Source organism: Pelodiscus sinensis, chromosome 2 (assembly GCF_052426305.1).
Source record: "Pelodiscus sinensis isolate ZL-2025 chromosome 2, ASM5242630v1, whole genome shotgun sequence".
NCBI lineage: Eukaryota > Metazoa > Chordata > Testudines > Trionychidae > Pelodiscus > Pelodiscus sinensis.
In genome coordinates, this window is record NC_143053.1 from 229091160 (window position 1) to 229342380 (window position 251221).

Here is a 251221-nt window from a genome sequence, read left to right on the forward strand (position 1 = left end):
CAGTGCATTTGCTGAGGCAAAGTGCATTCACTGAATGCTCCTGACCTCTCATCTCCAGAGCTGGAAGATGTCATTTCCAGCTTTAAGAGAGATACCTGTGCCAACTCTGATTGAGCTAGCACACTAAAACCAAAAGTGCAGCAGGCCCCAGAGCAGGCAGAGAGCCTGTATTAGTTTCACTGCACCTCTGTCTGGGAGCTGCCTCAGGCTATATGTGGCTATATGTGGCTTGTGAATGATATTTTTCCGTGGGTCAGTGGCCCCGATAGAAAAAAGGTTCCTCATTCCTGCATTATATAGAAATGGGGTGTCTAGAACTGAACACAGTATTCAAGGTGTGGATGTATGATGGATTTATATAATAGCATTGTGATATTTTCCATCTTATTTTTAATTCCTTTCGTAATAGTTCCAAACATGTGGTTAGCCTTTTTACCAGTACTACACATTGAGGTGAAGTTTCCTGAGAACTATTCACAGTGACATCAAGATCTCTTTCTTCAGTGGTAACAGCTAATGAACCCATTATTTTAGATGTGTACCTGGGATTGTTTTTTCAATGTGTAGTACTTTGTACTTATCCATGTCAAATTGTATGTACCCAGTCACCTCATTTTTTACAACCAGCTTTGGACTTAAGCATCTTGAATAGTGCCTGCAAACATTGCCACTTCACTATTTACTTCCTTTCTCGGATCATCGATGAGTATACTGATCAGCACAAGTCCCTTTACAGCTCCTTTCAGGGCTCTGCTGTTCTTCGAGTGTTATTCCTGCATGTGCTCCACTTTAGGTGTCGATGCAGCTGGAGATTTAAGATAGCAGTGCCTGGTTGGGCCACACATGGGCAGACCCTGTCTCATGCTGCCTCAGGCAGTAACTGATGTTGTGTGACCAATCCCCCTCCACTTTCTTCTCTAGTGCTGTTGGCTCAAGTCAGAGCATCAGCAATATCTTGCAGTTACTACTGATTTCCTCTTCTGTCCCCTTTTTACTTGAACTTTGTAGTCCTCATTTAATTACTATCTCCCTTTTCTCCTTCCTTGTCTCAATTTTTTTCCCTCCTAGGTTTCATTTACAGCAGTGCTACAGCCATCTCTCTCTCTCCATACAACTGAGAAACTATGCTTCTTCTGGGGCATGCCTGCACCCCCAGGCTTTAAATGTTGCACTATCTGCAGGCTGTCAATACCCCTTTCAGATGGCCATTCAGTGTGTCCGGTGTCTCGGTGAGGGACACTTACAACAAAAGTGCCTGCACTTCCACAACTTTAAAGCATACACAAGAAAGGCAAGAGATTTACAGCTCACAGAGAAATCTCTTTACCTGCACCTCAGATACTGAGCACAAATCCCTCCTGGCCAGAAATTGCCTGTTCACATTGATCAAAGGCTCCACTTCCAGGGCAAAGCAGCCCACCCAAACTGCCAGGAAGACAGCAAAAAGATGGGAGACTACATCTCTGACCTTGGAATCATTTAAGGAAAGACACTGTGGCCAAGCTCTGCTGGTCCCAACAGCAAAGGCTATGTTCACAGCCAATATACCAGGTCCCTCCAGTACTGATGATACCAAAAAGCACAGAGCTCCTCACACTGGAGCTCTTCCACAAGTGCTCCAGTGCCCTATCAGTGGCGGGCGGCTCCCACCACTAGCTCAGCGGGGAGTCCTTCCCGAAACACGCCGAGCCCTCAAGGCTTTTCCAGCTCCCCGCCCTGGGTCACTTCCTACCCCCTGTCCCCGGCCTGCAGCCGTCCCACTTGCAGGCGTGAGTTGGGCGGCAGTAGCGGCGTTCCCCAACCCGGCGTCTGGGGTAGCAGCGGCAGGGGCAGTGGCTGTGTCCAGGGAGGCAGTACGGTGGCTCTGGTGTTGGGGTCGAGCCCGGCCTGAGCCTGGCAGCAGTGAGGTCAGCTGGTCCAGCGCCTCTCTCTCTGGCTGCGGTGGCTGGGGCTCTGGAGGTTGTGCCCTAGCTCCTTCTCCTCCGGAGGTCAGCCCCCACTGAGCAGTTCTGCAGCCCTTTATACCTGGGCGTCACTGGGAGCATGCCCGGTGGGGCTGCGGGGTTGGGGCCCTTTCAGCCAGGTGAATTCCCTGGGCTTGAGTGTGGGGTGGTGCCACCCCATCACATATGGCTAGGAGCCTCAAAAGCTGGAAGTAACCCAGTCCTCTCTGGATTTCTGAGAGGGACTGTACAGGGCTCTTTCCCAGCCTAGCTCTCCACAGTTGTCAACACACTGCTATAGTGGGGAGGATGAGGGAGAAGAGGATATGATAGTCTTACCTCAACATTCCTCTCCTGTAATTAGTCCTGCCACATTGGTACCGCATTGGCTTCTCTGCCATATTTGCAAACCAACCCTAGATTGGCTAGCCTTGGAAGCCTTTTATGCCATTCCAGCCACGATGGCCATTCTGGCAACTGTGGGCACCATACCCATAACAATAACAGTAGGGAATACCCAGCACTCTACCCACAACTAGTACACATGCGCTGCCATCTCACACACACCCCTAGGCTACATCTAGACTGGCATGATTTTCCACAAATGCTTTTAACGGAAAAGTTTTCCGTTAAAAGCATTTGCGGAAAAGAGCATTTAGATTGGCACGGACTCTTCCTCAAAAGCACTTTTGCGCAAAAGCACCTGTGGCCAATCTAGATGCGCTTTTGCACAAAAAAGCCCCGATCGCCATTTTCGCGATCGGGGCTTTTTTGCGCAAAACAAATCTGAGCTGTCTACACTGGCCCTTTTGCACAAAAGCTTTGCACAAAAGGGCTTTTGCCCGAACGGGAGCAGCATAGCATTTCCACAAGAAGCACTGATTTCAGACAGTAGGAAGTCAGTGATCTTGCGGAAATTCAAGCGGCCAGTGTAGACAGCTGGCAAGTTTTTCCGCAAAAGCAGATGCTTTTGTGGAAAAACTTGCCAGTCTAGACACAGCCCTAGTGTCTCCAAACAGGAGCCAAAGAACAGGAGGAATTCTTGGACACACATGATGTAGCCGACATTCATTTTATCTCTGTCTGTCTGGATGATACAATTATGCCTCTGCCTCCCATTACAACAGAGGATTTCAAGTAGTTTCAGGATCTCTAGAAAGAGAGTAGTAGCTTCCTTTGACATTTCTCTGGAAAAGGTCCATGAATTGTGCATCAAGTTAGTGGACACATTACATATGTCTACTTCATCCAAAATCTCCTGCCCCATGAATGATGCGATTATGGGTCCTGTTGGACTGTTCTGGCAACCCCCCCCCCCAAATAATTTCATCTATCTGTGAAAGATCTGACAAGAAATATTACATGCCAGCCAATGGCTCAGAATTTCTCTTCTCACACCCAACACCAAATTTCCTGATTATAGATGCAGTAAGTGATGGAGCAAGCAACAACCTGGAAAACGCCTTCTCTGTCTACACTTGACTTAATAGACTTTTCCTCACACAGAAAGGGAAGGGGCAGGGCAGAGAGGCTTGAGAGGCTTGAGGACCCCAGAAAGAAAACTTAGTCAGGGAAGGGTTGGTGAGTGGGTGTGCTCTGGGTCAGTGCAGACTGGGCAGGGCTATTCCCTTTCTAGGGCTCAGCTCTGATCTCTCTCAACCCAGGCAGTGCTAGAGTTCCAGTCCTGCCCAGGAGAGCCCCCTTCACCTTCTGCTTGCTTCCGGCACTTCAAGAGTGAAAATAGGGGACATTTTTACTCCTACTGCACCAAGGAACAAAGACGCCCAAGGGCTCACCTTCAAGCTTCACTGCTACACCGTTCTGGGTCGGAGAGATTGGCTTCCCACTGGGCCCATGGAGGGGAGGGGCAGAATGGGCCATGGAGGGGGAAAATGAGCCCCAAACTGCAGAGGAGGAGGGAGAGGGGCAGTGCTATCCAGGGGAATGAATTAGATATGGTATAGAGACTCTTTGAGCTTCATTGATTGCTGATTTCTCCCCTGCAATGAACAAAGATCAGATGTCTGCTGACATGAGTCACATGAGTCAGCAGTCTTCTCACATGAGTCAGCAGCCTTTGAGACCTGTGGTGTAAGCAACCCAGCTGTTGCTCAAGTGGGTTTGTTCTTTCCTCTTCAAATATCAAAGGTTGTTCCCATTTAACTCAATAGCAAAATTCCTTTTGATTTAAATGGGACCAGGATTTGGCCCCAACAAGATATCATAGAATGCAATTATGATCAATTGCTTATCTGTCCAGAGATAGCTCTCATGCATGTTGTTCTACCAGGCATATTTTTAGATTGCCTCTTGTGTATGTCCTGCTGAGGAAAATAATAAAACCACTGATGTATGTGATACGCACGGTTCTAGCTTCTTGCTCTTTTTGGCGAGTTTTTTGACAGAAGTATAGGCAAAAATGCTAAAAGCCAACAGTAAGAAATTATGTGAATTTTACAAAGAGAACATGGATACTAATTTTTTGAAGATGAAATGAAACCTTCCATTAATTTTATTGAAAATAATGAAGTTTATGGTTTCAAGATCACCGGTTGGTTTGTATAGGCTTGTACATAATAGTTTGTAGGTAATCTTTCCAAATGTAGAAACCGATACCTGTTGCAAATACTTCCGGTGATTTTTTTTCTGTATTGAAGTGAGTTAAAAATTATTTCCAAAATACAAAGAATTAGAAACATTTGACAAGTTTTACAATATTGACAATTGAAAGTGTCTTTTTACAAAATTTGACTTACAATGCCTTAATGATGATTTTGTAAAGAAAAAGTGTGAAAAAATAGCTTTTTTCCTAAATAGAATGTTTTTTCAGAGAAAGTTATTTTTCCATTCATGCGTCATATATACTTTTTATTTTTACACATTTTTCATGTTAGTGTAATGCAAATACAGCCTTTCAACTGGACCAGAAGTTCTCAGCTGTGGTCTGAGAACTCCATTCAAGTGGACTGAGGAAAGGTTATTATGTTTTTATTATAAAGCGCTCTTATCCAAAGCACTTTACAATAGTTAGCTAACGGTATGAACAACATTTGGAATAATCATTAAGTGGTCCACCGAGGCCCTCAGCAATTTTCAAGTGGTCTGTGGGAAAAAAAGTAAGATTACAAAACCAATCAGGGTACCTCATTTTATTTTCATTTACTTCCTGTTACTTATAATATAGGAGGATGAAGGGGGGGGGGGGGAGAATGAAAAACAGGGGAAGAGGGAGGCTCAAAAATGAAGCTATGAGCAGGGCCCCATTGACTATAAATGAAGCACTGTCTGGGAGATATAGAACCCCTACTAATGGAGTATGCAGAGGGTCTTTCTACACCCTCTTACCACTAACTTCTCATACAGAAAAATACAGGAGATTGGAGACCTATTCTAGATTTAAAGCAACTCAACAAATACGTAAATATACAAAGATTCAAAATGATCATGCTAATCGCAGCATTAAAGCTGGGGGATTGGTTCTCAGTCTCCAAGAGATGTATTTTCACATATCCATCCACCCATTGTGTTGGACATTTCTGCAGTTTACAATAGCACAGGATCATTTTCAGTACAAAGTCCTACCCAGGAGCAGCCCTAGACGAGCTGCCGGCAACTGGTGCCCTAGGTGAAACACACGATCGGCGCACGATCAGCGCCCCCACCTCCAAAGCCCTCAACGGCCGTTTATCTTGGTGCCCTAGGCGACCGCCTAGTTTGCCTGTATTGATGGGCTGCCACTGGTCCTACCCTTTGGCCTTTCCACTGCACCGAGAGTAACTTCCAAAGTACTTGCCGTAGTAACAGTCCACCTACGCAGTGACGGCATGATAATATTCTCATACTTGGATGACTGCCTGCTGAAAGTACCAACACAGCTGACAGCCATGCAGTCCACCCTCTTTACTTCCTTAGGACTTCAAATAAATTTTCAAAAGCCCACCCTAACACCTGCCCAGCACCTCAAATTCACTGTGGCAGATCTCCATTCCCTTGAAGCAACAGCTTCACTTCCAATAAAATACTTTCAGACTCTAGCTGCCTTAGTCTCGTCACCACAAAACAGCCCACAAGTTTTGGCCAGGAAGAGCCTACAGCTTCTAGGCCACTTGGTTGCTGTGACCTTTGTCATCCATCATGCAAGGTTACACCTGCGCTATCTTCAAGTGTAGCTATAGACACAGTACGTTCCTCACGAGCACAGCACGCACAGACTCCTCGCCATGCCCAGCACAGTCAAAGCTTCCCTGTTATGGTGGACCAACCCAGACAACATCTGCACTGGAGTGCCTTTCCTACAGAATCCACCTCCCCTTACAATTACTATAGAGATGTTTCTCCTAGTCGGGAGAAGAGGAAGGGGAGGGTGCACCTACAGAAGCATTCTGTACAGGCTCACTGGCCTAAAGCAGAGTACAAACTTCATATCCATCTGCTGGAACTTTGCACAGTTTGCAATGCCTGTTCAGACTTCCTGCCATTGGTCTGAAACAAAACATACAGATCCTCATGGTCAATCCAGTATGTTCTACATATACAGAAAAGGAGGAGCGTGATCATAATCCCTATGCATGGAACCCATGTGCCTTTTCTCAAACACAACATCCATGTGATAGCATCATGCTTAACTAGCTGCCAAAACAACACAGCAGATGTTCTAAGTAGGTGATTTTATCAAGACCACAAATGGGAGCTGAACACATGGGCCATCCAAGATATTTTTGAATTGTGGGGGCTCCAAATGAGAGATCTCCTTGTAATCTCACACATCCCTCCAATTCTTCTCCAAGTGCACGACTCAACTGGCATGCTCCCCTCCTCTGTGCCTTTCCTCCCTCCCATTCTCCTCATATCCCAAGTACTCTACAGCAGTGGTGCTCAACCTGTTTTCATTCGTGCCCCCAGAGCCAGGAAAATTTTTGTTGTGGCCTGTTTAATTTAAAGTGCCGGTCTGCTCCCCAGACACTCCCCCCGCCCCTGCCGCATGTACGTCGGACACTGAGTTGGGAAAAAGAAAATACCGGCCGTCATGGATCAAAGCACTGTGACCCCCCCCCCCCCCAGGAAGGCAGACGGGTTACGTACCATTACTCTACATACCAAAGCTTTTGTGTAAAAGGGCCAGTGTAGACAGCTCAGACTTGTTTTGTTCCAAAAAGCCCCGATCGTGAAAATGGCGATCGGGGATTTTTTGTGCAAAAGTGTATCTAGATTGGCACGGACGCTTTTCCTCAAAAAGTGCTTTTGCGGAAAAGCATCCGTGCCAGTCTAGACGCTCTTTTCCGCAAATGCTTTTAAAGGAAAACTTTTCCGTTAAAAGCATTTGCAGAAAATCATGCCAGTCTAGACTTAGCCAAGTTATGTTTCCATTCCTCTTTGTCTTTTTAAATGATTCTTATTTCTTATGCTGCTTCTGTCTTTTTCTGCTAGAATACCTTGCTTTCTGATATAAGAAGTAATAATGGGCATAGTCTTGTTTAAATGGGGCTATCCATACCATGAAGTTTTGGCCAGAAAGTAATTAGTGTAATTTAAAAAATAAATAGTAGTGTTTTAGCTTCCATCTCTTTTGAGGGAGGCATCTACTGCAGAATTCTTGAACAGAATAGTTGTTGTATTAATAAAATATACCATGTTGTTATATCAACATGTTTGCTGCAGATTGAACACTGATGTTTTACAGTTTCAGAAAATGAATGCTCTTGAAAAGTAGATGATAAGTATTTATAAAGAAATTACACTTGAAATCCCAGCACATCAGTGATATATGGAAGCTATATAAGATGCTGCAGAAGCATACAAACTTTTGACTTTCTTATTGAATTTCCAGCCTATTAATATCACTGCCACCCTGAGAAATGAAGTAAACCACTCACAGCAGTTTTAAAATGTTTCTCCAGTGCTAATGACATTATCCGGAATGTAAGAGCTGACACTCCTTTCATCAACAGAGAAAAACAATTTCACCCCCAGACACAACATAGGATGTCCATACAGTACAGTATTTGTCTATTTTTCCTTTGTAGAATGAGAGGTATTTAGTATGATGAGTCCCCTTAGTATAATTTGTCTAACATTATTATTAAGTGCATATCACATTTCTAAGAGGTCAGATATTTGGCCCAGTCATAGGCACATTTGATTAGAACAACTTGTGTTATAAAAGGTTACAAATAATAGATACAGTGACAATTTTCCCCCATGGGATAGGGTTCTTTGTGGCAGCAATTAACTCCCTGTAAGGTTATATAATTAAAATACCTAGCCTATTTAAAGTCCTCCAAACTAAGCTATACATGTCAAGTAAATGAAAAAAAATACTTTTGTGCTGAATTAGCCTTGATTTTTAAATTCTGTTTGCAGATACTAAACAGTAGGGTCTGCAGTCATTAGTGCAGTAGTGGAAACTGCACACATACTGCTCCATGCACCTACAATTAAGTATGTTGGGTACTCAGGTACATCAATAATCCATGCTTTGCCCCTTGCTAGTAATCTTCTTTCTCCACTAAAAGAGATGGAAAGGAGACTGCTCATAATCAAATGTCCTGAACTCACCACAGGCAAAACAATTTAATTAAATATTTTCACACTCTTACTACTGAACCCAGTATGAGATTGATTAATTGTAAAAAGAACGGAAATGATGAGAAGATGGTGAGTTACCTGAAAAATGCAAATGTCTTTTCCTGCTCTTTCCAGCATTCCTGAAATTGTCCCAAGAAAAGGAAGGCATTTTGCATTTAAAAGGGGTTGTAGCAGAGAATCCAGAATATGCTACTGGAAGAAGAAGAAAACCCCCCAATAATGTTACTTTGGAAAACATCTTGGCTATTCAAGAAAGGAGTCAGACTGTCATAGTGATTGTTAAATTATCTGAAGTAGTGAAAAATACTATTGAAAGGGACACTAGGAATGATGGATTATACCTATTTGCTACATGCTGGCAAAGTAGATGAATAATATTGTATTTTCTAGGGTTCCTTCTTTTTATTTCTAATGATTTGTTGGCAGATCGCCTGTAAAAATAAGGGAAAATTGTGTAACAGAACAAAGCAATCACTTAATACAAAAATGAAAGAGTTAATATGTTTAATATGTTAGAAAATCATGTTTTTATTTTAAATAATATCAATCACATTTGAAGTGAGGTATTGTATCCTTTGTCTGAGGTCAGAGCAGGTATGTGCTGTTTCCATAATTTATACAGCACATACTTTTCTTTGCTGTTGCTTAAGGTAGAGAACAGCAGTGAATGTAGAACTTCAGGACTGCATCCACAGGGTATGTATTCTTCTTGGAACTTGTATATTTGTAACCCTTCTGTCAGGTAGAATCACCAGCAGCCAGGACCAGTTCAATATCTAGAGCAGGGGTACTGAATTTTGGAAGCCCCAGGAGCCACAATAATACTCACAGCACATGCCAAGAGCCACAACTTAAGTGTGGTTGCATATACATGCAAATATATACACACATATATGCAAATATCTTCTTTCACACTGACAGACATGAATACAAAGCACTTCCCACAATGCCCTGGTACACCTGGCACTTCCTCCCTTGGGGCTAGAAAAGCCATTCCAACCAGCCTGTCCGCTTGCGTCTTTCAGTGTGTCTTTCAGTGAGAGAGGCCTCGCCATTGTGGAGTGTGTTCCCAATGGAGGCCATGTTCAAAGGATCCCACCCACAGGTCACTTGTTGAGCCCGTGTAAATGCAAACTGAACTGCGGTCTGCAAACAAATAGGCTGCAGGCCGCATGTGGCCTACAGGCCACCTGTTGCGTAGACCTGATCTACGGGTTTCTCTGCTTCCGTCCAACACAGAATTGGCTCAAGCCCCCACCCAGTAATCTGGGAAATTCACACACTGTGTCAATAGGATTGAATTCTGGCTGAGGTTCCATTTTGCCCAACGCAAGAGCTTGAATGCACAGTGTGTGTCTGAGACCCCAAGACAAAGGAGATTGCGCCTTCTCCTTCTCCTCCTCATCCTCTTCCTCAAGTCCCATGCTCCATTAGGTGCACCAAGGCAGATATCACCATCACAATGGTCTGAATTGGATCCATGCTCATGCTGCTATGGTGTCTGTGCAGGCAACCAGGACCAAAAAGGGTGCGCAAAAACTCTCTCAGTCAAGGGGGAAGGAGTAGATAAGCGCATTATGGGACGCTGATGACATGAACCCATGACTACCTGCTGCATAGTTTTGGTCCCAGCATGCACCAGGAGCATAACCCAGAATGCAAAGTGGCGCAGGCACTGTGGAATAACTAACCACAGTGCATCACTCTCAAAGTTGATGACAGTCTCCCTAACGAGGATGCACTACTTCAAACTATGTTGATTTCTTCCCTGCAGTAGGAACATGGACCTTCAACTTTGCAAAACCGGGTGACCAGAAATTGACCATAATAGATTCAAACTCATCTTGTAGTGTAATCATGACCTTATAAAATTCAAAGCAAAAACAAAAGTAACAGAACTACTACTAAGAGAAGCACTCTTTGTGCATGACTGTGCCTCCTAGCACACACAGAGGGAGAGCTCCGGTGCACTGTAGATCGCTTTGCTGAAGCATAAACATTATTTGGCTTTACAATAAGTGTGGAGAAAAAAAAATGTGGTGTTACATCAATCATCTTTACCACTCCGGGTCATATCCCCTAGTACATCCACTAGTGGAATCCAACTAAAGCAAACTGAGAATTTTACCTATGTTGGCAGCAATATCGCCAATGATTGATCTCTTGACAAAGAGATCATAAATAGGATAGAGAAAGCTTTTCAGTCATTAGAAAAGCTCCATAACAAAGTTCTGAAATCCCACAATATAACTCTCTTCATTACAAAAATAAAACCTAACAGTGCTTTAGCTGTGAAACTGGGACAGGTACTGTCATATCGCAGTCCTCCCACCCCCTGCCCTGAGGCCCTCTGGGTTGTGATAGGACAGTACCTGAAAGAAAGGTGTTACTTTTACCCCTGATTCTAGACATAGTCTTCTCATTTTCTTCCCCATGATCTGTTATGGCTGCTTATGTCTCTGCATATAATATAGAGGCTTGTTGCATCTTCAACTATATCTGTCAAATCCTTAATCCCTAGCCATCTACAGAGATTGTAAATGTTATGTATTGTTAAAGAGGAAGGATTATTTTGCATTGGAATCGCAGTAGCATTATGATCTATATTTAGTTTCTTCACCTCCATTTCAGGCTAATAGAGGTTTTCCTTAATGAGTGTACAAACTCCTCCCTGCCTTCTTACTTCTTCTTGACTGTGGATGCCAATATCCAGGGATTCTGACATCCAGTTTTCCTATTAACCATCCATATGATATCTGGTTTAGTAGCCTTATCATGGGTATTTTTCTTTAGTTTCTGTCCAGGTGCTAATAGACTATATGCATTCCAATTGTAAGTAGTTAGCACCATTCTATTTATTATTCAGTATTTACTGCCCTTAAAAAGCATGAAGTCATTCTACCAATAAGCTGCTAACATGGAGGTACTTTTCTACTGCTTCAACTATAATTTTTGTTTTCTGTTTTTTTTTCTCTATGATGTATAGTTTAGTACTTCAGTTATACAGGCTATAAACTTCTTTCTGCCGACACATAATATGCCTTCTCCCTATTTTTCCTGCATCACTCATTATATCATTAGAAAAAACAATGAGGAGTCCAGTGGCACCTTAACAAATTTATTTAGGCTTCAGCTTTCATGTGCTGGAGCCTATCCTTAGAGTTACTCTGTTGTGGGTTTGTCTTTCTTCTTACTGAGCATCCTTTCCTCTTCCCTTCTGGCACTTAAATGACTCAGGTACCTTCTCTATATAGTGTGCTATTAAAAACATTTGTTTTTATATCTATTTTGATTGCATTGTTGCTATACAACCTCTATAGGCTGGGATATACTAATTCTATCCCCCCTGAAGATTTGACCCAAGAGTATTCCCCTCTTCATTTACTTCCTCTAATTTTCTCTTTATATATAGTTGACATATCCAAACCTTAGGCATCTGTAACTCCTGACCTGGGATGAAATATGTGGCTTCATCCAAAAAAATATCCTCTTGTTGTGGAATCCAGAAGGGCTTCTCCTTTAAATGCAGCTAGCACAAATATTGAAGGCTTTTAATTCCCTTTCTCTCTTGCTAATTAGCTGTTTAGCTACAGTACCTTAACATCCCTGGTGTCTTGCTTTACTTTATCTTTGTTATTTTGATCAGTACCCCCTATACAACTTCTCCTGTCCCCATCAAATACTTAGGTCTTGTCTCCCATTAACAGAGGATCAACGCTCTAGCGATTGATCTTTCAATGTTCAATTTAACGGGTCTAGTAAATGCTGAGGCAACTTTGTCAACCATGGTATTGTCATGAGGAATCAGGGAAGTCGATGGGAGCTTTTCTCTCATTGACTTCCTGCTGTGGGGCTGGCCCAGATAATCAATGCAAGGTATGTTGACTCCAGATACACAGTTCACATAGCTTGAGTTGTGTTTCTTGCATGGATTTTCTTCACTAGTGTAGACCTGGCCGTAGGCAGTTGGCTTACTTTCAGTTTGCCTAATTTAATCTTTGAAAGCTCCTGCATTTGTTCCTTCCTTTACCATTTCTTTAACAGATCTCCACCTTGTGGCTGTCTAGCTTTTTTTGTTTTTCTGGCACTTTTTAAAAATCCTTTTCCGTCACTTTCAGAGAATTTATAACCCCTATCTTCACATCTGGGACTAGTGATATCATTATTATAGCAGTTCGGTTTTTCTCTTCATTCCTTCTGCCTGTTGTTTCTTGTTCTAGTTTTGACATGCCCATCCTTATCTGTTTCCTCACCTCCTACCAGTTTTCCCATCTGCTGTTTCCTTCATCACCTTCTAGACTGACTTCAGCATTCTCCCCATGGGTATGTCTACACTACAGCACTAATTCGAACTAACTTAGTTCGAATTAGTTAATTCGAACTAAGCTAATTCGAATTAGTGCATCTAGACTTAAAAACTAGTTCAAATTAGTGTTTTGCTAATTCGAACTAGCATGTCCACACTGAGTGGACCCTGAAATGAGGTTAAGGATGGCTGGAAGCAGTGCCGGCAGGGCATCAGATTAGGACTTAGAGTGTGGAGCTGCTGCCTCAGGCTAGCTGAGGGCTGTGCTTAAAGGGACCCGACCCCCACCCCGGACAGACAGTTCTCAGGGGTTCCCCACTTGCAAAGCAGTCCTGGCTTGAAGTGCCCTGAGTGCCCACACTCGGCACATCACAGCACTCGGCCATCAGACCGGCTGCACTTGCCGCAGGCTGCCATCCGGAGGGGGGGTCAATCAAGGGGCTTCAGGAGAGTTTCCACCCCAAGGAGCCCGCAGAGCCAGCCCAGTCCTCCCCATCGGGGGCTCGTACCCCATTCCTCCCTCACCTCCTTCCACTTACCCCTCCCTAGCCCCCCTTCCTGCTGTACAAAATAAAGGACACGTGTGTTCAAAAATAGAAACTCTCTTTATTGAACAAAACTCGGGGAGACTGGGAAAAGGAGGTGGGAGAGGGGAAGAGAGAGGGTGGCAGAGGGGAGGGCAACTAAAATGATCAGGGGTTTGGAACAGATCCCATATGAAGAGAGGCTAAAGAGACTGGGACTTTTCAGCTTAGAAAAGAGGAGACTGAGGGGGGATATGATAGAGGTCTATTAAAGCACAAGTGGTGTGGAGAGGGTGCATAAAGAAAAGTTCTTCATTAGTTCCCATAATATAAGGACTAGAGGACACCAAATGAAATGAATGGGTAGCAGGCTTCAAACTAACAACAGAAAGTTGTTCTTCACAAAGCAAATAGTCAACCTGTGGAACTCTTTGCTGCAGGAGGCTGTGAAGGCTAGAACTAGAACAGAGTTTAAAGAGAAGTGAGATAAAGTCATGGATGTTGGGTCCATGGAGTGCTATTAGCCAGGGGGTAGGAATGGTGTCTTTGGCCTCTGTTTGTGGAAGGCTGAAGATAGATGGCACGAGACAAATGGCTTGGTCATTGTCTTCGGTCCATCCCCTCCAGGGTATCTAGTGTTGGCCGCTGTCGGCAGATAGGCTACTGGGCTAGATGGACCTTTGGTCTGACCCAGTATGGCCATTCTAAGCTCAGGGCTCAGGGTCGGGAGTCTCAGTGGACCACATTGATTTTCATGCCAACCTGCTCCTGGGTGGCCAGGCTGGCAGCTATCCTGCCCTAGACGGCCACTTTCCTGTGCCTAGTGCGGAGGTCGTGGAAGAGGTCCACGATGTCCGCACTAGACCAGGCGGGCGCCTGCCTCTTGCGGACCTGGGCATGCTCCCAGGAGCCGCCAGCCTGGTCCCGGGAAGAGGAGGAGGGCTGGGTGGCAGCGGGTGGCCGGCTCGAGCCATGCCAGTTGCAGGGTCTGCTGGCTGGGTGCTGGCAGGCTTGCACCTGGCACGGGCACCGTAGCCAGCCCGTGTCCCTTTAAGGGCTCCGGGGCCGGGAGGGGGGCAGAAGAGTTTCCCTGGTGGTGCCCAGAGTGGCCACCAGGGCAAGCTGGGGAGGGCTAGCCTCCCACTGGTTCGAATTAAGTGGCTACACAGCCCTTAATTCGAACTAGTTAATTCGAACTAGGCGTTAGTCCTCGTAGAATGAGGTTTACCTTGTTCGAATTAAGCGCACCGCTAGTTCGAATTAAGTTCGAACTAGCGGTTTTCATGTGTAGCACCTATCAAAGTTAATTCGAACTAACGTCTGTTAGTTCGAATTAACTTTGTAGTGTAGACATACCCCATCTCTCTCCAGCCTGCATTCAAGTATTCTCAAGGCCACCTGCCTTTCTGCTACAATCTTTCTGGTTTTATAATCCCATCAGCACAATACTTCCTGCTCATATTTACAGAGAAATCACATGATGCCTCTCAGGTCCAGCTCCTTCAGTAATCAGGGTTGACTGGCTCCTTTGGACAAGGCATCCTATTAAAGTGCCTCTCTCTAGCCTTTTTTCCACTTTCTGATTAATTATTCAGCGTTCTGCTATATAACAGTCATACAGTAAGCATCCCAGTAACCAGGTCAACCGTGGCAGAATTGGACATGCTACCTGGGAAAGTGACTAACTATTCTCTTCCTTCTCTTTGGGTATGCCTACATAGTAAAGAAAAACCTGCAACTGGCTGGTACCAGCCAACTCAAGCTTGTAGGGCTTGGCTTGTGGGACTGTTTCACTTGTGGGGCTGTGTAGATTTCCAGGCTTAGATTGGAGCCCCAGTTCTGGGACACTCCCACCCTTTAGAGTCTTCCTGGACCCAGAAGTCCACATGGAAATGAAACAGTGTCTCAGCCCAAGCCTCGTGAGCCCAAGTCGGATGACACAGTCCAGCTGCAAGTGTCTATTTACTATGTAGATATACCCTCTGTAATCCGAGGAATGAAATGGCTTTGATGCAACTTTTTCAGTCAGTTCTTTGTGTTTTTACAGTCGAAACTCTTATTGCATTTACATGGGACTTTTCACAAAGGACAGCACCTTTTTATTTGATTAAAGAGCTCGTGTAATTGAATCTGGACAGCAGAGAAAAACAGGAAGAGCCATTGGGACTATGCTATATCTGTATATGTGCAATACTGAACTTCCTGAAATATAACTGTTTTTCCACAGTAATATGTGTGAATGTACTTGGGTTCACAATTTGATCTCATCCTATATTACATAATTTTGCTTTCTCCCTCCTGTTTTCATCTGGTGGATGGACACAAAGCAATATTTTTAGACAGTTTCACTTTGTTTATGTTTTATCTATTACACTATATAGCTCAAAGCATATAGCAGCTGTGTCAGTTGCATATGCTAAACTTTCAGGCTGGGTTGTACTGTTTTTCTTGAACATGGTAATGAACTTTGCATGCACATAGTTTGATACGAACTAGGAAATGTTCTTTGTTTGTAACCCAGGGACATTGAACACCATTTTTAAATACCATTACAAATATGCAGAATTAATCTGAATTAGTATTTGATTAGAAGACCTCCTGGGGACACCTAGCTGCCTCAGGAAATAGTGTCGGTGATTCAATAGAGTGCACTTCATCCTCTGAGTCACATCAAGCTAATCCCCCAGCAAGGCACCATGGGACTCTGTGCTGCTGCAGGTATTGTATTTCAGATATGACTGAATTGAGGCTTAACTGTATATGGTCATTAAAAAATTCTTACTGCTTTTTGTAAGAGCAGGGGTTTGAAAACATGAATGTCCTGTCCAAGTGCCCACTTGTGTCATCACATTCCACCTACTTAAATTCCCCTACAGTTTCAACTGCATGCAATATTATTCTTTGCTTCTAACTCTAAATTCATGCGAAGATAACTGTGCATTGTTAAACGGGGGGAGGGAGGAGGAGAGAGGGGAATTTAATGCCTTATTAGCATAATAGTTAATCTGGCCATGCCCCCAGGTAATCTCTTGGGTCACCCTGACTCCCGTAGGCTATCCACCATATGGGGTCTGTCTCATCCATAATACAATTGGGACTGCCACCATGGGGCCCCCCAAAGCACAGGGCTCTCAGGGTATGTCTACACTACAGCACTAATTCGAACTTAGTTCGAATTAGTTAATTCTAACTAAGCTAATTCGAACTAACGCATCCAGACTAAAAAACTAGTTCAAATTAGCGTTTTGCTAATTTGAAATAGCATGTCCACATGCTGAACCGTGAACCGGGGTTAAGGATGGCCGGAAGCAGTGCCGGCAGGGCATCAGATGAGGACTTAGAGCGTGGAACTGCTGTCTCAGGCTAGCCGAGGGCTGTGCTTAAAGGGACCCAACCCCAACCCCGGACAGACAGTTCTCAGGGGTGCCCCGCTTGCAAAGCAGTCCTGTCTTGGAGTGCCCTGAGTGCCCACACTGGGCACATCACAGCACTCGGCCATCAGACCGGCTGCACTTGCCGCAGGCTGCCATCTGGGGAGAGGGGGCAATTGGGGGGCTGCAGGAGAGCTTCCACCTCCAGAAGCCCGCAGAGCCAGCCCAGTCCTCCCCATTGGGGGCTCCCTCACCTCCTTCCACTTACCCTTCCCTAGCCCCCCCATTGCTCCCTCACCTCCTTCCACTTACCCTTCCCTAGCACCCCTTCCTGATGTACAAAATAAAGAAAACGTGTGTTCAAAAATAGAATCTCTCTTTATTGAACAAAACTGGGGGAGACTGGGAAAAGGAGGTGGGAGAGGGGAAGAGAGAGGGTGGGAGAGGGGAGGGCAACTACAATGATCAGAGGTTTGGAAGAGGTCCCATATGAAGAGAGGGTAAAGAGAATGGGACTTTTCAGTTTAGAAAAGAGGAGACTGAGGGGGGATAGGAAAGAGGTCTATAAAAGCAAGAGTGGGGTGGAGAGGGTGCATAAAGAAAAGTTCTTCATTAGTTCCCATAATAGAAGGAGTAGAGGACACCAAAGGAAAGGAATGGGTAGCAGCTTCAAACTAGTAACAGAATGTTGTTCTTCACAAAGCAAAGAGTCAACCTGTGGAACTCCTTGCTGCAGGAGGCTGTGAAGGCTAGAACTAGAACAGAGTTTAAAGAGAAGTGAGATAAAGTCATGGAGGTTGGGTCCATGGAGTGCTATTAGCCAGGGGGTAGGAGTGGTCTCCCTCCCCAAAGTTTGTGGAAGGCTGGAGAGGGATGGCACGAGACAAATAGCTTGGTCACTGTCTTCGGTCCATCCCCTCCAGGGTATCTAGTGTTGGCCGCTGTCGGCAGACAGGCTACTGGGCTAGATGGACCTTTGGTCTGACCCAGGACGGCCATTGTAAGCTCAGGGCTCAGGGTCGGGGGTCTCAGCGGACCCCCTTGATTCTCTTGCACACCTGCTCCTGGGTGGCCAGGCTGGCAGCTATCCTGCCCAAGCCGGCCACTTTCCTGTGCCTAGTGCGGAGATCGTGGACGAGGTCCATGATGTCCGCACTAGCCCAGGCGGGTGCCCGCCTCTTGCGGTCCCGGGCAAGCTCCCGGGAGCCGCCAGCCTGGTCCCGGGAAGAGGGGGAAGGCTGGGGGGCATCGGGTGGCTGGCTCGAGCCGTGCCAGGTGCAGGGTCTGCTGGCTGGGTGCTGGCAGGCTTGCACCTGGCACGGGCACCGTAGCCAGCCCGTCCACCTTTAAGGGGTCCGGGGCCGGGAGGGGAGCAGTAGAGTTTCCCTGGTGTTGGCCAGAGTGGCCACCAGGAAAACCTGGGGAGGGCTAGCCTCCCACTAGTTCGAATTAAGGGGCTACACACCCCTTAATTTGAACTAGCTAGTTCGAACTAGGCTTAATTCTCGTGGAATGAGGATTACCTAGTTCGAACTAAGCGTTCCGTTAGTTCGAATTAAATTCGAACTAACAGAGCGCTAGTGTAGCACCTATGAAAGTTAGTTTGAACTAACGTCCGTTAGTTCGAACTAACTTTGTAGTGTAGACATACCCAAAGAGGTGGGGCTGGAATAGTGCCAGGAAGACTGATCCTGTCTGCGGGGACCTGGACCATCCTTTTGGACTTCTGCTGAGATCCCTTGGCCTCCCAGCTCTCAGAGTCTGTCCCTGAGGGTATGTCTACACTACCCTCCTAGTTCGAACTAGGAGGGTAATGTAGGCATACCGCACTTGCAAATGAAGCCCGGGATTTGAATTTCCCGGGCTTCATTTGCATAAGTGGGGAGCCGCCATTTTTAAAACCCCACTGGTTCGAACCCCGTGCAGCGCGGCTACACGGGGCTCGAACTAGGTAGTTCGGACTAGGCTTCCACGAGGTGTACCAGTAGTTCGGAATAGGAAGCCTAGTCCGAACTACCTAGTTCGAGCCCCGTGTAACCGCGCTGCACGGGGTTCGAACCAGCAGGGTTTTAAAAATGGCGGCTCCCCGCTTATGCAAATGAAGACCGGGAAATTCAAATCCCGGGCTTCATTTGCAAGTGTGGTATGCCTACATTACCCCGCTAGTTCGAACTAGCGGGGTAGTGTAGACATACCCTCATTGAGTAATGGGAGTCCTGTTGAAACTCACCAAATCCCCTTAGACTGACCCCAGCTGGAGGATGAGTCTGTCTCTCTCCTTCTCCCCCTACTCCATTCAGGATCAATCTCCTTCCCAGGCACCAAAAATACTCCACCCATTGTAGGGAGCCCTGCTATTTTGTGGGGTCAGAGAGGCAACCCAATGGGAATGGAAAACGCAGCCACTCAAACCAGACAGAGAAACCTGACGAGCAGCTGCTAAAGAACAGCTGTCAGAGGGAGAAGGAGAGAATAATGGCAGGAGCTCCTCCTGCAATGGGGTATCTGGCACCAGAGGTCACTAGAGAGGAAGACAAGGCCATCCCTGGGTGCCAATTGTCATTAATCCTCCCTGATTCCTGGCAGCATTTAAGTCTCTGACAAGCCCTTGCTCTCTTGAGACATGAGGGTATCACAACCATGGTGATGTGCCAGCTCCACTCCATCTGATCCTGCCACCAGGTGTCTGAGGCTCTACACGGGTTGCACCATTTACGGGTGTCTCTGATGGGACGCAAAACCCGCATACTGGGCCAGTAGGGCTCAGAAAGTAGGCCTGGGTGCTGGGATCCTACCTTTGTAGAACCTGCTTCAGCTGTAGGAAGTTTCAAAAGGAGCCTGTTATGGGGTGTATGTACCCACACGCTAGCTCAGAAACCAAAGGATTAATTCAAGCTCTGCCAGACACTGCTTATCAGCAGGCATCAGTGGTTGGTGCAGCTAGGGCTGGGGGAGACAGGCCCCCAACCTTACCTACAGCCCCGTCTCACCCCCTCTGCTGAGGCCCCACCCCCCACCATGGGGAGGGGAGGAGATGGGGCAGTGTGCTGAGTGCAGCTTTCCCCTCCACCATAGGGAGGGAAAGGGAGCGGTGTAGGCAGGCATGTGTTCCCCAGTCTCTCTGGCCCCAAACACCGGGGAGGGAGGAGGCCATGTGGCTTCAGCCTCCACAGCCCCAGAATGCCAGGGAAGGAGGAGGCCACATGGCCAGAGCCTCCCTAGCCCCAGAGCATGGAGAGGGCAGAGGGCCCAAACTTTCAATCTTCCTGCCCCAGAACATGGGGAGGGTGGGTTCCGGGGGCAGTAACACTCTGCCCCCAAAACAACTACAGCAGGTGTTCTGGGGATTGAGTGTAGGCGGGGCCACACCTGGCATTATGGGAAGGCTGTGCCTTCTCCTCCACCTAGGCTACTGGATGTCCATGTCAGCCACCTAACAGTAGCTGGGAGAGTCAAAGGGCAGGGAACAGAGGGTGGAGGCGTCTAAAGAGGAGTGAGCTGGCAGGAGAAAGGAACTAATATGGCCCGTGGTGGTAGCACTGGCTTTAGATCTGGGGGGCAGCAGAGTATGGCCACTGGCAGGCCACGCACCTCCAAAATCAGTGCCAGCACTAGCAATAGCACAGAAGGAAGGTTAGAATAATATGGTATTGCCTCCTTTCCTGCTGCACTGCTGCTGGCAGTGGGACTGCCTTCTGAGCTGGGTGGCTGGAGAGCAGTGTCCACTGCTAGCAGCAGTACAAGGAAAAAAGGTGGGTGGCATGGTGTGGTATTGTCACTCTTAATTCTGTGCCACTGCTGAGCTGGGTGTCCTATTAGTGGCCACGACTCTCTGGCTGCCCTACTCAGAAGTCAGTGCTGCTACCAAAAGCAGTGCAGAAGGAGGTGCAGTATGGTATGGTGCAACACCTCCTTCTGCACCACACCTGCTTTCCAAATGGGGTGTCCAGAAAGCAGGTGCCACTGGCCAGGTACCTACCACACTAGGCAGTGCCACCGCCAGTAGATGTGCAAAAGGAAGAGTAGTGTTGTATGGTACTGCCACTCTTCCTTCCATGCCATTGCTGGCAGTGGCTCTGCCTTTCAAAGTGGGTAAACAGAAAGCCACTGCTGTCACTGGTAGCAGCATAGAAGGAAGGGTGGCATGGTACGGTATTGCCTCCCTTCCTTGTGTGCTGCTGCTAGCAGCAGCACTGCCTTCTATGGGGAGTGCTCAGGAAGTGGTGGCAACTAGTCAGGACCTGGTCTGGATGGCAACCCCGCCATTAACAGCAGCACAAAAAGAAGGTGGCGTGGTCTGCTACTGCCCCCCTTCCTCCTGTGCCTCTGCTTGGGGCAGCCCTGCTTTCCATGCTGAGGGGCTGGAGAGGTGGTTACTGATAAGACACAGCAGTGCAGAAGGAAGGATGGAGTGGTATAATATTGCCTCCCTTCCATCTGCACTGCAGCTACTGGTGGCACTGCCTTTGGATATGGGCAGCAGCAGAGCAGTGGCCACTGGCAGGTCACCCAGCTGAGAATTCAGGGCCACCACTGGCAGCAGTGCAGCACAGAAGGAAGCTTGGAACGATAGGGAATTGCCTCCCTTCTTTCTGCACTGCCGCTGGTGGGTGTCCAGAGAGCTGGTGTCACTGACCAGATGCCTACTCAGAAGACAGTGCCACTGCCAGCAGCAGTGCAAAAGGAAGGGAGTCACTGAGCCCCAAGGATATCAGGCCCAGGTTGGTTGAGGGTGAGGCTGGAACACTTGACCTTTGGTTCTGAAGGAGGGTACCTTATCCACTGCACCACTGGAGGAGCCCTCTAACCTTCCAGGCCTCCCTTATCCATGGGGGGGTAGGCCTGTGGTATCCACGGTGCCACTGGAGGCGCCCCCCCCACCTCTCTACATTCTGGTACCCCATTATCCGTCCTTTGTCCCCAGGGTGCCATTGCTGGCAGCGGCTCTATCTTTCAAGCTGGGCAGCCAGAAAGTCAGTGCCATCACCGGCAGTGGTGGAGATGGAAGGGGGGCATGGCATGGTGTGGCTTCCCTTCTTTCTGTGCCACCGCTGATAGCAGTGCTGAATTCAAAACTGGGAGGCTGCAGAGCGGCAGTCTCTGGCCAGGCATCTAGTTCTGAAGGCAGCACTGCCACCACCAGCAGCACATAACAAAGAGTGGCAGGTATTGCTGTGCCACTGCTGGTGCCAGCTCCATCTTTTAACCTGGGCAGCTGGAAAGGTAGTGCCACTGCCCACAGTGGTGGAGAAGGAAGGGTGGAATGGTACGGTATTGCCTCCCTTCCTTGTGTGCCACTGATAGCAGCGGCACTGCCTTCTAAGCGGGGTGGACAGGAAGTGGTGGCAATTGGTCAGGTGCCCAACCTACATGGCAAGCTAATTGCCAGCAGCAGCGCAGAAGGAAGGGTCTCATGTTATGGTACTGCCATCCTTCCTTCTGTGCTGCTGCTGGTGGCTCTAACTTCTAAGCTGGGCAGCAGGAGAGTGCAGGCCCAAGTGCACAAGACAGGCTGCCACCACCAGCAGTGCAGAAGGAAGGATGGCAGTACCCTAACAAGATCCCTTTCCTTCTGCGCCGCTGCTGGCATTTGGCTTCCCATCTAGGTTGGGTGACCATGTTTCCCTATGTTGAATACAGGACACCTAGTAAAACGACTCATGTTCAAGTGAGTCCAAAGGCAAGCAATCAGAACTATGCAGTAGAAATGTTCAAATTAACATCAAGTTGACAGAGTCCCTGTTAAAAAGCAATACTGCGTAGATAGAGCCTTTTTATTTACCTTAAGGTTTTCATGGGGAAAGGTGACACACACATACCTTACTCACACAGGAATGGGGGTGATGGACCAACTGGACCTCACCTTCTCTGCCTAGCACTCTCCTCCCTCAGTGTCTGGCTGGGTCCCTGGGATGGACCCGCCTCTTTTAGTACCTGTGCTGTGTCTTCTCGAGGCAACATGTGGCAGGCACACAGGGTCACAGTCCCCTCACAGGCTTCTGTTGGGGTTCACACCAGAGTATGGCCAGCAGTAGCCTTTCAGCCCTGTGTGGAAGGGAAGGGATGGGAGCTGCTACCAGCTGCAGGGAGGTAGAGGTGGGGGGGTAGGCCTGTGTATTGGAGAGGTCATCTCTTCCCTCCACCCCCGCATCCCATACCCCTGTGGCTGGATGCAGCTTGTTTCCTCCTGCCTGCACAGTGTTGAAAGGCAGCTGACACCCCGAAACTGCTGCTAATGCTGCTAGCCAGGGGTGGATATAGGTCAGGGTGAGCGGGGTGGCCGCCTTGGGCCCCGCACTTCAAGAAGCCCCGCGTATGCGCCGTGGAAAAGGGGGGCCCTGCGAAATTGTGCTGCCCTGGGCCCTGCAAAATGGTCATCTGCCCCTGGTGCTAGCCCTAAGGATGTAATGTGCTCAAGGGCTTCAGCCAACCTGGCCAGGAGGTGGCTCAGAAGGAGAGGGTGTCTAGGGGACTGAGCAGCCCCACACATACTGAGGGCAGGACCTAGGACAAGAGCAGTGTGTGAAGAGGGTGTTATGCACTTTCCCGGGGGGGGGGGGGGAGAGGGGGCGGCTGCTACAGATTCTGTAGGGATAGGATGCAAACAGGCTGGAAACAGTTGTGATTCATAGTAGGGGAAGGAGTAGGACACCAGCAGTGCCTCTCCCCACCACACCTCACCCCTCTTGCTCCACCCCTTCCCGTCTGCCTTTTCCTAGCACTCCCCAGAGTGTCAAGAAACGGTGCCGTGTGGGCTGGAGCTGCCCAGCCTGTGCCTTCCCTGCGGCTGATGAATGAGTGAAGCAAGCACGAAGGGAGGGAGGGGGGCCATGGTGTGAACTGCTGGTGCCTGCCCTCCTGACTTTGGAGGTGCGTAGGTGTGTGTGCACCAGTGTGCATCCCACACACATTACATTGTCTCTGGCTGGAAATAGCTTCCTCCCCTCACTCCCCCTCCCCCCCACAGTTTTGCTGGGTAGTGGAGAAGCTTGGTCATGCCAGCGCTGTGAGGGGCTTTGCACATGAAGGGCTTGGCTCCTCCTGGCCCAAGGGCATTGAGCTTTCCCTAGCTGCCAGCCCAGACAGAGGCACTGGAGGAAGGAAGGAAATGCCAGGGGCTGGTCCTCCTCATAGTGCAGGAAATGGAACACAGCTTCTTAGAGCAGCTGGTGCAGGAACCCACAAGGGGAGAGGCAATTCTCGATTTAGTCCTGAGTGGAGCGCGGGATCCAGTCCAGGAGATAACCGTTACAGGACTGCTTGGGAATAGTGACCATAGTATAATAACATTTACCATTCCTGTGGTGGGAAGAACACCTCAGCAGTCCAGCACCCTGGCATTTAATTTAAAAAAGGGGAATTACACAAAAATGAGGAGGTTAGTTAAACAGAAATTAAAAGGCACAATGACTAGGGCCAAATCCCTGCAAGCTGCATGGAAACTTTTTAAAGACACCATAATAGAGGCCCAATTTAAATGTATACCCCAAATTAAAAAACATAGCAAGAGACCTAAAAAAGAGTCACCATGGCTTAACCACCATGTAAAAGAAGCAGTAAGGGACAAAAAGGTATCTTTTAAGAAGTGGAATCCTAGTGAGCTAACTAGAAAGGAACATAAACACTGTCAAATCAAATGTAAAAATATAGTAAGAAAAGCAAAAAAAGATTTTGAGGAACAGCTAGCCAAAAACTCAAAAAGAAATAACAAAATGTTTTTTAAGTACATTAGAAGCAGGAAGCCTGCTAAAAAACCTGTAGGTCCCCTAGATGATCGAGATATAAAAGGAGCAATCAAGGACGATAAAGCCATTGAGGAGAAACTAAATGATTTCTTTGCTTCAGTCTTCATGGCTGAGAACATTGGGGAGATTCCCAAATCTGCACCGTCCTTTGTGGGTGATGAATCTGAGGAACTGTCCCTGATTGAAGTGTCATTAGAGGAGGTTTTGGAACAAATAGAAAAACTTAATGTTAACAAATCTCTGGGACCGGATGGCATTCATCCAAGGGTTCTAAAAGAACTCAGATGGGAAATTGCTGAACTATTATCTGTGGTTTGTAACCTATCCTTTAAATCGGTTTCCGTACCTAATGACTGGAAGGTAGCCAACTTGACACCAATACTTAAAAAAGGCTCTAGAGGTGATCCTGGCAATTACAGACTGGTAAGCCTAACTTCAGTACCGGGCAAATTAGTCAAAACAATAGTAAAGAATAAAATTGTGAGGCATGTAGAAGAAAATAATTTGTTGGACAAAAGTCAACATGGTTTGTGTAAAGGGAAATCATGTCTTACTAATCTATTAGAGTTATTGAAGGGTTTAACAAACATGCGGACAAGGGGGATCCAGTAGATATAGTATACTTAGATTTTCAGAAAGCCTTTGACAAGGTCCCTCACCAAAGGCTCTTGTGTAAATTACATTGCCATGGGATAAGAGGGAAGGTCCTTTCTTGGATTGAGAACTGGTTAAAAGACAGGAAACAACGGGTAGGAATAAATGGTAAATTTTCAGAATGGAGAGGGGTAACTAGTGGTGTCCCCCAAGGGTCAGTCCTGGGACCAATCCTGTTCAACTTATTCATAAATGATCTGGAGAAAGGGGTAAGCAGCGAGGTGGTAAAATTTGCAGATGATACCAAACTGTTTAGGATGGTCAAGACAGAAGCAGACTGTGAGGGACTCCAACAAGATCTCACCAAGCTGAGTGATTGGGCAACAAAATGGCAAATGAAATTTAATGTGGATAAGTATAAAATAATGCACATCGGGAAAAATAACCCCAACTATAGGTACAGTATGATGGGGGCTAATTTGGCTATGACAAATCAGGAAAGAGATCTTGGAGTTATCGCGGATAGTTCTCTGAAAACTTCCACACAGTGTGCAGCAGCAGTCAAAAAGGCAAATAGGATGCTAGGAATTATTAAGAAAGGGCTAGAAAATAAGACCCAGAATATCTTACTGCCCCTGTATAAAACTATGGTATGCCCATATCTTGAATACTGTGTACAGATGTGGTCTCCTCACCTCAAAGAAGATATTTTGGCCTTGGAAAGGGTTCAGAAAAGGGCATCTAAAATGATTAGGGGTTTGGAACGGATCCCATATGAGGAGAGGTTAAAGCGACTGGGACTCTTCAGTTTAGAAAAGAGGAGACTGAGCGGGGATATGATAGAGGTCTATAAAATCATGAGTGGTGTGGAGAGGGCTGATAAAGAAAAGTTATTTATTAGTTCCCATAATAGAAGAACTAGAGGACACCAAATGAAATTAATGGGTAGCAGGTTTAAAACTAATAAAAGAAAGTTCTTTACACAGCGTGAAGTCAACCTGTGGAATTCCTTGCCACAGGAGGCTGTGAAGGCTAGGACTATAACAGAGTTTAAAGAGAAGCTAGATAATTTCATGGAGGTTAGGTCCATAAAAGGCTATTAGCCAGGAGATAGAATTGGTGTCACTGGCTTCTGTTTGTCAGAGGCTGGAGAGGGATGGCAGGAGACAAATCACTTGATCATTGTCTTCTGTCCATCCCCTCTGGGGCATCTGGTGCTGGCCACTGTTGGCAGACAGGATACTGGGCTACATGGACCTTTGGTCTGACCCAGTACGGCCCTTCTTATGTTCACCCCAAAGGGGCGCGGGATACAGAAGAGCAGCAGGGCTGGGGAGTGAATGGGCAGAGCAGGGCGAGGACAGTGAGAGGAGAAGCATGTAAAGGACTGATGGGTGGGCAGCAGAGGTGACATGTAACTGGCCACCACCAGCCCACTCTCACCAGCCTCTGCAGCAAGCAGCCATTAGTAGCTGGAAACTGGACAGTGGGTAAAGGGGCCTGCTGGCCAAGAGCTGGCACACAGCAGGGATTGCACTGGCGGACCAGCAGGGGGAGTGGCTTGCCCTGCATGCTGCAGCGGTGCCCAACCATCAGCCTTGAACTCCCAGCTCCATCACCAGCCACTGGACACCTTCCTTCCTCCACAACCTACCATGGTGGGCAGGCAGCTGGCAAGCAAGGATCTGGCCAGAAGCAGGACCCATCAGTACTGATGAGAGGGGAGAGACAGAACATACAGGATAATTGGCCTATTTTTTTAGAAGTAGGGACACCTGCAGGAAGGCTTAAATAAGGGACTGTCACTTTAAAAACAGGTCATCTGGTCACCCAGCCTAAGGAATAGTGTCCCTAGCTTCTGTTAGTCAGAAACTGGGAATGGGTCACGGGAATGGATCACTTGATGATTCCGTATACTCTTCACTCCCTCTGGTGCATTGGCCACTGTCGGCAGACAGGATTCTGGGCTAGATGGACCTTTGGTCTGACCCAGTATGGCTGTTCTTTTGAGTGCTCAACATCTTGCATGATAAAACCTTACTTCCTCATTCAACATGAGATATGCCGCAGGGACCTGCAATAAGAATCTTAAGGACACAGAATACCCATTGTTGCTACATTCCCTCGGGCTTGCCATTTTTAAACATCTTGGGGTCTTTCCATGAGCACGCAGTGACCCAGTATTCAACCCTGGATGAAGAGAAAGAGCATGAAATGCTCCTAAGTTCTCCAAAAAAGAAAGCATTATTTAAATGCAGTCATTTTATTATAATTATAATGCATTTCCTGCCAATAGCCTAAAATGCACCTTTATTCTGCCTGAAAAAAAAATCAGGGTCTTAACTCTAAAATAAGACTCTGGGAATGATATAATGTAAACATGTGCTGACACTAATTACAGTAATATTTATCTATAAAACATATGGCAACACTTTAAAAAGTGTGGATAATGATCAGAATGAATTCATTGGGATTTAAATTTCTGTCGTGTACTTGCATAGATGTTGCCTTGGATGCTGCTACATGTGAAGGACTCATTTTTGTTTTTGTTTTAAAAAGGGAGATTTTTACCAAACAGATGGAAAACATTATTAACTACTGTTTTCCTTTCTCGTCAAAAATGTTTTGTCTGATCAACATAATTACACATCCACATTGTAGTAAATCACACTGTATAAACATTTGGAATAGAGAGGACTATTAGGGTGAAATGCGAAGTATTCCAGACATTAAAACAAAGTAAATATGAACTGCACTCTGCTGAATAAGAAAATTCTAAAAATGAGGGGCAGACAAAAACATAATTGTACAGAGTTGGCATCACTTTGTTTTGTCTAAATCCTCTTATTCTACTGTGTGCTTTCAGTTGCCTTTCCCCAACTCTGCGTGTGAATGTTCTATTAATGAGGCATTCGCTCCCACACTGTAGCTGATTTCAAAGTTTTGATATATTGCTCCTTTAATTTAATACTCTATTACAGCAGTAACACAGCAAGATACAAGACCAATATAATATGGGGCCTTCTGCTTTTCTCTGTAACTCACTAAGTGCTGTTTCATAACCAGTGCATTGTATTTTATTTGAAATAGGGCATAGACTGAAACCAAGCAGATGAAAAGATGGTAGTCAGTAAATGTGTCTGATAGCTGAGTTAGAGATGCTTATTCTGTGTCTATTATACAGTAAGGACTCAATCATATCCTACTAGAAAATTTACCTGGCATTGCTCAGGTCCTTACATATGTTTTGTTTTTCTTCATTTAAATCATTGCTCTGGGATGGGGATGTGGGGTTCAGAATTCAGGCTGCCCCAGGGACTGAGGACAAGCCCAGTCCTCTCTCACTGCAGCAGTTTGGGGCCAGGTGAGAAGCACCTATCCATGGATACTGCAGCTGTACTGGGCACAGTTGGAGGAAGGGTCTATGTCCCCTGACTGGAGGGCTGTTAGACACATAAACAGACACACAAATGCTCTGAAATATACGGTAGACAGCTGTCCCTTTTTCTACCTTTGCCCCTGCTAGCCCAATTGGGTTATAGCTGTTCCAGACCCATCTCTGGCCCCTTGCTACCCCCTGTGGTCATTCTGCAGTACAACTGTCCCGCCTGCTAGGCCCTTCCCTTCCCATTTTATGGGAAACAATCGAACTCCAAGCACATACCACTGTCCTGGCACAATCAAATCCTTGTCTAGCTATAAATTATGATCAGAGGAAGCTACATACAAATATTACAGTTTAGGAGGAGTTCTTGAACAAAGGGACTCAGAGATGGATGGACAGTCAGACTGACATTTTTTAATATATAGTAAGATAGGAGACAGGACACTGAAATGGATAGGGTACTGCACCTGAATATGGGTTACAGGACTGAGTCCTAAGTTCTGTTTCAGTGAAAACAATGAAGTTATGATTAAGACAGCATCTGCACCGATTTGTTTCTTAATTAGAAACAGAGTCATTGCTTTTTCAAATGCCAGTCAAAATTTGCTTTTAGGAATACTGTGTAGCTTTATTTATACATTTAAATTTCTATCATGATTCAAATAAGAGGTTGCTTTTAAGATATAAACTACAAAGTGCACTCAAGCCTGTTTGTGCAAATGCTGGCTATTGAGTGCACAAATGTGTATTCATGCAAATTTTGGAAAGGTGCAATAGAAGTACTAAACATTATTATTTTTCTTGTACAGGCAGTCCCCGGGTTACGTACAAGATAGGGACTGTAGGTTTGTTCTTAAGTTGAATTTGTATGTAAGTCGGAACTGGTACATATTGTAGGGGAAACTCTAGCCAAACATTAGTCCAGAGCTCAGTTTTATTCTTCCACACCTCACTTCCCTCAGTCCTTTATTCTCAAGCTGAGGTGTCTGCTGAGAAAAGCCGCTGCGCGTCTCCCTGGTCTGCTGGGGGGAAGCAGCTAGTGCGGGGTTGCCTCACCCCGTTTGTAAGTAGGGATTCGATGTAAGTCGGATCCATGTAACCCGGGGACTGCCTGTATTGTTAGAAGTGTTATCCCATATATGAAAGGTTAAACTAAAGTCCCCTCTGCCTACTTTTTGTGGCTGTTCTGGTAGAAGTTAAGTGGTTCTTAAAAAAAAGGTGGAGTGGCATGGAGGAACTACCTTAAGCCAGATGTCATGGCAATATTCCTCCCCCTCAATTAAACAAGTTTTTAATGTCCAACATTCTGCATGAAGTCGTGCTGAGTGCATAATGGCTTCCCTGTTTGTCTAGACAGTCAATGTATATACAGCATCCTGTAATTTAATGCTCTCTGAAGTACTCTGGGATACTTCACATATGGAAGGTGCTATATGAAACTAAATTCAGTGCTAAAAATGATACTTCCCAAAAGGTTCGGTGAGCCTATTCTTAACATTTCTGGCAGCTATGGAAGAGAAAAAAGCTGACATTCTTTTATGAAAGCCACCAGAAAGATGAATTTATCTGTACAATTTCTATGGGCAAGGTTCATAGCTGGCCACTATTTGGAAGATCATTTGTTTATATATGCAGATATTCCTTGCTAGGAGAACATTAGATGTTAATTAGATTAATATAGGCCAAATTTTCAGAACAGTAGATTCCTGTTTAAAGGCCCAAGTTACACCCACATTTTTGCACCTCCAAATTCAGTTGCAGATGTAGCTACTTAGATTTACTCCTATACCTACCTTGTTAGTGGATAACTACAAGTGCAAATTACTCCAGCCACAGTAACTAAAACTTTGGCTAACTGAATACATACTCCATACATTTTAAAATCCAGGCTTCAAAACTGCATTACTTAGTTCCAGTGCAGTAATTTTAGTGGAATTCAAGTGACAAAACACTGAAACAAAGTGGTAAATCAGGCTCCTTATCAGAACTGTTGAAACACTAGACAACAATTTCATGAACAATTTTGATGTTGTTTCCATTTGTTGTTTCATTGTTATTATTATTTTGAAAATTTATTTTTTCCTTTTCTACCCACTTCCTCTTTTTTTAAATGTCCCTTTTGCCACTGCAGGAAATAAAATGAATGATGTCCCGGGAATTGCCCTCTTAAGACATAGCTTCCTTTTCCACTCTAACTTTTCAAGACTTGAAAAAACAACAAATAGTCTGGTAGCACTTTATAGACTAACAAAACATGTAGATGGTATCATGAGCTTTCATGGGCACAGCCCACTTCTTCAGATGACCTGCTTTTATGATAGTTTCTAATGTTGAGAGCTCCTCCTTGATTTTTTTCTGTTTGTTGTATAGAATGCTGATAGGGTGGTTCCTTAGGGGTTTTTTTTGTGAGAGTGTGGCATAATTTCTGTCTGTAATCCGTGGGATATGTAGTTTACAGTGGGTTTTTCACCCTTAAATCCTTAGGTATGATGTCTATCTGTTAGCATTTGGAAAGGAAAATTATATCAGTTTGGATCTGTGCTAGTTTCTTTGTGAAGTTTATGGATATCTACTCCATATGGCTGAATGCAGTGCCTTACATGTTCAGAAGCTGTGTGCATGAAAGCTCATGATACCATCTACATGTTTAGTTAGTCTATAAAGTGCTACCAGACTATTTGATGTTTTTTCAGTTTACCTGTACAGACTAACTTGGCTACTCCCTGAAGCTTTTCAAGACTTTTCCATTTTAACTTTGCCACTCTGGGTATATCTAGACCCCAGAGCTTTTCTGGGATACCAGAGGTATCCCAGAAAAGCTCTGCCATGTCCAAGGAACACATCCTCTTTACTAAAAAAAAATTTCAGAAAAACGGATGCGTTTTGTTGGCATCCCAGTAAACCTCATTTTATGAGGAGGAAGGAATATTCTGGAAAGGGTTTTTTTTCTGACATTTGGCCCCGTGTAGACAGGCCAAATATCAGAAAAGCCTCTTTCGGAAGAAAAGTGGAAAAAGATATGCAAATTGCAATTTGCGTATCTTTTTCTGATTTTTCTTTGCAGTGTAGACATAGCCTCTAAGTTTGTAAATGTTGGGGAAGTTTTGAAAAGCAAAAGAACAGAATAAAAGAAATTGGTGAGGTGAATAAAATCTCACCAAACAAGAAAAAGGTAACCTTTTTCCTGCATCGTTCATTCTGTTGTCTTAAGTGACAAAAAAATCAAACATTGGGAAGAGAATTTTTTTTAAAAGGTGATTTTCAAAAACTGAAATTATTGTTTACATGGCTCCTTTTTGCACAAAACCCCCCTCTTGTGCAAGAGCCATTCTTTCACATTTTTTTCCGGAAGAATGGCTCTTGCGCAAGAGGGAGGGGGTTTGCGCAAAAGCCTCTTGCGCAAAAAAGGCGCCTCACTAATTATGCAAATGAGGTACAGCAATATTCCATGCTTAGCCTCATTTGCATATGTTTTTCTGCAAGAGAGGGGCAGTGTAGACATAGCCTTAAAGTGTTACTGCACTATGAACAACAGCTATCATTACTAGTACTGTATAGTGAAATAAAGTGGAATATCAGTAACTGTTGCACTTTCTTTCAGCTGCTTTTCCAGCTATAATCCTTATGTACAACTCCTTATTGTATAAATTACATTGGCTTCCCTTCCCTTAGACTCAGTGGACCTACTTCTGATTTGTCTCACCCCAGTTTTATGTTGGTTAACTTAGCACCATTAACGTATCAGAAGTGGCTCTTGATTTACAACAGTGTGAGTTCATAATAAGGCCCAGGGAGCCAAATTCAGAGATGTGAGTCTGAGTCTAAGGCAGCCTAAACAAGTAATTTACATGCTGAGTGGGAGGAAGAAGGTGTAAGTTACAGCAATTTAGACTCACATCTTGGAATCGAATCCAGTAATTTGTGCTGCAATGCATAGCTTCTGAACTACCCAGCATGCCCGAGGTTGAAAGGACTGCAGTGGCAATGCATCCAACTCCTGATGTGTACATGGGAGTGGAAAGGCCTCACATTCCATATCAGCTACCTTTGTCTCCATGCTGAATTCAGCTTCAAGTGTACATGCAATAGAAGAAGGAACCTCCATTTTCTCTCAGTTGGAGGGAAACTTTTCAGGAGAGGGGGCTCACAGCAGTGCTGGGAAGGAAGTGAACGGGGATACTTTTTCACACAGCAACTGTGTATGTATATGTAATATTTCTATTAACTTAATTCTGGGGCACATATATCTCCCAAAGGATAGTTTAAATCAGGGTTGATTCAATACATAGGAAACAAGTTACAAATGTATCTGTTCTATTTTTCAGCAGACTGAAGTCTGAGTCCACAGGCACTAAATAGTTATATTCTTTCACCAGCACATATATACACCCCTTGCTGTGCCAAAATGTAGTGTGCCAAGCAGTAGGGCTGCAGACATACAAATATATGGCAGAGAAAAAATGTTTTTAAGCAGAACATTGTTTACATAGAGGCAGGTTGACCTAAAACTTGGCTAAGAAACTGGGAAATTGATAACATAGAGTACAGGTGGCTGTATTGTGACACTGCCAATGAGCTATTCACCCACTGAGAAGCAAGTATTAATAAAGACTTTGTAGAATTAAAGTGAAAAAGTCAGCTTTATTTTATTGGTTTTTAAGGAAGTGTGCAATGAGGTAATTATGAGAAACTCTAGCAAACAGAGAGGGTCCATCTGTCCTTCCATCCAATGGTACTCAGATAGAAGGATTATAGAATTAAGATACAGATCTGAGTCCTTTCAGCTTGGGAGCTGTGCAATATTGTCTTTCATTCAGTGATTCAATCATACAGTCTGATCAAAGGTAAGTTCCACAGAATACTTATTTTGCATGCTTGACCTGTTGAAACTTTGCACACCTTTTGCTTTGACAAGAAAGTACTAAGTCCAAACGTTGTAGACACAATAAATCTTCACTGCACTAGCAAAAGATTAGAACTTTGATTATTTGCATTCCATTAATCCATTCCTTAATTTTTCAACAATACAACTAAACTATACTACTGCTACAATTTTCCTAGACATCTTTTGCTGCAACAAGAAAATTGTGAATTACTAGGACAATCTGTTACTTTAGGTTTTTGTAAGGTTGAACTGTTGCTAAACTGAAACAATATTATTATATTGGGTGAAATATATTATATTGGGTGAAATTCTGACCCTACTGAAATCAGTGGAAGTTTTTGCCTTTGACTGCAAAATGGACAGGATTTTACCCATGGTATTCGAAGGAATGGATAATCATCAGAACGTATTTACTAATACCTGTTTTAAAAATAATTCTGAACATTTCTTAGACATTTTCAAATAAGACTCTTTGAATAGCACTTTTAAACAAATACATCTCTTGTTCTTTTTTGGATTGTGTCAGTTTCCATATAATCTCTGCTGGAAAACTAAATAAGACTAAGGTTCCACATGTTTAAAATTAAATTTGTATATTATATCACCTCATGAATATGTGAACTCCATCATACCAGCTCCAGTGATATCATAATGAGCACTGTGATGTATGTGGTATCTAGAAAGGGAATATCAGTTCATAAAAGATACTGGTTAACTGCTTTGTACACCCAGATCAGGTGATTAGAATGTATTCTGATGGTATAATGCTCACAACTTATATCTGTTTCCATAGCTTTGGTTGGTGGAGTTTCTGAACTGGAATTAGATCTTTCCAGCTTGCACAGATTAATTAATTTATCTTATTAAATAAAATTATTTTTCTAAATTTCCTCTACACAAATAAGTACATACTCATACATAAATCATGACAAAAGGTAGAATGTGGACAAAAATTTTGCTCCTGTTGAACTCACAGGGAGATTTTCTATTTTTAGATTCAATAGAAAGAGGATCAAGATTGTGTTAAGTGGGCAGAGAGTGAAAATAAGGGTTCTGTACTGAGAATTTTAACTGCTAGAATTCCCTGCTTTCTGGTTTGTAGATCTAGATATTTTTTTAAAAATGAATAAGTTCAGGCATTTGTAGTTCTATAAGAAAACAACCAAGTAATCCAGACCACTATGGGGGAAAATTGAGTTTTTTGTTCTAATATGGAGTTAGCTAGCTAGTATTCAACAGCAAATATACACTAGTCTTACAGACACAAACATAGTACTCTTGTATGTTATTTCTGTATTGAAGAATTGTAAACTCAGAAACCAATATGGCAACTAAAAAACTGGATTAGGGCCTTGTCCAGCTGACAATGAGGTCAATTAGAGATTTGATCCATTGACCACAATGGGAGCCAGATCAAGCTCAAAATCTGGAAATAGTATAACTCATGATGATCATTATTAAGACAGTGGTGCTTTTCCCTCTTTATCAGCTTTCCCTAAATGAATAACAGCAAAGCTGAAAATTAAGTTACAAAAATAAGGAAATAGATGAGAAATTCAGGAAAGAAATGTGTACAAATACAACAGGAATGAGTATTTATCCACTGGCAAATCTCAGTTAGGCTATACTGTATAGCTCCAAAAGTTGATAAGGAAATGTTATGCACGAGGAAGGCATCAGACTGTTAAAAATTTAGAGACAGCAGGAAATGATTCATATCACAGTATTGTGGAATCTAGAAACACTTATTTTGGTGAATATACTGTGTCTCATCAACTCAGATTATAATGAAGAGGTGATTTAAACCTAAACTATTTTGTTAAAACAATTGCTAATAGCTAAAGATATTTAAGAGTCCCCTAGAAATTAGGGATCAAACAAAGGCAAGAAGATCTGCAAAAGTGCTTCCAAAGTTCAATATGCTCTAAGCACTCTATGTGAAAAGCTCAAATGACAAATGGAAACCAGAGTCTTTTGAAGTCCATAACAAATACTTCATATTGACACATAATTGAAATACTCATCGGAAAAACTACCCAGACATAATGGATGGCATGTGATATGAACAGAAGTTAAAAACAGGATACAAGACTCTGGGGTCTATAGTGAAGACTATCCACAGGGTAAATGACGAATCTAAAACACTCTAACTGCATTCAAGTTCCAGATGCTTCATAAATAGACAATTGAGCAGCTGAATCCAGAGAATCAAGGGGGAGTACTAACAAGATGCAGGAAATCCAGTGGAAAAGTAATCTTTGCAAATCAACAAGACACAAAGAAAGTATGTGTAACTATATATAAAACAGAAAAGGAATAGGTAAAACAGAGAATAACCCTCTCATTGCCAGGAAAACTCAGTTACCTAATTCAAAGTCCTGATACAGAAGAAATGTTTTGGTTTATTTGTAAGCATTTTGGCTTATGTGAAGTTATTAGAAGATGAAATTGCATTTTTTGTTCTTGAAATTAGTACCATGCATTGTGCCACCACTCAAAATTATGATCTTGTTGTCTCTCATAGTCTAAACAAGTTCAAGTCCGGTCAGTATTTGAAGGAGCAGATCATCAAGAAAAACTCAAAGCCACATAGGCAATTTTACTCCTTATCTAAGAAGTGGAGCTTCTCTCTCAGGATCAGCTTTTTAGGACAGATCTGTAATCATACAGCACCTAACTTAGTAGAGTCCAAACCTGATGCAGACCTATTGCTTTCTATTCTAAATCAATAGAAATATTAAAAAAAAAATAACAACAGTAAACCAATACCACAGCATGATGTGAAGAGGATTGTTTAATTAGTAGATGAAGGGCATTATGTAAATGTGAAACACTCTAATAATATTTACAATTATTCCCACAACTACTAATAGACCTGAGAGTGAGAGACAAACACACCCATTGATTGGGAATTGCAGCTGCTCAGCACGCTCCAGCATAAGCCCCCATACTAGTAAGATATTATAAATGAAATAGTAACGTGTTGAGACAAAAGTGTTGAGACAGTAAACATGGATACTCTCTAAGGAAATGTTTTCTAGACTCTGTGATGCTGCAGCTTTTATAATGGAATATGTAAGAAAGGGTATATAATGTGTGCAGTTAGGTTGCCATGGCTACTTAGTGGATAAAGGGCATAAGATAGAGTTGAATAATGGCATCTGACTTGGGCCAGGCTTGGCATCTAGTTCTGGCCTTTTACATAACACACAGAAACTTCAGTTCAAATTCCCACTTCTTGGGTGTGTCTAGATTGGCAAGATGTAGACAACTTACCAGCTGTCTACACTGGCCGCTTGAATTTGTGCAAGAACACTGACTTTGTAATGTACAAAATCAGTGCTTCTTGAGCAAATACTTTCATGCTCTCGCTCAGGGATAAGCCCTCTTGCGCAAGAATACTTGTGCAAGAGGGCCAGTGTAAACAGGCACCTTAATTTTTTACGCAAGAAAGCCCGATGGCTAAAATGGCCATCGGAGCTTTCTTGCACAAAAGTGCGTCTAGATTGGCACGGATGCTTTTGCGCAAAAGCATTCTTGTCAATCTAGATGCTCTTTTGCGGAAATACTTTTAACAGAAAAACTTTTCTGTTAAAAGTATTTCCACAAAATCATGCCGGTCTAGACATAGCCCTTGTGTCTAAGCCTGGGAATATATAAATGCAGCATGATCTGACTGAAGAAGAGAGAAGATCTCTCACATTTTTCAGGCATCCTTGCTTTTGGTACACCTTCCATACAGTCACAACTGCACCTAAGTTTTATGGGCACTGTATTCACACACTCAACCTGTCAGACATAGCATTGCCAGATAGATGGTACATTCCCTCTTGTACCGTGGGGCCTTGTCACTTCCTCACTTTATCACATTTGTGCTCCGGTACCAGAAAAGGACCTCTTCACCTGGTCGGTTCTGTTCCTAGCTTATCAGATAACTGGCTCACACATTGCAGAAGCCTATGAACCATGTTACAGATATCTCTGAAGGCAAAGGCTCTTGTAGGATGCTACAATAGCTTTATTAAATCTTTAGACTGACTGCTTATGGTAAACGAGGGCATTTTTTCACAAGTATAAAGCAAAACAGTCACAATGCTACTTTCTTCCTCTTAGCAATATTTATTCCAACAGCATTCTATTTAAAAAATAAAAATGGTCTACTTTTCATCTTATCTGCAATAATTGCTAAGAAAATATATTGTTTAGTTTGCTTGGAGGCATGTACACATGTTTAAGAAAAAAGACATTGCAGACACATACCAGCTAGGGACATGATAGTAAGGATGTTAAAATGTGATTGTTTGGCTAATTGTATAGTTGATACAATTTGTATTGACTATACGATTAGTTGATAAGAGCCTCAGCAGAGCCACAGTGGGGGTAGCTCCAGAGAAGCTGACTTGAGCCTGAGTAGTCCCGGCTAGCCACTTACATCCATATGTGATAGTGTATTCATTTATAAACAGTTAACCGCTGAGCCTGGGCTCCTCGATTAACCTTCATGGTTACATGCAAGGTCCCCCCTCATTGCTGCTTCTGCAAAAGCCAGTGCTCCTGGGCCGTGCGCAATCATAAGACCATAAGAACCGCCATACTGGGTCAGACTGAAGGGCCATCTAGCCCAGTGGCCAATACCAGATGCCCCAGAGGGTGGGAACCCAACAGGTAATCATCACGTGATCCCTCTCCCATCATCCATTTTCAGACAAACAGAGGCTAGGGACACCATTCCTACCCATCCTGGTTAATAGCTATTGATGGACCTAACCTCCATGAATCTATCTAGCTCTTTTTTGAACCATGTTAAGCTCCTAGTCTTCACAACATCCTCTGGCAAGGAGTTCCTCAGGTTGACTGTGTGTGCTGAGTGAAGAAAAACTTCCTTTTGTTTGTTTTAAACCTGCTACCTATTAATTTCATTCGGTGACTCCTAGTTCTTATATTGTGGTAATAAATAAATAACTTTTTCTTATTCACTTTTTCCATATCAGTCATGATTTTATAGACCTCCGTCATATCTCCCCTTAGTCTCCTCTTTTCTAAGTTGAAAAGTCCAAGTCTTTTTAATCTCTCTTCATATGAGACCTGTTCCAAACCCCCAATCATTTTTGTTGCCCTTTTCTGAACCTTTTCCAATGCCACTATATCTTTCTGTCTGTCTCAACCCCACTGCTGCCATAAAAGCCAGCTCCCCCACAAGCACCAGCTGTAGCCTATCCTCCCTCCACAGACTGTGCCCAGCCAGCACCCACTGGCTTTTTCCCCTTCCATCGCTGCCTGTATCCAATCAGCTCTGTGGCAGTCCCCTACTCTGCTTGTGCTCCAGAACTCCATCATTATCACAACGATACATGTAAACCATCTCTTAAAAGTATGTTAATTATGAGCAGTTTATTTTAATTGGTCAATGTTATGTGCTTGGCTTCTTAGTCCTCCATGCTGGTCACAGACTTGCTGAGCATGTGTAGGCTTGTGAATCTCTGTGGAACTGAGAAGAATAGCAGGAGAAGCAGTCCCCAGTCTGGGTGCTGACATTACCATGCATTTCCCTCATAAAAATAGGCTGGAGCATTCAAAGGAGAGTCCAGTCACAGTAGCCTCATTTTCATTATACTCAGGACTCCAGAGGAGGCCTGGGTCACAGCTGTGACTCCATTCCTTCATTTCATCCTAGGAGGTGCACCTCCCAGCTTGGGGATCTCTGCTCCAGAGGGTTAGCGTGCAACCTGGAGCGAATGCATAAATACGACTTAATCAATTGCTGGAATATCCTGTGAAGTAAGTATTATTATCCCAATTTTGCAGATATAGAAATTAAAAAAAGAGAGGTTAAGTGATTTGGCAAAATTGTCAAAGGAGTATGTCACGCCCAGGACTAGAATGAAACAGGTCTTTGTTGTCAATCCCATAATTAGTCCATTAGATCACACTGAATCTCATGTTACACCCATCCATGTGGCTAGAAGTCACATTCTGGCTCAGCATAGGAGCTGGTCCAGGATGCACAGCTGGCTCAGAGTTCTTCACAGAATGGTTTCTGCATTAAATCAGTAGTGACCTGGTTGGAACTTACCCGTTCAGCCATCAGTCAAGAAGTCTAGTTACCTTGTTTTTCATTTATTTGCTCTGGGTAAAGGGATGGAGAGGTTGTTACTGGCTTTCAGGAAAATAAGCAACAAACCTTCAGTCCTGGTGATCAATTTACTTTCTCAAAGATATCTTTGTAAGCAGAAGGGCTAAGAAGATTTATTTAAATAGACTCAGATATTAGACTTCAGGGATAATCTGATACTCAGTTTAAATTGCACTGATTTACACTAGTCTGACACTTCTAGGTCCTGAAAGTCGTAGGATCCAGAAACCATCTCTGCCCAATCTCTACACTGACAGTATTTTGCTGCCCAGCATTGTGAGCTACCCACATGCTTTCCTTGTGCACACTACTCTCCCAAATGCAGTGCAGAAGAGCTGTCCCTTCTTGGTCTTTCTTGTTGTCTCTCCCATGGCCTATTTTGTCTAGTTTATGTAACTTGTAGAAATGAGACTAAGTCTACATCTTGGGCAATGAGTCCTCCTCTGCAATGATTCCATGTGCTTGGTGCAGCTGAGGAGGGGGAAGCAAAGTTGGCTGTAAGCTGCTTTCCATTTCCCCCAATACTGAAGCTGGCGAAAAGCTGGAGCAGGCTTACAGTGGTCCTGTGGAATTCCTATTGTGTACCACATTCCCTCCTGGACTCCTCCCATACCCTGCACACTCCTACATTGGAAGACCAGGAGGGGCTGAAGCAGAACCAGCTATGTGCCATCTGAGGATTTTCCCCATGGATAGTTATCCATAGCTGTCCATTTAGGCAGATTTAAGATCCCTTCTTGCTCCTGGCATTAGTAGGACTGAGGATTTGGCCCTTGAACATGAACAAAGCAGGGAATGGTAATCTAAACAGATCCAAATTTAGCCAATGTCTCCTATACCTATAATGGGCAGAATCAACACACAGGCAATAAACATTCCCCTATTTTGCAGGTTGGGCCTATATTTCCAAATATGTGCACTAGCACAGTGTTTCTCAACCTTTTTTTGTTATAAAGTACCCCTTTAAAAAAATGAGTACACCCTTTAAAAAAAATTACCGTATTTTCCGGCGTATAAGGCGACTGGGCATATAAGACGCCCCCCTAATTTTCTAGTTAAAAGATAGGTTTTCGTCTTATACTCGCCGTATAAGACTACCCCCCCTTAAGAGGCCAACCGGCAGCGCCCCAGCGCCCCTCCACCTCCCCGGCTTTGCTCCCGGTGTCCCTGGTCTGCTGGAGACGGTTCCCAGCAGACCAGGGGCACCGGGAGCAAAGCCGAAGCGGCGGGGGGTGCCACGCTTCTGAGGCTTTGCTCTGGCAAAGCCTCAGAGGCGTGGGACCCCGCCACGGCTGAGGCTTTGCTCCCGGTGTCCCTGGTCTGCTGGAGACGGTCCCCAGCAGACCAGAGGCACCGGGAGCAAAGCCACTGAGGACGCCGGCAGCGGGACAGCCGCGGCGCGTCTGGGCTGCCCCGCTGCCAGCTTCCCCCGAGGCTTTGCAAAGCCGCGGAGGGGCTCAGGCAGCGGGGCAGCCCAGGCGCGCCTGGGCTGCCCCGCTGCCGGAGCCCCTCCGCATCTTTGCTCCGCGTCTTCCTGGTCTGCAGACCAGGGAGATGCGGAGCAGCTTTTCTCGCCCTGGAGTACACGGGCGGCGGGACTGCGAGGTCCCGCAGTCTGTGTCCTCTGGGGCGAGAAAAGCCCCGTTCCTACCTGCAAGTCGGGGACTGCCTGTATACCCGGCGTATAAGACGACCCCCGATTTTTGGGGGATGTTTTTTAGCATAAAAAGTCGTCTTATACGCTGGAAAATACGGTATAAGTACCCCCAGTGTCTAGTTTTCAGACACACCATTTTTTTTCTACCATTGCAACACATTACTTTAAACAACATAATTGTAGCTAGGCAGGCAATAAAGTTTTGGATGTAAAAAATACAATAATAATAAAGTGCTGTAACACTTAAAACAAAAATTCAGTTTTCTCCAAATTTCAGTTATATTGATGTACCCCCAAGACTTTGCTCAAGTACCCCTAAGGCTACTCGTACCACTGGTTGAGAAACACTGCACTAGCACAAAGCCCCCATTTCAGTGGCCTCGACCACTGGAGGGAAAAAAACACCCTTTGACTCACACACACAAAGCAACTCAGGGCCAGGAAGGGGATATGGCAGGGATTCATATTGCATAGGAGTACCACTCCTGAATACTGGTGAAAGCCAATAGGTCAGAGCCTGGCTAGCCACATGGGTCAGGTCCCTCATCACCCTGAGACCTCTCACCCTCAGGGAGTAGGGAAAATGTGTGTGTGTGTGGGGAAGGACTGCCATTCTGCACAGAACTCCAAAATTCTAAGGATTTATATACATAATAATAATAGAACACCCTCAACACATCTCAGCATATTATTAATAGGGACACGGCCATAGTCATCTATCTGCACAGATTTAAATAAGGGATGTGCCTGTAATAGCTAATAATAAAATAATGATTGTTTTTGTGCACATACACAGAGGTGAAAGTAAGCTGGTAGTGGCTGGTAAGCTATACCAGCAAGCTCTTTATAGATGGCATGGCATACCAGAAAGATACCAGACTACCTACAGTCCCTCCATGGAACTGCATCTCAGGAGAACAGGGCTGGGGGTGCAGGGAGCTGGGAGTGTGTCACAGACTGGTCCAGGTCTGGGCACTGCTGAGGGTGTCTGCCCAGGGCAAATTGCTCAAAACCAGGGCTCCTTACAGACCCTGACTGGAGACCTTTCCCAAATAGGCCACACACCAGTCACACCGAGCACTTCTGCTGCCAATCCGGCCAGCAAGAAGCCACACGAGCAAAATCCCTCAGACACTCCAGCTCTCCCTGTGCCACAATCAGCCCTGGGCCTTACATACAGGTGAGGGGTTATAGAACCCAATCTCACCTACCCCGAATGGGTCCTCCCAGTCCCAAAGAACCATCCACAGATCCCCAGTCAGTTTACATTTTGGATCTTACCCACAAGATCATGCTGGGCCAATCCTTTAGAATCCAAAATCTTAAGGTTTATTAACAAAAGAAAGAAAAACTATGAGAGTAAGGTTGCTAAGGAGAATACATTACATGCATCAGTCACCAAGTTCTTGATGCAGGCTCTCAGCAGAGATGTTATAAACTGCTATCTTAAAAGTCTCTGGTGTACATCCTATGTCAGGATGGATCCACAATCATTCCTGGCTCTCTGTCCCTCGCAAGGCTGCATCTACAATCAATACCAGAATTGTAGACCAGATAGAGTCTGCCTCATGGCACTTTATATCCATTCCTGGTACCTTCCAAGCTGGAGCGGGTCACATGGACAAGTGACCTATTCCTGTGTCCCAAGCCAGCAGCCATTAGAAACGGCTCGATGTCAGGATGGTGGTCGGTTTCTAGCGGAGTGCCCCAAAGTTCGGTTCTAGGACTGGTTTTGTTCAATATCTTTATTAATGACCTGGATGAGGGGATGGATTGCACCCTCAGCAAGTTTGCAGATGACACTAAGCTACGGGGAGAGGTAGATACACTTGAGGGCAGAGATAGGGTCCAGAGTGACTTAGATAAATTGGAGGATTGGGCCACAAAAAATCTGATGAGGTTCAATAAGGACAAGTGCAGATTCCTGCACTTGGTACGGAAGAATCCCAAGCATCGTTCCAGGGTGGGGACCAACCAGCTAAGTAATAGTTCTGGAGAAAAGGACCTGGGGGTTACAGTGGATGAGAAGCTGGATAGGAGTCAACAGTGTGCCCTTGTAGCCAAGAAGGCTAATGGCATATTAGGGTGCATTAGGAGAAGTATTGCCAGCAGATCCAGAGAAGTGATTATTCCCCTTTATTCACTTTTGGTGAGGCCACATCTGGACTATTGTGTCCAGTTCTGGGCCCCCCACTATAAAAAGGATGTGGACGCATTGGAGAGGGTCCAGCGGAGGGCAACCAAAATGATTAGGGGGCTGGAGCACATGACCTATGGGGAGAGGCTGAGGGAGTTGGGTCTGTTTAGTCTGCAGAAGCGAAGAGTGAGGGGGGATTTGATAGCAGCCTTCAACTTCCTGAAGGGAGGCTCCAAAGAGTTTGGAGAGAGGCTGTTCTCAGTAGTGACAGATGGCAGAACAAGGAGCAATGGTCTCAAGTTGTGGTGAGAGAGGTCCAGGTTGGATATTAGGAAAAACTACTTAACTAGGAGAGTGGTGAAGCACTGGAATGGGTTACCTAGGGAAGTAGTGGAGTCTCCATTCCTAGCGGTGTTTAAGTCTCTGCTTGACAAAGCCCTGGCTGGGTTGATTTAGTTGGGATTGGTCCTGCCTAGAGCAGGGGGCTGGACTTGATGACCTTCTGAGGTCTCTTCCAGCTCTATGGTTCTATGACTGCTTTGCAGGTTTCCAGATGCATTCCTCAGCTGTGTATTGGCCACCTTGAGAGCCATTGTCCTTGGGGCCATGCTAATTAGCACAGTCATGGACTGAACAATCCTTCTTTACAACAGGCAGCCCAGGCCCATCCCACCATCTCAGGCAGAGAACATTCACAGTATAAGCACAGAGCCCATATTCATAACCCCACATACAAACATCACACAAGTACATGAATAGCACATATAGAATCAGTGGAATATAAGCTTTCATTTGATACCTCACATGGCCCCCTTTGTACAGACTTTGGGGCAAACGGCCCCCTTCCTCCCATGGGCACAGAATTGATCTGGCTGCTCCCCTTAAAATCCAATAATGTGACAGAGTGGTATGGCAGCCAGATGAGCTGCCAGGTTTCTGCTCCTTTCCCCATGCACTGTTGTCCTTTCAGTGGGGAAAAGAGCAGAACTCCTAGCTCCATCCCCAGGCTTCCACAGAGCTACATTGTGCATCTATATCCTCTGTAATGATCCTTACAGGAGGGAAGCGCTGGGAGCAGTACAGCAGCTGGAGGAACTGCCTGCATTTCGCTCTTTACCCCACATGTTGCTGTGCCTCCCAGCAGGTAAAGGAGCAGACTCTCCAGCCCTTAGGCCCCTGAGGGAATCACAGAACTTGAGGGCTGAAAAGGACCTTAAGAGTCATGTAGCCCAGCCCTCTGTGCTGAAGTGAGACCAAAGATACCTAGATCATCTCTGACAGATGTTTGTCTAACTTGTTCTTTAAAAACCTCTAATTACAGCTATTCCACAACTTCCCTTGGAGACCTATTGCAGTGCTTACTTATCTGTATAGTTAGAAAGTTTTCCCTAATGTCTAACCTAAATCTCCTTTCCTTTAGATTAGACCCATTGTTTCTTGTCCTGTTCCCCCTCCCCTCTATGGCAACACTTAATGTAACTAAAGACTGTGCTGAGGTCCCGCCTCAATTTTCTTTTCTCAACACTAAATGTGCCCAATTTTTTAAATGTTCCTTATATGTTGTGTCTTTTAAATCTTTTTATGATTTTTGCTGCTATTCCCTGGAATGTCTCCAAATTGTCGATAGCTTTCTTAAAGTGCAACACCCAGAACTGACAACAGTACTTCAGCCGAGGTCTCCCTGTGTCAAGTAAAATGGGATAGTTTCCTCCTATATCTTAGTACAACACTCCTTAATACATCCCAGAATTAGATTAGTCTTTTTCGCAACTGCATCATATTTTTGTCTCATTCAACTTGTGATCCATTATAACTAGAGCCTGAGTGTACACAAAATTTGTATTTGCATCTGATGCACAATCTGGAAAATTGACAGTGGCAGCCTTGATCCTCTCTGTAGTGTAGATATACCCACAGACAACGGGAACAATTCACTAAGCAGGCAGGCTGCTACATTCTGCTCAGACTGAGAGGACAGAGCCTGCCCTTTGCCTACTGCCTCAAAAACACCCTGAAGCTCTGTCCTTCCATCTGAGCATGCTACAACAGCGAGCAAGAGGGATAGTATCTCTCTCTCATACACACACATGCACAACTGCCCATCTCCTCTTTCCCCTCATAATTTAAGTCTCTATCAGATGCTTTAGGCACCTGAATCGACCTGCCTGCACTACTGGATAAGGGCAAGTGACTGTTCGTGCTGTTTCTCTTTATTTTACCATCTGAAGTACTTTTTTTTCTGTGGAGAAGCAAAGATATTTGCAGGGGACATGAATTCTGCACATGCGTGCCAAGCCACAAAATTTTCACAGGAGTAAATTTTTTAATATCCTTCTGGAACTGTGAACACGATAAATGAATACAGCATTTCAGCAATGATTGCATCAATATTACAGTTCACAGCAATACAATGACCAATTGCTCCAATCAAGTACTGGAATATTTCAATTTTGAGGGGTAGCGTGGCTGCTCCAGCAATTTGGAAGAGGTTTTGTTCTCCATTTCAACATGATTATCTTGCCAGTCTCCATTTGATAGTAGCCATCCCTCTCTCCTTGCAATTGTATTTGACTTTTTCTCTTCTCCAGTTATGATATCCTGTTCTACAGGTACCACATCTGCTTACATAAAGAAAGGCCTAAAAACATCCTTTTAGGATGACTTGGCATCCACCCTTATTCCCAAATGTATCTAAGTAATCTAGGCAAGGGGAGAGATAATTTAGAGTTTATTTTAAATCAAGAAAATAATTTATTTCCAGATTTGCTGCTGAAACCCTGAAGGTAGGCAGGTACAGAAGGCAATTCCTCCTCACTTTTAAAGGAATAATTGTGCAGAGCGGATCATAAAACTTCATCCAGTACAGAATTGCACTGAGAGAAATTTAATTTGCTGTGGTGACTGGATAATTGGTGAATAGTAGGCAAAGAAAGATGGAAGAGCTGGGAAAATGGATCAACAGGGTGGGCAGATTGTTCCCTTACAAGTCTCTCCACCGCCCCCCATTCCTCCCTCCCAAATCACTGAGGGGTAAGAAGCCAGCTCTCCTAACAGAGCTGTAGGCGCTCTGGTGGCGGTGGCTGTTTTCCAAGCCCATGGCATCCTGGGGCTGAGCTGGGTGTCGAGCCTGAGCTGACTCCCGGCGCGCTGGAGCGGCGCTAGCACGAGTCTGTCGGGCGGCTCCACTGGGCCACAGCACAGCCAGCCCCCGCGAGCAGCACCCAGGCCGAGGACAGAGGAGCTGCAGCCGGTAGCCCCAGTCTGGGCGCAGGTGACGCAGCGCACGGGGGCCGGCTGCGCGGTGACGCCGCCACTCCGAACGCACCTGCAAGCTGCTAGAGACTTCGCCGTCCGCCTTCGGCGCATGCGCCATAGGGAAGACTTTGGACTCGGAAACTCGGACGTATCTAAACCGGGGCTGGTCAAAGCGCATGCGTGAAGGGGCTGACATAGAAAGCGGAGAGGCTGCGTGCGCATGCGCACTCGCCATCGCCAACAGCAGCTGCGAGAGTCGGGGTCGGCCGGGCTGGCTGGGCGCTCGGGATGGACGAGGACGTGCTGACCACGCTGAAGATCCTCATCATCGGCGAGAGCGGCGTCGGCAAGTCCAGGTGAGCTGAGGCCGCTCCCGGGCCGGCGTGTCGTAGCTGGGCCTGCTGGCCCGCCTCGGCCTGGGGCCGGCTCCGCTCCCAGCCAGCCGGGTGCGGCTCCAGGCCCGAGCCCCTCCCCCCGGGCCTGGGGCCAGCCAGCGCCCCCTCCCCCGCCGGGCCGGGCTCCTCTCCCCGGCCCTAGTAACCCCCCATCCGGCCCCTCCCCTCTTCACACCCTGTGGAAAAAGCCCCCCAGGCCTGGGTCCCTCCCCCCGGCCCTGTTGACAGCCAGCAGCTACTCCTCCCCCACCCCCTCCCCCTCCCCCTCCTCAGTCCTGTTGACAGCCAGCAGCTACTCCTCCCCCTCCCCCTTCCCAGTCCTGGTGACAGCCACCCGCCCTTCCCTCCGTCCCTGGTCACAGCTAGCAGGGGCCCTACACGTCCCTGCCTCAGGTTTTGGACTCTGCCCATCCTTGTTTAGTGTCCCCCTTGTCTAGGACCTTCCCCTTCCTCTTCACAGTCAGGTTGTCTCCCCTCTTTCTTCGCTGTCTCTTCAGTCTCGGTCCAGGAGCAGCCTGCCTCTTAGCTTCCCCACCCACTGTGCTTTAGGTGCATCTTGTTAAATTACTTTTGGACCATTGCTTTCCAGTATCCAGAGATCATACTCGCATGAACTTTCTGACAGTGAGATGGGGAGGGGTTCTTTGGACAATCCCCACAACTAGTCAAAACAGACTGAGTAGGATAGTTTTGGTATTTTTATTCAAACAGGTCTGTTAATGCCCCTCAGTTTTACTATTCATGACCCTTTCAAATGAGACCTGAAAAGCCAGGGTCCTGACCGTACTGTGGTGCTGAAGACATGAGGCGTTAGGGTTAGGATTAGGGTATATCGTAGTTAGGCTTGGCAGAATTTGACTTTTTTTTCTCTTTTTTTTCATTTTGATGGATAATAGTGTGTTTAAATCATACTCATTTCCCCCCACAATTGTGGGTAATGATGTGGGGTTGGACAGTTGGCGGTGTCACAGTAATTAATGACAGTAGCTTTTGAATTATACAGTGCTAAAGCTTTAGGATATTGTCACGCATTGTGACCATTACAAGTCAATCTGTACAAAGTAAATATCCTTAAATCAAACTCTGAGGTCTCAAGCAGCATTCTTTTTTCTTTTGTCTGTACATTTGTATTATCAATTGAAATATTTTTTAAATTTTGTTTGAATTACTGTTTTACATTTACTGACATTTACAAATACAAATTTGATCATTCCAAGCCTAACTATATATTTAGGAATAAATGCTTTTTAAAAAATGATATAATTCTGCTGTCTTGCAACAGATGACCGCTACTGCTAAAAATCTTGCCTTTTTAACAGTTTAAATGAAATGAGAGCTAAGTTCTTTCCAATACAATTCAAATCCTCAGTATAAAGTGTGGCAATAATCCTGTGATGACAGACTTGACTTGAAAAAATTTCTTTTAGATTAGATCATCTCTTGTTCTGTGACCTTGTGAAAGTTTACACTTAAATAACTTCCAAATCTTGGTTACCTATTGTAGAAACTTAATGTCTCAAAATAGACATTTAAAATCTCTTCTCTCTCTCTATCATGAGGTCTTTATTATTTTATATCCAAGAATAACATTAAATTCACTTAACATTAAAGTTTTATTTATTTGGAGGGTAAGCAACACTGATGAGCACAAAATTGTATTTTTTTTTACGCTGAAAACCATACTTTTGCTCAGACAGCTTAACTAGTTTAAGTTTTTTTTTGGGGGGGGGGGCAGGTTTTTGGCCTTACAATCTCTCTCTCTCACACTTACCCCTCCCCCCCCCACTACCCCTGGATAAAGTTGAGGAAGTATTATAGTCACATTGGCCATAACAGCACTTTAAGTTAAGACTCTCTGTAAAGTAAACTTGGCTTCTATATGTGACAATATCATACTTGAGATGCCCTTGGCTGTCTGCCATATGGTTATATATTCCTGGCCCAAACATGTAAAATCACTGGTCAGTAGCTTAAAATGAACTTTTTCAGTCTAGTAATTATGACTAATATGTCAATATGAGAATCCTTGTATGTTGACTTTAAGGCCAGAAGACACCATCATGATCATTTAGTTTCCTCTCCTGTATGTGAGAAGCCATGGAATCTCACCCTGCCACTCCTGTACCAGAAACACAACTTCTGGCTGGCTTGCTGAAGTCTTAAAACTGTGACTTTTAAAACCTAAAGTTACAGAGAATCCATATTTACACTAGTTTAAGCCTTCAAGTGACCTGTGCCCAATGCTGCAGAGGAAGGAAGAATTTAAAAACAAAAAAGAAAGCAAGCCAGGATCTGTGTTGGTCTGATCCAGGCGAAAATTCCTTCACAGCTCCAAATATGGGAATCATTTAGACCAGTGGTCTCCAACTTTTTAAAGCATGGGAGATCATTTTTTGAATTTAAGTGCAATCCGAGAGCTACCTCAAATCCTTATACCCTTGCCCTGCCTCCTTTGTGCCCCTGCTCACTCCATTCTCCCTCCTTCATTTTCACTATGCTGGAGCAGAGGATTGGGGTGCAAGCTCTGGTCTTGGATTAAGGGATTTGGAGTATGAAGGGGTGCTTAGCTTGGGACAGGCAATTGGGCTGCAGAGGGGTTCTAGGTGCAGGCTTTTGGAGGATGTTTGGATGGAGGGGTGGTTGGGGCTAGGGCAGGGGCTTGGGTATAGGAGGGAATAGGGTGGGGTAAGGTTTTGGGATCTGGGCTCCAGCTGGGTACTACTTACCTCAGGTGACTCCTGGGTAGTGGTGCAGTGGGACTCAGGCAGGTTCACCCCTGCCCAGGCCCTGCATCACTCCCAAAAGCAGCCAGAAAACTCCATCCCAAGTCCTGTTGTGCCTCCTCTCTGCTCTGTGAAGATAGGATACAGAGTGGGAGAGGGGTCACCTTTGACATCCGCACCCTCCTCTGCCCTGCACAGAAAGCAAGAGGCTCCTGAAGAAACACCTCCAAGGCAAAGGGTGCAGGAGATGAGCAGCAGTGTGGGGAGGGGCAGTTGAAGTGCCGGCACTTGATAGCCCCTTGACCAATCCAGTCAGGATCACCTGTCAGTGGTTCCAAGATCTACCAGTAGATCCCAATCTACTGGTTGGTGACCGCTGAGTTAGACCCTGAGCCTGTGGGGAAGACTCTCTAGTGAGACAACCAGTGAAGAATTTTCCATAGTGAAACAAAAGATGGGTAGGCTTTGAGTTATCACCAGCCTTTGGAGATATTTGCAGCTAGCAGTTGCAGATTGACTATTTTCCAGCGTAAGCAGGCTCGTCAAGCTAACCCCTCGATAAACTTAAATCAAGCTCTATCTTTATCCGGATAGTGCAGCGCCCCCCCCTACCCCCCAAAAAAAGTTCTCCTTGGAAAGCTGTTCCAGAACCATTAGTACTCTGACAGCTAGAAATCTTTTTCTACTTTCAAGCCCATTGTTGAGAGCCAGTTTATATCCATTTGTAATGATGTACCTGTTGGTGCTTAACTACTCTCTGTGCTTGGTGTTTATCCCTCTGATGCCGTGGTCACCAACCGGTAGATCGTGATCTACTGGTCAATCTCAGGGGCTCTAAGAGTCGCTCTTGAGCCCTCTCTGAACTGCGCGCCTGCGCAGTACATTTAAATTTGATTTCCTCATTTGAGGAGCAGCTACTCACCGAGCAACAACACAGGTGAGTAGCTGTGCGGAATGGTGGGAGCTGGGAGGTCGGGAGGGCTGAAACACCCCGGCCAGCTGGCTGTGGCGTTCAGCCCAGAGGAGGCTGCCCAGCGCTCCAGCTGATTAGGCGGATTCTCCTCTGCGCCTGCCCACGTGGGGCATCCTAGCTGAGCGCCATGGCCAGCTGGCCATGGTGCTCACTTAGGGTGTACCACGCTCTGTGGGCAGGCTCAGAGGAGAAGCTGCCCGATCATCTGGAGCGCAGTTCAGCCTCCTCTGGGCTGAATGGCACAGCCAGCAGGCCAGGCAGCTTCCCCTCTGCACCAGCCCACGTGGAGCATGGTACACCTTGGCTGAGCGCCATGGCCAGCTGGCTGGGCAGCTCCTTCTCTTTGCTCCAGCTTGGCTGCCCTACGCTCAGCCCGGAGGGAATGTGGGTCGGAGGCTTCCCTCCGTGGCTGGTGTAGGGAACTCCCTGCCCCCAGCCTTTTTCCCTCTCCCCTGCCCCAAACCTGTCCCCTACCCCCTGTTCCCTCACCCTTGCCCCCCGCCCCGCTGCAGAAACCTGCCCCCCCCTGCAGAAACCTGCCCCTTGGCACCCTCCCTTCCTGCAGAAACCAGTTCCCTCTGGCACCCTGTCCCCTACTGCAGAATCCTATCCCCCTGCCTTCCCCACTACAGAAACCTGTCCCCCTGCTACCCTCTGCAGAAACCTGTCTCCCCCCCCCTCCCCCCAGCACCCTATCCCCTGCTGCAGAAACCTTCCTTCTGGCATCCTGCCCCCTCTCCTCTGCCCCCACTGGTACCCTGTTCCCTGCCCCAGAACCCACTAGCACCCCTCCCCAGTACTGTGTCCCCTGCTCCGGAATGACTTTTCTGTGGGTCAGTGACCCCTGACTCAAGGCAGGTTCCCTGCCATTCTCATAAGTAAAGACAATGCAGAAACTTTTTGGCTACGTCTAGACTGGCATGATTTTCCGCAAATGCTTTTAACGGAAAAGTTTTCAGTTAAAAGCATTTGCGGAAAAGAGCATCTAGATTGGCATGGACGCTTTTCCACAAAAGCACTTTTTGCGAAAAGTGTCAGTGCCAATCTAGTCGCGCTTTTCCGCAAAAAAGCCCCGCTCGCCATTTTTGCGATTCGGGCTTTTTTTGCCCCCAAAAAATCTGAGCTGTCTACACTGGCCTTTTTGCGCAAAAGCTTTTGTCCGAACGGGAACAGCATAGTATTTCCACAAGAAGCACTGATTTCAGACAGTAGGAAGTCAGTGTTCTTGCGGAAATTCAAGCGGCCAGTGTAGACAGCTGGCAAGCTTTTCCGCAAAAGCAGCAGTCTAGAGACAGCCTTTGTGTTTAACATAATATTTTATTTAAAATCGAAGCCTGGCCAACAAACCCCCAATTGGGGCCAACCCCCCATCTGGCCACAATCACTCCTGCTTTGCCCCTTCCCCAGACCCTAGATCTGAGCCTATCAAACACTAGAACCCCCTGCCCGAGCCCCTCACATACCCTAACCCAAATTCCTGTACACTCACATCCACAAGCCTGTGGCTTGCTTAGTACCCCAACATTGCCCGGCCTGGAGCCCCCTCCCTGAGCCATTGTCCCCTTCTCCACCTCCTCCTGCATCCAGATTTCCTCCCAGAGCTTGCACTGCTCACCCCTTCCCATACCCAAATCCCTCATTCCCACCTCAGAGACTACATCCTGTCTCAACCCAGCGAGGGTCTGGCTAGACTGCAGGAGTTTTTCAGGATTCTAGAGATATCCCAGGAAAAACCTCTTCTGCATCCAGGGTTGCATTTGTTCTTCCGCTTTTTTAGTGGAAGAGCAAACAGGCTCTTTTGGTCACCCCATATTCCTCTTTCCATAAGGAATGAGGGGGCTTCCAAAAGAAGGGTTTTTTTCTGACATTTGGTCTAGTCTAGACAGGCCAAATGTTGGAAAAACCTCTTCCTACAGAAGAATTTTTTTTGTTATTAAAGCAGCAGTATAAGGATTGGGCATAGCAAGTGATGGAGAGGAGGAGAATAGAGAGGGCGGGGCTTCAAGGAAGGGGTGGGGCTTCAAGGAAGGGGCGGGGTGGTAGATCTTGGAGACCGCTGCTCTGATGTATCTACAGAGAACAATCATATGTCCCCTCGGTCTTTGGGTTAGGCTAAACAAGCCAAGCTCTTTGTCTTTTCACATAAGATACTTTTTTTTTTTTAATTCCTCAGGTCATTCAAGTATAGTTGCCCTTTTGTGCACCTGCTCCACTGTGAATTAATTTTTCTTAAATATGGGAGACCTCAATTGCATACAGTATTCAATATGAAGTCTCCCCCTTGCCTTTTTATGATGGCATTAACACTTCTCTGTGTACTGGCAATACTTTGTTGCATCGTAGGACTACATTAGCCTTTTTCATGGCCATATCATGTTCATAGTCATCCTGTGATCAACAAGTATACTCAAGTCCTTCTCCTACTGTCACTTCCAACTGATACATTCCTAGTATCTGATACATTCTTGTTGTTCGCTAAGTGCATGACTTTGAGCAATTAAACTTCATCTAATTTCTATTACTCTAATATCAGGGTCATCCCAGTCTTCTTGTATGACATTTCAGTCCTCCTCCATATTGGCAGTAACTCCCAACTTTGGGTCATCCAAAAATTAACTCCTACTTTTTGTTCCATGTTTGTTAATAAAAATGTTAAGATTAGGTTCCAGTGCTGATCAGTGAGGAATTCACTAGTGTTTTCTCTCCAGTCTGACAGTTCATCTTTCAATGACCCATTGTAGTCACCTCTTTAAGCAGTTCCTTATCTACCTTTCAATTCTCATATTAATCCTAATATTCTTCAATTTTACTAATTTTCCATGTGGAAGAATATCAATTGTCTTATTGAAATCTTGGTATATTAGGTTTAACATGTTTCCTTTGGAAACCAGGTTGATTTGATGTGCTCTACCTTTTATAAAACTGTTGTATTTTATCCCAGTTACTGTTTACCTGTATTAGCTACTTGCTTTCAAAATTGGTTCAAAAACTTTGTGTATAAATGAAGTCAAACTAATAGGCATGTAGTTTCTCAGATCACGTTTTTACCCTTTCTTATAAATAGGAGCTGTTAGCAATTTTCCAGTCACAAGATATGAACTCCAAGTTTACAGTTTGATTAAAAATCCTTGCTATTGGGCTTACACTTTCATGTGCCAGCCCCTTTAATATTCTTGAATGGAGATTATCCAAATTCCCAGATTTAGTCCCATCAAGCTCTATGGGTTTGATTTCCACTTCAGATGTGGTCACTTCTACTTCCACATACTCATTCCCTTTAGCTACCCTGCCACTGACCCTAAGCTCTTCATTAGTCCTATTAAAAACTGAAGCAAAGTATTCATTTAGGTGTTAAACCATGTCTAGATTAACTTTAATCTCCACCCCATCCTCTGTTTAATCGTCCCACTATTTCTTTCCTTTTTACTTCATACTTATGTGATGATAGAACCATTTACTATTGGTTTTAATTTCCTTTGCAAAGTCCAACTCTGCTTGGCTTTTGACAATTCTCATTTTATACCCACTCTTCCTGATCTCCAAGAGGTAGCTTTCCACTTTCCTTGCTGATCCATCCCATCTTCCATTTCTTGTAGGCTCTGTCTTTAATTAAACTGTTTGACATGCTTGGTCTGCAATCCTTCCCAACAGAATTTTTGCCCTATGCTTGGGATGCAGATCTTGTATAGTTTCTGCAGCTCTGACTTAAAGTAATTCTAAGCCTGCTTCATATTCAGATCCTTGAGTTCTTCAGTCCAATCCACTTCCCTAACTAATTCCTTCAATTTAATTTAATGTTTGCAGTTTTGAAATCAAGGACTCTAGTTGGAGATCTATTTTTCTTTACCTTTCCATTTAGCTTAAACTGAGTTCCCGCATAATCACTTGAACCAAGGTTGCCGTCTACAAACAGTTCTTAAATGAGAACCTCACTATTTACCAATACTGAATCTAAAATGGGATTACCTCTTGTTGATTCAGCAACTGTTTGGTGAATAAATCTGTCAGCTGTCATATCCAGGAAGATCTATAATTAGTAGCAATTTCCCGTCAATCTAAAGTTGGGAAGTTTAACATCTCCCATAAACATGCAGTTTCTAGTGGTATTTGTTTCACTAAAAACATTAAAGATTGAATCCTAGGGGGTCTGTAGCATACTCCAGGTATATCCCAAGGGAATCTCTCTAGCTTTCTTTCCCAAAGTGATTTTTGGCTAAACCAGATTCTGTCTTCTAATTTCTTTACAGTTTCTTTCATCGTTAACATACAATGCTACTCTACCACCTTTATTTTTCTTTCTTTCTTCTTGAACAGTGGATACCCTTCAATACCTGTTCTAATATACAAGGTTGTCTGGGGCACCTCCAAGAGGGTCAGATCAGGGCAAATTGGTTAGAACCAGGGCTACTTATTGCCCAAGACCGGGGTCCTCCCTATAAGGCATCCAACCAGTCACACAGAGCAATTCAGCTGCCACCCTAGCCAGCAAGAATTTTCACAAGCAATCCCCTTAGACTCTCCAGTTTTACCTGTGCCACAACCAGCACCACACTTTACACAGATGAGAGGTTATAAAACCGATCTCACTGATTCCAAACAGGTTCTCCTGGTGCCAAAGGACCAACTACAATCCCAGGTCAATTTATACCTCAGACCTTACATTAAAGAGTATGCAGTGCCAAGCCTTTAGAATCTAAAGGTTTATTAATAAAAGAAAGAAAAGGTTGAGAGTAGGATTGTTAAAGAAAATACATTACATACATCAATCTCCAAGTGTTTGGATGCAGGCTTTTAGCAGAGTTGTAACAAACTGCCAACTTAAGTGTCTGGAGCACATCGTATGTTTTGATGAGTCAATGCTCCTTTCTGGCACTCTTTCCTTAATCCAGGTGCTTCTGGAGCAGAGAGCAAGAGTAAAGACAAAGATGGAGGCATCCCCAGGTTCCTTTTTATAATCTTGCCCATGTAGAGGGAGGAAAATCCATTGTTCTCCTGAGTGGTAGACCTCTCAAACTGGAGCTGATCACATGATCAAGCAACCTGACCATGTCCTTTAGGCAAGAAACCATGGTGTGCTTGCTGGTCTGCAGGTTTCAAGCCACATTCCTTGGGTGTTTATTGGCAGCCCTTGAGATCCATTGTCCATGCAGCATCATTATTAAGCAAAGCTATTCACTGAATAACCATTTCTCATAATAGGTGGTCGATGCCTATTGCTGTCTCCCAGACAGACATTTAACATACAAGTACAGAGCCCATATTTATAACTTTACATACAAAAAAATCAGGCACGTATATGAGTAGCATACATAGGATCAGCATAAGCTTGCGTTAGACACCTAGACACCTCTCTTGGCCCACTTTGCACATAATTTGGGGCAAACACACAACAGTGGGTGCAACAATGATCTGCCTGGTCACATTTAAAATCCAGTAATGTGACATCTGTATTCCAGTCATGATTACTATTCCACCATGTTTCTGCTATTCCCTATAATATCTGGTTTCAATTCCTGAACTTGTAGTTCTAGTTCTTCCCTCTTGTTATCTACCTTCCTTGCAGTGGTTGACTTCTTAATTGTTTCTGCTTGGCTTCACCCAGATTCTGTAGCTGGTTGAATAGTCATTCTAATACCAGTATCGTCTACTTGACTGGTATGGCCATTAGTATCATTTCCTCTTAATGTCTATTCTCCTACCCATTGCTGTTTGTTTCTCCATTGCTGTATCCATCCTTACTTGATTTTTCCACCTGGTTAATATTCAAATCAGGCATAAGGATTACATGAGATCTCCCAACTAAATTTTCTATGTGCTAGCCACACCTGCACAATGTAAAATTTAACTTTAGTGCTCACAGTTTTATCAGAACTTTAATTTGTGTGAGGTTGCATTAGTATTTTTCAGTGTTTGGGGACCTGTCCATTTAGGAATAGAACTAATTGTATAGTGTGGGTTTTGTTTTTTGAAATAATACTTACCACTAAAGTTCTGTGGCATTCTAAGTCTAAGAAGCATGCTTAGCATTGAATGTGTATTTTTCCTTACATTCTTCCTATTGTAGTAAGTTAATGTGCACTCTGAACCTCTTTCAGACTTGCCAGATTTTGTGCTGGGGCATTGTCTAATTCTTTTTTTCTTTTTGTACCAAGATTTAAGAGACTTGAAATTGTTCAGAGTTTTTTATTTCTAAAGCTCTGTCAGGGCAAAAGTTTGAGTAAGCCTCTGAGATTTCAGTATTGGCATCAGAGGTAAAATAAGTATTCCTTTCTCAAAACATAGCGAATGCAAGTTATACTAGTAAGCTGACATTCAGTACTTTTACTTGCACTGTCTTGTAGGTGACACACATTCGTATTAAACAAAACAGATATAAACATTGCTTTCAAATCTGTGGTATATAATAATGCACACACCTGGCAAGCTACAATTACACTGACATGACAACAGTACTTGGTGTTCTAATAATATATTTTACTCTCTTCCCCCATCAGCCTTTTATTGCGGTTCACAGATGATACGTTTGACCCAGAACTTGCAGCAACAATTGGTAAGTGTGTGCTAACACTACTTAATTAAAATTGAAACCATCATAAGTAGAAGGTACTGGCTTGCTGTTCTTGCACACAAATAATGAGATTCATCCTCATCTGTTCTTCAGTAAGTGCGTAGATGGCCACCTAGGGAACTGAGTACTTTGAAGAAAGTTTCAGGCTCTCTATATCCAGGGCTCTTTCTACTCCAGAGAAGTTCTGTGGTGTACTGGGCACCGAATTTCCCTCTCTACCATTCAGATAGCTATTTCTTAAGAGTGGGAAAGTGGCTCTTTCCTTACCTACCCAAAAATAGCTATAAACTATTGGGCAAGTGGCCCAGGCAGAGAAGGTAGCACCCAGAGCTGCACAGCTTTCCCTTCTTACCCAGGTAACAGTTATGATTAATAAACAAAACTGACTTTAAGTATAAAAGGTAGGATTTCAATGCTTGCACATGATAACAGACCAATCAAATAAGTTACTAAGCTAAAATAGTAAGCTAATAAGCCTAATTCACTAAGAGAAGATGTTGCAAATCATAATTTCTCACCTTAGTTCTTATTTCAGTTACAGTTCTGGCCAGAGAAGAACTTTTCTTTCTGACCTGGATCCAGCACCTCCTCTTTACTAAGGCTATGTCTAGACTGCAAGCCTCTTTCGAAAGAGAGCATCTAGACTGCACGCGGAACTTTCGAAAGAGCAAGCCGCTTTTTCGAAAGAAAGCACCCAGTGAGTCTGGATGCTCTCTTTCGAAGAAGCCCTATTTACATTCAAGAACGCCTTCTTTCGAAAGAAGCACTTTCGAAAGAAGGCGGTCTTCCTCGTGAAATGAGGTTTACCGCCATCGAAAGAAAAGCCGCGTTCTTTCGATTTAATTTCGAAAGAACGCGGCTGCAGTCTAGACGCAGGTGAAGTTTTTTCGGACAAAGGCTACTTTTCCCGAAAAAACCCCTGAGTCTGGACACAGCCTAAGTGTCATTAGAATTATTTTGTTTCCAGGTCTCTTCATGTATCTTCTTGGGGTGGGGAGCTATCTCAGCTAGGGATGTAAAATCCTGTTTAATCAGTTACCATATTTTAGAGAATATAACCAGTGGGTTATATTTGTTTACCACACACACACGCGCGCGCACCCACACACACACACCCTCCCAATCATGTCCCTAATCTCAGCAATCTTTGTGATCAGCAAAGATTTTAAATCATCACTGATAAAAATTAAATAGCATTGGATCCAGAATAAATTCATAGGGGCAGTGCCGCAGGGAGCCCAGGATCAGCTGGGGATTCCCCAGCTGACCCTGGGCTCCTCATGGTGCCATCACTTTGAAATCCCACTTTGAAGTACCCTCTACTCTCCCCCCCCCCCACCCCTTGCTGCCTCTATCTGATAGAGGCAGCTAGGAGTGGGAGTAGAAGTGACTAGTCCATTTGCTTATCAGATAGTCGACTAGTCCTTAATGTCCCTAGTGATTACCAGGGAAATGTGAGTCTAGTCGTGTTCAGGGTAACTTTCGTTTATTTTGTGGTTTGGTTTGAACTACTCTGTGACTCTGCCTCCCCCCCCTTTTACCATCTAAGCATTATGCTGAGATTTTTCTGTTTTAATTTGGTTTTCCTCAGTTGCTCTGTAACATCTAGCAACCAAGGATGCTTTATCAAGTTTAACTTTTGTTTTTTGTAATAAAAATCACTTCTTTTAAGGTGATGATTTGATTCTTATGTTCTGGAAGTCTGTCTGTGTGTATCTGCATGCCTGTAATGAGGGGTCAGCTTGTTTTTTCTCTTTCAAGCTCTTTTGGGGCAAAGAGCTTTGGGTACCCTGGGGGTGATTTCAAATGTTCACCCCCCGTCTCTTTTTTTTGTTAAAGCGGATCAAAGCACTTGATGGTGGCAGTGAAATTCCCAAAATCTGAGTATTAGGATTTTGGGGGCAAGTTTTTGTAACCAGTACCTGTAGAGGCAAGGTTTTGAAGCTCTCTTGCGGGGGGGCCCCCGCCTTCTGCATTTGTAGTGCCAGAGTGGGGAATAGCCTTGACATCTATTCACGAGTCTTTGGGAGCCAATAGGATCAAATTTCATGTTTGTAATTTTCCTATTACTTTATATTCACAATTTGCCTGACTTATGGTTCTAACATGTGCCTCTTTTTTTTTTTTTGGTCTGAGGGTGGTGCATGTATTATGTAACAATGTAATAGTTAGCATCAATGAAACAATGACCATAACTTAATGTTGCCACTTTTTAAACTTCTGTCATAGACTAAATAATAAGTCAAGCCTCACAAAATGACAGGAATACATTACATATAAACATTTCTAATCAATTGGGCATAGACTGAAATCTTAAATTATTAAACTCCTAACCAAATACTGATTTCTCAACTTGAACATTGCTACAGTGCTAATTTTTTGCACTTTAATTTATTTGGTGGGTGTATTAGCGGGGCTTCAGACAGGAGTTGGAGCGTGTTGGGAGCTGGCTTAAAACATGGTACTATATTATGTGTTCTGGATTTGTGCTGGTGGATTTCGCATTTGTTTACTCCTGTAGACTTTTATTGTTTAACCCTTTTTTACATCTGTCTGTGGAATGGAGCTATGTTACTAATGTGCTTTTCTGCTTACTTCATTCGATTTTAAGAAGCTTTATACAAAAAGAGATTGAAATGGCAACAACTCAAAAATTAATGTATGGCAGTGAGTCATTTGCAGAGATCATAACTGTTTGGCATTTTGATAATTTGTGCAAAAGAAATCAGTTAGTGATAGCCTTGTTGTATCAAGAGCCCTGCAGTTTGTTAAAAACAGATCAGTTTTCTCATTACGTCTTCTCCTGAACTGTAACTATGCTCTTCTTCCCCTTATCACGTAAAAGGGTTAAAGTGTACAATTTTGTCTGTTAAACAGTATGCCTATTTAAATACTTTTTGTATGCAAGTATGAAAGGAAAACAGTATAATCTATTGTATATTTGAGTGGGGCTGGGTGTGTTTTGTCTGTTTGTTCAAGAACTCCTCCTAAATGGTAAGAGCTAGGACCACCACATTCGGTATACAGCTTCCTCTTACCATAACTTAAAGCAGCGTAAGGGTTTGGTTGTGCCAGGAAAATGTGATGTGCCTGGACTGGGATTGCAACTCATAAAACCATGCAGAAAAGACAGAATCACCAGGTAGGTAGAAGGGGCTGGCTGGAGGTGCTGCTCCCCCCCTTCGCACCATCTGGGACTGCTCCAGATCCGAGCCTCCCACTTCCTAGGCACTCACTTTCCCTTCCTCGCCCCCCCCCCCCCCCCCAAGATTTGTATGAGGATGTTGCTGGGTGTTCTACTTTGTCAGGGACCATGTTGACGACTAGCCCTTTCTTTGTTAAAACATAGTATAATAAGAGTTTAGAAGGATGAAGGAAAAGAAAGATACTTGACAGAATTCCCATTTTAAAAAAAACATACTTAAAAAAAAAAGTAAATAGAACATTTTTAACAATCCCTTTTTTAAAGAAATCCAAAATAAACAATTTTATAAAATAAGTGTTCTTGAAAAATACAAACATTTACACACAGCATGTATATTTTTCCTTTTATCCCGCTCCCCCTCCGCCTCCCCAAAGTTAAGGATAGAGCAACGCTGGGTAAATGTGATAGTACAGGGGTTGGCAACCTTTGGCTCATGAGCCAAATATGGCTCACTAGGGAGCAGGCTTGGACAAAACATTCCAGCCTGCAGATGCAGCAAGGAGCCTCAGGCAAACTCCCTTGCTTGCCCTGCCCCTGCATGCTACTTTGAAAAGTGGCTGCAAGGCTGTTTGTGTTCCGTAAACTGAGCCAGGAGAGGATGGGGGAGTGGTGCCTCATGTCTAGTCCTGCCCCCAGCACGATACCATTGGCTGGCTTCTGACCAATGGAAGCTGCCTGTTTCAAGAACTGGAAACGTGCAAAGCACTAATTCCCCCCCCCCCCCCCCGCCTCCTGTCAGGCTCTTATTCACAGACCACATGGCCCTGCAGCCTGTGCTAGTTGCGGTGGGGGGAGGCAGGGCAGGCTCCTGAGAAATGTGCTGAGCTGCTGCTCTGGAGACTCACTGGTAAGTCTCTCAGCCAGAGCCTGCCTCTGGCACCCCAGCCCTTCCCTCCCCCCAGCTCTCTCCTCCTCCACCCCACATAAGCCAAACCCTCTGCCCCTCTCCTAAGCCCATATCCCCTCTGAGACCCTTCACCCCCATCCCTTGTCCCAGATCACTGTAATCTCCTGTCCTAGGTCACAATCCAAATTCCTGCACCCCAGTCCCATGCCTCAGGTCACAACTGACTCCTTCACCCAAACTCAGTGGCCCCTGACCCAAAAAGATTCCCTACCCCTGCCATAAAGACAATATTGAAACTTTTTGTGTTGGACATAATATTTTATTTAAAAATGAAGCCTGGCCAACAATCTCCCAATTGCAGTCCAACCCCCGTCTGGCCGCAGCGTCATAACACTCTTGCACCCTCTCGCATATGCACATCAACCCTGAGTCCATCATACACCTTGAACCTTCCTGTCCTGAGCACCTCATACCCCCGCATCCGCAGACTCCTGCATTCCCAAATACCCTGCCCCGAGCCTCTCATGCACTCCAATCCTGACTCCTGCACCCCCACATACCCAACCCCCTGCCATAAGATTGACAGAGGACAGCCTGAATGCATGCATGAAGCTGGATTTAACTAGTGTCATTGTAAATATCAAAGAAATGCAGAAAAGATGCAGCAGCAGAAGTCCCATTAAATAAAGTCTGAGAGTATAATGTTTCATTTATGCAATGTCATATGTCAATTATCAATAATACTAAGTTATATATTTTCAGCCATGCAAATGGGCATTCTTATATGGCTCTTTGTTGATCACTTGTTCTGAATTTTGATGTTGTTTGGCTCTTTAGTTTGAAAAGGTTGCCAACCCCTGTGTTAGTAGTACATATAACACTAAATTTACATTTTTAAATAACCCCATCAATTTTAAATTGAAGATTTTGTATATCTTGATAGGCTCATATTGTTCAGAAGAAAGATTTTTGCTTCAGTTAGGAGTAATGGATAATGTGGCAAGTATCAGAGGGGTAGCCATGTTAGTCTGAATCTGCAAGAACGAGTAGTCCTGTGGCACCTTACAGACTAACAGATTTATTGGAGCATAAGCTTTCATGGGCAAAGACCCACTTCGTCAGATGCATGTAGTGGAAATTTCAGAGGCAGGTATAAATATACAAGCATAAGAGAAGAGTTCCAGTTCCAGTCAAGAGTAAGGCTAGAGATAACGAAGTCAATTCAGTCTACAATTCTTGTAGTTTCAAGAATGCTTGGTGTAGATCTTGAGGCCCACTTCTAGCAGCTGATGTGGAGGTGTGAACACCAAGAGAGGAGAAACTGCTTTTGTAATTGGCTAGCCATTCACAGTCTTTGTTTAATCCTAAACTGATGGTATCAAATTTGCAGATGAATTGTAGCTCTATAGTTTCTCTTTGAAGTCTGTTCTTGAAATTTTGTTGTTGTTGCAGGATGGCTACTTTTAAATCTGCTACTATGTGTCCAGAGAGATTGAAGTGTTCTCCTACAGGTTTTTGTGTACAGGCAGTCCCCGGGTTACATACAAGATAGGGACTGTAGGTTTGTTCTTAAGTTGAATCTGTATGTAAGTCGGAACTGGCGTCCAGATTCAGCCGCTGCTGAAACTGACCGCCAGTTCTGACTTACATACAGATTCAACTTAAGAACCCCAAGCTTCCCCAAGTCAGCTCCTGCTGAAACTGATCAGCGGCTGATTCCAGAAAGCCTGGGGCAGAGCAACTGTAGTCAGCGCTGGTCAGTTTCAGCAGCGGCTGACTTGGGAACGCCTGGGGCAGAGCAGCTGGGGTGCTGCTGGGTTGCTCCTCGGGCAACTGGACCAACCCAGCAGCACCCCAGCTGCTCTGCCCCAGGCATCCTGATTCAGCCACTGCTGAAACTGACCAGCAGCGGCTGAATCAGGACCTGGGGCAGAGCAGCTGGGGTGCTGCCGGGTTGGTCCAGTAGTGCCCAGAGCAGCGCTGCAGGACCAATCGGCAGTGCCCCAGCTGCTCTGCTCCAGGGTCCAAAACAAAAGCCTGGTCTGCTGGGGGGGGAGGGCACACTAGCCGCGCCCCCCCCCCCCTCCCCAGCAGACCAGGGACACGGGGAGCAGAGCCACAGCTGCAGCGGGGTGCCGCGCCTCTGAGGCTTTGCTCTGGCAAAGCCTCAGAGGCGTGGGACCCCCCCGTGGCTGCGGCTTCAGTCCCGGTGCCTGTGGTCTGCTGGGGACGGTCCCCAGCAGACCACAGGCACCGTGACTGAAGCGGCAGCAGCGGGCGGGTTCCCGCGCTTCTGAGGCTTTGCTCTGGCAAAGCCTCAGAAGCGCGGGAACCCGCTCGGTGCCCCTGGTCTGCTGGAGACGGTCTCCAGCAGACCAGGGGCACCGGGAGCAGCTTACGAATGGGGCTTTCTCGTCCCGGAGCTCGCAGGTAGCAATCCGCTACCTCGACCTCCGGGGCGAGAGAGCCCCGTTCGTAAGTGCGGATCCGACATAAGTCGGATCCGCGTAAGTCGGGGACTGCCTGTATTGCAATTCCTGATATCTGATTTGTGTCAGTTTATTCTTTTACGTAGGGACTGTCCTTTTTGGCTGATGTATATGGCAGAAGGGCATTGCTGACACATGATTGCATATATTACATAGGTAGATGTGCAGGTGAATGAGCGTGTAATGGTGTGGCTGATGTGGTTAGGTCCTGTGATGGTGTCGCTGGTGTAGATATGTGGGCAGAGTTGGCACCGAGGTTTATTGCAGGGATTGGTTCCAGGGTTAGAGTTACTGTGGTGTGCTGTATAGTTGCTGGTGAGAATTTACTTCAGGTTGGTGGGTTGTCTGTGGGCGAGGACTGGCCTACCTTCCAAGGTCTGTGATGATGATGCGTTGGAGAGGTTTTAGCTGGGGACTGTAGGTGATGGCCAGTGGTGTTCTGTTTACTTTGTTGGGCCTGTCTTGTAGCAGGAGGCTTCTGGGTATATATCTGGCTCTGTGGGTATTGTAGTTTCAAGAATGCTTGGTGTAGATCTTGTAGGTGTTTCTCTGTCTAAAGGGTTAGAGCAAATGCGGTTGTACCTTAGTGCTTGGCTGTAAATGATGGATCATGTAGTGTGTCCAGGATGGAAACTAGAGGCATGTAGGTAGGCATAGTGGTACGTAGGTTTTCTGTATACTGTGGTGTTTAGGTGACCATCACTTATTTGCACTGTAGTGTCCAGGAAGTGGATCTCTTGTGTAGACTGGTCCAGGCTGAGGTTGATGGTGGGGTGGAAATTGTTGAAATCATGGTGAAATTCTTCCAGACACTCCTTCCCGTGGGTCCAGATGATGTAATCAATGTAGCATAAGTAGAGGAGGGGCGTTAGTGGACGAGAGCTAACGAAGCGTTGTTCCAGGTCAGCCGTAAAAATGTTGGCATATTGTGGGGTCATGCGGGTTCCCATAACTGTGCCACTGGTTTGGAGTTATAAATTGTCCCCAAATCTGAAATAGTTGTGTGTGAGGATAAAGTCACAGAGCTTGGCCTCCAGTTGTGCCATGGCATCATCAGGGATGCTGTTCCTGACCGCTTGTATTCCATCTGTGTGTGGAATGTTGGTGTAGAGAGCCTCCACATCCGTGGTGGCTAGGATACTGTTTTCTGGGAGATCACCAATGCATTGTAGCTTTCTCAGGAAGTCCGTGGTGTCTTGGAGATAGCTAGGGGTGCTGTTGGCATTGGGTCTGAGTAGTTTCCACATATCCAGAAAGTCCTGCAGTGAGAGTGCCAATGCCTGAGATGATGGGGCATCCAGGATTTCCAGGTTTATGGGTCTTGGGTAGTAGATAGAATAATCCTGATGGGGGCTCTAGGGGTGTGTCTGTGTAGATTTGTTCCTGTGCTTAGGTAGGGAATGTCTTGAGCAGACAGTGCAGTTTCTTAGTGTATTCTGCAGTGGGATCTGAGGAAAGTGGCCTGTAGAGAGTTGTCTGGTATTGGAGAGTTGTCTGGCAGCCTCCTTTTGGTAGTCTGACCTATTCATGATGATAACAGCACCTCCTTTGTTAGCCTCTTTGATTATGATGTCAGAATTGTTTCTGAGGCTGTGGATGGCATTGTGTTCTGCATGGCTGAGGTTACAGGGAAAGCGATGCTGTTTTTCCACAATCTGTCATTTCGACACTCAGGAGGAGTCCATGATGATGTGGACTGAATGTCAAAGATGCACTTTCATCTACAATTGAAATTGCATGACTGTCTGCAGGAACTAAAGCTTGGACCTGTTTTGTGGAATGTGAGCAAGATGCCCTTATCTCAGAGTTCAACTAAACTTTTTGTTGTAGTATAGCCAAACTACTCTCACTTTCTGAAATTTATAGTTGGGCTGAGAGAGAGAAATTTTTCAGCCAAAGTGGCTTGGCTTTTTTAGGTGGTCTTGAGCATGTAAAAACATCGTTATAGCTTTAAGTATATTAGGCTTTCCAAATATCTTTTTAAAAATGTATACTTGTTAGCCCTTCATTAGGGCTGTATGGCTCTTAGCAGAGGTAATACACTTTGATATTAGTTTTAAGAGCCAACTTTTTTTTTTTTTTTTACATTGAAAGTTGGAAATTTACAGGGCCGTCAGTTATTTAGGCTTATTCTAAATCGTAAGCATGGCAAGTTCCTTTTTTAACTACTTATGGCACATTTGCCATTGACTTGTATTTGGAAATACATTGATTAGAATTTCTGGCTCTGAAGCCTGTACATTCAACAGTAATTGTGTGCTAAACCAATCTCAATAAAACATTCTGTGGTACTTTTATAAAACACTGTCAGTTATAGATTAAGAATCTCAATTTAAACATTTATAACTAAGTATATTAAGGTCTAGTTTATTTATAAGGAGTTTTAATGCCAAAATGTTAAAGAGCCTATTTAATCTCCAATGGCTCATTGATTCCATTGCAATAACTGGGCCAAATGTATGGAAGACCTGCATTCTATAGTCATACACTCTACATCACGATCTAGATAGGTTATTGCTATACAATCTAGGTACCACACTGCATTGTGCTTTGAAAATTAATAAATCCAAGCTGAGGAGCACCAAAGTATGGAGAGAGTTCCTAGGTAGAAGACTCTCACAGTTTTGCGAAGGGACTCGAGCTGTAGTGACGCCATTGCTTTCACTTGAAACACTGTTGTTACAGTGTGCCAGGTAACCAGGCTGTCATTTGTGACTTCAAGGTATTTTCAGTTGTATGGTTGTTTTTTTTAACTTCATTCAAACTTGTGTCTCTGGAGATGCTAATGTATATGCTTCCTATGGGAAATACTGCAAATCCACCAATATCCAATTTATATCTGTGGGTATCTACATCTGCAGATGTGGATGCAGATTTCTGCAGCTCATTTTTGCAGACACAAATGTGGATGCAAATTTTGTATCTAGAACCTTGCGAATTTTGCAGATATCCATTTTATATGTGCAACTCATATTTGTGGATATAGATGCAACTACAAAATTGTTTATCCGTTCAGGACTCCGTTCATAAGATACATCCTGTGCTAAAGCTACTGAAAGGTATGGCTGTAATTCTATGTAGAACACTCTTAATCTAGTCTGTAGGTGACAAATCATTGGTACTTAAGTCCAGATCTTCATCTACCAGGAACTGATCCAGTCTTCTAGCCAGAGGTGGGTAAAGTTTAGTGGGTCTAGTAAAGACCTGCTAAATCAAATGCTAGGACACTCCCTTCGACTGTGGTACTCCTCACTGTTGCGAGAAGTTGCAGGGAGAGTTTCTCCTGTCGCTCTCCCACTGTGGGCCTCCTCAGAAAATTGATGCAAGTACTCTGACTCCAGTTACGCAATTCATGTAGCTGAATTTGCATATCTTGCATCAATTTTTCCCTGCCTGTGTAGACCTGGCCTGAGTAGCCTTGAACTGTTAGTTTGGTGTCGGAGGAACTATTGTGACCATCTAGTCTGATCTCCTGCATAATATGGCATCAAGTCCATAGCTTCTGGTATAACCAGTACACACTGAGAAACAATGGAATGAAAGGATAGAAATTGTAACCTAGAAGGTAGCAAAGTATGAAAAGGAGAGCCAGAATTTGGATTTCTTTTAAACAGTTAACTTCACAGCATAATCAGGAATGCTACACTTCAGGAAGGAAAGATTAGTACCTGCTTCACTTCCTTGATCTACCCATTGGCTCATTGCCCAATGTTACCTGAAGACTTTTCTAAGCCCTAACTTCAAAGTCTGGTGTAGTACCATAGAGAGAAAGTGGAAGAAGTAAGGAGGTGGGATGCAATGAGTAACTGATTAAACTAGACCACTGCACCTGCTACTGTCAAAGCACAGCTTCAGTTCTGACTGACTTGAGTCTTTCATTGTCTTTCCATGTGACAAAATTAATCCTAGCACATGTTTGAAGTAGAATTAAAGTCTTTTTACTTTTCCAGGTGTTGACTTCAAGGTAAAAACGATTTCAGTTGATGGAAATAAAGCCAAGCTGGCAATATGGGTAAGTCCTGAATATAATAAAATACCTGAGCTTGGCATAGTTTATTCCTTTGTACTAGTGGTGGTGGGTTTTGTGGAAATATGCAGTTGAAAGGATTTGCCATATTAACAAACTTTGTTAGTGTTAGTAGTGCAGTTTTTTTATAGGGTTGTTAATTCTATCAGTAATATTTTTATTTTCCCTTTTCAGGTTAGGTGACAGTTACCATATTAGCTCTGGTATCTGAAAGTAGCAGATGGGATTCTTCTGTAGAATTCGTTTATGGGAAGAGACTTTACTGTTATCAAAAACAAAATTTAAAAGCCAACAAGTATATGGGAGAATATGGAGTTGGATTAGAAGAAAATGTCCTTAATTTGAGTACAGATAAATATTACCTGTGCATCTTACAAACGTCTACTTGAGTAGACGGTATCAGAGATGATAGACTTTGAGCTTTATAACCTAAGTATATTAAATTAGGTATAAAGCGTCTCAATATTTACAATCCTAAAAGAAAAATCTTCTCAACTAAGACTTAGTATTTGTATGGAAAACAAGTATTGCATAAATTACAAAACTTGAGAATTGTCACAGTTGTGCTTGTTTAAAGTTACATTTAAGATACTAATGTAAAATAAAGTGACACACACGAGGAAAAACCCAGGTAAACTAAAATATGTTTGCCTGCTAAGGTATGAGTTCAGGATTGATTCATAGTAGTTAAAATAGATCTGGGAGCTCCATATCCTGCATAACTCAGTTTAAGTGCTTGTGATGACCTTGACTGTTGATGGAAAACCTCAAGCGAACTATGGAAATTGAGGGAGAGAAAATAACTCTTAATGATATATTTGCTTTCTAATCTGTATGCAAGGATCATGTTCCCATGGTCACAGAATCCACCTTATGCAATGGAACAAGTGCTGGAATTCCAGGTCTGCCAATTGCTGTGTGATGGCTGGCTGCTTGGAACTCTCGCTGCTGAGCAGAGTGGAGAAATTCTGCTCATGTCTGATCTGTCTAAGGGGAAAAAGCTGAGTACAGAAGGGAGCAAAATACAGATTTGGGGTAATTCCCTTGCGACATCAAGAGTGCTTCATACCTCAAGTACCGAATTGTAGGCCTTTAGCTAGGCATTGACAGTCAGATATAGAAGCATATTGTCACTCAAGCAAAGCAGAGTGGGTCTGATGGCAGAGAAAATGGACACAGCCTTGTGAGGGCCTCATAAACCTATGAGAAGGCATAGAAACCACTGGAACATTTCCCCTCTGTGGTAGGAGTCACAGAGCAACAGAACTCTTTCCTGGGAGGAAGAAAATGAGCCACATAGAATACCTGCATACTTTTTCCTGAAGAGACAGGGTGAATTAATCCATCCTTTTTTCAAAGAGAAAAATAACTTCTGTTCATCTTATTCCCTGCATCTCAAAAACACAAACCTGAGTTATAAAACAGTTGGCTTTCCCCTTCACCACTGTAGCCACTCATGGTCCATGCTAAACTCAGGGAAGTAGCATAAAACATGTTAATCAAGTGCTAGGAAGATGACTGCTTTCTGTATATCTACATGTGGTGATAAGATCTCAGTGGTATCTGGTAGGAAAACTAGCTACTGGAGAGGCCATAGTTCTTCATTTCTGTGGTTCAAGTGACCTGAAGGAGCAGTACTATTGCAGCCTGTACAATGGATAACTAGTCCCTAGGGGCACGTCTAAACTACATTTTAATTTCTTCTTCCGATCGCATTTTTGAAAGAGAATCTTTCGAAAGTGAAAGTAGTCTGGATGTGGCTTGTTTCCGAAAACTTGTTTCCTCTTTCAAAATTAAAACATAGTCTAGACGTGCTCTGAGTGTGAACTGGTGAGAGGGGTTTGCAAAGGAATCCTATGTTCTGGCTCTCGTTTGTGACCGGAAGTAGCGGATGGGGGGCGGGTAATAGACTTCTCTTCACCAAGCTGTTCTGCACTTTGGGGAGATACCCAAATCTTCACTGTCCTTTGTGGGTGATGAATCTGAGGAACTGTCCCGGATTGAAGTGTCATTAGAGGAGGTTTTGGAACAAATAGAAAAACTTAATGTTAACAAATCTCCGGGACCGGATGGCATTCATCCAAGGATTCTAAAAGAACTCAAATGGGAAATTGAGCTATTATCTGTGGATTGTAACCTATCACCTTAAATCGGCTTCCGTACCTAATGACTGGAAGGTAGCCAACGTGACACCAATATTTAAAAAGGGCTCTAGAGGCGATCCTAGCAATTAGACCAGTAAGTCTAACTTCAGTACCGGGCAACTTAGTCAAAACAATAGTAAAGAATGAAATTGTGAAGCATGTAGAAGAACATAATTTGGACAAAAGTCACCATGGTTTCTGTAAAGGGAAATCCTGTTTTACTAATCTATTGGAGTTCTTTGAAGGGGTTAACAAACATGCGGACAAGGGGGATCCAGTAGATATAGTATACTTAGATTTTCATGAAGCCTTTGACAAGGTCCCTCACCAAAGGCTCTTGTGTAAATTACATGGTCATGGGATAAGAGGGAAGGTCCTTTCATGGATTGAGAACTGGTTAAAAGACAAGAAACAAAGGGTAGAAATAAATAGTAAATTTTCAGAATGGAGAGGGGTAACTAGTGGTGTCCCCCAAGGGTCAGCCCTAGGACCAATCCTGCTCAACTTATTCATAAATGATCTGGAGAAAGGGGTAAGCAGTGAGGTAGTCAAGTTTGCAGATGATACAAAACTGTTTAGGATAGTCAAGACAGAAGCAGACTGCGAGGGACTCCAAGAAGATCTCACCAAACCGAGTGATTGGGCAACAAAATGGCAAACGAAATTTAATGTGGATAAGTGTAAAGTAATGCTCATTGGGAAAAATAACCCCAACTATATGTACAGTATGATGGGGGGCTAATTTGGCTACGACAAATCAGGAAAGAGATCTTGAAGTTATCGTGGACAGTTCTCTGAAAACTTCCACACAGTGTGCAGCGACGGTCAAAAAGGCAAATAGGATGCTAGGAATTATTAAGAAATGGATAGCAAATAAGACCCAGAATATCTTACTGCCCCTGTATAAAACTATGGTATGCCCACATCTTGAATACTGTGTACAGATGTGGTCTCACCTCAAAGATATTTTGACCTTGGAAAGGATTCAGAAAAGGGCAACTAAAATGATTAGGGGTTTGGAATGGGTCCCATATGAGGAGAGGTTAAAGCGACTGGGACTTTTCAGTTTAGAAAAGAGGAGACTGAAGGGGGATATGATAGAGGTATATAAAATCATGAGTGGTGTGGAGAGGATGAATAAAGAAAAGTTATTAGTTCCCTAAATAGAAGAACTAAAGGACACCAATTGAAATTAATGGGTAGCAGGTTTGAAACTAATAAAAGAAAGTTCTTCTTCACACAGTGTGTATTCAACCTGTGGAACTCCTTGCCAGAGGAGGCTGTGAAGGCTAGGACTTGTAATAGAGTTTAAAGAGAAGCTAGATAATTTCATGGAGGTTAGGTCCATACAAGGCTATTAGCCAGGGGATAAAATGGTGTCCTTGGCCTGTGTTTGTCAGAGCCTGGAGAGGGATGGCAGGAGACCAATCACTTGATGATTGTCTTCGGTCCACCCTCTCTGGGGCGCTTGGTGTTGGCCACTGTCGGCAGACAGGATACTGGGCTTGATGGACCATTGGTCTGACCCAGTACGGCTGTTCTTATGTTCTTGTTCACTCATATGGAGCCTGAATATTTAGGATCTATGGTGGTGGAGTGAATTTTGTACCAGAATGATAAATGTTGCTGTTATCTTATGTCTGGTCTTTTGGAGGTGGATTATGTGCCTTCCTTAAGTTTCATTTACTTTTTATTTGTAAGCAATTTGCTTCTAAACTGACAGTTTACATGAATGAGCTTCTCTGTCTTTGCATGCATGCATACTGTTGTGATCTGGGGTGCTTGTATAGTTCACTGTACTTTCAAGGATCTACAGCAAAACATATGTAGTCAGCATTTTGGTACTTGGTCTCTACAGACCCATTTGATTTCATGAGCTACTTCAATTTAAGGAACATGATCAGTTTTTTGGTACTTATGCTGAAGCTTGGTTTGCTGTAATTCATGATTAAACATGTTTTCTGTGGTTTGAAGCCAATTCTAAATACTGGGCAGTGAAAAACTGTGCATCTTGTCTTATCATGAGACTTTGCTGTGTTTTGCAAACCTAAAGTGTTCTCTTAAAAACAAGTGAAACTGTTGCACTGGCATCTGCACTAGCTGTAAAGCAGCAGAAGTCTCAGTGTAAATGTGAGTGATATTGTGTGTGTGTGTGTGTGTGTGTACACATACACAATCACTGATACTTTATGTATATAAATAAATCTCATCAGTGTGACTTATTTTACTTAAATGCTTAGACTTTAAAAACCCACTTTTTAAAGCAAAAGTGTATTAACTCTGCATCTAATCTTAAATTGTATATCATCTAAAGTTAAGTAAACTTGATTTATTTAGTGATACAATATTCCATGCATCTGACGAAGTGGGTCTTTGCCCACGAAAGCTTATGCTCCTACACTTCAGTTAGTCTATAAGGTGCCACAGGACTCTTCGTCGCTTTTACAATATTCCTTGATATTTTGTGTGTGTGTGTTCATTCGATCTTGCAGGTGCTGTATTTTCAGTAGCACATAGAGTAGATTATTTTGTGCAAATACAGTAATGGAAAATGTTCTGAATATTTTTAGGATACTGCAGGTCAGGAGCGGTTCAGAACATTAACACCCAGCTACTATAGAGGAGCACAAGGCGTTATCCTAGGTAAGTGTGCTACTCAATGTGCCATTTTAAAACCTTAGATTTTTTTCCCTAGTCTTACAAATAAATTAAGGACAAACTAATTCTTTGGGTGCATTTGGCTGTTTAATACTGAAATTCTTGGTCTCTAGTTATAAGTATGCTCCCAGTTTTAAATGGCTTGAGCATCTTTCTGTCATCTTTCTTGTAGAAATCAATCGCTGCTTGTTTACACAGTCCTGACTAGGGATGTGTAAAATATTGTGTTTTAATTACCCCATGTAAAACTCTGATGGCACATATTAAAAGATACCTAAAAATACACACTTCCCTCCTAATGAGGACCAACAGTGCCACTGAGTGGTGTTGTTTTTTTTTAAATCACATCCCCAGTGTGATAAAAGATTAGGGTTTATATTGAGATGCCTATGCATCAAATAGAAGGAAAGGACAACTGGCAAAAAAACCCTACTTCTGGCATCTGCACACTGAATTTAACTGTTTTGATTTTGAGTATTTGCCTACTGTGTATTGGAAGGCTCCTAACTAGACACTTGGCACTCCGCCTGTTTAACTACTGCTAGAGTTGAGTGGTAGATGAGACATCCAGGGGCAAAAATAATTTTGGTGCTTTGTATTTAAGGCTACAATCACTTTGGCTCTAAGTGGGTTCTCAGTAAGCCTCACTTGTGTACTACTATATATGCAATAACTTGAGTCAGGTTGATTATATAGACAGATATCTCTCTTAAAAAAAAATCTGATTTTGAATATCTGAGAATTTATTGCAACTACTAAATTATTTGGAAACTTCTTCAAAATAACATGCTAAATCAGGTCAGTGACCATTGATGATATTTTTCAGTTTATGATGTCACAAGAAGAGACACCTTTGTCAAACTGGACAATTGGCTAAATGAATTGGAGACATACTGTACAAGGAATGACATAGTTAAAATGTTAGTTGGAAACAAGATTGATAAGGTAAGCAGATTTGAAAAATTACCTTCAATGGCTTATATTTATGTGTCTATCACAAGATATAAAAATTGCCATACTGGGTCAGACTAAAGATCTGTCTTGCCCAGTATCCTGTTTTCTGACCGTGGCCAATGCCAGGTACCCCAGAGGGAGTCAACAGAACAGGTAAGCATTAAGTGATCCCTCTCCTGTCATCCATTTCCAGCCCTGACGGACAGAGGCTAGGGACACCATTCCTAACCATTGTGACTAATAAGGATTGATGGACCTAACCTCCGTGAATTTATCTAGTTCTTTTCTGAACCCTGTTAAAGTCCTGGTCTTCACAACATCCTCTGGCATGGAGTTCCACAGACTGACTACATGCTGTGTGAAGAAGAACTTTCTTTTATTAGTTTTAAACCTGCTACCTATTAATTTCATTTGGTGATCCCTAGTTCTTGTGTTATATGAACAAGCAAATAACTTTTCACTATTCAGTTTCTCTATACCTGTCATAATTTTATAGACCTCTATCAAATCCTCCCTTCGTCTCCCCTTTTCTAAGATGAAGTCCCTGTCTTTTTAATCTGTCTTTGTATGGGACCTGTTCGAAACCCCTAATCATTTTTGTTGCCCTTTTCTAAACATTTTCCAATGCCAATATATCTCTTTTTGAGATGAGGCGACCACATCTGTACACAGTATTCAGATGTGGGCCTACCATGGTTTTATATAGAGGCAATAATGTATTTTCTGTCTTATTCGCTATTCCTTTTTAAATGATTCCTAACATTCTATTTGCTTTTTTGACTACCGCTTCAGATTTGGGTGGATGTTTTCAGAGAACTATTCACAATGATGCCAAGATCTCTGAGTGGTTGTAACTAAATTAGTCCCCATCGTATTGTATGCATAGTTGGGATTATTTTTTCCAATGTGCGTTACTTTGCATTTATCAACATTAAAATTCATTTGCCATTTTGTTACCCAATCACCTATGCAGCGTATATAATATCTGTTTCTTCTTGCAGGAAAACCGGGTGGTTGACAGGAATGAAGGTCTCAAATTTGCAAGAAAACATTCCATGTTGTTCATAGGTATGCCCTTGAAGATATATGTAAAGTCTACGTGATACTTTGAATTGAAACTATATAACAAAAAACCTGGATTCCATTTTTGCAGAATTGCTGAAATTACAATTATACTGTTATACTGTCAGCTAAATAATCTACTAGTACCTTTCAACTATATTGCTTAAGTGCTTTACAAAATTAATGTATACATCATCATCTTCAAAATAGGTATTCCCATCTTGTTTAGATGGGTCTTAAAATGTATCTAGTCAAATTTTTAGACTCTCAGCAGATGAGTGAACTAGGCACAGTCTAAAGCTGAAATACTGGCCTCATTGGAGTCCCTGGAAGTCCTACCATTGGCTTGAATGGAGCCAGGATTCCACCCTCTGTGATATGCCAAAAACAACACATTGAATTGCTGGCACAATCAAAATCAGAGAACACTCTAAATAACTGGCCAGCCCATAGCATATCAAAAAGATAGGTATAGGCTACCAATATATATATATATTTTTTAAAGTTTGTGTTTAAATGCGTTGATCTGTAAATGAGTAATGGATTGGAATGAGTCCTTAATTAGCAAACTTGCAGATATTTGGGTATGTCTACACTTGCACCCTCTTTCGATAGAGAGATGCAAATGAAGACATTCGAAATTGCAAATGAAGCTGGGATTTAAATATCCCACGCTTCATTTGCATAATCGTGTTATGGAGCCATTTTGAAATAGCGCTATTTCAAAATACAAAATGCAATTTCAAAATAGCACCATAACGCGATTATGCAAATGAAGTGCAGGATATTTAAATCCCGGCTTCATTTGCAATTTTGAATGTCTTCATTTGCATCCCTCTATCGAAAGAGGGTGCAAGTGTAAACATACCCTTAGAGACTGGAGAAACTATTGCACTTCAGGAGGCCCTGGCAAAGCTTAGTTGTATGGGCAGCATAAGGGCAGGGCAGACCAGCTAGCATTGACATATACAAAGTAGCAGATTGAAAGGAATAACTTCTTCAGAGGTGACCAGAAAATCAAATCATTAAGCAAGGGTGGAGTGATATGCTTTTATCTGATTGTGCACTGTGTTGAGCTCTAGTCACACACTCAAAAGGCCACACACTCAAAAGGCATGTTTACACTACCTGCTGGACTGACAAGCAGTGGTTGATAAAGCAGGGGGTCGATTATCACATCTAATATAGATGTGATAAATCGACCAAAGTGCTCTCCCATGGACTTCAATTAGGCATGAGAACAAGAAGCATTAGAGGCGGTTAAGTAGACCAAAGTATGTCAACTTCAGCTATTCTGTTCACATAGCTGAACTTGGGTAACTTTGATGGATGGTCCATGGCACTGTAGACTAGGCCAAAGATATTGCAGAAATAGAGCACAGGAAATGGGACACAAACTGTTGTAATCCTAGAAGCATGGTAGAATCATGGGGCTGTCTGAAGGGGACATGGGATGGAGAAGGCAAATCAGATGTGAATCTGCCCTCAATACACAAACAAGGGAACACTTAATGAAATTGAAAGGTACCAAATTGAAAAATGGAGACGTACATGATACAACACATAATAAGAACATAAGAATGGCCGTACTGGGTCAGACCAATGATCCATCTAGCCCAGTAGCCTTTCTGCCGACAGTGGCCAGCACCAAGTGCCCCAGAGGTGGTGGACCGAAGACAATGATCAAGCAATATGTCACGTGCCATCCATCTCCAGCCTCTGACAGACAGAGGCCAGGGACATCATTTCTATACCCAGGCCTTTTATGGACCTAACCTCCATGAAATTATCTAGCTTATCTTTAAACTCTATTATAGTCCTAGCCTTCACAGCCTCCTCTGGCAAGGAATTCCACAGACTGACTACATGCTGTGTGAAGAAGAACTTTCTTTTATTAGTTTTAAACCTGCTACCCATTAATTTCATTTGGTGTCCTCTAGTTCTTCTGTTATGGGAACTAATAAATAACTTTTCTTTATTCACCCTTTCCACACCACTCATGATTTTATATACCTCTATCATATCCCCCTTCAGTTTCCTCTTTTCTAAACTGAAAAATTCCAGTTGCTTTAGCCTCTCTTCATATGGGACCCGTTCCAAACCCCTAATCATTTTAGATGCCCTTTTCTAAACCCTTTCCAAGGCCAAAATATCTTTTTTGAAGTGAGGTGACCACATCTGTACACAGTATTCAAGATGTGGGCGTACCATAGTTTTATACAGGGGCAGTAAGATATACTGGGTCTTATTTTCTATCCCTTTCTTAATATTTCCCCACATCCTATTTGCCTTTTTGACTGCTGCTGCACACTGTGTGGAAGTTTTCAGAGGATTATCCATGATCTTTCCTGACTTGTCATAGCCAAATTAGCCCCCATCATACTGTACATATAGTTGTTGGGGTTATTTTTTCCAATGTGCATTACGTTACAATTATCCACATTAAATTTCATTTGCCATTTTGTTGCCCAATCACTCAGTTTGGTGAGATGTTTTTGAAGTTCACAGTTTGCTTCTGTCTTGACTATCTTAAACAGTTTAATATCATCCTCAAACTTTACCACATCAGTGCTTACCCCTTTCTGCAGATCATTTATGAATAAGTTGAACAGGATTGGTACCAGGACTGACCCTGGACGGACACCACTAGTTACCCTTCTCCATTCTGAAAATTTACCATTTGTTCCTACCCTTTGTTTCGTGTCTTTTAACCAGTTCTCAATCCATGAAAGGACCTTCCCTCTTATCCCATGACCATGTAATTTACACAAGAGCCTTTGGTGAGGGACCTTGTCAAAGGCTTTCTGAAAATCTAAGTATACTGTATCTACTGGATCCCCCCTTTCTGCATGTTTGTTAACCCCTTCAAAGAACTCTAATAGATTAGTAAGACATGATTTGTCTTTACAGAAATCCTGTTGACTTTTGTCCAACAAATTATGTTCTTCTATGTGCCTGACAATTTTATTCTTTACTATTGTTTCAACTAATTTGCCTGGTACTGAAGTTAGACTTACCAGTCTGTAATTGCCAGGATCACCTCTAGAGCCCTTTTTAAATATTGGTGTCACGTTAGCTACCTTCCAGTGATTAGGTACAGAAGCCGATTTAAAGGATAGATTACAAACCACAGATAATAGTTCAGCAATTTCCCGTTTGAGTTTTTAAAATATGCAGGACCTGTTGCTAAAGGCTGTCAGAAATCAAGATCTTAAGTTGTTGAGAGTATTGATTTCGAAAAGATATATTTTAATTTCCTATAGAAACTCCTTTTATTGAAATGCAAAAATCAACTGGTATCCCATGTGGCTCAGAAGAAACTTAACCTTATAGGCACGTTACTCCAGAATTGTTCAGTATGGAGTGTCTCCAAGGTACTGGCCACAGTCAATACACTGAAATAGATTGAGCTCTAAACTGATTAGCATCTAGAAACTGCCTAACTTCAACTACAGTCACTCTTTTCTTCAGGCTGTCTGCTTCCAGTGCACCCATCACCTTAGTACCTAAATGCTATGATGAAATCAAAGGCTGTTTTAAGTTCCTAATATTGTTCTCTGTTCCACTTCCCCATATTAAGAGACTCCTGTAAGTTGCATTTAACTTGTTGATGTCCAATAGAAATATCACTGACTGTGGCTATTCTGACTGGGCCATATATCCTTCTATCTCAGTGCCACTAACTAATTAAAAAACTTGCCTCATATCAGTATGAGGCAGTGCTGTAAAGTATAATAGACCCTTTAAATTCAAACATGCCAACTGTAATTATTCTAACTTTTCACACAGTGTATCAAAACTCATATCTGACTGTAGAGTGTAAAAGTCAGCCTCTTGTCCTAAACACTAGGACTTTCTGTATATCTGTGCCTACTTTCCCTTTTAATAAAACTGTAGGATACATGTTTCCCTTATTTAATAAAACTGTAGGGAAACAGTTTTTGTTTCTATCCAGTTAAAGTGAAAGGATGCTGGAAGGTACATTAACACATGCTTGACCTCTTACATTTCTCTCTCCCCCCCCCCCCCGCAGAGGCAAGTGCAAAAACATGTGATGGTGTACAGTGTGCCTTCGAAGAACTTGTTGAAAAAATCATTCAGACTCCTGGACTGTGGGAAAGTGAGAGCCAAAATCGAGGCGTAAAGTTATCCAACCAGGAAGAAGGCCATGGAGGAGGAGCTTGTGGTGGATACTGCTCTATGTTATAAACTCTGGGAAGTTTATTCCCTTGCATATTTAAACAGATAGTGTCACCTTTCTGTAAATTCGTTAACTGCTATTTTAGGGACCTTGCAGTTTGCACATATTTGTTTGGTATCATGGCAGTGAACATTTGTAGGAAAACATGCTCAGCAGCTTTCCCAGGTGAGAAACTTCATGGTAAGCATGCCCAACTTGCAGTCTTCATGTTTTTTATATGTAGCATAAAATAGTGTGCAAGAACAAATGCACTCAAGTTTTATGACCTTGTACCGTCATCATGTAACTACTCTTAAAAAATCCATCTAACAAATATACATTGTTGCATTATCTGCTTTTTGTTTGGATTTTCTTTTGTTTAGATACTTTTGGAATTACAGAATCGCTTTATATGCACACGTTCTAAAAATGATGCAGGCTAAAATGTAATATCTTTTACTGGTAAATGCTTGTCCTTGTTGGTATAACAGACAGCATGACTACACAATTCTTACAGCCATGTCTGTTACAAATTCTCTTTCATTAAGCAGAGCTGTCTATAAATTATGGCCTGTGCCAGTTTATTGTTAATCTGAAAACCTTTTGAAGAGAGATTTCTAAAATTTCCTTTGAGAATTTGAGCAAAAACAATAGGTGATTTTTTTTTTTTTTAAATCATCACTTCAGTTGATAACTTGATTGCTTAACTGGAGTTTTAATCCTGTCATATTTATGTACTAAATTCATGGCATTCTGTACAATGCTGTCCACTATTGTCCTGCTGTAGTCTTCACTTTTTTGGCTAAAGATTTGAATAGTGTCTTATTCTTTCATTGTGAATCAGCTTGTCACACTTAAGTACAGATGCTCTTTTCCTAAACATTGGTAATGTATATGTATCTCAACTGTAGCTCACGGCTGTGAAGGTCTATATCTCACAATGGCTCTTTCTGTGGCTATTTGTTAAGAAACACAATTTTCTGCCAGACCCCAAATATGGGGAAGGCAGACTGCTTTGGGGTCTCGGTGTGGGGGAAAATACTATTGCAATGAGTATTTCACTTGGGTTTACTGTAAACAGCCAATGGTTTACTTACTGTATAGACTAATAAATTTTTTCAACAGTGTTCATTTTTTTTCTATCCTCTTCCTATTGTACAGTTGTATATTTTTTAGTATACTTTTTATGGAGGGATTATTTCTGGTGCACTAAAGCAAAGAGAAGCCTTCACACACCCTTAATCAATCAGGTAACTGATCTCCATATTAGAATAAAATACTAAGCAGTTTCTTGTAAATATACGTTAAATATTTTTAATACTGCATTTTGTGTAGATGTCAGCTCTCCATTATAGTAATTCTGTATTTGGCAGTCACTTGAGTTATTTCTGGTTAAATACACTCTCATCTCTGGAAACCTTGCTTTCTACTTTTACACTTGGTAGAAAACATTACCAAAATTTGAAGACTTAAATATACTAGTGGTTTTTACTAAATATTGTATGTTGAGTACTATTAATGTACGTAGGATCATTTAAATGTGTAAATGTAATCAATTTAATACACTTCCGTCTTGCATTAAAGCTTTAGATGTGTCTTACTGTGTTTTGATACAGCATACCTTTGCTAATCCAATTATTCCTGGATTTGTGCTTTGAATGCTTGATTAGGATAGGTACATGGTCATAAAAATACGAACAAAAAACTTAGCTATGAAATACAACTTTCTGATAAATGATACTAATTGTGTAACTTTTAGCTAGTTGTCAGTTTCAGGGCTCACTGCTCTACTGTTCCATTTTGGCTGAGTGAATCCCCACAGGTTTCAGGCATTGTACCTTTATACATTCCAGTATAGAATTCTGCCAATTAAAACAAGCCTTAGGCTACAGTACCCTCCATATCAATCATTACCCAAACTCAGTCAGATGAGCAGAGGTAGCTGCAGTTCTTGTGTTTGGGAGGCTGTCGCCCAATGGGATACAGTATGCAGTCAGCTTTCTGAAAAATTGTGTACTAAAAACACACTGAAGGATATATATTAAACTGGTCTGCAGGAATGTCTTCCTTACTATCCCCTACTAACTTCGGCAGATCTAACTTCTCTAGCCGCTCTCTCGGTGGGGTCCTATGATTCAGTGAGATTTTGAACATCAATAATTAACTCCCTCAATGCACACTCCAGTAATTTTTTTTTAACTCCACTATAAACCTTTAGATCTTCTGTGCCTGTATGCTGAGGGGTGTCTTCTCTTAAGCCATTCTTTCCTGTCCTCATTTTTCCTGGCAATCCCTTGTTAAACAATCAATATTAATGCACTAAATGTACAGTACAATCCAGTACAGAACAGCTTCAAATCCTTCATACTAGTCAACTTGAGTGAAGAAAACCTACTATATCTTGCTTACAGTGCTGGGGTGCTTGCAAGTCTTGTGTTACAAGTATGATTTGAGACATCTGCCATCTGATTTGTGTTGAAAGCTGATTACCAGCTGTTTGCCAGTCTGTTATTTTGAAATGCATAACTCCCAAAATAATAATTTTGAAATAGTGTGTCCACATTACGGGGAATCCTCAAAATTAGTCTGAGGCAGGTCCCATAAATGTGAACTTTCTACTTTGACTTAGAGCCCCAGGAAGCACTGGGAAGTAATTACTTTGACTCTGGGGAATTCTTATTTTGAAAAAGCAGTGGAGCATCCACGCTCCCACTATTTTGAAATGAAATAAGCTTCATTCCTTGTGGAAAGCAGAAGTTATTTTGAAATAACCAGCCCCTTATTTCAACATAGCTCCCTACTGTAGACCAGGGATTTGGTGTTTGTTAAATATCAGTTTGCAAAATGAGGGATTGTGCCTCAGATACAATGCTAACTTGATCAGTAATCTAAACCTCGTGCAGGTGAAGCTCTCCGATAAACTCTGGCCCCAGTAACAATTGTTCAAATTCATAGGATTCGTGAAATTTGTCAATGAAGCTTCTTCCTCTACTCCCTCCTAACTGGCTGTATTAGGACCTATGGGCGACATACAGACTACAACAGGGGCACTATCCTCAGCTGCCATCACTGGCACTGAGGACTCAGGCACCAACTCTCCAATCTCCAGAACACTTCAGCTCGGAAGCAGAAGACCAGGAGGTGGCCGTTACCAGGGATAAGCACACATCTCGCTCTCCTCTACCAACACACACCTCATCTTCACCCCCTGATGACACAATCATGCCCCCACCAACAATCATGTGGGATGATTTTAAGACATTTCAAGACCTTTTTAAGAGTTGCTCAGACTTTAGGGATGTCACTATCTGACATGCCTCAGACTTAGCATAAACTGATAAATATCTTGAATGCATATATCTGCATGTGAAACTGGCAATCCCCAATGAATGAGGCGCTTATGGAACCTGCCAAAAATATCTGGCAGACGCCTACCACAATTACACTGACCTCCAAGAGGGCCGATAAGAAATACTACGTTGCCCCTAAAGGAGCAGAATTCCTCTTTTCCCACCCCACACCAAATTCGCTGGTAGTTGAAGCAGTCAACCAGAAAGGGACGGAGAAGGGTACTCGTGCCATCCTATATGATGGGGATTACAAGAGGCTGGACATAATGGGAAGAAAAGCATATTCATCAGCGAGTCTTCAACTCAGAAGAGCTAACTACCTGGCATTACTGGCAAAATACACAAAGTTAACAGCTTTTATTGAATCACTACCAGACAATCAAAAGAAAACAAGGCAGGCCATTCACTCAAAGATACAGAACACAACCTTTCAACCAGCAGCAGTGGTATTATGACAATAGACATTGGCCACATCAAAACAGATGCAGAGAATCCAATGAACAGTCATCAACTCAACAGCCCTCAACATCTAGACAACAGTTTTGAAGTCATGATCGAGGATCTGACAACCCTGATATTTCCGAGGCAGCAATCAGAACCATCCACAATATTGGGCAGCAGACTAACTGCATTCTATCCAGCATGGTCTGGCATGACCACCAACAAGTGGGTGTTGGAAATTGTGAAAACCAGCTACTGCATACCATTTTTAGTTATTCTTCCATCCCACCCCCCTTGCTGCAGATGAGTTGATAATTGGACTAGTCTTTTAAGGTCAAAGGAGGGTTGATTCCTGAAAAAGGCATTGAAAATTTCCATTAATTGTGGGCATAGTTGTTTGCTGGCTTTTACCAGCCAGGAGGTATGGATTTATTTCACAGATTGTGGCACTAATATTTTTCAGGGCTCTTTGAATGTTGGTACTTGTGTTGGAGGGTGATGGGTCAAAAAATACAGTTGAGTTGGGATGGAGTTTTTTCCCAGCTCTCTCTCTCTCTCTCTCGTGTGTGTGTGTGTGTGTGTGTGTGTGTGTGTGTGTGTTCTCATCAGGGGTTGATACTTGGGTTGGATTTCTGGGCTATGCAGTTTTGGAGTTAGTTCACTGTGCAAAATAGGTCTGCTAGCTGTGAGTCTGCTGCATTGAGGATGGGAGAATAAAAGCCTTGTCCCTCCCCCTCACCCTTTACTGAAATTGCACAGTCCTGAAACAATTAGATAGTTTAGTGCCAGGATATCAATGGTGGTGGACAATAAGTGATGGTACTGTTCGCATTAATGCAGTACATTATTGATGTGTGAAATCATGTCCCAAGATGGAGTTTGTCACATGAACAAATCACCTGTCCATGTATGACTCGGTCCTTTTTAGGTAGCACCCATTATTTAGATGTTGGCCTGAACATTGACAGCAAAGTTCCTCAGATGTGGATTGTCACCTATTAAGGCCCATTGTCAGTCAAGTACTGCTATTCACTTGACTAGTTATCTTTTCACAATAGTTTGGCCAAGCCTGTTGATGTCTCCCAGAAGTAAACATTTGAAATACAAGTATAGAGCCAATTCTCATAACTTCAGATACAAAAATGATACATGCATATGAGCAGTATAAACAGAATCAGCGAATAGACTTTTCATAGACATCTTAGGGTGCATCTACACTGCACCATTATTTTGAGAACTAGTATTATTTCGAAATAACAATGAGAGTTAAATTTTGAAATAACGGATGGCTTATTCCAAAACCTGTAAAGCTCATCTACGAGGTTTAACACCTATTTTGAAATAAGGTGTGTGTAGATGCTCTACTTAAAGTTTGAAATAACTTAGAATGGCCCTGGTGAGGAGCTATTCCTTCTGGGGCTCTAAATCAAGATAACATGTCTACATTAGGGGAGCCTGGCTCAGCCTAATTGTAAGGCTTCCTTGCAGTGTAGATGTACTATTTTGAAATAACCCTAACTATTCCGTACTAGACATACCCTTACTTGACCCACTTTGCATCAGATCTGGTACAAACATATAACAGTGGTGGCAATACTGTTTGGTACATTCACATTAGAATCTCTTTTACTCCAGGTGTATTTTTCTATAGATTATGAGTGTGAGACCTCTCCACTGATGATATATAAAACCTGAAGTTGTAAGCAATCAAACTGACTACTAGATGGGAAAGATCTAGCAAAGCATTTTTCTCTGCGTGCTCTGGATGCCCTCACGTGAGACACCACAGCACTTTGCACCATGGAGCTGGAGCTGCCCCTGGGCACTCTGGTGCTTCTTTTGGAAGCCTGGCTGCACTTTCTGCAGGCTGCCTCTCAGCATCTGCTGCAGCCCAACCCTCAGGCTGTCCTCCAGACCCCCCTGGGGTATGTGGAGGAGCAGCTGCAGCTCCTGGACGCCAGGGTGCCTTGCCACATCTGGCGCCTGGACGCCAGCAGCGACTGGTGGGACCACATTGTCCTGAAGCACTGGGGAGACCAACAATGGACCCAGAACTTTAGAATGAAGGACACCTTCCTGGAGCTCTGGGAGTAGCTTGCCCTTGCTCTGCAGCGACGGGACACACACATGAGGCCCACCATTCCCCTCACAAGCGTGTGGCCATCACCCTCTGGAAGCTTTCCATGCTGGATAGCTACCAATCCATGGGGAACCAGTTCAGCGTAGGAAGATCCACTGTTAGAGCAGTGCTCATGCAGGTATGGCACTCTCCGGCCCCTGTGTCGGGAGGAGGGTGTAAGGAGGTGATGGACTGCCCTAGGGAAAAGGGGGGGGGAGGTGTTGCAAGCCCCTCCATGGGAGGGTTTGTTCTGTCCTGCCTGCGCTTAGGATTGTCCATGGGGGCCAGGATTGCAGGGGGGGTTGCTCCTGGGAAGTGGGGTAGCAGCAGGGAAGGAGCACTCTTAGCCACCTTGGCACCCCGGTGACTCTTGGTTTTGTGTGTCCCTCTGCAGGTGGTCAAGGCCATCAACAGAGTGCTCCTTCGCAGAGTTATCTGCCTCATTGATGTGGATGCAGTGATTGAGGGGTTTAGCACCCTGGGCTTCCCCAACTGCCAGGAGGCGGGGGCCAATCGACGGGACACACATTCCCATCCATGCCCTGGACCACCAGACCTCCCTGTACATCAACCTGAAGGGATACTTCATCATCCTGAAGGCTGTATCTGATCACCGGGCCACTTTGTGTACATTAACGTGGGCTGGTCTGGCAAAGCACACAACGCGCGGGTGTTCCTCCATGTGCCAGAGGCTGTACGCCGGGACTTTTTTCCCAAACTGCCACGTAAGGGTCAGGGACGTTGACATGCCAGTGTGCCTAGTGGGGGATGCGGCCTACCCCCTACAACTCTGTCTCATGAAGCCCTACACGGGAAACCTCAAACCTTCCTGATAGGCCTTTAATGCCAGGCTCGGGAGGGCCCGCATTGTGGTGGAGGGGGCCTTCAGCTGGCTGAAGGCCCGTTTTAGATGTCTTTTCCTGCCTGGACCTCTGAGAGAAATATTCTGCATTTGGTGGTGGCGTGCTGCACAATTTGTGTGAGAGGAAGGGGGAGATTTTCCTGCCAGCCTGGATGGCAGAGGCTGAGCACTTGGTCGGCCTGTACACGTAGCCCTGCACGGCTGCCAGTGAGGAGGCCCATTGGAGGGCTGTCCATATCCGGGAGGCCCTGCGGGAGAGCTTCCACCCAGAGGAGGACTAAAGTCTCCCTGGTGTGCCCCAGTGGGGGCTTGTGCCTCACCACCTTCACTATCCTTTCATTTACCCCTCCCTAACCCCCCTTCCTGATGTACAATAAAGATACATGTGTGGATGAAAACAAACTGTCTTTATTGAACAAAACTGGGTTGGGGGTGGAAATGAAGGTGGGAGAGGAGAGGGGAGGGGTGAACCTGGGAGGAGGGAGCTGGAAGGGGGAAGCAAAGGGAAGAAGAGGGAGGAGAAGCTCATGGTTGGGGGTCTTGCTGGCCCACTGTCTCCCAGCACTGTGGGTGTGGGGACCTCAGTGTCCACAGGGGGGAGGTGGGGGAGAAAGAAGCGGGAGGGGGAGTAGGAGGAGGAGCTGGGAAGGCAGCAGGGGCTGGAAGGCAGGAGACACCAATCTGTACACCAGGGTCTGCAGATGGCATGGCCCTGGGCAAGCAGCTTCCGCCAACTCTCTCGCTGAAGCTGCAGGTCTTCATGAACCCAGTAGTGCAGGGTGTGGTGCAGGCCCCTCAGTATCACAAGGTACTGCCACTGGTGGTACTCCTGGTTACGGGTCAGCCTGCTGAGTGCCCGGGTGCAGGAGGATGTCCTGGGTGGGGTAGTGTGGCCTGCACTCGCAGCTGCTGAGTCTGTGGAGAAACAAGAGACGTGCTCCGTTATCCCTGGAGATGCAGTGAGTGAAGCCCAGCCCCCCTCGGCAAGGACAGTAGGTATCTGCACCAAGCTGATATGCTTGCACACAGGCCATGTTCAGGAAGTCCTGCTACCCTGGGAGTGGGAGCTGGCCGTGGACTGCATCCATGCCCCTATACTGTACATAGTGTGAGAGTCGGAGGGAGGAGGGGGGGAGATGTCCCCTGCCTCTGTGTAGAGGGGGCTTGTGGAGGGGGGACATTGTACAGTGTCCCGCCCCAGGGTCAGGAGCATGTCATGCCTTCATACGTACACGTGTGTGGGTAACAGGCCAAGGCCCCTGTGTGGCAGCCAGCTGGGGCCACGTGCCCAGGGATGGCATGGCACGGCACATGCACAGGTTGCTGCGTGAGCCGTAGCCAGCAAGGCCCACGCGAGTGATTCCTGGTCTCCCTCCCCTCCTGCCGCTGCCCCCACATACAGGGACAGTGATGGCACTTACATGTTACCTTCCTGGCCCCAGACAACACTGGAAACTGGTGCGCTGGGATGGCTCGGGAGCCCTGGCTGTGTGGCATGCTCCCCCTCTGGGCTCCTGGCCCCCTTCCTCCTCCATGCCCTGGTCAAGGCCCTCTGCCCCAGGATCAATGACCACCTGAGGGACATGGACCATCCCATCCCCCAGGATGCGGTCCAGGGCATCATAATAGGGGCAGCTGTGTGGATTTGCCTCTGGGAGCTTCCCCCTGTGGCCCTGGCATATGCCTGCTGCAGCTCCTTGGTTTTCATCTGAACATGCTCCTGGGTTCGGATGTGACCTTTGGTGGCCAGGCAGGCAGCTATTCTGCCATACACGGCCGCATTCCTTCGTCTAGTGCAGAGATCATGGATGTTGGAGGCCTCCCCCCAAACCTCAATCAGGTCCATGATCTCTGCACTAGACCAGACAGGTGCCCGCCTTTTCCGGACCCTGGTAGGCTCCTGGGAGCTGGCAGACTGGTCCTGGGGAGTGGTGGAGGGCTGGCTGCCACTGGGTTGCTGGCTCATGCTGCAGCCAGGCTTAGGGGCAGCAGCAGAGTGGCTCCGGGCTGGCAGGCCTGATGCTAGCCACAACAGACTGTAGCCAGACTCTGACTCTTTAAGGGCTCCAGGAGGGGGAGGGAGAAGAGGAGTTTTCTTGTTTGTGGCCAGCAGGGCACCCTGGGAAAGGCTGGAGGCCCCCTATTTCGAAATAAGCATCTACACAGCACTTATTTCGAAATAGCAATTTCGAAATTGGTGCTATTCCTCATGGAATGAGGTTTACCAATTTTGAAATAAGCCCTCCACTATTTTGATTTAATTTTGAAATAGCGGTTTGGCTGTGTAGATGTTAGGAAAGTTATTTTGAAATAACTTTGCTGTGTAGACATACCCTGAGGGAGTTTGTCTGTCTACTCAAGAACTCCTCTTAAACGGTAAGAGCCAGGACCACCAACATTGGCATACAGCTTCCTCTTATAACTTAAAGCAAGGTAAGAATTTGGTTATGCCAGGAAAATGGGATCGCTGCTCCCAAAACCATACAGAAAAGAGTAAAATCACCAGGCAGATGAAAGGGGCTGGCTGGGGATGCCCCCCATCCAGAACTGCCCCACCTTCAAGATTCCCACCCCCCAAGTGTCCTCTAGGGAAGGTGGGGGGAGGGTCAAAGCCTTCCTATTTATATGGGAACATTGCTGGCTGATCCTCTTTGTCAGGGAGTGAGGCAAAAGTGCACAGTTTGCCACATTCCTCATTCTGGCTGGGGAACACAGGCAGCAGATGAACTTGGATCTGTCGTACCGAGAGGACATGCGCTCCTCCCCAAGCTGTGCCCACTGGAGCTGCAGCATCCATGGAGAGGTGCGTCTCACCAAGCGCCATGCTGCTGAGGGAGAGAGGGCTGGGGTAGTCCTCTCTTCCCAGGACATCGTGCATCCTGAACTCCTCATCCTTAGCCTCACCCAGAGCAGTGATTTAAATGAAAGCATGTACATTTTCATTTTATTTTCCACTTCTCCCCCCCCTCCCCATACACACAAATTGAGTTGAGGACCTGAGCAACACCAAGTAAATCTTCTAGTTTTACATATAGGGAAGTCTACATCTGAAACTTAATTAATAAAAACACCTTGCGTTCTTTTAAGTAGACTCTACAGTAATGCAAGAATTCCAGGATTTCTAGCCTAGAATTATGCTTCATAACTGAGCTCAGACAACTGGCAGCTGGAGGATAAGCCTGTACTTGAAGTCAGGCATATATAAGGGATCACCAAGGTTAACATGGTGCCCTGATTACCTAAAGTGAGAGCAAGTGAACCTAGAGTCATATGGAAATATGTTAAGGGAAAATAAATGCTAGAGACACCATAATTTGTATGGCAGATGGTGTTTTAATTTGTTTAGATGGAAAAAACATTCAAGTAAATTATACATGTTACTTTAGTTTTTAATTGACTGTTTTACCATTCATTCTGTGCTTCCATTGTGCTTCAGACAACCGCATTAAAATGTTCCACAAATCTGGGCATCTAGCTGCAGAATTTAGCTCTGTCAACACAGTATATTTGCAACCATACTAGAATGGTTGCTATTAATATGCCAGTAGCTACATGCAACTAATTAACAGTGCAGCTTTCCGTAGACTTAATGGAAAATTTTAGTCCTAAATTCAATTCAGAGGTAAAAAGATATCGGGCAGGAAACATTTTAGGGGTGTTCAACCTCACAGGCATAGCTTGAGCATGTATACTTGCTAAAGAAGAGAAAGGAAGAAATTATGTAGCATGATGTCTGTAATTTATGAAAGGGAAGTAAATTTGCTTATTTGGGGGGAAATTATGTGGTGTTCCCTAAGAACTTGCAAGCACTCAATGCCAACATTTGATTGGAGATTACTGCAATACCTGTTTAAACACAACTGTTATCATTGTTCGCCTGTCCATTAGACATGGGATTATTTTTTTTCTGAAGGTTGTGCTCACTTAACCATGCTCCAAAAATTACTATCTAGCTAATGCAGAAGACTGACTCCTAGCACAGTTCTCAGGAAAAGAAAAAAATTCTCCTTTGGTCACAATCCTGCTTAAGATAGGTGATCCTACCATAGGTTCAGCTGTGGTGTGTGGATAAAAGTTGATGTGTTCCCCTCCCTGTATTTAACCACTATGTTTAAGCCATGTAGCAGCCAACGCACTAGCCACATGTGGTTATTTGTCTGATTGAGTATGGCTAGTTGGCTTGAACAATGTGGCTATTTAGCCAGCTGAGTATGGCTAGTTTGCTATAGGAGTAGCTGCTATAGTGGCTACTGCTTCAGAACTGATTGGATACCATGGTGATATAATATGATAGCTTGGGGAGTATTCTAGGTGAAACAATTCAGACCTCTGATTTTTCAAGGCTGAATGTACTTTAAAGTTCCTTTCTTCTCTACCTCAACTTCTAGCAGAATAAATTAACAAAAAGGTCCATTTTTGGGACTATACCACTGTTCAAGTGCATGTGAATATTGCAAGAAAAATTATATACAGCCACTTTAAGAAGTTATGTATTCTCACTCTCTAAACCCACCTCCTCAGAAGACTTTCTTGTAGACTTAATATGGATTATAGGAGTTTTCCACCTAGCCTGGACTCCATTCCTGGAAAGTTTTATCTTTAAAATGAGGGGAAAAAAGACTACCTTGACACCTGTGCAGAATTGGTTTGCCTACAATTCTGTCAGATCTCATTGTAGTGCTTTGGAGTAATTTACTTTTATGCCAAAATCCAGCTTTTCATAGCTGCCAAAGAAAACATGGGCACTGCATAAACCTGTTTTAAAACAAAGCAATTCAGAGGCGCCTGATAGGAAAGAAAAAGTTAAAATGACAAAGTGTATTTTTCATATCTCTTTAAAGATCATGTTTAATGCTCTTGATTACAGAGATGAGGTAGAGTCTAAAAACTGTTACTTTCTTTTTATTGAAACTCTATACTGCCCTGTTAACATATGGTCATGAATATATTGGAATTTTTATTTAAAAAACACTGAGTCTCCATATTATCATAAAACATCTACGCATATAAAAAGAGACTTTACAAATTGATATATGGAGAAAGCAGATTATATGATTCTTACATAACACCTGTGAAAAGTTGGATCGCAGAGGTTTCTTGAGCCTGTCACTCAAGCTATGTCTAGACTGCAGGCTTCTTGTGCAAGAAGCTTTAATCGGAAGAGACCTTCTGCAAAAACTTCTTGTGCAAGAGTGTGTCTACACTGCAAAAGCGCATCGAAAAAGCGATTCGCTTTTATGAAAGAGAGTATCCAGACTTCATGAACGCTTTCTCAAAAGTAAGCTCTGATTGCTATGCACAGAATGGCCCCCGGGGCACCTGTGCTTTCCTCTTTTTGTGCAAAAGACCCCTCTTCCCCATCCCCACACACCTTTTCGCGAATGACGTTCTTCCTCATAGAATGAGGAATACCTATGCCAGAGAAACCCCTCTGTTCTTTTGATTTTTTTGTGTGTGCAAAAACGTGTTTGAGGTGTGGAAGCTCTGTGAGATTTTTCAGAAAAGCAGCCATTTTTCTGGAAAAAAACAACAACCCCTCTGCTGTGTACACATAGCCTCTGTGTGCTGATCTTACCACTGATCCTGTCTACCTGCCCTCTGGGACCCCCCACCACCCTGTCCTTCTGGGCCAGAAGCTCTGGTTACCTCAAGCTCGTATGTTTGCTCTCTGTATCAATGAAGGAGAGAGATGCACAGTTGATGCTCTTCCCCTCCCCCGGTAACAATTATTTACACTGGGTTTGATAATAAAAGTGATTTTTTTTAAAGTACAAAAAAGTAGGATTTAAGTGATTGCAAGGGCAAACAGGCTCTTGAATGATGGGTTACTTGCCTTGTTTTGCATAAAGCATATTCAAGTCATATTCAAAACCTTATTTCCATTAAAATATGGGGGCATAGTCCTCACATTACTGGATTTTAAGGGGATCAGACAGGTCACTGCTGCACCCAAGGGGGGGAGGTGGTTGCCCCAAAGTCTGTACAAAGGGGACCATGTGAGATATCCAATGAAAGCTTATGTTCTACTGATTTTATGTATGTTATTCATGTACTTGTGTGGTATCTGTATGTGGAGTTATAAATATGTACTCTGGGTTGATGCTGGAAGAGTCTCTGTCTGAGACAGGGCAATGGGCCAGGAATGTTCAGTCAGTGACTATGCTAATTAGCAAGGCTCTCAGAGAGGCCAATACACACCTGAGGAATGTGTCTGGGACATGCAAACCAGCCAATATCATGACTGCTGACATGGGACACAGGGATAGGTCACTGGGGCATGTGACCTGCTCCAGCCTGGAAGATACCAGGAATAGATATAAAATGAGGCAGGCTCCATCTTGTCTTCAATTCTGCTACTGATCCCAGATACAGCCTTGCGAGGGACAGAGAGCTGGGAAGAATCATGGACCCATCCTGACTTTTAAGCTAGCAGTTTGTAACATCTCTGTTGAGAGCCTGCACCGAGAACTTGGTGATTAATTGCATGTAACGTATTCTCCTTAACAACCTTACTCTCATGCTTTTCTTTCTTTTAGTAATAAATCTTTAGATTTTAGATTCTAAAGGATTGGCCCAGCGTGCTCTTGTGGGTAAGATCCAAAGTGTAAATTGACTGGGGATTTGAGGCTGGTTCTTTCAGAATGGAAAGACCCATTCAGGGTAGGTGAGATTGGGTTCTATAACCCCTCACCTGTGTATAAGGCACAGGGAGAGCTGGAGTGTCTGAGGGATTTTGCTAGTGAGGCTTCTTGCTGGCCAGATTGGCAGCTGAAGTGCTCAGTATGACTGGTGTTTGGCCTATTTGGGAAAGGTCTCCAGTCAGGGTCTGTAAGGAGCCCTGAGTTTGAGTAATTTGCCCTGAGTGGATGCCTTGGCAATGCCTAGCCCTGGCCCAGCCCGTCACAATAGTATCACAGCACCTATTACCATAATATGTGCATTCCTCACACACTTTAACATAGTTAGCTTCTGACCACTCTATGAGGTCAGGAACTCATATTATCTCCATTTTACAGATAGAGAACTGGGAAACTGAGAGACTAAGTGACAAATTTTTAAAGTGCTTATACAGAAATGCTAGAAGTCTAAATAATAAGATGGGTGAACTAGAGTGCCTCATATTAAAGAACAAATCATGTCAAACCAATCTGATAGCTTTCTTTGATAGGATAACGAGTCTTGTGGATAAGGGAGAAGCAGTGGATGTGGTATACCTAGACTTTAGTAAGGCATTTGATACGGTCGTGCATGATTTTCTTATCGATAAACTAGGCAAATACAACTTAGATGGGGCTACTATAAGGTGGGTGCATAACTGTCTGGATAACCATACTCAGAGAGTAGTTATTAATGGTTCACAATCCTGCTGGAGAGGTATAACAAGTGGGGTTCTGCTTTCTGTTTTGGGATCAGCTCTGTTCAATATCTTCATCAATGATTTAGATATCGGCATAGAAAGTACGCTTTTTAAGTTTGCAGATGATACCAAGCTGGGAGGGGTTGCAACTAATCTGGAGGATAGGGTCATAATTCAAAATGATCTGGACAAATTGGAGAAATGGTCTGAGGTAAACAGGATGAAGTTTAATAAAGACAAATGCAAAGTGCTCCACTTAGGAAGGAACAATCAGTTTCACACATACAGCATGGGAAGCGACTGTCTAGGAAGGAGTACGGAAGAAAGGGATCTAGGGGTTATAGTGGACCACAAGCTGAATATGAGTCAGCAGTGTGATGCTGTTGCAAAGAAAGCAAACATGATTCTGGGATGCATTAACAAGTGTGTTGTGAGCAAGACACGAGAAGTCATTCTTCCGCTTTACTCTGTGCTGGTTAGGCCTCAATTGGAGTATTGTGTCCAGTTCTGGGCACCGCATTTCAAGAAAGATGTGGAGAAATTGGAGAAGGTCCAGAGAAGAGCAACAAGAATGATTAAAGGTATAGAGAACATGACCTATGAAGGAAGGCTGAAAGAACTGGGTTTGTTTAGTTTAGAAAAGAGCAGATTGAGGGAGGACAGGATAGCAGTTTTCAGATATCTAAAAGGGTGTCATAAGGAGGAGGGAGAAAACTTGTTCATCTTGGCCTCTAAGGATAGAACAAAAAGCAATGGGTTTAAACTGCAGCAAGGGAGGTTTAGGTTGAACATTAGGAAAAAGTTCCTAACTGTCAGGGTAGTCAAACACTGGAATAAATTGCCCAGGGAGGTTGTGAAATCTCCATCTCTGGAGATATTTAAGAGTAGGTTAGATAAATGTCTATCAGGGATGATCTAGACAGTATTTGATCCTGCCATGAGGGCAGGGGATTGGACTCGATGACCTCTCGAGGTCTCTTCTAGTCCTAATTTTCTATGATTCTATGATTAGAGGAGGACATTGATATAATAGACATCACAGAATCTTGGTGGGAGGAGGATAATCAGTGGGACACAGTCATATCAGGGTACAAAATATATTGAAAGGACAGAACAGGTCATGCTAATGAGGGAGTGGCACTATACATGAAAGAAAATGTAGAAGCAAATGAAGTAAAAATCTTAAATGAACCAAAATGTTCCATAGAATCTCTATGAGTAGTAATTCCATGCTCTAATAATAAGAATATAGCAGTAGGGATCTATTATCGACCTCCTGACCAGGATAGTGATAGTGAGTATGAAATGCTAAGAGAGATTAGAGAGGTTATCAAAATGAAAAACTCAATGATACCGCAGAATTTCAACTATCCCCATATTGACCGAGTACATGTTACCTCAGGATGGGATGTTGAAATACAATTTCTTGATACCTTAAATGATTGTTTCTTGGAGCAGCTGTTTCTGGAACCCACAAGGGGAGAGGCAACTCTTGATTTAGTCCTAAGTGGAGCACAGGATCTGGTCCAAGAGATAAATATAACTGGACTGCTTGGAAATAGTGACCATAATGTAATAAAATTTAACATCTCTGTAGTGGGAAAAACACCTCAGCAGCCCAACACTGTGGCATCTAATTTCAGAAAGGGGAACTACACAAAAACGAGGAGGGTAGTTAAACAGAAATTAAAATGCACAGTGGAAAAGAAAAATCTCTGCAAGTTGCAGGGAAACTTTTCAAAGATACCATAATAGAGGCCCAACTTAAATGTATACCCCAAATTAAAAAACACAGTAAGAGAACCAAAAAAGTGACACTGAGGTTTAACAACAGGTGAAAGAATCACAACAGAGATGTAGCAGTGTTGGTCTGATCTTGCTGAAACAAAAGACAGTACTATGCAGCACTTTAAAGACTAACAAGATGGTTTATTAGGTGATGAGCTTTCATGGGCCAGACCCACTTCCTCATATCAAATTGTGGGATTGTGGTAGGGGCAGGAGCAGCTCCTAATGCTTTCCCCCCTACCTTCTGGACTCACAGTTTTTAAAGAAAAAGCGCCCTGCAGCCATGTTTCTGAGCAGCCTGCAGGTGGGGTAAGGCAAGTGGGGAGCCTGTCTGGGTGGCTTGGGGGACCAGATCCAGCCCGTGGGCCATATTTTGCTTAGGCCTGGATAAGAGGGAAGGTCCTCTCATGGATTGATTACTGGTTAAAAGATAGGAAACAAAGGTTAGGAATAAATAGCCAGTTTTCAGAATGGAGAGCAGTAACTAATGGTGTCCCTGAAGGGTCCGTACTGGGACCCAACCTATTTAACCTATTTATAAATGATCTGGAGAAAGGAGTAAACAGTGAGGTGGCAAAATTTGAAGATGATACTAAACAGCTGAAGATAGTTAAGACCAAAGCAGACCGTGAAGAGCTTTAAAAAGATCTCACCAAACTAAGAGACTGGCAACAAAATTACAAATGAAATTTAATGTGGATAAATGTAAAGTAATGCACATTGGAAAAAATAATCCCAACTATGCATACTATATGATGGGAACTAATGTAGCTATAATTACTCAAGAGAACGATCTTGGAGTCATTGTGGATAGTTCTCTGAAAACATCCACTCAATGTGCAGCTGCAGTCAAAAAAGCAAATAGAATATTAGGAATCATTAAAAAAAGGGTAGAGAATAAGACAGAGAATATCTTATTGCCTTTATATAAAACCATGGCACACCCACATCTTGAATACTGAGTACAGATGTGGTCGCCTCATCTCAAAAAAGATATATTAGCATTGGAAAATGTTCAGAAAAGGGCAATGAAAATGATTAGGGGTTTGGAATGGGTCCCATATGAAGACAGATTTAAAAGACTGGGACTTTTCATCTTAGAAAAGGGGAGTCTAAGAGGGGGATATGATAGAGCTCTACAAAATCATGACTGGTGTGGAGAAAGTGAATAGGGAAAAGTTATTTACTTGTTCCCATAACATAAGAACTAGGGGTCACCAAATGAAATTAATAGGTAACAGGTTTAAAACAAACAAAAGGAAGTTTTTCTTTAACACAGTCAACCTGTGGAACTCCTTGCCAGAGGATGTTGTGAAGACCAGGACTTTAACAGGGTTCAAAAAAGAACTAGATAAATTCATGGAAGTTAGGTCCATCAATGGCTATTATTCAGGATGAGTAGGAATGGTATACCTACTCTCTGTTTATCAAAGGCTTCGAATGGATGTCAGGAGAGGGATCACTTGATGATTATCTGTTCTGTTCACTCATTCTAGGACATATGGCTTTGGCCGCTGTCGGCAGACAGGATACTAGGCTAGATGGACATTTGGTCTGACACAGTGTGGCTGTTCTTAGGTTCTTATGCCCAAAGTCACACAGGAAGGCTGTGGCAGAGCAGGGAATTGAGTCAGCATCTCCCAAGGCCCTTTTTAGTGTCTTTAATGCTGAATCATCCTTCCTCTCTAATACTGAAAGTGCCCTTTTAAGCATCCTATGCTGCTACCCTCTCAATTTGGAAGGCACTAAATGTACAAAGCCTTTTAAGGACAATAAAAGATATGATGGGGGGTGGGGGGATTGATCTTCAAGGAACTCTGCCCTTCCACTCGAGTGGACCTTCGAATCTTCTTGTTCAGTTTATGAGGGTGTGTACTCTATTAGCACTGCTTAGGGCTTGACTGGGTCTTTGTTACAAACCCCGAATAAGGGGTAGAGTGTGATTATGCTACCTTAGGACCAGAGCAGGGCTCAGACTGTGAATCAGAATCACATATTAGTTCTAGTTCTGTCTCTCATCAGTTTTGCTTCAGAGGGGAAGTAATGTGTTCCTATACCATCTATGTCAGTCCTATACCTGCTGCAGATTACTTCCCTTTCCATAACAGCGCAGTTCTACTGGCAGACAGGATGGAGCCAATACTTCACCCAATTCCTGCTCACCTATATGGAAAATGAGGAGCAATTCTAGGGAGGCTAGTCTCTGCCACCCACAATTCTAAGGCATAGACTAACAGTACAAGTAGCTTATGTAGGAGTATAAAATAGCTCCTTTCTCATAGCTTCATAGAGTTTAAAGGCCAGATGGGAATATTAAATATTCTAATCTAGCCACCTATTTAAGACAAGCCGTTATATTTTACCCAGTTATCCCTGAACTGAGCCCAATAACTTGTCTAGCTAAAGCATGTTTTCCAGAAAACTATCCAGTTTTGATCTGAAGATATTATGAGGTAGAGAATTCACCATATCCAGTGGTGATTTGTTTAGTGGTTAATCACCCTCACTCTTCCAAACATTATGCCTTATTTCTAATTTGAATTAGTCTGTCTTCAGGTTCCAGCCATTGGTACTTGATTTGCCTTTCACTGCAAAAGTAATTAGCCCTTTAAGTACCCAGTATTTTCTCCTTGGGAAGGTACTCATCCATTGTAATCTCATCACTTCTCAAGCAGTGTTTTAATTTTTCCATCCAGGTGTGGAATATATTTTGTCATGTGTACCAAAACATGTGCAAATGTGCACCACCCGTAGAAACACATGTTGCCAGCTGTGGGTGCTCTGCTAATTATCTGGGCAGTATTTGCATCTTTCCTGGGTGTCTTCCCAAGCACACATCTTACAGGGAACAGTGATCTCAAGCTTCTTTCTGATAAACCATAGATTAAGTTCCTAAAGTCTCTGCCAGGCATTTTCTCTAGCTCTTGAATCATTTGTGTGGCTCTTTTCTGCATCCTTTCCAACATCTTTTTGTTTTAAAGTGTGTGTAGAGATATGTCCATGAAAGACTGTGATTTAGAAATGTTCCCCCATAACTGACAATGTTGTGAGTGTGGGAATTTGGAGATGTGCCCAATAGGTGGAGGCATGCAGCAGCTCACCAAAGTAGCTCTCCCATTTGTTTTATTACAGTTTTATTCCTTTCTCATTCACTGGTTTGCTATTTAAAGAAGCCCAAGATCACTACATGGTGTCAGAAGTGCTGACTGAGGAGAAAAACTCAACTGTGCTTACAACTGAAAGCAAAAAGAGAGGGAAGCAGCAGACATGCATGTGGAACATCGAGCACGGAGGCTTTTGCATGTATTTGGTGAACACAACAGTAGTTTGACTAGCTTAAGAAGGAGGGAAAAGTCAGTCATGGACGTGTTGAAATGTCCAGCCAGTCTGCTGCTGCCAGTCAATGTTATAGAGAACTGGAAGAAAATTCAGAGATCTGAATTGTATTTAGCAACCATAGAGGCAAAGGATAAAAATGATAAAGTGAAACCATCAGACTTTTTGGATATTGTTGGGGAGGAAGCATTGGACATTTATAATTCTAAGTTTAAAGAAGGTGAAAGCATGAAGCTAAGTAAAATACTGAGTAAATTTCAGGAACGTTATATGCCAAAATGAAACCTTTGAGAGAAAGAGACATTTTGTACACGCAAAAAAATTATAAGACCACAGAGCAGTACGTCACAGAATTAAGGAAATTCCATAAAACCTGTGACTGTCTCTGAAGGGCAATAGAAGCATGTATGGCATTAAAGACAATGTGTTCAAAGAGCAAGTGCTCTGTGAGGGAGACTTAGCTTTAGAAAAAGTTCTCTACATGTGCAGGGCAGTGGAAACTGTGAAAGCACAGACCAAAGAATTGAGTTCACCAGAAGGGGTTATCTATGTAAGTACAAAATAATACAGCCATAAAAGATCAAATCAAAGAGTGGAACCACACACTATGGAAACTGTTGCTGAGGGAAGACAGGGTACAATCATGTGAAAGGCGTGTGGATCACAGGATGGCCACAAACATCATATTGCCGGTGGGAAACTGTCATAAATGTAGGGGAAAGAATCATTTTGCACAATGCTGCAGATCTCAAATGCATCCAAGTTCCACAAAGTTCTTCTGAGAAGATAGGCACTAACATATTTACCGGGCAATCAAAGGATTATTTAATGGTCACAAGTTATTATTCTCTGTATCTAGAAATTTGCACATTGCACAGTACTAATAGTAAGCCAGTGACAGCCAGCATGAAGGGAATCTTCTCCAGATATGGAAATTCCATATTAAGTCTTTAGTGATAATGGGCCACAGTTTTCCACTGCAGATTTTAGGTAATTGGCCATAGACTGGGATTTTAAATCACAAAACATCAAGACCAAATACCCCTAGTAAAAATGGGTGTGTGGAAAGGTCTATATGAAAAGTAAAGAACCTTATGAAAAAGACTTTGGGCAGTGGGGGTGATACTTATAAAGCAGAACTGATTCACTGACGCACCTCTCTGGAGAATGGCTTTTCTCCATCTCAGCTGTTAATGGGAAGAAGGATCAGATACCTAATTTACCAATTACTGATAACCTGCTGCAATTTAATAGCAATGAAGCATATGGAAGATGGAAGAAAATCAGAAGTGGATGCAGATTTTTTTTAATCACACATGGACCCATGAACCTTAACTCAGGTGATAGAGGGTGCCTGAGGAATCACACCACTAATACCTGGGACAAAAGAGGTATTATTAAAGAACAGCTATAGCCAAGGTTATATGTAGCCCAGATAGACCCATGTAATTAAAGGGGCCTATGAGTAATCCCACCAAGTTTTAACACATTGATGTTAGATATGGACTTTGGCATTTCTCAGCTGACTGGCTCTTTTTCATCAAAGCACAAATGAGAAACTCTGAAGGAACAAGAGAACAAGGCAGACTCCAATGAAAGACCGATACTGAGAAAATCTAAATGGGAAATGAAATTGTCCTGAAAGACTCATAGACTTGCTAGTCTGCCTGGAGAAGGGATATTTGAGGAAAGTGAATGGTGATGACTCGCTCCAGAGTGATGTGATGGTAACCTCTCCTTTCTAAGTTGGTAACACATTGGCTGCGTCTAGACTGGCATGATTTTGCGCAAAAGCAGCCACTTTTGCGCAAAATCTTGCCACCTGTCTACACTGGCCGCAGATATTTGCGTAAGAACACTGACTTTGTAATGTACAAAATCAGTGGTTCTTGCGCAAATATTCCGATGCTCCTGCTCAGGGATATGCCCTCTTGCACAAGTATTCTTGCTCAAGAGGAAGTATTCTTGCGCAAGACGGCCAGTGTAGGCAGCAATGGTAATTTCTTGTGCAAGAAAGCCCGATGGCTAAAATGGCCATCGGAGCTTTCTTGCACAAGAGAGCGTCTACACTGGCACAGATGCTTTTGCGCAAAAACAAATCTTTTGCGCAAAGGCACATGCCAGTATAGATGCTTTCTTGCGCAAATACTTTTAACGGAAAAAGTTTTCCGATAAAAGTATTTGCGCAAAATCATGCCAGTCTAGACGCAGTCATTGAGTTTATTGAAAGGCATAAATGGGTTGATAATTCAATGTATGTGTTATCAGATAATAGTTAATTGTTATATATATTGTGTGTGTGTGTGTGTGTGTGTGTGTGTAATTTGTTTGTCTTTAAGAGGGTAGTTGTAGAGATATGTTTATGACAGCATCTCCAAATCACAGTCTCCCTTTATGAGAGACAATGTTGTGAATGTGGGAATTTGGAGCTATGCGCTGGAGGTGTGGGTTAGGAATACCCCATGGCTGTGTACAGCAAGTCACCACTAGCTCTCCAGTTTTATTAAAGTTTTATTCTGCTTTCATTCACTTCTGTGTTATTTAATGACCCCCAAGATTGCTATAATGTGGACACCAAAACTGGCTGCAGTAGTCTAGTACTGGTCTCCCCAATGCAGTATAGAGAGGTAAAATCACTTCCTCCTTCTCCTACTCACTACTCCCCACTTATCTATCCACAGATCACATTAGCCCTTTTTGCAATAGCACGAGGAGCTCATCATGAGTTGCTTTTCCTCTAGGTGTAGGGTTACCAGGTACCAGGGTTTCAAATGGAAAGTCTGGTCAAAAGGGGTCCTATATTATCACGCACCAAAAGTCCAGTTACCACAGATGGGGGGAAAGGTGCCAGGTCATCAGCCTGCACCAGGCACTGCCCAGCGGGGGCCACTCCACATCAGGGGCTGTACCAAAGCAGGAGGTGGCAAGAGGAAGGTGGAGAGGTTCAAACAATGAGGGGGGAGAGGAGTGAGCAGGGGGCAGGGCCTTGAGGAGAAGCAGGTAGGTTCTCAAGAGAAGAAGTTAAGCAGAGATGGGGCAAAGGAATCTCATTTTCAGAAATTAGAAAGTTAGCTTCCCAAGCTAGACCCTTTTCAGAAAGGATTGCTTTCCAGGATACAGTCCCTATACCATAAGCAATGCCTCTCTTCCTTAGTTCTAGATGTATTTAGTTATATTAAAATTAAGGATGTTAAAATGGCTGACCAGTTAACTGATAACAGTTAACATTTTAACCTAGGTCCTACCACTAGGCCTTCTGCCTGGCTCCACCATGGCCATGGCTGGCTCTTTCAGCGTGGCTAGATGCTACCGGAATTAACTGGCAAGTGCCAGTTAACCATTAAGCATACCAGTATGCCTTGTGGTTACATGTTAACTGTTTGATTTCTCTATTAAAATGTCTTTTGTTTGGGCCTACCTTACCAAGTGACCCAGGTGAGCTCTATCCTCATCATTATTTACTATTATGCCAGTCTTTGATTCATCCACAAACTTTATCAGCAGCAATTTTATATTTTCTTCTAAGTCATTGATGAAAATTTTGAATAGAGTCAGGTGTTGAAACCCCTCCCCCCACTCAGTGATAATCCTCACTGATGAATACTTGTTGACCTCTGTTGGTGGAACTAGCCAATTCTTAATCCTTTGATTGTGTGCTTTATTGAAATTGTATAGTGCTAATTTGTTGATCACAATGTCACGAGTACTGAGCCAAACACCTTGCCAAAGTCTATTACACCTATGCAGGTATCACCCTAGTCAATGTGATTTATGGAAAATAGGACTTGCCTTCTTAAATCTGATTTTATTCTTTCAAGAGATGACTCTGTACACAGACTCTTTGTTTCATGCTGTAGATTTTTCTGTTTTGTAGATTTTGCAATCTCTTCATTTGCACATAGCTCTTATGCAATTAGGCATGCACTACATAAATGGCAAGACAGATAAATGTCTGTTACCTTTTGCCTGTAAGGAACATTTCCAAGATATGTTACCTCTTGGTGACCTGCCTTAAATCCACGTTGTTAAGAATATAATTTTTTTTCTCTCTCTCTCTGTGTGTGTGTGTGTGTGTGTGTGTATACACAACTTCTTAAATATTATCTATACACACCTGATGACTAGTGAGTACTGACTCTCTGTAGAGACCTCACTTGCATTTGTTTGATGCATTATTATGCATAGACCCTACCCAGGGGATCTCCTACACAACCCTAACCACCTCCATCCCTTCTGCTAGTTATGACCTAGTGGTCCCTGCATCACAACTGACATTAATTATATTCCTAGACTTTTATTGTTTATTAACTGACTCCTGTATCAGCTTTTCCATGGCCTCACCCAGATTGATGTCTAGCTAACTGGCCTGTAGTTACCCGGTCATCATCCTTGCCCTTTTTGAATGCTGGCACAAAATTAGCTGTCTTCTGGAATTTCCGTGGTATTTTGAGATATTAAAAATGAGCTTCAACAAGCCAGAGATCTTCTCAGCCAGTTTTTTAAGGACTCTTGGGTATAAGTTATCCAGGCCTGCTGATTTTAAAAATGTTTATCCCTAGCAGATGTTGTTTAACATCCTCTTTGGTTACTAACGAACTGGAAAGTACTTCATCATCTCCATGTGATACAAGCACATCATCCTGTTTCTTTCCAAATGCAGAACAAAACTATTCATTGATCATTTCTGCCTTTTCTGCATCATTAGCAATGTAACTCCCCCATCTAGTAATGGGGCTATACTATTGGTAGGATTTCTTATGTTTCCTAATATACTTTAAAAACTTTTGCTGATTGTCCTTATGCCTGCCAATCATGGATTTTTCCCTGATGTTTTTAGCTTTCCTTATTATTCACCCTCTTATTTCTCTGCATGAATGTTCATCAAGGGTCACAATCTGGCCATAAGCTGGTAAGTGCTTTGGGGCAGGAACTGTCTAAATAAACCCTTTAAAAACTAATAGCTTCCAGGTGTCAGCCAGACCCTGCCAGAACAGAAGATGGAAATCCTGCAGACATATCTCCATTGCTATAATGATCAATACCCATCACAACACACTTTTCAAGATCCATGGGTACTGTACAGCACCTATCACAGCATGGCATACCTTATTCAGTGCACTAAATGCCCCAACAATTATGTGAGTGAAACCAGACTATCACTGCTTTCTCAAATGAACACACACACACACACACACACAAGATAACAAAACCACCATATCGTGCATAGGCAAACACTTTCCACAAAAGCGGCAAGGAGTCCTGTGGCACCTTATAGACTAACTGAAGTGTTGGAGCATAAGCTTTCATGGGCAAAGACCCACTTCAACAGATGCATGTGACATGAATCTGAAGAAGTGGGTCTTTGCCCATGAAAGCTTATGCTCCAACACTTCAGTTAGTCTATAAGGTGCCACAGGACTCCTCGCCGCATTTGCAGATTCAGACTAACACGGCTACCCCTCTGATACTTTCCACAAAGCTAGGGTGCCATCTTTGGCTTCTCAGTCCTCATCTTCCAGGGAAACCAGAACACCACCCTCAAAAAGCAAGATTCGGAACTGGAATTCATAACTCTCAGGGCTATCCTTAGGCATATGCAGCACACACAGCTGAGTAGAGCACCACTAAATGTGGAGCAACAGTGTGGTGCGCCAAGTTTAGTGCTGCCCTATGCTGCATATGCCTAGGGATCTGGGACATTATGCAGCCCCATTCCATAGCGCCCCATGGGCTGCGCACAGCCACCAACACTGCTCATCTGCTGTTTCCTTTGCCTACAGGCTGCCTCTAGCTTCACCTCCCAGCTGGCTCACAGATCTTCAGGGCTGTCTAGCTATGATAACCCTCCCTTCTGCCCCAAACACCACCCCCGTTCTGTCCTCTCCCTGCCCTCGTCCCACCTCTTTTTCCAGTTACTGCCCCTCCCCTAATTTTGCTGCTGTGGGAGCTGGCAGAACAGTGTGGGCTTGACTGTCACTTCGCTTCCCACCAAAGGATGCGGGGGTAAGCCCTTTGATAATCCTTCAGGCTGCCTTGGGCCCTGTGCTTTCACATCCTTCTCAACCACAAGGCCCCCCAAAGTGCAGGGCCTGGGCTGGGATGGTTGCCAGGACAGCTCCAGCTGTGCTGTCTCCTCTCCCAGAGGCTCCCCTGCCAGCCTCCCTGCCCAACTCTTGCTTCTCCCACAGTTCCTGCCCCACTACAGGCCTGAATGAAGCCCCCCATCTGTAGAGTTACAGGTGATCAGGTTGCATAGGGCACCACAAATGGCAAGGATGACTCTGATTGATACTAAAAACCATGGACTTAATAGAGACACTGGTTTTATAGCTCATTATAACAATCTAATAACCATTACCTGCTGACTCTTAATTGCCCAATTCATTTTAAGTGGGCTCCTGCAGCATGTAGGAACCTGTATGCTTAACAATCAGTCCCCACTTGTAATTAGGTTAGACACTTGTGTTACCTTCCCCAGACCTGTAGAAGAGCTCTGTGAAGATCAAAAGCTTCTCTCTTCCACCCATGGAAGTTGGTCCTGTAAAGCTTATCTAACTACCTGGTGTCTCTCCTCTCAGGTGCAGGTAGGCATTGTAAGCTGGGAGGTATGACCTCCTATGGATGGGATGGCTAAGGGCGATTGTCCTGGGCCTTGTGCTTTGGGGTGCCTCACACTCAAGGGGACAGGAGGTCTAGGGCAGAGACAGGGAATGTCCTGAGCCTCACATCCCCCTTATGGACAGCCATGCTAATGTGTCCAGCAGCAGGTGCAGTCTGGTCCAAAATGTAGTGAGGTGAATGAAGTGAAACTAATGGTCGTGTGATGCTCTGATGCAGTGAGTGCAAGAGGACCCCAGAATGCCTCTGTGCCAGGAAAGAAAGCCAGTGGTAAGTGAGTCATGTCAGGCACTCTGCCTACTCTGAAGTGCATCTGCCCTTGCTTGATGGGAGGTGTTTCTTTTCTACAGGGGAGGAAGGGGGAAAGAGGAGGCAGGATTCCTGCTGGGTCATGGAGGAGTAGGCTAAAGGAGTGAACAATGAACATATTCTTATGCTCCTCAGTGCTAAAGCCAGATGTGTGTTCTCATTCTCAGAGTTCCAGTGTTAAATGCTATACAAAGAGAGGGGACTTAGGCCCAAATGCTCAAAAATGTTTAGGTGCCTAGATCCCATTGATTTCAATGGGAGTTCGAAGCCTCAACACCTAACTTAACCCAACTAAAGCCTAAAACTTGAGATCTGGGCCCTAGAATCACTGATGCTGCAGCTTGGGAAGACTGGAGTTTTCTGTTTGGAGGCCACTTTGCTTCTCTCATCTACTATATATGTGAGAGAGCTTGTCTGTGAGCGAGCAAGCGAATCTGTCTGTCTGTCCATCTGTTTGTTCAAGAACTCCTAAACGATAAGAGCTAGCACTACCAAATTTGGTATGCAGCTTCCTCTTATAACCGAAAGCACTGGTTGTGCATGGGCAGGGGGGCTGAAACTAACCCACCCACACCGATGCATAAAAACATATGGAAAAGAGACAGAATCAAAAGGCTGATGAAAAGAGCTGGCTGGAGGTGTTTCCCTGCCCCCCATCTAGGACTGCCCAAGTCTCACCCCACCCTCCCATTTAGGGACTGTAGTCCCCCCTCCAATCCACATGGGAACATTGCTGGCTATTCCCCTTTGTCAGGAAATGAGGGGGAAAGTGCTCCACTCCTCGCTCTGGCTGGGGAGCACAGGGAGAGGATGAACCTGAACCTGCCCCAGCTGGAGGACATGCACCCCTTCCCCGGTTGTTCCCACTGGCGCTGCAGCAGGCAAGGAGAGGAGCTTCTCAGTTGGCCCCAAGCTGCTTCAGTGAGAGAGGGCTGGGATAGTCCTCTCTCCCCAGGGCAGCCTGCAAACTGAACCTCACATCCCCCACCCCACCCCAGGGCAATGATTTAAATGAAGAAAACACAAAAATTAATTGAGTTAAGGTCCCAAGCAATGCAGGGTGAGTCTTCTAGTACATGTATATTTCTGATGCGTGGTCCGTTATTGTGCAGCCTTCTTTGATTTACACAGTGTGATCTTGGATCCTTGGCAGGTCCTTCTCATTAAGATCAGTGGGAGTCTCCTGCACATGCCACTGGGGGCATTTAGCCACAGTGGTCTCTCTCTTGCTCAAGCCTGATCTGAAATCACACTCCTTTGTCACATGCTAATATTTAGCAGTTCTATAGGGCTTTGCATTTTCAAAACAATACATTCATTCTCACAGCCAGAAGTAGACCGAGGTTTTGTGGGGTCCTGGGCCAGAGCAAATGGGAGTCTCCCCCCCCCCCTTTCCATTCTGCTACTGGCTAGGGTTACCAACCCTCCAGGATTTGCCAGGAGTCTCCAGGAATAGAAGATTCATCTTTAATTGAAGATTATGTCATACAAAGAAACCTCCAGGAATACATCCAACCCAAACTGGTAACCCTATCCCACGCTACTGCCAGGGAGTAGAGTCAGGATGCTTCAGCACTGGCCAGGCAGAGCGAGACAGGTCCCTGTGCCCTGACCCTGCTCCTCAGCAGCAGCGCCCGACAGATGGGCATGGGGTGCCCATTTTTCTATTGGCCCAGTGGCTAATCCACCATGGCTCACAGCAAACCTCTGAGGGCATTAAAACAGCTCTCATGTTTACAAATAAACAGAGGCCATGTCTACACACACAAGTTGCCCCAGTGTTACCTCTGATTTCAGTTTAAGAGGGGCCTGTTTTACTTTAAATACATTCCTAAATGACTTGAGCTAAACCAAAATAAGTCTGGTTTAAGCCAAAATAAGGCTACGTCTACACTGCAGAGCTTGCTGCATCCAAAGAACACATCCGCTTTCTGAAAAAATGTTGGAAAAGCAGATGCGTTTTTTCAGCATCCCTGTTAACCTTATTCTATAAGGAAGAAGGGATGTTCCGAAAGAGGGTTTTTTCCCAACACTAAGCCCCGTGTAGATGGGCCAAATGTTGGAAAAGCCTCTTTCAGAAGAAAAGCGGACAAAGATACGCAAATTGCGATTCACAATTTTCGTATCTTTTTCCAACTTTTATTTGTAATGTAGACCTAGCCTAAGAAAATGTGCACAGCAATTTGCAAACCAAATATTTGTTTTTTAACCAAATGAGTTAAAAATCACACCACAAGTTAAGCAGGTCCAACTTCATCCTCTGTACAGAAGACCAGAGACAGATCAGTGATTAAGTGATTTTAATGTTAAGTGATTTCCCCAAGGCTGTACAATGAGGGCTTGATCCTACTCACTGAGGTCAATGGCAAAGTTCCCATTGAATTTAATAGTGTAGAATCAGGGCCTGAGTCTGTAGAAGAGGCAGAAACAGAACTCAAAACAGAATACATCTTTTCTCTGGCCACTAGACCATGTTGCCTCCTAGTTGCTCTGAAAATTACTGTAATGTCCCAAAAACTCAGTGGGGTAGTCATGTTAGTCTGTAACTCTAAAAACAACGAGTCTAAGCTGGGAGTGGACAAAGGGGCCTCCATGGCCAGATCCAGCCTGTGGACACCTTGCCACTCCCCAACCTCCAGACCAATCTGGGCCTGAGGGCGGGCAGAGCCAGCAAAGTTTTTCACTCCCTGCCCCCACCCTACAAGGGGTACATGGCACTTAGAGTGGACCAGTCCACTCTAAGCACTGCGTGCCCTTGCAAGGCAGGGGCAGGGAGTGAGACACTTCCCACGCTCCTCCCCTCTAGGCCCTGATTGACCTGGAGGGTGGGAGGAGCACGCAAAGTTTTCTCCTACTGCCAGGGGCGTGGGTGCCTAGAGGGAATGGCCAGCTGTTCAGAATAGCTGGCAGTTCTCTCTAGGCAGGGAGAGGATGGGGACAAAGATTTTACATGCTCCCCCACCTCCAGGTCAATCAGAGTCTGTGGGCAGGGGAGCACAGAAGTGTCCTGGCTCCACCCCTTTTTCCCGAGGCCCAGCCCCTTCTGGAGCAGCCCAGGGCCACTTAAAAAAATTAGTAAAGTGCCCCTCACCCAGATAAAATTCTTTCCCACCCCTGCTCTAATCCCTCATCTACAATAACTCCCCTTATTTCGAAATAACAATCAGAGCATCCACGCTACCAAGCCTGTTGTTTTGAAATAATGGGCTGGTTATTTCAAAATAACAAGTCCTACTTTCCTTGGGGAATAAGCTTATTTCAAAATAATTATTTTGAGAGTTATTTTGAAATAATTTCCTAGTGTAGACGTGCCCTAAGGTGCCACAGGACCACTTGTTGTAGTAATGTTCCGGACTGGCATGTGACTTCAAGTGAGGAATAAGCAACATCAGTAAGTAGGTGAATCTCCAAAGCAACAAAGTTTTCTCTCTCTTTTTTTATGTAAATATCTTTATTATTCAAAGAGTAAAGTAAATACAAAGGAGAAGACAGCAAAGATGGTAAGAACAGAACTGTTTTGAAAAAGAATGTTTTTAAAAATCTTCCATAAGATGGCAGCAGCTTGTCAAGGGAAGTGGTCTAGCAAACATGAAATAATATGTAAGGATTTGCTGATAGTCTGAAAAAATCCAGTTTTCATGGCTTTTATTTTCATTTTCTTGGTGCAGGTCCCTTGTGATTTTCCTGGCATAGATCAGTTAGGTATCTTATTTTTATTCGATAAAATACTTTCTATTGTCTTAAAAGAAAAAACCTGCAGACACAGATGTTCACATGCAAACTTCACAAGGGAGTTGTTAGTGTCAAGTTACAGTCTAATATTCACAGTGGTTGACTGTGTAGAATGTAGGGAAAAGTGACAGAATAGCTCAGTCCTTTTTTATGTTTCATTTGTGTGGTTATTTCTTTAAAGGGAGAGACTTAAGAGTCTGGCAACAAGAGGAGGTAGGAAAACAGTAGGAATCTTTTCCCTCCTAAACTAAGAAGGGGATTTGTGATTTGTCTCATGTTGTTATCAAAACAGTTTCCCCAAATTGCTATTTTTTTAAAAGAAAGTGTTTGTTTTATATCCGTGTGTGTGTGTGTGTGTGTGTGTGTGTGTGTGTGTGTTTTGTCTGAGAGAAGATAATAGGAAGAAAGGCTACTTGAGAGAAGAACTCTTGTCTACTGAAAGCATTTAACTAAAAGGGTTTTCCACCTCAGGTATTTGAATTTTCTTTGTCATATATGTTTTATAGTGGCTTCTACAGTTGAAATACACACATTTATGCAGTGACATTATTTATATATATAATTATTACTCATATGTATTTTCACAATCATGCAGGTAAGAAATGGACATTTTTCCAAAGTACATTATAGCTAATATCCATAAAGTGCTTTGAAATCCTCAGATGGAAGGTTCTATATAAGTGCAAAGTATTGCCATTTATTTATTTAGTTCGAATGGCTGGGTGTCAGTAGGAATTGGGGGTGGTGGTGCTAATAGTCATTTCTTTGTAATTTCCAAGCTACTCATGTTTACTGGCTAATATTAGTCATCTGTTTTTGTTTCCTGTGCACCATTAGAATTCAATCCATCAAATGCACAGGAACCACAGTTAAAAAGTTGGACACTTCAGCGTCAAACTGGAGAAGATTTAAAATATCATAGAGATTTATTTTCCATTCACATCTTGCCTTTTTTTTTTTTTTTTAAAGCTTTCCAGGTTTTTTTTTATTTTGATCCCTGTATGTTTGATGGATTTTATTGTAATGGGCTTCTTTTTCCAAATGGATTGAGTTAGAGGCAAATTGTTCCCTTGCCCTCCCTTAATATAAAAAAAAAAGCGGTCTGATGATGAGCCCAGTTTTGGGCCTTGTGCTGAAGTACATACGACAGATCCTAAAAGTGTGATTGGCCTACATAGGTATTCTGCGACGAAGGTGAATCCATATTATTGATGACTGGAAGTCTGACTTTGTAATCCTAGCAGAGAAGATTAGGGACTGGAGGCCAAGAGAAGTATTTTGATGTGGCAGAGATATCTCTTCATGAAATACTGAACCTGCTTTCCTGTAGGAAACAGTAGCTGGCGTGGGTGGTGTTTTCTTGTTTCCCCCTCTCTGTGGAATCTTTCCCCACCCCAGCTAAAGCACATCTGTCTGAAAAGGTTTAAGCTGTCAGAGAGGTTACATTTGGCAGTTGACCTGGTATGTTAAGGAGTCATTTCACTGTTACTGGTCACAAGGTGCTTGCTGCCTGCCTTGCTCTGAGGAGTCAGTCTCCTGGTGTTTTTCCCAGCAACTTCATTCTGTCCATTTTTCTAACGAGATGGAAGCAAGTGATCAGGATTTACATTTGGGAAGTTTTGTGTATTTTAGAAAGGATTCTTCTTTCTTTTTCAAATTTATTTTCAGCTGGTTTCGGGATGGTGCCCCATGACAGTCAGGAATTATGTGTATTGTGACAGCATCTGGAGACTCAGCTGAGGAGCAACCAGAGGAAGCAATGGCAAGGCAAGTGAAGAAAAATGATGTGTAAATCAGAGCATTGTCATGTGGCCTTAAAATATGGGGCATGCAAAGGTGACTTAAAGCCATATCTGCCCCATCCCCTTCCACTCCTGCCCTGAGCACAGGAATAGACACACAGACTCTGGGCCTGAAGGTAGAGGATTGGCATCAAAGCACCAAACGTTTTCAGCCTAGCACAGTCTGTCTAGGAAAAGCATAAGTGGAGTATAGTAAAGTCCAACATCTAGCTACATACAAGGCATAGGACAGACCTCCTAATGGCCACACAAATTGCTTCCCCTATCAAATTTTTGCGAATGGAATGAGTTAATGGCAATAATTTTGGTCAGTAACTAGCTCCTAAGAACAAATGGTATTAAGAAAACTATGTAGCATGCGTTGCCACATATTACTGGTGTTTAGCCACAGAAATAACTCATGAGGACAATATTTTTTTTATTACCACACACCATAATTTACTTCTCGCAAGCATGTAATTCATGAGAGAGAGAGTTTTGTTCAGCTTATATGTTTTTTTGGTACATTTTCTATTTAGCCCAATACAATGGGTGCAGTAGAGAGATTTAATATCATTCCGAAAGAATGCACCCAGAGTGCTGAAAAAGTAAACAAGCCATGGAAATAATCTGTAATTGAATGTAGTCATAAATATGTGGCTACAATGCATGCAACAGCAGAACGACACTGAGAAGTTTTTATTTAGTCATGGAACTTTAATCTTTTGTGATACAAGAGAAAAGCCATCCTATTGGGTGGACTCTGTTAAATAACACTGAATTCCTGTCAAAAGAGACACTCCTTTCCTAGATGATAGGTGAAATTTTAAGATTTCAAGACAGAAAAGGAGAAAGATGAGACTCATATAAACCCCTGAGTCAAGCATTAATTATTCTGTTTGACATATTGGTATGAAATAGTTAGAATTGCAAGACATAAGCTGATATACCCTGATTCAAAGGTTTTGGGATTCTGTGTATCAAAACGTTGGAAGGGCTTGGTAACTGATGACAAATCCAGAGAAAACAAACTTTAGATGATGGATTGATTTGAACCTCAGCTGTGCCACGTGTTAGATCCATCTTGAATTGGGATTTGGTACAGATGTTTCCTTGCCTGAAATCCTGCACCAGGCTGAACTCAATGGAAATGACAGTGTCCAGCACCTCTCCGGATCAGGCCCAGTTTGACCCATACAGTGTTATTAGCAACCATATGATGTGATGGTTGGCTCATAGATAGGACATTGACTCAGAGAAGATCTATAGTTAACGGGCTGCAGCAGCACAGCTCCACTGATGCAGTTGTGCCTCAGTAGTGTTTCAGTGAGGACATTAGGACACCCACAGGAGAGTTTCTCTTGTCAGCATAGTGAATTCACCTCTGCGACAGGTGAAGCTCAGGGGGTAGATTTTTCACTCTCCCAGTGACAAATCTGTAGAGTAGACCTGCCTGATTTACACCAGCAAGAGAGGAGTTTGATCCATTGTGTCTTACATCAATTACAACTAACAGGACACCAGTTTTATCACACTGTTTCTATTATTTTGGGATTTCAGATGTAATAACTTGGAATCTTTTAAATATTGAAGATATATCAGATTTGCCAGAGAAATAAAGTGAATCTGCACACTGTGATCTCTATTAATTCTGGTTTAACTTTTTCAAATGCTTACTAGAAATGGTTATAGCTCTTTTGGTGCCAGATAGTTGAGTGTGCCTCAGACAACTTGTTATTCCTTGTATTGTATTGTATTCTATTTCCAGTATGATCTAATTTTTCTATTTAAAAATAGATTTACCTTAAATGTCACTAAGCAAGTGGAATATGTTATGTAGCTTTATATGTTGCTCCTGAAATAATACCACTGGCAACATTAAATCAGTTAAGATCTTTTTACTGAAATAATTCCCAGTGCAGCAGCAGGACTCTGCTAACATGAAACTTTTCAACTGCCAGAATTTCAATCAAGTAGGATTTCGTGTGAGTTTAAGGGTCTGCATATGTGAATCCTGTTGCAGGATAGGAGCCTTTTTGATGGGTTGAGAATTCAGAGTAACACAATCCTCTTGCAGTATGTTCTGTAAATAGCACTGCATCTTTATAGCTTTGGAGGCTTCAAACGTCTTACTATTTTACTACCCCCTTACAGTGTTTTAAAGTAATACAAACTAGATTAAAAAGTCAAAACACAAAGAGAAATATCCCTTACCCAATGTATTAGTATGAATTGATGCTGATTATGTTAAAGGTACAAGTTCTTTAAGGAATCAGTACATACCAACAAAAATCCAATTCATGTACCAGAAATGACTACATGTGTTATATAATTTGAATACCTACACTGTCTCTTGAAATGTATCTATGTTGGGCCTGCTTTATATCTAGTGTCCTCTTTTCAGATTACAAAATGAAATATAGCCTGAGGGCATATTATATAAACCATATGGAAAGCCTGGCTGGCTGGTTGGCTTGAATTGAAGGGAGTATCTTGGGCTGTTCGCACAAAGCATACAGTATACCTTTAAATGATACTTTAATTCATGGTAAAGAATGATGGCTCATTTTTCTGAAATCAAAATCATATTAATCAGTGAAAACCTCTTTCTAAAACAGAATAAAATCAGAGCATACACTGGCCTGTCTGGATAGTATTTATTACCAGAACTAGATAACGGTACATGGGTAAGATAAAATCAAATAACTACATCATACATTAATTTAATATAGAATCTAAAGAAGGCATATTCAAATTTTAACTTGATTTATCACCTAATAAGAAATTTGCCCCACCTTTCAGTCATCTGACTCAGATTTATAGTACATATTTCTCTAACTCTTATTAAAGAGGGAAAACATTTACGTTTTATAGCATGTATTCCTGTAATTCTTTTAAAAGAAGATGTATTCCTGTAATTCTTTTTGAAGAAGGAAAACATTTAAACTTTTAAAATCTAGGCAGACAAATGTCTCCCACCAACTTCATTCTGCTTAAATTAATAAAACTTTCTCAAAATTATGATCAAATGGATGGGATTTAAAGACAGTGAGGATCTAGTGTTGGTAACCAAATGTTATTCTTACATCCAGCAGAAGTAATATCAATAAAGTCCAAAGGCAAATATATTAAAGAATTCTTATGCATCTTGATTTTCCTCTTGCCATCGCAGGAAAAGATTGTATTTTATACAGGAACTGAGGTGTTTCCCTTTCTGTAGTCTATGTGGATTTAACTAAAGCAGCAACTAAAAGAAACAAGATTTTTAATAAAGAAGCCTTGTTGATAATTATAGCGTGGTTGTAAGCATATGTTCGTAGCCTTTATTTTTCTTGTTCAGAACTTTATTATGAATTTTTAAGTTTCAAATGAATCTTGATACTTCACATGTGTGAGACAGATTTTAGGTAAATAAATATAACTTATTATTTTGGGACAATACTTCAAATATATATTGGAAAAAGAACGCCTTCTTTGTTTGGCCACATATGATTGATATAAATCTATAAACTATTCTAAAACAGATTATCGGATTATAAATAGCAGCGGGTAAAGGGAGTAAAAGGGCATAAATACAGTTTCTAATTAATACTAAAGTAAAGCAGTCAAATAAATCTGATGGGATTTATTTATTCAAAATTTTCAGCAGTCTCAAAGTCAGAAAATTAAGAATAAAAGTGTAAAATGCTGTATTTAGTTGTCAATAAGTAGCATTTATGGTTCCTGTAAAATGAAAATCTTCAACTGATACTGCTTTTTGTTGTGTCTACTAAAGTGAAAACAGTAATTAACTGAGGAAAGTGAAACTTTAAAATAATGTTTAATGGGTTTTTTTCTGTTCAAAGATAAAATGTATTTTGGCTATTTCCCTGTCATTCTATCTACCTTGTAGCCTTTTTGTTCCTCTTCAACTATTGCAGTGTCATTTTTACAGTGTAGCATGACAGATGTGAACAATTTTGAGGAAATTATAGCTACTTTCAAACATAAGGTACTCATTGATGTAGAAGGACTTTGATCTGTGGAACTTTTTAGAATTTCTTTTCAGGTGTGGCTTCTTTTAGTTAACATTTTTTAAACCTCCACTCTACCCAACACTAAGGGTACGGCTACACTGTGGGTTCTTTTCTCAAAGAAGGTATGCAAATTGCACTCGCATTTGCATATCTTCTTGCAAATCTTTTTCTGGAAGAGGATTTTACAATATTTAGCCAGTCTACATGGGGGCCAAATTCCTCATTCCTCATAGAACAATGTGTACAGGGGGCTTCTGAAAGAGGTTTTTTCCCCCGACATTTGGCCCCATGTAGATGGGCAAAATATTTGAAAATCCTCTTCCAGAAAAAGAATTGGAAGAAGATATGCAAATATGAGCGCAATTTGCATATCTGCTTCGAACCCCCCCCCACAGTGTAGCCGTACCCTAAGCGACATGACTAATGCACACACTGTGTCTGTACTATATATCACACTTTTTGTCAAAAATATCTGTGGGGAGGAATTATTTTCACAGACCATTGATTCAAAAGACTGTGAGTTTGAGAACAGCATTCTCTGACTCTTGGAAAGTTGTTTGATTTTTAGTATTCTCAATACATTACAATGTCTTGATTTATATTCACAGTTTGCAGTGTTACTATTTACAGCATCAGCACATCTGATATAAATCCAGATCCAGATTCCATGAAGTTGTATTTGCTGCAGTATGTTGACCTAGCTCTTCTCCCTGATTAGTCCTTAATGTGAAGTAATTAAATATAACTAGTCTTTTGATCAAAATCAGGTATAGACAATTAAAATTAAGAGACCTAAGACTGAAACAACATTTCCTTGTTTTCAACCTGTTATTTCTCCATCTCTATGTGATACTTTAAATGGCTTTCATTTTTGTGACTTAGCATTTTAGAGTGTTGCGGAGAAAATTATTAAAGGCCATTCAGCAGTCCTAAGAAACAATGTAATCTGCAAGGCCATTACTGTTTTGTTATGTGTTGAAAAAGCCAAGAGCCTGACCTATAGCAAGGTCAGTTCAGTGACTGTCTCCTTGTAGGTACTACTACAACTATTGCAGATATTTTAATTTGTGCCTTTAGTAATCCTTGATTTAGTGTTAGACACGGTTAAAAATGGATGTTAAGCTGCTAACATATAATGTACATTTATTTTCAGGGATTGACATTGTCCTATAATCAGTTTATTATTTTATACGACCTATAATTTGCTAGGTGCCTCAGAGTACGAGTGGCACAGTCTCAGTCACATACAACTTACAAACTTAAACCAAACATGATACAATCAAGAGGGAAACCTCAGTCAAGCAGCATCAGTTGTTGAGGGTGAGAGCAATAAGAGTACTTGGGCATGCAGCCCAGCAAGTGTTAAGTGTGACTATAATCGCAGTTTCTTAAAACAATGTATCAAGGTGGATTCTCCAGCACTGTCAATATTTGAATCAAGATTGGATGATTTTGTAAAAGATATGCTCTAAAATCATGTTGGGGAAGCTCTATATGGCCTGAGTTATTGTAATGGTCCCTTCTGGCTTTAGCTGTTAGGAATCTCTAGGAATATGGGTGCTTAGAGGGAGGGAAATGTGTGGGTCTTGGTCTTGCAAACCATCTTAGAAAGAGCATCCCATGGGAGGGGAGGTGACAAGGAAGACAATGGGCTTGTCTCCACTATGCTGGGGATTTACAATGTTGTGATCGATCCTCCGGCCATCGATTTATTGCATCTGCTTAGATGTGATAAATTGATCTTGAAGCACGTTCCCATCAAAGCTGATACTCCACCAGGATGAGAAGAGTAGCTGGCATTGATGGGAGAGCAACCTTTGCCAACCTTGCCACACATAAAATGCTGTGGTAAGTATGTTGACTTCAGTTATGCTATTTGCATTAGATTGATGGAGGGGACTAGTATAGGCAAGGCCAATGTGATGTTTGTTAAAAAAAAAAAACAGACAAGGACTGGAAAGATGCAATAAGATCGCAGATTTGTTAAGTAAGGTGGGAGGCAGAGTTATGAAGGCGAGGGCAAGAAACGGAATGGTATTTGTGCAGCTAGATTTTGTTCGGCTTCAGGAGATGATGCAGGTGTTGGGGAAGCTAGAGAGGAGGTGGTTGCAATAAGAGAGGAAATGCAGAATACATGGATGAGTTAACTTTCTCCCTTGGGGTTACATTAACTGTTTCTTAGTGCCATAATAACCAATGTCATTTTTCACCCAACCCATCACTCCTGCTGGTCCACACCTACTTTTTGTGTCACATTTAAAATTAGACTAGTAGAGGTCTTTGGGGGCAGGGTCCACACCTCTCTATTTGCTTTGGAAAATGCCTAGTATGCTCTTGGGTGCTGTACAAATAATAACCTGCAGGTTACACAATCTGACACTGTTTAGGAAAATAAGAGTGCTTCAGCATGTGTGCTGAATTCCTGGAGGGTATTATTTATAATAAACAAGAGTATCACTGCTCACCACAGCAGCAAACTACCATGCTGGATGTAGATTATCTTGTGCACTTGCATCACGCAGACATATACAAAGTCTAGAGTGTCGTTCTGGTAACTAACTAAATGAATAAACATATAATCTTCCAGGAGCTGGCAGGGCAGCATCTAGCTCTCATTACTCTCTTTATGTCTTTGGCTCTAGCCATAATTGAAGACAACTGTGCTGGCCATTCAGCTCCGCATCTGCAATATGAAGTTATACAACTAAAGAATCAATGCTCCAGGTTTGGCACTCACTTGCCGGTTGATTTCCCTCCTCAGATGTCCTCCTGGCCTCTCACTTGGCTTCACTGTGGCATACCTGCCTGTTAGGCAGCTGGGGATGCTATTTGGGGCTAGGGTGTTTTCAAACAGAGGAAATAATGGAGAATGTGGTGGTTCACGCAGAGCTCAGTGCAAGCACAAGTACATGCAAAGTATTTGGTTTATTTCCAGACTGCTGGTGCGGGTGCTTCCATGATATAGCAGTGAGCTAGAAAAGCTTTCTGAGTACATGCATTCCAATGAATACACTAAGTGTCAGCTCCAGCAGTTCCAGCATGCTGGGGGTGGTTCTGTTTTTGTTTCGTTTTTAAAGGATTAAGCAGGACTGCAATTGATATTAGTGTTTATATATAGACAGATGAATTTGTTTGAGAAGGTCCTGTACTCCCCATGATAATGATAATTTATACTGCAGAGAGTAAAAATAACTGGCACTCACCCCGCACTAGACCCGAACAGGCTAGAACCACACTGAAATTGAAATTACAGGGCTCCAGTTTTTTAAAACCACAAATCAGGTTGTGCACATGCACATACTTCCATGAACTATGAAACCAAATTAGCACACATGCACTGGAGTTTGCACAAGCACAACGGTGCACTTTAAATTTTTTTGCCAAATTTTAATATAAAGCCAACAGGGATTTTATTTTGGTAATGCACCCATTCTCTTCGCAAACCAATTTTAAGTGTTTTGTATTTCTTTAGTTGGCAGATACAGTTATATCATTTGGAGTACCACAGTTTAGAATGAAATCACTGAAAACACAGAGAGCTTGAGCAGTTGCAAGTGTCCATTTATTCCATAACACAGAACTAACTAGAACCAGCTCAAACTGGCTGGGCTGACCCCTCTTGACATAACTCAGTTACTATAACAACAACAAGATCTGTATCTACAACCCAGTACACAACATATACTATTCAGTGGAAGCTGTTCATAACTCAGCAGGGAAAACTCATGCATGCAACCTGCAATGCTTTGGGTTTTTAGATTGTATATCTATAGGGAGCATGGACTTCTCAGCTGTGATCTGTAAATGCACAAGTACTGTGCATGCAATGGCATTTTCACATACTGCCTGTATGCAGTTCTAACAACATTAATTATTGGATGTTTCAGAACTAAAATGTATCTTCTTTCCCTCTGGTTTAATTGTTAGATTTTTTTTTTTTTTTTTACTTACTAATTAGCTTGTCAACTTAATACTGCTTTTATTAAAATCCATCAATTTCCTCTTGAAAAGGGTGGGTATTATTAATGTAATAATATCTACATGCCTGACTCCTTCTGACAGTACTTGACACTCTTTTAGTGTTATAGAATGTGCTGGTGTGATGGTGTTAGGAAATAATCATATTTGTGAATCTACATTGTAATAAAATATTATTAATAAACATTTACATTAGGATAGTGCTTAAAGGTCTCAGTAAGAGACCTTCGGGCCTCATTGTTCTGTAGAAACTCCAATACTGTCACAGCTCAGAACCCTTACAACTGAACAGAATCAAGAACAGAGTAAAGTCTATGAATGCTAAATTCCTGATTATATTTTGGTGGTTTTTTCCCTCTAAATCAGGGGAAAGCACCACAGCATGTCCGTGTTGCTGTTCATCTCATACATGTGTGCACATATTTCCCAGCTAATTCCTAATAATGTTTAAAAATTAGTTTTTACAAATATATTCTATTTAGAAAAAGACTCATGAGGTGGCTTTTCCAATAACATCTTAAACTTGTAATTCTGCAATGTTGTCTTTGAGCCATTAATGAAATCCATATTGCAAAGATGGCCTTGAAATAGAGGGAGGAAGGAAAAAGCAGCTGTATTTGCTCTTCTTTGGCTCTGAGTTATTCATTATGTTCTTATTTATTTTTTGTGAGGATATTTTTGTGGCTCATGCAGCATTCATGTGGCATATCTATTGCAGACACTGCAACCTGTTAAGCAAGGCACAAACATGCCTGAGAAACCATGTCAGTATTTTCCTGTGAACAAAGCAATGCAGGTGGATAAAAATTCGACTACAACTATTTGATTTAAATATTCTAGTAAATGATTTTTGTAAAGACTAAACACATAACAAAATAAAACAGCCACTATCAAAATTAGCCAAATTTTCATAATTGATGCCTAATTAACTAGGAGAATTTGATTCCCAGTTGAAAACTACACTATAGAATAGTTTCTTAGTTAAAATGAGTCACACTTCTGCCAATAGACATCAATTAGTTAGACACACAAATATAATTATTATTGTCTTCTCTTTCTTCTATAGTTAGCTCTAGCTGTAGGGCTGCTGTGCATGAAATCCACCCGATATCTTTCCAGAGAGCTCTGAACTGTTTAGCCTTCAACTTATGTCTAGTGAGATTGGAGGTAGTAGGTAATGAGCATGGAAACGATAATGTACTGAGGACTGCTAATTTAAAAAATGTGCATGCTAGTTATATGCCTTAAAACCACGGAGGCACTTTCTGTAAGCAAAATAGACATTGGTTAAAAAAGCTTGTATCTAACAAAGGCTCAGCACGGATAAAGTTAAACACAACTTTATTTGGAGCTACAAAGCTCACAGTGCTCTGTCTTCTTCCACATTAACTTTCCCCCTGCCCCTTTGCTAACCCATGTAACTGCACACCTGCAGCAGAATTAACCTCAGACCTAACCCTCCACTTTCACTACAGACACATTGAAGTGAACTGGAGTACTGACTTCAGTGGGGCTAGAATTTTTCCCAAAATTATAAAAGTCTGGGTACAGATATATCCAGGGTTTGTTCACATTTTTTTTGCTTCCAAATACTGACTCCAAAGTGGCTGCACCAGTGCAAGCCCCTAATGTAGATAATGCTCAACTGTTATAAAAATGCCTTACCTCAAGCAAGATATCATTAACTCCACTGTACAGGTAATTGGGAAACTGAGGCACAGAGCTCAAGTGACTTGCCTGGCATCACACAGCTGTCCTGAGTACTAGCCTAGTCAGGGCTCTAGCCCCAATGCCCAGGGCTGCTGATGGGGGAGGGAGAAGAGGGTAGCTGCCCCAAGGTCCAGCAATTTAAAAGGGCCTGCAGCAGCAGCCAGAGCTCTTGGGTCTTTAAATCATTACTCAAGCCCCAGGTCTCATGGTCTGGGCAGAGCAGAAACTCTGTCTGGGGAAGGCTAGTCCCCAGCCCTATTTCTTCCACCCAGGGTCCTGCCTGGAGCCACCTCCCTGGCTCCACCATTTCCAAGCCACCATCTCCACCATTTCTGTCCTCAGCCTTGCCCCTGCCACACTGGCTCTTTACTCATGCAAAAAGTGACTAGTAGCAATGTTGCTTACCCTACTTTCAAACTAGGGTAAGCAACAGGGATGCAAACTCCATGTTACACCAATGCAATGCATCCCCTGGAAGCTTGTACAAGCTTAGCTATACATTTGTATAGTTAGGGTTGGTCCTGCTTTGAGCAGGGGGTTGGAGTCAAAGACCTCCTGCAGTCTTCCCATCCTCATCTTCTCTGATTTTCTGACATCCCTAGCATAGACAGGCCCTGAGGTAGCACCTAGAGCAGCTGCAACAGCTTCAAATGGAAGATCAAAAGCTGTAGGGGAAGTCACAGGCACAGGGTTTGTTGGTTTTTTTTCTGCACTAGTATCTCGTTCCCCCCCCCCCATTTCAGATTACTATCTCCTACACCAGTGGTGCACTTTTGTTACTCAAACCGTTTTACTTCCTATTAAGGAAAGAGCATTTATTTATGCAGCTTCACTTCCAATTAAAGCTCCACTTTGCAGTGCATTATACAGGATGATATTGGTGCACCATATTACCAGGTCATGCTATCGATCACAGGTGCCCTGCCAACACCCGGCAAAGAATTTTGAAGTAAACTATAGTAAGAGGCTGAGACGAAAGTGGAGCCAGAAACAATACGAGTTAGAAAAATGTTTATTTTAGTTAGCAAAAGAAGAAAGGGTTTGACTTATTAGCTATATTTTTCCTACTATATTAACTCCTGGAAAAATGATTGCAACAGGACTTCCTGGAGTTGACCCAAGTCTGTCTCCAAAAAGCAGGATACCAAATGTGTTTGAGGGACTACTAGCAGCTTACGTTGAAGCTATTACTCTTCAGGCGATGTGCCATGCACCGTAATGTGCGCTAGGCTACATAAAGCGCACAGCCTGCACCTTGGTGATAAAAATTCCCCATGCTAGAGTAAGGTCTGGTGAAAAGTGGGACGTTTCGCCGCCTGAGCACACGTGTTATTGGCATGCTACTGTGCATCTGATTATTAAAGTAGTAAAAGTAATTTAGTCCAGATATTAGCTGGAATAATCTACATGCTTGAGGCAAAATTCACTCAAGATGGAGGGACTGAGGAAGGTAATGCAACACAATGGAACCACAGGATGGACTTGTAGAGAGTCTCTGCAGCTACCGTGTGCGACAGGGTTAGGCTCAGTGCCAAATCTCTATCAGGGTTAGAAGAGGATGCGAGGCATAGCCATCCTGATTCTGGGGGGAAGCTTGTTTTCAGCCCCGACCCCAGGTGCAGGGCAAGAAGAGCAGCCATTTACTCTATGCAGGGGGTGAAAGCCAAGAGTCTTGAAGAGCTGCTGTCACACCTGCCAAAAATAAGACAAAGAGGTAGATGAAAGATCCACCCTTGCATGAACTCTGGTCTGCAAGGCTGGTGAGCCTCCTAAAGCCCAGAGACCTGATGCATAAACTATCTAAAAACCTGGCATCTCAGCACAGCGAATGCCACAGATTCATTGATTCATCGTATCTTCCCTTTTAAAACTTTGGGGAGTAGCAGCTTCTGGGGAATGCAGAAGCCAATGGGATTGCTGTATTCCAAGGGATTTGCAGTGGCAGAGTGTAGAGGGTCCACAGACTTCCATCCTCACCTGAAGCTAGTTGTTCTACTATATTAATGGCAAAGACCAGGGGTGGGAAACCTTAAACCAAGAGGCCAGATGCTTGCCTGGATCCACTTCCTGGGACTCAGGGTTTCTCCTCCCTCCTCCCTCACCCCCCAGAATTGGGGAGCCTGAATTGGCACTCTAGTCCCTGTTGCCCCCTCCTCACTGATTTTTCTGTGGATCAGTGGCCCCCACTCCAAAAAAGGTTCCTCATCTCTGGCGTAGACCAAAGCATCGTTATAGATTGGCACTCTCCTATAAGGTTAAGGCCTTTTTTCTGTAGCCGTATTGGAAGGCCTAAAGCCCAGGCCTTAATCTGCAGCCAGACTGAACTGCAGTCCTTAGCTGAGAAGCAGACAGTCAAATACTCACATTCCATCTACATTGCATTACAATAGTATAATACCAGACTGTTAAAAAGGAGACCCTGTCCACTGGATTGGATCCACGTTCTTTGTACTGTCCTACAAAACAAAGAGCTGTCAGGAATGGCAAACTGCCTTAAACAGTTAGAAGGTCATGTAGTCTCCTGGATCAGTAACTGATTAAAAGATAGGAAACAAAAGGTAGAAGTAAACAGTCCGTTTTCAGAATGGAGCAAGGTAAATAGTGGTATCCCCCAGTGTTCTGTACTGGGACCAGTGCTCTAGCATATTCACAAATGATCTGGAAAAAGGGGTGAAATAGTGAAATAGCTGTGTTTGGGATCAGAGTAAGTAACAGTAATCATCCCACGATCCATCCACTGCCAAGGTCCAGACACAATTAATATGTCTTAATTTGTTAAGTGGACGCAAGCTGCCTCTAGGACTTGCTGTATCATAACCTGGTTCCACATGCAGTAGGAAGTTATAGTGTGTAATGGGGAGTCCAGATTCACAAAGGTACTTCAGAGCCTAACTCCCATTGAAAACAATGAGAGACGTCCAAACACTTTTGTGAATCTGAGCTCAGTGGTCTAGACTATGGACTTTTCACTGACATTTGTGTATTGTAGCACAGCATATACAAACAGTAAATATCATTAGCTGCAAACAAATGTGTCAGTGTTGGTCAAAGCATCATGCGTAAAATACAGCTTATATTAAATGCAGAGACAGATATTCCCTGGCTAGCTTCAGGTTTGGGTCACAGGGTTATGCTGGTTAATTTCACAACCCCTTTAGCATGGAGTAGGTGCAAAGGCAGTAGATTTAAACAGAGCAAATAGAATGGATTTCTGGAGCATTTCTTAAATTAATGTCTTGGTGGCTTCAGGCTGTTTCGATGCTTTCCATTTAGATGTTTTCCCCTAAAAAAGAGAAAATGGTTGTTTAATTCATTCTACATAATATAATGACAAGGGATTGTTTTCATACGTACTGTTTTTGTTGACCTTTTCACATTTTGAAATGTCAGGAAATACCATTACTGTAGGTCTATCCAGCTTTAAGGCTACAATAACTTTGTAGCAGTTCACAAGGGAAATTATTGTATATTAAGAATTGCTGAACACAGTGAAGGTGTATGTGTACATGCATGTATGCATACTCACACTTCTCTCTCTCTGTTTCTCTCTCTCTCTCCCTCCACCCATAACATCTGTCTATCTATATTAAGGCTGCAGCCAACTTCCATTATAAAATCTTGCTTTTGCTTTCCCGTAACACTGACTTGAAGATTTAGTTTAGCCTCAAATTGCCAGATTTACTGAGAAGATAAGTTTGAAGACCTGTCAAACATTTTTGAAGCACGGGTCATTTTAAAGGTATCCTGACTTGAAATTTTAGCTTTTGTCTAAAGTTTCTATGTGCATTATTAGCCACCCTTTTTTTCAGTTGGGGCAACTTTGATTTAGAGCAAGTCAGAAAGTCGGATAGGAGGTACTTTGATCTATGTTGCATTATGCACTGGCTGTTAAACTAAGCAATGGGAATTGTAGTCATCGGTCACACTTGAGAAATTGTTCTCAGGTTTTTCTGTGTATGCAATACCAGCCCCCCTTGTTTTGGAGCTGTTCTTTGCAAATGCCATGGGTCTGACTAATCACACGTTCTGGGTGCCAGGAAGGAATCTTTTCTTCCTATTAAGGCAAAATTGGAAGATCTCTGAGGTGTTCTTTTGCCTTCCTCTCACCATTCTGGAGGCACTATCTGGTTAAGTAGGAATAGATTTTAGTAACTAGTCATAGCGCTTCATGGGCAACGTGTGACCAGTTGCCATAGTAGATAAAAGCGAAAGTGCCCAAAAATAAAAAACCTGTCTGGGATTTTGCTGATGAGCCCATGATCATGGGATAGGGCAGGGACATTGTGACCTTCACAGGCCAACCTACCCCTCATGCTTTTAGCACTCACAGGGAAGGGGAATGAAGAAATTCAGAAGAGCAAGCTGAGTTTTGTGAAAGTGGGACCATCCTAACTGTCAGGTGTAATCAGGGGAGCAGCAATGCTGGGCCCCTGGGCAAGGTGGAGGGGTGGGGCCTTGGGCAAAAGGGGTGGGGCTGGGAGCAGCCACCCCTCAGAGCCTCCCTGAGAGTGCATGTTTGCTTCCCCGGAGCCCTTAGATCTACTCAGAGCATGCTGTGCAGCCCTCCAGCGGTGCCGCCCTAAGCCCTTTAGAATTGCCAGGCAACTCTCCCTTTCCCCTCTTCCTTGTCGGCAAGCCTGGGTGTAATTTATTACTTGGCAGAACTTTGGAAATAAGAGCTGTGAAAACTGGCTACCCATAACTATAAAAAATCTTTTCTACTGGCTGAGCTGAAGCTTAGGGCTGAATACACATGGGTTATTACAAAGACTATGACACGTTTAGATGATGACACATTTTATTAGACTTTCATATATAGTCTATTTTAAATGTGTGTGTGTGTGTGTGACAACCTGACTGTCCTAGTAAAGTTTTCTGTTTATATTAATTTGTATACTACAATAGTGTAACCAAATTTCAACTTCCATATCTGCCGAACAATAGATTAACCTTTCTATAAGTGTATTTAATTGTAATTTGCTAAATGTTTTAGTACCAGCTAGTTTTGAAAATGATTAATCCAAATGAATTAACATAATGACTTTATTCACTTTCTCTTTTGTTATTACATCCTTAAAATCTAAAAGTAAAAAGTGTGACATCATCTAAATATTTTTCAGATATTTTTGAATTAATCTATATGAAATTCATTCTTAAGATTAATCTCAGATAGTAGAAAATGTTTTTATCATATTTCTGGGTAGGTAGTTTTCACAGTATTAATTTCCAAAGTCTTGCATAGTAATGGATTGCACCTGACTGAGAGGAGAGTCATACTCATTTTGTCTTCAGATTTGTGGTCTATATGTTACTTTGTTACTTGGACTACACTGCAAAAGATTTATGATATTTAATTATGAACTTCAACACTGGTGTATGCAGTGAATGGTTTATTTAGAGGTGTTCTGTATTTTCAAATTATTATATTTGATCATTATATATGTATTGCCTTTCAGTGGCACCATTCCCATCATGGAACTTAAATAATATTTCCATTTCTTTATACTGGTATATTTCAAATGAGTGTGACTAAAGCCCAAAAGTGGTCTTGAAGACATCTGTGTAAATATACAGTCAGCTTGTCAGTGAACTATTTTTAAACTAGTTCTCAGACAAATGTGTTTATTTCAGCATTATAAATGGTAGAGGATTCCTAATCTATGATATTATTGAGAGTGTATAAAAAAGAAACACAGCTTCAACTGTGTTAACTCATCAATATTCCTGCATTTCTAGGGTTGTAGTGACTCCCATGCATAGACTCAAGGAAAAGAGCAAGAAACTCTGACATAATTTGTATAGCCAGCCCACAAGTTAATTGTCTGTTATTGGAGTCTGGCACATCTGGCCAGAGAGGGCTGAGGGCTCTGGACACTGTCTGGAATCTTCTTGTTGTCAGAGAGGGGAGGCTACTTTGCCCCAAACACTGATTTGTGGGGGGAGAGAGTACTGGGGGAGGGGGGATATGGAAAGGGAAGAGAAGAGAAGGGAATAAAAGGATGACCGGTTCCAAAGTGCCTAGGTGTAAGCTAAAGTGATATTTGTCAAGTATACAGCCTCTTTAAAATGCTTCAGCTAATCAGAGAAGAACTCACAGATAAAGATAAATGAGAGAATCTAGTGAGTTTCAGGGGTCAGATTGTGTGTCTGATCCTAGGAAGCCCTACTGCAGATAATAATAAAAAAGGGGAGCTGCCTGTATAGCCAAGAACCTTCTTTAGATTGGCAACATCAGTGCTTGGACCTCAGATATAAAAGACAAAAGACTAAGGGCAGATTTCTTTCTCCTTCTGGTCCAAAACAGGAATCACAGTGGGGCAGGTGAACTGAAGAGAAACAAAGCTGAACATTTTCAAACCTTCTAAAAGAATGAGGTTCAGTTCTAACTTTTCACTGTGGTTTATTTGATGAGAATCAGTTCACATATCCCTCACACTTTACTATTAGCTGTTTATCAGAAGTTCCAAGATTGCAGTCTTACATAGCTTACAAGAGAGCAGAAGGATGGTTTCCAATAGGATAATGTTTAAAAAACAAAAATCTAACAACCCCCAGACAGTTGGGAGGTCATCAAGGACAACTAGAGGATTAAACAGAGAAGCTGGGTGATTTCATTTAGTGATTCTCCTGTGGCAGATAATTTTATAAAGTTGAAAATTAGACTCTAGAATAGCCCAGTTTTACTGCTTTCCACAAATATTCTAACTCTTTCAGAAATGCAGTAAAATGATCTTGTCTGAGCCTATTCATCTCAAAATGTGGAACATGCAATCCTCTTAATCCTTCCTTGGAAGGACTTGAGCGATTGAGGAGCCAAACTGTAGTCAGTATATTGCTATGGTGTTCAGGTTTCTAGGATTCCTACACCTTTTTGCCTTTGGATCATGGATGACTAAGCCCCTTTCTATTACCTGAGAAAAGCATAGAAAATAATAAAATATTAAATGTGCTATGGAATTTCATTCCACTTCTATAATGAGCTTAGCAAACTCTTGATGTGGAGAATGAATAATTTTAAACAGACTTTAAATAGCTTTTTGTCTGGGTTGCCTCTGTGTCACAGTTTCAGGGCAATTGCATCTGTATTCCTGCTCTGTTGTCCCTCAAGGGCACACACACAAAGGTTCCAGCTCCCAGCCATCAACTCTCTTGTGTGAAAACCAGACTCGCTCCCTCCAGACGAGGGTTCTTCCAGGCTGCACAGTTCCAGCCCCACACTTTGTATGTACTTTGCGTTCTATTCAAAGGGTATAAATAAAATGATTGCCTCTAGTCACTAGTTGCTACCCAGTTCTTTCAAAGCAAGCACATTTATTCTTCAGGTGAAAGCCTTACAGAGAAGACACATTAAAAACAATGAAATAACCTACACACATGCTAAAAAGCTTACCAGAGATCACCTATTAGTCTTACAGAAAACAAGCAAGTTAAGTTTTTCTAACCCTTCCACTCTATCCCTTGGACAGACAGCTCTCACACCCCCCTTTTACCTCCAAACCTGTGGGCATTAGCTGAGACTAGGCACTTCCATTCCCTTTCTAGGCAGCGTATGTGATGTCCTTTTGTCCTTCAAAAGGTTGTCTGCCCCAGCACTGTGTAGAGGTTCCCATATGTCCTTGAAGTATTGCATGCAGAAATTCCTTGAGGCGGGGCTGCCTCCCTATCTTGTGAGCGATGAACAACAGAGAGGTGAGGCAAGGAAGATTCTGCAATGCACTCTACAGATAACCAGATTCCTGTCTGTGCCCCACCTTCTCACAGGTTGGCTCCAAAGAACTCCAGTGGCCTGTTCTCAGATTTTCCTTCTTTTTCACTCATACTAAGGCTGCTTCTCACACTTGCCAAACTGTTGGGTTTCAGAAATTCAGACACTCTGTCCCCTCTCCCTCTCCCGATGCAGCTTCTTCTGCTCAGTTGATCTGCACAATTATTGGTGTATTTGATCCTGATGGAACATGGGTGCTGCCTTTGTTATCTTCTTTATAGCCTCCAGTGCCAAGATTTTCCCCACCTGCTGGATGTTCCCTGAAAACCTTGACCACAATTCCTCTTCTGGTCATCACAATACATCAAGTCAATTAGCTGCACCCTTGCCTGCTCCTCAGTGTTATCAGCCTTTCCCTGCATAATTCAAGCAGCTGACTTCTCAGGTGCTAGACCTCTTGACCTCAGGTGCATGGGTCTGTCAAGCGAGAACTGATCCTTTGTACCATAGGGTCAGTTAATGCCCCACCACCAGATGCTGCGGTCTCAGCAGTTCATGTGACAAGCATCAGACTGCTGATTGGACATGACAGGGTAGAATGCTTTATATTCCTATCCTACACCTTGTCTGAGTAACTAGTTGTTAGGCTTGTTGATACCTAGATCCCTGAGTGCAAGTCTTTGCCTCTTTGCTTGTCCCTTGCTCTTACTACCATGCCTAATCCCAATCACACCTTTTTTCTCATTTCTCGTTCCTTGCTCTCACCATCACTGCTTATTCCATCTTAGACTGTAGCTAGGCTATGTCTACACTGGCGGCTTCTTGTGCAAGAACAGCTGTTCTTGCGCAAAAACTTGCCGGGTGTCTGCACTGCATGTGCATCCTTGCGCAAGTAAATTTACAGTAAAGCGTCAGAAAACAGGGCGTCTTCCGGAAGAGTTATTCCTCTCCCCATGAGGAATAAGCCCTCTTGCACAAGTGTAGACAGGCAACATGAATTTCTTGGACAAGAAACCCCTATGGCTAAAATGGCCATCAGAGCTTTCTTGCGCAAGAGAGCGTCCACGCTGCCATAGATGCTCTTGCACAAAAGCACATCTCTTGTACAAAAGCACATGCCAGTGTAGACGTGCTCTTGTGGAAGGCTTTTTGTGCAAGAACTCTTCTGCAAAACAGTTCTTGCGCAAGAAGCTGCCAGTGTAGACGTAGCCTTGGAGTGACTTCTGACTCCAATTCTGGCTTAATTTTTGGTGTGGCTCTGACTGTGACCCTTGGGGTGGTTTTGTCTGTGGCTGTGGCTTTGATCTTTACCAGGACTCTCAGCTGTGATGCTGATTCCATCCTTGTTTCTGGCCAGTAGGTCAGAGCACCATGTTATGAGCCCTGACATGACCTTTCTTTGCCTGCTCATAACTAATTTTTCCCATCTTTGTTTTCACTAGTCCTTCATTGAAAAGACTATAAGACTTTTCTCTTGTGCATTTTCCTTCTACAATGTTTGCTTTTACTGCTGTTGGCTTTTATGGCAATTTACACCTTAAGAAATCCCACTGCTTCCACCATATTCTCATAGTTTCAGGACAACTGCAATTGTATTCTCACTTTGTCAAGGGCATCTCAAGGTTTCCTGCTCCCCAGACATCAATTCTCTTGGACAGAGATCTGCACTTCACACCCACCTACCTTGGTTTTTTCCAGGCTGCTCAGTTCCCGGCCTACACTATGATATTCCCAGTTGCCTGAACAGCTCTGTGTCAGTGATTTGCTTTCTCTCCAGAGGCCCTCTCTGAAACAGCACATTTATTCTTAAGTGAATCATTATGAAAACATTTAACACAGGAAGAACCTATAGGCAAACTAAAAGCTTACTTGAGATTACCCATCCATCTTATTGGATCCTACTAAGTCAAAGTTCTTCTAGCCCTTCTGCAAAAATTCAGGTGTCCCTTTAAACAGCAGTCCTGTTTATTTGCTGCATCATATAGAAGGCTGTGAGTCAGTTTAAACTCCAGCTACTTTATCCAAAAGGCCTCTCTCTAATTTTTTCCAACTGCTGGATGTTCCCTGCAAACCTGGACCATAATTACTCTTCTCATCCTCTTTGGAAGACCTTGCTCGAAATAATGTATGTGAGCCTTTCCTGGAGGTGTGACCCCTCTGGGTGGATTACAAACCTGGCTGATTTGCCTTAATCACTATCCATTGTTTTTAGTTCCTGGAGAGCTGTGGTAGTCCTCCCAAGTGGCGTGGAACAGAGTCACACACAAATCATTCATTTTAAACAGTGGACAATGGGGTTGCAATATTTGTCACATCTCCCTATAGACTGGATTACACACAGTCCCAGCTCTTGACAAGATATGACTTAATGCCATAAGGTTAATTTCAAAACTATACATTTCAAGAACATTGAAGGAAATTGCCATATTTGTCACAGTGTGTTTCCTGGAGTAGGATAGGCCACTGTTTCTCAACCAGTGTTTCTCAACCAGTGATACGAGTACCCTTAGGGGTACTTGAGAGTAGTCTGGAGGGTATGAAATCTGGTGAAAACTGAATTTTTGTTTAAAGTTTTGTTTTAAGGTTGAGAAATACTGGGATATGTTGCCAGATTTGCCCAATACTCTGGGGTATGCTCATTTATTAGGGTTACTCTTATGGGACTGGGGGAAGGTTATCAATTCTATCAGTGTGCTACTTGTGCTCTCATATGGAGCTGAATTCTCTCCCTGCTGTCAATTCCCCTCCCACTGGAGCTCTCCTGCAGGAACTAGGTTCCTCAGGATGGGGCTCTTCCCACCTTAGCAACACACACGGACACTCACAAGCTGACCGCTCATATGTCCCTGGTCTCACAAGCTGACCGCTCATATGTCCCTGGACTCAGCAGGCTGGGTTTAACAACAATGTCACACTGCACCCTCATGTGCCTTTGGACTCAGTGGGCTAGATTAAACAGGACTTCAAGCTGCCATCCTCATATGCCCCCAGGTTCAGCACCCCCTATCCCCAGTTTCACACCACAGTCATTTACTGGTAAACCACACGATGAGCAAACCCCACAGGATTTGGGGCAATACAGGGATCTTTAGCTTGGGTACAAGAAGTGTTGATGCAGAGCGAATGGGGAAGCCAAAACAACACCCCTTGAGGAAGAGTGAGAGAAAGAGAAAGAGAGAGAGAGACAAGCAATCAGCTTAACAATGAAAGTTATTTATTTTATATATATAGGAAGCCAAACACACAAAATAGTTACAATATTAAATCTAATAGTTCCAGTATTAAATCTAAATTGGAACTGATTACAAATGTTAGGGCTAGCTAACCATATAACAGTTTACATAGGGCAGAGTCAGGAGGCTAGGCTTAGAGCTAGGTAGTTGTGGGGCTGGGGGGAAAGGAGAGAGAGGGGGAGAGAGAGAGAGACCTCACCACTCTGTGGAGCTTGCACTGATCGGGGTTCCCAGATGATGATGGGGGTCCAGAGTGCAGGAGACAAGCAGAGCAGAGCCCCCAGCACGATCAGACAGGAGATGATGAAGTTTTAATGGAACTGATGCAGTTTAAATCCAGGTATCAGAACAGTTTTTCTTGGGGCAAGGATAGGAGTTTTTATAGGGATAGGACAATCGTTCAAAGAGAAAGAGGAGTGACAATAGAGACTGATCACCTCTGGTTATGGGTGATGTTCCTTGAAAGAGCTCACAATGCAACTAGGCACTTTCAGTATTTTAGATGTCAATAGGATCATTAATAGAATTGGTTTGATAATGACTAATTTGGGTGTGAGCAGACCTGGGTTTATTAGCATCCGGAGCAGAGATTTCCCATCAGGCAGTGCTTCTCTGCTTTCAGTATCTCATAGTTCACTGCAGTTCCTGCCTTGGAAGAGCTGATCTCCATTCTGTATGCTAATGAGATGTCTCTCTGTTCTATCTTCAATGCAGATGAGGCTGGGGTGTTTCCTTAATTAGTTTAGGTGTGTCTTTCCTGGCCTTTCATTGCTTTGTCTGATTCTAGCAAAGGCTTAGGGAGAGGGGGGAGGATGGTTTTCCACGAATGTCACTCCCTGGCTCCCCAAGAGCACAGGGCTGGTAGGTAACAGATAGGCTAATGATACTTTTTCAGAAGCAGCAGCAATAGCGTTATGGGCCTTATCCCGCAAGGGGCTGAAAGCCCCAAGATGCCATTGCAGTCAATGGGAATGAAGGGCACTGCACTTTGCAGAACTGGCACCTATATGGGTAATAGCAAGCCACGAATGTGGTATTAGCTGTCAGATGTCGTCTAATTGTCCAGATCAGGGCAACAATGTAAGGAACTGTTGGTGGTAAGGCATAGGAATAGTCAACTGGGCTATACAATAACAAGTCCTTGGGGTACAGTATTGCACAGTGCATCACTAACTATAATGTTAATAATTTTCCCTACCACATTAGGCTTTCCTTGACTCCCCACTAATGAAAGCTCCTCACTACTCTCTTATGAGGGAATGGGGTGGGTTGTCTCTGCACAAGTGGGAATTTCAAGGCACCTAGAGTCACGTGACCACGAAGAGACGGTTGTTAGGTTCTCTATAGCTACAAGCAGGGCTCGACAAACTGCGGCGAAAACCACTCGCCAGTCCCTCACTGCACATGCGCAAGACCCGCACTGTGCATGCGCGAACCGCCGGTGAATGGGGCGACCGGCTGAAATCTACTCACCACAGGCAAGTAGATAAGCGGATTTGTCGAGCCCTGGCTACAAGCTCTCTCTATTCTTAATTTCTCTTGACGGGGAACCTATGGCCAGCTCCAAAGGGAAAGCTAAAAAGCACCTATCAAGTCAGCACAAAATTCCTAAAGCCAGGCCATTCCAATTAGGTCACGATAGGTGGTCAAAAGGAGATTTCCTGTGTTCTTGATCATTCTCCAGTATATTTGTCTGATTTATTTTATTGTGGTGAACAACATGAAGCTGTAATCAGAAAAACTTCCAGCATCAGTTCTGTCTGCAAATAAAAACAGATAAAGCTCAAACTAGCTACTGCTTCTTGATTAAAAAAGCTAGAAACAAAATAGATAAAACCATTCATTTATTTCCTGTGAAAACCTCTGTTTTGAGGAGACCTGTTCCACACTGTTTCATACAAGGTCGACACATTAATCTACTTTTCTCTCCTTCACCTTTTATAGTGATGCCGTACAAATGATATCATCCTGATGGTGAAAATTATAAATATACTGTGGCTGTAATTGGCCAGTATTAATCACACACATTTAGTAGTGTTAGGTGGTTGTAGGTCATCAATTAGCTAAGAAGTTGACAGCTGTAGCATGGAAGCCTGAGTTCAGGCCTCATCTTCTCCTTTCAGTTCATCTATTTCTTTCTCAGCAGAAACATCTGGTCATTTCAAAACTGTAATTTTCATACACTTTAGCTAGCAGTGGAATGTTGAAAAGCTGTTCTAAAAAACATAGTTCTTTTCTGTGCCAAACCAGTTGGCCTAGAGTTAGCAACTATTATTATAAATCTTCCCTTTGCTTTTTCAACAGCTCTAAAAACTACAAAATAAAATGCTTCATAAAGACCAGCCAGTGGCTGTCTAATAACACACATTATTACTGCTGTGAAGAGGGTTAGGATGAAGAACCACCAACACCTCTTCAAGGCCACTACTGGCATCATCACAAAGGGACCCTTTGATCCCTGCAACTTCTCCTCCTGAACCCCTGGTTTCAGGGTACTAGAAATGTAAAGAAGGATCTTAGCTTTCCTTTTAAAAAGTTTCTTATTCCTCCCGCCTTCCCCAACAAACACAAATCTACTGCCCTCTTCCCCTTTGCAAAAACAAACAAATATCAAGTACTGAGGAGAATCAAAAGGAATAAGGAGCTGAGCTCCACTTCTTTCATCAGGAAGCAACTGGGACCCTACATTTCCCCTCCCCCACAGACATACACACAGAATTAATGTTTAGCTGGAAGATGTTCCTAAAAATCTACCCACTGCTTCTCCTCAAAATCTTAGCCCAATCTGTTGTAGGGAACCACCATTATCAATAAACAGGAAATCAGTTATAGTTGTTGTCAGGAGAAAGAGTGGCAACACATTGTTCTGCAGGCCTAAAAATGTTGAAGTTGGCTCTGGAAGTCCCCTCCTGGAGCTTGACCGGCCTTGATCAGAGAGTAACAAATATGTTCTAGCAGACTGTGCATGAGACAGCAAACAAGAGCCTTCTGCTTCCTAATCTGGAGTCTGACACTAATGCCTTCTTCATGTAAGTAGGGTCTGAATCAATGCCTCCATTACAGCCAGCTGGAAAGGGAAAGAAATCCTGGGCCTGTTTATGTACATACAGTTTACCCCTGCTTCACTTAGATGTGTTAGATATTTGGCTGTCACAATGGAGTTTTGCTCATTGTAATCAGCTTGGCTGGTGTTGGATCACAAATTATACTAATTGCAGTGTCTGTAATTATTGGGGGAATACAAAAGAAGAAAGTCTGTGCTTAACCTGGCACAAACTCTCAGTTTAAAGAATGAGATATTGAGCATGTGCATGTAAATATAGTTCACTCAGTTTGCTTAGGCCTGCTAGCTATTCAACTGTTACAATGTTGTTTTGCCCATTGTAATCAGTTTGATTGTTGAGGGGCCACAAATTGTGTTAACTAAATACAGGAATTGTAAGATCTGGTCACCAATATTTGAAGTTATTGTGGGAATACAGAAAGGTCAGACTGTGTTTAACATAGTTCAAAAGGAGAGACCCTCTCAATGTAAATACATTTGGATGGGCAGAGGCTCCACTTCCAGAGCCCTATGAGATTAAGCTGGGGAGGGAAGTGAGTCAGCTGGCTGCATACTGACTGGTGCAACCTGTTTCTCCCCACTGTTTCAATGATAGTGCTAAAGAAAGGCTCCATAGAAGTCTCTCTTAGTATTTAAATTTACTCCAGGGGATGCTGAAATCTCTTGTGGCTGGACTGTGCTTTGATTTAAAAGATGAAATCACAGAGCTGAAATCACTAGGTTTGGCCCAGAGCCAAATCCACCACAAGCCAGCACAAGATGGGACAAACAGCATGATGAGCAGCTAGCAAAGTAGTGATGGAGAGGCATAAGGAGCAGACAGCAGAGTGGCAGCAGCTAGGGGCAATGAATGGCCAGCAGAGCAGCACCAGACAGCAACAAAGAGGTGGATGGTGAGTGACCAGCAGAGTGGGTGAGATTCCTCCTACCTTCCCACTACTCATGATGGGAGGTGAACTCTGTAGATGCACCTCTGAACTCTAGGTCTACCCTGACCAAGGGCTCTGTGCTTGTGATTGAGGAAGCATTGCCTCCCAGAGGTGCCCAGGGGTGTTGTGTGACTTCCCTGGTTACTGGGTGGGGGCTTGAGCCAGGTCTGTGTTGGATGGATGGAGAGGAACTCCTAGATATTGAACCCATCCTTGGTTGGGCTGGTGCTACCAGACAGAAGGGTTACATTGACTTGGATCTCAGGAAATCAGCAGAGGCCTAAGATCTCTGACTTCTAGGCCTTTCAGACTCGTATGGCTACGTAAGTCCTAAAGGAGCTGTCATGATTATGAGAGAGAGCCAGCAGCTGGGGGACTAAGGAGTTAACTATACCTAGCCAGGTGAAGTGGCCAATAGAAATGTAGGTAGGACTTTCAACTGGGACAAAGGAATTTTGTTTTTCCTTCTGTGTCTCCGGTGGGTGTTGCTCTATAGCTGCCGAGAGAGACAAGCATGTCTCTCTCTCCCTCCAAGGAGAGACTCTTTCTTCACTTTCTGTAAGTAGGGTGAAGTTTAGATAAATCCATTAGGTTTCATTGTTTTCTCTTTGGGGATGAGGTCTGATGTCTGTGCACGCTTTAAGAAATGGTTGGTTTTTCTCTGTAACTAAGTTCTAGGCCCATGGAGTGCCTCCATGAGTATATCATTTGTTACTTTTCCATCTAGGCATTATGCTTGCAACAGGAATATCGTTGTGATAATAAAAGTTTTCTCTTTTCTTTTTATTAATCTGGGAATCTCCACAGCCATGGAGTTCTGGCCCTTGTGGTGTCCATGGAGCTCTGGCCTCAGGGAGCCCTGGCTGGGCTAGCAGCAGTGGAACTGGGTGGGAACCTGAGCCCAGGAGCAGCAGGGCTGAGCATGGGCCACAAGGAGCAGGTAGCAGGGAGGGGCAGCAGGCTGGGAGGCCAGTGGCATGGCTCCTTCCCTAGTCCAGCAAATCCCCTTGTTTGGGACCTGTCAGGTCACAAGGTTGCAGGACCAGGGAGGTCCAACCAGAACATCTACCGCTTCCATGTACTCAAGCAGGAGTGAATAAGGGGAAGAGTGTGTGTGCGTTGGGGGCAGATAAGATAATGCTGTCAGCGGCCGCAGAAGATGGCTCCACCACTGCCAACTCAGATCTGCCCCTAGAGTCACTGGGATAAAGGACTCAGCTTTCATTGATTCTCAACAGCCTTTCAGTTTGTGAAGTCACATATACTTGCACTGAGTGCAAAGTAGGCATAAAATGCTGCAGTTCTGATTTTATGACATTTTAACCCTTTACTTTGCACTGGCATAAGTGACTTCACAAACTGCAAAGCAGTAGAGAACCATGCTCCACGCATGTAATTATAGATGTTAGAAATGCAAAGAACCTAGTAGATCATCTACCTTACCTATTTATTTGACCACATTAAGGTCTTTGTCCACACTGCACTTTCATCATTAGAACTTTTGTCACTCAGGAGTATGAGAAAACACATCCCTGAATGATTAAAGTTTTAACAGGATGAAAAGTGCCAGTGTGGACAACAGTTTTTCAGTGGAAGACCTTCTGGGGATGAAGCTACAACCCTTCATTGACGGTGGTTTAATTTTGTCACGGGGGGAAGGCTCTCTCTGGCAACAAAAAGCAGTTGCACGGCCTGTCTTAGAAGGTACTGATGTAGCTGTACATTTGCCCTGCTGTAAGATGCACAGGTTAGACATAGCCTAGATATTTACACTGTGCTGCATTATCATGGCGGCTCTGTCATGCACCAACCTTCTAGCCTGCAGAATCATTCACAATGTAGGAGTAAAATTCTTGTTACACATTTTATTTCATTTGAATTGCCTGTCCCAGTCTGTTCAATATTGTGATGTCTTGCCAAGCTTGTTTACCTAAAGTGTGTTTACATAATAGCTAATAATTTTGAAGGAAAAATTTCCCATAGCTCTGCCATCTAATTTCTACACTTGCCAACTCTGCCCACCAAGACTCCCTCTTCCATACATCTGTGATATCCAGAAGTCTCCTATAATCAAAGTTTCTGTGTGTTCTAGAACCAAAGGAGTTGTATCAAATGTCAGAAGCAGAGTTTGGGAAATGTGTTTTCTTTTTATGGCTTTCACCAATAGCCCATTTATTGCCATGTCTCTGTTATAAATGCGGTGCACTGTGCTAGCCCCTTTTTCATTGGAAATCAAGGCTTCCTGGCCTACATTACAGTGCTAGCAATTAGACAAACGACAAATGTCAGAGCTAAGGAATAATAATGTCAAAAGCTACTTAACAAAAAGCTCTGAAGTGCAGGTCAACCTGAGAAATGAATAATTTGCCTTTATGACTTGCTTAAAAAGGGGACTGTTCTATTTCAACAGCAGACAAAGATTCCATCCCTCTCTCCAGGCACTTGAAAGACAAATCTTCTTTTGTCAAGGGTGCTAGACCCTTGGGTCATGCTGAAACATGGGAGTTAGAAGCCCTGGTTTCTAATCTTTCACCTGATCTGTGATCTTATACAACTAACTTCTCCCATGGGCTGTTGTTTTCCTTCCTGTCTGTTGTGTTTATTTTAATTAAAAGCTTTTTGAAGCACAGAATCTCTCTTACTAAGTTTTTGTACAGTGTCCACTATTATGAAGTCTTAATCTTGGTTGAAGCCTCCAGGTGCTACTGTTATACAATTATAACATGGAGAAGGTGGTGGCATGGCAAAGACTGAGGGGTTATTCTCCATGCAGAAATCAATGTAGATAGATGCTTGGAGACAGAGAGGAGAAAAGGGGACAAATTGAGCATTGCATTCTGAAACATGCCTCTGAAATGAGCTTATTTTCTGTACAATGCAGTTAAGTTGTAAACAGTGTTTGCACTGAAAGCCCAGAGCTTGTAGTACTGATGTGCTCAGCAATTGTTATAGTTTACAGCACAGAAAGTATTTGATATTTGTGTCAGAAATCACATCCTGCTCCAATTCCCCGAAAGTATTTCAGAAAGAAAATCCTTTGGTTTGTTTTTTCCTGGAAAGGAAGTAAATATCTGACAGCTTGGCCTGGAAGCAGCTCCAGCTTCAGCTTCATATTTAACTTTCAATGGCAATATTTGAAAGTTTCATATCTGTAAAGCATATGCCTTCTCTGTTCTTTCTGTAAGGATCTGAAACTTATCAAAACATAGTTCATATATAAAATCTAGTTATTATTTCAACACTCGTTACAAGTTTCAGAAGGAGAGTAAAGTGCTAAAATCAATCAATTGACTTAGAAAATAAAACAATGTTACATCAGCATTCACAGTATTGCCCATACAGCCTCTTTTCTATGTAGTGAATATAGATACCAATTGCCATTTGAGGTGGGAGGGGCTGTGGAGTCCCCCACACCTGATATCCCTGTTCCTCTCTCAGGTACATCCCCCAGTGGCCTGATTCACCTGACCCATGAGCTCCCATACTTACTCTCTCCAAACCTGAGTGAGAAGTAAAAATGACTTTTTACTTTGAAAAGATAGATGTCTTCAAATCACCAGGGCCTGATGAAATGCATCCTAGAATACTCAAGCAGTTGATTGAGAAGACATCAGAGCCTTTTAAAAGTCATAGAAGATAGGAGAGATTCCAGAAGACTGGAAAAGCACAAATATAGTGCCCATCTATAAAAAGGGAAATAAGGACAACACAGAAAACTACAGCTTAACTTCTGTGCCAGGAAAGATAATGGAGCAAATAATCAAGAAATCCATCTGCAAACATCTGGAAAATAATAAGGTTATAAGTAATAGTCAGCATGAATTTGTCAAGAACAAATCATGTCAAACAAATCTGATAGCTTTCTTTGATAGTCTAACAAGCCTTGTGGATAAGAGGGAAGTGGTAGACATGGTATGCCTAGACTTTAGTAAAGCATTTGATCTCACATTATGTTCTTATCAATAAACTAGGGAAATACAATGTAGATGGGGCTCCTATAAGGTGGGTGTATAACCAGTTGGATAACCACTCTCAGGGCATGTCTACACTAGGAAATTATTTGAAATAACTAAAATCGACATAATAAGCCCTGATTTAACAAAATTGAAATAGCATGTCCCCACTATGGGAAAGCATTGAAATTAGTTAGAATTATTCTGAAATAGCATGTCCACACCAATTGAAGCCTGCTTCAGACTTAAAGCCCCCAGAAGGACTCTGGGGAGGGCACCAGGAGGGCAGATTCTTCCTGTGCCTGCTTGGTTAGGAAAGTTGCAATGGGAGCTTTCTAGGGCTCCTCTCTACAGCCGTGTCTCACATGCCACTCCTCCACTCCCTCCCCCCTCACATGACACAAAAGGGATGCAGTGGGCACGTGCCTTTTTGTTCTCTGGTTGCCCTTGCTGATGCCACAGCACTCACACCATGAAGCCAGAGCTGCTGCAAAGCAGAGCTAGGCTCACGGGCCTCATGCTGCACCTCATGGCGCAGTACATCCAGACTGCCCACATGTTGCTCCAGCACACTGCAGCATGGACCGCAGACCCTGATCACCCAGGTCCTGGCGCTCCTGCTGCTGTGCATGCCCCTCAATCCCCTGGACACCATGGAACAATGCTTCTGGCAGCAGGAGATGAGCTTGGACTGGTGGGACTGCATCGTCATGCAGGGATGGGATGACCAGCAGTGGGTGCAGAACTTCTGCATGCAGATGGCCACCTTCCTGGAGCTCTGTGAGTAGTCTTTGGTGACAGCACACCCGCATGCAACTCAGCATTCCCGTGCAGAAGCACGTGGCCATCTCTCTGTGGAAGGTCACCATGACAGACAGCTACTGCTCTGTCGGGAACCAGTTCGGCGTGGAGAAATCCACAGTCGGGACTGTGCTCATACAGGTAGCAAAGGCCATCAACCACATGCTGCTATGAAGGGTGGAATGTGGACAGCATCATGGATGGCTTTGCCACCATGGGCTTTCCCAGCTGCGGAGGAAATGCATAGACGGCACACACATCCCCATCCTGGCCCCTGACCACCATGCCTTGGACTTTATAAACAGAAAGGGGCGCTTCTCCATGGTGCTGCAGGCCCTCATGGATCATAAGGGACGCTTCACCAACATCAGCGTTGGGTGGTCGGGAAAGGTACATGACACCTGCGCTTGGTTCTGAAAGATGCACTCTGGCACTTTTTTCCCTAACTGCACCATCAGAGTTGGAGAGGTGAACATGCCCATTGTAATCCTGGGTGATGCAGCCTTACCCCTTGCTCCCCTGGCTCATGAATCCCTACATGGGCAGCCTGGTCACTGACTGTGTGTTTGGCCATTTAAAGGGGAGATTTTAGAATCTTCTCACCTGTCCAGACCTCAGTGAGCACAACATCCTCTTTGTGGTGGCAGCATGTTATGTGCTCCACAACCCATGCGAGAGCAAGGAGGAGACTTTCTGCCGGGGTGGGAGGGTCCCAAAGCTGAACGCCTGGCCAGAGAATTGGAGCAGCCAGACACCAGTGCCACCAGGAGAGCACATCAAGGGTCTGTGCTCATCAGGAAGATCTTGAGGAAGAGTTTCATGCAAGGTCAGTTGTGAGATTCTCCCCCATTCCTCCCCACAAGGGGCCTCTGTGAGAATCATGTTCCTGCCTCTTCCATTTGCATGTAAAACACAGAGAACACTGTTCACAATATATGCCTAAGAATTAATAATCTGCCAGGTAATATAACATTGCCTTACAGGTCTGTCAGACTTGTAGAGCTAACTTCTGATCTTAAGTTGGGCTTCCAAATTTAAGAAGCAGGATTCAGAACAGTCACAGAAAATAAACATTTGTAATTAGACATGGCAGCCACTGGATGTCAGCAATTGCTGCCACTTTTAACAGAATTTCTGGTGAAATATGAAGGTCTATGCTTTCAAAAAGTAATGCACCACACACAGAACTGGAAATGGGAACTGCAAGTGCGAACAGATGGTTAGACAGAAAAGCACAAAACCAGATGTTCAGGGTTGTTTCAAACTGGGTGCAAATTCATATACACATAAGTTTGTATGTAGTGATTTACAAAAAGAAGGGGGAAAATCTCTCACACACACACAGAATTGTTTAATTGCACTGGGTTTGATTTAAAACTTTGTGACACTGGAAAAAATGTGGCTGTAGTACTGGATATATGGTAGGAACAATGCTGAGAAGTAAGCAGCCATTTTCATTTGATTTATTTATTTATTACTATAGTAATGTCAGAGCAGAATTGAATTTTAAACACAAAGCAAATAAATAAAGCCACATAGCAAAACAAAGCCATACAAGAAGTAAAACAGACTTTCTCCCAACTTTATCTATCCAGTACGCTTAGGCTATGTCTAGACTGCAGGCTTCTTTCAGAAGAAGCTTTTCTGGAAGAGATCTTCTGGAAAAACTTCTTCCGAAAGAGAGCATATACACAGCAAAAGAGCATTGAAAAAGCCATCTGCTTTTAAGAAAGATAGCATCCACCCTGAATAGATGCTATCTCGCATTTAAGTTGTGATTTCTACAGCCAGCAGGGGCCAGCAGGGTACCTGTGCTTTTTCCTCTTTCCTCTTCTTTCAAAAGAACTCCCTCTTCCCCATCCACACACGCCATTTTTCAAAAAAGCTCTTTTGGAAAAAGGCTTCTTCTTTGTAAAATGCGGGTTACCAATGTTGGAAAAACCCCTCTGTTCTTTCAATTTTCATTCAAAAGAACACAATTGCTGTGTGGATGTAACTCAAGTTTTTTCAGGAAAATGGCCATTTTTCTGAAAAAACTCTGCAGTTTAGACATACCCTTAGATATCAGTCCAAACGCTGCTCAGCATAATGAAGCCAGTGAGTCTACATGCATGAGTTATCCAATTTCCAACAATGGATTGCAATCAGCAGGTTTCTCAAAGTGGTTTTGATTTAGAGGTAAATTAGAGTGAAATAACAGCACAGAACACTGAGAGACAGGAGTGGTGGCTGTAACAAACTATATGGGACTACGGGAAATGTGGCCGTACTCATGGTAAGTGAATATCTGGCTAACTAAAATCATGCTGGACCTCGGATAGATCAGTGAGTGCTGGATTTGAGAGATTCAACTGGTAGCAAACATCATGAGATTTCCCAATGTCTTATACGTGATAAAGCCCCTGGCTGCGTCTAGACTGGCATGATTTTGCGGAAATACTTTTAACAGAAAAGTTTTTCCATTAAAAGTATTTCCGCAAAAGAGTGTCTAGATTGGCACGGATGCTTTTGCGCAAAAAGTGCTTTTGCACAAAAGCATCCGTGCCCAGTATAGACGCGCTTTTGCGCAAGAAAGCTCCGATGGCCATTTTAGCCATCGGGCTTTCTTGCACAAAAAATTAAGGTGCCTGTCTACACTGGCCCTCTTGCACAAGCATTCTTCCACAAGAGGGCTTATCCCTGAGCAGGAGCGTGAAAGTATTTGCGCAAGAAGCACTGACTTTGTACATTACAAAGTCAGTGCTCTTGTGCAAATTCAAGCGGCCAGAGTAGACAGCTGACAAGTTTTTGCACAAAATCTTGCCAGTCTAGACACACCCCCTGAGTAATAAAAAATGCAGCACTCAATATTTCTCACGATTCCTCATTGTATTGTCCAGGAAGCCCAGCCTATGGGTGTGTCTATGCTGCACGTGTGAGTTAGATTTCAAACCCAGGTCCAGTGACTTGCACTAGTGTGCTATGTAGACATTGCAGTTAGGGCTAGAGCTGGAGCCTCCTCCCTGGCCTGGGCTTCAGTATCCAAGTTCCAGCCAAGTCGCAATGTCTACACAGCTATTGTTGGCACATAGTGTGGGACTGTGGACCCAGGCTGGGGGTTCATTCCCAAATCTAATGTAGACATATGTTAAGAGCCAGGCATTGCAAAGTCTATCCCTTTGTGGCTCTAGACCTAAGTGACCAGGGAGTGCAGTACAGTAGCAATTATGATGACCACAGATTTCTGACAGTAGATTATTTAATTCTGTATCATATTTTAAAACCTAAAGCATGAAAAAAATAAGGAAGAGATTAACCTAATTTTGCTCTGGGGACCCATACATTGCAGTCAATCTGCTTTGCCAATAAGTCACAGATTGGTATCACAACATGAGCAAGAATCTGGTTGGGAGGAATGAAATGGTATTCAGTGGCAGCCTTGCACATCCATTATAAGTGTAAGCATTTCACTAAACTATGAGCATACTGTAAGACAGACATGTCAAATTCAAAGCCTATTAAGGGCTGCACAAATGAAAACTGATAGTTTTCAGGGCCACCAAAGGAAAGTCATAATTATTTTTTACTAGCAGAAATACCCAGCATCACCCGGGGAAAATATAGTAAAAGGTGCGATGAATGAACTATGTCAATGATATTAACATAGCATATTTTATTGGAAATACTTTTCTCTTATATATTACTTTAAGAAATTAACATAGCTAGTACTTTTTCTGTTATCTTAGGGAAAGGATCTCGTAGTTGCAGTTTGTGACACGCTGAGCAGAAGAGTCCAGCAAATGCCTATGATCAGGCGCTCCTAAAAGCTAATTAGTGGCCCAATTTGGGCTTTGGGGGCCCTCTTGGGGCTCTGGGGAACCGATTTTGAGATATAACCAATCCAGTTATTTAAGTTAGGAAGTCAGTAGCATCCGTTCAAAATTTGGTGTTTCTTACCATTCGGAGATCTTTTGGGACAAACAAACAAACTCGGAAATATGTATAGATTGTTTTAGGTATATTTTATAATATTTTTTCAGGTCTTGTTTGAATATAATACAATTATTTGATGTGTAAAATTGTTATTTGCGTCCATGAAGAGTTTAAGATGCTTCAGCCCTCCCTTACTCTAACCCAATGCCCTCCTCTCCCACAGAGCCAGGCACCCCCATACCACCACTCTAACCCAATCCCCCTCTGCTCCTGCAGAGCCAGGCTCCCCCATCTTTCCCCCCGCTCTAACCTAATGCCTGGGTCCTGGAGCCACCGCCGTCATGCGCTTCTCCCTCCAGGTGCTGGGGCGTGTGCACAGAGCGGCCGGCTGTGAGCAGTCCAGGTGCGTGGCTCAGAACCAGCAGGAGTGGCATTTCTTTAATCAAAGAGCCTCATGCGGCTCGAGAGTCTCGGTTGGCCACCTCTGTTATAAACAATGTAACCGGGTGGGCCACACTTAGATAATTTATAAAGATGTAGTCACAGGCAGCAAAAAAATTCGATCAGGCCGCATGTGGCCCACAGGCCTCATGTTTGACATGACTTCTGTAAGAGATACAGAGAAGGTCATTAAGACAGTAACTCTTAAGCGGTCTGTGAAATAGCATGCTAATTCTCATTAAAATGGTTTAATATAGTGAGGGCTACATAAATTATTGCTATATAAGAATGTAAGAACAGCCATACTGGGTCAGAACAAAGGTCCATCTATCCCAATATCCGGTCTGCTGACAGTGGGGGATAATGGGTGCCCCAGAGGGAGGGAACACAACAGATAATCCTCATGTGAGCCCTCTCCTGTCACCCATTTACAGAAAAACAGAGGCTAGGGACACCATTCCTACCTATCCTGGCTAATAGCCATTGATGAACCTAAGCTTCATGAATCTTTCTAGTTCTTTTTTGAACACTGTTAAAAGATCTAGTCATCACCATATTCTCTGGCAAGGAGTTCCACAGGTTGACTGTGCGCTGAGTAAAGAAAAATTTTCTTCTGTTTGTTTTAATCCTGCTGCCTATTAATCACATTTGGTGTCTCCTAGTTCTTATATTGTGGGAATAAGTAAATAACTTTTCCTTATTCACTTTTTCCATATCAGTCATGATTTTATAGACCTGTCATATTCCCCATTAGTCTCCTCTTTTCTAAGCTGAAAAGTCCAAGTATTTTTAATCTCTCTTCGTATGCGATCTGTTCCAAACCCCTAATCATTTTTGTTGCCCTTTTCTGAACCTTTTCGAATGCCAACATATCTTTTTTGAGATGAGGTGACCACATCTATATGCAGTGTTCAAGATGTGGGCGTACCATGGTTTTATATAGAGGCAATAAGATATTCTCTATCTTTTCTCTCTCTCTTTTTTAAATGATTCCTAACATTCTGTTTGCTTTTTTGACTGCCGCTGCACACTATATATTATGGGGAGTGCAAGAATGGATAGCAAGCTACCTCAAAACCTGCCTTCACTGAAAATAAAGATTCCATTCACTTTAATCTTACTGTATGTGTTAGGACAGTAGAACTAGTGATGTAGACCATAAAACCCAACAAAGATCATCACCATGCTTCATCTCTGACACTAACTCCATGGGGTTATTATTTGTATACACTATATCAAAGTTCTAGATGGATTATTTGCCACAATCACATGTCTAATTGCTTGTGCTACAAGTAATAAAGATCTTTTGTCCTAATAGTCATCATTCTATTTCTGGATCAGAGTCTGTCTGACTGTCATGGGTTAGAACTGAATACTTTGGCTTGGTTTTCCATAGTGGCTATAAATAATACCATAATTATGACATAGTGTCTCACTTAGTAGTGGCCATTGCTTTTCCATGTGTTACAGACATGATAAATATAGACAATCAGTTAAAGCTGAGAACACTCACCAGCTCACAGGATCAGACCCTAATGCATTTCCTTTAGTTGATGACTCTAGGGAACGGGTTAATGAACTTTCACTCCAGTGGAAAATGTGTTCTACTTTTGATATTTATGAATTATTTTTATGACTAGAGGCATATGTAAAAAGAAAAGCTCTGATAAATAAAATACATGCATTTATGTTCTTCTATGCAAAAAAAGCTTCAGTAGCTTGTAAGAGCCATATTTCTCTTGGTGTATTTGCTGGAATTGCTAAGAGTCTAATGAGAGTAAGAGAAGGAGCAAGGAACGCTGGCAGGTGTAGAAATAAGATGAAAGATTTTCTTCAGGTCATTTTTTTAATACTACCAAAAAATAGCTCCCAAGCTGTATAAATCCACTTCTTTAGTCAAAAACTCCCCAAGATAAATAGTTCTTTCTCTTTTATTAAATGGGGCTCAGTGGTAGTTATTACCTCTAACCTTTTGGTCTGGGAGCTTTGACAAAGGCCAGCCGATTTATGTTTTAGAGCAAACTACTCTGTTATATTTAACAGTTCATAAAAAGTAAAGTTCCCTTGAAAAGTTCTCATGTGTACCAGCTCCCAGATGCCCTTGAGAAGTAATATAATGTAAAGAATGAGTAGTGCCTGGAATATTTCAGTGATGACTGAGGCAGGTTTTAGGATAATTTACTTAACTAACAACAATAAATAATCTTTATAGTAAACACAGTCTCTGTGCTGCTTTCACCTAGTCTGGCAGCATTTCTTGCCTCAGTTTATGCAACTAGCTTCTGTTTCTCTGCTTGAGTTTGTGAGCCCACAAACTGTATTATAGAGTCCTCTAGGATGGTAACATCTTTAAACTTCATGCTGAAGCTCAATCCCAGGTAGCCCAGCAGCAGGCAGAATTCACAGTGCTCATGTTTATAACATTCACATACTTACTGACATACTAGTCTCTTGATGCAAGTACTAGTCTCTTTGTAATAATGAAAGTTAAACACATGGAATAAGAGGATAATGCACCCCTAGGCTATTGCTGACATGCAGTTACCGTCTGATCATTCTATCCCAGATGCCTCTGTTGTTCTACATCTCCACCTGTTTAAGTGCTTTACAATCATTCTCCACTGCTTTTCACCTTGAGTAGTCATTTGCACCTGTGCAAAGTGAGTGCAAAGTGAGTTGACACCTACTTTTCACAGATGCAAATCATTTCACAAGGCATCGAAGGCTCTCTGGAGCTGCTGTGGACAGAAGTTGCATTGTCTGTTGAAGCATGAAAAATATGTTGAATGTAGGTGATGGAAACTCTCTATGTGAAGGGATAATGGATATGGAGAGAGAGAGACTTAATTATTTGAGTAAAGGTTTGATAATCCTTGGACCATGAGATAATTATTAAATTAATAAAAGGAAAATGTCTGTCTTATATCTAATTTTTAAACATCATGGGCTGCGTCTAGACTGGCAAGTTTTTCCGCAAAAGCAATTGCTTTTGCGGAAAAACTTGCCAGCTGTCTACACTGGCCTCTTCAATTTGCGCAAGAACACTGACAATCTAATGTAAGATTGTCAGTGTTCTTCCGCAAATACTATGCTGCTCCTGTTCGGGAAAAAGCCCTCTTGCACAAATGTATTTGCGCAAGAGGGCCAGTGTAGACAGCTAAAAACTGTTTTGCGCAAAAAAGCCCCGATGGTGAAAATGGCGATCGGGGCTTTCTTGCACAAAACCGTGTCTAGATTGGCACGGATGCTTTTCTGCAAAAAGTGCTTTTGCGCAAAAGCATCCATGCCAATCTAGACGCTCTTTTCCGCAAATGCTTTTAACAGAAAACTTTTCTGTTAAAATCATTTGCGGAAAACCATGCCAGTCTAGACGTAGCCATTATGTTTAACATTATATTACAATGAAGACAAGGAAACTTGAAAATAAAATACCAAATCCAAAGGAGGTTATTGACTTGGAAGGACCCACAGACAATGCAATTACACCTAGCAGCCAGAAGCGTAATAGTTCATTTTTAGAAAAGATCATATCCTTTCCCTTGCCAAACATTAGTGGCATGGAGAAATACAGTCTGAGAAATCACTCCTACAGTAAAAAATCCAAAGTATATATCAGGATCAAGTTGGTATTATAATATATGGTTACCATTTTCTGAATTTCAACAAAGTAAGTAAATACAAAATTGTGATAAGGGGTTAACCAAACATAAATGGATCTGTAATGGAAACAAACGAGGCTATTTATGACTAAGATTTATTAATGCTTATGGAAAGGGTATGCATGTTAATGATAAATTGCCTGCATTATTGCATTGACAGTTTTTTGCTCCATTTATAACATCATTTTAAAGAACAGGGAAGTTACACTGCTACAGGTTACTAATTAAGCCTCTTCTATCAAGGCTTTTGATGTGAATGAGCAGAGGCTGATTGCTACAGTCTCATGGGTCATTATGGTAGCCTCAGTCCACTACCCAACACAGTGGTATTCATGTCAAACAAACCACTGCTGCTGCCACCCTCTGCAGGGAGTAAGGTGACCCGATAGCAAGTGTGCAGAATTGACACTTTTTTCTGGAAGGAGGGGGAATAGTCACGTATATAAGATTTTATTTAAAAACAATTAAAAATAGAACAATTAAAAATAGGAAAGATTGCAGTGCATTACCTATGTTATTCCTGTTCTGTGGCTAATGAATGGTGAGCTTCAATTGCAAGGGACAGGCATTCTCACTAGCATTAAATTAAATAATTAGAAAAAAAAATAGTCCCTGGAGGCTTAGCTGAGATTAATGCACAGCAGCTTGGGTGGAGAAAGGAAAGTGGAGAGCAGGAGCTGCCCAAAGCTTTTACTTTGTAACTCCCCAGGCGTGAGTTCTTTTTCAGATTATCCATTTAAAAACACACTCACTAATGTTTTCCCCTAACAATTTACCTAGATTAGTTTTTATAAGCTTTCCATGGGGGGAAAAATGATAATGTGACCTAAAATATTTCTCTTTCAAAAATGGCCAAGTTATAGTGGAAAAAACAACTTCAGCCGCATAAAGATGTGATGGCTATAAAAACAATCCTTGGGACTTGCACTGCTCTGCACCTGCAGCAGCTAATTAGGAAAGAGGCCCGAAAGTCAGCGCCTGCCACTGTAAAGCATAGGAAAGGAAAGCTTCCTGTTTGAGTGAAGGATGGATTTAAGATCTAGTCCTGGAATCATCTGTTTCAACAGGCCTGGAGTGAAAGGCAGCTGAATCACATTTCTTGCTTACAACTGGAGAGGACATAGAAAAGCTCCCATATGCAAAAGTGGTGTTAGAAAATGGTTAGTCGTTTATGTGAACAAGTGAAACAAGGCTTGGGGAGATCCTGGAGGCCTTTTAAAAAATAAGGGGTAGGGGATGGTTCATTTTCTTTGGAGTCTATAGGATACACAGGATTTCTAGTCCTCAGCTGAAGCTTCCAGTGCAAATACCTATATTCAGAGAGTGCTTCTCAGCAGTTTTTTTCTTTCTCTGTAGAAAGACCTTACATTTCAGGCTATGCTCTGTCTAGACCATGGGGGCAGATTTTGTGGGTTTGCAGTGCCACTGCAGCCTACCATTGCACAGGTGGTGCCTCCTCTTCAACAGTTAAAATTTCATTTAACAAAAAAGTTGAACTTTTATCCCTGTGGTTATAAGGAAACTCCTCCAACCATGCCCCTAGCACGTGCTAGGTTGCAGTTACTGGCCTTGCTTCTGATCTCATTTACTTTGGTGTTTACACCAGTGGAACTCTGCTGACTGCATAGGCGCAAGTTTTGACTTTCATTGGTGTAATTGAGAAGAAAATATGGCCTACTGACCACAAACAAACAGAAACAACAGTGTATTAGGTGCTGTAGGACCTTACACATTCAGTGACGGATGTCTAAAGGCTTGTCTACATTTGGCTGCTCAGAAAAGCTAATGTGAATTAAGTAAAGGTGTAAATACAAACTGAAGATGAATTAAACTGTATTCAGTTCCTCTGTGGATACTCTCATTCAGAACTGAAGTGGCCTTAATTCGATTTAACTTAATTCACTTTCTAGCCATAAGTCCTAGAAAATCACCTGCAATTATTTATACCCTCAGCTTTCCAAGAGCAAAAGGAGGGGCTGCTTTCCAAATTCAGATCCTTTATGTGCTTGAAAAGTATGCTCTCCAAGTAGTTCATCAGCTCCTCTAACCTAAACTCCTATGTACTGTGTTCAAGAGTGCATGTATTTTCTATGCATGCAGAATACAAACAAGCTGGTATTTTACTTATCAGAATTTAATCAAAACTTCAACAAATTACTTCATATTGAAGTAATCGCTACCGAAGGCTCTTCATATAATCACTCAAAAAGCTTTTACTGGGGAGCTAAATAGTTCAATAACACTAATTAATTGTGTTTCTTGGGCAACTGAGACCATATAAGTGGAAAGGTGGTTCTGGTACATTTCCCACTACATTGATTTTCACATTTCTGGAACACATTTTCCCCTAATACTCATTAGTGTGCAGAGAAAAGAGCTGGAAAGGCATAGTAGAAGGATGGCATTCCTGAAATATGATTTGAGATTTCTACTAGCTTTGCAGTGTTTGCCAGAAATTCAAATTCTGGCAAATTACTTAGCCCTTCTAGGCTGTTTGCCCAATAGGCTGAAAGGAAAAAACCCCAGCAAGCCTAAAAATCTGCTAATATTTATGTACCACTATATGATTCAGTTGTTTTATTACAGAGTGAGAGTGACATGAGAAAGAGGGATGGAAATTCTGTGAGTCCAGAGGAAAAAAACATAAGTATTTGAAAGTGTTACTGTTAGAGTTTTAAAGGTGGTAATTAAACCACCCCGAGACTTACAAGTTTGAAGAGGCTGAGAGAGAGAAAATGAACATGATTGCTCTCTGGGGGTTTTCAAAGCTCTACTTTCTACTCGCTTCTGAAAGTCCACAAAGAGGTACAAAGAAAGTGCTTTTCCCACTTGAGCACTGTTGTTTGGTGATTCATGAAGCTTTCTCCCCTGACTGAAGTGGACATCTCTCAGTTATATACCCCAGGGCTTCACAGCTCCAAAGGGAAAGAAAGCTGTCTGAAAGAAAGTATTACAAATTTAAAGGCCTTGTGAGGTCTTTAAACTTTTTAGATCAGTAGAACATTACTCAAAATACAATAAAATATTCTTGTGAGTAAATGGATTGTTATAGTCTGTGGCATGAAAAAGTAAATAAAAAAGGCTGACTTGGCTGGAATCCCTACTGGAGGTTGTAGGCTCAGATTCCTGTTTCAAGGCCCCCATGTTCCAGGCTGTGTCTACATTTTCAGGCCCTGAGCATTTCTCTGTCTTTCCTTATTAAGTTACATATAATAAGAGGAACTAAACCTGCACTTAAAAACACACACTCTGCTCATCCAGTTTTGTCTTATTCTTCCTTTCCTGCCCCAGTCTTCCCACTGTGACCCCTCTTTTAGTCTCAGCTGCCAAGTGTCTGGTCCTAGCTATTCTGCTGGTAGCATGACATAGAAGGGAGTAAAAGGATAATAGTGCCATATGGCACAACTAGTTTATGTTCCTAACTTAATTCTCAAAAACAGACTCCAAGAGCTGGAGGTGTGCTGCAAATACCTTCCCAGTTAATTCTTTGACAGAGGGGCATCACATGGGGTCAGATTTCAGTCGGTGTTAAACAGCAGAGATCCATTGACACCAACAGAGTTATGCCAGTTTACAGCAACTGAGGCTCTGGGCCCCAATTTTTATACACAGTGTTTAATGTGACTTTCACTCTAGGTAAAAGTAGGCAATCAGTGTCTGTAACCTACTCCTCTCTCTCCCTCCCTATGGAATTCTCTAATGTTTGGCTATTATTAACAAGAAAATGAAGGTTGCAGACCATGAATTCGGTCATAGCCCAGGAATTATGATGCACCCGAATATCTGTAGAAGAACTATGAGGAATCCTGTGGCTCCTTAAAAACTAAGGGTATGTCTACACTACCCTCCTAGTTCGAACTAGGAGGGTAATGTATGCATACCGCACTTGCTAATGAAGCCCGGGATTTGAATTTCCCGGGCTTCATTAGCATAAGCGGGGAGCCGCCATTTTTAAATCCCCGCTGCTTCGAACCCCGTGTAGCGCGGCTACACGGGGCTCGAACTAGGTAGTTCGGACTAGGGTGCCTATTCCGAACTACCGGTACTCCTCGTTTCACGAGTTCTAATTTGATCATGTTAAATTTGCAAATGAATTGCAGCTCTGTTGTTTCTCTTGATAGTCTGGTTTTGAGGGGTTTTTTTTAAAGGATGTTTACTTTTAATTCTGTTACTGCAGTGGTCTCCAACCTTTTAAAGCACATGTTCACTTTCTGAATTTAAGTCAACTAAGGATCTACTTCACATCCAAATACCCTTGATCTGCCTTCTTCCCCGTCCTTTCTCCTATTCCACTCATATTTGTTCATTTTTTTAAATTGTATCCTTTGGTATATATGGTTGTGACTACTTTCTTCCACTATTTGATCTGAGGAAGTGGGTCTGGCCCACGAAAGCTCACATCTAATAAACCATCTTGTTAGTCTTTAAAGTGCTACATTGTCCTGCATTTTGCTTCATTGTCCAAGGCGCTGTTCTGCTCACTCCACAGAGATGGGGTATAGGAGCAGGGGCAAGGGGATACCCTGATATTAGCACTCCCCTCTTCCACCTCCCCCATCCTGTATAGCAAGCTGGAGGCTCCCAGGGGTCAGCTCCAAAGCAGAGGGTAAGAGCAACATGGCAGGGGGAGGAGGAAGGGCAACTGAAGTGCAGGCATTTGATAGTCTCATGACCAAACCAGTCAGGATCACCTGTCAGAGGCTCCAAGATCTACTGCTAGATTCTAATCTGCTGGTTGGTAACCACTGTGGTACTGACTGTTCAGGGAGGTTAAAGTGTTCTCCTATTGGTTTTGTATGTTACCTTTCTTATTCAAAAGGGCCAGAAGTCTGTGCAATGGAATGTTTGACTCAACACCAAGAAATGTAACATACAAAATGGAATGTGCTACTTGGACATTAAGAAAGGTTTTTACCCACAAAAGCTTATGCCAAATAAATCTGTTATTCTTTAAGGTGCCACAAGACTCCTTGTTGTTTGTACAGATGCAGGCTAACACAGCTACCCCTTTAAGACTCGCAGAAGAACTGGCATTTTAATTGTAGCATGGTATATTCAAAGAAAATATCACATAAAATCATCAGTTACTATTGAAAACAAGTTGACAAAGGACATGTGTTGACACTGATATTAGAGATGTCTGTGGAATGGAAGAACTGATGAACATAAGTCCAAAAACTTAGCAACATGTCTCTGTCATGTGAAGACATATGTGTGCTCATTGGAATTTGTGCATGAGGCTTGTCCTGCAAAAGGATACTCTGGCATCCATTTTAACCTGTATAATATACTTGTGAGCTGTCACTTGTCCTGGTCTCCCAAGATCTGTCTGCACCTCTTTGCTATTGTGCTTTATGAATCATCCCCAGTATGCAAATGTCCTCCTCCTGGGGGACTCCGATGTAGAGTCATGAGCTGGTGTTTCAATAAGATAACAAGTTACTTAAGCCTTTGTACATACGTTGGGTTTCTCTCAGGCCAGATAAGGCTCATTTTGTTGTTTTTTCTAAATGTCTGGTGGCTGGATGGTGTAGTGCTGATTTAATATGACCCCCTTCCCCATTGCACTGCAAAAGAGTTTTGAACCAAGAGCCACCCCACCTTGTGCTGTGCTCTCAGAGACCCCCACATTCCCAGTTATAGGTTCACCATTCTCAGTTGAAACAAAAAACAGGGCTATGTAGCACATAAAAGACTAACAAGATGGTTTATTATGTGATGAGACAGTGTAGTTTCTGTTGGTATTCCGAGGTGGGATTAGAGGAGAGAGGTTTGTAAAATGTGGTGTTGGAGAGTAGTCTGGCACACCTCTCTCCTTTGGTCCCACCTTGGAATACCAACAAAAACTACACTGTCTCCTTAAAAGCCTCCCTACAGTTACTCGGGAACAAATCCGCATAGAAACACCTTCTGAACCGCGACTAGGACTGTTCTATCTGCTTCCCAAAATCCATAAACCTGGACACCCCAGATGTCCCATCATCTCAGGTATTGTCACGCTCACTACTGGTTTATCCAGCTTTGTAGACTCTCTTCTCAAACGCTACGCAACCAACACCCCCAGCTATCTCTGAGATACTACTGACTTCCTAAGGAAACTACAAAACATCAATAACCTCCCCGATAACACCCTCCTTGCCACCATGGACGTAGAAGCTCTATACACCAACATCCCACATGAAGACAGATTACAAGCAATTAGAAACACTATCCCAGAGGACACCACTGCCAATCTGACAGCAGACCTATGTAACTTTGTTCTCACCCACAATTATTTCCAGTTTGAGAACAACTTATACCTCCAGATCAGTGGCACAGCCATGGGTACACGCATGGCCCCACAGTACGCTAACATCTTTATGGCTGACTTAAAACAACGTTTCCTCAGCTCTTGTCCCCTTTTGCCACCTCTCTACTTATGCTACATTGATGACATCTTTATGATCTGGACACATGGCCAAGAAACACTGGAGGCATTCCACAGAGATTTTAACAACCTACACCCCACCATCAATCTCAGCCTGGACCATTCTACATGAGAGATCCATTTCTTGGACACCACAGTACAAATCACCAATGGAAAATTAGACACCACTCTACAGAAAACCCACCGACTCATACAGTTACCTACATGCCTCCAGCTCCCATCCAGAACACACCATACGATCCATCGTCTATAGCCAAGCCATTCGATACAATCGCGTCTTCTCTAATCCCACTGACAGAAACCAGAAACTTCAGGATCTCTACCAAGCATTTATAAACCTCAACTACCCACCCAGAGAAATAAAAAAACAAATTGAAAGAGCCAGACGAATACCTAGAAACCATCTACTTCAAGACAGACCCAAGAAAACCAACCATAGAACACCACTTATCATCCCTACAGCCCCCAACTTAAACCTGTCCAACACATTATCAATAAACTACAACCTATACTGGAACAGGATACTAAACTCCGAGAGGCTCTGGGAGACAGACCTATAGTCTCCTAGGGTATGTCTACACTACAGCACTAATTCGAACTAACTAACTAACTAAGCTCATTCGAATTAGCGCATCTAGACTTAAAAACTAGTTCGAATTAGCGTTTTGCTAATTCGAACTAGCATGTCCACACTGAGTGGACCCTGAACTGAGGTTAAGGATGGCCGGAAGCAGTACTGGCAGGGCATCAGATTAGGACTTAGAGCGTGGAGCTGCTGTCTCAGGCTAGCCGAGGGCTGTGCTTAAAGGGACCCAACCCCCACCCCGGACAGATAGTTCTCAGGGGTTCCCCACTTGCAAAGCAGTCCTGGCTTGGAGTGCCCTGAGTGCCCACATTCGGCACATCACAGCACTCGGCCATCAGCCCGGCTGCACTTGCCGCAGGCTGCCATCTGGAGGGGGGGGTCAATCGAGGGGCTTCAGGAGAGTTTCCACCCCAAGGAGCCTGCAGAGCCAGCCCAGTCCTCCCCATCGGGGACTCGTACCCCATTCCTCCCTCACCTCCTTCCACTTACCCCTCCCTAGCCCCCCTTCCTCATGTACAAAATAAAGGACACGTGTGTTCAAAAATAGAAACTCTATTGAACAAAACTGGGGGAGACTGGGAAAAGGAGGTGGGAGAGGGGAAGAGAAAGGATGGGAGAGGGGAGGGCAACTAAAATGATCAGGGGTTTGGAACAGGTCCCATATGAAGAGAGGCTAAAGAGACTGGGACTTTTCAGCTTAGAAAAGAGGAGACTGAGGGGAGATATGATAGAGGTCTATAAAAGCATGAGTGGGGTGGAGAGGGTGCATAAAGAAAGGTTCTTCATTAGTTCACATAATAGAAGAACTAGAGGACACCAAATGAAATGAATGATTAGCAGGCTTCAAACTGATAAGCGAAAGTTCTTGTTCACAAAGCAAATAGTCAACCTGCGGAACTCCGTGCTGCAGGAGGCTGTGAAGGCTAGAACTAGAACAGAGTTTAAAGAGAAGTGAGATAAAGTCATGGAGGTTGGGTCCATGGAGCGGTATTAGCCAGGGGGTAGAAATGGTGTCCCTGGCCTCTGTTTGTGGAAGGCTGGAGATGGATGGCATGAGACAAATGGCTTTGTCATTGTCTTCGGTCCATCCCCTCCAGGGTACCTAGTGTTGGCTGCTGTCGGCAGACAGGCTACTGGGCTAGATGGACCTTTGGTCTGACCCAGTACCGCCATTCTAAACTCAGGGCTCAGGGTCGGGGGTCTCAGTGGACCACCTTGATTTTCATGCCAACCTGCTCCTGGGTGGCCAGGCTGGCAGCTATCCTGCCCTAGACGGCCACTTTCCTGTGCCTAGTGCGGAGGTCATGAATGAGGTCCACGATGTCTGCACTAGACCAGGCGGGCGCCCGCCTCTTGCAGACCTGGGCAGGCTCCTGGGAGCCGCCAGCCTGGTCCCGGGAAGAGGCACAGGGCTGGGTGGCAGCGGGTGGCTGGCTCGAGCTGTGCTAGGTGCAGGGTCTGCTGGCTGGGTGCTGGCAGGCTTGCACCTGGCATGGGCACCGTAGCCAGCCCATGCCCCTTTAAGGGCTCCGGGGCCGGGAGAGGGGCAGAAGAGTTTCCCTGGTGGTGCCCAGAGTGGCCACCAGGGAAAGCTGGGGAGGGCTAGCCTCCCACTAGTTCGAATTAAGTGGCTACACAGCCCTTAATTGGAACTAGTTAATTCGCACTAGGTGTTAGTCCTCGTGGAATGAGGTTTACCTAGTTTGAATTAAGCGCTCTGCTAGTTCGAATTAAGTTCGAACTAGCTGTTTGCCTGTGTAGCGCCTATCAAAGTTAATTCGAACTAACGTCTGTTAGTTCGAATTAACTTTGTAGTGTAGACATACCCCTATAGACAACCACCTAACCTCAAGATGATTCTTACCAACAACCACAGGACATACCACACTAATACCAATGCTGGAACCTTCCCTTGCAACAAACCCCGTTGCCAGCTTTGTCCACATATTCACTCTGCTGATACCATTATTGGACCTAACCAATTGAGTTATAAGATCAAGAACACATATTCCTGCTCATCCAGAAATATAATTTATGCTATCATGTGCCGAAAGTGGCCGTCTGCTATGTACATTGGACAAACGTCTCAGACACTTTGCCAAAGAATCAATTCCCACAAAACAGATATTAGACAGGATCACAAAGAAAAAAGAGTTTCTTGCCATTTCAACCAGAAAGGGCATTGTCTCAACGACTTGATTACCTGCATCTTGCTTCAAAGACCTTTTAACACCAGACTTGAAAGAGAATCCCCTGAACTGTCATTCATGCTTAAATTCGACACTTTACACCTAGGTCTAAACAAAGACATTAATTATCTTACCCATTACAAAGATAGCTTCCCCAATTATCACCTCTAATATCATTAGCTCTCAGACATTTACCTCCCTCCTCATCCCCCTTCTGTTCTGAAATTTGATTTGTCCTTTTCATATGTGTTCATTTTTTTGATCGTATCCTTTGGTATATATGGTTGTGCCAATTTTCTTCCACTATTTGATCTGAGGAAGTGGGTCTGGCCCATGAAAGCTCATCACCTAATAAACCATCTTGTTAGTCTTTTAAGTCCTGTTTTTTGTCTACATCAGACTAACACGGCTACATTTCTATCACCATTCTCGGTGACAGCTTCTCTCTTCTGACTTGGGGCCAAATGTGCCAGACTCCCAAAACAGGCCCTGTTCACAGTGGCAACACACAGTGTGGTCACATTCCCCAAACCCATAATTAAGGAAACTTTTAACACTTTGGGAGCATTGTTTGATTTCACATACACCTAATTATGAAAGGTGAATGTGTGCCAAACCTCTGGGGTTTACAGCACAAAGGAATCCACCTCATAGGACTAGTGATGAATGTTCCCTCTAGTCGTTTCCATCCATGTGCAGAATAAAAATGTTATGTGCACTGAGGCATGTGTGAATGTGCACCACCAGTAGAAACAAAAACTAGGTGTGGGTGCTCTGCTAATCAGCTGGGTGGCATTTGAATTTCCCCTGAATGGCCACACAAGCACAGCTTACAGGGAACACTGCTAGTCATTTTACCATAGCTCACCAGGTCTGTAGACAGCTGCTCATTTCCCAAGAAAGGAGGGACATTAGAGAGAGACACTTTAACAGCAGGTGTTGAGAGGGGCACTAATGAGACAAAAGCACCGCACACAATCCCCTCCACAACCACTTGCTCAACCAGGTAAAACATGCAATAACAGCCTCACACATACCAGAGATATACCTCACATGTTTAAACTCAGTCACCTCCTCCCCAGCTAGCACATGCTCCTCCTCAGAGGCAGAGTATGGAGCTAAAACCCTGGGTGGGTTAAATCCTCTGACACCACAGAAACAGATCTCTGTCCCCTGGGGTGGCCATGGCAGCTAAGATGGCTGAGAAGGCTGCTAACACGCAGGAAAGCCTGAAACCCCACTTCAACCATAAAGCTAAGCACATACAAAAAACCCAAAACCCCATTTCCTCACAACAACAACAACAAAGATAGAAAGAAAGAGAAAGAGAAAGAGAGAGAGAGAGAGAGAGAGAGAGAGAGAACAGCAAAGCACACCCACTTTCAGCCTCCCTCTCAAACACTCCCACATTCCTTAGAGTATTAGGTACACAGTTATACCGTGACTGTGAAGAATGCAGCTGGAATACAAGAGGAACAGAAATTGCAGAAACGTAGACTAAGTCTTCACTAGAAATGATGCAGCTGCACTATAGTCTGTCCCAAAGAGCTTGTGATGTAAAATGAAATACAATATACATGGAGTGTAGTGATTGGAAGATACATGGAGTGCAGGGCCTTAGGTATTTCCTTGATCTAAAAGATTTAAAACTGTAGTTAGATGAAGAATGAAGAATCTATTACTTCAATAATACCAGAAAGAAACTAAATATATTCATAGTTTTCAGGAACCAGAACATCCACCATGGTCTTAACCTTTGTCGGTACCTTGTGAAAACCGTTAAATCACCCATATATTTTAGGGAACGCTGGAAAACTTTGCATTTGCTATTATGAGCTCTCAAACTATAATGCTCAGCATACTGATACCCTGGCATTATTTGCATGTATCAGTAAGCCTGACACAGGTCAGTTTTGCTAAGCATTTGACCTATGGCTAAAGAAGAAGTGATATTAGGAAGTAGATTTGAGTCTGAACAAAATACTAGATTCCTAGTCACCATGATCTCTCCACAAACTGAAATGGTAGCATAATGGAGAATTGCCCATTTTATTAGCCAATAAAGAATTCATGCCTTGATCAAATGTTTAAGATCTGCTTCAACATTTGGTCTGATGATATATGGTTCTATTCCCACCTTGCATCGCCAGATTAGTTGTCTGATTTACTGGTCAGCTCACAGAGATGCCTTTCATGTTCCCCTTAAAAGCACCAGCTGTTTGTGCAGCACTGCAGGTGGGCCTTGTAACTGACTCGCTGTCCTGAAGAGCCCCCTTCTGGCTCCTTGCAGCATTTCCACAACTCTGCCTCAGCTTTTCATCCAGATTCTGGTTGGCCAGAACTGAAATGGCATGGCAATGGCACACTCTAGTCCCAAACCTTCTGGAATACCACTGTATTTACAGTCTCAGGTCATTCTCTTATGATACCCTTCCCATATAGTCTCCTCCCACATCTTCTGTCCCTCCTCGGTCTCTCTTCAAATCTGGTCTTGCTGCCAAATGGCATGGAACAACAAATACCGCTTTATTTCATCCCTGTAGGGCTTGAAATTTCAATCTCTCTTCATTCCCCGCACCTCAGTCCTCTGTTCTGTTCTCAGTATGTTGACTCGCAGGGCTCAAGTTTTGTTGTTTCCCAGGGCCTACAAGCTGGAGCTAATCCAGCTTTTCTATAGCACCTTATGCATGGTTGTTCCCCATCCTCTTCTCTCAGGAGGGGATACAAGGCTGCATCTCTTCTGGGTCTTGTCCATCTGCCCCGAGAGTCTTCCCTTGAGTCTTCAGGTATACCAGGTGTACGCTCTCCAGGTGTACCTGGATTCTCTGAATCTAATTAACCCCTTCTCCTGTGTGCAGTTTAGACACCCCATCACAGACTATTTCACTTTTCATCATTGTCATGCAAAGGTCTAGCCAATTCTTATAGCTCCTTTGGATCAGCAAGGATGGATCATCCTTCATGACAAAGAAGGGCAATCTAGTTGTTTGTGACTGTTGGACATGAGAGGCAATTTGCGTTGCAAATTATGTAGCTCACAGAGGAAGGTGACTGACTTTGCTATCACTACTGCACCAGATAATGGAATTTACCCAGAAATACAAAAAGGCCTGCAATAGTGAAGACATGCAACTTTGTTTATTTTTGTTGTTTCTCTGTCTGGCTCTATTCCCTTTCATTGGCTTTTACCTTCCATTCTTGTCTTTCTATGCCCGTTTACTACCTCTTGCCTGCAGCCATATCCTTATGCCTAAATATGCAGTCAACATGTCCTGTTTCACCCTGCTGCCAGCCCATTTGCATGCCAGGTTTTTGCTTCTGAATGACTCTCTTGTCACATCTGAAGTAGTGACATGGGACCTGAAAATTCTGCTAACTTGTGAACTTTATTAGACATATTCACCACTTGGGATTCTCTTGCAGCCATAACTTTGACCTTGAGATATGACATGCCGCACTCAGACAAGAGGTGCTTGTTTCTGTATCACTTAACTACATGGCCCAGCCTATTAAAGAGGGCATCAGTTAACACTGTGTTCAACATGATTAAGGCATCAGTAAACTGTCAAGTTATTCCTTCCACTTCTTGGCTTCGTCTATGTAATTGGAATCCCTCAGTGCTCACCAGTGGCTGTGGAGCTTTATAGGATCTCTACATGTGCTTTTGTTCCTGGCACATCTGTCTGCATTAGACTCCATAACAGAGTAAAAGTTTTATTCCCTGTGCTATTCAGCAGACTGAATACAATCTGATCTTTCAGAAAAGCACATGCAGCTACATAATATTCAAAAGGGCATGATCTCCACATTCTTATCAACAAATACTGCCACTATGGTGACTTATGTTCAAACCAATACGTTTGATGGGAACAAAGTGTATGTATCTAGGTCCAAAAATCTCTGTCTGAAGATCCAATCAGTTGCATCTAAATGAACATTTTCTTGATTCTGGAAATTTCACCTTTGCTTTAAATATGCATCTCTCTCTTCCTCTCTGCTTCCTTTCCTCTTCTTCAAGTATTTTGTTTTCCATCAAGGAGCAAATCTCACCTCTTATTTGGAGAATGGAAAGCTGGAGGAATTTTTGGCAAATCAAAATGAAATGTTTCCATTTCAATTTTGACCATTTAAAGATGTTTTCATTTTTTAAAATAAAATGAAAGAAAATAGAATATTTCATTGTGACATTTTTATTTTTAGATTATTGTTTAACTAAACAATTCAATGAAAGCAACATGATCCCTGAAACAGCTGAATATTGCTGAATCTGCATTTTTCAACAAAAAACATCTCAGACAAAAGTTTTCACCTTGTTTCTTAACACTGTTAAGTCAGAGAAGTAAACATACTCTAATAAAAGAATACACTAATGGTGAGTTATCAATGGAATAGTCTGATAGGGTATTGAGCAACAAATGGTAGATGGTTGGTGTCACCCCGCACTTTTAAGGTAGACTGTTCTGGTGCACTATCCATATTCTGGAAAGCTATCCTGCCTACTAATACACAATGCAACCCCTACCAAAAGTGGATGTTAGCGATCTACCCCAAGAGATTGGAGTAAGGGTATGGTTGTGGGCTTAGGTCTCTGATCAGTGCATATTATGCATGTCTGGTCCACAGAGGGCATAAGTGTTATGGTGCCCAAGTGCTGTGTTGGGCTGTTTAACTCAAGCTGCAGAAACTCAGGCTTTTAGCTCTGGAGATTTCTGGTTCAATTCTAGTGTGTTGGTCAAAGAGGTTAGAGCCCACGTAAAAGGGCCATGGCTGCACCTTAAAGTACTATATGCTTTATAGTTTTTGCCCACCCACCATGAGGCATTCTGAAAAGATGAAATTCACCTTTGTATAACATTTATAGTAGTCTAGTCTAGATATGTCTAAACTGCAGTCATCTTGAGATAGAGCTCCTACACGAGCAATGAAAGGGTCATTGTAATGGACTATGGATGACAAGAAGCCCACAAAATTCAAAAATTTTCCAAAGATTTTTAGTAATATTTTTAAAAAATTAATAATTCCGGAGCTTGTTTTTGTTAAAATTGAAATTGAGGGAAAACTTGCATTGGCTTTAGTAGAAGCAGAATCTGGAAACATTTAAAATTTCATGACAGAAAAATAAGTTTGATGATAACTTTTTATCCATTTAAATGCACATGCAACATTTTGAAGTCCTTTATGACATGGCCTTGAATTTGAGTCAATTAAGAAAAAAAGAATGAGTACTAGAAAACACTTCCCAGTTTAGAAAAATGTAACCAATCATCCTCAATCTGCAGAAGACTTTTTTCTTTTTGTTCTTGTAAAACAAGTTTTAAAAATTACAGTTGGCATTTAGTTTCTGTGCTACCATTTTGTTGCTGTTGAGGGAATGTAACAAGAAGTAGCTAAGTATTAGTTTACATAATAATGTTTCCACATGTCCATATTTAATGTCCAGTTGTAAATCCATGTTCCACTAAATCCCACGCTCATGCTGCTACATGTCCCTGTGAAACAGATACAGGGAATATTTCATGTTATAAATTGGGTATAGAATTCCCATCACAGTTGTCCACGAGGAAATTGCAAAAAGGTTTCAACCACCCTCCTCGTATTTTGGTTTCTAAAGGGGCCCTGAGTAATGCTTTTTAGCCTATATTGAATGTAGTGATTTATTTATAGTTTTTCACACAGTTAAGGCTTTTATTTTAAGTTGTCTTGGTTAATATAGAATTTGTGGAAATGTGTTTTTTTTTATAAGAAACAAGCTTGGTTTTTATTTAGAAGGGGTAGAGTGCATGTAAATGTATATCTAGCAGTGTAACATGCTACACATTTCAAACAAATGACAAACACTTTGAACATGTTCAGTAAGAGCATAACTTTTAGCTATGGACATATGGATCTACCTATGCTATTAAGTCAACCTTGTCCAATCTTCTCTGATTAAAGTCTTTATACTACTCATTCACAGACATCCTACTAAGCTGATATCTGTTCCAAGAATATAGCCAATTATTTATAAAACTTTGACATTTCCAAGTTTTGCTTTACAGGAATAAAGGTTTGGGTCACTTTCAACCATGTTTTCTAAATTGACAGTTTATGTTGGTTTCACTATCAATAAAATATTGCAATCAATGTATGACCACCTAGAAATTTATGGTTGTCATTTTGCTGCTCACCATGACCATTCAGAAATTCATATACTACAGGCTGGACCTCCCTGCTCCGACACCCTTGGGACCTCACAGGTCCCAAATGAGGGAGTTTTCCAGATCAGGGGAGGTCAATTCTATTCCACTTCTGCTTGGACCCTGGGCTCTCCCAGGGTCCACCAGCAGACCTAGTGAAGCTCCCTTGCTCCCAGGTCACTGGCTTCCAGCTCCCTGGCCAGCCCCCACTGCTGCAGCTCTGCTGCCCTGGGGCTATCAGGCTCCGCTCACCCTAGGGCTGCCACAGATCCAATGTCCAGGGACTGCTGGGACTCCACTGTCCCAGGGCCATCACGGCTGGGCTGCTGCAGCTCTCAGGTACCAACACTGCCACAGCGCCAGGGTGCCAGGGCTGCTATGGCTTTGTGGCTGCTAGGGAGCAGCTACTGGACTCTGTTATCTCCCGGCCACTGCAGCTTCCTGATTCCAGCACTGCTAGGACATGGGGCATTGGGGCTGCCATGGCAACTGTGGTGCCACTCCTCAGAGCTGCCAGGACTCTGCTCCTTGGGGCCACCAGGGCTTCTGCAGCTTCCCTACTCCAGGGCCACTGGAGCTGCCATTGATCTGCTGCTTTGAAGCCACTGGGGCTCTGCTCCTTGGGTCCGCGAGGGCTGCCACGGCTCTGCTGTCCCAGGGCTGCTGTAGCCAATCCCATGGGCCACCTAGCTCCATGGTCCAGGGGCTCTCTGGTCTAGCAATATCCGTGGTCTTGTTGGACCACAGATGTTGCCGAATGACGGAGTCCTGGACAAGAGAAGTTCAACCCATGTTTTGTTGTTGGTTAGCAGTTTAAGTGGAGGCAATACTCCCCTCTTTGAGCTGCTGCTCTGTATTTTCTCTTGCTTCCTCCTTTGCTCCTTGTGATCTTGACCCTTTGTGACATGTAACCCCCCAACTCCAGGATGCCACCTGGTGCACTGGGGTACCACTGAGCCCACCTGTTCCACCAATCTGGGCTCCTTCACTCTGTCCTGCTGAGCCAGGTCTTCAAGTCTCCTTAAGCACACACACAGGTAGGGAACATGTCCAAATGCAGAAAGAAACAAGCACTGAAATCAGCTCTGCATGGGACGATTAAGCTAGTGAATTACTCAAGTGCACGTCATCCTTAGGGTGCAACCCAAAATTGTATTGGCACAGAGAATTCTAGAGTGCAGTCTTATGAAATTCACCCCCTCCTTCAAAGTGACAGAAGATATGTTCTTGCCCCCACAGTTATGAATTCTGCAAACTGAGTTCAGAGAAAACAGAATAAAAGTGTATTAACTTCAAAAAGAACAGCAAACAGATGAAAGCAGACTGCTAACCAAATAAAACAAACATAAAAACTAAGTTTAATACACTAAGGAAACTGGTTACAATAGTAATTTCTCACCCAAAATGCTGTTCTAGACATTTCTTTCATAGGCCAGACACCTTTTCCAGCTTGGGCTCATAATTCCCCCTTTTGCCCCCCACTTCTTCTTGGTTTCTTAGATATTTGCAGCACTTATCCTGGATGGGGATTCAGTAAAGAAAGCACCTAGATTAACTTACTTTCATACCTTAAATAGGATGTATATATAGTGGGAATTATTGTTTCACAGTGTGATCCCCACCCCGTATTACCAGAAAAACACTAGTTGTCAACAATGGAGTCCAGTACCAGGTGACATGATCATATGACCTGACAGTGTCAAAGCAGCCATAAGTCAGGGTTGTTTGCAGCATCCCAGAAAGGAAGGTGAGAGATTAGTATCTTCAAAGTCCTAGGCTATGTCTACACTGCTAGTTTCTTGCGCCAGAGATATGCAAATGAGGCTAAGCGTAGAATCTCGCAGAGCCTCATTTGTATACCTAATAAGCCACCATTTTTGCAGAAGAGGCTCTTGAGCCAGAAGGAGCTGTCTACACTGCCCCTTCTTGCACAAGAAAAACCTTATTGCGCAATGCCGTTATTCCTGAAAATAATCAGCGTAACAGCATTGCGCAAGAGGGGTTTTCTTGTGCAAAAAGGGGCAGTGTAGACAGCTCCTTCTGGCGCAAGAGCCTCTTCTGCAAAAATGGTGGCTCATTAGGTTTGCAAATGAGGCTCAGCGATATTCTACACTTAGCCTCGTTTGCATATTTCTGGTGCAAGAAGCCGCCAGTGTAGACATAGCCCTAGTGTTCCCCCAATGACCCATCCAGGCTCATTGCATTCTGTCTGCTGGGTGTTCTCAGAGGTAAACAATGTTGTAATAGGTTCATGGATAACATACTCAACTTCAGATACAGAAATAATACCTGTATACTAATAGAATAATCATATTTAGTAAATCATAACCTTTCCAATGGTACCTCAGACAATCCATCTCGTATAAAACATATCTTAGGTATCCATGTTATTATTTATAGAGATTTGTTATGATCTTATAGAGCCAGTGTTACACTCTTACCTTCAGGTGTGGAAGAAGAAATTCATGATCTCTTGGCTTTAAACAACAAGCCCTGTAGTTAAGGGTGAGTAGTATCAGAACTTTCTGTGTTTATCTCCTTCTTCTGACTAAATGTCTCCATTTTTCATGAACCTAGGGAGCAGCAGAAGGTCTGAGCTTGCTCCTAAGCCCGTGAATCTCTGATGGCAGCATAACTGTGCTACAAAGCTACCCTTCAACACTAAAAACATTGTTCCTGACAATTTGTTAATCACAAAAACATAACTTTTTTTGAAAAACAGGTATGCAAACTTAGGTTTCCAAGTACATGTTTTGGCCCCTAAATAGGTGGCCTGATGTTCAAAAATGCTGAACACCTAGATGTTTCCAATGACAAGCGTGGAAATTATGGAGTATTAAAAAAATCAGACTATTTATTTGTCAAGTTTCCAGTTCTTCAGCCAGCTCTCTTGGAAGGAGACATGTGTCTCTTCCTCCCTCCTGGACAGGGTATTGCCAGGTTACATAGCAAAGTCAGACTTCCTAAACAGGACTCTCTTACTTTTTTCCATAGACAGGGCACAATAGGTGTAGTTTGACTTCTATATTTGGGGGGACAGCCTCCAGCAAGGCCCAATGAGGCCATGCAGGGGGGAGGGGGGCAGCAAATTCCATGCCTGCTCAAGGCTTGCAGGGATGGGCCTGCTGTATGGTCAACATTGGCCTGTGGAGCTAGGAATCTGCCCTGGTGTTTGATTGGGTCTCACACAGGTATCCCGTTGGGATTTAACTAGGACCACAGGGTGACTAATGCACAGAAGTCTCAGCTGGGGATGGGAATAGGTCCTGGGAATAGGTTACTGCTAGTCAAAGTTCCCTTCTTAAGGGTGACATTTCAAAAGAGAAAGGCTGGAAGTGGGTATTTGCCTTTTTCAACTCCCAAGAGAAGAACACTACTAAACTAATAGTGGATTCTTGTCCTGACCCGCTGTTTAAAAAAAGTCGTATGAAGCTCATACCTCTTTCCAAAGATCACATCAATCATCTCTCCCAGACAATTTACAAACAATCCCACAATAACACAGACACACATTTTAATTTTTAATACAATTTGCTCCTACAATACTTCAACTTAATTCAGTAAGGTTTGGCCAGGGTATTGCAAGAAATTACCTTAGATGTCAAACTATGCATTTAAGAGACTAACTTTGGGCACCTTTTAAAAAAACTATTGGCCCAAAAAGCATAACTAAATTATTTTATTTGAGTAACAGCCCTCATTGGGAATCATTTTCATTTTGCCAACAACCAGCAAACCAAATTCTGAATTACTGTTCTCCTACCTCCAGGCTCAGCAATCATAAAAGGGAAATGTAATCTAGAGGGGGAACCCACAGGTACAGTGTATTCCCTCTGCTTACCAGTTCAGGGTACCCATGAATCTGCTTTCCATGGACATATATGTTGTTCCTCACCTCCCTTTCCAGCAGAGGGTAAGGGTTATGTTGCCTGAGTGACATGTGGATAGCTTGTGAATGTGCCACATGCATTCCAAAGTTTACAGACTGTTGTATCATGCAAGCAAGGTACTAACAAACTTCAACAGCCCTTTATTTAACAAAGGTGAAACCTCTTTACTGCTGCTGCTCCCTTCTGTAGCTCTCACTTAACCCTGGCTCATCTCCTCCCCCCTCCTTCCTGTTTCCTGTGCTTCCAGACTCCCAACAGCCAGTGTTCCCAGTTCTAATAATTACAAGCAGCATCTAAAACACCACACAGACCTGCAGACAGTTCCTATATGAGACTTCCAAATAGGAATAACAGGATCATTAAGGATTAAGATTCCCTCCCTTGGGGCAATTGGAAAGGGGAGAGGAAATTATGCAGCTTCCCTAGACTCCACAAGTGACTCACACACACAAAGCATTTTTTTTTTTGCCATCATTAGGCTCCTCTCTCACCTGCATATCAGCTTGTGAATCCCAAAGATTGCAAGAGACTCCAGGAAGAAAATGGAAAGCTCTGAAAGGGCTGTCTGGCAGGGCAGATCGTTCAAGTGCATCAGCGCTTTCTGAGCTGTAAGTCCCAGCTTATCAAGAACCAACAGCCCCCTATTCAGTGTTAAATCTTTGTCTTTATTTACTAAGTATACAAGGGAAATGTGGTTTCCAAATCAGCTGTTTCTTATACTTTTCTTCATTGCTAATGTAAATCTCAGTGTAGTTACTTACCACGCTACAATTCTGCTACATTGTTTTCCCCAACCAAGCACAGACAGAATAGCACAGGTTACAAAGATACTATCAGAAGAGGGGGGAAAGGACAAAAAGCTTCATTGTGGCTGAACAGAATAACATTATAATCTCAACCCAAGGTGGCACCTGTCTTAGATTGGCAGGTGGTCCAGGGGTATTCGAGTCATCCTGGATTTGGAGGTGAAATCCTATTGTCAAGAGAAATTGCCATCTCTTTGCCAGTAGCAGGAACCAGTGGAGCAGGCAGTGGAGCCAAATTCAGGACTGGCTAAGTTGCACTGAGAAACAACATGGGCTGGTGTGTCTCAGGGTGCACAGGGCCATCTGGAGGACTTCTGGGGATGCTTCTGGCTTACGCCAATGTGCTGTCTCAAAAGGCCTGGTAGACATTGTTAGTTCCATGGAGTGGAAGGGCTAAACAATACATATCCTTCCCAGTGGAAAAGAGACAACAAGAAAACATTCAGGCTGTCTCTACACTGGCCACTTATTCCGGAAAAGCAGCTGCTTTTCCGGAATAACTTGCCAGCTGTCTACACTGGCCGCTTGCTTTTCCGGAAAAGCAATGATGATATAATGTAAAATCGCCATTGTTTTTCTGGAAAAACTATGCTGCTCCCGTTCGGGCAAAAGTCCTTGTTTCCTTCCCATGCCTATGGGTACTGCCCCCCTGAACTCCCATTTGGCTGGGAACAGGAACAGCATGAGGCCTAATCCAAACTAGCTACTCCGTGCCGCGTGTAGCCGCGCGGCACGGGGTTCAAACGAGCTGGCATTTAAAAATGGCGCCGGCCGGCTTCATGCAAATGAAGCCCGGGAAATTCAAATCCCGGGCTTCATTTGCAACTACAGATGACTACATTACCCCTGCTAGTTCGAACTAGCGGGGTAGTGTAGACATACTCTCCGAGGTACTGTTCTATGGCAACACTCTCCTCAGCCCTGCCCTGAGCCTCCCAAGGGGGTGATTTGTGATATGACAGTACCTGTAAGAAATGTAAGTTATTTCCATCCCGAGCAACACCCTTATCACTACCATCATTGCCAGCTTGTCTATAGCATATATTGGGCCAGGAACTGGTGCAGGTGACCTCTCATGCCTTGGAGGGGAGGGTGGTGCTATAAGCACCAGGAGGTCTGATGCTGCCTTAAATGCTTCTGCCATAGTGAGCTGCTGCAGGTCCTCATGGTGTGTGTGTGTGGGGGGGGGGGGGCAGTAAGTGCTGCAGGTCTAGATTTGAGTGGACTCCTCCTCGGGCAAGCGTAGGTGCAAGCCCCACCAATTGGGCACCTGGGAGCTTACTAGCCTCCTAGCGTTTAGACCTGGTTAGGGAACGTCCTCTGTTGGCCTCTTTCTTCTTGTGGGACACCTGGGAGCAAGACCGATTCCTTGCAGAGGTCTGGGTTGAGCGTGCAGAACGGTGGCAGTGTGGAGGGTCTCGAGCAGAGTCCGTCCTCGGTACCGGCTTGCGTGTCAGTGATGCTAGAGCACTGTGCACCAAGAAATTGGCGCTTGGGGCTGCATTCACCACGCTACCTCCATAAGCAAAACTCGGAGGCACTGTTCTCTGTCTTTAAGGGTCCTGGGGCAAAACTCTCTAGAGATCTTACAATCCTCCCTAAGCTGACCCTCAGCAAGATACTTCAAGCACAAAGTATGTGGAACACTTCTAGATATAAGCCTGCCACAGTACAGAGATAGCTTAAGGCCCAGGGACCAAGGTGTACCCCATGCTAAGGAAGGATTGCCCCCCCCCATCCCTCAAAGGAAATGTATGAAAAATCTAGCAAGGCAAACTATAAGCTACTCTCCTGCTAAAGCTAACTATGTACCCACAGTCATATTGCAAAGCACCCACTTGCCAAGGCAAATGCAATGGGGAGCTCCCACCAGCTGCCACAGGTAGTAAGCAGGAACTGGGGATTGGGGGTTAGCAGGGTCCCATACTGAGAGCCATGAAGGCATGATTCCAGGGGGCTGCCTGCACTGACCCCATGGACACTGCTGGAGGATAAAATCTTCCAGCTGTCGGGCAGGCAGCACACACACGATTGGAATTGACATGAACAAGTACACAAAGAAGAATAAAGCACTTCTATGCCTATATAAAGGAAAAATATGCAAATAAACGGCATTTAAGCCATCAGGAAGTCATCATCTTTAGAACGTCATCATCCAAGAAAAGATTCAGTTAGCTTTCCCTAATGTAGAAATAATTTTGTAGCATTTTTGTCTAATGGTAACAAACTGCTCAAGAGAGAGGTAATTTTTGCAACTGAAATATATCAGGAATTAACTGAGGACAACAAATGCCGCAAGAAAATCTATCTTCCCTAAGCATTCTGTGAATCAACCCTAAAAACACCATAGCTTATAATTTGAGGACATCATCAATGACTTTATTTATCAAAAATCATGACACGAAATATTTTAAATTGCACATCACATTAATTTTAACACTGACCTCACAAATACTGCTGGTTGTATTGCTTCAATTAAGAAAGCTGGTCTGTGTAATAACTGTTTTTGTGTTGCTATAGATATTAAGTTTACATAGTTACTCATTAAGAAATCATAGATGAAAGTATGTTAATTTAAAACTTTAATAATGCAGACAAGCTTATTGCAAGATGTGTTTGTTACATTTTTCTATTTTTACAACTTTGCCTTTGTGCATATGCAAACATAAAACTTTTGTATTTATATATTCAGTGTCCTTTCTGAGAAAATAATACATCCATTTTTTTATGATACACTTACACTTGACATAGCTTATGGCCTCAGACTGTCATAATCTGGCCCTCCCTTGTTTGAGAGTTGAGACTGTACGTCTATGTTCATCCTGAATGAGCAAGCAAATACTATGCACCTCACACACTCTCCCACACGTGCTGATGGGAAAGTCATTCTGTCTGCTAGTTTAGCTCCTGCCTTCTCTTAGGAGAATGAGTTTTCCCTGAGAACATGGCTCCTGAGCTCCACAGTGAATTTCCAACAGAGTCATCACAAAGAAGTTCACTGTTCCCAGCGCCACCTATGTGGCCATAGAGAGGTCACTTGTTCGTGTCAAAATAACAAGACGTCATTGTTAGCTCACTGAAGTAACTCTGTGCAAATGTTAACAGGGTTTTCCTGATATGTTCTATACTACATCATAGTGCTGTGAGACATGGACTACCTTGGTTCGACGTGGCAGACATAAATAAATTAATTACGTCTGCTGAACAGGGAGAAAGTGAAGCAAAGATTCAGAGGGTAACAATACAAGAGGCGCTACACTTACAGCACCCCCAGCTTTTGTGGGAAAATATGTAACAGCTGCCTCTATCCTCATGTGCATACCATTTTTCCAGTGGGTATTCTAGGCAGCCATACTATTACTGATGAGAATTTTCCATACACACTTGCCCATTATATGCATTTCTGAAATCTTGCATGTTTTCTAATTCTCTGTGTGTTCCTTTCATTACCTACTACTCCCTGCTTAGTCCCTGGTTGGCTGCCAGCTAGGGTCCAAGAGTAGATGAGGAACACTTTTGCATTTTGCGCTTACAGGCTCAGTAGGATAGATGAGCCTCTGCTGCATAACCACCCAAGGTGATGGTGGCATTTTGAAAACCCATTAGGCTGTGAATGCTCACCTAGATTCAGAGCATCTGGGCAGTGTAGGTAGTCAAAGCAAGTGCTACATTTTCAGAACTTCTAGATCATTGAGTATGGCTTTGAAAATTCCTCTGTTTTAAGAGCATCCATAACAAAGAGCTCCAGTCCCCTGATGTTTACTCCATGGCTTCCTTTGGAACTCATGCTACATAGGCTTTACTAAAATTCACACAGGAAGGCTGTGATAGATCTGGGAATAGAATCAAGGTCTTCTGCAACCCATCTTCCCACCCCCCTATATAACGTGCCTTTACCATAAAGGCAAGACATGCCCCTAATTTGTGGTTATTTACAGCACTATAAATCAAGCATATGCCATGAAGTACCAATAAAAATTGTTTAACATAAGACTTAAATAACTAAACTCTCAACAGCAGCTCATAAAATGAGACTTGGCAGTTCTTATGTAGTTATGGTTAAATTGACAGTGCTTTAGGGAGTTAAGATGGCCAAAAGCAGTAATAGTTAAGAATACAGTGATAGACGGTACAGTCTGTTGGTTAGACAGTCTTTATAGCACATTCCTGAGCCCATCACATGTTGAGAAATGTTAATTAGCACTGAGATGAGAGAATGAAGATATCAGTTAGTGGGAGACTAGACTACTGAAATCATATATCCTTCATCAATATAAGCCTAGACAGAAGAATGAGCTTTGGCATAAAGGGTCCTGTTGCCCTCTGTATGTAATAGGATCTTTTTCAAGTAGGAAGACAAATGGAAGAGGAAGCAAGTCCAAAAGAGGCTGAAAGGGAAAGTCAAACTCTGACAAAGGGATCCAGAGCCCAAATGTAAAAAGACCAGCAAGCATACACAGCTCAATTCCCTTTAAATATTCATGTGTGTGAGGTAAATGAGCCTTGGGCAAGGTCTAACTTCCGCTGCCAATAGCCCAAGCTGATATAACAGAAGCATTTGGAGACTGTTCTATAGCATTTGACATTCCTGTCTCTTTTCCACTTGTGGCAAACTACCTCCCTCCATATTTAGGATGGATTGCCAGATGGCTTAACCAAAAATACTGAAATCCTCCCCCCCCCCCCCAAAAAAAACCCACTGGGGAAAAAATTCTGTTGGGAAAAAAAGGAGGAGGGAGGAGAGGCCAATGTTATTGAGAAAAAAAACAAACCCCTGACAGTTAAGACAAAAATAAATAAATTAAAAAAAAACACAGCATGGCCCCTGTAAGAACAGGGGCTGGGTGCTGCCACTCTTAACACGCTGCCAGTGTAGCTGCAGAGAGAAGGCAACAGCAGCGCTAACTGAGCATGCTCAGTTTCACTAAACATGCTCATTACGCCCTAGGTATGACTTTCTGAGAGGCAGCTGTTTGTGATGCTACACCTCAGGTGGTGGCCATCTTCTCTGCCTTCTCTCCCTGATCTGGACCAGACAGCTTCCCTGCAGAACCAGGTGTGTGGGGGGGGAAGCGGGTGGGTTGGGCCTGGTTGCTTAGGGTTGCCGCATGTCTGGTATTGACCAGGACAGTCTGGTATTTTTGCCCCCTGGCTGGGAAAAAAAATCAGAAAATACCAGACATTTTAGGTGTCCGGTATTTTCTGATTTTTTTTCCCCAGACAGGAGGTGAAAATAGCGGACTGTCTGGGTCAATACTGGACACCTGGCAACCCTATATATTAAACAAGGTGAGGTCAGAGATGGGGCCTAAATCAGATCCACAAACCTACACTTTGAGGGACTTTAAATTCTGTCCCTAGACCAGGATCTGAATTTTGCAATGTCCCTTATCCTGGAGCAAAATGTGCTTAAACTTTGGCATGTTCAAAATCTGGTTCCAAATTCTGCAACATGATCCCACTTCTGGGCTCCATTTCTGTTACAATATGTGAAAGCCAAGCCATGCTGCAGTGCAATACAGCCCTGTGAGCCACACCTAGTCCTCCCCCCCCCCAACCCCAAAAGAGCTCTGAATGCTAGAGGGCACTGGGAGTGTTCAGTGTGTCTCAGTTATAAGGTGGATGTGATTTGGGCCCCTGGGCAAGGTGGGGGCAGGAGGGTGGGGCAGCTCCATGTTTCTTGAAGGAACGGGGCCTCAGGTGGAAGGGGTGGGCCTGGGGCAGTGAGCACACTATGCCAGCCTCCCACAGTCCTCAGTGCCACCTGTAGTGTGCTGCTTCCTCCTCCCAGCCCTTAGAGCTGCTGGGAGCATGCCCTGTGATGCTCTGGCAGCGATTTAAAGGGCCAGTCGCAGTGGCAGCAGCTGGGAGCCCATGGATCTTCAGCAGGCCTGTGCCAGTGGCACAGAAGAGCACCAGTCCAGAATAGCTCAGGCTTTCTGCCACAGAAAGCTGGCATAGATGCAGGGAGTGGAAATTCTATAGCAATGAAAGTCTGTCACAAACTTCCTGTTGCTATGTGACCCATAGGAATCCAGGGCAGCCTAATAAAGTGGCAGCACTGGCTGTGGACTGTGTCTTGTCACTATGGGCAAAGAAATGTGTTGGCTCAATATGTCTCTGCTACACCCGTCACAAGATGACCCTCAGCCAAACTCAATACTAGTTACCCTCCCAGAGGGGGACTCCTCCACTAGGCACAGTTACTTTCACAGATCCAGAGAGGTTTGAATTGCCTTCCTGTGCCAGCTTTGGAGATAATTTTCTAACCTCTATCAGAGCATAAGAACTGGCAGCATCACACCCACCAGCATGAGCATGAGGCTGTTCAGAGGAAACTCCCATGCAAGACTCTGAAGTCAGATTCTGTGTTCTCTCCTCTCTATAGCCCAGCACACTATACCTGGCGAATCAGTCAGAAGCCATGACCTTGCTGAGCAGCCACTGTTACCTGGGATGTACTGAGCTGCTACATTCACTCACACATCAAGAGGGTACTAACAGACAGTGCCCCTCCTCCCTCTGCTTATCACATACTGCACCCCATTCTAACAACCCCCATAGTACATGAAAACAGAGAGAACATAGCATGCATACGATAACTAAGGAAAAAGAAATGTTCATTTATTTAAAAAACAACAAGATTTGGTTTGCAGTTATTTATTTTATTAAAATGGTTACATAGGTTGAAACAAAAAAGAGCAATACTAATAATGTTTGTTTTTCCTACGTCATAAATAATTATTGAGACTCCATTAGCTGTTGGCTCAGCATTGATCATGATCCTTGTTATTTAAAACACACACACAATTAGCATTTATGTTTTTAGAAAACATTCAAGCAGCAACAAAAATAAATTAAAGAAAATTTTAACAAGAAATTATGCAAATATTTGTTAATTGTAAAACCTACTTGATATGTTTGGCAGGCAGGCTTTGTGCTTTGATCATTAAAAAAAAATACAAACGTATGTTTGTAAAATGGCTTGTCTTCCCCAGTTTATCCCAGTGAAGTCACTGAAAGTCCTTTTCATTTCTAACATGATGACAAATATTGTTGTCATTTACTCAAATAAAAATACTGAGAATATATCCAACAGAATAGTTTGACAAGACAATCAATTTATTGTCACAAAATATTTAATACCAGAATAATTTATAATAGTATGAACAAGAGTGAAGTATTTAATTTCTGTTCTTAGTTACAAACTCACATTATTATGACAAAAATCCAGTAAGTCAGTTAGATATAAAAAAATTATTGTCATGGAATTCTAGACACATAATGATGCAAGTCAATAAGAGGTATACTTCAACTGTTCATACAGTCATGACGTATGTTTCCTGCTTGGCACTTTATGTCAATGCAAATCAGCAATTTAGAAAACAAAGTAAAAATATATATGTACAAAATATTTCCGTATCAGTCATTTTCATTGTACCCTAAATAAACCCAACATAATATTATGTTACATCAGGAAGCATCCTAGAAGTCACAAAAAGGATGATATTTGCTAAATAGCTTGACTGTTTTAGTGCAACTGGAACAGACTATGCTTGTAGGGTACTTGCATTATTGGCCCAGTCCTGCTTCCACTGAAGCATATGAGAGTTTTGCTGTCAACGTCAATAGGAGCAAAGGGCTACCAATAACAACTGATTGTTTTTTTCCTGTGGGTAACCTATCCAAACTGTAGGAACAATCAGCTCTTTTCCAGTTTTCTGTAACCGATTCAGTACAAATTATATTTGGCTTTACCACTGTTTATTCAAGCACTGGTTAGGATATTGTTGTATGATTCAAGAAAATCTTGTACACCAAACACAAATTTCTGCTTTTACACTGATTATATCACTCAATAGCAGTCAAGTTTGGAGAGTTAAAATGTTATTTTTGAATGCATGGTTTAGCATTGACTTTAAACCTCTCCTAAGATATATGCTGATATTTTTCAATGTTTCACATTCCAGATGTTTTTAATTTGGGTCTTAACTTGGAGTATATATAATTTTGGTTATGTCTTTTTTTCCATTGAAATGTGAATTGTCAATCAACTGTCCTTATTTGATACAGTATGTACAAAATAAAAGCATTTGGACATATTAAAGTAATAAGTTTCCATTGTGGAACGTTATTGAGCTCCAAAACAAACTGTGCTATACATTTAGTTTGGGACCAGAAGAGATTGGTTTTGTTTATATATATAACTACTTCAATAAGTCAATAGCAAAGCTTTAGAAGGATAAGGATGAAATCCAAATTGAATGTACAGCCTGTCCTGCTGCAAGCTTCTCCTCTAGAAATCTCTAATTATCATGTCTGTGTGTACATGTGCATTCAGATTAATTCAAATGACTGAAATATTCATAAACCTGTGTATTTTCTACAGTATTGCACTTTTTCAAATGAGTTATTTTGGTATTTTAACACACTGCAGATACAGGTAAGATGCAACACCCTCGGTGTCATTTTGACAAAACACAGTGTACAATTTTTAAATAATACTCTGCATTTTAAAAAAAGATTTAATGTTTTCATTAAGAGTCACCAGTCATCAATTTGTATAAGTTAAATATGCAACATTTCTCTCAAGGGCTTCCGGCAATAATGTGTTCAACTCCAGACTGCTCAGGATCACTTGAAGTAATATACAAAGATTAAGGTTAATGGCATTGTCATTTTGAGGCATAGCTGTTGTACTATGCCCACGTTATAGCTTATTTTTTGAAAGCAAGGCACTTGTTATTATAGCAATGCAGACATTTTATGCGCACTTTGATTAACATAAAATAAGTTAATATCTTGATAAAAATTGACTTTATTTTATAATTTACATGCCTTTTATAGAAGCAATGGAACATTTTATTTAATACAATGAAAAAGTCTGGGTCGGAGAGTGCATTTTATTTTTAAACTGACCATAATGTATCTATTTTCAATATTTGCTTCATAGCTGTGGATCGGATTTTACTGAAAACCAATGCTGTGAGGAATGTCCATTTGACCACAAAAAGTAAAAAATTTTCAGAACTGCTGAACTAATGGCACTTTAACAGTCTTTATTTCTGATATATGTGATGACTTTTGAATGATGCAGCTGGTAGTCCCCTGCATTTTATCCTTTCCTTGGGCCAGGTTTGTTAGGGCCATCGCTGCATTGATCTCCTTCCAGTATGTTTCATCTTTTCTTGTTCCTTTTCTGTTAGCTGCGCTAGATTCAAGCAACAACAAACATTTACATGTAGAGATTACATTTCTACCATGACATTGTGATTAGGGTACAAATTGCATAGAAAAATTCAAATGGCCAAAGACAGCACCTCACTCACCTTTCACACTTATTGGGTCCATTTTCCAAAGTTTCTGAAAGCAGAGAAAAAAAACCTATTATTGTCCATTTTGTGCACAGTATTTCCCAAAACATACTCCAAACCCAGCATGAAATTGGCTCAGATGGAAATAAGACTATTTCTGAAAAGGAGATTAGTATTCTATGAAAGTAGCTGTATTTATCAAATGAGAGAACCTGAAATACAGTGGGACGGATTCACTCAAGGGTCTTAGCCAGGAGGAACTAACATAGACCCTAAGCAAGGCACTGGGTGACAAAAAGTCCAATTTGAGAGGCTGCAGATAGGTAAGTCCAATTTGAGAGGCTGTCTGCCAGGGATGTCATAATCAGCAAGAACCCCAAAGCAGGTAGTTTTAGTGCAGAGGGATCAGTTCTCCCAGCTTCAACAAAGGTGACTCTTGCCCAGGAAGCTTACTTATAGGTTCTGGTGGGATTGAAGATAGATGTTAAAAAAAAAAAATCCTGAGAACACGAGGAACGATAAGAAACATGAAAAAGCAGAACCACAGGCCTGTATGAATTTAAGGGCAAATTTGCTACAAAACAAAATTTCCACCAACAAGATGGTTTAATCAGTTGTATGTAACCCTGACCCAATTTGCAGCTAAACCACACATAGGGTATGTCTACACTACAAAGTTAGTTCGAACTAACGGACGTTAGTTCGAACTAACTTTCATAGGCGCTACACTAGCGCTCCGCTAGTTCGAATTTAATTCGAACTAACGGAGCGCTTAGTTCGAACTAGGTAATCCTCATTCCACGACGATTAAGCCTAGTTCGAACTTGCTAGTTCGAACTTAGGGCTGTGTAGACCCTTAATTCGAACTAGTGGGAGACTAGCCCTTCCCAGCTTGCCCTAGTGGCCACTCTGGCCAACACCAGGCAAACTTGTCTGCCCCCCTCCCAGCCCTGGAGCCCTTAAAGGGCCACGGGCTGGCTACACAGTTTGTGCCAGTTGCAAGGCTGCCAGCACCCGTGCCAGCACACCCTGCACCTGACACCCATGAGCCAGCCACCCGAGGACACCCAGCCCTCCCCCTCTTCCCGGGACCAGCCTGGCGGCTCCCAGGACCCTGCCCGGGGCCGCAAGAGGTGGGCGCCCGCGTGGTCTAGTGCGGAGATCGTGGACCTCATCGAGGTTTGGGGGGAAGCCTCCAATGTCCACGATCTCCACACTAGCCACAGGAACGCAGCAGTCTATGGCCGCATGGCTGCCAGCCTGGCCGCCAGGGGCCACCAGCGCAGCTGGGAGCAGGTGCGCTGGAAAATAAAGGACCTGCGGCAGTCCTACTCCCGGGCCTGCCTACCAGGGGCTGACCCGGAGGCGTGTCCCCAGTTTTTGGCTCTGGCCCGCCTCCTGGGAGCTCATGCCGTCCCTGCCCCCCGGGACGTGATAGACCCCGGAGCAGAGGGACCGCTCCAGGAGACGGAGGAGGAGGAGAAGGGCGCCGAGAGCCAGGAGCCTGCCGGCAGCCTGCCCAGGACCCGGGACCCCCGAGGCACCCCACAGAGCCACTCGCCTGTGTCGTCTGAGGCCGGGGAGGCGTACACCTGTGAGTACCATCTTGCTCCCCTTATGTGTACGGGGGGCTGGGGAGAGAGGGAGCTCCGGGACCGTGCGCCTGGGCCTTGCCCACCACGGAGCAGCAGCTGGGGATCCTGCAGGGGCCCTGGCCTTGCAGAGGGGAGCTGGGTTTCACACACCTGGGCCCCTGGGGTAATTGACCACTGGTCTTGTTTCACCACAGCCGCAGCACCTGGGCCTGCAGGGCGCACCACCCCGCCTGCAGCAGCTGCCCATGCCCGGGCAAGCAGGAGAGCCAGGAACCAGGAGGAGTACCAGAGGCGGCACCTCCGGATCCTGGAGCAACAGCTCTGTCTCCAGGACCACTGGGTCCAGGAGGACCTGAGGCTGCACCGGAGGAGCTTGGAGGCCCTGGAGGAGCAGGGTCATGCCCTGCGAGGCCACCTCCAGAGCCTGCTGGACCGCTTCCCAATTCCTCCTGCTCCCCCTGCTCCTTCTCCTGCTCCCCCTGCTCCTCCCCCTGCTCCCGCTCCTGCTTCCACCACACCCCCCGTCCCTCCTGCCCCACCCTCCACAACCATTCCCCGCCAACGCCCCCGGACCCGCAGTGTGGCGAGACGGGAGAGGCAGCTGGACTCCCACCCCTGAGCTTTCCTTTCCCTTCCTCCCTTCCCTCCTCTTCCTGCTCCCTCATCCCAGGTTTCCCCCTCCCCTCTCCCACCCTTCTTCCTCCCACCCTCCACCCCAGTTATGTTAAATAAAAAGACATTTTTGTTTGAAAAACAGGTGTCTTTATTTGACAGTAGGTAGGGAGGGGAAAGGGGAAGGGGGTAGGGTGGAAGAAGGCCCCAGTGGGTCATGCAGGGAGAGGTCAGTCCTCCTCCTCCACCAGGAAGCTCTCCTGCAGGGCTTCCCGGATCCAGACAGCCCCCCGCTGGGCTTCCCGGACGGCAGCGGTGCAGGGCTGACCGTAGTGTCCAGCCATGCGGTCAGCCTCAGCCATCCAGGCTGGCAGGAAAGCCTCCCCCTTTCGCTCACATAAATTGTGGAGCACACAACATGCTGCCACAACGGGAGGGTTGTTGTGCTTGTCCAGGTCCAGATGGGTGAGGAGGCATCGAAAGCGGGCCTTCAGTCGCCCAAAGGCCCCCTCCACCACGATGCGGGCCATGGTCAGCCTGGCATTGAAGGCCTGGCGGGAGGGATTGAGGTGCCCCGTGTAGGGCTTCATCAGCCACGGCTGCAGTGGGTAGGCGGCATCCCCCACCAGGCACACGGGTATGTCCACGTCCCCGACCCTGATGTGGCGGTCGGGGAAGAAGGTCCCGTCCTGCAGCCGCTGGCACACGGAGGAGTTGCGGTACACCCGGGCGTCGTGTGCTTTGCCGGACCAGCCCACATTAATGTCTGTGAACTGTCCCCAGTGGTCACACACGGCCTGCAGGATCACGGAGAAGTACCCCTTGCGATTGACATACCGGGACGCCTGGTGTTCCGGGGCATGGATGGGGATGTGCGTCCCATCGATGGCCCCCCCGCAGTTGGGGAAGCCGAGGGTGCCGAATCCCCGGATGATGGCGTCCGGGTCGGCGAGGTGGACCACCCTGCAGAGCAGCACCCGGTTGATGGCCTTGACCACCTGCGGCGAGAGACACAGCAAAGCGCCAATCAGTGGGGCGCCTGGGTGGCTGGGAGCGTTCGTGCCCTGGCAGTGCCCCGCGCCCCACTCCCGGAAGCAACCCCCCTGGCGGCGTGTAGTATGGCCAGGACAGACTGACCCCTCCGGTGAGGGGCGCTTTCGCCTCCTCCCGCCCCCCCTTTGTCCCTGGGGCGGCCCATCCCCTCCTTGCAGCCCCCCTCTGCCCCGGCGCAGTGGCCAACAAGTGCCATACCTGCATGAGCACCGCTCCGACGGTGGATCTCCCCATGCCGAACTGGTTCCCGACGGATCGGTAGCTGTCCAGCGTGGAGAGCTTCCAGAGGGCGATGGCCACCCGCTTCTGGAGGGGGATGGCGGGCCTCATGCGAGTGTCCCTTCTCCACAGAGCAGAGGCGAGCCACTCGCAGAGCTCCAGGAAGGTGTCTCTCCTCATCCTGAAGTTCTGGGTCCACTGTCGGTCTTCCCAGCGCTCCAGGACGATGCGGTCCCACCAGTCGGTGCTGGTGGCCAGACGCCAGACGCGGCGGGGCATGCCGGTGCCGGGGCGCCGCCGCGGCTCCTCCACGGCCCCCAGGGTGGCCAGGTGGAGAGGCAGGGGGCTGACGTGCACCAGGTGGTGCCAGGCAGCCTCGAGCCATTGGTGGCAGGCTTGCAGCAGCAAGTCCAGAAAGTGCACCAGAAGGTGCAGGGCGAGCTCTGGCTCCATGTTGCCACCTGCGGCGGCATCCCCGAAGGGAAGCACCGACACACACGGGCACAGAGACCAACACTTTGCTGTCCCTCGGCGAGGTTGGCAAGCAAGCAGGAAAAGCTGAGAACCGGCTGTCCGGGGGGGTCCCTTTAAGCACGAGCCTCAGATAGCCTCAGACAGCAGCTACACAACGCAACTACTGACCTGATGCCCTGCCAGAACCGGTTTCAGCCGCCCTTAAATGCCCCCCTGCGTCCAATCAGTGTGGACGCGCTAGTTCGAATTAGCAAAACGCTAATTCGAACTAGTTTTTAGTTCTAGATGCGTTAGTTCGAATTAGCACTGTAGTGTAGACGTACCCATACAGATTTAGAAATGACACATATTTACATAAATAACACACACACATGGTCAGTAGCCTTTAGTAATATGGTTGCATCACAGACATTTTCTCCTTGGCCCCATCCTGGGGCATTGGTTCAGAACTATTCTGAGATGGGAGGACAAAGTTGCCTCAGCATATAGACTGTTATATGTCATTAAACTATACACTGCACAATCTTAAGTGTACAACAAATGGCACATATAGAACTATGAAACTTCTGGGAGGGCAAACAAAACTTCCTGATCTACCCCACCCCCTGCCAAGATGCTCTACTGCTTGTCTCCTGTTGTGATTCCTCCCGTTTGATGACGTTTGTAGCATGCGCAGAATTCTTGTCTGAGGGCGACAGAATTTTTTTCTGCAGAAAATGTGCCGCATTTCTGCCTTTTGTCTACCAGAGGCCACTGTGGCATCAGTGCAGCTTGAGCTGGCTGGGGCTGACTGGGGTGGAGGGTGGTGGCAAACAGCTAGCAGGCTGGTGCCTTTTTTCCTCAAGTGAAAAGTCACAGTAGCCTTCTTGGTACCAAGTTGGGGGAGGGAGAGCTCAGTGGTTTGAGCACTGGCCTGCTAAACCCAGGTTTGTGAGGTCAATCCTTGTGGCAGCCATTTAGAGATTTGGGGCAAAAATTTATCAGGGATGGTACTTGGTCCTGCTATGAAGGCAGGGGACTGGACTTGATGACCTTTCAAGGTCCCTTCCAGTTCTAGGAGATAGGCAATCTCCATTAATTTATTTATAAGTTAGTAGGAAGAGCAGGTTACCCAGGGCTTCTGGGGAGTAGGTGTCACAGATGGGGAGGTGGGAGGAGGGAAGCTCCAGGTAGGGCCACATGGTGAGGCAGGTGTCTCTGATCCACAGTTGGCTTTGGCATATTTTTGTTACTGACTCTGTATAACTCGATACAAGAACAAACCAATATCATGTCATGTACCACATACAGTATTACTAAATTACAGGACCTTCATAGCATTTTACATATGAAAAGCATTAGATAGACAACTCTATGACCTGAAGAAGAGCTCTGTGTAAGCACCAAAGAAACTGGTCCCACCTATAGAAACTGGTCCCACAAAATACATTACCTCACCTACCATGTCTCTCTAATCTCCTGGGACCAATACATCAATAACAGTCTGGTTTATGTAAAGATAAATATAGAGCAATAAATACTACCTGACAGGCACCTGCAGTCATTATAATTTGCTTAAGACTTCCTACCAAACTCCAGATAACACATTTTCTGAACATCCTCCTTTTTCATCTGGGTATAATATTCTTGACGTACCCCAAAAGAAAAGTTAAAAGCCATTTATTTTGGTTACTATTCCCAACTCTAGCCCTTCTGCCAGTTTTAATACTTTCCGCACACTTACCCATTTCAAAAATATTTTTCTCTCTAGTGACTGAGTGAAAGATTCACACAAACTGAACAACCAACTACACATATACAAAACAAAACCAGGGAAGCTGGATAGACAGAGCAGGGTTTCACATGGACTAAATCAAACTGAGGAAAGAGCAAGGATTTTTTTCTTCAGTGTCTTTCCATTGCATTTCTCTTAGTTCTTACTTGTCATGATACTACACAAAACTTTTGCAGACAGATAGATGGCTTTTAAGTTGGTGGTGTCCTTTTACACAACTTGTCCAATGCCTCAGAAGGAATTGGTATAAAATGCAGGAGCAGCAGCAAGAGCATTCCATGCAACTGGGATGGACTCCAACAAACTCAGATTTTCTGATTTTGACATGCTTGCAGCAGTTTTGGTTATTTTCAAAAGACTCATGGGCCTAGTTAGTTATTTCAGTCTAGCCAGAGCATGGAAAGAGGCTGGAATTTAAGAACAAATTACATCTACAGCTTAATCTTCATGTTGATTAAACTGTATTATTCTTACAGTGTGAAATTATGAACAGCTTCACCAAGGTTCCCTTAGTGAGCTGCTTTAAAAAAAAAAAAAAAAAAAGGTCAGTTGTGTTGCAGCCAGACTAAGGCTATGTCAGAAGAAACTTTTCCAGAAGAAGTCTTCTGGAAAAACTTCTTTCGAGCATTCACACATCAAAAACACATCAAAAAAGTGATCTGCTTTTTCACAAGATAGTGTCCAATCAATGTGGATGCTATCTCGCATTTAAGTTGTGATTACAGTAAACTTCTGATAATCCGGCACCTTTAGGACCCAGGGGGTGCCGGATTATCAGATTTGCCGGACTATCGGAAGGGGGGGCTATGAGGGGCTTGGGGTGGGGAGGATGCCACTCCAGACCCCTCATAGCCCCCCCTTCCGATAGTCCGGCTCTGCCCCAGGCGTCCCTGATTCAACAACTGCTGGTCAGCGGCTGACTTGGGTACACGCGGAGTAGAGCAGCTGGGGTGCTGCCCGGTTGGTCTGGTAGCGCTGACCCTTGGCGCGGTGAGACCAACCCGGCAGCACCCCAGCTGCTCTGCCCCAGGTGTCCCCAAGTCAGCGGCTGCTGATACTGATCAGCAGCTGACTCCAGAAAGCCCGAGGCAGAGCTGCTCTGCCCCTGGCTTCCTGGAGTCAGCCTCTGCTCAGTTTCAACAGCGGCTGAATCAGGAGGCTGGGGGGCAGAGCAGCTGGGGCGCTGCTGGGTTGGTCCAGTAGTGCTGCTCCTCGGCGCTGTGGGACCAACCTGGCAGCCCCCCAGCTGCTCTGCCCCCGGCTTCCCCGATTCAGCCGCTGGTCAGTTTTAGCAGCGGCTGAATCGGGGAAGCTGGGGGCAGAACAGCTCCAATGGTCCGGCTGCCCGGAGCACTTCCGGGTTCCTGATGGTGCTGGACCATCAGATGCCGGACCATCGGAGTTTTACTGTACTATGTATGGAGTGGCCATCACAGCACCTGTGCTTTTTCTTGGAGGCCTCTTCTTTCAAAAAATAACCCCTCTTCCCCATCCACACGCACCTTTTTCCAAAAGAGCTCTTTCGGAAAAAGGCTTCTTCCTCGTAGAAAGAGGTTTACCACTGCCAGAAAAACCTCTGTGTTCTTTCGACTTTCTGTCAAAAGAATGCAATTGCAGTGTGGACCTAAGTGTAGTTTTTCCAGAAAAACTCTGCAGTGTAGACATACCTTAAGAGATGAACAATCCTCTTCCTGCCTATTTCATGAAATTTACGAAGGGACGGGCCATGCAGAATTGTAGTCTTTGTGCTCCATATACCCCGCTTTTTTGTTATTTAGAATAGGCAGAGCAAATGGAGCTTCTAGTTCAAAGGGAAAGGGCCTTTTATAAGACAGTGGAAGAGAAAAAAAAGGAGGGTTACAGATTATTATATAGTGAAAAACCCCAACATGGGAAATTAAGACACAGGAAGTCAATCTCATGTGACTGAAACATAGTTAGGAGTCACATACCAATGTATAGCTTTCTTATGAACAACATGTCCTCTGTTCCAGAAATAAAGAGATCTCTGATCTAAGGGGTCTCTTAGGCCTTAAATTGTGAATATTTTCTGTGTTGATAAAAGGTCCTGTATAACTCATCTTCATTTTAAAATTGGCAGCAGGACAGTTGGCTGTTTCTCTTTCCTCCTCTTTTGCTGGTTTTGGAGAACCTGGTTTCACGTATGCTGACTAGTGTTTTCAAAACAAGCCAAAGGAAGAAACAGAAGGAAGAGGAATGAGGCATAACAGGAGGCATTTGAATGAAAAATGAAGTTTCCATGTGTATGTAAATTAGTTCTGATGTGACAATTTTCCAGGTTAAACCTGATATTTTCATTGTATAAAGCTTTTCAAACCAGTTTAAGGGTACATGATTTAAATGGCAATATGAAAAAGCATAGGGGAAAGCTGGGTTATGTGGCATTCATATTATTATATTAATTTACATTGATATACCTCCTTTCCTGGCAGCAGATGCCAAAGTAAAGCATGAACCATTTAATACCACTACAATCCAGATGCCTTTGGAGCAGGAAGGTAGTAAGCAATCAGCATACAGCATGCTACACAACAGAATGGAGAAACTATTGTAATCACGAGCACTAAGCCATTCTCCTACTCTTACAAAAAGTGCCATTTAATATCCCTGCAGATCAGGGAGTACCTTTTGAAGGACCCGAGTACAGTAAACTAACTTGAGTGGTGAAAGTGCAGGCTGACCCACCTTTGTACCCAGCCCATGGAGACAAGGTGATACCATTCTGATCTTTTAACCAATACACTTTTTTTTTCTGGGAAACTAATTCTGTGCTGCCAGTGGTCCACTCTCTCAAACAGCTTTGTAGTGCATTTAGGATCACCTTCTTACCCCAGAAACCGGTGCAGAGGCTTCAAAAAGCCTTTTCCTTTTGTGTTCCCATGTCCCATGTCTTGTTGCTCTACAGAAGCCCTATAATAGATGAATCATAGAAGGAGCAGGATAGAATGGATACCTCACACTCAATCTGACTCCTGTATATAGTTTTTTTTTAAGTGAAGAAAATTGACTCTCCCCATCTGCAAATTTCTAGTTGGCAGAACTGTTCAAGGCAGTTGACAACTTAGTGAATCTGGCCTGTCTTCACCTGGAATCAGAATTTATTGTTTCTCCTATGGGAAATGTTCTGTCTGCTTTGTGGAGATGGTTGCTCAGATTTCGAACAGACTGGTTGCCTTTGACAGAGTTACTTGTATCAGGTCAGGGGAGACAAGCTGGTTGATTTGCAGCCAACGTGTGGTACCAGAGGTTTTGCAGAGCATCAGGTTGTGACTTGTGGACTGGACCCACATTCATCATATTCATATAATCTATGAGCATATACTGGGTTCACACATGGCAGAAATTTATCAATACCTCGTTTTGTGGAACTGGAGGAGGAAAGATGCCAGAAATGACTGACATCTAGCCCCATGTTCAGGAGACCAATTCTTTAAATTGATGTTGTCACTGATGATTACCTTCTCTGTATGCGATACCAGGTTATTGAGAAGACTGTGATGAAGTAGCTCCAGCAACATTTTGCCTTGACCACTTTCAGTCTGGTTTTAGATTTGGCTACAATACAGAGACTGAACTGGTCTTGCTCACTAATAATCTCTTTCTGTCACTGAACAAAGATCAGGTATTTGAACTGTCCTTAAATCTGCCAGCAACTCTCAGGTTTATCTTTGGACTCTGGTAGCAGAAAGAGAGTTGTGTTTGAATGGCCCCATCGCTGCATTATGGACAGATTCCAGAAGTGTAGAGACATTTAAACATATGCATGTTGAACCTCTCTCATCCAGGACTCCCTGGTCACCACAGATGTTGCTAGACCAGAAAGCCCTAGCTTCAGAGGTTGAGAGTGGCTGGGAGCGAAGCTGGTCTGGTTGACTGCAGCCTGCAGGGGCAGTGAAATGAGGGTAGAGAGCCCTGGGAGCAGCTGCCACCCCGCTGCTACTGGGGTTCCCAGGTCCTGCACATAGGGGAACCCCAGGAGCAGCTGCCGCTAACACCATGATGGGGCCGGGGCACCCCAGAAGCAGCTGCTGCTGCCACTGCAGTTTGTGGAGCCGGGGCTGGAGAACCCTGGGAGCAGCTGCTGCCCCACGCAGGGTTGGGAGCAAGGAGCAGAGCTCTGTGAGCGGGCTCGGGGTAGCAGAGACTGGAAGGTGGCTGGAGGAGGTCAGGGCTCTGGGTTCTCCTGGGGCAGCAGCCAGGAGGGGAACCCCGGGATAGCCCAGATGCCTGACCACCTCTAGTTTGGCAAATTCCATTTTTCAGGACCATTCCGGTCCTGAGAGTGCTATGAAATGCTAAGGGAGATTAGAGAGGCTATCAAATTAAAAAACTCAATAATAGTGGGGGATTTCAACTATCCCCGTATTGACTGGATACACATCAACTCAGGATGGGATGCAGAGATAAAATTTCTGGATACATTAAATGACTGCTTCTTGGAGCAGCTGGTTCTGGAACCCACAAGGGGAGAGGCTATGCTTGATTTAGACCTAAATGGAGCGCACAATGTGGATCAAGAGCTAAATATAACTGAACCGCTTGGAAATAGTGACCATAATGTAATAAAATGTAACATCCCTGTGGTGGGAAAAACACCTCAGCAGCCCAACACTGTGGCATTTAATTTCAGAAAGGGGAACTACACAAAAATGAGGAAGTTAGTTAAACAGAAATTAAAAGGTAAGGTGACAAAAGTAAAATCTCTGCAAGGTGCATGGTAACTCTTCAAAGACACCATAATAGAGGGCCAACTTAAATGTAAACCCCAAATTAAAAAACACAGTAAGAGAACCAAAAAAGTGCCACCGTGGCTGAACAACCAGGTAAAAGAAGCAGTGACAAATAAAAAGACATCTTTTAAAAAGTGGAAGTCAAATCCTAGTGAGGAAAATAGAAAGGACCATAAACTTTGTCAAATTAAGTGTAAAAATATAATAAGAAAAGCTGAAAAGGAGTTTGAAGAACAGCTAGCCAAAAACTCAAAAAATAACAGTAAAATGTTTTTTAAGTATATCAGAAGCAAGAAGCCGGCTAAACAACCAGTGGGGCCCTTGAACAATCGAGATGCTAAAGAAGCCCTCAAAGATGATAAAGTCATAGTGGACAAGCTAAATGAATTCTTTACTTCAATCTTCACAGCTGAGGATATTGGGGAGATTCCCAAACCTGAGCCATTCTTTTTAGGTAACAAATCTGAGGAATTGTCCCAGATTGAGGTGTCACTAGAGTAGATTTTGGAACAAATTGATAAACTTAATAGCAACAAGTCACCGGGACCAGATGACATTCACCCAAGAGTTTTGAAAGAACTCAAATGGGAAATTGCAGAACTACAGGCAGTCCCCGGGTTACGTACAAGATAGGGACTGTAGGTTTGTTCTTAAGTTGAATCTGTATGTAAGTCGGAACTGGCGTCCAGATTCAGCCGCTGCTGAAACTGACCGCCAGTTCTGACTTACATACAGATTCAACTTAAGAACCCCAAGTCAGCTGCTGCTGAAACTGATCAGCGGCTGATTCCAGGAAGCCTGGGGCAGAGCAACTCTGCCTCGGACTTCCTGTAGTCAGCACTGGTCAGTTTCAGCAGCGGCTGACTTGGGGACTCCTGGGGCAGAGCAGCTGGGGTGCTGCTGGGTTGCTCCAGTAGCACCGCTCCTCGCTCCTTGGCGCTACTGGACTAACCCAGCAGCACCCCAGCTGCTCTGCGCCAGGCGTCCTGATTCAGCCACTGCTGAAACTGACCAGCAGCGGCTGAATCAGGACCTGGGGCAGAGCAGCTGGGGTGCTGCCGGGTTGGTCCAGTAGTGCCCAGAGCGGCACTGCAGGACCAATCGGCAGCGCCCCAGCTGCTCTGCCCCAGGGTCCACAACAAAAGCCTGGTCTGCGGGGGGGGGGCACACTAGCTGCGCCCTCCCCCCCCCCCAGCAGACCAGGGACACAGGGAGCAGAGCCGCAGCAGCGGTGGGTTCCCGCGCTTCTGAGGCTTTGCTCTGGCAAAGCCTCAGAGGCGAGGGACCCCGCCGCGGCTGCGGCTTCAGTCCCTGTGCCTGTGGTCTGCTGGGGATGGTCCAGCACCAGCAGACCACAGGCACTGGGAGCAAAGCCGCAGCAGCGGCGGGTTCCCGCGCTTCTGAGGCTTTGCTCTGGCAAAGCCTCAGAAGCGCGGGAACCTGCCGCTACTGCGGCTTCAGTCCCGGTGCCCCTGGTCTGCTGGAGACGGTCTCCAGCAGACCAGGGGCACCGGGAGCAGCTTACGAACGGGGCTTTCTCCCCCCGGAGCTCGCAGGCAGCAATCCGCCACCTCGACCTCCAGGGCGAGAAAGCCCCGTTTGTAAGTGCGGATCCAACATAAGTCGGATCCGCGTAAGTCGGGGACTGCCTGTATTAACTGTGGTTTGTAACCTATCCTTTAAATCAGCTTCCATACCTAATGATTGGAAGATAGCTAATGTGACACCAATATTTAAAAAGGGCTCTAGAAGTGATCCTGGCAATTACAGACTCGTGAGTCTAACATTAGTACCAGGCAAATTGTAACTATAGTAAAGAATGAAATTGTCAGACACATAGATGAACCTAATTGGTTGTGGGAAAGTCAACATGGTTTCTGTAGAGGAAAATCATGCCTTACTAATCTGCTAGAGTTCTTTGAGGAGGTCCAGGGGGATCCAGTAGCTATAGTATATTAGATTTCCAGAAAGCTTTTGACAAGGTTCCTTCACCAAAGGCTCTTAAGTAAAGTAAGTTGTCATGGGATAAGAGGGAAGATCCTCTCATGGGCTGATAACTGGTCAAAAGACAGGAAACAAAGGGTAGGAATAAATTATAAGTTTTCCAAGTGGAGAGAGGTAACTAGTGGGGTCCCCCAAGGGTCTGTCTTGAGACCCATCCTATTCAACTTATTTATAAATGATCTAGAGAAAGGGGTAAACAGTGAGATGTCAAAATCTGTGGCTACCACCAAACTGCTCGAGATAGTTAAGACCAAAGCAGACTGTGAAGAGCTTCAAAAAGAGTTCACCAAACTAAGTGATTGGGCAACAAAATGGCAAATGAAATGTAATGTTGATAAATGTAAAGTAATGCACATTGGAAAACATAATCCCAACTATATATACAATATGATGGGGACTAATTTGGCTACAACTACTCAAGAGAGAGATCTTGGAGTCATTGTGGATAGTTCTCTGAAAACATCCACTCAGTGTGCAGCAGCAGTGAAAAAAGCAAATAGAATATTAGGAGTCATTAAAAAAAGGGATAGCGAATAAGACAGAAAATATCTTATTGCCTCTATATAAAACCATGATACGCCCACATCTTGAATACTGTGTATAGATGTGGTTGCCTTATCTCAAAAAAGATATATTGGCATCGGAAAAGGTTCAGAAAAGGGCAACAAAAATGATTAGGGGTTTGGAATGGGTCCCATATGAAGAGAGACTGAAAAGCATTGGACTTTTCAGCTTAGAAAGAAGAGACTATGGGGTGATATGATAGAGATCTATAAAAATCATGAGTGGTATGGAAAAAGTGAATAAGGAAAAGTTATTTACTTATTCCCACAATATAAGAACTAGAGGTCACCAAATGAAATGAATAGACAGCAGGTTTAAAACAAACAAAAGGAAGTTTTTCTTCACTCAGCGCGCAGTCAACCTGTGGAACTCCTTGCCAGAGGATGCAGTGAAGGCTAAAACTTTAACAGGGTTCAAAAAGAGCTAGATAGATTCATGGAGGTTAGGTCCATCAATGGCTATTAGCCAGGATGGGCAAGAATGGTATCCATAGCCTCTGTTTCTCTGGAAGGGGTGACAGTGGAGGATCACATGGGGATTACCTGTAGTGATCCTTCCCTCTGGGGCATCTGGTATTGGCCACTGTTGGCAGACTGGATACTGAGCTGGATTATCATCCCTAGATTTGAATGTCTGGGACAAGGAATTCTTAGTGAAACTTTCACCTCTGGAATTCACTTCTGGCTCTGGAACTTCAGATCCCAGTGGTCTTAGCCTGCAGGAATTGGTCTAAGATCGATCTATCTAGTAACTCAAGTCACTGGAGACATAAGAGTTTGACATTTTCTCTGAGGAATTTATAACAGAGAATGTTATAATGTAACAGGGAAATGTTGATCATGGTGGGGAGCTGTCAGCAAACTGAGGATTATGGTGCTGAAATTAAACTGAAGTCAATAGGAATCTTTGTTCATTGACAACAGTAGGCTTCAGAACAGGCCCTTCTTCAGAAAAGAGTCACAAAAATGATAGGGGTATGGAACAGCTGCCATCTGCAGAGAGATAAATAAGTCTGGGACTTTTCAGCTTGGAAAAGAGACGACTAAGGGGGGATATGAGAGAGGTCTATAAAATCATGACTGGTGTTGAAAAAGTGGATAAAGAAGAGTTATTTACTCCTTCCCATAACACAAGAACGGGGGGGGGGGGGGAGGAGTCACCAAATGAAAATAATAGGTAGAAGGTTTAAAACAAACTAACAAAGTATGTGGCTTCACACAACACAGAGTCAACCTGTGGCACTCTTTGCTAAAGGGTCTGGTGACTATAACAGGGTTCAAAAAAGTGCCAGATAAATTCATGGAAGATAGCTCCACCAATGGCTATTAGCCAAGATGGGCAGGAATGGTGTCCCTAGCCTCTGTTTGTCAATCTGTGAATAGGTGACAGGGGAGGGATCACTTGATAATTACCTTTCTGTTCATTCCCCCTGGGGAACCTGGCATTGCCTACTATTGGCAGACAGGGTACTGGGCTAGATGGACCTTTGGTCTCACACTGTATGGCCGTTCTTATGATCTTTTGTAATTAATAATGGAAGGGCTTGGATACATTTTTATAGTCACCAATATATATTTTAAAGCAAATGAATAACTGCTATAAGCTTAATATATGAAATGCTGCGTCTGTAGCGACTACAAAATACGTTGTATTCACTGGTGGAATGGACCGGATGATCAAATAGGGCTTTTCCATTTCTAGCTGCAATAATCTATAATGTCAACTAAGTAAAGTTCATTTTACAAGTAGCAGGTAGGGGGATAGGAGAGTTAAAGGAGGGAAAGAAAAAAGGAGAAAGGAGAGGAGAAGGAAAAACCTAAAGGAGATTTTAAAAGGAGAGTTATGCAATAGAGTACATGAGAAAGGCAGTAAGGAGAAGAAGAGATGACATTTTCTGCATATATTTAATATCTATATTTTTAATATTAAATAACCCCCTCCCAGCTAAGATGTTCATAGTACTACAAACATGTTCAGATTTTCACTCTATTTAAAACATTTAACTGGGAGTTTGTAAAGATTAAAATAAGGCTTTTAAAATAAACAAGTTGAAGTTAAATGCAGCCAGAGTAAGCTCTATTACACTTCATGGCAAGCCCCAAATGCCCCAATTGTTTTTGATTAAAAGTGAAGGGTAAAGGAATGGGTTTCAAAGTCATTTTTCAGCCTTATGTTGACACTACAGCAGTAAAATCTGATTTTGTTATGCTAGTTGGCTGTGGGTTTGGGAGCAGACCCTATATACACGGTATAATATTATGATATAAATGCATACACACAGGATGTTCTCAGACTCGTGCCACAGAATTCACAAAAATGTTTCACAGAATTCCAGGGCCCCTGCTCATAACCCCATTCCCCCATTCTCCCACTTTCCCAGGCAGACCTCCCCAACAACAGCAAAACATGCTTATACAATGTATAAAAGTAATGTAAGTTGCAAGATACCCTATTGTCAGGCCAGGCATCAAAATTTCTAACTCCATGCCAGAGCTGATTCCATGGTGTACTTAGAGTGAAACATGCAAGTGAGAAGAGGGAAAGGAGTTCATTCTTTCTCTCTTGCATACATCTGATGAGGAAAAGGTAAAGAACCACTTGATACGCTGATCATGTTCTTTCTAAAAAATGTCCATTTCAATCGACAATGGGTTGACAGTAATAGTTTCTACAAACCAATGTTCAAAACGGTCACCTAAGTTGTGATTAGACATTCATGCTGCTATGCAATCACAAAGGAAAGGCATAAAATAAGGCTTTAGTGGTGCATAAGCAGGGCGGAGGCAGATTTAATCCATTTATAGAGAACCTTCATGTGCACACACTGATCCACTCATTTCTGTGCTTTTGAACCAGTTTCAAGAGGGGAAAGCACCTCAACAACTTGCTTCATATCAGATAGCAGGGCAAACAACAGGACAAACACCTCCTTGGGAGTTCAAAAAAATTTTTTTTGAGGTGACCTGAAAGAAAATTTATTGGAAATTTCTAGTGAACCGAAAAGTTGGAAAAAAGTCTGCTATGGGCGGAATTAAATGGTTCATTTGGCCCAAAGCAAAAGGTTTCAGTTTCATGGAAATTTGTACGTGAAAAGTCATTTTCAATTAAAAAAAATCAGCATGCTTCACTTCATACATTTCACAATGAAATGTTTTGATTTTTTTTGTTTTGTTTTTAACAGAGACAATTTGGCAAATTCAAGGGGCTGGTTTGCTACCTTAATCCCCCTGGTAATTTAGCCAGCTGCCCAGCATTTCCATGTGATGTGGGGCAAGTCATTTAAGCCAACATTTCACTAATTGTGTGTTCCTCATTTTCTGGGTGCCTGACTTGGGACCCTGAATTACAGAAGCGCTGAGCATTCCCAGCTGTAACTAAAGTCAACAGTAGCTGTGCCTTGAGCATATAAAATGCTATATAAAGCTAAGTACTTTGAAAAATCAGGCCCTAGGCATCTCAAACTGGACAACCAATATTAGGGTATTCTCAATGCCTCAACTCCCCATCTGTAAAATGGGGATAATACCACACCTATCACCTCAGAGGAATGTGGTGAAAATTCATTCATTAATGTTTGTACTGCACTCAGATACTACAGCAATGGGCGCCATAGAAAACCCATGAGGAAGCCAGTAATTCTGTTTTCAGAACAGGATTTGAGTAGTATGCAACATATAAGGGCCTAGGGCCACGCATTATGCAACAAACAGAAACAAAATATTGAACAGCTGCTCATTAAGTGAGCACCATCTATCCTATGCACCAAATGAGGCAGATGTCCTGTGGAATAAACCATATGGCCCAGTCCTCTCCCATCCCAGCTCCCAGTCCCATTTTCCACAAACATAGGCTCCTTGACCCAATCTACTCCTGCCGCCCCCTCACCGTCCTTGTCTGGCTCTCAGAGAGGTAGTCTCTCTGCTATCAGTTCAGGTGCATGCATCCTGACCCAACACAGACCACAGCAGCCAAGAGATGTGTTTGGAGGGAGAGTCTTGCTCAGACCCAGTGTGGACAGAATAGTTGGAGAATTAAGCTTCTAAAATCCAAGCAGTCTCTACTTAGCACATGCAAACCACAATTTTTAAAGGCTTAGAAATTTGCCAAATTTGGATATATTTTCACAGTGATAGGAAAAGGAACATCTCTGATACAAAGACCACCCTCATACCAAATTTCAAATTCCTGCTCTAAAGCATGCAGACACTAGAATTTTCCCAAGAAATGTTTTAACATAGGCAAACCAATGTATCACCTCATTCTCGGAATTGGCTCAACCATTCTGCCTTAAATTTTCCTAAAGTATTCAACATGAGGCAGATACCAAGCACAGAAAATCTCTGGGCAAGCAAAACAGATGGAAAGTGTCAGGCACTATTACTTATAAGCAGTGCTACCAGCCCTGCCTATAATTCGCATGTAGATTATATTGCCTATTTATGCTTTTAGCCTAGGAGAGAGCCTACGATACAATACAACCAGCTAACACAATTTAGAAAATCCTAAGATGTGTTTTTCCTCTTTGTTTCCTCTGCTCAGCACAACTCGATCCTTTATCTTTTCTTTTAGACGTTTCTTCCCAAATCCAAATATTCCCAGACACATTCTAAATAACAGGATCTTGTAGACTTCCACAAACTGGAAGGTGTGTCAATGTAGATATTACACTTTCAGATCAATCCATTCTTCTCATTAAATGAGTGAGTGAAAAAGAATACAGCAAACAAGGTGAAGGAAAGAAGCGTATTGCAGCAAAAAAAAGATCACAAGCCAAGAATAACAACTCAGGAAGTTCATAAATTTAGTCCAGAGTTCAGGAGAAGCAGAAATACCTTATGGTCCCCTATGACAAGCCTGTACACAAAGGAAGGTTTGGGTCTTTCTTTGTACCAGGAGATTCTCTCTTCTCAGACATGAGGAAACTGAAATCCCATATGGAGTCCAGCATGGTGTAATTTCAGTGTGCTGTCAAGAAACTGATCTTTGATGAGGGCATGTCTATACTTTAAAAATAACTCCCCTTATTTTGAAGTAACAAGGTTCGTGTCCACATTACCAAGTCCGTTATTTCGAAATAAGGGGCTGATTATTTTGAAATAACTCCTGCTTTCTTTGGGGAATAAGCTTATTTCAAAATACAGTAAAACTCCAGTTGTTCGGCATCCAGTGGTCTGGCACTCCCGATAGTCCGGCACCAGCTGGAACCCGGAAGTGCTCTGGCCAGCCGGACAATTGGAGCTGCTCTGCCCCTGGCTTCCCCAAGTCCACCACTGATCAGCTTCAGCATCAGCGGACTTGGGGAAACCGTGGGGCAGAGCACCCCAGATGCTCTTCCCCAGGCTTCCCCAAGTCCGGGGCTGCTGAAACTGATCAGCGGCGGACTAGGGGAAGCCAGGGCAGAGCAGCTGGGGTGCTGCCAGGTTGGTCCCGCAGCTCCGCCCCTCACCTGAGAGGCACTGCAGGACCAGCCTGGCAGCACCCCAGCTGCTCTGCCCCGGGCTTCCCCAAGTCCGCCGCTACTGAAACTAACCAGCGCGGGACTTGGGGAAGCTCTGCCCCCAGCTTCCCCAAGTCTGCCACTGGTCAGTTCCAGCAGTGGCAGACTTGGAGAAGCAGGGGGCAGAGCAGCTGGAGTGCTGCCCATGCTGCGCAGTTCCCCGCCAACCCCCGCCCCCAGATCCTTCATAGCCCCCCTTCCAGTACTTCGGCATATCCAATAATCCACCACCCCCTGGGTCCCAAAGGTGCTGGATTATCGGAAGTTTACTGTAGTTATTTCAGGAGTTATTTTGAAATAACTTATTTTGAAATAATTTCCCAATGTAGACATAGCCTGAAAGAGCTCTCAAAACCAGCTCTATCTAAAGGTATGTGCTATTTTGGGATACCGGAGATATTCCAAAATAGCTATCCTGCATTTATACAAGCTGCACATTATTTCGAAATAATTTTTTAAAATAACAGGTGCGTTATTTCACCATCTCAGTAAATCGCATTGCATGAGGGATAAGGAATGGCTCGAAATAGCATATTATTTTGAAATTTGGCACTGTGTAGATGCACCAAATTTCAAAATAAGCTATTTCGAAATAGATTTGAGATAAGATACACAATTTGTGTAGCTCAAATTACATATCTTATTTTGAGGTTAGGGTGCTATGTAGACACACCGTTAGATATTGTGGTGGTGAGTATGGTACGAGGAGATAGATAGCTTAGCTTGTGTTCTGGAGGAGCAGAGCAATCTTTACATTGTAAATATTAACTCACTGAAAGCTGTAAAACAGATGAGGTTATTTGACTCCAGTATAATGTCTAATGTGTGGGAAGTGTTAAAACAGTAGCAGATAGATTTGTACATGACACTGTTAAGACTTTGTATTTGAGGAGCTCTGAAGAGGAGAACTAAATGGTTCTTTCAGCAAAATATGAAAATATTTCAGCCAAATATGAAACTATCTGTTATAAGGTGAATGCAAGTAAGGAGGACTAAAAAATATTTGTACTGAATGTCTTGTCAGAACTTCAGTATTGCTTCTGATATGATCTATACTTTTAATGTTATTGTTTCTGACAAGCTTACAGATATTGCAGATGTGAGATACGGCTGCTTTGAAAGAAAGTGCTTTCAAAGAAACTATCATTCATAAAAGGCTGGGGTTTAGGACTGAATTATGCTACTCCTGCATGACCTTGGCAGCCTCCTAGTGGCTCAACTCACCTATTTATATAACAAATATAGTAACTGGGGATGTCCAAACCCAAGCTGTGTCTAGACTACACAGTTCTTCCACAAAAAGATACGCAAATTGCAAACTGCAATTTGCATAGTTTTTTCCACTTCTTTTTTCGGAAGAGGATTTTCCAATATTTGGCCCGTCTACACTGGGCCAAATGCCAGAAAAAAACCCTTTCTTGGAACATCCCTTCTTCCTTGTAAAACAAGGTTTACAGGGATGCTGAAAAAATGCATCTGCTCTTCTGAAAAAAATTTCAGAAGAGCAGACGCATTCCTTGGATGTGGCACAGTTTTTCTGGGAAACCTCCAGCATCCCAGAAAAATGCTGCAGTCTAGATGTACCCCCAGTGGTTCTTGGGGGTTTGCATGAGGCCTGGATTACTTTGAAACGAGTTTGGGGGAAAGTTGCAAAGAGTTTTGTCTGTTAACACTGACATAAGACATGTATGTATAGATTCTACCCTATGCTGAGATCTGCTCAGCACAGGGAAAAGTTGGGGAATGAGAAAAGGCTGTCAGGCAGCAGCTTCTGACTGAGAGCTGGTCAGAAATTATTCATCACAATCTTTTTTCAATGAGAAATGCTGTTTTTATCAAAATCAAAACATTTTAAGAATGTGTTGATTTCAATGAAAACTCCTGCAGAAAAAAAATATATTTCAAACTGGACAAAAACTGTTTCAGAAAATGTTCCAAAACATTAATTTTTCAGAAATTCCATTTTATGGGAAATTTTAAAAATATTTGATTTTGTTCTGAAGCAAACTGAAATTTTACATTTTCTCACAAAACAAATTCAGAGTTCTGACCAGCTCTGTTATAACCCTAGTCTAGCCATTGCTCTATGCTATGGTCACAACAATGCATCACACAGCTCTCTTACCCCACCTCACTCAATTCCTTACTTTCCCCCAGCATATCCTCAGAGCCAGAAAGAGGGGTAATTGGTGCAAGAGCCATTTCCATCATTCCCACCCATCAGAAAGTTCCCACCGCTAAGCAATGCAGAAGGGCTAGAACTGAGCAGAGAATGTGGCTCTTAGCATAAGTATTTTTCACTGTGCAAATACAAAAAGTATCTATTATTATGAACTGTTCACAAGAACAGCACTTTTTACAAACTCAAACACTGAACAGAAATACAGAGGCTCCTAACATGAAAAATGCAAACAAAAATATAAAATCATTTTCAAACTGAGAAATAAAAACAAACCAATCAGGGTATTTTGTTCTGGCTCTGGGGCTGTGCATGCTCTAAATAAAAATCACGTTCCTAATTATGTAAGATGATTTTAAAAAGCTGATTTGATTGGAAGAAACTGTATTGCCTATTTGAAATTGAACCTAAATAAATAAATAAATAAATAATAGTTATTATTAATTATTACCTACCAATTTAGCAGAAATTAGAACTTCTACTTATTTTTCAGCTAAGCTTCTAATACTTCATTTTTTTCAAGACTCTTCAAACTCATAAATAACATGACTTTTAAAATTAAATGTGTAACGGGAATTCTGTTTAAGACATGTCAATATAACAGTGACAAATTGGTATATGAATGCATTTTTAAACTGTGATATTCTTGCTACAAGATGATCAAGCTACATTTTCTATTTGTACCTTGAAGCAAAATAGGAATTGTGGAAAATGTTTACCAAGAGCGGTAGTCTTAGAAACCCAGCCAAAATTTTTTCTTTGTGTTTTCATATTATTTTAAGAATCATGAAAAGTGTGTATACACACACACATGTATTTTTTTCCTGCCGCTTGACAGAATGATGTCATCAGGCTTTCTGGCTTCTTTTGCTTTCATGGCCAGAGAGAAGGAGGGTTGATGAGCATAGTGAGCAGGGTGCAGCCCCCTAGTATGTGTGTATTATATATATAGTATATAATGTGTGTGTGTGTGTGTGTGTGTGTGTGTGTGTGTGTGTGTGTGTGTGTGTGTGTGTGTGTATGTATATATATATATATATATTTTAGTAGAAAGTTTTTTTTACATACATTGAATCTCAAATTAGTGTGTAACTATGTCTTTAGCTATACTATTGTTCCTTGTTTCAGAAGATTATTCAAGATGCAGTTCTCTATGAAACTACCCTGATTCCTAAACTACAGAGAGAATGCCCTCCACTGGCAAGTACATGAATATTGTTCTTTTCTGTTGCAAAGAAAAATTTAAACAAACCAAATTTCCAATCAACACTTATTCATTTGAAACAAAAAGAATTCTCTCTCATTGAAAGCAGATTGTGGTGAAGAAGCAGAAGTCTTCAAGGTCGTATGATGTTGGCAAAACTCGAAGAAGCTTATAGTCCAACTTGCTTATGTTCAGCTGTGTTTACTTAGTATTAACTCGACAAAGTCTGCCTCTAATTATACATAGCAATCATCGGCTCACAGATAAATAGATATTACACAAACGTTTGGAGGGAATGATATTTGGCCACTATAATTTTTGGAATATTTTACTCTGTATCCTGAACTTAAAGCACTAAAATGATTCATAACACGTTCTTGGGCTCCAAACATAAATATTTCTACTTCACAAAGTGATTGATCTGTATGACCTTTACAAATTTACATGACATGTGTTTCTCACAAACAAAATAATTCTATAATTAGGAATCCTGTATTTTTTGTAAAAGGTGATTTTAGATAGAGTTAGGAGCTGATCCTAACTGAAGTTAATGGCAAAACTCCCATTAGCTTCAGTGGGCTGAGGTCCAGAATTTGCAATGCAAACTGAAAAGAATGTCGCAAGAGAGAGGACTTTCACTCAGTTTTAAAAGACATCTCTGTTGTAACCTAACAACATGCATGCAAGTATATATTGCTCTGTTATCTCCAGGGAATAAGCCTCTGATTAAAGCTTATGTTAGCGGTAAGAAGCAAAACCTCATTGCAGTGCCTAAATTACATGTGTGTACTACACATTAAACATATATTATTTACTTTGCTGACTATTATTTATTTATACAATGAAAAATTAGCATATATTGCTCACACTCTTGGATACTATAATCCAAACTAAATTTTTTCTTTACACCAGGCAGATGTTGTTTTAATGACATTTACACATAATGCTTGTACATAAGCCTGGTTCTTCTTTAAAGTCAATAGGAATTTTGCAGTATTTAAGACATTATTTGGTCCATTTATTTTATAATATACATTAGTAATTTAAATAAATAAAATAGTCCTTAGTACTCATTCCCCAATTGAAACCCTCTCCTATTGCTAACCCTGTACCAATCCCCAGAAACATACCTGAAGAAAAGTTTTGATCTCAAAAGTGAGACATGTGAAAGACTCCTTGAAGTCCACTAGGGACGTCAATATTCCTATTGATTTTACATGCAAGGTGCTCAGACATGAGGGTGATGGGTAGCAGAATAAACTGTAGATGGGGAAGGGGAGGAAAGAGAGACCGAGATTACTGGATTTTATAAAATTAGCATGCCTTTGAAAAATTATGTTTGATCAGAATGTTAAGTAAAGAGATAGTCACTGATGCAATAAAAAGCATATGGTATTGATATTACCAGCTTGTCTACCTCTGACATAAAATATTCAGTTTAAAGAAAATTAAGACACTTGTTTACACAGTTCTAGCTCTGTGTTTACAGGACTAAAATGAATGTTTCTAGATGGGACGATTATACCCCAGTCATTTCCTCTCATTATGCCTTGATTCACAAATGAAAACTGTTATAGAAAAATGGAATGTGTTTTTGGATGTGGGTAGCTGCAGAGACAGAAAACAGATTTTTATCATGTGGAACAATACAATGAATTCTTTCGAGGCCATTTTCTTACAGAAACTATATATTAAGACCTTATTAGATTGTGATGCAAATCTGCATGCAGCCAAGAGTGTGCCAATTACTTAGAACTGAAGAAGAGTCAAAGACCAACTGAATCCAGGAAAAAAAGCAGCACAGAAATCTCATCAGCCCAACCACATGACAAAAACAGAGGCATCTCCAAAGCCACTGATAGAAATGGCTGCCAAAAAGAGAGAAACTGCTGCAAGAAAAATAACTTTCACAGCTTGATGACTATGTCTTGTGACTGTTGTCCAAACAAGGAGAAGAAGTGGTACTATATAATGTGTCAGGGTAAACAGATCCACCCACTCACCACCACAGATTGCATTTTTAATCCAGATAACTCCCATTTCTTTTAAAAGCAATGTTTTTGGGCCAGGGGAGGGGAAAAGGGAAGGGAGAACAACGGTTGCTGTTGATGTTCCACTGAAATTATATGTATAGTCTGTTTTATATATATTTAAAATGAATTATTCAGGAATGAAGGATTTGCCATGCCAGATCAGACTACTGGGCCATTCTGTGTTATGTTCTTTGTGTGCCAGTAGCCAATATATGATGTTCCTGAGGAACACAGAGTCCCTATAATGATCCTTGCCATCTATCCAATGCCTCTACAATGTGATGGTTGAATTTTCTTCCTGAACTTTATGAACTTTCAGAAATGTCTTAAAACAAGAAATTTGATTTTCAGAAGTGACAGAAAGAAAAGGAAGTATGGGGTAAAGTTCAAAATATTTGGAATATTGTGTCAGAGATAACACCAAATACGTCCAAACCACTGTACAGGAGGCTGGAAATCAGGCTAGAAATTTTAAAACATTTCTGTGCAAGGGAATTTCCAATATTTCCAGGTTTGTGTTTGGTTAGGTCAGCTCAAGAACACTGAGTACAGCATTTGTCATAGTATTTCAGCACTTACACTTCCCACCAAAATTGGAAAGTGCAGAAATACTGGAAAACGAAAAGAAACGAAAAGAAACGAAAAGAAACGAAAAGAAAAGAAAAGAAAAGAAAAGAAAAGAAAAGAAAAAGGAATCAACTGAGCCTTTCCCTAACTCCAAATAAGATCAGGTTTGTTTTAAATTTTGAGGAAATTCTTATTGTATCCTGACCAAGTCATACCAACCTTTAGAAAAAAGGTATGCTTAATTTGATCCCATTATACATGCAAAAATAGTGCAAGAATACATTTCTTAAATGCATGTCCTTTCACAGGAAGTTTCACCTTTGCATTTACACCACAGGAAGATTGATATTTTCTATGTTTGTCTCGATTTCTTGCCTAGATTTGCCCCAGTGAAACCCCATGCCTCCCACCTACCCTTCCAGCAGCTCTCTGGCTTCTCCAGAATTTTCTCTTCCTGTCCCCTCTCCCAACAATTCCCTTTCCTTTTCCTCCTTCTCGGTGCTTATTTCCAATTCCTTTCTTCCTTTTCCCAGTCTCTATCCTTCCCCACCTGTGTCTCACTATTCCTTATTGTCAGTTCCCAATTAGTCTGCTGGCCACAATGCCTTTTTCTCCATTCTGTTCTTTCTTACTTCTCTTGCTTCTTCCCCTACTGCATCATGTCATAGAAATGAGCTGACCCAGCAGGAGGTCCCAGCAACAGACTACCTTGCTAAATCCTGGAGAGTGAGGCTAAATCCTGTAAATCCACAGACAGTGCTAAAGGGAAATAAACATGATCTTGAATGGTGTGAAAAAATGACAGGGAATTGTTAGTTATGCCTTCTCACAACACAAGAATAGGAGACCACCCAATGAAATTAATAGGTAGCAGTTTTAAAACAATGAAGTACTCTTTCACCACAATGCACAATCAATCTGTAGAACTTGCTGTTGGCTGTTGTGAAGGACAGTGTGTAAATGGATTTAAAAAACCAAATAAGTTAATGGAGAATAGCTCTATGGATGGCTAGCCCAGAGATGCAACCCAATGCTCTACATGTCCCTAAACCTCCAGTCACCAGAATATTGGACTGGATTCATTAAAATTACCCTATTCTGTTTATTCCCTCTGAAGCATATGGCACTGTCCATTGCCAGAAGAAACAATATTGAACGGAATGGACTACTGATCTGAACCTTCATGGCCATTTTTATGTTCTTTCAACAGTAGTAAATGACTATACCATATAGGCTATGTCTACAGAGCTGCATTATTTCGGAATAACTGATATTATTCTGAAATAACAAAGAGCAGGTCTACACAGAAAGCCATTATTTTAAGATAATGGTGAGCTGGAGGATGTCATACTCCAACTCCTGTAACCCTCTTTCCACAAGGAGTAAGGGAAGTCAAAGGGAGAGTGTTCTTCCTTCAACTTCCTACTATGTAGACAGCACCAAAAGCCAAATTAAGCTATTTTGACTTCAGCTACATCAATTGACGTAGCTAAAGTTGTGTACCTTAATTCTACTTTTGTCCTGCTGTGTAGACGTGCCCATAGTCCCCTGGATAAATAAGTGTAACTTATATTGACAACATTGGGAATTCAGCATATGAATCAAGTCATTATACACACAGTTCCTCAGCTGGAAAGACAGTCCTGAATGTGTAGAGGATTGCAACAAAGATCTATCCTACTTCACTACTCTAGATGGCCATGGCATATAAGGATTTCTTGCATTGGCCACAATAAATTAGAATTGAAAAAAATAGTTCAGATAAAATAGGTTACAACTTCAAACTTCACCCAGGATGGAACCTAACACAAACCAAACTTTTGCTGAGGTTCAAAAATATTAGATAAAACTTTTATTTTTCAAGAACATTTGTTAGTTAAACCTCTATACTCCCTCATTTCTGCTGGGTCTTAGAGCAGAATTGTTAAAATACAAGAAGAGAAGTTACTTGTGTGGTGTGTATGACCAAACCAACAACATAAAGTAATAGAAAGCTCATGATACAGCCTTTCTGTCTTAAATTTCAAACAAAGAAGGAAGCAGAATCACTCCTGGCTTAACTTCACTTGAATCACTAGAATTACACCACAAATTAATTTGGCCCAGAAAGTTCAGAAAAATATAATTATGAAGTGATCTGCTGAACCTTTTGTGGTTTGCCCATCATGACAATAAATATTTAATCTCCATGAGAAACCAGCTGAACAAAGGACATGCATAAAAGCCATCTTTATACCCAATAACTGGAAACTGCTCTGGAACATTTTTTTCATGGTCCTAATATTACTCTGTAACATTGCCAAATGTTAAGATCTGTTTCACCTCCAGCTGGTGCTACTTGGGCAAGTTAAATCTGTCTAAGGACTAGTCCAACTTGCATACCCGGTTTTTCAAAATTGTATGTTTTCTTTGCCTTGCCCCTTTTATTTCACTTGCATGCTTTTTTGCTGCTGCTATCTTTCCACTCTCTCTAATATCCAACTGCCTGCAGACTGAGGTAAGCATACCAATTCCATGTAAGGAACACAAGGGAGACGAGTATTGCATGATTTTTCTATGCACAGTAACTTGCACAACATTTGATAATACTCAGGGATTAAGTCATTCATGAATAGGGCCCAACGGGAGGAACAACTCCAGAAAAACAACCCTCCTTGCTGGTAGTACAGCATCCAGAATTTCACAGTCATTACTGCCACAGTTACAATTTGTAGTCTGTCTGGCAAAGTAAGGAATCTAACTGCAGGGTCTGTGGTTTAAATAAAATGTATCTACAGCAGTTTGGATCGATGTTTAAAAATGTTCCATGTTATTTTAGTCCAAGGACAAGCTTTTAAAATTAAAAGAAAACTTTGGCTTTAATTATAGATTAAAAGTGAAAGTTGTTTAAAAAGAATGTGTTTTTTGAGCAGAACAGTTACAAAAACTGTTTGAAATTTAAAATTCATTCTCCTCTCCAAAGTGTGAGGCAACATTACCCATAAATATTTAAAGCAAATGTGTGAAAGTAATTAATTTATGAACAATATTTAGGGTGCTTTTGCCATTGCTGTCGTGGATCATTGGCATATTCTTACTTTTTCCAAAGTTTAAAGTTTTTACGCTGAAGTAAATGTCGGATTGATTATTACAGACTACACGAAATCTACAACAGAAAAATTTACCTAATTTTCTTGATTCAAAATATTTGCTGCTACTTATAAGCAATGTAGCATGTCATGCCACTACACATATGAATGTAAGGGGCTTATTTCAGATCCAAGTACTGACAACGTGGTTTCAAAATAGGTGCTACAATGGAGAAGCTGCTACTCTTGGGATGATTTTCAGCAACAATGGCCCATCTGAAAATCATTAGTGCAGAGCAGTGGATTTTCCACATGTTCATATGCTGGACAAGCAGGTTGCCCTTGAAGTATTGTTCCCTTGGGGAAGAAGGAAAACCTAGAGAAAAGTATTCTATTGTCAGATCAGTATTTAACTACAGCCAGACAAAAATATGGTCAAACATTCATTTAGCTGTGCCAGACTGGCAACAGCTAATGAAGAAGACAAAGAACTGAGATTTAGAATGAAGAAGGCTATAGGAGAATGGAAGGAGAGTTTTAAAAAATAGAAATAGGATTAAATATGTAAATCTCCTGTCTTTCTTAGCAATGACCTTTATTGTTACAAAGCCAAAACTTTGGAACGGGTATTCTCTTGCTTTGTGGAATACCTTCGTATTTGAAGTACCAGCTAGAAATTACTGAAGTAACCCCAAATAAAAAGGGTAAGAAAACATCTATGTAGTATTTGACATTTAATGCCCCATTAATTGATAATTTGGCTTGAAGGAGAAAAAAGTTGGCAAAAAGGAATGGAATTCTTTAGCTCCTTGTTTTTACTTTAAAAATTCCCATCAGGCCTCACTTAAACAAAGAACTTCAGTTTTCCACTGGAAAGACAAAAAGAAAATCTTGCTTTAGTATGTCCTGCCACATGCTTAACTACACAGTAAAATAGTATGTACTTGGATTCCAGTCACATTTAAGAAGTGTAGTATTTATTAGCTACACTATTGCCAAGTTCCACCATTATCATTTTATTATAACTAAGGTATATTTTTACTAACTAAATTATATTTAGCTCTTTAGTTTAAGCACTTGCAGTTTTGAAGGTACCGGAGTGTAACAATTTGTCACATACAGATGACACAATATATCATACGAAGTTGAAGTTTTATTTTTCTTGCCCTCTATAAACAATATATTTTTTATGTGTGATTCTGGGGATTTAACTTTAATTGTGTCCTGTTGAAGCTCTAAAGACATGTAAGGTTCTGCAGAACATGTGCCTCGGACTGAGACAACTTCAGGCTGAGTTTGGAGCGGGAGGATGAGGCTCAGAGTGCAGGAGGTGACGCACAGTGGGGGTGCTGGGCATGGGAGGGGGAGGGGGGCGGATCTGGATGCATGCGGGCTGGGTAAACAGGGAGAGCAGCTCCCTGTACACTTACCTCTTTCCCCAGCCCATGTATCCAGAGGCCACCTATGAGACTCCCAAGCTCCTCTTCCACTGTCTATCTACGCCTGCATCAGGAGCCTCCCACACCTGGACCCCCACTCCACTGAACCCCAACTAGCTGACCCCTGACTCCCCCATCTCACCAATCTCCACTCCCTGCAGCCTCACCCAAGCCCTAACCACCTTCACTTGGACTTCTCTGTGAAGTCCCATTTCTCCTGCACCCAGAACTCTGCACTAAGCCCCTCCAGGTTCTCCCCTGCATCCAACCCTCTTCATGAGCTGCCTGCACCCAGATTGCACCACACAGAGCCATGATACTCTTGAGGGAATTCTGTAACAAAAAAATTAAAAATTCTGCATATTTTATTGTTAGAATAACACAGAAACACAACCATATAATTGCACCATTTTCAATTATTTTGTTAATTTATTTCAAAATAGTTCTCAGGAAAAAATTGAAAATGGAGTGATTATAGTGTATTATTTTGACAAAATATGCAGACTTAAAATAACTCGTGCAGAAATTTTATTTTTTTGTCACAGAATTCACTCAGGAATATACTATGCTCTTTATTTAACTCCAACTCTCATTTTCTTGGATGGTCATTTGGGGGTAAGAAAGCAGGATTAGGCCTACAATAGGAACACTTCATTATAATGTTGAAGCATAATTATCTGTGGAGAGGAATCTCAAAGCAAGATAAATAAAGCCAAATAAATACATAAATATTCAGTATAGTGGAGTGCACTACTTACATGTACAAATTCAATCTCTTGAAATGCCTACCATTCCATAGCATTTATCATATACTTCTAGGTAAAAAAGTATTACAAAATATTCAATATTATTGCAAGTCAATAATGATGATAGTATGACAATTACATCAACAAATATTACTGAAGGATGAGGACTCCAAGTTATATTGCAAATGCATGATAACTGAATGATGTTATTGCCATGAAAAGAAACTAAATTGTACTTTCATTTATTCCTCCACCCCACAACCACATTGAAAACGATGTTTTTACTACTGTCAGGACCTCCACTAAAGTCAATGCATGTTTTGCCAGCAAAAAATAATGAAGGAATAAACCTTCCGATACAATGATCTTATCTATTAATCCAAGGGAGTTACTAATATTATGTGCTAATCAATGAAAACACCATCTAAGTAACATACAAGAGAGAAAAGTAGGAGAGCAATTAATTTTACTGCATCACTGTAATGCATAATATAGCACCAACTGACACTGCATTCACCTGAGATGTGGGAGTCGCTCTACTCCAAATCAGACAGACTAGGGATTTGAAAACAGTCTGCCAAATCTCAGAGAGTGCCTTAACCTCTGGGGGTATGTCTACACTACAAAGTTAGTTCGAACTAACTTTAATAGGTGCTACACTAGTGCTCCACTAGTTCGAATTTGAATCGAACTAGCGGAGCGCTTAGTTCGAACTAGGTAAACCTCATTTTATGAGGATTAAGCCTAGTTCGAACTAGCTAGTTCGAATTAAGGGGTGTGTAGCCCCTTAATTCGAACTAGTGGGAGGCTAGCCCTCCCCAGGTTTCCCTGGTGGCCACTCTGGCCAACACCAGGGAAACTCTATGCCCCCCTCCCGGCCCCGGACCCCTTAAAGGGGCACGGGCTGGCTATGGTGCCCGTGCCAGGTGCAAGCCTGCCAGCACCCAGCCAGCAGACCCTGCACCTGGCACAGCACAGAGCCACCCACCCGATGTCCCCCAGCCCACCCCCTCTTCCCGGGACCAGACTGGCGGCTCCCGGGAGCTTGCCCTGGACCGCAAGAGGCGGGCACCTTCCTGGGCTAGTGCGGACATCGTGGACCTTGTCCACGATCTCCGCACTAGGCACAGGAAAGTGGCCGGCTAGGGCAGGAGAGCTGCCAGCCTGGCCACCCAGGAGCAGGTGTGCATGAAAATCAAGGGGGTCCACTGAGACCCCCGACCCTGAGCCCTGAGCTTACAATGGCCGTCCTGGGTCAGACCAAAGGTCCATCTAGCCCAGTAGCCTGTCTGCCGACAGCGGCCAACCCTAGGGACCCTGGAGGGGATGGACCGAAGACAGTGACCAAGCCATTTGTCTCGTGCCATCCCTCTCCAGCCTTCCACAAACTTTGGGCAGGGACACCACTCCTACCCCCTGGCTAAGACCACTCCATGGACCCAACCTCCATGACTTGATCTCACTTCCCTTTAAACTCTGTTCTAGTTCCAGCCTTCACAGCCTCCTGCAGCAAGGAGTTCTGCAGGTTAACTATTTGCTTTCTGAAGAAGAACAACTTTCTCTTACTAGTTTGAAGCCTGCTACCCATTCCTTTCCTTTGGTGTCCTCTAGTCCTTCTTTATGGGAACTCAGGAAGAACTTTTCTGAATACACCATCTCCACCCAACCCCTGCTTTTAGAGACCTCTATCCTGTCCCCCCTCCGTCTCCTCTTTTCTAAGCTGAACAGTCCCAGTCTCTGTAGCCTTTCTTCATCTGGGACCTGTTCCCAACCCCTGATCATGTTAGTTGCCCTCCCTTCTCCCAGCCTTTCTCTTCCCCTCTCCCACCTCCTTTTCCCAGTCTCCTCCCAGTTTTGTTCAATAAAGACAGAGTCAATGTTGGAAGAAACGTTATCTTTATTTTGTACATCAATAAGAAGGGGGGCTAGGGAAGGGTAAGTGGAAGGAGGTGAGGGAGGAAAGGGGTACGAGCCCCCGATGGGGAGGACTGGGCTGGCTCTGCGGGCTTCTGGGGGTGGAAGCTCTCCTGCAGCCCCCCAATTGCCCCCTTTCCCCAGATGGCAGCCTGCAGCAAGTGTAGCTGGGCTGATGGCTGAGTGGTGTGATGTGCCCAGTGTGGGTACTCCGGGCACTCCAAGCCAGAACTTCTTTGCAAGAGGGGCACCCCTGAGAACTGTCTGTCCGGGGTGGGGGTCGGGACCCTTTAAGCGCAGCCCTCGGCTAGCCTGAGACAGCATCTCCATGCTCTAAGTCCTCCTCTGATGCCCTGCCGGCACTGCTTCCGGCCATCCTTAAGCCCTGTTCAGAGTCCACTCAATGTGGACTTGCTAGTTCGAATTAGCAAAACGCTAATTCGAACTAGTTTTTAGTTCTAGACGCGTTAGTTCGAATTAGCTTAGTTCGAATTAACTAATTCGAACTAAGTTAGTTCGAACTAGCGCTGTAGTGTAGACGTACCCTGGGCTATTTGCTATAAAAAGGGAAGAAGATCTCTTCTTCTCTTTTTCCTTCCCCTCCCCTCTCACAGGAAAAGAATGGCCTGATTTAGACACCTAGCACCAAGAAAAGGGTCACAGCTGAGCATAGGTGTCTGGTACCTGCAGGAGGGGGTGTAGGGAGGGCCAGCCAGAGGAACAAGGAGGAGGCACCCCATTTAGCAATAAAATTTTTGGCAGGAGCACCAGGAGAGCAGTGCAGCTCATAATTGCAAGCAAAGGTAGGTGCCTACCCTTGGGCCATTCAGGCATCTTCGTGAATCTGGGTCTTAAGCCCCACCCCTCCTCTGCACTTAGGTGGCTTCCCGCTTTCTGGCTTTTGAGAACCCTTTTCTTAGGTATCTAGCTCTCCAGGGCACCCATCTCAGGACTATGAATTGCACTGGGTGGTACAGCCAGAGCCAGCTTGAGCCATTCCTGTGCTCCAGGCAGTGGGCATGTGACACATGCATGGTTCTGCCCCTGGGCTCACGGCGCATGCGCGGCCCCACTCCCCGGTGCGCTGAGCACCTTACAGCTACAATCGGGTGTGTGGTGCCTGATGGCAGCTCTAAGGGGCGCCGCACGGCCGTTGGCCCCAGGCACACGGCGCCTGATGGCAGCTCTACGGGGTGCCGCACGGCCTCCGGCCCCAGGCGTGCAGCACCTGATGGCAGCATTAAGGGGCACCGCACGGCTGGGCACACAGCACCCCTTATAGCTGCCATCAGGTGCCCCCCATAGGTTGGCCCCTTGGGCAGCTGCCTGGCTAGCCCCCTCCCCTTAATCCAGCCCTGAATACAGCAGCTAGGATTTAGGGGTTGCAATACTGAGCATTGCAATGGCTAAAGGCTTTATGAATCTAGCCCAGGGTGGCTATTTCTGTTCAGGTACTTACAGTGAAATTCTGACCTCTGCTGAAGTCAATGGCAAAACTCCCATTGACTTCAGTGGGCCTGCATTTTGCCCTTTGTCTTTATCTCTGTCTGGAAAGTGTCTAGCACAGCATTTTTCAAATGCGGCTGCCTGGGAATGTTTCTGTGGCCATGACAGCCTCCTTTTTGGGGGGAGGGCAAAACAACAACCATTCCCTGCAGGTTGCTTCTGGCTGCGTTGCCATTTGCTGGCACTACCCTACCAGCAGGGGATCTGCACCTTCCACCATGCAGCTTCTTGGGAGCTCCTGGCAGTGTGTGTGTTCAGCAGGCTTTGGGTTTCAGTCCCTGGGTTCCATCTCTGGGCTTCAGCCCTGGGCAGCAGGACTCAGGGTTGGAAAAATTATCAGCATGGCCACCAAAAAGGGTTGGTGGCTGTACTCTGGGGACGCCAAAAATATTGTTCTCAGAATCCCCGGTCTACCACACTGCTAGCATTAGACAAATAATGATGTAACACACACAAAGAGTCTGGTAACAAAAAGAACTTGAAGGGCTTCACTTCTCCAGAGTCAGTTTATGAAAAACCCTGATTTTTTCAACAAGCTGTATTTAAGATGACAAATAGTAGCTGAGAGAGAAAAAAGGAAGTAGTCAAAATAAAGGGAAGTGGAGAAAACAACAACATTTAACTTTAGCTTTAAGAGAGTAACTCTGTCAAGAGTCAGAGATGACTACAAGTCTCTAATATTCCAATAAGCTAGTCTGAGATACCACAGTTCAGGCACTTGGCTAGTACCTTACCCAGGAAAGTGAGTTTTTACATTCAGAAATGTAAAACACTGTAATATTTAAGGAATCTTGGCTACAGTCAGCTGGCCATCTTTCCTCTCAGCTTCAGCTGACAGATTTTGAATGTTGCTTTGCCTTCCATGCATCTGTTGTCTAAATCAGCTTGAAGGTAGAAGGGAACGATTGAAAACTGGATTTTGAATCTTGGCAAAGTAGTTCATTCTCACTTAAAAAGTCAATGCATACCAAAAGACTTGGTTATCATAACCTTAGCCACTAGCTAGTCTGAAAGACCCTAAACACTGAAAGTCATTTATATTAAGGTTTCAGGCTACTGTGAAGAATTAAGAAGGAGAATACATTTCATGGCTCATCAGAATTTTGATATCGTTATTTATTTTTGTGTCCCTTTGCAGCTCTTCTATTCCTCAAATTTTTAATTTAATTCTCTTTTTATTTAAGTTGTTCTTACATTTCCTGATTTTCTGCAATGGTTTTCCTTTCCAGCGTAATCTCCTGCTTTAATCTTTTGTCTCACTGGGGTTTGTTTGTTTTTGTTTGTTTGTTTAGGTGTCATTTTTGTTTCTCATAAAACTCATTTACATATACTTTTAATTGAGTGTATATTTCAGACAGCCCCACATTATGCAAAATGTGTGGTAATTTCTGCTATTGCTTCTTCCAAAACACTCAAAAGGCATCAAATAATAGCTAATATTTATTATTCATGGAATTCTGGAAGGCTAGCTTTTCTTGCAGGCCTGTATTTTTGTAGCTAGCTAGAAGCCAAAGCTGGAACCTTAAATCTCAATTCTTGAGTTGGTGGAATGGATAGACTTGAAACCAACACTGTTTCCCTGTTTCAGTTTTAGTTTTTAGTCTAAGATGGTAGAAATCTCACAGGAACAGATGTTCTCATGAGAGTTTACCCCATGACGATAGCAAAAATATCAAAAGATAAGTTGAACCTGTGAGTTTCCTACTATTATGAGGGTGAAGTTAATGAGATTTTGGAGTGAAAGAATATAAACCTAATTCCCAGTGTAAACCTAGTGCACACACAGATTGAAACTCTGCTTTCTCAATATATTTGTACTTGTAACTCCCATTGGTGTCAACTCTCTCCTATAAGAGTTCTCTTGTATATATATGTATAAGCAGTAGTCTGGTCTCAATAACCTATTTATTTCCATCATTGTGCCACGGGTGTTCACATTATGAACAAGAGACCTCAAAATTAAACACATAAAGCAGTTTTGTAAGTTATGGTGTGGATTTCAAAAGCCACAAACCTCCAAAGGGAAATAGGATTTGCTATGTCATATTGGTCCATTTAGTCTGGCACTCTCCAATACATGACATTTTAGATCAAAATGTGGAAAAATATAGTGACTAACACAGATTTTGCAGTGCTGTACAGAAGAGATATTTTAATTATAATTAATTTCTGCTCTATCACTCAAATTTTAATTAAAAAAAATCAGTTTAAAAATTGGCTCCCAAGAAAAGTGATATGAAGCTATCAATTATTAATTTCTCATGAATTTGTAAAGAAATGTCACCATTTTCAACAGTGAATGCAAGTTTTCACCAGGAAAAGTAGTTCACACACTTGTAAACCACTTTAAAATATTTTCACAGCAAAATGGCAATTTTTCTCTTAAAGAAATATGGATAGATGAGAGACAGACAGAACAGAGAATAATTAAAGAAAAAATATTTTCCCCCAAACCATTAAAAAACAGTTTTTCCACCAATTTCATGAGGGGAGTGAATTTACGCACACATCTCTACTCCTCGAAAGATGCCTTATAGTTTCTCATAACTTTGACTGGTATTATTGGGATGTACCTGCTTAAATCCACTACACACAGATTGGAGAACTCCCAACTGCACCAAATTTCAGACCAGACTGAATTTAAACAGCTGGGTAATAAATTCTTGGATTAAAAAGGATTTTCATGGAAACACCAATAAAATCTTAAATATAGCAGCATCAACAGCACCTCTTTAACACTGCAGAAGAAGACAGGTCAATCCAACAGACCATGGTTCAAATAGAATTTACTGTCTACTGAATGTTACCAGTAGTTCATTTTATTTATACCAAACAGTAGGAACAGAATGAAATACACAGAAACACCATTCTAGGTATGAAGTTTCAATTCAGACATTTTTCCCAAAATAAATGAATTTTATAGGCTCCCCATACCTTTAAGTTTACTGGAAGAAATGCTAAAAATACATCCTTCTTGCAACCGTAGCACCACCATCCTAGAAAGGATGGTCAGGAGACAGTTCTTCCTTTGCATGTTCATGTAGGTTCATTTGCACACTTGCATGCACATTTTGATGCATTTACATGTGTATACACAAGATGAGTGGAATTTTACAAGATGTAAAATTCTCCAAGCAAACGGGTGTTTTGCCCATGACAATTTTATTACCTGTATATGCAGGTGTTAGTGTTCCAAAGTACACACATAATACTGTGCATACATGAGTGGAAATTTGATTGATGAGTCATTGAAAACCCAGGATGAAAAACAGGAACATTTGAATATCAGGCACAAGAGTGTTGCCAGTTTAAACTCAGTAAAGCAGCAGTTTAGTCTGTCTCCAGCTACAGATTTGTACTAGAAAGTAGGATCTCTCTTGTCAGAGATAGAGTGAAGCATGTGATTTCAAAGCTAATCCCCAAGGATTGGAGTCACATGTTTTTAATCAGTGGAAACACTCTTGTTTTGTTTCTTTCCTTCACATTTCACTTGAATTTCTTTTGTCTCATGTCACATTTTTTTTTCACTTTCTTTAGCCCAACTCCTCCCTCCAGCACAAATACCTAGTAAAAGGGCTTTGCATTACAGCTTCCCAGGGGTTGTAGAAAACAGAATCCCCAACCCCCGTGAAATATTTCTATGGCTACTGCACATGCCTGCCTCTCCCATAAATCTACTGGGGGTTACGGTGAATCTGCAGAAGTGCCAGGTCCCAGCTTTATCCCCAAGCCTCTTCCATGGTCCCAAATAGGAGACTGCTCCAGTTCTCTGGCTCTGTGTGGCCTCTGCATCATTCCTTCCCACATAACATATGTCAGGTCAGTTTATGCTAAGAGTCTCTTCATGACTTCATGTGGGCACATGAATGTTTCTCTTTGTCTACTGCAATAGGAGTCACTGCTTTTATTGTTCTGTACGTGCAGGACAACAAACAAGATTCAAGGGATGTAGTTTAATTAGGCTGCAACTTTATTAATTTCACTTATCTGGAGATTACCCAGCAATAACTCAGACAGTACAAGTATCTCATAATTCCTTCCTTAATCATTTCTACCTGACTGGGAGTGAGGAATGCTATCAGTCTTCTCCGTCTCCCAACTGAGTCTCAACCCAGTGTTGAAACCCCATTGCCCTCATCCCTAACTACTAAGGGGCTGAGGACAGGAGGCGGTTTCCCTACTGTACCAGATATTAGGAACCCTACCTCCTTTCCCCAGTTTCTTCAGGGAATGCCTCCTTCCCCTGAATCTTCTTCCAATTCCAGTTTACCAGGGAACCAGAGGCCCCAGAGAATGAGTATGTGTGCTGGACACCTGCCAAATTGCGACACCTTGAACAAAACTCCTGATCCACCCCCATCAGATCGATGAGCTGCTTTGACAGAGACAAAAAAAACCACCCCACCCCAGCCAATCTGGCAGTGAAGGAAAACATTCCTTTCCTACAAAGGTGATTAGTTCAATGCCTAACAACACAACAAAACACCTTGATCTTACTTTGAGGCTAGGGTGCTGCTGATCCTGAAAGAGGGCTCTGTCTGATGGAAATGGAATATAAATATTCTCCCTCTAGATGTGCCTGGGCCAATATCCCACCTGAGTACCCTCCAGTCAGCTGCTGGCTCACGTGATGCTTCTCTTTCCCTTCCCTTTTATCCCAAAGGGGAGGGCACTTTCAACAAGCCACAACTACTTTTCTTCCCACAGGTCAGAAAATGCTCCCACTTTCAAGATCACAGGGAGTGTATTTTGGGGTGCAAACAATTGTGATCTGTAAATGCTGTGAGCTTCCTTTGTTTAAACAAGTAAATTCACTGACTTCAGTAGGAATTGCTGACATAAATAAGGTTTTGCTGGACTAGATATAAGGCCTTCTCTACATGAGAAAATTGTACTGATTTAACTAAATCTGTTTCAAAATGAATTTAGTTAAATTGGTTCAACCATCTATGCAGACCTTATTACTCTGGTTTAACACATGTTTATATCAATTTAGCTTCAGGGGTAGATTTTTGAAAACACAAAAAATTGGCTTTCAATGGGAGCTGGACATGTATTTTTCCTTTGTTCCTTTAAAATCTCCCCTTAAATGGATAGTTTATGGATCTACGGCAAAACATATCAGGGATGCCTTAATTGAAATAAGAGTGTCCACATACAGGTTTTAAACTCATTTAACTAAATCAGTTTCTAAAGTACTTTAGTTAAATCAGTATAATTTTCACATATGGACCCAACTTAAGTTTCTTTTTCAGTTTCTACATGCGCATTGAATATTCCTTTTTAAGTGTCAATTGTCTTACTAATTTCCTTATTATAGTGATTATCATGCTATCCACTGCTAAAGCCACAAAACAATTTATGACCAAACTAACCATCCATTTTCAGACACTCATAACCTCCTGAAACAGTCATATTTTGGGATGGATCTTTTAAATTCTCTTTTTCTTTCTTTTCTGCAAAATCTTTTCAGTCATTTTGGGCACAGGGAGAACGGGAAAAAGATATTTTTTCCCCTTAGTACACATGTTTCCGATAAGTCTGGATGGATGAAGTCTGAAACGTGGCAGGGGCATTGTCCTCACTGAGGACTAGAACATTTACTAAATTTGAGGGAGGATATAAACATAAAAATGTGTAAAAAAATACTCATCACTTTTAGGCATACGAAAGCTCATGAAACCATCTACGTTTTTTGTTAATCTCTAAGGTGCTGCAAGACTATTCATTATTTTTTAAGTTTTTTCTGTTACAGACTAACACAGCTACCCTTCTGAATCTCTTGGCATCATCTACCATTTCAGAAGCACCTGCCACAGTACTGTCCCATGATGACAGCACTGTTCATTTTTCCCATCTGGCCAGACAAAGGGCAAGCACAGAGACTGCTGCTTTTAACCTAGTGATAACAACATTTGTATGAGGGAAATTGTAGTGGTCTTAGTTAAATACACACTGTCACAACATCGAAAGCAGGAGAAAGCTCTGGCTAGAGAAACATTGCTTCGCTCATGATTTTTAGATATTTCTGGATTTTTTGTCATGTTTTAGTATTTTCAATTTCAAAGTTTTAATTTAAAAATACATCCTACTCTGCTGTAATGACAAAGCCTGCACATATAATAAAAGCCAATTTCTGCTGCCTTGCAACAAAACTGTCTGCAGCCAAATAACTGGCTTAATCCTGCTTAAAGTGAATGAGAATTTTGCCTGGCTATCCATAGAAGCAAGAAGAGAAAGTGCCTAGAAGGCTCTGTGAAATGGATTTAATTGATTTTCATTGTCCAAACAAACAAAAATCAAAAAATGTACAAACAGCCAACTGGGTTTTTAAAAATGTCCAGGGATGGGGAACCTTCTTTGGGTTTGGATTAACTCAGAGGAGAAAGACACTCTCCTCATTTCCTGTGCACACCAGAGCCTAAGGGGGCCCAGACTTAGATTTTGTGTGCTCCAGCCCTGTGGTGAGGTGGTGGGGAGCTGGAATGCCAGTGCAGGCTCCCCAGAGCTGGTGGGGGGCCTTGAGCCTTGGGGGCCAGATCCAGGCAAGCCAGGGGCTGCATCTATCCCCTGGGCCTTTGGTTACCCACCCCTGGTTTACAACATAAGATATATTTTTAAATTGATAACACCCATTTTAGCACAGGTAATTTCTTGTTTCTCTTTTCCCTACCAACAACCATAAAGAAATTACATGCAATCCCTTCCCAAAAGAATCTATGTTAATGGAATATTGCTCAATGTGATGATGAAAATGGTAAAGTTCCATTAGCAATGTTATTTTAACTATGTAATCTTCAAATTTCAGTTCTATAATTTGTACATTAAATACTATATTTGATATTTCACTTTCTAAACTTGGTTCTTGAGTATACTGAGGTCTGAAGTTAATATCTCCTGCAGCTGGTTTTAAGTGACAACTTATTTTAAAATATCCCTGAGGATTCTTTTATAATTTAGTTCAAACTTATAGAAATCTCTAACACTAGAATTTTTTGCTGGCCCCTCAAGACAGGTTCCTCTGTATTCAGGTTATGCTTTAGATTTTATAGCCCATTTTAAAAGTATATGTTCATTTTTGAAAATACAGTACTAAAGTAAGAGTAAAAGTTGGCAAAGACAACACAGAATCACAGAACCATTATATAGAGTGAGTATACACACACACACACACACACACACACACAAATGACATTTGTAATCATGAACTGGATCTTTTAATGTGCGGAGTGTCTTTTGCAAATTTGAGGTGCTAAGCACCTTCACATCCTAGTGCAACTCAGTGGAAGTTGAGGGTGCTGACAAAGTGCACAATGGAAAACAATAAGGAGAGAGGAAAGAAAAAAGGGTGAAAAAAGCTACAGCTATAAAAACACCAGAAACCAATCATGCTCCTGAGTACAAACATCTAAAAATAAAGATCAAACATCTTCAAAGTCAACCTGCCTCACATTTTTTAATGACATCTTCCTTTCCACGTCTGCAAGTCTTAATTTCCTCATTATTCTTATTTGTTCTGATTCTCCTACACTGTTAGGTAACACACAAAATAAAATTAATGAAAATCTGTCTGTCTCAAGAAGTTTTCAAACTCTCTCTACAGCCATTTTGTCCTTTGCATTTTCAATTTTAAGTTTTGCTTTTGTTTATCAACCCTAGCTCATAACATACTGACATTCCAGGAGTCTGGGTGTTTTTATTTCTTTGCCCTGTAACAGTGCAAAAGATTCTGCATCAATATGTGACCAACAGAGCATTTGAAGACCATATTAAGATAATTACAATGTTAAAATGTTAATAAACCATTGGGCAAAGATTAACTTAGGTTTTTGACATTTACATCCAGATCTCAATAATATTGTTAGGTCTTTTCATTATATTATTGTACAATGCTTAGCACAATGGAAACCTGGCCTCTAGATATTAATTATAATTTATACTGTGGAAGTAAGACGAGATAAATGAGATTCTCTGTTCTTCATCTATTCAATGAATGCATCAGAGCATTGTACAGTGGAACCTGTCCAAAGGGGCCAGCAAAAATTGATTAGCTAATATAAATGGTTTTAAACAACAGGTTAAATAGAATTATATTGGAAAACTTGAGATACATAAAACTAAAGTCAGGAGGCTGATCAATTAAATATACAGTATATCTGCACTAAGAATTACTCTGGACAGATACTTTTCTGTTTTAAGTGAACACACATATAACAGCAGATGATATATGTATCCCTTAAGGTAGAAGCTTTTACGTAAGTAATATGTATGAATATATTTATATATATTTTCCCTTTTTCACTATTTTATCATTTCATGAGTTAGCAATGGTATGTCATTTCAGTCTGTTTTCCTATTTAACAGTGTCAATGATATATGAGAACAGGATGAAATGGCTGAAGGAAGTACAAACCTAATTCAGAATATGTAAAAGATTTAAACTATGCAGTTTTCTGTTTTCTTTTGAAGACTACAGTGGGATTAAAACACTTAGTTCTCGTGACCTCACAGTACTTATGTAGAGGAGTAATGCAAAGACAATCTCTTAACAATAAGTTACACTCTAGCCTTAATCTAAAGGTAGGACTCCCCAATTCCATACATGAATCTAAGGCATCATATGGTCCAGTCTTTATAAGCATGTTAATTATTAGAATGGGAAATGGTACAATCCATTTTCCTTATACATTTTAAATGCAATTTCTTGTTTTTGTCATTGGACACTGCACTCATATTGTGTTAATTTGGCCAAAATCATGAAGATACACAGGGCCACATTCTGATTTCAGTTACATCAGAATATGTTAATGGAGTTATTCCAGATATACTGATATAACTGAAATAAGAATGTGACTCATAACATTGACCAGCTTGGTTACTAAACTTTATTTCATGATTATCCACAAAAAATTGCTCTTAAGAAAAAGCACAATATATAGTTTGCTTCTAAACAATATTTTCTGCTGACATATCAAACCCAGTTAATATTTTTTTCAAAGTTAAAGTGTGAATCAATTTTCACTCACAGTTCACTTAAAATACCAGTAAAATTGTCGTCATAATATAGAATGCCAAACAGACAAGTTTTAATTTCAATTCTTGTCTACTAAGAATTATTTATTTTACTAACACGAACTATATGGATCAATAAATGTACACTAAGCCTTACTTTTTAAAAAGTCGTTCTCTCACTTTCTGCTATCAGAGACTTATGACTGACATCAGAAAATAATAATCTACCAATCTGACATCACATGAATGGATTATAGCTATTATTGAAAACATGCATACATGTCTGTTACATGATTATTCTGGGAATGATGTGAGGGGAAAAATTCTGAAAGATTAAAATTTCCTTATTTTAACTCAAACTGTCTAGCAATCATTTTGGTAAGTTCAAGTATTTCTAAAATAGCTCTCATAAATGGACGTGAAATAACTTGAAAATACAACTATAATTTTTCTTATAACAAGCTCTGTTCTTGTATCTCATAATATTACCAGGACCCCTTTAATGAAATTATAAACTTATTGTTTAAAACAGCCTACCTGCATCTACTATTTTATGAGTGGTTCTGTACACATGGGAAAGATAGACAGCATGACATAGCAGACACCTGGTACTTCCCACAAACTTCTGCTTGTCTTTTTTATAAGTGCAGGGAGAATAAAGTGAATCCTAAAAGTTGTTCTGTTCTCATCAAAGACTGTAGCACTCACAAAGTTAATGAAGATGTTTAAAAAGTGATTTTAAAAAGACTGTACAGTGAGTTTCATATATGCCATGATTACTGACTTTATGGGGAAATATACTGCTAGTCGTACATTACAGCCCAGCCCCTTAACACTGCTGCATTTATACTACAGCTGTCTCAACCTTTCCATTAAAGACTCTGTTTTTCACTCTCAGCTGAAACTTGGCAAGCAAAACTTAGTCCAGTAGCAAATTTATGACATTTAAAAAAATTGTTGTGATCCCTTTTAAGTTACAATATAAAAGTATAGAAAATTCAAAGTTTACATGTTTAAGCTGCTGTTCTCTTCTTCAATAAATTCTGATTTAAAAATAAAACTTGGCAGGCAATTAGTCCATAATGTGGACCAAATGCTTTTGGTATGTTGAAAAATAATGTTAAATGATCAAGCAATTTAATTTTCGAATATATTCTCTATGCATGCACCCTTCCAGTACTAAAAAGATTTGATATTACCACACATCCTAATTCCTCATCTCCTTATGAGCTGCAAAAAAGGGATTACTAATGATTCCTTAGTATTATATTTTTACCCTTGTAGTCATTGGAGGACTTTCTGCAGGGACAGAGATCCTGGGAAATAGGCAAAAGATGAGAGGTAGAGAGCTACCGACAAGGTCGAGAAGAACTTGTGTCTTCCCTCCAAATCAACCCAGCTGGGAATCCACAGCTCAGAGCCGTATGAATTTTCTCACAGAGACTCTCCAAGCCATAGAAAGATGATCACTGCTGAAAAGGGAAAAAGTTGTGTACATAGTCCCTGGTGGGCAGCTTCTGCTGGGAAGACCCCAAGTCAATGGGAAGGCCCCATGCTCCTGCTGGTGGGATTACAAATTTGGGGTTCAAAACTCTACTTTTTCCCGGTTTAGAGAGAATCACTACCCTCTTCCACCCCTCCCCTCAGCAAAAAAAAAAAAAAAAAAAAAAAAAATGGAGTAGGTGCCAAAGCAGAGCTTGTCTCCCCTTATTTCCCTCCCCCGTCTATGAGGGTCTGACTGAGCCCATAGAAGGCCCAAATCTTGCCCTCAAGTACACCTGTAAGAACATAAGAAGAGACATACTGGGTAAGACCAGAGGTCCATGTAACCCCTGTTCATGTAATCCTGTCCTCTGCAAGTGGCCAATGCCAGGTGCTCCAAAGGGAATGAACAGAATATGTAATCACCAAATGATCCCTCCACTATCACCCATTCCCATCTTCTGACAGAGGCTAGGGATACCATTCCTACTCATCTTGGCTAATAGTCATTAATGGACCTAACCTCCATGAATTTATCTTGTTCTTATTTGAACCCTGTTAAAGTCCTGGGCTTCACAACATCCTCTGGCAAAGAGTTCCAGAAGTTGACTGTGAGTTGTATGAAGAAATATTTTTGTTTGTTTGTTTTAAACCTGCTACCTATTAAAAGGGTGTGAGTCAAGGCAGATTTGGTGACTTCTCAACGAATAGCCTATTGATTAACACAAACACATTTTTCTTTTATTGCTAAGATTAAAATAATACATTAAACATTAAAAAGGTTAAACCAAGAAACTGAGAGCTAAGCCTAAAACTGCATGAGCTCAGTGTGTGATGGCTAGGTAATGCAGCAACAACAGGGCCAAGCCACTTGCCAACATATGCAGCAGTAAGTGGTGATTAAAGATTATAAGCCCCAAGTGGTCATAAAACGAGCTACAACCAGGATGGTTGGGCCTGAGGTACAAGTGGGAAGGAAGGAATCCACATGGTCTACTTGGGGAGCAGGTTACACTCATAATGTGCTCCTACCACTCCCAAGGATGCCTAGGTGTATTTAGGTCCTCATGAGGCAAGGATGGTGCTTGAACCCTGCAGTAATGTTTATGTGACTCCTACTGGAGAGAGAAAGGTAGAGAAAGAGGATGGTTGAGCTCCCTAAACACCTTGGCTGCTGGGCTCTCATAAACTAGGGCAGCCACTTCTGAAAATACTGGCTGCATATATCTTTTTATGTCTACCCTGAGAGAGGAAAGATTAAGGAATGCCTCAAGAGTTCTTTGCCTTTCTTCTCCATTTTCTCACGTCAGCTTCTCATGCAACAGTCTGTAGTATCCATTTTTAAAAATGTTTCCCTGATATCCACTGTAAAATATGGTATTTACACCAGAGTAGCTTAATTTCATGGACAATCATAACAGAAGTGTGAGACTGGAAGGGACCTCAACAAGTCAGTCTAATTTTAGTTCAATCCCCTGCACTAGACAGGACTAAAGACAGGACTAAGTAATAACTAGACCATTCCTGATGACAGATGTTGTTCTTACAAACCACCAATGATGGAGATTCCACAACTTCCCTAGGCAATGTCTTTCAGTACTTAATTACCCTGACAGAAAGGTTTTCCCAATGTCCACCATAGAATCATAGAATACTAGGACTGGAAGGGACCTCGAGAGGTCATCGTGTCCAGTCCCCTGCCCTCATGACAGGACCAAATACTGTCTAGACCATCCCTGAAAGACATTTATCTAACCTACTCTTAAATATCTCCACAGATGGATATACCACAACCTCCCTGGGCAATTTATTCCAGTGTTTAACTACCCTGACAGTTAGGAACTTTTTTCTAATGTCCAACCTAAACTTCCCTTGCTGCAGTTTAAGCCCATTGCTTCTTGTTCTATCCTCAGAGGCCAAGATGAACAAGTTTTCTCCCTCCTTCTTATGACACCCTTTTAGATATCTGAAAACTGCTATCATGTCCCCCCTCAATCTTCTCTTTTCTAAACTAAACAAACCCAATTCGTTGAGCCTTCACTCATAGGTCATGTTCTCTAGACCTTTAATCATTCTCATTGCTCTTCTCTGGACCCTCTCCAATTTCTCCACATCTTTCTTGAAATGCGGTGCCCAGAACTGAACACAATACTCCAATTGAGGCCTAACCAGCGCAGAGTAGAGCAGAAGAATGACTTCTCGTGTCTTGCTCACAACACACGTGTTAATGCATCCCAGAATCATGTTTGCTTTCTTTGCAACAGCATCACACTGCTGACTCATATTCAACTTGTGGTCCACTATAACCCCTAGATCCCTTTCTGCCATACTCCTTCCCAGACCGTCGCTTCCCATTCTGTATGTATGAAACTGATGGTTCCTTCCTAAGTGGAGTACTTTGCATTTGTCATTATTAAACTTCATCCTATTTACCTCAGACCATTTCTCCAATTTGTCCAGGTCATTCTGAATTACAACTCTATCCTCCAGATTAGTCGCAACCCCTCCCAACTTGGTATCATCTGCAAACTTAATAAGCGTACTTTCTATACCAATATCTAAATCGTTGATGAAGATATTGAACAGAGCTGGTCCCAAAACAGACCCCTGCAGAACCCCACTTATTATGCCTTTCCAGCAGGATTGTGAACCATTAATAACTACTCTCTGAGTACGGTTATCCAGCCAGTTATGCACCTACCTTATAGTAGCCCCATCTAAGTTGTATTTACCTAGTTTATTGATAAGGATATCATGGGAGACCGTATCAAACACCTTACTAAAGTCTAGGTATACCACATACACCGCTTCTCCCTTATCCACAAGACTCGTTATCCTATTAAAGAAAGCTATCAGATTGGTTTGACGTGATTTGTTCTTTACAAATCCATGCTGGCTATTCCCTATCACCTTGCCACTTTCCAAGTGTTTACAGATGATTTCCTTAATTACTTGCTCCATTATCTTCCCTGGCACAGATGTTAAACTAACTGGCCTGTAGTTTCCTGGGTTGTTCTTATTTCCCTTTTTATAGATGGGTTGTTCTTATTTCCCTTTTTATAGATGGGCACTATATTTGCCCTTTTCCAGTCCTCTGGAATCTCTCCTGTCTCCCATGATTTTCCAAATATGATAGCTAGAGGCTCAGATACCTCCTCTATCAGCTCCTTGAGTATTCTAGGATGCATTTCATCAGGTCCTGGTGACTTGCAGGCATCTAACTTTTCTAGGTGATTTTTAACTTGTTCTTTTTTATTTTACCTTCCAAAACTACCCCCTTCCCACCAGCATTCACTATGTTAGGCGTTCCTTCAGACTTCTCAGTGAAGACCGAAAAAAAGAAATTATTGAGCATCTCTGCCATTTCCAAGTTTCCTTTTACTATTTCTCCCTCTTCACTGACCAGTGGGCCTACCCTCTCTTTGGTCTTCCTCTTGCTTCTAATGTATTTATAAAATGTCTTCTTGTTTCCCTTTATTCCCGTAGCTAGTTTGAGCTCATTCTGTGCCTTTGCCTTTCTAATCTTGCCCCTGCATTCCTGTGCTGTTTGCCTGTATTCATACTTTGTAATTTGTCCTACTTTCCATTTTTTATGATTCCTGTTTTATTTTTAGATCATGCAAGATCTTGTGGTTAAACCAAGGTGGTCTTTTGCCATATTTTCTATCTTTCCGACACATCCTAAACCTCAGTTGCTGCAATTTAAGCTGATTGCTTCTTGTCTGATCCTTAGAGGTTAAGGAGAATATTTTTTCATCCTGTTCCTTGTAACAACCTTTTATGTAGTTAGGAACTGTTATCATGTCTCTCTGCAGTCTTCTCTTCTACAGATTTAAACAACCCCATTTTTTCACGTAGCTCACATTTCCTAGACCTATAATTATTTGTATTGCTCTTTTCTGGACATTTTCTAATTTGTCCACATCTTTCCTGAAATATGATGCTGAGAACTGGACACAACACTCCAGTGCGGAGTAGAGTGGAAGAATTATTTCTTGTGTCTTGCTTACAGAATATTATGGGATGTATCAGGGGAGGATGTTTTGGAATGCTCTGTAGATAATAATAACTTATAACCATGTGATTGCATAATTAACAGTAATGGGAGTTATCCATTCATATGAAGAGCAGAATGGACACCTATATTCATTTTCAGGTGACATTAACAAACACAGCTAACTGTTTTAAAATAATACATGAAGAATTCCTTACCTGTCCGGTAGACAAAATTGCCTTCAGTCTCTGATGATGACGGGGATACCAATTCTTCCTCAAATTCATTGGAACTAAATGAACCAGAATGATTCCTTTGCCTCGTTTTTTCCATCATGGCTGCGTTAGTAGCCATGACATGTCTCAATGAGTCATTTAGGTAACGATTCAATAAACTGCTTTTGTATTTGGGAGGTGACACATAATCCTCATTGGCACTTGTCTCTGGTCTCACTCCTGGTTTTATCACTGAATTTTCAGTTTTAATCACAGTATGGTGAACTGGTTTGTTATATCCGCCTTCATTCATATGGTTTCTTGGAGGATTTTCCCCATCTGAAAAAAAAGATACATTATGGTTTACGTAATATTTATAGAGCAACCTTATCTGAGCATCTTTAAATATTTTAAACACTAGAAGATTTACCTGGAATTGCTTAGGTCCTTAATTCAATTAATTTTTGGTTTTTGGAAAACATTTAAATAATTGCACTGGGATAGGATTGTGGATGATGGGTTAAGTATGCAGGCTGCCTGGGAAGAGAGGACTACACCAGCCTTTTCTGACTGAAGCAGCTTGGGACCAAGCACCTCTCCATGGCTGCTGCAGCTCCAGCAAGCACAGCTGAGGGAGGGGTACATGTCCTCCAGCTGGAACAGGTCCAAGTTTGTCTGCACCCTGCATTCCTTAGCCAGAGTGAAGAATGCAGCAAGTAGTGCACTTCTCCCTCACTTCCTGACGAAAGAATACAGCCAGCAATGTTTCTATATGAATGTGGGGGAGGTTCAGCTCCCCCCCCCCCCCATGGGTGAAGAGGGAAGGGGAAACTCAGGACTGAGGGAGTCCTGGATGGGGGCGGGGAAGGGTGGAGTGTGCCCTCAGTCAGCTCCTTTCACCTGCCTGGTGATTCTGTCTTTTTTTCCTGTAAGGTTTTATGAGAAGCAGTCCAATTCCAGGAACATTCCATTTTCTGGGTACAACCAAACCTGACCTTGCTTTATGTTATGATAAGAGGAAGCTGTATATCGAAATAGGTGATCCTAGCTCTTACTGTTTAGGAGGAGTTTTTGAACAAACGGACAGACAAACTCTCTCAAATGATGACTAAAGCTAGGCAAATAACATAACTAATGATTTATCAATTAATTTCACTTTTTTTCAGTTTACAAACTTCCCATGAGCAGACCACAATCTTCTCAAATATTTTAGCTATTCTAAATTATTTTCTGAACAATTTTAGAAATAATGCTTGGTCTGTAGCTTTTATATGAACAGTACATTCCATGCATTTGATATCTGAAATCTCAGCTGTGTAAACAATCAATTATATCACATGCTATCTTGCAATGCCCTGATTAAATTAGCCTAATTCTTAACATTGTATTTGCTGAGAATTATGCATTTGAAATTCATTTACCATGAACACACTGAAATATTTGCTTAAAAATTTGCTCTTTTAACTTATATTCTTCAACTAAACTTTTATGAAAAGTGAACACACAAAACCCCCCACATGCACAGATGAAACAAATTCATTTGAATGCAAACAAACATTTCTATAAATGTTTTGCAGCACTGGGTCATTTCTAATGTGACTATAGCGGATAAATACATATACCATGTTACAAAGTTACTGGAAAAATATTGAAATGTATGATGACTGTCAACATTCAGGAAACAAAGGTAGAGTGCTGTATAAAACTCTTACACAATCTATGCTATCTAAATTCATAATATTTACCTCCTAAATCAGGTAACATAGTACTGCACTTTCATTTTTCTATGGAGAGGAAATAAGACCATCTCCTGTGATGATTGCATGACAGACCAAACCTTGCTCACCTTACTATGTGAAAAGTTCAAATGAAGCTAACCAGTCTACTTTTGTTAATAAAGTGACTGTGATTTGGCCCTACTGGTATGTAACAACACATAAACATAGGAACATTAAGGTCCTTTGATTTCAATAAAATTAATCATGTCCTTGAAGTCATGTACATTTTAAGTGTTTTGCAGTATTAGGCCCTAAGGGTCTGTTATTTAATAACCAAAGAATTAAGCATTATTTTGTCAATAATAATAATATACAGCAAAGACAAACCTACCTAATGTATGGCCAGATTCTTCCCCCAGCCAGTGAAACTGTATAATCCTATTAACTATGGAGGGGGTCTATATATGTATTACTGCAAACAGAATTTGACATATAGCTTGTAAAAAATAAAGCCTGTGACACGATGCTTTTTGTGAAAGATTAGAATCCTTTCTGAAGAATCTGATATTTTCTAGTTTCATATAGAAACATGGAACAAACTTAACATAAAAATATCAACAAACCTTCAGAACACGAATCGTCACTGCTTACACTAAGTCTTTCAGCATTTCCTTGAACGTATTTGTTGTACAACTTTATTCGTAAAGCCCAGCTGAGATCTGGTTGCCGGACTGTATTCTTAAGGCGACGTCTTGCATTGGCAAACCAGTTTGACACCTACATTAAAACAAATGCAATGGTTTTCCTCAACAAGATTATAAATCTAATCTACCAATTTTTTTTTTTACAAATTTCATGTATGCTTTGTGAAAATGGTGAGCGACTGAAATGCATTCACATGTATCAAGGCCCAAGTGTGTGTTAAACTCCATTAATGAGAATGGAGAATTTTGCCTGAGACAAGAATGCAGGATCAGACCTTTGGTTGGCAAGTACTCCGTCTGAAGAGCTAGCAAGCACTTGTTAATTATAATAGTTTTAATTCAATTCTTCCATAATGTTCCTTTTATACTAACTTCAGTATCTTTGTAAAAAGATAATACACTGAAATTTTAGTATCTCCAACTAGCTCCAAGTATCTCCAATTAGCTCTTTTAAATTAAATTAAATAAGTTGTTAGATCATCTATCAGTTGACACTGTAACATCTGTTCTTGAACTGTCAAGTATGTGCATAATAAAGCAGCAAAATCTGAACCCTTTTCCAAATGTTGACATAAATGACTAAATTCTGCCCATTGCTGAGCTGGTATATTATAATTGATGGCAATAAAGTAAAAGGAGCAGCATGTAGAGAATATGCCAGTTTATGAAGTCACTGCAGAAACCTTAATATTGATTTATAGATGATTATTCCAAATAATATTTTTCAAAGTTAAATATGACATAATAGACAAAAATGATTTAACACATGTTCTGAGCTTATACATTGGCTTCAAGAAAAGAGACTCTAGGGAAAAAAGACGATTGCAATATTGTGTAGTACTTTGTGTATTAATGAAGTGAAAAAGCATGTTACACATGCTGTAGACTCTGACAAGTCACCTATGTTATGCAAACATTCCAAACATGTTCCTGTTTATTTAGAGTGATGTTAAATAGTAACGTTTGCAGTATTTGGGCAAATACAGAGTTTGATTTCATTTTCACTTAAATGATTGTAACATTGGAGAAATTTGATTGATGTCAGTGAGACACACTGGTATAAGTAAAGAGTTAAGCTGCATACATTCTAGAAATTTGGAAATCTTGATAGAAACTAATAATGTAGATGAATTTTAGAGTGCAGGTTATGTTTTCCAGGATTAATTGTATTTTGATTGGGTCTCTTCAGAAAGAATGCAAAGCAACATTACTTCAAAAGTAGAATGTGGGGGATCTCTGGATTGTCCACATAACCTTCCCCTCTTTTTTGTGCTGTGAAAGTACATAGGAAGTGGTAGAATATATGATTCACACTGATTTCAGCTCCATAGCATGGCTTTTTATGCTATAAAGCCTACCTGAATCCATGTAATGATTGTATCAGTAATCACAAGATAAAGAGGTAAGAATAGCAGAAATGAAGAGCCCTTAAGCCTAGATCTATGATTCTATGATATGCTAACTACTTAATTTATGGTTAAGTAAAAGACATTACAGCGTAAGTATGAATAGTTGCTCCATAAATTAGCATAAGTAAACTTAACAATGACCTTAAATTACAAGATGGCATTAACACTTTGATTATTGTTTTGTTATAGTCACAAGGGTTCCAAATTGCTGGTAGGTAACCCACAAGAAGGCAGTTTGTGTCTAATTAGAGTATTTTTGCAGAGAACGTTTGCATATGTTTAGCTGCAGATAAGCATAGTAATCCAATTTATATTAATAAACATTTCTTTATTAACATATTCACCTATAGCACACAAGCACCTCAATATTTTGAGGGGGAATATGTTAGGACATGGTAAAGAAGGGAAGAGCTATGCATACATATGCGTGAGGACTATCAAGGGCTATAAAACATCTGGTCTCAGTTACTGCCAGTGGAGTTCTTTCATCTCAACTTCGAGAGCACTCCCCAAGGACAGAGTGAGTAAATACCTGTGATGGTGCCAATCATCTTGACAGCCTTATATGACATCACTTTACTTGTTGGGACTGGTTTGCTTATCGCACTAATTATTTTAGTTACAGAAGGTTTTCCCTAACTGGGAATGTTTTTGTCATTGCCATAGCCAGGGGTGAAAGTAACTGAAATTTCTTACAGGTACTGTCCTATCACAACCTGCCCCCTTCCTTGGGGTGTCTTAGGGTGGGAGAGGGTTGGCAATACCACAGTACCTGTAAGAAATTTAAGTGTGGGGTGGAATGTGAGGGGCAGAGGGTTGGAGTATTGGGGGATGCAGGAGTTAGGGCAGGGGCTGGGGACAGATGCAGGAGTCAGGGTTGAAGTATATGAGGGGCTCAGGCAGAGGCAGGGGAGTATGAGGAAGGGCTCAGGACGAGGGGTATGAAGAGGGGCTCAAGGCAGGAGATTATGGGGAGGAGCTCAGGGCAGAGGAGGGTCAGGGTGCATGACTCAGGGCAATAGACTAGGGGTATGTCTACACTACCACCCTAGTACATTAACTAGGGTGGTTAATGTAGTCATACGAATTTGCAAATGAAGCCCGGGATTTGAATTTCCCGGGCTTCATTTGCATGTTGCAGAGCGCCGCCATTTTTAAATGTCCGCTAGTGCGGACTCCATGCCCGCGGCTACACGCGGCACGAACTAGATAGTTCAGAATAGGAAGCCTAGTCTGAACTATCTGTATGCCTCGTTCGGAATAGGAAGCCTAGTTCGAACTATCTAGTTCGTGCCACGTGTAGCCACGGGCACGGAGTCCACACTAGCGGACATTTAAAAATGGTGGTGTCCGGCAACATGCAAATGAAGCCCGGGAAATTCAAATCCCGGGCTTAATTTGCAAGTTTGTATGACTACATTAACCACCCTAGTTTGAACTAGGGTGGTAGTGTAGACATACCCTGGGTGTTTTTAGGGGTGAGTGCAGGGGGAAGCCAAGGATGCCATTTTGAGGGGAGGGGGCTGTAGCCACACATACCAGTCCTGTGTGTTGCTCTTCCTGCTTCTTCTGACTAAGGAGTAAGGGGAAGGTGCATAACCTACTGCGTTTCTCCTCTGCCCCTCCCTGGGCAGCCAGGAGTGAGAGGAATGAAGCAGGTTATGCTGCACTTTCCCTTCACTCCCTAGTCACAAGAAGCAGGAAAAGCAATACACAAGGACCAGTATGTGTGACTGCATCCCCCCACCTCCCAAAATGGTGGCGTGGGGCAGAGGCTCAGGGTGGGTGCAGTACCAGACAGGGGGGTTGCCCCCCAGCCTGTTCCTCTGCCTTGCCTGGGTCTCTGCTTCTAGTGTGGCAGTCTGAAAAAAGCCAGAAGCCAGGCTGGGAGCATCCCTCCCCTCCCCTTGCAGCTAAGTGCCCTAGCCCAAAGGTTCTCAACCATAGGCCATATGGCTCCCCAGGGGCCACGCCCTACATCTAAGGGGCCACATGGAAAAAACAGAACATTAGGTAAATTAAGTACCTTTTTTTCCAACTAACAGCGGCTATGAGGGGGGCCACAGAGGTAGAGGCTCAGAAGGGAGCAATGAGCAAAAAAAGGTTGAGAAACACTGCCCTAGCCAACCAGCTTCTTGCCAGAGTGCCGTACTGGGTGCACCAGTTTACTTTTACCTCCGACCATGGCCCACATGGCTTCCAAACCAACAATTCTGATAATAGTGGGCCTGACCTTGAGACAAGAACCTACCAAATTTGAGAGTGTTATTTGGGGATGTTAAATCAATAACCTAGACAATAACTAATCAACAGATCAGACAACATACCAGATAGCACTCTATTATCAGAAAGCCACAGTGTGCATCTCAAAGATGGATTTGGCCCTAGTTTTGTAATCCAGCTATTTTGGTAAAGTATATAAATATCATATGAGTAGTTAGCTAATTACTTTTGATCGCTAATCCAGTTAAGGGTGATTATGAAGAAAATAAACACTACCTGCTTAATTACAAGTAAAATTTTGATCCAGCTTTCTATCTAGAACTTAGTAGAGACTCGTTAAGCCTGTCACTTTGATTATACTTAAACCCTATTTTACATGAAACAGCGCTCCACAACAAGCAGAGTGAGCTCTGGATCAGTGCTCTCATGCCATATTCACTGCTTTACAAACCCTGGAGTTTCCTGTGACGGGTGAGGAGACCAAAACTGAAGCTGGCAAAGAAGATTAAGTAATGTTTGTTCTGCTCCAAGGCTTCTTGTTTACATTCATCATATTGGCACAGCAATCATTATAGTAAACCAGAAGGGATGAATTGGAATCTATCCATCTTCTAATGCAGTTAACAAACTCATTCCAGACTGCTCAGATGAAACACTGGTCACCTGACTTCCACAGGATTTAGTATAATTCTAGATTCATACATGCAATGATAGAGACTGATTGATTTGGGGTCCAACTAAATATTTTAATGGTTACTGCAATGCCTAGGAAAACGGACAGTTTTCTCAGCATCCCATGAGAAACACTGTTGTCAAGCCAGGCCTATACAGATCATCATGGTGCTATCAGGGAACCATGTACAGAAATGGTGTGATTCTTGCATAAAAACAATTAGATTTAACTAATGTGATTTATGGATACACTGTCAGTTTAATGAAAACCTAACAGCAAACACAATGGATATGTTCTTTCCATGTCAACTCTCAATATTTTTCATAGTAATAGGAGTGAATAGTATATGTGTATGTTACGCCTTCCGGTATAAGGATGAAAATATTTAACAATTAAGAAATAATCTTAACTCAGCATTTACAAAAGAGTCTTTTCCCAAATATATAGTACCACAGACCCTGTTTCAGAAATACACTCCAGCTACTGACTCCCCCTTCAATAACTTTACACAGAAATTCTGACTGGAACAACAAGAAGTTTTACTTATGCTGAATGAAGGTGATGCATGAGGCTTATCCACCTAACAGTTCCCAAATTCTGTGAGTGAAATCCTGATCCTGTTAAAGTCAAAGAGAGTTTTGTGATTAACTTTAAGAGGGGCAGGAATTTATCGTATATCCGTATGTGTTCCTTCAAATGTGGCATGTCAAGTCTCTCAAGTCAGTGGCCTGTGTTACACAGGAGGTCAAGACAGATAATCACAGTGATTCCTTCTGACTTTATAATCTATTAATATATCTCCACATATTAGTACCACGATTATTTAGGACTGATCATAAAAGAAAGTACCCTAAGCTGACAATACCTAAACAGCTGTTAAAATGGCTTTGACTTATGTTACTGTGTGTGCATGAAATATCTTAGAAAACACAAAAAACAATAATTTGCTTACAAGGCACTGTGAAAAGACATTTGCATTTGAATTCAACAAATGACTAAGTATCCTGGGAAAAATGCACAATAAAAAGTGTTACTACTGTCTCCCTATATATGCATAAAGATCAGCATCATCATAATAGTATTTAAACAAAACCCTTATTTATGAGCAAGAAAAAACATTACCAATATGATATTACCATAAAAATGGTTCTCAGCTTTGTAGAAATTCTCCAGAATGGCCAAAAGTATTCACGTGGGCACCTAAGAAATACAGACCCTTTGGCTTTACCTCTGAAAAAATTATTCTAATTTATTATGCTTTTCTACTCAAGAAGAGCCAAGGACTTAAAACAGGGATAATAGCCAAATGATCCCTTTACCCAAAATAAATTATGTCATTGATATTCTTTTGCAAATGGTAATATTATTAAATCCGCAGCAGCATATGACCAGTATATTAATCTTACTATGGCAAATAACTTCTTATTAAACAATAAAGCCATTCATATTTCCTTTTGGAAAGTATATGCAGTCATTTTTCTTTTTTATTTCACAAAAATATTTAAACCAAAATTTAAAATAAAATAAATCAAATGTTGTGGTAATAGTGCAAATGAAAACATAACATATTCATGGCAAATTAATAGAACAAATTGCTGGATTTGTTGAATTGGAGTCTAATCTGTGGGCTAAGATGGAAGACAGCTTTTAGAAGTAGTCTTCTGCCTTCAGAGTTTTGAACTGCTAGGCCAAATGCTGTAGTAATTTACTCCTACTGAAATCCTATTCACTTTATTGGGATTGTATAAGCATAAATCTACACAGAATTTTGCCCCATGTGCTTATGTTATTAGTGATTAGAAATAAAGAAGCTTCCTAATGCCTTCAAAACCCCAATTCTCTATAAAAGTCTGTGTTTATTTTCTAAGTTTCTAGGGACCAGAAAATAGAACAAACCTCCTTTTAGTTTCACAGCACCAAGAGACAAAGAATTACTAACATGATGGAAATTAGTTTTAAAAAACCAGGAGGCAGTGGGGAAATGAAAATAGCAGGACCCTCAAAAATGGCCCAAAATCCAGTCAGAGAGATACTACCCTAAGAATAACCCTCCTCTGTTCCATCTGATCTGGCAGAAGCCTTGTGCAAATTCTGCATTTTGGAGCGCTGCATATTTGGAAAGAGTGGGTGAGACAAAGACTGGATATGACCTGGGGGCAGCCACTCTACTGTATTCAGCATCAACTGCCAGCCAGCTGTGAAGGAAATATATGCAGACATGAAGGTTGATCCCTGGAAAGTTTACTAGTAAATTCTTACACATTTCTTCTCCATGCTTGCAAACATTATGTGTGGGAATGGACAGGTTGCCAGCAGGGAAGCATTGGTAGCACAATTCTACTTTTAACTATTCTGGAGTCCAGAACATAGCATAGGGGGCCTGAATTTCAAAGCAGATGCACCTATGTGTATGGAAATTATTTTTCATTCTTGGAATCTCTGCAGAGTTGTATTCAGGAAAACAATAAAACCCAATAAAATCTACTGTATGAGTCCCTGGACACACTGTTGATAGAAACTCAATGATTTTCAAAGTATCATTAGGCCTCCCATAGAATTGTCAATGCAGGGTGTGATGTAAGCCTCAATGAAACTGAAGGCGTAATAGCTTCAGAAGACAAGAAGCTTGAAAGAACTAGTGAGAAAATAATACTATCATAGGTCCATATTTTAGATGATAACAGAGGAGGCTGTAAGGCACTGAGAAACTGAATTGATGAACTGGAAAACAGATAAGATGAAATGTCAGTCTGTTTAGAAAATGTGAAGGAATGCTGTCAGGAGAAAACATTACATAATGGCTCATGGTTCTTTTATATGTCTTGGTATTTGTTATTACTAGATTAGATGGGCACTTATGCAACACCCTGTTTGATACATCTGGAATGCTCAGTTCTTGGAAAATTTTTTTTTTTTCAAAAGGATGCAAATATATGTCCCAGAACTGGCTCTTTATTATGCCACTCTCCATTCAAAGTAACACCATTAATTTCAGTGGAGTTTTTTTCAGATTTACACCAGCATCTCTAAGATCACAACCTGGTTCTGTGTGTTTAATTCTCAGAGTTCAACTATTTTGATCTGTATTACTGTCTTGTTCTTTATTGGCATTTGAAAAGCATATATGGGATACCGATATTTTATTCTTCCAGGTGCAGGAATTACGGTGGATGCCATACATATATTTATCCCTCATACAGATGCTATGATGTTTCTGGATTAAAAGAACATTCACGTAAATTATGGGAAAAACAGATGGGGTTTCTTTTTTATCCCATTCTTCTGTAAATTAAGATAATAGTTGGGTTGCATGGTTCTTTAAAATGTGATATTTCACATAGAATGCCAAGGCCAAATTCAACCCCACTGCAATTCTTATAAAGTCAATGGCCAGTGGTTAATTTAGATCTATATTATTCTTTTATTCTGCTTAGAATATAAATTCTGTGGAACAAGGGCCATGTCTCTCTCCATGTTTGTTCAGCATCTATCACAACAAGCCAGATACTGATAAGTTGTTTTAACAATATTTTCCAGTTATAAATGGCATTTTCCAGGATGTTTAATATTATTTTGGTGAAAGCTATGTTGCATTCACTAATGCATGCATTCACACTGAGGTACTCTCTTTGAAGTACTCATTGATAGTATAGTCTTATTTATTTGAGGGAACGTGCAAACTAATGTTGGATTCCTATCTCCTTCCTTCTTTTCTAATATTTGATATTTTGTTACAGGAATGTAATCTATTAAGTGGCACCTAATACACACAATGCAGTACCAAGGCCCTGCCCTTGCAGAGGCATACACACATGTTTATTGTTATGCAGCATAATGACTAATTTCACTGCAGTCAAGAAAATGAGAGGGTATAAGTCTGTGCCTGAGCCTGAAAAAGCAGGACCCTACAGCTGATACCGTGTAATTCCAGCATCTAACAGATGGTGCCAGATGAAAGAAAGAAACTCCTGTCAGTCAACCCTAAACGCCTTTCTCTTGACACAACTTTCACTAATTTCAGTTTTGCCCAGGCCCATAAAGCCAAATAGGCTCCCCTCCCATATTTAGCTAGATCTTATTAAGATAATGTGTATATAATCCAGATGCCCTCCGTGTATATGAGACTAATATGTATTGACGTGATCTCTGTAGTTAGCACTGGCTAGCTCTTTCCAGTCTATCCCATTTTCAAATAGGAAATGCACAGCTATTAATCACTTACTGAAACATTTGCTTTTTGTGATAAAATATCCCTTGCTTACCCTGCTTACCCGCTGCCTAAAGTTGATTTTTAAAAACTAAGCAAAACTGCTTTTGTGAACGGGATGAATAAAAATATTCCCCTTTCTCCTCACAAGGACGGAAATCTCTTGCGGCTTGTTCTACCGGCAGAAGGGAAAACGTGAGGAGGAGACCCAGCGGCAGCGCTAAGGGCTTGCTTATGAGTTCAGTAAGTCCTAGGCTCCTCAGACCTCTCCTGCCCTCAGTGAGAGGTTCAAGGTGCGCCCGGGCTGAGCCGAGGGCTTTGCACAGGACATCTGGCTCAGTCATTGGGCCGCGCGCTGGGGCTACAGGTACCTCGGTAGTGTGGAGGGAGTTGCTTATTGGCTATTCCCCAGGGATAGCGAGAGACGCTCCGTGCTGAGGGGAGTCTAGGTACCAAGGCGGTCTGAGCGCTTGTCTAGAGCGCCCCGCTCAGGCAAGGCCACGGGAGGGGAGACGGGGCAGCTGGACCCCGCCCGGGCGCCCACGTTTCAGCCGGGTCTCTCAGCTCATCCCTTAGCGCCTCCACAGAAGCCCCATGCCAGCCTCGCACGCGCCAGAGCGCGGGGCTTGCACAGTGGGTGCGGGTGGGGGGGCCGCCTCGCTTGCACGGGGCACACGAGGGGGCTGTGCGGAGCCGGGGGTGGGGCCGGGCCTCTTTGTCGGCAGCTCGCGCGGAGTTACCTGCACCAGAGTCATCTGGGAGCCGAGCGCCAGCAGGATCTTCTCGGTCTTGGTGGGGTACGGGTTGTCGCGGTGCTTGTACAGCCACTGCTTGAGCGGCCGGGCCATGTCCTGCAGCGCCTGCCGCTTGTGCCGCACCTTGCCGCCGCTCTGCCGGGCCCTGCACGGGAGAGAGCGGCCCGGCCCGTTAGTAGCTCGCGGGGAGCCCTTTTCCAGCCCTCTTCCCTTCCCCTCCCCCCGCGTCCGCAGGGAGTCTACCTGGCAGGCTGCGGGGCACACGGTGGGGACAGCCCGCGTGCGTCACACCTCCCGCGCGCTCTGAGGAGCCGCGCACCCCGCGACACGGGTGGGTGCTGCAGCTAGAACAGCTACAAACTCACCCACGCGACGCCTGATTTGTGTGCGACCATTAACGTGCTGTGCTGCACAAGGCTGTGGGTGTGGTGCGGGTAACGCACAGGCCCATACACCAGCCCGCCACTGCACGTGCAAGCCATATAGTTACAGCAAAGGTCCTACGGCCAAAAACAAACAAACAAACAAACAAACAAAACTCTCTCACTTCGACGTGGTTTTCTAGCCTGTGTTCAATCAATCCCAAAGAATGATGACAAAAGTACCACGACTCATACTGTCACCTAAAAAGTAATATATTCAGCAACCTCTTCTGCATTAAGACATGCGAGTCCAGTTGCCTACAAGAAAATACAAATTTCATTCTACTACATCGTCTGCTGTGCTCTGCATATGGCAGCTTGACTTTGGCCGAAGAAACAAACTCCACGATAAAGTGTGTGTGTGTGCGGGGAACCAAAAATAAAACCCCCGTTGAATCGTGTCAGTAAGACACCCTAGCAGAAGGCTAACCTTGGGACAGCGAAGAGAAGAGGGAGGGATGTGAAACAGACAAAACAGAGATTGCAATAGACAAATATTTAGTGCCAGTCCTAATGCCCTCTTAGAACACCAAAGAAAGGAGGTGGTAGATGGCTCCATACACTCGCGCTGAGTAAAGTGAATCTCAAAAAAGTGTCAGGTAGAGAATTAGCGCCCTTTATTAGGTGGTGTAAGCTATTCGATGTCTGCATATCATATTTTGATACGTTTGCAAGATCTCAGGAAGCCTTTTTGTCTTGGGTACATTTAGCTTTTGAAAATATTGCAGCACCCTATTCCCAGCCTAGCTTATATCTGTTAGCCACAAGAAATTTGTTCTCTTGTACAACACGTTGAGGAATGTACATTTAGCAATCTGGCCAATCTCAATGAGTTAATTTGCCAGAAACAAACAATCCGTTCCGGATACAATTTTAAGATGTTAAGCCGGTCCTGGTTCATTGGTGCATAAACCTTCGTTAAATCAAAAGGTCAGATAATCATCCTCTTGAAACATACGTGTCATTTCCCAAAGTAGCAGGGGGAAAATCAACAACTCGGATTTGAAAACAACTAAAATAGGAAAAGTGAAACTGTAGTTTAAAAGATTCAAAATGTTTAAAGAAATACAATAAATTATAGGAAACAATAAATCAAGTTCAGAAGAACAATCAGATTAAAAATAGTCAAGGATATGTTCTCTATGAAACGCCTACTGCAGTGAATAGGAAAAAAGGTGAATTTGGTTCCAGGGTGTATCGGCAGGTGTCGCTGTCGGACCTCGCCAGCTACCTGCTAAATTTTCCGGATTCTCTCGCTTGTTTCCCGGTCTTTTAAAATACTTTATTTAAAATCTATGTCTGAATCGGCTGGTGAAACATTTTGATGAAACATAATCTCTGCCAACCAGCAATGCCTATAGAAGTATGAGCTGATGCAATTTTTAAGGTGGAAATTCAGCTATAAAAATAACTCTTCGGCATTTTTTTTCATTTTCTTTGTCGGTTTTAATGCCTTAATCCTTAATTTATATATTTAACCAAAGATTAATCGCATTGACACGAAAAATTATATTTGATTAGACTTTTGAGCTAACAAAACATTACTTTTCCTCCTCCGCTACTACACCACACCCCTTCCACCTGTTCTAGAACAAGCAATAAACTTCTAATGTATATCACCAGGTGGATTTTTAGCATAACTCCAATATTCCAGGTCTTTGACGGGCTTTAATAAAAGAGTAATCATTTTTTAAATCCTCTTGCAAGCATTGTAAAAAAGTACACTTTCTTTAACTCAGCCAAACTTAAAACAAAAACAAATTTGTAGCTGTTTGTTTGACATTGTTTTACTTTCGTAAGGCTCTATTTGCTTAAAAAAAATCTTAAAATGCCATTTCCTAGAGTTTGTCTTTTGCAGCGGGTCTATCTGGCGGATTTAACATCACGCCATGAGAAAGGATCGTTTATAGAGCGGTTTTCCTTTGTGCAAATATGTTATTGCACAGTTACTATTTTCAAGAAAACAGGATAAAGACTGATGTGCCCCTGTGTGGTTTTGTATTTGTATTTTTAAAAGTGGGAGACAAGTAATCTAAAACAGAAGTACTCTCTTTCACACAGTCCAATAAAATAGGCTAGACACTGCATTATCTATCACAGGAATTTCCACTAGCCATAGCTGTGGAATTGGAGTCTCAATACAAAGGCTTAAAAAAATATTTACAATAACCAGTCAAACAATCCTTTGACACCACTAGATTCAACACACACACCGCTCGCTTCTCTAGGCTCTGTTGTTAGGCAGCGCTGCAAGAGCAACACAAATGACTGCCATCAGAATGAGGCCCATACCCTGTCCGTCTGTTCCGAAGACTGAGGTTGTCTTTAATGGACGGGCTGTCGGGAAGGTGCACTTCGGGGTGGTGTGGGCTGTCGATGACCCCCACGTAAGGCCGGCTGTGACTTTCCCTTTCTTTGGCGTTTTCCTCAAAAAGCACTTGGCTGCTGAGTTTGTTAAAGACGACGGTGTTCATGATGGGGGGGCTGGTGGCCGTCCGCCGTCCGCCTGGATCCTCAGTTGCAGCAGCCTCTGGGAAGCGGGAAGCTTGCAGCGGGGATGTCCAGATGATTCGGCGTGTGCTGGAAAGAAGCAGCATCGGGTTACCCGAGGAAATCGGTCACATCGGACCAGTCATTATTTAAACACCAACAGCATCAAGGCGAAGTCGGCAGGGAAGGCGCTGGCTGCTCGCTGCGCGCGGTTCCCCAGAGGTCTCCATGGCCAGTGGGAAGGGTCCCCCCGGTTGGGAAGTTGCTATTTGTACGTGCGCGCCCTTGTGTGCGGGGGGTGGATGCAAAACTACGCGCTATATCCCGGGACAGCTTTGGCGTCCCTGCCCCAGCCTCTCTTCTCCTGCTGGAAAATCTCCCCCGCAACGCCTTCCCCGGCCGCGGCGCTCCCGAGGGTGTCTGGCAGCAGCCGGGAGCTTCCGCTGCTCCCGCCCCCCGCCGCCTCCCCGAGGGACGCAGGAAATAAATTGTTTTAATTACCGGGAAACCTGGCGGCTGGTTTGCTGCAGCGGTTCCTCTCGAGGGAGAACTACAGCGCAGGGAGCATTGCTCAGGCAGCTCCGCGCTGGGAGCTTGCTCCCTGGAGCTCCCAGGCTGGATTTGGGGCGCTCCTTCCAGGGGGTGGGATTGGTTCCCGGAACCCTCCCCAAAGGGACCTCAAAACACAGCCGCGGTCGGGGGGGGGGGGGGGGGGGGCGTCGCTCTTTCAGAACACGCGTGTTCCCGGCTCGCAGCCGGAGTGCGGGGGAACACAGGGCGGCAGCGCGAGGATTTAGGATCGCAGAGGGCAGCCGCTTTCCCAGGCCGGGTGGAGCAGCTCCAGAGGCAGCTGCAGCCGGGGCGCCAGATTTTCCCGCCCGGCCGCAGCCAGATGAGAGGGCAGGGACTGGGCGAGCAGCCTGCGCGCTAGCTGAGCGGATGGGTTACAGCCTTTGATGTGCGGCCGAGCGTCTGGCTAATTGCAACCCCTCGCCCCAGCGCCCGGGCTGCTCAGGCTGCGGGAGGGAGCAGCGCGGGGCGCCCTTCCTGCCAAGTTCCACCGCTTAGTATCCGGCCATTCGACCGCGGTCCAGCCAAGCAGGCCGAGCCCCGCGAGCTGGGACGACTCGATCCCGGAGAAGGGCGCTGCTGGGGCTGGTCTCACAGCCCGTATGACCCACTCCTGTCTGGGCAAGTGCCGCTGGGCTGTTTTCAAAGCGGCCCCCTGCCCCCGGGCTTCCTCAGCCCCCACCGCTCTCGCGGGCGAACAACCCCCTCCCCCTTGCTGCTCCTGGAGCTGCTGCCTCCCCGCTCCGCCGACCTGCCGCCCCGCCAGCTGCTCCCCAGGCCGCCGCGGGGAGAACTGTGGAAGCCACTGTTCACAGAACTGAGAAGATGGCCACTGTCAATATTTGCCCGGCTGCCCGTCAGACAGCATTTGGCGGCTGCTGCGTGTGAAATAGGACGGGCTGTCTGAGCCCAGCTGCCGGGGACGGGCACGCCGCTCGGAGCGTGTTCGCGCCCAGACACAGGCTGCAAGTACAGCGCCGGGTTTTCCACGGCTCCTCCTCGCTGCTCTGCCCTCGGATCCGCGCCGCCCGTACCTGCCCTTTAAACGCGGTCAAAAGACCCAGCAGCTGCGCTACCCCACGGCTTACTGACCGACGCCCTTCTTGCGTCCGGTGGGCCCCGCTCCGCTCCCCCTTGCTCTCCAGGCCTAGCCCCGTCGGAAAGGCCAAGTCTTGCCGGGACCCAGCCGAGGTGTGTTGGGAGCCCGGGCGAGCAAACAGCCCAAGGGAGCTCCGCAACCCCACGCGGATGCGGAACACAAGCCGTTCTCCGGGCACACGTTCGCTTGCTAACACAGCACGCTGGCTCCCGGGGCGCGTATCCCGCGCAGGCACAGCTGGGGCCCGGGGCATGGACTTGCTGTGCTCCCCCTAGCACCCTGCTTCGGCAGCAAGTAGCCTGCCTCTGACCGTCCCGCCGGGCAGCAGCACACAGAGCGCCCCCTTCGTTTCCTTCTCGAGGTGTCCCTACAAACCCGGGGCACCGAAACACTGGGACCCCCCTCCCCTCCGGCTCAGGCTCCAGCATCCCGGGGCGCCAGGCGCTTGCCTGGGAGACTCGCTCGCTAGGCAGCAGCCGGGGAAGGTCACTCCCCCAGGGGATCCCGCTCACCCGGCGGCGGATCTGGGCCACCCCCCAAGCTGGGCTGCAGAGCCGCGCCCAGCCCGGACACAGTACCTGGTGCAAGCGGGCCCGCGGAGTCCGCTCGGCGGGGCCTGATCCAGCCGGGTCCCTACTCCCATTCCCACTCCCGGATCATGTTTGCTCCACGCGCCGTCAGGCCCCGAGCTCTGACCGCACCGACCGCAGCAGCCCGGGCTCTTTATTCCCCGAGCAGGCACGGCCGGGCCCCGGAACATGAATCGCGAAGCCTTCTCATGTTTCCTAGCTGCGGAGCTGAGCCTGCGAACATCCTCCCATTGCGCTATCCACCGTTCGGGGCCCCGCAGAGGGGAGGCTACCGGGCTCTCCGGCCATTCTCCGCTGCAGCAGGCGCGGAAGCCTCTTGCCCTCTCTTTCCTTCTCGTGTTGGCCCTACAACCCCCAGGAAACCCTCCGTCTCCCCGTTGTTTGCACTGGAGCAAAGCCCTGCGGCTCTGAACGCCAAGCTCCTAGATTTGCCAGCCCGTCCGGGGACAGGGTGTCTGTGGTAGGAGAGGGTCGGGCAGAGAACTGGGACTTGCTGCCACCCCAATACCTTCAGTACACGAGGTAGCCGGGTAAGATGTACCTGACTGTTTGCTACGCAGGCAAAATGGGTACTCCTTCGGAGCAGAGGTGGGAAACCTACTTACACGTGCCCGGGGCAGAGCTGGGCTGGCTAACCTGTAAATTTTAAACAGACAAAGCGAGCGATAGCCAAGGAGACATCAGCTTTCTGCCTCGGCTTCTGTCCGCAAAAGAAATGTTTTGCAGCTCCAGCTGGCTAACAGCTGCTTGAATGAGTGACATCACTGTCTGTCACTATGATGTCATAATGTAACGCACCGGTAAGGCACTCACGGCGGAACAAGTAATACACTTGAATGAAAACAACAGCAAAATAAGGATGGAAACCTATTTTTTGAATTCATTAGATTATCATATAGTCTAGGATAAATAGTGAGGCAAGTGCGGTGGCATTTCGCGAAGCAGAAAGGTGTAAGATATTCGGAGCCGGAAAATAAAACAAACTTGCCAGTTTTTTAAAAAGTGGTTAAATGCCGGGTTTTAAGGGCAGCTTTCAATGGACAAACTACACTGAGGTTAAACTAGGAGTTTTCTGGCGTCATTTTATTTTTGTTATCCTACACTTTTCCATCTTACCTTCTCTATTTTCGCATCAACCGTAATGCAGAAGGACGCTGGCTGGTTTATGATTGAGACATACTTTTGAAAACGGAGTCTGTAAATTATAGTCAATCGTACCTTTTAATCAGAGCAAACTGCTCCAGACTGACTGAAACACATGCAGCTTACTCACTACCCCGGCTGAACTGTTTATGACGTGAAAGTATTATTCTAATTGTATTACAGTTAAACAAAACTCCACAGCGAAATACTCGAGCGAGGAGAGAGAGAGACCTTCTCAAGGCTACACCTTAGAACAACAACTAGAGAGAGCAAAATGAAAAGACAATTCAGAAAGTGTACATTTTCAAACACATATTTTCCAGTTACTGCTTCATTTCCCCTTTCCAACACCGCTTGAACTGTAAAAATAATCCCGTAGAATAACACGTGGAATTATTTACACTTCACGATACATAATTAGGTTGTAATGCCAGCGTGGTATTTTGTTACTAAACATAACTAGCAGAAAGCTTCCGAGAGGTTTGCTGATGTCAGCTGGGACCCCGAGGCAGACCTGCAGTCCAGAAACGGCAGAGACTGAGAGCGGATCGCCCAAATAGAATTATGCTGGCGTCTGAAAGTTTTAATTTAAACATGGTAACGAATATTTCAACTCCCATGTGTTAGGAGGGAAGGCTACAGGCTTCACAAGGATGTTAAAGATCGCGACTAGATAAGTTTTGATAATACAAAGAATGATGATGCCCAGTAATTCGATTTATTAATCTGATAATATTTTTATGGATTCTTTCATATTGTTGTCAATGCTAAAACGTTAACAATCTCTACTGGTTTTACGCCCAAGGAGTAAACCATTTCAGATCCCCTTACGTGAAGGGGTTTAACCAAAGAATTCTAGAATTCATCTATCAGCTGTTTTGTAGTCACTTTAATGTGATTATAGCAATTAACAAGTATATATTCATAAACAAAAGTGTGCCTGCATATTGCATAATACTAATAATAATTAATAATAAAATGATATGGACTTTAGGGAATCTGTCTTTGGTTTACTTTCAGAGAGGTAGCTTGTTTGCTCAATTTTTAAAAATGTAAATATGTTGTTGATCTTGTTAGTGTATCGTCTTGTATTTTCATGACCTTACTAGAGATACGGGGTGTACCTTAACAACTTATGCTTGTTCCCTGGAATATAGATTTATTATTTGATTGATAGCTCATGATTATTCCCTTGAACATGATTTAGAATTAATTGGCACATATAAAGGATGAAAGCTCACCAAGAAGCAGGAGCAGACTTTGTAACTGTCATCTTTTCATTCTTTTTCTACAGATCTTGTATTTTTATAGTAGCTATATGAAAAACCCACAAAGCCAGTTTTCTAATGTAGCTTTTATCTACAAACGTTACTACGGAGTTTTGACATTTTATTTGTAAATTAAGTCTATGCACATTTGGTCCACTGTTAGCTGTAAAGAGAGATTTGGATAATACTGGTACCTAACTGATTCTGATGAAGCTCCATGGTGATAGTGAAGTTGTGATAGATTCTCAAAACTTCCTGTTCTGTTTTATCAGGGAGGTAATGACATCAAAGTGAAGAGAACCCCTACAAGTGACATTTTAATTATACTTGTAACAAAGTTCTAAACATTTTTAAAAAGTGATAGTAAAACCAAGCAAAATGTTTACTTTTAAGTTAAAGGCTCACTTCCTTGTGTTTTGTAAAGATGCTGTTTTACTAAAGGCTAAATTCTTTCTAGTGGAATCATTTTTTCCATTAGTGCTTTTAAAAGAAATTCCTGTCATATAGACCACATCCCCAGTCATAAGCAAGTCTTCCAGAAACACACAGTTGACAGATACAGGAGACAGAGAGTTGCTCTCCCAACTGGTCACATTCATTGATAGGACAGCAGGTTAACTGAGAACACCTTGAATCACTGTTTGCAATAAAATATTTTTTTTAAATCAACATTTGGAAAGTGGAACTGGAAAAAAAGAAAACAAGCCCTGTAGAGAAAAATCTGCCAAACAGTGTGAAGGAACTGCAGGAGCATTTGGCACCAAAATGCCTTTAAAGTAGTGAGACCTACCAAATCATCACATGTACATTTTACATACACTCTCCCCCTCCATATTTTATTTCTTAGATCACATTTGAAAAGCTTTAATGAAAACAAGATTTCTATTTTCAGAGCTTGTTTAACATTTAGAATGTGATACAAAATGTAGGCTTTATGTTTTTAATTAAGGTTACATACCCAAAACTTATGGAACAGTAAGTCCAGAGCTGTTAGCTGGGCAGCAAGTTCACAGCTCAGTTCATTCACATTTCAGAATGTCCTTAGAGGGAAGGCAACAGTGGTCTGTCTGAGAAAGGACAAAAGGTTATACAGAAAACACCAGCATTGAAATATTAACTGTATCGAAGGGCAGAAATTCATAACAGGGTGGAATGACCGTGTGTTTTAGGCTAGAGTTTTCAACTCAAAATGGGCATCTGTCATCTGGAATTCCCACTGAGAAGTTGATTTTATATTTAATTTCCATTCATGTCTCCAGAATGACTCTTGATGACTAGAGTTCTTAGCAGGAATCCAGAGAAGTGTTGGAGAGCATTTTTCAAGCATTATTCAGAATGGGCTTCATAGGGCCTGAAAGAGGCACCATGGGCCTAATGATATTTACCACTGGAAGCACCAGTGTGTGTTAGCTAGAGTTCAGAAAGTGCTTTGCTTTAAAGATGGAAACCTCCAAATCATAAGCCCTACTGTGATACCAATTGCACGGAATGGGACATAGAGAGTACATCTAGCCAAGACCACGGGAAACCTCACTCCTGGGCATGCTGAAATCTTGAAGAAAGTTGCTCAGCCCAATAACTCAACTTTTCTCCTTGACTCTGAATGCGGTTTTGAGAACCTTCTTCTTCAGTGTTGTGGCAAACTGAGGCCAAAATGAATTTTCCAAGTGATTGGTTTCAAATACAGTTCTCCACTAGTTCTTTCACTTTCAGTATAATCAAACCCATGATCCACTTTTAATCTAGTGTGCTATATATATATATATATATAAAACTAAAAATGCTGATTTCAGTTATCCTCCCGTTCCACAAAACGTCATTCCTCATGCTCATTTTGAGCTAGTTTTAAAAAATTTATTTAAAAAATATCACCTTGGTCCGACCCTCAAAGGTATTTAGCCACTTAATTCCCATTGGCTTCAGTGTTAGTTCAGCACCTAAATAACTTTAAGAATCTGGACTCCTCTTTATGACAGTTTCTTTTCAGCTGCAAATTCCTACACAGTTAACATACAGAGATAAAATTCAAAGAATTTCCTTGTCTCACACACACATGCTATGCTACAAGCTTCTGGGCAGCTAATAACTGCCTTTATTTAAAAAGCCTAAAATCCTCAGGTAGATGAGGGATTGCTTAGGATAATATAAACAAAAGCCTTATTTACAATCCTATACAGAACAGGTGTTGACAACTGTTGTTAACAATGATGAGCAATGATCTAGCACGGAACATGTTTCAGCTGTAAATGTAAAGGACGACAAACTTGGGGTATGTCTACACTGCACAGGTATCCCAAAATAGCTACCCCGCATCTACACAAGCTGCCCGGTATTTCAAATATTTTTCAAAATAACAGGCACGCTATTTCAGCATCCCGGTAAACCTTGTTGCACGAGGGATAAGGGATGGCTCAAAATAGTGCATTATTTCAAAATTTGGTGCTGTGTCAATGCGCCAAATTTCAAAATAAGGTATTTTGAAATAGATTTGAAATAAAATACACAATTTGTGTAGCGCAAATTGCATATCTTATTTTGAGTATAGGGTGCTGTATAGACGTACCCTTGGTTAACCCAATTCACTAAAGTGGTGAGAGTCTGGATTTGCCCTTGCATGACCCTATCTAATACTGCTTCAGTTGCAATCACTTCCACTGCTACTGTTTGGTCATCTTGACCAGGCTTCAAAAGCAAAGGGATGGCACTAAGCAAAGGCTAATTTAGGGCATGTTTCTAAATTGTGAGGCCTCATTAGACTGCAATACTCTCCTCCCAAAGGAATTGGTGGAAGCCTCATCTCTTGAGACTCCTGAAATCAGACTATATCATGTTCTAGAAAATACACTGTCACAGGTGCCATCTTTCCAAGTTGCCAGTGCATGCTTGATCCTCACTCCAACCCTTTCCTCAAACCTCCACCCCACTTCTTCCCATACTGTTTTTCACTCTCTCCTGAGTACACCCCCACTGTAACTTCTCTCCCGTGTTACAAATCTGTCCCTCTGGGTGTCGGTGATCAGACCACTCAAGGGATCTTATAAAGAGGAGCCGAAGGATGGAAGGCACAACGAGAGTAGTATCCTTATATTAGTTTTATTCCGTATAGATATCAACAGACAAAGATGTTAAGATGGTTTATATGTAATTGCGATATATTCTATTCCCCTCTTCAAGCGTACTCACACAAGCGTACTGATCAGGTGGCCAGCCCCGATAGTTGCTGGAAGAGGCTGGAGATCTGGCCATGTACGTGCTTCCTCAGCTTCTCTGTTGATTTGTCTCCACTGATGCCCTGGCAGGAAGGACCCTTATACACTTCTAATCAGTAGCTCTGTTGATGATTCACTGAGAAACTGCTGTATAAAACTTTCCTCTGAAACTGCTGCATAAGACTGGGTATCACACAAACAGTCACACGAACAGTCACTCCAATTGGGTCTCCTGATATTTTGCCTCTTTGCCTTCAGCCTCTTCTGTCCACTCCACAATCATACCACATCCACACTTATTCTTATTTATTCTTACCCCATTAATTCATTATAATCAATAGATAAATCAATAAAATCTGTGTGAATTATATCACCCTCCCCTCCAGCACCTCCTGCATGCCAAATGAACCAGCAAGCAGGAGTTGCTGGGGGTGAGAGGAAGAATCTGATTGGGGGGCTGCCAGTGAGCACTGAGCATCCATAATTTTTTTAATAGTTGCTCCAGCCACAGAGGACCCATAGGGTCGGCACTTGTGTATATTGTACCAAATGAAGGAGCATTTTACATAGGTAGGGAAATTGGCCACACAAGATACTAAGCTAGGTTACTTTGGCTATTACAGATGATCTTAATAATAACTTTCTCCTGATGTGATCAGACCTGGGACTAGTCATGTGATCATGGTGGACAGAAATCTGATACATAAGGAGAACAAATGTTTCATAGGCTCTTTCAAAAATGCCATGTCTCAATCTGGGAATGTAACCAAATCCTTGGAAAATTATGTTGAGAGCCTCTCTAGGAGATAAAAGGATATTAGCAGGGAAATGGGGGATCTCTGCAGTTTCTTGAGGGATCCACCAGAAAAATAAAACAGCACCTTGAATTTTTCTTTTTACACACATTGGGCCAAAGGTATTAGCAAGGGGAGGATGATAAGTGGGAAATTATTTGAAAAGTGTATAAACCAATATAATGCATCACTGTTTTTAAATTAATTTCCCTGCTGACGCTGTAGCCAGAAGCATTGTTAAAGTGCAGGTCAAAGGAATGTAGTGCTCAAAGAAAGATGAAAAGGCAAAAAGACGATTGTCAATCTGTGAGGTTGTGAAAACTGGCAGAACTTAATCCTGTGTTGCCCAAGTTTAGTCAGACTAAATTCATTGAGGCAACATCTACACTGCAATGCTATTTTCGGATACTGGTAGTATCCCAAAATAGCTATTCCATGTCTTTTGAGCTTGCCTGTTATTTTGAAATATAATGGATTTGCTGTTCCAATGTCCCTGTAAACCTCATTCCTCAAGGAGTAAGGGACATTTCAGAATAGCAATTTATTTCAAAATGAGTGCTGTGTAGACAGTGCCAAATTTCAAAATAAGTTATTTTGAAATTAACTCGCAATAATCTACACAATTTGCATAGCTCAAACTGAGTATCTTATTTCGACCTATGGTGCAGTGTAGACACGCCCTGAAACAAAGATTCTACACCTAGCAGAGACTTACTTTCAGAATAACTAATACAATTATTTCCTATCAGAAAAAAACATTAATATGATGGCCTTATGTATGGAAACAACAGAAAGTAAAATACGGCACAATTAAATCTGGAAGAAATAGACAATGTCAGAAAGAATCCTGAAAAGAAGAGCTGCCCCAGATTCTTTTAAAATGCAAGAGACCACTGTGTTAAAATATTATTAACAGGAAACATTGTGTGAGTGGTTTCAGATGTTTGACATGTCAGAAAAGGAAGATCCTGCTTCCTTGGGATACATTGCTGACAGTCACTCAAAACCAAAGAAGAGAATGGCAGGCTGCCTGGGTTACTTGGAAAAATTCCAATCTAAGGGTGTTAATTTAGAAAATAGTAATCCCAAGTAATGTGATGCCTCCAGTTTATTGCTCCTTCTGTCATAGATGTCATGGGCTGCTGATGAACTCCTTTCACTTTCATCATCAACATCAACAACCATGGGCTCAATGCTCATTGGTATCTGAGGCCTCTCACTATTTCCTTCCATCTTCCCCTGTCCAGTGCGGAGTGGCTTAGTTTCTGTAGACTAGCTCTGCACCAATCTACTATATCATCTACCCATTCTCTGTGGGGTCTGCCTCGCCTATTCAGACCATCCATTATGCCGAATACCAGGGTCTTAACTTTTCGTGTGTCATTCATTCTGCAGATATGTCCGAATAGCTGTGACTTCCATTGTATAACCTTCTGCAGTAGGCTCTCTTTTGGCTGTATCTTCCTATATATTTCCTCATTGGTGACCTTCTGCATCCATCCTATTCTCAAGATCTTTCTATAACAACTCCTCTTGAATGCCAGTATCCTTCTCTTCTAATCCTTCATTATCACTCATGTCTCACATCCATACAACATGCTGCTAAATACACACGTTTTCAAGATGCTCAGCTTCATTCCTAAGCTAATCACTTTACTTTTCCAGATCTTATCCATTGCCTTCAAACTCACTCTTGCTTTTGCTATCCTAGTCACTATTTCCTTTTTTACAGTCTAGATCATACATCATGTTGCTCCCCAAATATGTGAACTTCTCTATGTTCTCTAGTTTGATCCCATCTACACTGATCTTCCTTCCTATTTCCTTGTCTCCAAATACCATTGTCTTCGTTTTATTGATGGCATCAGATTTCATTCCTATTGTTGGTTTATGATCAGCGCATTGACACTCATCTGACCAACCCTCCTCCTTTATCCAGGCTTGGGACTGGCATGAAACCCATAGAGGTTTCATGGCAGAGTTAAATATTAACTTCCGCTGCAAAACCTGCTGCCCAACAGGGGGCTCAAACCCACAAGCCTGAGATTAAGAGGCTCATATTCTACAGACTGGACTAGCTGGGCTGGGTCCTTTCATTTTATCCAAGCATATATTCCAAAGTGACCATCCCCTTCTCACAGAGAAAAATGGACAGTAAATAAAGATACCTCTTGCTATAGACATAATCCTTTTCATCCATAAATCTCAAAGGTGGGTAAACATTGTTATCCCCATTTAGAAATGAGTAGATTCAAGCAAGAAGGTCAGTGAATTAATCAAGTTCATGTAACAAATCAATGGTAGATCTTGGAAGAAGAGCTCAGTCTACTGATGCCTGGCATGGTATCTTGAACTCAGCTGCCTCATTGTCTCAGGACACTGGTTGATCACTTGGTAATGGGCTTAGTGCTTTCTTTTCCCCTGCATTTTGGGCCATGTCTTCTGTTCATTGGATTCCTCAGATTTCCCATTCTCTGGATGAATTATAAAAAAGCATATTCTCTGTGGGCCAGATTCTACTCCACTGAAGCCAATATTTTCTTGGCACTGACTTCAATAGATACAGGAGCAGGAATTGCGTGAGACGTTCACTCCTCTGCTGATATGCACGCTACGTTGTGGATGGATTTAGCTCTGAAGACAGCCATGCAGGCAAATAAAATCCATGCAATTACTGTTTGCTGGTGTTTTACTTGGAATAGCATCAGGCAGTGACAGTGCTGTAATAAGTGTGCAATTATGGAGAAAATCAGATTGGCAAGTGAGTCTGAGCAATGATCACCAGGGAATTGTGCATTTCATATTCTTCTACTGGAAT

General features: G+C 43.0%; 2 protein-coding genes across 13 annotated transcripts; one reads left to right on the plus strand and one right to left on the minus strand.

Annotated features, from left to right (window-relative positions):
* Window positions 1-46700: 46700 nt before the first annotated feature.
* On the plus strand, window positions 46701-79872 carry RAB18 (RAB18, member RAS oncogene family). Its single transcript, XM_075922561.2, has 7 exons — window positions 46701-46876; window positions 57106-57161; window positions 67671-67732; window positions 72462-72534; window positions 73376-73494; window positions 74505-74571; window positions 78599-79872. Exons 1-7 carry the CDS (start codon window positions 46809-46811, stop codon window positions 78772-78774), a joined length of 621 nt encoding a protein of 206 aa, XP_075778676.1. The 5' UTR covers window positions 46701-46808; the 3' UTR covers window positions 78775-79872.
* Window positions 79873-121171: 41299 nt separating this feature from the next.
* Window positions 121172-243247, minus strand: MKX (mohawk homeobox). Of its 12 annotated transcripts, none has more exons than XM_025185506.3 (7): window positions 243106-243247; window positions 239533-239820; window positions 236804-236963; window positions 227471-227624; window positions 225133-225468; window positions 177243-177276; window positions 174567-177124 (listed from the first exon to the last, which is right to left on the minus strand). In XM_025185506.3, the coding sequence occupies exons 2-7, from the start codon at window positions 239712-239714 to the stop codon at window positions 176938-176940; spliced, it is 1053 nt and encodes a 350-aa protein (XP_025041291.1). In that variant the 5' UTR covers window positions 239715-239820; window positions 243106-243247; the 3' UTR covers window positions 174567-176937. The 12 variants fall into 12 exon arrangements, with proteins under 12 accessions (XP_089632882.1, XP_089632880.1, XP_025041291.1 ...); XM_025185505.3 differs by lacking the exon at window positions 243106-243247 and adding an exon at window positions 242626-242732; XM_025185504.3 differs by lacking the exon at window positions 243106-243247 and adding an exon at window positions 242595-242730.
* Between the last annotated feature and the right edge of the window lie 7974 nt (window positions 243248-251221).

Excerpts from the sequence above, each read along its gene's own strand:
- RAB18 (XM_075922561.2), top strand. The coding sequence starts at position 46,809 with ATGGACGAGGACGTGCTGACCACGCTGAAGATCCTCATCATCGGCGAG. Across the intron at positions 46,877-57,105 it reads AGCGGCGTCGGCAAGTCCAG|CCTTTTATTGCGGTTCACAG; the intron begins GTGAGCTGAGGC and ends TTCCCCCATCAG. Across the intron at positions 74,572-78,598 it reads ACATTCCATGTTGTTCATAG|AGGCAAGTGCAAAAACATGT; the intron begins GTATGCCCTTGA and ends CCCCCCCCGCAG.
- MKX (XM_006124786.5), bottom strand. The coding sequence starts at position 241,652 with ATGCCCCGGGCCCCAGCTGTGCCTGCGCGGGATACGCGCCCCGGGAGC. Across the intron at positions 227,625-236,803 it reads CCCAGATGACTCTGGTGCAG|GTGTCAAACTGGTTTGCCAA; the intron begins GTAACTCCGCGC and ends GTTTTAATGTAG. Across the intron at positions 177,125-177,242 it reads GGACCCAATAAGTGTGAAAG|CGCAGCTAACAGAAAAGGAA; the intron begins GTGAGTGAGGTG and ends GCTTGAATCTAG.